The 287546-nt window shown below is 44.9% G+C and overlaps 9 protein-coding genes across 13 annotated transcripts in view; 5 read left to right on the top strand and 4 right to left on the bottom strand.

The window, feature by feature from the left end:
* Positions 1-29620: 29620 nt before the first annotated feature.
* Positions 29621-31102, top strand: AMIGO1 (adhesion molecule with Ig like domain 1; the record flags this gene model as incomplete). The annotated part of the gene is made up of 1 exon (XM_080690885.1): positions 29621-31102. The coding sequence occupies one exon, from the start codon at positions 29621-29623 to the stop codon at positions 31100-31102; it is 1482 nt and encodes a 493-aa protein (XP_080547011.1).
* Positions 31103-43971: 12869 nt separating this feature from the next.
* On the bottom strand, positions 43972-45867 carry CYB561D1 (cytochrome b561 family member D1; the record flags this gene model as incomplete). 4 transcript variants are annotated; one of them, XM_080690501.1, is made up of 3 exons in its annotated part: positions 43972-44520; positions 45206-45243; positions 45720-45867. In XM_080690501.1, the coding sequence occupies 3 exons, from the start codon at positions 45865-45867 to the stop codon at positions 43972-43974; spliced, it is 735 nt and encodes a 244-aa protein (XP_080546627.1). The 4 variants fall into 4 exon arrangements, with proteins under 4 accessions (XP_080546627.1, XP_080546629.1, XP_080546626.1 ...); XM_080690503.1 differs by having other exon boundaries at positions 43972-44475; XM_080690500.1 differs by lacking the exon at positions 45206-45243 and having other exon boundaries at positions 43972-44475; positions 45622-45867.
* Positions 45868-48591: 2724 nt separating this feature from the next.
* ATXN7L2 (ataxin 7 like 2) lies at positions 48592-56210 on the bottom strand (the record flags this gene model as incomplete). Its single annotated transcript, XM_080691489.1, has 10 exons — positions 48592-49462; positions 49952-50073; positions 50218-50416; positions 51254-51507; positions 51854-51936; positions 52495-52781; positions 53075-53285; positions 53631-53735; positions 54114-54179; positions 56084-56210. The coding sequence occupies 10 exons, from the start codon at positions 56208-56210 to the stop codon at positions 48592-48594; spliced, it is 2325 nt and encodes a 774-aa protein (XP_080547615.1).
* Positions 56211-60617: 4407 nt separating this feature from the next.
* SYPL2 (synaptophysin like 2) lies at positions 60618-74377 on the bottom strand (the record flags this gene model as incomplete). Its single annotated transcript, XM_080693357.1, has 6 exons — positions 60618-60764; positions 62439-62630; positions 63686-63887; positions 64867-64991; positions 74017-74091; positions 74324-74377. 6 exons carry the CDS (start codon positions 74375-74377, stop codon positions 60618-60620), a joined length of 795 nt encoding a protein of 264 aa, XP_080549483.1.
* A 44539-nt stretch (positions 74378-118916) lies between these two features.
* Positions 118917-151655, top strand: PSMA5 (proteasome 20S subunit alpha 5; the record flags this gene model as incomplete). The annotated part of the gene is made up of 9 exons (XM_080692861.1): positions 118917-118945; positions 123566-123632; positions 133145-133271; positions 135867-135934; positions 137029-137136; positions 137501-137559; positions 139003-139105; positions 142942-143028; positions 151551-151655. The coding sequence occupies 9 exons, from the start codon at positions 118917-118919 to the stop codon at positions 151626-151628; spliced, it is 726 nt and encodes a 241-aa protein (XP_080548987.1). The 3' UTR covers positions 151629-151655.
* A 6383-nt stretch (positions 151656-158038) lies between these two features.
* Positions 158039-252568, top strand: SORT1 (sortilin 1; the record flags this gene model as incomplete). The annotated part of the gene is made up of 21 exons (XM_080691488.1): positions 158039-158399; positions 188009-188068; positions 188812-188885; positions 206553-206655; positions 207654-207818; positions 212154-212227; positions 215438-215487; positions 216463-216593; positions 219248-219392; positions 220839-220994; positions 223617-223723; positions 230321-230423; positions 230753-230921; positions 231743-231933; positions 234535-234724; positions 239057-239173; positions 241863-241971; positions 243010-243108; positions 243582-243688; positions 244151-244288; positions 252544-252568. The coding sequence occupies exons 1-21, from the start codon at positions 158100-158102 to the stop codon at positions 252566-252568; spliced, it is 2613 nt and encodes an 870-aa protein (XP_080547614.1). The 5' UTR covers positions 158039-158099.
* A 144-nt stretch (positions 252569-252712) lies between these two features.
* On the top strand, positions 252713-270199 carry MYBPHL (myosin binding protein H like; the record flags this gene model as incomplete). The annotated part of the gene is made up of 8 exons (XM_080691487.1): positions 252713-252857; positions 264889-264977; positions 265433-265628; positions 265806-265945; positions 266076-266235; positions 266320-266456; positions 267478-267664; positions 270078-270199. 8 exons carry the CDS (start codon positions 252713-252715, stop codon positions 270197-270199), a joined length of 1176 nt encoding a protein of 391 aa, XP_080547613.1.
* A 5601-nt stretch (positions 270200-275800) lies between these two features.
* On the top strand, positions 275801-279975 carry PSRC1 (proline and serine rich coiled-coil 1; the record flags this gene model as incomplete). Its single annotated transcript, XM_080692835.1, has 6 exons — positions 275801-275819; positions 275910-275967; positions 277351-277792; positions 278390-278504; positions 278602-278850; positions 279878-279975. 6 exons carry the CDS (start codon positions 275801-275803, stop codon positions 279973-279975), a joined length of 981 nt encoding a protein of 326 aa, XP_080548961.1.
* A 5193-nt stretch (positions 279976-285168) lies between these two features.
* CELSR2 (cadherin EGF LAG seven-pass G-type receptor 2) overlaps positions 285169-287546 on the bottom strand; it is a gene marked incomplete at both ends in the record, with an annotated part of 23022 nt that continues 20644 nt past the window's right edge. Inside the window, 6 exons of one of the 2 annotated variants that reach the window (XM_080692049.1) lie at positions 285169-285190; positions 285657-285888; positions 286055-286216; positions 286356-286544; positions 286647-286735; positions 286951-287078. In XM_080692049.1, the coding sequence (XP_080548175.1) occupies positions 285169-285190; positions 285657-285888; positions 286055-286216; positions 286356-286544; positions 286647-286735; positions 286951-287078 (822 nt within the window). Of the gene's footprint in view, positions 285191-285303; positions 285332-285656; positions 285889-286054; positions 286217-286355; positions 286545-286646; positions 286736-286950; positions 287079-287546 lie in introns of those variants that run through there. The other variant, XM_080692048.1, reaches the window with a different exon arrangement.

Here is a 287546-nt window from a genome sequence, read left to right as displayed (position 1 = left end):
CTGCGATCCTCCTATCTCAACTTCCCAAGTATTGGGATTACAAATGTGTGCCATCACGCCCAGCTTTCTTCTATTATTTTTTTTTATCATGCCAACTTAGATGACAAAGTAGAGGCCCTTGCCCTACTGATAAATTTGGAAACAAAATTTCCAAACAACATGTGGCAGAGACTGATTAGCTGTTTGCCAACCCATTTCCTTTCACCACCTGTGTAGCTTGACTACATTTCCCAGCCTCCTCTGCAGTGAGACACTGTCATATGACTTGGCCAGCATTATGTGGCAGAAATGATGAATGCCACCTTCAGACCTGGCCCATAAAACCACATTATCTTGCATGCTTCTTGTCTCTTCCCCCATCTACTGACTAAATCCAGGGAATCGGGTAGAAGTCCAAAGCCTTCAGTAGTGAGCAAAGCAGCAAGATGTGCTCCATCCCCGACACCCTGTGGAAAGCCGCCAGCAGAACACGTACGTTAAACCATTATGTTGCTGACAAATGTTGACTTCTACTGAGATCAAGCCACTGAGATTTGGAGGTCATTGGTCACAGCAGACAGTTCACCCTAAGCAATGCAGAAAGTAAATTAATTGCCCAAGTTTACCATTTAGAAGTGTTAAGACAAGCCGGGAGCAGTGGTGCATGCTTGTAATCCCAGCATTTGGGAGACTGAGGCAGGAGGATCATGGTTTGTGGACAGCCTCAGCTACTTAGTGAGGCCCTCTGCAACGCAGTGAGACCTTGTTTCAAAATAAAATATAACATAGGTCTGGGAGTGTAGCCTGGAGGTAGAAAGCCCCTGTGTTCCATCCCCAGTAACACACACACACACACACACACACACACACACACACACACACCACACACACACACACACACACACACACACACAGAATAAAAAATAGAGTTGAGGGTGTAGCTCGGAGGTAGAATGCCCCTGGGTTCAATCCCTTGTAACCCCCCCCAAAAAAAAGAATAAAAGATAGAGCTTGGGGCATAAAAGATAGAGCTCAGAGGCAGAATGCCCCTGGATTCAATCTCCAGTACCACAAAAAAAAAAAAAAAGTGTTGAGCCGGGCATGGTGGTGCACACTTGTAATCTCAGCGCTTGGGAGGCTGAGACAGGAGGATTGCACAGGTTCAAAGCCAGCCTCACCTAATTAGTGAGGCTCTCAGCAACTTAGTGAGACCGTTTCCAAATAAAGTTATACTTTATTTTATAAATAAGTCTGGGAGTATAGCCCAGAGGTAGAAAAGCCCCTGGACTCCACCCCAGTACCACAAAAAAAAAAAAAAGAAGTGTTAAAACATTTGCCCAGCTGGGCGTGGTGGCGCACGCTTGTAATCCCCGCGCTTGGGAGGCAGAGACAGGAGGATCGCGCAGATTCGAAGCCAGCCGCGCGCGCTGGCTTAGGAGACCCTGTTTCCAAATTAAAAAAATGTAAAAATAGGTCTGGGAGTGTAGCCCGGAGGTAGAAGGGCTTCCAGGAACCCAAGTACCACCAAAAAAAAAAAAAAAAAAATTTGCCCAATGTGGTGGCACAAGCTTGTAATCTCAGTACTTGCGAAGCTGAGACAGGAGGGTCACAGGTTCTAGGACAGACTCAGCAACTTAGTGAGACCCTCAGCAACTTAACAAGACCCTGTTTCAAAATTTAAAAAGTAGAGCTGGGCGTGGCGGTATGCGCTTGTAATCCCCGCACTTGGGAGGCTGAGACAGGAGGATCGCACAGGTTCGAAGCCAGCCTCAGCTACTTAGTGAGGCTCTCAGCAACTTAGTGAGACCCTTTTTCCAAATAAAATATAAAATAGGTCTGGGAGTATAGCCCAGAGGTAGAAAAGCCTCTGGGTTCTATCCCCAGTACCACCAAAAAAAAAAAAAAGTAAGCTAGGGAGCCGGGCATGGTGGCACATGCTTGTACTCTTCGCGCTTGGGAGGCTGAGACAGGAGGATCAAGCAGGTTCAAAGCCAGCCTCAGCTGGTTTAAGAGACCCTGTTTCCAAATAAAATATAAAATAGGTCTAGGAGTATAGCCCGGAGGTAGAAGGCCCCCCTGGGTTCCATCCCCAGTACCACCACCACAAAAAAAAAGTAAGCTAAGCATGGTGGTGCACACTTGGCAACTCAATACTTAGGAGGCTGAGATAGGAGGATCACAGATTATAGGACAGTCTCAGAAACTTAATGAGGCTCTCAGCAACTTAGTGATACCCTTTTTCCAAATACAAAATAAAACAGGGCTAGGGGTTTAGCCCGGAGGTAGGAGGCCCCTGGGATCGCCCCCAGTACCACCATATACACACATACATACATACATACATACATACATACATACATACAAAATTAAAATGAGCTAGGGGGTGTAGCTCAAAGGTAGAATGCCCCTGGGTTCAACTCCCAGTACCTTCTCCCCAAAAAAAGAAATGATAAAGCATAATGTCTAATATGACCATTGGAACATTATCTGAGGGCTCTTCCCATCATGTCAGACCAGGCAGCATGGACTTGGTACCTTGGGAGGTTCTAACCCTGTCTTTCACTATTCCAAAAGCAGCAGTTTCCTCTCCAGCTCAAGTATCACATTAACCCCTACTTTTCCTCCTTCCCCATTTCAAAGGGGTCTGTGACCCAGGTTTGCTTTTTCATGGATTTTTCTTCATCTGACAGAAACATCTGGTTTGTTCAACACCTGACCTCCAGCAGAGGAAGGCTAACCTACCCTGTAAAGTCTCCTCAGTGAAAGGGGGCAGCCCTTCAAGTGGACTCTGCGGCTGATGGGAAGGTGGTGGCTGCGCCCACAGTCGGGGGTGGACCAGAATGTCTAAGTAGGAAAGTTGATTTGTTTATTTCTCCCTCTGCACATGTCAGGCAGCAGCAGCTACCGCTCCAGTGAGCCTCCACTCCAGCAGTTACTGCCACTCCACCCTAACTTGTCCCAGGACAGTAACCACCTGTCCAGCTATTAGAAACTGAAATCTTGGGATGCCAAGGAAGCTCCAAGTCAAATTTCAGAGTTACAGTCACAAAATTGTATTTTTAGAACTGAACAAAGTGCTAAGGTCATCGTGTCTCATTTCATAAAGAAGGGATGGAGGACCAGAGTGATTAAGAAACATGTCCAAGGTTAGAGATAGTCATGGTGGGCTTAGAGACTGGACCAATGCACTTTTCACTTTTCTATTTCACTTGCTAGTCTGATGGAAATCACTCAGCTTAAGGAGTCAGAGTAGCAGATGTAATTAGGATACTAAGTGCTAGAGTGTGTGATTCCCTAAGGAGCCATCTCTCCATGCCCTTGGCCAACCCCTGGCCCGCCTGAAAGCCTGTGCCGGCTTCCATGAGAAGCCAGCTCATCATTGACTAGGACTGACATGAACAGCCTGTCTGGGGTGAGTCTCTCAATTCCAAGGTGAAGTAGGAGAGGGAACATTTCCACTTAGAATGCCAGAGCATCTGGGAAGGAAAGTGTCTCCAGGCTGGAAAGGCATGGAAATTTCCCTGAACCCAGAAACATGCTTGGAATAGCATCAACAGCCGCATCGCCACTCCAGCCCAGCCTTGTTAGCGAGGCAAGCCGCAATCAGGGAGATAATTAGCTTGCTGTTATTTATTCCCAGCGCTAATCAGCAGCCCACTGCTTGCACAGTAGAGAGGGCTCCCACCCCCAGAGCCATGGGGGTTCTCTGGGACCTTTAGTTACCATCCAGGAAACAAGTAGCAGAAGACAAAAGGCTGGGAAGGATAGAGGGAGGAGGAGACTTGGACCTCAGGATCCAGGTTCTGCAGGGTTTCTGTACAGGACACAGATCTCAGGGGAGAGGCATCCAGAGCCCAAGGCAGCCCCACTCTGCTCTGGTTTTGTTCTTAGGGCCAGGCTCTGGTTGATAAAGGGCGGCTGGTGTTCAGCTCCCTGTTCTGCCTCGCTGCAGTCAAATTGCCTTTTTCCAAGGCGACTTTCAAAAAAAAAAAAAAAAAAGATGACATTTATCAAACCTGCTGAGTGATGACCTTGGTGGGAGGGAGAAGGGCGGGTGCGCTGTCTGTGGAAGCAGGTTCAGAAAATGAGGAAAACCTACAGGGAAAGAAATGCTTTCAAACCTCAAAGTGGTTGGCACTTTGGTGGGGAGATGTTCAGGGTCTGGGGCCAGCCCCTCCACGCTCCACTGCATGCCCTCATCCCTTCCTCATCCTCTCTGGCATGGCGCCATGGGCCGTTCCAGCCTCGACAGTAGACTAAGGCTACTCCTCTCAAATGCCAACGTCTGGGAAAAGACTTGGGCCTGTGATTTGAGCACTTTGTAAAATACAGAACCCTGGCCCAGCAGCAGGTCCAGATTCTCCAGAAAGCACAAGCTAAGAGGCCGCCATATGGTTGAAAGGCAGGAGGTTGGGGCGGGAGCTAGAAAACTTGTCCTGAAGCTGTTAGTGTAACAAGTATACTACTATTTGTTTGTTTGTTTGTTTTGTTTTTGCGGGTCTGGGGATGGAACCCAGGGGCATTCAACCTCCAAGCTATACCCCCTGCCCTATTTTTTATTCTTTATTTTGAAACAGGATCTCTCTAAGTTGCAGAGAACCTCACTAAGTAGCTGAGGCTGTCTGTGAACCATGATCCTCTGGTTTCAGCCTCCCGAATGCTGGGATTACAAGCGTGTGCTACCAAGCCCGGCTTTATTGCTATTGTTTTTTGGGAGTGGAAGCCAGGAACATTCTACCTCTGAGCTACACCCCCAGCCCTATTTTTTTATTCTTTATTTTGAAACAGGGTCTCACTGAGTTGCGGAGGGCCTCACTAAGTAGCTCAGGCTGTCTGCGAACTGTGACCCTCCTGTCTCAGCCTCCCGAATGCTGGGATTACAAGCGTGCGCCACCACGCCCAGCTCTATTGCTATTGTTTTAATAGATACATCTGTTTGGAGTAGCATGGCAAAAGCCCTTGGTTCCTGCAGGCCACCCCTTGGCCCCACTACTGCATAGGATGCCAGAGTTGGAAGAGGACTTAGGGCCCATGTGCTGAACCTCTGGCCCTGCGGGACTCCTCCACAGGCTCGCTCCCTTCTCGTCTCTGGCCTCCTGGGCTCTTTATTCACAACCTCTCACCCGTACGATGCGCTGTGGCCATCTGCGTCTCTGTTTCCTTTACTAAACCATAACACTTGTGAACAGAGCGTTTCTCGTGTGTCTATCTTTGTATTCTACTTTTCTACTCCTGTACTCTCACAATGCCATGTGTGAATGAGGGTGTGTAGGATAGAGTGAGTGAAAGAAATAAATGAATGGACATCTGTACGAGCTGGTCAGGCACATGCATGCTTCCTGTGCTGGGAAGCTCACCAGCTCACGATAGAAAGGATTTGTTATTAGACAGTGGAAATGTCAAAAGACATTTCTGAACACAGAGTGGAAATCTGTTTCTCTGACTCCTCCACCCAGTAGTACAGCTCTGCCCGTTACAGCCCTAGAGGAATCAAAATTCCAACCGAGGTATCCATAGATGGGCCTTATGAAATGTGTATAAAATTGTATGTGTCTCTGCCGGGCGTGGTGGCGCACGCTTGTAATCCCCGCGCTTGGGAGGCAGAGACAGGAGGATCGCACAGGTTCGAAGCCAGCCACGCGCGCTGGTTTAGGAGACCCTGTTTCCAAATTTAAAAAAATGTAAAAATAGGTCTGGGAGTGTAGCCCGGAGGTAAAAGGGCTTCCAGGAATCCCAGTACCACAAAAAAAAAAAAAAAAAAAAAAAATTGTATGTGTCTCCGTCCATGAGTTTGGGGGATCTGTTGGTTCACAAATGGGCCTGTATTACCAAATTTCAGAGCCACTTCATTTCTTTATTACCTCATTTTCATGAAAACCTATACTACACAAACCAAAAGACCTCTAAATGCTTATTTTGAAGTTTTTTTTTTTCTTCCTTTCTTTTCTTAAGAAAGCAGACCTCGAAGGTATTATGTATCTTGAGCAAATCCAACTCTGATACTCTGGCCACATGGTTGTATGGGGATTACTACACACACTAAAACTAATTGTGAAGAAGCCGAGCGTGGTGCTGCATGGTTGTAATCCCAGCATTCTGGAGGCTGAGACAGGAGGATCACAATTCAAAGAGCCTCAGCTACTTAGTGAGGCCCTCCGCAACTCAGTGAGACCCTGTTTCAAAATAAAAGAATAAAAAATAGGGCAGGGGGTATAGCTTGGAGGTAGAATGCCCCTGGGTCCCATCCCCAGTACTGCAATAAATAAATAAATACATAAATAAATAAATAAATAAGACTAATTGTGTAGGGATGGAGACAAAGAGGGCAAAGGAAAGCACTTGATAAAAACTCTGCCCAAGAGAGTGCTCCTTGTTGGATGGTAGCTCAATCTGACTCATTCAAAACCCCTTTTGAAGCCGGGCATGGTGGCGCATGCTTGTAATTCTAGCATTTGGGAGGCTGAGACAGGAGGATTGCGCAGGTTCGAAGCCAGCTTCAGCTACTTAGTGAGGCCCTTTGCAACTTAGACCCCGTTTCAAAAGATTAAGAATAAAAAATAGGGCTGGGGGTGTCATTTGGAGGCAGAATGCCCCTGGGTTCCATCCCCAGTACCGCGAAAGAAAGGAAGGAAGGAAGGAAGGAAGGAAGGAAGAAAGAAAGAAAGAAAGAAAGAAAGAAAGAAAGAAAGAAAGAATTTTTAAAAATAGGGCTGAGGGTGTAGCTTGGAGGTAGAATGCTCCTGGGATCCATTCCCAGTACCTAAAAAAAAAAAAAAAAAAAAAAAAAAAACTTTTTTTGGAGGGGAGGAGAGGGGAGTAAATATCCTGGTCACAAGCCTCTTTCTGACTTTTTTTTTTTTTTTTTGTAGTACTGGGGTTCCTGGAAACCCTTCTACCTCCGGGCTACACTCCCAGATCTATTTTATATTTTCATTTGGAAACAGGGTCTCTTAAGCCAGCGAGGCGGGCTTCAAATCTGCATGATCCTCCTGTCTCTGCCTCCCAAGCGCGGGAATTACAAGTGTGCGCCACCACGCCTGGCTCTTTCTGACATTTTGAAATACCATTTTTAGACAAGCGTGGTGGCGCATGCTTGTAATCCCAGCATTCGGGAGGCTGAGACCCAAGGATCGCGGTTCACGGACAGGCTCAGCTACTAAGTGAGGCCCTCTGCAACTCAGTGAGACCTGGTTTCAAAATAAAGAATAAAAAATAGGGCAGGGGGTGTAGCTTGGAGGTCAAATGCCCCTGGATTCAATCCCCAGACCCGCCAAAAAAAAAAAAAAAAAAAAAAAAGTTTGAAATACCATTTCTATGTTCCAAGTTGTGAAAGCCCTGGGCCTACAGTGACTCCAGCAAGTGAGTCAACACCCAGCTGCCCTGTAGAGTTGTGCACCAAACTTCTCTTCCTGAAGCAGTTAGGTATGATTCTTCTTTGCAGCTCTGAAGCTCCTCCTCCTCCTCCTCCTCCTCCTCCTCCTCCTCCTCTTTCTTTGCGGTACTGGGGATGGAATCCAGGAGCATTTTACCTCCGAGCTACACCCCTAATCCTATTTTTTTATAGTCTTTTTTAATTTTTTTGAAACAGGGTTTCAATGAGTTGTGAAGGGCCTCGCTAAATAGCTGAGGCTGTCCGCGGGATCCTCCGGTATTACAAGTGTGTGCCACCATGACCCAGCTAGCTTGAAGATTCTAACAAAGAGAGCTTTATCTTTCAGGAAGTGTTTATGATGGGTCCCTACCAAAGTAAAAGTCTAAGGTTGCTCGGTTCTCCCTCATATATGATCTATCAGAGAGTTTACACACACACATTCTTTCTTTCTTTTTCTCTTTTTTTTTTTTTTTTTTTTTTTTTGGTGGAACTGAGGATTGAACCCAGGGGCATTCTATTTCCAAGGTACATCTGTTCTCACACAAATCCTTATTTGATTTTCACATAATACCATCATAGTGGCTCTCAAATTTAAGAACATACCCAGGCATGGTGGCACACACCTGTAATCCCAGTGCTTGGGAGGCTGAAACAGGAGGATCGTGGTTTACAGACAGTCTCCACAGCTTAGTGAGGCCCTCTGCAAACTTAGTGATACCTTGTTTCAAAATAAAGAATAAAAAAATAGGGCTGGGGGTGTAGCTCAGAGGTAGAATGCCCCTGGGTTCAATCTCCAGTACCAAAAAAAAAAAAAAAAAAAAAAAAAAAAAAAAAAAAAAAGGATGGTTCGTGTCCTCAAAGCTACTAACCATAAGCCAGTCAAATTGTAATGACAGGTACTTCCGGGAAGATGGCGACCGAGAAAAGCGGGGCTTAAGAGTCCCGCTAACAACCAATCTCCATTACCACAAAAAGAGCGCCTTTCATAGCCAGAAAACACCATCACCAGAAAAACAAAAAAACCACCAGGCTCCAGAGAGAAAGCGGACTGAGAACAGAGCTCAGGGCCACAGAGGAGACACATGCGCCCGAGGACGCGGCAGGAGCGCCATACTGCCGGCGGCAGCGGCGAACTCAACGGACGGCTACAGCAAGCCGAGGTGAGCCGCTGCGGAACAGCCAGGCGGGATCTTTCGGCGCAGACAGCATTTAAAGCTCCCAGTGGCTGAGCTCAGCACACGCTGCAGGGATTCAGATTGGAAATCAAAACCAGAGAAGAAAAAATACGCCAGCCTTATGGCCGAGGGCGTGGCAGAGGTGCCATATTGCCACCGGCGGCGGCAGCAGCAGTGAATTCACCGAGTCCAGTACAGCTATATCTACGTACTCAAGAACAGTGAGTCAAATTGCGGGCCACAGAGGAGAAATCCCAGTATTGTGCCTCCTGGGACTTGACCCAGTGAGGGAGTGGTGGTGGCAGAGATATCACACCATAGGAGAACTTGCAACCTGGCACCCCCCATAGTTTAAAGCAGCCTCTATCGACTCCCTGGGTCGGAGACTCTGTGATACAACCCAGTAAAGGAGTAGTGGGGTCTGAGATAATACAGACTCGAGATCCAGAGCACCTTAAGTGAAGCCATAGTGACCCAAGGGAAGAACCCAGAGAAAGCACAAACCTCCGAAATCATGGGAAAGAGGAATAACACTGGAGTAATGAATGTGCACAACCCCACAACATCAGAACCTGATAAAACAGAAAATCAGAGATTTCTAGAAGATCAAATCAGGAAAATAACTGTAGAAATAATAGAGGTGCTTCGAAAGGAACTCAGAGAGAGCCAAAAAGAGATAAAGGATGCAATTAATGAAGTAAAGGCCTCAATTCAAAGCACGAACAACCGATTAGACCACATGGAGAACAGAATCTCGCTCTTAGAAGATGAGCAATCCAAAAATGAATGCATAGTTTCTAATCTAGAAAAAGATATCCAACAGCAGGAATCTGACATTGAAGAAATATGGGCCCATTTTAAGAGAGCTAACCTAAGAATAATTGGAATAGAGGGAAAAGAAGGTGAAACCAAAGGGATCAAAAACTCTTCAAGGAAGTAATAGCAGAAAATTTTCCAAATATAGAGCAAGAGGTTGATACACAGATCCAGGAAACTTATAGAACTCCCTTTAGACAGGATCGGAGAAGAGGATCCCCACGCCACATAATTGTCAAAATGACCAATGTGGAAGCCAAGCAGAGAATCTTAAAGGCAACAAAAACAAAGGGCCAACTGACATTCAGAGGCAAACCAATTAGAATCACTCCAGATTTCCCAAACCAAGTCATGAGAGCCAGAAGGGCTTGGAGTAACATATTCCAAACTCTGAAAGAAAACAACTTCCAGCCAAAAATTTCCTATCCAGCAAAACTTTCTATCAAATTAGATGGAGAAATAAGAAGCTTCCATGACAAACAGAAACTGAAGGAATTTATGTCTTCAAAACCAGCGCTAGAGAAAATACTCAAAGAGATTAACTACAAAGAAGAAATAGGTAACACTCATCAGAACCAGAGAAACAAGAGTTTCCATCCAACAGACAACTAAGATTGGTTATCTGTGGAAATTCATTATTTATGTTAGTCTTTTACCTATCTCTAAATTGTATTGTTTGCCTTTATTGTTGTTAATTTTTAGGATTTCTAGTTGGAATATTAATATACCTTCAAATATAGCATCTGGAAATATTTTATCCAATTCTATTAGTAACTTTTAACTCTGTTTACATTGTCTTTGGATATACAATATTTTCTTTTATTTTTTAGGGAGTTTGTATATTCTTCTGTTGCCTGTGCCATTGAAATCATATCCAAGAAATCACTGCCAATTTCAATGTTGTGAGGTTTTATGACCCAGATTTTCTCCTAAAAGTTTATAGTCTTAAGATTTATATTTAGGTCTTTTATCTATTTTGAGTTAATACTTGTATGTGGGATTAGGTAAGGGTCCAATTTTATTCTTTTCCATGTAATTATTATTTTTCAACAATATTTAGTTAAAAGATTATTATTTCCACCACCAAATGTTCGTGGAAACCTTGTCAAAAATAACTTGACAATATAGGGAAGAAGTTAGCTCTAGGCTTGTATTTAACTCCAATGGTCTATATATCTGCCTTTAGAACAGTACTAACACTGTTTCAATTATTGTAGCTTTATATGGTTTGAAATCAGAAAATATATATCTGCTAGCTTTGTTCTTTTTCAAGATCGTTTTGGGTATCTAGAATTCATATTCCATATTAGGATAGATTTTTTTTCTGAAAAATAAATATATAAATATATGATAGTTTCACCTAAAAAAACAGAAAAAAATATGCTCTGGTAAGAAAGAAAGCAAAAAGAAATATTGAAATGTTATCTTTAAATCATCAAACGCTTGGTATCAGACAAATGAAACTGTTATGTGAGATTATCATTTTTAATTTTGGATAAATTGCTATAATACTAGATGTCAACCACTAAGCCAAGCATGGGAAGGAGGGATGGGGAGAGAATGGGGTGGGGATCGGGTGGGGGCTGACTGGGCGAGGTGTGCATGTATGTCTACAAAAGTTTGTATCCCACTATGATGTATGAATACAGTGCACCAATAAAATAAAATTAAAAAAAAAAAGACAAATTGTAATGACAGGTCTATAAAAGAGCCTCCAATAGCCAACTCTCGCTGTCTTTAGCAGCAAAGCTTTAATGTTATAGGGCTGAGGGTGTAGCTCAGAAGTAGAATGCCCCTGGGTTCACTCCCCAGCACCAACCTCCGCCCCCCCAAAAGTCACCTTACATAAAGACATAAAGATTCTCAAGCCCCGTCACCAGCATTCTAAGCAAGCCTAGACCGGGCCTTGGAATCCTCTAGGTTTCTTACAGAGTCTGATGTCAGCAATTTGAGGCCCACACAGAGAACACTAAAGGAGTATTTCCCAACTTCCCTGATGATCAAAATGCTTCCTAGGCTCCATTGACAAAGATTCTGGCTCAGTGGGTCAAGAATTCTGGAAATTGTACCTATTTTTAAAAAATATTGGGGATTGAACCCAAGGGCAAGAGTTCTGGAAATTGTACATTTTAAAAAATATATATTGGGGATTGAACCCAGGGGCATTCTACTGTGTGTGTGTGTGTGTGTGTGTGTGTGTGTGTGTGTGTGTATACTGAGGATGGAACCCAGGGCAATTCTACCTCCAGCCCTATTTTTTATTCTTTATTTTGAAACAGGGTCTCACTGAGTTGCAAAGGGCCTCACTAAGTAGCTGAGGCTGGCTTCGAACCTGTGCGATCCTCCTGTCTCAGCTTCCCAAGCACGGGGATTATATGAGCCACCACGCCCGGCTTGACATTCTACTTTTGAGCTATACTCCCAGCTCCTATAAATTTTTTTTTTCAGTGTTAGGGATGGAACCCAGGGCATTCTACCTTCAAGCTACACCTCCAGTCCTATTTTGTTATTATTTATTTTGAAAAAGGGTCTCACTAAATTGTGGAGGGCTTCACTAAGTAGCTGAGGCTGGCTCTGAATCACGATCCTCCGGTCTCAGCCTCCCAAGCCTGTGGTGCTTGGGACTACAAGCATGTGCCACAATGCCCAGCTTACATTTTTTTTTTTTAATTTTGAAACAGGGTCTCACTAAGTTGCTGAGAGTCTTGTTAAATTGCTGAGGCTGGCCTCAAACCTGCGGTCCTCCTGTCTCAGTTGCCCAAGTACTGGAATTATAGGCCTGTGCCCAGTTTGGAATCTATACTTTTATGAGGGCAGGTATTATGCCAGGCATGTTGGTACACGCTTGTAATCCCAGCGTTTGAGAGGCTGAGACAGAAGGATCACAGTTCTTGGATAGCCTCTGCTACTACTTAGTGAGACCCTTTGCAACTTAGTGAGACCCTGTTTCAAAAAAAAAAAAAAATAGGGCTGGGAGTGTAGCTTGGAAGTAGAATGCCCTTGGGTTTCATCCCCAGTACTGCAAAAAAAAAAAAAAAAAAAAAGAGGGCAGGTATTAGCCGGACGTTGTAGCATATACCTGTAATCCTAGTACTTCTGAGGCCAAGACAGAAAGATCACAGAGTCGCAGCCAGCCTCAGCAACGTAGTGAGGCCCTCTGCAACATCGTGAGGCCCTCCGCAACGTAGTGAGACCCGACCTGGTTTTATTTTTATTTTTATTTTATTTATTTATTTTTTGTGGGTATGGGGATGAAACCCAGGGGCATTTGACCTCCGAGCTACACCCCCTGCCCTATTTATTTTTTACTCTTTATTTTGAAACCGGGTCTCACTGAGTTGCAGAGGGCCTCCCTAAGTAGCTGAGGCTGTCCGGGAACCGTGATCCTCCAGTCTCAGCCTCCCGAATGCTGGGATTACAAGCGTGCGCCACCACTCCTGGCTCCGACCCTGTTTTATAATTAAAAGGAAAATAAAATAGGGTCGGGTGTGTAGCTCAGAGGTAGAATGCACTTGGGTTCAATCCCAATACTACACACACACACAAAAAAAAAAGGTCAGGTATTATAACTTTCATTTTATATATGAGAAAATGAGACCCAGAGCAACTTCTCCATAGTCTCAAAGCTAGCCAATGACAGAGGCGAGACTAGAATCCAGCTATCTTGAAGTCAGTCCATCCAATGCTCTTTCTACTGAGCTGCAAAGGACCTACACAGTCCTGAACATAACAGGCAACTAACAGCTGTTTACTACATTTAACAGAATCCACATATCTTACTTTCAAGTTCCTAGAGTAAAGAAAAAAAATGCATTTCAAAGCATATTTGCATCTCACTCCACCCAGCCTCACCCCTAGGTCTGTAACACAGGGCTCTTCCCTAGGGGCTCAACAGATGTTTGTGAGCAAATACTTACAGTAGGATCACCAGACTGAACACCTCCCCATCAGCGGCCTCTGGCTGTGCTCCAGAACGTAAGTGAGCTGCCCAGACCTGAACTGGATACTCCAGCTCCAGTCTGACCCTGTCTGGGTGCAGCAGAAGCTCCTTTGCCTGTGGTGCTAAAGGAGCTGCCCTCTCTCCTAGAGAGCCAGGCTTTGCCCTTCCTGCTGGTCGTGACAGGAACTTACTGCTCTCTTGCTGGCCCTGAGGCCTCCTCCTCCCTGGCCTTTACTGTGGCCTCCTCATGGCTTTCTAATCCCAGCTTCCCATTCATCTACACCGACACCTCTGCTCTACCCAGAACCGGGGCTTAGAATCTAGAGTACAGACCACAGATGACAGCTTTTCATCACTGCTGTCTACTCTTCACTCTCCCTGGTGACGTTACACACAGCAAGGATGCAAGAGAGAGCCGCCTCCTACCTCCTCACTATATGTAGCACTTACCGCCTGTTAGGAACTCTGTTAGGATGTAGGAGCCTGCTTGTTAATCCTCACGACACCCCCACTAGGCAGGTACTATTATCCTCATATTGCAGGTTAATAGTCAGTGGCAGAGCCAGGATCCCATCCCAAGAAGCCTGGCTCCAGGGACTGTGCTTCTCACCACAAAAAAGCTACACTTTCTTTCTAGGTTCTTAGCTCTGCTGCAGCCAACAGGTGAACTTGATTGTCAAGGTCCCTTCTAGTGTGGGTAAAGTTCTCTCATTATAGTAAGGACCTGCCAGGCGTGGTGGCACAGGCTTGTAATCCCTGCGCTTGGGAGGCGGAGACAGGAGGATCGCGCAGGTTCGAAGCCAGCCGTGCTGGCTTAAGAGACCCTGTTTCCAAAAATAAAAAAGTATAAAATAGGTCTGGGAGTGTAGCCCAGAGGTAGAAGGGCTTCCAGGAACCCCAGTACCACCAGTAAATAAATAAATAAATAAATAAATAACCTGATCAGTCAGTAGTATAATTAGTTTGAGAATCAGTTGAGATCAGTAGAAGTGGTTGAAGTATACAAAATACAAATGAGTAGTATTCAGAAAATGTGATTTAGTGAAAAAGATCTATTAACATGGCCAATCAAATAACCATGTATTATTCAGGAAAAAAAAAAAGAATCCTTAACTATAAGCTTAACAGTTTAACAATAATCTTTTCCCAAATCATAAAAGGACTGATTTCCTAGACTGGAATACAGTCTGTTCAAATACTTCACAAACTAGTCAAGAATTCATGTAATATGAAAGTTAAATAAAAAGTCTCAAGATTGGCTAGGGCCAGGCATGGTGGTGCACGCTTGTAATCCCAGTGTTTGGGAGGCAGAGGCTGGATGATTGTGGTTCACAGACAGCCTCAGCTATTTAGCGAGGCCCTTTGCAACTCAATGAAACCCTGTTTCAAAACATGAACAGACTAAAAAATGGAACCAGGAGTGTAGGATGTCCCTGGGTTCCATCCCCAGTACCACACACACACTAAAAAAAAAAAAAGATTGGGTAGGATTTTTTTTTTCTTATCAGGAATTAAACCCATGGGCATTCTACCATAAGCTACACCCCAGCCTTTTTTGTTGTTGTTATTGTTTTGAAACAGGATTTTGCTAGATTTCTGAGAGTCTTACTAAGTTGCTGGAGCTGGTTTTTAACCTGTGATTCTCCTATCTCAGCCTCCAAAGTACTGGGATTACAGATGCATACCACCACACAATTAACTAGAATTCCCTCCGCCCTAGGATTTAATTTAATTTTATTTTATTTTATTTTTTTTAATTTATTTTTTATTGGTGCAATGTATTCATACATCATAGTGGTATAAATAAGATACTTTTGTAGACATACATGCACACATCGCCCAGTTAGCCCCTACCCGATCCCCACCCCATTCCCTCCCCATCCCTCCTTCCCACGCTTGGCTTAGTGGTTGACATCTAGTATTTTAGCAATTTATACAATATTAACATTGATAATCTCACATAACAGTTTCATTTGTCTGGTATCAAACTTTTGATGACTTAAAGATAACATTTCAATATTTCTTTTTGCTTTCTTTCTTACCAGAGAATATTTTTTTTCTTTTTTTTTTTTTAGGTGAAATTATCATACATTTATTTATTTATTTTTCAGAAAAAAAATCTATCCTGATATGGAATATGGGCTCTAGATACCCAAAAAAGTCTCAAAGAAGAACAAAGCTAGAAGATGTATATTTTCTGATTTCAAACCATATAAAGCTACAATAATTGAAACAGTGTAGTACTGTTCTAAAGGCAGATATATAAACCATTGGAGCTAAATAAAAGCCTAGAGATAAATTCTTCCATACATTGTCAAGTTATTTTTGACAAGGTTTCCATGAACTTTTGGTGGAGGAAATACTAGTCTTTTAACTAAATATTGTTGAAAAATAATAATAAATGAAAAATAATAAAATTGGACCCTTACCTAACACATATACAAATATTAACTCAAAATAGATAAAGGACCTAAATATAAATCTTAATACTATCAGCTTTTAGAAGAAAATCTGGGTCATAAAACCTCACAACATTGAAATTGGAAGTGATTTCTTGGATATGATTTCAATGGCACAGGCAACAAAAGGGTAAATAAACTCCCTTAAAAAATAAAAAAATATTGTATATCCAAAGACAATGTAAACAGAGTTAAAAGTTACTGATGCTCTTCCAAGAGTTCCTCCTATGACCCATTTCTCCCTAACTCTCACATATTAGGGAAAGCATCTGATTTCTTATTTTTTGTGCCTGACTAATCTCACTTAGCATAATGTCCTCCAGCTCCATCCATTTCCCTGAAAATGATGTAATTGAGTTTTTTTTGATGGCTGAGTAAAATTCCATTGTGTACATATCCCACAGTTTTGTAATCCATTCATCTGTTGATGGACATCTTGGCTGGTTCCATAGTTTGGCTATGGTGAATTGTGCAGCTATGAACATAGATACACATGCATTAGTTTGATAGTTTGGTTTCTTTTCTTTTGGGTAGATACCCAACAGTGGTATTGCTGGATCAAATGGTAGATTTGTTCCCATTCTTCTGAGGATTCTCCATACTGTTTTCCAAAGTGGTTGCACTAATTTGCAATCCCACCAACAATGTCTTAGAGTTCCCACTTCTCCACATCCTCGCCAGCATCTGTTGTTGTTTGTGTTTTGAATGATGGCCATTCTAGTTGGAGTTAGGTGAAATCTCAGGGTAGTTTTGATTTGCATCTCTCTGATTGCCAGTGATGTTGAGCATTTTTTCATGCATTTATTGGCCATTTGAATTTCTTCTTTTGTGAAGTGTCTATTTAGTTCATTTGCCCATTTTGTTATTGGATGTTTTGTTTTCTTAGTGTTGAGTTTCTTGAGTTCTCTGTATATTCTAGATATTAGTCCTCTATCAGTGGTGTAGGTGGCAAAAATCTTCTCCCATTCTGTTGGCTCTCGATTGAGATTCTTGATAGTTTCCTTTGCTGAACAGAAGCTCTTCAGTTTCATGCAATCCCATGCATTGATTCTCCTTTTAATTTGTTGTGCTTTTGGGGTCTTGTTGAGGAAATGTTTGTCTGTGCCTATGTGTTGTAGTGTTGGACCTATGCCCTCTTCAAGGAGCTTCAAAGTCTCTGGTTTAATTTCCAAGTCTTTGATCCATCGTGAGTTGACTTTTGTACAGGGTGAAAAAGTGGGATTAACATCCAATTTTCTGCATATGGTTAACCAGTTTTGCCAACACCATTTGTTAAAGAGGCTATCTTTTTTCCAGTGTATGTTTTTGGCCCCTTTGTCAAAAATCAATTGGCTGAAAGTGTGTGGACTTGTTTCTGGGTCTTCTATTCTGCTCCATTGGTCTATATATCTGTTCTTTTGCCAGTACCATGCTGTTTTTATTACAATGGCTTTGTAGTATAGTTTAAAGTCAGGTATTGTGATTCCTCCTGCGTGGTTTTTGTTGCTGAGAACTACCTTGGCTATTCTGGGCTTTTTGTTATTCCAGATAAATTTAAGGACTGATTTTTCTATGTCTGTGAGGAATGATCTTGGTAGTTTAATGGGCATTGCATTAAATCTGTAGATCAGTTTTGGGAGTATGGCCATTTTAATAATATTTATTCTGCCAATCCATGAACATGGAAGGTCTTTCCATCTTCTAAGATCTTCTTCGATTTCTTTTTTCAGTGTTTTATAGAGAATCTTAAAGGCAACAAAAACAAAAGGCCACGTGACATACAGAGGCAAACCAATTAGAATCACTCCAGACTTCCCAAACCAAGTTATGAAAGCCAGAAGGGCTTGGAGTAACATATTCCAAACTCTGAAAGAAAACAACTTCCAGCCAAAAATTTCCTACCCAGCAAAACTATCCATCAAATTAGATGGGGAAATAAGAAGCTTCCATGACAAACAGCAACTGAAGGAATTTATGTCTTCAAAACCAGCGCTAGAGAAAATACTCAAGGAGATTAACTGCAAAGAGGAAATGGGTAATACACGCCAGAACCAAAGAAACAAGAATTCCCATCCAGCAGACAACTAAGCAAAGAAGAATAAACAGTATCTTAAACAGAAATAAGATCTTAACATGTTGGGAATTAAAAATTATCTCTCTATAATCACACTTAATGTAAACGGCCTCAACTCCCCAATAAAAAGACATAAAGTGGCAAAATGGATTAAAAGCCAGAATCCATCCATCTGCTGCTTACAAGAAACACACCTTACAAGTAAAGATAGGAACAAACTCAAGGTAAAGGGCTGGAGCAAGGTAATCCATGCTAATGGTACTCGAAGACAAGCAGGAGTAGCAACTATGATATCAGACAAGTTAGACTTCAAACCCAAACTTATTAGAAGAGACAAAGAAGGTCACATCTTACTGGTAAAAGGAATAGTCCAGCAAGAGGAAATAACAATAATCAACATCTATGCCCCAAACATAGGGGCAGCTACTTTCATAAATCAAACTCTTTGTGATATGAAGTCACACATAAATCCCAACACAATAATACTGGGAGACTTCAACACACCTCTCACAATACTAGACCGATCTTCCAGACAAAGGGTCAGTAAAGATGTCTCAGAACTAAAGAACACCATTAACCAAATGGACCTGTTGGACTCATATAGAATATTTCACCCAACTACAGCAGAGTTTACATTTTTCTCAGCTGCTCATGGAACCTTCTCCAAAATAGATCACATCCTGGGACACAAAATGAGCACTAGCAAATTTAAAAAATGTTACATACTTCCCTGTGTCATTTCAGACCATAATGGAATGAAACTAGAAATCAACTATAAGAAGACTCAGAGAAACTACATAAACATGTGGAGACTGAACACCACACTTCTGAATGAAGAATGGGTCATAGAAGATGTAAGAGGTGAAATCAAGAAATTTCTAGAAACAAATGAAAATAAAGAAACAACATATCAAAACCTCTGGGACACTTTGAAGGCAGTATTAAGAGGAAAATTTATAGCACTGAGTGCTCACATAAGAAAAACAGAAAATCTTCAAATAAATAGCCTTATGACACACCTCAAAGCCCTTGAAAAGCAGGAACAATTGAACCCCAAAGCCAGCAGAAGACGGGAAATTATTAAAATTAGAGCAGAAATTAACGAAATAGAGAATAAAAAAACAATACAGAAAATCAACAAAACTAAAAGCTGGTTTCTTGAAAAAATTAACAAGATTGATAAACCATTAGCCAACCTAACTAAAAAAAAGAGAGAATCAACCCAAATTATGAAGATAAGGGATGAAAAAGGAGACATTACTACTGACAGCGTAGAAATCCAGAGGATTATCAGAAACTACTTTGAAAAACTATACTCCAACAAAATGGAAAACCTGGAGGAAATCGACAACTTCCTAGATAAATACAACCTTCCTAAACTGAGTCAAGAAGATATAGAACACTTAAACCAACCAATAACAATTAAAGAGATTGAAACAGCAATAAAGAGCTTACCATCAAAGAAAAGCCCAGGACCAGATGGTTTCCCAAGTGAATTCTATAAAACCTTTATAGGAGAACTAATCCCAATACTACTCAAACTATTTCGGGAAATAGAAAAAACCGGGACTCTCCCAAATACATTCTATGAAGCCAACATCACACTATTACCCAAACCGAATAAAGACAGCTCAAGGAAGGAAAACTACAGGCCTATATCTCTGATGAACTTGGATGCAAAACTATTAAACAAAATACTAGCAACACGCATTCAAAACCACATCAAGAAAATCATTCACCATGACCAGGTAGGGTTCATCCCAGGGATGCAAGGCTGGTTCAATATACGAAAATCAATCCATGTAATTCATCATATAAACAGAATCAAAGACAAAAACCACATGATCATCTCAATAGATGCTGAAAAAGCATTTGATAAAATTCAACATCCATTTATGATAAAAACACTGCAGAGAATTGGAATAGAAGGAACATATCTCAACATTATTAAGGCAATCTACAATAAGCCCACTGCCAACATCATATTAAATGGGGAAAAACTTCAAGAATTCCCCCTAAAAACTGGAACGAGACAAGGATGTCCACTATCATCACTTCTCTTCAATATAGTACTAGAGACTCTAGCCAGAGCAATAAGGCAAGAAAAGGAAATCAAAGGAGTACAAATAGGAAAAGAAGAACTCAAGCTTTCACTATTTGCAGATGACATGATACTATACTTAGAAAACCCAACAAACTCAACCAAAAGGCTTATAGAACTGATCAACAAATTCAGCAAGGTATCTGGATACAAAATCAATCTTAAAAAATCAGAAGCTTTCCTGTACACCAACCATAAATCCACTGAAAAAGAAATTCAGAAAACACTTCCACTCAGGATCTCCCACAAAAAAATAAAATACCTAGGAATAAACTTGACCAAGGAGGTAAAAGATCTCTACAAAGGATTTAATTTTAGATTAAAAGCCTTTAGAAATTGGAAGGGAGGGTTGCATATACAAGAAACTGTGTGTGTGTGTGTGTGTGTGTGTGTGTGTGTGTGTGTGTGTTACTGGGGATTGAACCCAGATGCATTGTACCTCTGAGCAGCACTCTTTTTATTTTTGAAACAGGGTCTCACTGAGTTGCAAAGGGCCTCTATTAGTAGCTGAGGCTGTCTGGGAACCGCCATCCTCACTAGCTGTGTAATGCTGGGATTACAAGCGTGGTGGCACACACTTGTAATCCCAGCATTTACTCTGGTCACAGCCTCGTGAATGCTGGGATTACAAGCATGTGCCACCACACCCGGCTACAGAAAACTATTTCATATTTATAACAAAAAATGCCTTAGTTAGATTAAAAACCAAAACATTGAAATTCTCTTGAAGGACTGGAAGGCATGGAAGAAGTCCCAGAAGAGTCTTGATTGTAATGATGCCTTGGAACCCAAGTCCTCCATCTCTGGGATGTCTAGACAAGTGCAGGCGGTCTGTGGTAATGGAACCTGTCCCTAAGGACTGAAATATTATATCGAGCCATGAATTTGTCAGCCATATTTCAAGGAAGCATCTTTCTGATGACTCATTCCAGGACTATTTTGAGATGTCCATATGTGGGTGTCAAAAGTCAAGAGAATATTCATGATTTAACCATCTGGATCGATCACCTCTCTGAAGGCAGGGGAGCCCCGACTCTAAGAGCCATAGATCCCACAGGTACAGTCAGATTTGTTTAACAAACATGAAGAGCCCATGAGAGTGAAAGTGTCTATGGCCCCCCTCAACCCATACCAGTGATTCCTCCTCTGTCCCTAATTAATATGAACATCCTCGTGGTTTCTGCAGATCAAGTAGCTCTTCCATGGTTAAGGTGGGAAAGGTAAGGAGCAGCAAAAAGGAGAATGATGCTCATGGTCTAAAAATACAGCCCGGCGTGGTGGTGCACACTTGTAATCCCAGTACTTGGGAGGCCAAGACAGGAAGATCTGGGTTTCCGGTCGGCCTCAGCTACTTAGTGAGGCCCTCTGAAACTTAGTGAGACCTTGCTTCAAAATAAAAGATAAGCCAGGCGTAGTGGCACATGCTTGTACTCCCAGCACTTGGGAGGCTGAGACAGGAGGAACGCACAGGTTCAAAGCCAGCCTCAGCTACTGAGTGAGGCTCTCAACAACTTAGTGAGACCCTGTTTCCAAATAAAAGTATAAAATAGGTCTGGGAGTATAGCCCAGAGGTAGAAAGCCCTTGGGTTCCATTCCTAGTATCACCAAAAAAAAAAAAAAAAAAAAAAGGATTAAAAAAATCGGGGTGGGAGTATAGCTTGGAGGTAGAATGCCTCTGGGTTCAATCCTCAGTACCTTAATTAATTAATTAATTAATTAAAATAGGGAATACTTGCCTCCTGGATGGGGAGTAAGTCATTGTGTGAGTATGCTGAGAGGCAGTTAAAAGGGTCAGTGAAGTGAGTGCTGGTTTGAGGGTGTAGTTTGGGAATGGCAACAGGAATCCCCAGGTTGAGCCCCATGAGGGACACAACTAAAATGGGAACAGAGGTGAGCCGCTAGATACAGAGCAGGTTCAACCCGTGGTGAGGGCTAAAATTTTTAGCCCTTTAAGCAATTTTTAATGCCACACTCATCTTTTTTGCTACTCATTCCAAAATAGCTTCCTCCTCCTCCTCCTCCTCCTCCTCCTCCTCCTCCTCCTCCTCCTCCTCCTCCTCCTCCTTCTTCTTTTTCTTCTTCTTCTTCTTGTGGTACTCAGAATGAAATTCAGGGGCATTCTACCTCTGAGCTACACTTCCAGCCCTGTTTTTATTCTTTATTTTGAATTGAAACAGGGTTTCACTCAGTTGTGGAGTGTCCTAAGTAGCTGAGGCTGGCCACAAACCTGTGATTCTCCTGTCTCAGCCTCCCAAGCATTGGGATTACCAGCATGTGCCACCATGCCTGGCTTCCAAAATAGCCTTATTTTGGAGCCTCATTTGACTAGGAATTAGAGAAATTGCTGATACTTAGTAACAGCCTTGGGGTTTGCCACAAAATGCAAGAATAATTATTAAATATTAATAATAACAATTAAATAAGTTAAAATTCTTAATATTTAGCTGGGCATGGTGGTTTATGCTTGTAATCCCAGTATCTGGGAGACTGAGCCAGGAGGCACACAAGTTCCCAGCCAACCTCAGCTACCTAGTGAGGCTGTCTGCAACTTAGTGAGAATTTGTTTCAAAATTAAGAATAAAAAATAAGATGGGGGTATAACTCAGAGGTAGAAGCGCCTGGGTTCCATCCCCAGTACCACAAAAAAGGGGGTGCTGAGGTATAAATCAGAGATAGAATGCCCTGGGTTCAATCTCCAGTACTGCAAAATAAATAAACTTATATTTCTATTTAAGCTGGGTGTGGTACACACACTTGTAATCCTAGTATTTAGGAGGCTGAGATAGGAGGACCACAGCTTCAGCAATTTAGTGAGGCCCTTAGCTACTTAGTGAGACCCTGTTTCAAAATAAAAACAAAATAAGGCTGGGGGTAGCTCAGAATTAGAACACCCCTGGGTTCAATCTTTAATGTGCACGCATAGAGACATGTGTGCGTGTGTGCGTGTGTGTGTGTGTGTGTGTGTGTGTGTGTGTGTGTGTGTGTGTAACTGGGGATGGAACCCAGGGGCGTTCTCCTTTGAGCTATACCCACAGCCCTATTTTTTATTCTTTATTTGGAAACAGGGTCTCACTGAGTCGCGAAAGGCCTCACTAAGTAGCTGTGGCTGTTGGCGAACTGTGATACTACTGTCTCAGTCTCCAGAATGCTGGGATTACAAGCGTGCACCACCATGCCCAGCTATACACACATTTTCTATTTAGCTGGGCATGGTGGCGCACACTTATAATCCCAGTACATGGGAGCTGAGACAGGAGGATTGCAGGTTCACGCCCACTCTCAGCAACTTAGCGAGGCCCTCCACAACCCTGTTTCAAAATAAAATAAGAAAATAGGGATAGGGATATAGCTCAGATGTAGAATGTCCCTGGGTTCTATTTCTAGTACCACAAAAAAATCTACTTAAAAGTTGTGAATGTTTTTAAATTGTAAAAACTGGTTAGGCCAGAGAGGGAAAGCTTAAAAATGAGTGACTGTTCTAAACAGGCAATACCCTAGGATGTGAGATCAAGGCAGACAGTTATGTAAGGTTACACACACACACACACACACACACACACACACACATGCACACACGCACACACACACTCGAGACCAGAGTATTTCTTAATTCTTATTAAGAAAACTAAGAGCTGGGCATAGTAGCACATGTTTGTAATTCCAGCATTCGAGAGGCTGAGACCGGAGGATTGCAGTTCCCGGACAGCCTCAGCTACTTAGGGAGGACCTTCGCAACTCAGTGAGACCCTGTTTCAAAAATAAAAAAAAGACTAAAAAATAGGGTTAGGGGTGTAGCTCAGAGGTACAATGCCCCTGGTCCCATCCCCAGTACCACGAGAGAGAGAGAGAGAGAGAGAGAGAGAGAGAGAGAGAGAGAGAGAGAGAGAGAGAGAGAAAGGGAACGTTAAGATTGTGTGTGTGTATGTATGTATGTGTGTGTGTGTTCGTGTGTTTACTGGGAACTGAACCTGGGGTATTCTACCTCAGAGTTAATATCCCCAGGCCTTTTTATTTTTGTATTTCAAAACAGAGTCTAAGTTGCTAAGATTCTCACTGAGTTGTTGAGGCTGGCCTTGAACCTGTGAGCTTTCTGTTTCAGCCTCCCAAGTACTGGGATTACAGACATGCACCCCAAGCCTGGTTTATTTTTTTAAGTCCTAGTTTTCAACTGGGTAGAAAGGCCAACCTTCTAGGCCTGCCTCATTAATTTAGTGAGAATCTGAACAATCTAGCAAGACTCTGTTCCAAACAAAAAATAAAAAGGCCTGGAAGTATAGCTTGGAGGTAGAACTCCCATGAGTTCAGTTCCCAGTACCACTAAAAAATAAAAAATAAAAATAATTATAAATGATAATGCAATTCACCACTCTTAGCTCGTTTAATCCTCAAAATAATTTTATGATATAATTTCAGATAAAATGTACTGGTCTCATTTTACAGATAAGGGAATGAGTTTTGTTTTTTGTCTTTTGGGTTTTTTTTTTTTTTTTTTTTTGGTGGTGGTACTGGGGTTCCTAGAAACCCTTCTACCTCCGGGCTACACTCCCAGACCTATTTTTTATATTTTTATTTGGAAACAGGGTCTATTAAGCCAGTGAGGCTGGCTTCAAACCTGCGCAATCCTCCTGTCTCCGCCTCCCAAGTGCAGGGATTACAACTGTGCGCCACCACGCCCGGTGGGAATGAGATTTAGTATAGAACAAAGCACCCAAAGTCACACGTCCACTACATAATTGGGACTCATCCAGTCCAAGCTCTATGCTTTGTCTGTAACTCCCATACCAGGCATATAACAAATACACTAATTTGATGTCATTATTAATTAATGAATTCATTCCACAAATATTTGGAATGTCTATTAGGAGCCAGATCTATGACAAATCCTGCTCTTAAGGAATTTACAATCAAATGGGGAATCAGATATATAAACAGACAATTAAAATAGCATCTGAAAAATCTTATAAGGACTAGACCCTAGCACACAACGTGAAATGGAGCCACAGAAAAAAAGCCCTAAGTGCGGCAAGGTATAGTAGTACATACCTATAATCCCAGAAACCGGGGAGGCTGAGGCAGGAAGATAGAAGTTCAAGGCTAGCCTAGAGAATTTGGTGAGAACCTGTCTAAAAATAAAAATTTTAAAAGGGCTGGAGATGTAGCTTACTCCAAAGTAAAGAAGAAAAAAAAGGAAGGAAGGAAAGAAAGAAAGAAAGAAAGCAGAAAAGGAAGGAACTAAGTGTGCCCACTATATTAGACTATATTGGCTTAAAAGAAGAAGCTGGGCATAGTGGTGCATGATTGTAATCCCGGCATTTGGGAGGCTGAGACAGGAGAATTGCCCTTTGTGGACAGCCTCAGCTACTTAGTGAGGCCCTTTAAAGTCAGTGAGACCCTATTTCCAAATAAAGAATTAAAAATAGGGCTGTTAAGTGTATCTCAGAGGTAGAATGCCCCTGCATTTCATCCCCAGTACACCACACACACACACACACACACACACACACACACACACACACAAAGTTAACCTTAAGAAGTCCTTAAAAAGGAGCCAGCCAGGCATGGTGGCACACACTTGTAATCCCAATACTTGTGATGCTGAGACAGGAGGATGGAAGGTTTGGGGCCAGTCTCAGTAACTTAGCAAGGCCGTCAACAACATAGCTAGAGCCTATTTGAAAATAAAATAAAAGAATTGGGGTGTAGCTCAGAGGTAGAATGCCCCTGGGTCAAACACACCACACACACACACACACACACACACACACACACACACACACACAGCCAAAAGTTACCTTCTTACCCCAGAATTTTCTATTCTGATTCTAATGAACAATTCTAGTCAGTAAGAAAGAAAAAAAAATACTTCTAGTGTGGAAAAAAAGCAATTCATAGAGCTTCATAACCTGGTAGATATGTCCAATCTCTTTTGTTCAAGTGCTAAGCTAACCAAACACTCTCAAATTGTATTTGGGAACACTGGGTTGGTCCATTCCCGAGAGAAGGAAGTAAATACTCACTATAAATAACCTGTTGCTATTTATCCCGCGCAGGTCCTCTTTTGTTGTGAATTAATAGAGAGTTGTTCTGGTCTCAAAAGCAGTTGTGGGAGAGTTATGATGAGTCAGTTCTCTGTGCCAGCGCTAACCAATGGAATTGTCTGTGATGAGGCGTCGTTCAGCTGGGTAGTCAGCCCCATGTGGTTATATGGCATTTGCAGTGTGGTTGGAGAAACCAAAGTGATTTACAGGGTTATTTAATTTTAATTAATTTTAAAAGCCACATGTGGCTAATGGCTACCTGTTTGGATGGCACAGCTCTAGACCCTTGCCACTCAATGTGTGGTCTGTGAACCAGCAACATCAGCCTCACCTTGCTAGCTTGTTAGAAATGAAGACTCAGGCCCCACCCAAACCTACTGATTCAGAGTCTCTGAGTTAATAATCTCCTTGGGTGATTTGTATGCATAGTAGTTGTTAAAGGGCTTGGTGACTTCCAGATGAGCCGAAAAAAGAGAATAAGGCCAGGGTCTGTGGTGACTGTTTTACATTATAGATACCCATTCTGAAACTGGTGTCCAACATAAGGGGCCTTTTGCTTTCCCTGTATCTGTCTCTCCCCAACCTTTTATTTTATTTAACTTTTTTTTTCAGAACTGAGGATTGAACCCAGGGACATTCTACCTCTGAGCTACACCCCCAGGTCTAGTTTTTATTCTTTATTTTGAAACGGTCACACTAAGTTGTGGAGGGCCTAAGTAGCTGAGGCTGGCCATGAACCTGTGATTCTCCTGTCTCGGCCTCCCAAGTGTTGGGATTACAAGCATGTGCCATCTTATCACTAACCTTTTAAACATAGCTGAAAGAGAAAAAGGAGAGGTTGAGAGAGCCTAGAAAATTGGGGTCTAAAGAAAGTATAGAGTACTTGGGAGGCTGAGACAGGAGGATTGCAGGATTGCTGCTAACCTCAGCAATTTAGTGAGACCCTGTTTTAAAAAAATAAAATAGGGCTAGGGGTGTCACTCAGAGGTAGAATGCCCCGAGTTCAATCTCCAGTGCTGAAAAAAAAAAAGGGGATTTCAGAAATGAAGTGTGTGACCGCCAGATAGCCCCCAACAATTCTCCTCTGGAATTCATGCCCTTGGGTTTAACCCATGTTAAACTGAGGTTTGCCTATGTGACCAAAGCAGAGGTAACTGGCATATCTGTCTTCAAAGAGCTGGCTCACTGTGACTTTGGTCTTGGATCTCCTGCTCTGAGGAAAGTTGGATACCATGCTATTGAGGTCACACAAGCAGCCTTGTGGAGAGGCCCTCATGGAGAGGCTGAGTTTTCCTGCCCATAGCCAGCTGCCCACTGCCAGGGATCCATGTAAGACAGCCCTTGTGGAAGTTGATCCTCTGGCCCCAGTCAAGCCTTCCATCTGACACATACATACCCACAACTGCACCAGAAACCTCTAAGCCAGGACTGCCCACACCTCTCCCGAATCTCTAACCAACAGAAAGATAATCATATTGTTGCAGTAGGCCACTATGTTTAGGGGTGATTTGCCATGCAGCAGTAGATAAGTGATCCAGTGTGATTTTGTGGTTCTTCTTCCCTGCCCTCTCCCTCCCCCCCAAAAAAGTGAACAGCCTCTCTACCTTTCCACAGATACCTGGAATGAATGGGAAAAGAAAGACCTTTTATGTTCTGTGTAAGTTTAACATGCTAATGCCCCTTGAAGAGATAATACATCCACTTAAATTCATGGTAAAACATATGTGACAGATATAAATTCTTTCTTTTAAAAACTCCTAGCAGGCTAATTTATTGAGACATTAATTTCATTCGTGGACTTGCTGTTGTAAGAGATTAGAAAGAATAAAATGGTAGTTTCTCCTTCAGAGTCCACCATCTCTAGCTAAAAGCTTGAATTATAAGGTCGTGGCTCTTCCTATACCCCCTCACCCCACTCCCAACACTCAACAACACACTGGCTAGCAGCTTGTTTTCAGGAGCCACCCTAGAGAAGCCTCTCCACCCACCACTGGCCTTTATCTTGAGGACTAGATAATAGAGAAAGCAACTCTACTGGAAATGCGCCATCAGGGGAGGAGAAAGAGCTGGACTTGGTTCAGGAGGAGGGCAAGACGTCACGCCTAAAGGATGAGTTCTTTCCTTCAGGCTGGGAAGAGTTTTGGAGCTTCCAGGAATGGAAACCTGTCCCTGGCTTGGGTGCAACCCATGTTGTGTGTTTAGGGGACGGAGAGCTGAGAACTGCATGGGGTGTATAGGGAAGAGGGGTCCTGGGCCTGGAGACACTTGAAGACATGTCTTCTCCCCCACTCCTGCCCACCTGGCTGGTCGGCTGTAGCGCTGTGCCCTTCCGCACTGCCTCAAGGGATTAGTGGTATCGAGACTGGAGGGGAAAGCAAAACTAAACAAAAGGAACCCTTTCCCAAATTTGGGAGACTTTACAGCCCCAGAGAGACGGGGAAGAGGAATTTCAAAAACGTGACTAATGAATTTCCCGCCAACACTGACAGGCGGGAGCTGAGCTGGATTTCTTTAATTTGGAAAAATTAAAAGACAAGGCATATGCTGCAGCGAGTTCACTCCAGTTAGACACACTTTTCCAGAGACAGGGTTCCAGTAGGGAGAGGGAGCTGAGGGGACGAGAGGGGCGGAGGAGGGCTGCAGCAAGACGAGCCTCAGGGGCCGGGGTCTCCGCTCCGGACGCTTTTGCACACCCCTGGGCGCCCGGGGGCGCGCTCGCAGAGAGGGCCACCCCGCCCTTGGCCGCGGGCCCGCGACCCTGCGCGCGCCCGCCGGCCGGCCCGACACAAACACACGCACGTGCGCCCCGCCCCCGCCGCGCGCACGCGCCCGAGGCTCGGCGGCGGCGGGCGCGCGCGCGGTGCTCGCTGCCCCCACGCTGCTCCCGCGCTCGCTCGCTCGCCCGCCCGCGGCGCCTCCCGCTCCCCGCGCCGCGCCGGGCCGCGCACCGGAGGCTGCGGCCGCGCTCGGTGGGCTCCGGGGGCGCAGCGGCCGAGGCGGCGGCGCGGCGGAGCCCGCGGTCCCGGGAGGCGCTGTGCGGGCGCGGGCCCCTGCGCAGGGCGGGCGCCGTGACAGGCCGGCCAGTGCGGCGCCGCCGGGGGAGGCCGCGACGGAGCTCCCGGACTGGCCATGGGCTGAGACACATCCTCGCCGAGCAGGTGCAGTGACCAGGTTCCCGGGGGGAGCCCGCCCCACAGGCCCCGAGGGCCTTCCACCCCAGCCGGACGCATCCTCCCCAGCCCCGCGCCCTGTCGACCTTCCCTCAGCTCCTCCCCAAAGGCCCCGCCGACGCCGCCTCCAAAGCCCGCAAAGATTGCCACCCCGTTGACCCCCAGCAGTCCCGGACATCCCATGCACACCCCCGCCCTTTACCCATGAGCCCAGCCCAGTGGGCCCTTGTGCCCACCTCCTCTCCTGCCCCAGTATTTTGAGCCCATTGCCTGCCAAGGGTAACTTGACTACCCAGCACCTCTTCCGTTCTCCTTCAGTTCAACGGGGTTGAGGGCGGGGTGGGAGGGGAAAGTCGAAGTGTTGGTCCTTCCCTCCACAGCTCCTGGTGATCACAAACCTGTCCTCTTTCTCTCAAGCCTGTAAGGAAAGTGACCCTTCCGTACCCCACCAGAACATGCCGGGGTGACTCCTTCCCAGATCGTCTTTGTGGCCTTCCTTGCCCTCCGTAGTGACACTATGCAACCCCAGCTTGACCTGCGAGGCCTCTGGCTCCTGCTGCTGTCCTTATTTCTGTTCCTCTTTGAGGTGGCCAGAGCCGGCAGACCAGTGGTTAGCTGTCCTGCCGCCTGCCTGTGCGCCAGCAACATCCTCAGCTGCTCCAAGCAGCAGCTGCCCAATGTGCCCCACTCCTTGCCCAGCTACACGGCACTCCTGGACCTCAGCCACAACAACCTGAGCCGCCTGCGGGCAGAGTGGACTCCCACGCCCCTGACCCACCTGCATTCCCTGCTGCTGAGCCACAACCACCTGCACTTCATCTCCTCTGAGGCCTTTTCCCCTGTACCCAACCTGCGCTACCTGGACCTCTCCTCCAACCAGCTGAGAGCGCTGGATGAGTTCCTGTTCAGCGAACTGCAAGTCCTGGAGGTGCTGCTGCTCTACAACAACCACATCGTGGCAGTGGACCGCTACGCCTTCGATGACATGGCCCAGCTGCAGAAACTCTACTTGAGCCAGAACCAGATCTCCCGCTTCCCTCTGGAACTGGTCAAGGAAGGAGCCAAGCTGCCCAAACTAACGCTCCTGGATCTCTCCTCCAACAAGCTCAATAACTTGCCGTTGACCGACCTGCAGAAACTGCCGGCCTGGATCAAGAACGGGCTGTACCTCCACAACAACCCACTGCAGTGCGACTGCGAGCTCTACCAGCTCTTTTCACACTGGCAGTACCGGCAGCTGAGCTCTGTGATGGACTTCCAGGAGGATCTGTACTGCATGCATTTCAAGAAGCTGCACAATGTCTTCAACTTGAGTTTCCTCAACTGCAGCGAGTACAAGGAGAGTGCCTGGGAGGCTCACCTGGGTGACAAGGTGACCATCAAGTGTGACACCAAGCAGCAGGGGATGACCAAGGTATGGGTGACACCAAGCAATGAGCGGGTGCTAGACAAGGAGGACAATAGCACGGTGAGCGTGTCCAAGGACGGCAGTCTGCACTTCCAGAAAGTGCAGGTTGAGGACGGGGGTGTGTATACCTGCTATGCTATGGGGGAGAATTTCAACGAGACGCTGTCTGTGGAGTTGAAAGTATACAACTTCACCTTGCACGGACACCACGACACCCTCAACACAGCCTATACCACCCTAGTGGGTTGTATCCTCAGTGTGGTCCTGGTCCTCATATACCTGTACCTTACCCCTTGCCGCTGCTGGTGCCGGGGTGTAGAGAAGCCCTCCAGTCACCAAGGAGACAGCCTCAGTTCTTCCATGCTTAGTACCACACCCAACCACGATCCGATGGCTGGTAGGGACAAAGATGATGGTTTTGACCGGCGGGTGGCCTTCCTGGAACCCGCTGGACCCGGGCAGGGTCAAAATGGCAAGCTCAAGCCAGGCAACACCCTGCCAGTGCCCGAGGCCATAGGCAAGGGCCAGCGGAGGATGTCAGATCCGGAATCGGTCAGCTCAGTCTTCTCTGATACGCCCATTGTGGTGTGAGCAGGATAGGTAGGTGGGGAGATTCTACCCCAGGAGAGGTAATGCGCCCCTTGAAGGATATGAGGGGATGGAAGAGAGGGCTGGCTGCCCGAGGGAGTGGGTTCCTCCTGACCTCCAGGGAATTGGTCACAGGTACAACAGCAGGCAAGATCCCAGTGAGGGTGTGGCTGCCAGGAGTTCCAAATATGGGTATGTTAATGCTCGGGCAGATGCTACACCCCTACCCAAAGCCCTGGCAATCCTCAGCGAGGTAGAGGAAGAGGAGCATGTCTGAGCCGAATGGAAGTACAGAAGGGGGGAGGGGAAGAGCAGATTCCCTAAACTTTTTTGAGGTCATCCCTAGCTCCTTAAGAGAAACCATGTGCAAAAAAAAAAAAAAAAAAAAACAATATATTTTTTGTCTCTTCCCACCCACACCTCAAGTTGTGTGTGTTGGGGGAGCCTCCACAGGAGCCACATTGGGAAAGCTGCAGCATCTTCTTTGGTCAGGAAGTCACACTTCACAGCTGGGGAATTGGAAACCTTTGGAAAATGAGTCAGGAAAAGGCTGAGCCCTGGGTCAATAGCATTCCCCAAAGCTGCTGTGAGACTTCCCACTAGAGCCCTCTTTCCCCATGAGCCCTGGGTGGATAGGTCTTTGCGGTAACCTGGCCTGTTGCCCATTACTTAAGGCAGCAGTGTGAGATGTGGTGTCTATGTCTTGTCCTAGGATCATTGGCAAGAAGGGTACAGCATGAACTGAAGGGTCCCCATCATGGCATAGGTACCAGTACAGAATTTGTAGAGGGGGCGTTGGTGAACTCCAGTTGGGTCAATGCTCCTGTTTGGAGAACCCCTTAGTGAACATTTGACTCCCAGAACCTGTGTGTTAGACAGGGGTGGGGGCTGCTGAAGGCAGAGCTTTTATGGAGGCCCGCCATAGATGTGATCCATGGGCCCACTCTCACTGAAAGGAAGAGGTAAAGCAGCCTCTATGATGTAGCAGCCAGCTGGACCTGATTGTCTATATATGCTGTCTCTTCGTTCAGTCTCTTTATGCAGCTTAATTCTGAGTTTTCGCTAATATGCTGCTCTGCAAAGGGAGGAGTCTAGGAAAGTCTGGGCCCAGCTGGGTTAGACTGAGCTTGGAGACAGAGGGATTCAATATGTATCTCCTCAGTGTTGACAAGGCTACCTCGCTCCTCTCCAAGAGTTCACTCCTGCTGCAAAGCACAAATCATGAGATTTTGTCATCTGAGGATTTGGAATTGGGTGCTCTCTGCCCCAGGACAGCAATTTGGAGTGCAGCTTAGATTGCTGCCCTTTCCACAAGGTGATCCTGTAGCAGAGGCAGTTGGTGGCACTGAAAGTTCAGAAGGAAAATTCTGCTACCCATTCCTCTCAGAGATCTGTGCAGTTATGCTCACCAGGCGAGAGAAACATAAGAAGAGCAAGCCCAACATCTGGTTCCATCCAGGGTTGGGGAATACTTTGGGTGTGTAGATAACTGCTCCTTTAACTTCTCCCTTTGACCGCACTGCAGGCCCAGGAGGTAATTGCTCTGAGCTTTAGCAGGGAGATGAGCAGGACAAAGGTGAAGATGTTCTTTGATGTTGGTCTTTTTCAGTGTCTCTTCTCTCCCATGTTTCCTGTCCACTGGAAGTACTCCAAGTTCTCTAGTTTTCTGACCTGCTTTTTGGGTTCTGAAAGGTGTTATTTACCTGTGGGCGAGGGCTGCTTGCTAGGAAAGCCTGACTCTTAAGCTGCCTATTAAGATTGGGGAGGGGGATTGCAAGTCAACACCTTTCCCTTGTCTGTCCCTGGGATCTCGTGGCCGCTGTCCATCCTTTATTAGTAACCTAGTTTTGTCACAAGAGAGGTCCAGCAGTTCCCCTCAAATAGTTGCATGCTCGTAGGTTTGCATGCTCATAGGTGTGCATGCACAGCAGCACCCTCACCTCCACCAGGACAGCGAATTCTATTGTCCCCACTCATGCCACTCCCAGAATGGTCTCCACCTATGTGCACAACTTCACGCACAGTTTTCTTCTACTACAGGAGAGACGGTGACCATGCCAGGCTCCTCAACTACACAAACTTGTACTTTAATTTCTGAACTCCCTGAATCTTCACCCATGTCTCCATGGCTCTGAATCCCTTCTCTGCAAAGGCTTGGGTTAGGAGGATCATGGTGAAGACTTCAGGAGAAGGGGTGATGAGGCACTAGCTGTTTCTTCAGACTCCTGGGAAGTCTTCCATACGTACTACATATATGACATTCAGCTAGAACTGGGGCAGGAAAGGACCCAGAAGGAAGCTGGCAGGGGCCCAAAAAGCTGTGAATTGCTCTTCCTCTGTTAACTGCCCTGATAAGACAAGGGTAGGAGAGAAAAGTTGTCTGGCTATATTCCAGAGACTTCTGAGGATTTTGTCACCTGAGATATGGGATCCAGGATTTATCAGTAAACATGGGAAAAATCTTCTCCAAGCTGCAGTTTCCCATCTTAAACACCATCTTGGGCTCTGAAACTCTTTAAAGTGAATGTCAAATGAAGCAGGCCTTCTGGGGCATTCTAACTGAGCTCCTGAGGACTAGGAGGGCCCTTTTCTTCCTAAGTCCTACCCTCCAGCTCTAAGCCTCCCGACTATATCCACTAGTTTGGACCCTAATTTGAGACACCTGGAGGATGTGCCTGGCTGTCCCATCAAGAGGTTTAACTGAGTAGCCCTTTCCCATGGTTTCAGTTGATAGAACCCAAAGGTGGCTTTCTACTTGGGGGATTGAATACTCACATAGGTAAGCTTACCAGAACCCTGGGTAGAAAACTGCCAGGTGTGGTTATGAGAAAAGGATGAGAGATCACCTCCTCCCGCCCTCACACCCATAAACCAGGTATGTCTCCCAGGAAGCAGGTGTCCCTGGAGACAGAATATGACAGGGCTTTATAATCTGTGTAATTATTTGTGATCTTTTTTTCTTTGCCTGTATTTGTGGGGCTCCCTGGAAGGGGCTAGGAGAGCAAAGCCAACTGATTCTAGTTTTGTGTGTGTTCTTTCTTACCTCTGTACTTCCTTCTCCTGTGTCTAGGACCCTGTTTTTCCCACTTGTGTACACCCAGGCTGGCAAACCTCAGAGTCTTAGACTCTGAAAACTAGAAAATGACCATTAAACCTGGCTTGAGTCTCTGTTCTGGCATAGTCTGTGGCTGGTTTATTTATCTTTTCAGCCTGTGGGTGGGGTTCGCTGTACCTCAGAAAGATATGGTCTGTCTAGAAAGAATCTTTCAGTGCTGTGTAAGGGCATGGGTAAAATCCATTTCTAGGCATCAAGATAGACTAGGGGGTCAGCAAAATTTTTCTGTCACAAGCCAGATAGCATTTTAGGCTTTGTAGGACACACAGTCTGTTACACCTCAACTGGACACTCCAGCAGGAAAGCATCCACAGATAAATGAATGATGTGGTTCTGTGAAGAGAAGCTTATTTAGCTTACAGTTTGGGAGGATGAAAGTCCAAGATCATTTGCTCCATCGGTGGGCCTCTGGTGAGGGCCTCTTGGTGGATGGCATGACATCAGTGGGAGGATGTGTGGAAGAGAACGCATGGTGGGACAGGAGGCCAAAGAGATTCAGGGGCCAGGCCTGCGCTTTTCATCACAGCTTGCTGTTGTAGATCTAACCAGAGTCTCTTCCAAAGGTGATATCCCTGGTGACCTCATTACCTCCCAGTAGGGCCCACCTCTTAAAGGTTCTACTGCCTCTTGATACCACCACACTGGGGACCAATCTTCAGTACCTGAACCTTTGGGGCATACATTCAAACCATAGCCCATCCATGGCAACCAATACAACTTTATTTAAGGACACTGAAATTTGAATTGTATATACTTTCAGTGTGTTCTTTTGAGTTTTTCCAACCACTTGAAAATGCAAAATCTGTGTCTAGTTCACAGACCACACAAAACCAGGCAGTGGGTTGGTTTGACCAGCAGACAGACCATAGTTTGCCAACCTCTAAGGACAATTCTTAAATGCCAGTGAGGTGTCAGCAGGCAAGAGTTTAGAAATACCATGACTAGGGATAAGGCTTGTAGACAGTCAGGTTTCCTGGGTCTCTGGGGAGGAAGGCTACATCCCTGAAGAGTTCTTTTAAGAGTCTAGCTGGGTATGGTGACGCATGCGTGTAATCCCAGGACTTGGGAGGCTGAGACAGGAGGATTGCAGGTTTGAGACCAGCCTCATCAACCTATCAAGACCCTGTTTCAAAAGCAAACAATAAAAAATTAGAAGGGCTGGGAGCATAGTTCAGAGGTAGAATGCCTCTGGGATCAATCCTCAGTAATAAAAAAAAAAAAAGCAAAGCAAAGCAAAGCAAAAAAAATCTAGAGAATACTATAGGGAAATACTTGGATTTATTTTTAAATGGTGGGAAACAGCTCACTTTCACAACTTCTTTTTTTTGGGGGGGGTACTGGGAACTGAACTCGGGGGCATCCTACCTCAGAGCTACAGCCCTAGCCCTTTTTATTTTTTTTTCATTTGGAAACAGGGTCTTGCTAAGTTGCTGAGGCTGGCCTGGAACCTGTGATCCTCCTGTCTCAGCCTCCCTAGTACTGGGATGAAAGGAGTGTGCCACCACCCCCAGCTGCATTTTTTTAAATTACCAGTACACTTTCATGTTGCAAACAGTAGTAACCTTAGGACAAAAGTCTATTTTTCTAACGGGCAGATTAATATTCATTGACAGTCTGGTGTGTTCTGGGCATGGAAGGGGAAAATGTAATCCTCACTTTTTTGGTATAGATATAGCTTATCATTGCAAACATCACTGTAAATTCTCTGGCTACTCTCATGGTTCTTAAAGAAGGGGATTGTCATGGTATATTCCAAAGGGGGGAGAATATGTGTTTTAAGGAAAAAAAAGAATCAGAATTTGTATGATTACCCAAATTCTTGCATTGAAAAAAATCTTGACCAAAGGTTATGTCCTCATCTCTCTGAAAAATTGTATTTTTCAGTTCCTTGGGAACAATTGGGTATAGAGACACCTCACAATCAGCCACATCAGACATATCAATGTTGGCAGTCAGTAAAATGATAGGCGTTTTTTCAGCGCTCTCCCACAGTCCGCACGTATATAGTTTTTCATCTTTGCAAAGCAGTTTTTGCTACAGGTGACAGTTTGGTCAAGAGGATGAAGTAGTAAAGAAAACAGGCTGGGGAAGACTACTCAAGACTTCTTCCTTCTCGCCGGGTGTGGTGGCGCACACTTATCTTCCCAGTACTTGGGAAGCTGAGATGGGAGGATCATAGGTTTGAAGACAGCCTCGCCAACTTAGCAAGGCCCTCTGCAACTTAGTGAGACCCTGCTTCCAAATAAGAAATAAAATTGGGCTGGGGGTTTAGCTCAGAGGTAGAATGCCTCTGGGTTCGATCCCCAGTGCCACACACACACACAGAAAAAGTTCTCCCTTCTAATGCTGGTCTCTCAGCTTGAGCTTTGATATTCCTTTCTCCATTATCCCAAGGAAGTCCATGACTTTATCTCTTCAACTCTCCCTGCCCTGCCCAAGGTGTGCATGTAGCCCTATTTTATTTTTATGCTGGCCGAGGTATGCGGTTGTTTGTGCCGTGCCGCGTCTTGCTGTACTTTCCTGCACTCCTCTTAGGTACCGCTTCAGGGAGTATGCAGGAAACTAGTGTGACAAGTTGCCTTTTAGAACAGAAAAATGATAATTTAGTGCATGGGCTATAGTGCCTGGTCTTCTACTTCATCTCTCAATTCCTACCTTTCTGATTTTCTATCACTTACTTGTCTTCTGAGAAACCAGGGGTGAAGCTTCACTTTCCCCATCCGAAAATGCTTCAGCCCCTGCAGCAGGACAGTTGGTTTTTGTGGTCAGGCCACAGTGAGTCTATGCTGGGTCTTCCTTTCCTAGGTCTCAAGAGAAGCAGGCTAAAGCCACTGTCAGTCAAGCAAGCTCCTTCAGGTTTATAGACTTGACAGGTGGAATATCAAATGGTAAAGATTTTTAGACCGGCCCTGAGGCCTTTTCATCTATGTTAGTTTGGTTACTGTTCCTCAAGTGGAGGATACAGGACCATGGCCAGTAAGCCAGGGCATGCAGCCCTGCAGTAGGACTTCAGAGAGCCTTTGGCACTGGCATGCACAAGGAGGCAGGTTGTGTGTCTGCACAAATGCACTCAGGCTGGGGAGGCCTGGGACAGGATAATACTTTGTCTGCTTTCCCTTGCCTCCCACTGCTCCCTCACTTGGTCACAGTGTGTGGGCCTCAGCAGAAACGGGCATCCTTAGGATGCTCTGTGCAATAACTGGGAATCTGCTTTAGAGATAGGGGTGCTAAGGAGCTGCTCATCTACACTCTGTGAGACAGAGTTGACTCCCAGGAGACAACAGGATAGCCTGAAGTTCCTTAATGTGTTTTCAAGAGAGATTAAAAACTTTCCAGTGTAATCCCAGCTCTTTGGGAGGCCGAGGCAGGAGAAGCACAAGTTTGAGGCCAGCCTAGGCAACTTGGTGAAATCCTATCTCAAAATAAAAAAGGGTATCCAGGCATGGTGGTACATGCCTGTAATCCCAGTACCAGCTTCATGGCCAGCCTCAGCAACTTTTTTTTTGGGGGGGGGGGGCGAGGTGGCACTGGGGTTTGAACCCAGGGTCATTCTACCTCTGAGCTACACTCCCAGCCCTATTTTATTTTTATTTTGAAATAGGGTCTCACTAAGTTTATGAGAGTCTTATTATTTGCTGAGGTTGTCCTTGAATCTGCAATCATCCTGTCTGGCCTCCCAAGTACTGAGATTACAAGTACGTGCTGCCACACCCGGCAGCCTCAGCAATTTAGTGGGACCCTGTTTCAAAATAGAGAAAAGGGGGGGCTGGAGGTATGGTTCAGAGGTAGAATGCTCTTAAATTCAATCCTCACTACCTTGCCCCTAAAAAGAAGGCTGGGGATGTAGCTCAGTGGGGCTCTAACCTCCAGTACAACAAAACCAGAGAAATTATGACAATAGCAGGTGGATTAAAAATGGGCTGTTATAGCCAGGGGTGGTGGCAAATGCTTGGAATCCTAGTACTTTGGAGGCTGAGACAGGAGGATCACAGGTTTGCAGCCAGCCTCAGCAACTTAGTGAGACCCTGTTTCAAAATAAAAAATAAGAGGGCTGGGGGTGTAGGTTCAGCAGTAGAACACCCCTAGGTTCAATCCCCAGCACAAAAAAAGAAATACATTTTTGTTCTCTGGCTACCAGTGGGGGGAAGTGTTGTCCCAGTTGAAGTAATCCGTGTCTATTAAGCCCAGCCCAGTGCTGAGACAGTACTTCCATCCACCCTCCAGAGAAGCTCAGGGCAGGATCCTCCTGCCTTTCAGCCTGCTGGAGAGAATGGCTGAGGCTGTGCCCATAATGCCTGACTAGTGTTTCATTCCTGGATCCCCGGACAGAAAAAACAATTAAGATGAAAAGCAAATATTCAAGCCTCCACGCTGCTGTTTCTTTTTTTTTTTTTTTTTTTTTTTTTTTTTTTTTTGTTTTTTTTTTTTTTTTTTTTTTTTTTTTTTTTTTGTTTTTAGACATTTTAATGATTTTGTTTTTGTTTTTGTCATGCATAGTCTTCTTTGATTATGCAGAAATTTGTAGCTATAAATGGTTGGTTATTTGTTTTAATTAATGTCTACTAAGAAGTTTCCCTCTTTAGAAAAAAGTCAAATGTCAACATTGAAACACATGACTCCCCTCAAATGGTCTTACTAATTTAATTGCTATAGTAAAAACATGCCAGGACTTTTAGAAGTATTAAGAATAGCTAATTGTGTGTAAAAATAAATATTGATTGACACACAAAGGTTTATACATACATACATACATACATACATACATACATACATACATATTTACGGCTAAAATAGAAAGAAAAGTTACAAGCAAGCGGATTTTAAAAAAAATATTTAAGTGTCAGGGAGAAAATAGTCTCTAGCAATATATACCAACTACCCATACTTTTTTTTTTTTTTTTTTTTTTTTTTTTTTTTTTTTTTTTTTTTTAGTAAGACTTGCCTCTCTGCATCGGCATCCACTCCAGGCAGACTGCTGCCTGTTCTCAGACAAATGGAATGGAAAGTATCCTTCCTCTAATTTAAAATTTAAAGAGCTGCTTTCGTGTGTGTGTGTGTGTGTGTGTGTGTGTGTGTGTGTGTGTGTGTACATACGTACTCCAGTAAGGCATTTTGAGGAGGAGGATCCTGTGATCCTCCTCCAAGAGCCTGAAACAGGGAAGAAAAACGAAGCCACAGACCCCTGAATCCCTGTCCCTCAGAGTTCTGCAGCCCCAGGGCCTGGCATGAGGGCCTGAGGCAACAGGGAAAACCAGAGGGCTGGGTGCCAGTGTGGAGTTCCCTACTATTGATCCTCCCTTTCTGGCTCATGTGCTACACTGTTCTCTCTGAAGGGCAGAATTCGGGAGCAAAGAGACTGGTGACTAGCAGCTCCTAAGACCAGCTCCAGGCACTTCATTCTAAACCTGGGGGCAGTTGTACTGAGTCGGGATTTGCAGTCAGCCCCACCATGACTTGGAGAGACCACGTAGAAGCACTTAGGGCCCCTGACTAGTCATGGCCTTGGTGGCCTTGCTGGCAGTGGTGGGTAAGAGCTGACCACGTGTCTGTGTTCTCTAATGATGATTAACACTATGTCTCTGAGACTTGGGTCCCCCAAGCAATGAAGCAGTGTTCTGCACAACTGTTAATTGTCTCCCTGGAAAGGGCCCAGACCCAGGCTTAGTGAGGAAGAAAAGGACAAGAACACAGTGATGTCACCTGTTTACCTTTGGTCAGTGCTTTGAATGTGCCAATGCTTGTTAACATTCATTCTCCCATCTGACCCTCACAACATCCCTGTGAGGTAGGTCAAGTAGCAAAAGGTTTGCCCACAGCCACACCAGAGTTAGGGGCTGACAAAACCCACACAGCAGCTTTCCCAGCCCAGGCCAAAGCCTCTCTCATTTTATGACACAGATGCTCTTTATGCCAGGAGCATAAGGGGCAGTAAAAGAGAAACCTTCCTGCTCCCTAAACTTGCAGAGGGCACTAGAGAAGCAGAAGTTGGGGCATGTGGACCAGGGCAAAAAACAGGGCAGAAAAACAGGGAGGGCAGGAAGACTAGAGATTCCATCATTAGCCGCCAGTCCCACCTCCAGGCTTGGCTGAGCATACGCTGACCTCTGGCAGGGGCACAGGCCTTACTAACTTACCCAGAGGACGTGCAGTCCCTGCTTCCAGAGGAGATGCCTCAAGGCAGGGCTCAGTGGTAAAACTCCCGATTCCTTCCTCTCCCACAGTACCTCCCCATCCTGCTACAATCAGCAGCCCGAGAAGAGGGGGAAGGTGAGGGCTGGCTGACTCAGCCTGCAAGTGCTTAGAGATCTGGAGCGCTACAGCTCCAGCACCATTCAGCTAATGATTATTATTAACTCTGAGCAGGCCCTGGCACAGCCACTAGCTGGCTCAGGGAGGATGCCTGGATCTCCCACAGTGAGGTTTGAAAAACAAGACCACAGCCCGCCGTGCATGGGGGTGGCAGGGTGGGGACAGGGAGGAGAAGGGACAGGCCAGTGACAGGGAGCGGGGAAGGGTGATCTGCCTTATGAGGCGGTGGGGAGGGGAAGCAAAGGCTGGCAAGTGATAGCTTGTCTTGGATGGAGGTGACAGCCACGGAGGTGAAGCTGAAAGGCTTCCTCAGAGCGGAACTCTTGCCATCAGCACCACCCCCATCCCCAACGGGGCCTGAGGGAAGGGGTGGTTACCGGAACCATGCGGGCTTAGGAAGGGTATACAAACCCAGAACAGCAATCCCGTTTCCATTTGGATATGAAATCGTCTATATTTCTAATGTCCTCAAGGTTGAGACTGAATATAATCAAACTTGGAACACAATCAGATATGGAATCAGGACTTAGTGAGCCCAATATGGAAATTTGTGCAAATCACAAGCAATTTTTTTTTTCAAAAAGCAAAACAGGCTATTAGCTTTCTCTAGTCAGGGAACAAGGGTAGAAGGGCAGCCATTTGCTTCTCCTCTGAGGTCTCTGCTTCACTACTGAGAAGGCCAGCAAGTACCCCAGGCATTAGGAGCTCCCAAGAGGTGAGGAGTGTTAAGAGGGTGGAGGGAGGAGGGGGCACAGAGCCAGGAGGCACATGCTACCAGCAGCCATTGATGTCCCAGCTGCAGAAAGAGTGCCCTGCACCGAGGTCCCATAGTTGTCCAGCTGTTGCCCAGGATCTAAGAGCAGGTGGTGATGAGGGAGAAATAGACTAGAGGGAAGTGTCCCCCCCCACCCCCCCGCCCCACAAATTAGCCCGCCAGGAAGAAGGGCTCCCTCTGGCGACCTAGTCCCTGGACTGCAGACAAACCCGGCTACGCAGGCCTAGGACACCTGTGCTCTCTCTGCCTACTGCCCCTGCCCTCCAGGCCGGCTGGTCAGGCGACAGCTGGATCCCTGCCTCCTGTGGAATATAAATGACTCCCCTTCCTCCCAGGGCTGGGAATAGACATCAGATGGCACAGCCCACGCAAACTGCCGGCTGTCAGCATGCCTGCCCGCCCGCCCACCAGCCCCCGCACCACCTGGGAGGATTAGGCTTTCCGGCTCTGGCTGCTTGCTCTCGGAGCAAGCTGGTGAACTTTACCTGGCCCTCCTACTGTGCAGAGATATGGTGAAACCCCCAGCACTGACAGTGATGAGAAAGGAGATGGAATCCCTGGATCAAAGTGACCTAGGTGATAATCTCCCCCATGCAGCCCAACTGAGTAATTTGAGGGGGGAAGAGAGGGAAATTAAAGAGACAGGAACAATCACCCTCTGTACCACAAGGGCCTTCCTTTAGTTGCTAGGTATCTACAGGGCTCCTGGGAGAGGCCATCTCATCCAGGAGAAACATAGTGGGGACCACTGAGAGGATGCTTCTGCCCTTGCAGTGCCTATTCCTGTGCTACTGAATCACACCAGGCTTCTTGATTCTGAGCTACCTGGAGAGGAAGGCCTGAATCTTTGGAAGAGCTGGGACACCCAAGATACTGACATCAAAGAAGGCCTCTCCCTGGTTCCTCTCCCAGGAACTAGAGCTTCAGTTTCCAGCTCCCAGAATTTCCAGTGGGCTGAATCTCCTTGTATAGAAATCTGATGGCAGCTTGCCTGGCTCAGCTGTCTTCAGCTCTTGCCATGATCCATGGAGGTCCCATCTTCCAGATGCAGCCAAACCACAGCTAGCCAGTCTGGCATCTGCCCTCAGCAATGAGGACAGCCTAGGGAACTACTTTCAGCTGGAACAAGGAGTGGTCTCTGCAGGGAACAGAGCGCAGCCCTCATTTGCCAACTGGCACCCAACTCAGCCTTCTCTTGGGCCAAAGAGCTGGCAGATGACAACTAAGGAAAGCTTAGATGACAAAGGGAGAAGGGAAATTCTTTTCCTCAGATCAGAAAAGCCCTGCCCCACTTCCTGGGCCTCTATTTTATTTAAAATGCTTCAGAGTAACTCCATGAAGCTCTGTGCTAAGGTAAGACCCTGAGCCCTAAGGGCAATACAAAAGTGCTCAAGATTACTTTGCCCTGAGAAAATGGAGGTCAGGGGAAGAAGCTTACCCAGATCTGCAGCCCAGATCCTGGCCTGGGCTGAAGGAAGCTCTTAGCTGAGCAAAGGAGCCCAGCCAGGAACCAAGGCCTTGGTTAAACCAGTGCCCTTCTCCTCTGGAGCTTTAAAGTGGCTTTAGTGCCTTTACTGTCTTAAGAGTCCAGAGATCCTCACTTGGGCCTCTTCTCTCCACAGTGTCTGACCCTTTATGCCCTGATCCTGATCCAGGGGCCAGCACAGATTTCTGAAGGGCTATGAGGGTCAACCTGTCCCTTCTGGAGAATAAACAAAAGGATTTACATCCTGAGTCTATTAGGTAGTCCACATGGTTCAGAGGTGGGAATGGGGGTTCCATGACAACCTGGAAAACACTGACTCGTGTGTGTGTATGGGGGGGGTGTTACTGGGAATTGAACCCAGAGGCATTCAAACCTCCATGCTATACTCCCAGCCTATTTTATTTTTTATTTTGAAACAGGTTTTGCTAAGTTGCTGAGGGCCTCCCTAATTGCTGAGGTTGGTTTTGAACCTGTGATCCTCCTGTCTCGGCCTCCTCAGTACTGGGATTACAGGCATGTGCCACCACACCCAGCTCAGGCACTGAATGTTGGAGATCAAAGGGACTTAGAGACTGTTTGGAAACTTTCAGGGCTGGGATGTAGCTCAGTGGCAAAGCGCTTGCCTGGCAAGTGCACCGCCTTGGGTTCGATCCCCAGTCCAAAAAGACAAAAAAAAAAAAAAAAAAAAAAAAACCCTTTAAAAAAAATAAGCTAGGAAACATTCACTTCACAGATGAGGACTGAGGTCCTGAGATAAGGAATTTAAGTCACAACAGAGTCTAAGAGGACCATAAGCAAGGTCCATGGGCTCCCTCTAATATATCACGCTGCTTTCTCAAAAGGGAATCAAATATCTATGGCTGCTATTCATAATTTACAGGAACCAAACTTCATCAGGCAAGAAACCACCACTACCACTGCCACCACCACCTAATTCTTCTGTCTCCCATCAAAGGGTGGAGGCTTCAGGTCCAAATTCTGCGTCACCTCCACTTGCATCAACTACATTTCCCCATTTTGGCCCACTGAGTCATCCCTCAACAATAGCAGCTTGGGTTTCTGCAGCCCGTGGCCCAGTTATGATATGCAAAAACCCGATGACTTCTGAAGTGGGTCCCTTGAAGGTCACCAAGGAACCACTGAAGTCCAAGGCAAATATCCCGACCAGATTCAGAGTTCGGAGGCACTCACATTTCCATTTTCTTCCTTGGCAAGTAGGAGCTGGAGATCTGGTGCATGATCACCAGGGCTGGGTAAAGGGCCAGTGCCAGGCATAGGTACCAGGCTGCACCTTTGATTTGAGCCTGGAACCATACTGAGTACATGCCCAGGATCACTGTTACCGTGGCCATCAAGTAGACCACCAGTCCACATGTCAGATGGTAGAGCTTGAGGCGAGCCACCCTGGAGATCCTGGCCACCCGGGGACAGAGAAGGCAGAACCCACACAGTGCCTGGCCGCCAGTGGCCAGTAGTGTCAGAGCTCCTGCCCAGCTGTGCCAGGATACCAGGTGGGGCAGCTCGCTGCGGATCTTGCTGGAGATGATGAAGCCCAGTCCCAGGGCAGCGCAGAGGATGGCCAGGGCCTGCCCCACCCAGTGGAGACAGATCCAGGTCTTTCGGGAGCAGAAGAGAAACAGGGAATGCTCGGGCGAGAAGAGGAGGATGGCCTCAGCCATGCAGAGGCAGAACTGTGAACACAGAAGAGGTCCGGTGAGCCTCAGGCCCCTAGAGGCCTGAGAAAAAGGAGGTGCTCGCACACATCCATGCAAAAAGAACAAAGGGTGGAGGCTAAAACTTCCACCAAGACCTCCTGCCTCATAGATCAGCAGTGGACTAATGGACTCAACAATGGAGTGCACGTCCCATCATTCAGGCTGACATCCTCTTTCTTTCTCTTTCTTTCTTTCTTTCTTTCTTTCTTTCTTTCTTTCTTTCTTTCTTTCTTTCTTGGTACTGGGGATGTAACCCAGGGGCACTGTACCTCTGAACCCTATTTTTTAGTCATTTTATTTTTGAAACAGGGTCTCACTGAGTTGCAAAGGGCCTAGCTAACTAGCTGAGGTTGTCCGCAAACCGTGATCCTCCAGTCTCCAGTCTCCACTTCCTGAATGCCCCTCCCATTTCTTGACCAGTAGAACAGCAGATGTTAAACTTTCCCTGAACTGTGAAGACAAGGGGGTAGGGGACAATTGGGCAACACTCCTTTCACTTCCTCCTTTCAGGCCCCAGGGGAGAAATGTCTTCCATGCCCTGGCATCCTTCTCAACCACCTGACAGTTTGCCTATGGCCCAGCTCTCTGTGTTTCCCAATACCATAGGTTGCAGGGAAAGATGGGGGCCCTAGAAGCTGCATATTTCCCCAGGGGTGAAGCTAAGCATATCCAAATAAATGGGTTGCAGAGAGACGCCCAAACTCACCGCCAAGGCCATGAATACAGGATGCCAGGAGAAAAGACCTAAGAATCAAAGAGAACAGGCTGATGGCTGGGCACCGTTGTTCTTGCCCCTGTGGCTCGGTGGAACCCAAAGAATCTGGCCAAAGCGGATAAGGCCAGCATACCACCTCCACGCTTAATCAAGAACAGGATCTCAGGGCTTTTAAAAGTGGAGAGCGGCTAAGGGGCCTTAGGTGAGCAACCAGGAGGGCCTTCCCGCAAATACACACCAGCTTGGCCTGGGTTCCCCACTAGGCACCTCACAGCTACGAGCCCAGACCTAGGGTAGACCTCAGCCTACCTCCTGTATTGTATTCTCCATCAGGAGCCCTTGCTTCCGATGGAGTATCGGCCCCACCAGGCCCTTCCAACCCCTCCGAGGCTCGCCCGCCCTTCCACTGTTCCCGGGTCCCCCCTCCATGTCTCGAAGCACTGCCAGGCGCGGCCCCTCCAGCATCTCGGCTCCGCCCCCACCGTGGCCCCGCCCCGCAACTCACTGGTTCCTGGCCGGGACAGCGCAGTCAGAAAGATGGTGAAGCCCAAAGCTACCAGGTGCGCCAAGATCCCACTGCCTTTCCGCAGCCAGCGGGTCAGTCTCGGCTCCCTCGCTGGAGCGGGAACCAGACCTACCTCCAGGGACTGCATGGCCGTGCTGGCCCGGCCCGCACAGTCAGCTACCAGAATCGTCTTCCGGGTTTGCAATCGCAGAGGCGGTGGCTGCAGGAGAGGCTCCTCCCCGGGGACGCTGCCGGCAGCGCGGCGGAGGCGCACACAGCGCCCTCTGGAGGCGAGGGCGGGAGCGCGTCCACCCCAGGGTCTCCTGGGAGACCCCGACTGGACAGCTCCAGCCCACCTTCTTTATATCTATGAGGGCCTGTTATCTCAAGCAGCCTGTGGAAATTTCATCTGTGGCAACTGATTTCCGTGAGACTCCAACTCACACAGTTAGTACGCAGACCCAAGAGTGTGAAACCAGTGTTTTGAGCAGCTTTCCAGGAGTACTGGGTTTGCCCCGCCATTCACTCTCCCCTGCTATCTCCTCTCCTGACAATGTTAAGGGAACAAGATTCCACAATGCCTAAAAGCAAGGAGAAATAAAAGGAACGGGCGAGGCCAAAAAATAGTCCCCATATGTGGTGAATTCAGGTGTGAAGACCAGGCACGGCAGGAAATGCAATCTCCTCCCCCATCTGCACAGTAGCCATCCCCATTGAGACGCAGGAAGAACTAGGGCACTCCCAGTCCTTGCCGCCTCCACAACAGCTGCGGGCCCCACAAGCAAGGCGATCCTGAGGAACCAGGGCCTCACACCACAGTGGTCTCTGCAAGTGACCTCTCCCCTCTACTCAGTCCTTAAGGGAGAACCCCCATGCCCCGAGAAGAGACCCAGACAGGGTGTCCAGCAGCAATCAGGGACATCTAAAAGCACTTCCCAACTCAGGCCAAACTCCTTAAGTGGTTGAGAAAATGAGGCTGCTGTAGGGCATGGTGACACCTGCCAGTAATCCTAGGTACTTGGGAGGATGAGGCAGGAGGATGGTAAGTTGGAGGCCAGTCGGGGCCATTTACAACTTAGCAAGACCATGTCTCAAATTAAATGAGGGTGCAGCTCAGTAATCCCTGGCACTGCAAAGGAAAGAAGGAAGGTAAGGCTTGCTTGCTGCTGGCAAAAGATGGGAAGGGCAGGAATAGCTGAGGAAATTTGGCAATACTTTGTAGTGAGAGGGAAGCCTGTGTGGCTGGAAGACCAGAAAAAGGCCAAAAGCCAACTCCCACAAACTCTCAGGGCAAAGGCTGCCCAGCTCCCCTCTCCAGTTTCCCAATGGGTCCAGAGTAGTGCCTGGGGGTCAAGACTGGGAGCCGTGCTCAGTGAGACACATGCCTCACCATCCTATCTGAAGAGAAGATTCCCCAGTGGTACAAACCCTAGACATTTCCACACTATTTAAAAGGAACATACAAAGCCAGACCTGGTGGCCCACATTTGTAATCCCAGCATTTGGGAGGCTGAAACAGGAGGATCATGGTTCACAGACAGCCTTGGCTACTTAGTGAGGCCCTTGGCAACTCAGAGGCATGAGTGCCCACCTTTGTATTTCAAAATAAAGAATACAAACTTGGGCTGTGGGTGTAGCTCAGAGGTAGAATGCCCCTGGGTTCCACCCCAGTACCACACAAAAAAAGGAACATACATATCTGCCTATATATACACACACATATGTGCATGCACGTGTGTGTGTGTGTGTGTGTGTGTGTGTGTAAAAGATATTTTTGCAAGCAAATAGGAGCTGGAGTCGGCCTGCCTCCCATTTAGGCCTCCTGGGGTGGGGCCGGGACAGTAAGGATACTCATTTTGCTACATTGTTTTTCTTCCTTTTCTGTTTCTGTATTTATATTTTCTTAGCAGCAACAGAACAGCAAGTCAGTCTTGAGGTATTTTAAAGTTTTTTTTTTTTCTTAAAAAAAATAATATAAAGTTATAAAAAGCGGCAGCAGCCTGGGACCCGGATCTGGAAGGGAGGAGGTGCTGACGGCTCCATTGCAGTGGGCAGGCACTTTCTCATTAATGGGCTTTTGACTGCAGGAAGACAAGAGACAAGAGACAGATCAGGATGGGGGCTCAGCTGCTGTCCTACCCAGTGAACTATGTACACTAAAGGGCTACATCTTGATTTCTTCCTGCTGTCCTGGTAAGTAAAACAGCAAGCCTGCAGGGGCAGCCTGGGTGAAGCTGGAAAACACACATACAGGTGTGGGCGTGCGCCCCCACCTCCACAACTGTCAGGTTATGCTCTCCTATGGGTGCCAAGGGAGTTGCTTCGCATTTGGCCCACAACTAAACTTTCCCACTTCCCATAAGGCCCTCCTGGCAGAGATCACATGGATAGCCCCAAACTGGCTTCTCCAGTGTTTCCATCAGAAAAAGCAAATAAGGCTGGTTGCAGGCCAGCCTGAAGAACCTGCCTGTCAGCCAAGAATGCGGGGCGCACATCTCCAAGGTGGGCACTCATGCCTCTGGACCTGGAGTTGGGTGCCTGCCCTTCAATGCCCTGATGCCCAAAGTAAGAACCAAGGAAGGAGACCATCCCACCCACCCACTGCTCAGGGACCCAACTCTGTTTCCTTGAAGGGACAGAGTAGTTCTGAATTGAGGGCCACAGCCAATTCAGAAAGAAGTGGCCCTTGGGTTAAGCAAAAGGGCAGGGGTAACAGCATGTCCTGAGAACAAGGGAGGGGGTTGGAGGCAGGGGAAGGTCCCTCAGTTAAAAACTAGGGTAGCCTTGGGAAGAGCTGACCGACCTCTTGCTAAAGGATATGGCCCAGGAACTTTTGATTTCTCCTCTCTTCCCTTCCTGTGCCTTCTCCACGTCAAGGACCCACTGTGGCCTCTACCCTTGGCCTCAGGCCCCACTCTGCCATGCCTTCCAGGGGCGGGGCTGGTACCTTCAGTGTAGAGCACTTCTCCTCAAAGGCCAGGGCTGGGCCTGGCTTCTTGCGGCGCACAGAGCAGGCCGGGTCAGCAGGGGCACCATCCTGACAGTGCTTGGCCTTCACTGGCCGGCAGTAGGTGGCCAGGTTTTTCCGCTTCTTGGCTACCTCCTCCTCAGAGAGGCAGTTGGTGGGCAGAGCCTTGGCCGGGTGTCCTGCTGCTCCCCGATTCTCCAGCTGTGAAGCCTTGACCGGTGTGGGAGGTCGGTGAGGGGAACTGCGACAGTCCAGGGGCCCCGCCCGCTTCACTCTTGGCCCCACGGTCCCATTCAGCCCCATGCCGAGGGCTGTCTTAGTCTTGGCTGAGAGACCCCGACAGCTGGAGTGTTTGCCTTTTCCGGCAGGCTCCAGGATGCAGGTCCGTTTGAAAGTAGTGGGGCCAGGGGATAACTTCCGCTTTCGAGAAGGGGTCTCCACCTCCGCCCCGTCCTTGCCTTTGGACGACTTGCTGGCCTTGGAGAGGGGCAGCTTGCTGAAGGACGGGGATGGTGTGTTGGCGGGCAGCGGTGAGGTGATTGCCTGGCTGCCACCCGTGCACTCCGCCTGGCTGCAGGCGGCTGCCACGCTGGGGGAGCCTGCCGGGTAGCTGGGGACAAGGCTGTCCTTGGTGGGGGGTGTGGAAACTGGGCAAGCTGGCCTAGGGGGTGGGCCTGGAAGGCGGGGACAGCTGCCCATTGAGGATGGACTCAGGGGAGCAGATAAGGAGGAGCTGACAAGGTGGGGTGGAGGCTCAGCTGCTGGTGGGATCTTCCTGCGGCAAAAAGAGAGCCCCCTGTGACTCCCAAGAAAACAAGAGGACCCCCTACACACACACACACACACACACACACACACACACACGCACGCACACACACGCACGCACACGCACGCACACGCACACACACACTGTCCGCCCCACCTAGAAATGGCCAGCAGGGTCCCAGAATTGCTGCCATCTAGTGGGAGACACTGGAATTGAAGGTTAGGAACTAGTGGGCAGACCTATGAATCACCTTGTTTGGGTATCCCCTCTCTTAAGTTACCTAAAACGTCCTGAAAATGATAAGAGCCCATATTCACCCCTGATCACTGTACATGTCCTGCTCCAGGCTGCCAAGACCCTGCCCCCCTCCATTCCACCTCCCATCTGGGATCTTCCTGGCAAATAGCCACGGCGCACCAACGGGTAAGAGAAGGACCAGGCCCCCTCAGGCTGGGGTACTCCCGGTTTGGGGGCAGATTCTGGACTGAAGAGACTCACTTCCACATGCGTGAGCTGAGGTGCCGTTCCAGCATGGAGCTGAGTGCTGAGCAGAACCGGTCCAGCCGGCGGCTAAACACGTAGCATCCTGGGCTCACCAGCCGGCTCCCGAAGGTGCAGAACTAGAAGCAGAAGGGACATGGTTGGCGGGGCCTGAGGTACCAGCAGGGCATCTGCACAAGATCCCTGACCTCCTCCCTGTACTGTGGGCCAGTACCTCCTCAGGGGGAATATCTGCCCACCCAGGCCCTGCCCCAGGTCCTTACCGCCTGTGGCCGTGGGGGCCGGGTTGCGTAATGGCAGTCAGGGGGGAGGTGAAGGTCCTCAGATGTCCCCTCCTCCTCACTCTCCTCACTGGAGGCCTGGGCCCCATCCCGGGGCGGGGGGAAGGGGAACACACCCGGGTCCCCGTCACCACCACAGGGGCCTTCATCATCCACCTCACTCTCAGAGGAGGCCCGGGACCTGGAAGGCCAAACGGGGTGTGAGGGCCATGTGACTTGTGTGGGGCCAGGGTGGGGGTGTCCCTGAACCCGCCAAGCTCAAAAAGCCAGGGCAGACACCCTGCTGGGCAATCAGAGGAAGGAGGAAAGGATGGACGGATGGAGGGAAGGGAGGGCACAATAGAGCTCACAGAGTAGAGACAGAGCCCGGGGCCACAGCTCCCAAGGGATGCTCTCCCCAGCCCCTTCACTTCCCAGGCCCTGCCTCCTCAGGGGGAAAATCTGCTCCAGATTCGCCTTCTCCAGAAAATCTTCCGAGCTTAACTGCACCCAGCTCTGGTCAGCCCAGTGAACTCTCTCAACCCCCTTCTTGCATCACATATTCCTGTGAGCCTGTCTGGGAGCTGAGCCCATGTTTCGTGTCTGCCCCTCATGTGACAGGCAGAGATGCGTGTGTGTCTCCTTCGGCAAGGCAGGCTCTCCCCGGGGTCCAGCGCGGCCTCTGCACACGAAGGGGCCAGTGAATGAATACACAGTAGGACTGCCTCGCCCAGGGCCCTGACCCTTTCAGCTCCCCAGTGACAAGTCCTGGCCTGTTGGAAGTGACTGGGAAAACGTTCACGTCCAGGGCACTGGATCTGGCACACCACAGACAGTCGGGGGTACTGTGGCCAGCCTGGGCAGGAACAGGGGAGTCGCCTGTGTCCACACGGTTGTCAGGGGCCCAGGTGTCCCTCCCCCACACTCCGGGCAGAGTACCACATCTTCCAAGACGCTCCCTGGGGCTGTCTCCAGGGGTCCCTGATGGCTTAGGGGCCGAGCATCCCCAGGAGAGGTGGCGGTTGCATCCTGGACGTACCTGGATAGTGCACAGTATGGGTAGGTCTGCTTGGCACGGGCAGAGAAGGTGCTGCTGGGAGCAGGGGCTGCTGCCATAGCCTGGACTGAGGATGGAGGGTCCTGGGCGGGGCGATCGAGCACTGGCTCCTTGCGCCCTGGGCTCTTCTCCTTAGGAGACTCTCCTTTGCGGGAGTTGGCCTTCAGTTCTGCCACTAGTACGTCAAAGTCCTTGGCCCGGCCCTGGACCTCCCGGCGCTGGTGCACCGAGTGGATCTAGAATACAGCAGGGTGGAGGGGTGGGGAGGGGGTGTGAGCTGAGCAGGGGTGAGGGGCAGCGGTGTGCTCTGGCCTGGGCAAGCGGAGAGAGAGGCGGTGTGAGTGTGTTTGTGGCTGTGTTTGTGTGTTTGTTTCACTCCCCAAGGGGCTAAAACTCTCCTACGGGGTGCGGGGGAGCCACTCCCTATCTTCTGCTCCCACCTTGTGCCCACTGGGGTTGACCTCCTCTCCCATTCCCTGGGGGAGCCTAGCCCCATCCCTCAACAACACCTGCAATCCTCTCCCTGCCCAGATCCTGTGGCTGTGCTGGCCTCCCTCTCCATGCAGTGGGGATAGGAGTTACCTTGCAGGTCAGCAAGCGAGTACAGATCTTTTTGGTTTCTGGGTTTATGACCCCACACTGCCTGTTGAGGTCACACTCCTTCCCTGTGGGAAAAGTGGTTCCCATGAATCTCAGGGTTATGTCTTGAAGGCCCATGGGAGGATCTGGCCTCTTCCCGCTAAGGGCCTGGGGAAAACTGGGACCAAAGCACAGGAGCCTCCAGCCCTTAGGTCCAGGGATCCCCTTTTGGCAGAACTCTTCTAGGCATCCACATCTCTGCAGGGCTTTGGGACCCATCTCTGCCCCCCAGCCCCAATCCAGGCACTCCTTTTAAAGACTCCTTTTAAAGTCCTAAGCGGGGCAACACATTGTCAAAAAACAACAGCAGCCACAGGCATTCATGATGCCAGGAAAGCCAGCTGTGCGAGGTGAGCGAAGACGTAATAGTCCATAGCCCAGTGTGCAGAGTAACTCCACCTGCTTGGACACAAGCTTCTCAGACTGCATCAGAAGACTCAGGCTAGGGAAGCTTCCCCGGGAGCTACGGGTCAAGAAGTGACAGGGCCCTGAGATGGCCAGGCCCACTCCTTCTGGACCTCCAACCCATCTGACCCAAGGACAAAGCAGCCCATAGGAGTCCTCACAGGACTGCAACTACTCACGAGCCATCTTCCGGTGAGTTTTGGGGGGCAGCCTGGCCCCACCAGGCTCCTTCTCTGGGGGGCTGCCTTCGGCCCGGTGACTGGAGCCCTCACCAGGGATTATCTCGATGCTATCCCTGCCAGGAGGGTCTTTAGAAGAGGGAGCCATAGGTGCTTTTCCAGGGGAGTCCTTGGGGAGGTTGCCTGGCTGGCTGAGGAAAGCGGAGGGCGGGGCCACCCTGATCCCATGTCCATCGGGTTTCGGGAGACTGGACATCTTCTCCAGGTTCACCACGGGCACGAAGAGGCTACATAGAGAGAGAGGGTACAGGCTGGGGTTGGGAGGCTGGGCCTGGAGCCTGGACTCTAACCCAGAGCTTTCTCCTCCCCAGCCCTGTATCTTCTTGGGTAGGCTCCAGGAGAGCGTGACACATGGAAAGGGGGGTCCATATTCCCTGTAACACACGGAAGGGAGCTGCAGATGAGACTGACTGGCCCATTGTGAGCAGCACCCCTCAACCCAGGGCTGCCTCCACTGGCGCCAACCCCTCCCCGGGATAGAGTTGGGCCCGGTCTTGGGGAGTCTCCAGCCTCTTCTTACCAGAGGTTGTCCTTCTGGGTCTTCTCAGGAGGCTGGTGGCCACGGCTCCGGGACCCCTGGCCCTTCTCCCTGGAGGAGGTTTTGGTGGAACCCGGGGCCCTACAAGCTGGGCCCTGCCCATTCACTACATGGCATTTCTGAGAGCTGGCAGGGGCTGGAGGTGGGGGTGGGGCCCGGGCATAAAGCTTGCTGAGGGGCCCATGTCTTCTTTCTGTCACCAGGAGGTGGAGAGAGTAATTGAGGTGAGTGGAATCAGCTGGCTCCTTCCCCAGCCTCCTAACCTGCCCGCGGACTCGCACCGGAGGGTCCTAAGTATCTGGAGCTTAGATCCTGAATCTGCCTTCTTCCCAGTGGAGGTAAGAGGTTCAGGAAGACTCAGACTTTAGCCAGTCCTAAATGCTGGCAGTTGTCTGAACAACGACCCCAAGCCCCTAGTGATGCTCCGAAGCTGCCCCAGGCCCTCCATCACCCACACGACCCCCAGCTGGCCCTGTCCCAAGAGCTCTGTGTCCCAATCTCCCCTGTCCCCTTAGCTCCGCCCCAGGGGTCCCCTCACCGCAATGCTTCTGGAAAGCTTGAGGCTTCACCACCTGGCTGCAGTGGTTACACACAACCAAATAGAAGTCGTCATGGGCAGGGCAGTGCCCGAAGATGGACATGTCTGCAATGACAGAAGCCCTTATCACCAGGGCTGGGGGCCCCAGAGTTCCCCTATAATCAGAGAGCACTCTCACTCTCACCCCACCAACTCAGGGCACTTCACCTCCCCACTGACGTGACTGGCCTTCTGCGGGGCGCTCCCAGCTTCCAGAGTTCAATCTAGCCAGTCCTAAAGTATAGGGGCTTTCCCAATCACCTATGATTAGGATTTCCAACCACAGGTCACAGGAGCCAGGCTGACTGGCTGACTCAGACCTATCAAAACAAGGCTTCCCAGACTCACTGCTTCAAGCAGCCACCTCCCTCTGCAGTGGGGGAGACGAGGGCAGGGTGGTCCTGTCCACCCCCAGTCCCAGCCCTAATGCGTGTTGACTCCCACCTTCTTTAATGAGGGTCATGGCATCCAACTTCTTCATGTTTTTGCTACTCTCCTCTAGCTCAGCCCCTGGAAGAGAAACACAGCTCAGAAGGTCCACCCCCTCCCCAGAGCCCTGTCTTCTATCCAAGCAGCGCCTACAGCCCTGGACTGTGAGGCCCACACTCTCTGACAAGCTCTGGGTGCTCAGAACCACCGGGAACACCTTTCAGCGGGTCATCCTCAAGTGCCCATTTTTCCTCGGCCTGCTGCCTCTGAACTGAGCCGGCCCCAGTAAGAAGAATCCAGCCACCTTTCTCACAGACCCTTTACTCTTAAGGAGCTGGTCAGGCTTCCGCTGCTCACTAGTTGGGTGATTTCGGGTAAACATCACCTCCTTTCTGGGGTTTATTTCCCTGATTAAAGGGGAAACCGTCCAGATTTTTTTTTCTGTAGATCCCTGAGTCTTTCCTTGGGATTCCTCACATGGGAAATCTATGGAATCCCAAATAGACAGTCTCTCAGGCCCTCACTCCCCTCAAGCTCAATTTTGCTCCACCTGAGTCACTAGAGTGTTGTCAAAGTTACACCCAGCTTCTCGGGCCCTGCACTGGCAGGATGGTCCCGGAACAGACAAACTGCTATCTTTGGGCCCTTTGACATCTTCAGAGTCTCTGGGGGAAGTTACACAGGCCCCTCCCCCACTTGGGGGGCTTTGCTCAGGGGTGCCCTTGTACCTCAGTTTCTGGGTTAATGACAAAAACATCTTAGCTGTGCACAGCATCTTTCCCCAACCCCCTCCCTCCCTCCTCCACACCCCCTCCCTGTCCCTTAGAAAAAAAAATCAATTCTGAGTCACCCAACCCATCTGACTCCATTTCCGGTTCTCAATACACCCAGACCCTGACAATGGCCCCATCCTTGCCCACCCAACAGAGGGCAGTTCCAGGTGGCCTGTGCTCCCACTGAGGTCTGCTCTCTAATGCCAACTGACAGATCTGCCCCTTCCCAGGATGGGAAGATTGTTGACATTCTTATATAATACCCAGATATAAGGGGTGGTGGGTTAGCATATGAGAGACCCGAGGCAGCTCCCACTCTCTTAAGTCCTTAAATCAAAGTGTAGGGGATGATGGGCTGCAGGGAGCTGAGAGTCAGATGTCTCAGAGGAGAACAAGTGTCATTAGAGACAGCTCCATGAGGTCTCCTCCTCCATCTCTTCTCACTTGCAAACTTCTTTTGCAAGCAGGGATGTGATGCCTGCTGTCACCCCCAAAGGCCACGAGGCCAGGTGCTCTCTGGGGCCCAGGAGACAAAGATCAGAAGAAGGGGTTGTAGGCCCACTCACCAGAGCCACTCAGGGGCCCACAGAAGGTGGGGGTCGGGGAGAGGGCCAAGAGGCAGGGCAAGAGGCCCAGGAGAGGACGGAGGACTTGAAGGCATGGATGGGATGGACTGCAGGAGGGAGGGAGAGAGGGCAGGATGGACAGATGAATGGATGGGCGAACTATGCAGAGAGGGCGGGGGTCCAGAAGCACTGCAGCCGGCTGGCAAACGCCGAAAAGGGGCAGGAGGTGTGGGGCAAAAGGCGAAGGAACAAGGGGGCAGGGAGGGGGGCTCAGAAGTGGGGTGCGTGGGAAACACGTGGAGAAGACTGTTGCAGATGGGGACAGCTGGAGCAGGTGCAGGAGGGGCGGATGCTGGAGAGCAGCAGGCAAGGAGAAAGATAAAGGCAAGTAAACGTGGGGGCAAGTAGTGGGCACCGGCAGAGACAGAGGTGGGCAGGGTGGGCTGAGAGCGATGCGCCGGCGCTAGGACCCGGAGGCGCGAAGGTGGCGGAGCGAGCGGGCACTAGGACCCGGCGGGTCCTTTGTTTGGGGGGCCGGGGAGCCGGACGGCGGCTCCAGTCGGTGGCTCCCCTCTGCTGGCGGGGGCCCCGAGGGGGGAGGGGAGAGAGTGATGGGGTCCCCGGACTCTAAGGCGGCTGTACTCACCATCGGCCGCGGGCAGGTCGGCCCGTTCCACCCACGAGCTCCAACTCTGTCCCGCGAAGTCATCGAGACTCGGTACCCGCCGCTCCAGAGCGGCCATTGCTGCCGCCGCGCGTTCACGCACCGCCATCACCGCCGCGGACGCGCGCCCGCCCCGGCGCTGCCGCGCGCCCCCTCCCCCGGCCCGGCGCGGGCACGCCTCCCTCGGCCCCTACCTTGGCCGCTCGCTCGCGCGAGCCCGGCTCAGGTCGCGGCCCCGCCCGCCGCCCGCCTGCCGCACGGCCTTCTGGGAAGTGTAGTCCCGGGCGGCTGCTCGGGCTACGGAGCTTGCCGCAGCAGCCCTTCCGAAATGCACAGGCGCGGGCGGAAAAGAGAAGCCCAGCGCCCGGGGACCTCCTCTCCTAAATCCTGGGCACACATCCTTTGTGCCACGAGTCCACTCTCCCACGCTCACTGTGCACACGCCCCAGCCCCAAACCTCTCTCTGCCCAAGGCGCCCCTCTGAGCCGAGCGCCCGCCTGCTGGCTGGCGCCCCTTCTCTGGCTGGCGGCCACGAAGCGATTCCGCTCCCCTGTAGATCGAATAGGGTAGGTGCAGGGAGGTGGGCGCTGTGAATCAGAAGGGCAAAGGGAGGGAGTCTGTAGGATGTGCTGAAGGACACAGGGGTTGGAGTGGGGGAGGGCCTCAGCTCCTCTGTCGTTCTTCCTCTGTGGGAAACCCACGCTGCCCTGATGCGGAGCCGAGGGCTGGAGTGCCGTTGTCTGGGTTTGTGAGGACCTGGCTGGGCTGATCGAGATCACCTGTCAGGATGACAGAAGGCTATCTCTGAGCCAAAGCCAGCCCCGGAACCAGGGTGGCCCGGAGGCTGCTGCTGTTTGCAGCATCTCTGCTGATGTCTCTCCTCCAGCGATCGATACTCTGCACCGCCTCTTCCCAAACCCTGGCTGGACCCTGACTCCATCCATCATTTTGGCTTCTTTTTCTAATGAATGTTTTCTCTGCTGGAAGGGCTGCTACTGAAGCCTTGGCATAGGGAGATTTCTCACCAGATTTGTCATTTTCCTTGCTAAGGCCTGGAAAGTACCTTAATCATCCACCTCTTTCTTCTCTGCAGCTGATAACATTTCTTCCCACCCTCACACAAGAGACAAAAGTCTGTCTCTGCCTCTCCCCGTTCCCAGTTTCATCGGAAAAGAAATACTAATCCTCTTTCCACTCCTCGACCCCTCATGCTTCACCCCATATTGCATCCCTTTAGCTAAGAGAAAAGCAAGTTTGGGATCAAATTAGGGTCTAGGACTTCAAAACCCCAGACTTTTCTTCTTTTCATCCAGGAAGGGCACAAGTACTTTAAGGTTAACGTCTGAGGGTTCTTAACCTGAAACCCAGAGATGATCCCTAGGGGGTCCCAGAACCTGGTGAAACTGAATGTAAAGCTGGGCCCGAATACATTTTTCTAGGGAATGTAAATGTGGATTTTGACTGCCTATCTGAAGGGGGATGGAGGTGCAAGTTTGCTCAGCAAGAACCTTATAGTAAAGAGCAAAGCATATGGCCCTCAGCTCCTGACAGGAAGCGTGTTTGGGTCACAGATGGTAGGAGAGCAAATGGAAACAGCGTTGTGGAAGCCACCATGTCTCGCCTTTTGAGTTTCCTCCAAATTTGCTAATGAGTCTCAGTTACTTTGGACTAATTGGGTGCCACCAAAAGAGGGGATGTCACCAGACTGAGGCCTGCCAGAAACAACTGCTCAGCCAGCAGACTCTATTGCCGGGGGTGCAGAGTAGAGAGGAGTGGAATGTTATCTTGGTAGAAATGCTGATATTTGTACAAGAACTTAAAGCAAGAGAAGAGGAAAAAAACCCAGAAGGCTTCCGTCTTGGCTCCTTAATGGCAAATACTCACAGCACTGTTTATTCAAACGTATAATAACAAGCACCAGAAAACAACATGCAACATTCTCCCCCCACCCCTGATCTATAACCCCAGAAGTAGGAGGCCTACGACTGTGATGTTGGAAGGCACTAATGTCCAGGAAAGGTCCTAGGTGGGCACCCTGGCAGGGTCAGAATCTGCCAGGGCAAAGGGCAGTGCCCTGCCTTTTGACTTCCAGTAGCAGCTGGAGAAATCAGACACCTTCTCCTACTTCAAGCCCCAATAGGCAAAGCGGGGATGCCAGCCCTGGTTGGAGGGGACACAAGTCCTATGAGGACAGCCCTGCCCTTGGCACATGGCCCAGCCCGGCCCTCTAGAAGTAACGTGGTGAATGCTGGCCTTTTAGGGTGGCCAGAGAGAGAGAGAGAGAGAGAGAGAGAGAGAGGGAGAGAGAGAGGCAATAGCCTCTTCTAGCTGAGAACAGGCCAATCTCTTGCAGAGGAGGAAGAGCCTTCTCTTCCCCAGGGAGAGCTCTGGGCCAGGAATCCTTGGCAGGAGTGAATATCTACCCGCTTCTCCTAGCTGAAGGGCCAGTTGCTAACTTCAGCCCCCAAATGAGAACACTTTATCCATCACATTTCAAATAAATTATAAATACGGACACAGAACCCAAATACGGTTCCAGTAGAAGCTGCTCACAGACCCTCACGGGGGCCAGCTTAAAGAAAAACGAAGGTTACCTCTTTATTCTCTATGTCTCTGGAACTGTAGGCCAAAACTGTTCCCCCAACCCCTGCTTTGTCTTTGAGAAACTATAGAGACAGCTTAGGACAGACAGTGTCAGACTTGGGAACATTCTCACCCCCATCTCCTTTGTTTCCTCTTCAAATCCCTTCCCCAAAATCTAAAAAAGATTTTTAAAAACCGGTCCTTTTACTGAAGGACTCTGGCACTTATGGGGATGTAAATGTCACACTTTCCCTGTCAAGTGGGGAAAGTGTAACCCAAAGAGGAAATGACTGGCTTAAGTCAAAGGTCCTGACTTCAGGGTACCCCAGTAATACACCTGTTACTGTGGATGGCATTGAGGGAGGTGAGGAGGTGGAAGGGGGCTGACTCAGTCCCAAGGAGATGCTGGCACAGGGCACGCTCACCTTTGGGTTGCTAAGTGGGCCAATTGGCACTGGATTGGAAAACTGCTGGATTCTTCCTTCTTCATCCGTCCCTGAGCAACCTTATGGCCAGGGCAGACTGAAGTGTTTTGAGCTGGGTGGGAGGCAGATGGCCCTTACCCAATTAGCACTCTCAGGCTTGGGGCCCAGAGAGAGACTGAAGGAGGTGTCAAGAAGAGGAGACACACCAAAGACAAATATAGAACTGGGTCCCGAAGTGAAGAAGCACCAATAGCATCGGCCTGCCTAGGACTGGGGAAGGGATGGAGCCTGGCAGAAATGAGGAGGCCGGGGGCGGGGGCGCTGGGAAGACACAGGAGAGGCCACATCCTTCCACATCCTTCTGTAAAGACAAGATGGGGATGTCTGAAAGCAGGACTAGAGAGGGAGGCAGGGAAAAACTAGCAGAGTAAGGGAGAAATGGGCCCATCCATCCATGTCCTGGGGCTCTGGGCAACTCAGCCTCATGATAGTCCTTGTGACCCTTCCAAAGCCCTTATCTGGCCCCGTGGGAATGAAAGGAAGACCTGGGAAGACTGAAAAAGTAAAACAAAACAAAAGATCTCGAATGCCTCAGACCCAAGAGGCTCGGGAGAGGTGAGGCAAGGGGTCTGACATGGAGATGCTTCCAAGCCCCTCCTCTTGTGTTCCAAGTGTGAGACGAGACAGAACCCCAGAAGGACAGGGAGGAAGGGAAGGCATTTGTAAGTTGAGTGTAGAGTGCTGGAGGAAGGATGGAGGAGATGGGAGAGACTGATTCTGTCAGCATATTTCCTGGCTTCTTCCTTGAAGTTGCAACTCAGTTGCAGTTGATCTGCTCCCATCAAGTCCAGTCCAGGTGCAGCCCCCTAAGGGCCCTTTTCTAGTGGGCCTGCCCAGTCATACATGGTGGGCTCTGTAGGCGAGCAGAGGCCAGAGTGGAGCAGGGAAGCATACTGGGCTCTGGGCAGGCTGGTGGGTGATTGGATGGCAGCCATTGAGGGCTGTCACCAAACCACTCCTGGGCCCTCCACGCAAGGACCAGGGGCAAGGATGCCAGCCAACTCCCCCTCCTCCTGCTATATTGAGGCCAGACAGGTGACAGAAAGGTGGCTGTTAGAGACCAGTCTCAGGGCTCTGGTCTGGGGCCCCAGCCCTCATCTGCAGCAGTGGCTGGTTTTCAGAGGCTGGCAGGGTACAAATAAGACCACAAGTAAGATGCCTGGATCCATGTAGTAGACAGAAGGTGCTGAGCTCCTGCCACCCAGGACTCCAGAAAAGGGAAGGATAGGAAGCCACTGCAAGGGCTGCCCAGATTTCTGACAACTGATGCCTGCCCATCCAGAGTCTCAAAGCTCAAAGCTTTTGATAGGAAAGGGGAGGAGTTGGAGGAGGAAGGAGGAGGAGGAGGAGGAGGAGGAGGAGGAGGAGGAGGAGGAGGAGGGAGGTCCTGGAAGCCGGAGGTGTTGGAGAGGTGCTGTCCAGTTCGGGAGTAGTCAAGTGAGAACCGTTTACTGCTTCTCCACTGCTCCCTGCTCAACTGTGCTCTCTGGGCTGGTGCCCTGGCCCTGGTCCTGGGCCTGTCCATGCCACGGGGTCTCCTTGAACACAAACCAACAGTTCCCGGCCCACAGGAAGAAGTTGATAAAGCCAAAGAGCTGCAGAGGACATCAAGGGGAGTTTGTGAGAAGAGTAAGGGAAAGAGAACATGAGAACAGGGAATGGGGAGTTTCTGGGTTGGGGGGGGAAGGCAGGGAGGGTTAGAAAGGCTAAAAGAGAGCTGGATATAGAAGCAGGGCTCAAGGTCATTATCCATTAGGGGATTCCCTTGGCAAATGTGTCTAAATCTGTTCACAGCATGCACCCCAAGCTGGCCACTAGCTCAGTCTGACCCCTGAAGTGTCTATCATGCAAAGCACAGCTGAGCGAGGAGCCAAGAGTCAGGGCCTGATGGGGCCTCCAGCAGCACCCCTGGGCCTGCCTGGCGTGCTCTCCTGGGGTGGGGATGGCTGGAGCTGTCCAAGGTGCTCTACCCATAAAACCAGGGACTCAGCCAGGGATACATTACAATATTTATTTTTAAAATTATTTAAACTAGCAGCAGGAAGTATTTAGGAAGAAGTGTACTGATATTTACAGTGAACTTTGAAATGCATTAAAATAGATTGAAAAGAGGTAGATAAGTAAAAAAAGCAAGTTTAATAAGCTATTAATGAATAGTATCCAGACTGTGGTGATACACATCTGTAATCTCAGTACTTGGGAGGCTGAGGAAAGAGGACAACAGGTTTGAGACCAGCCTCAGCAATTTAGCAAACCCTTGGAAACTTAGTGAGACCCTTAGTAAAACCCCAATACTTAAAAGGGGGATAATGCTGGGGTGTCACTTGGAGAATGCCTCCGGGTTCAATCTCCGTACATAATAAAAGTTAATGATACAAGGGTGAGTGTGTGGATATTTGCTGTAAAATTCCTTCAGTCTTACTGGATATGTGAAATTTTGCACAATAAAATGTTGGTGTAGAGCCAGGTGTGGCACACACTTGTACTCTCAGCATTCGGGAGGCTGAGACTGGAGAATCATGGTTCATGGACAGCCTCAGCTACTTAGGCCCTTTGCAACTCAGTGAGACTCTGTTTCAAAATAAAGAATAAAAAATAGGACTGGGAGTGTAGCTCAAAGGTAGGATGCCCCCAGGTTTCATCCCCAGTACAGAAAAAAAAAAAAAAAAGTTGGGGCAGGGGAGAAACCTGTGGGCAGGGTTCTAGTATGTTCCAGAAAGTCCCTGGTATACTAGCCACTAAAATTTCAGTTATGGGCTTTGGAGAGACCCAAGGCATCTTCAGAGTGGAGCTGAGGTGGCTCGGATGCCAATGATCATTTGAGAAGCTCAAAATCTATGGTGTTGACTAGCTGATGTAGACATAATTCAATGTTGTATCAACTGTTATGGCCAGATGCATGCCTACCAGTGCGACCCACCTCTCCTCCAAAGCTCCTTTCCATTATGGAGGCCCAAGCAACAAGCCCCTGCTCACAGCTCTGAGCCCAGCCATGGCCCTAAGCTCCCCCTTCACGTGTTCAGGGGTACAGACACACATAACATGACACAACGCAGGCAAGGCGGGAGGCAGTCACAAGGACGTGCCTAGGCGAGGAGGAGAGATGGGGAATGGGAACAGGTATTGGGTTCCCCTGACCCCAACACGCCTTCCCAGGGTCAGCACCAGCTCTGAGTACACCCACTCTGTTGCTCTTAGAACCCGCTAGCTGGGACAGCCCTGTCCCCCCACCCCCACCCCCCCATCCCTCAGGTGGCGGCAGGTCTCACCACAGACATGTTGGCAAGTCCCATGGAGGGTGTGGCCCCCGCACTGCACACCGCGTCCTCTCCATGACATATAGACATGGCTGCCGTCAGGCTGGATGGCCGTGTGGCCCCTTTGACATCGGTCAGGCCCTTGCCCCAGGCAGCTGCAGCTACCAGCCAGAAGAAGGTGAAGGAGACGGTCACACAGAAGTCCTTGGGAGGAGCAGAGAATGGGAAATACACTCAGAAAGGCCCCAGGGCTCCCTGTTTCCTATCCTCTTGCCATGATTCACCAGAATCCCGGGGCCTCAGGACATCTGCCTCTTCCCATCCTACTCGACACCAAAGGCCACAGGGGGCCCAGAGGGTCCCATGGAATCCGTTCACTGCCACTAAAGGCACCCTGTCACTTGGGCTGCCCAACCCATGCCCTCAGAACTAAGATCAGGCGCTGGGAGCATGCTTGTAATCCCCACAGTTCTGGGAGGCGGAGACAGGAGGATCGAAGCCAGCAGTGCTGGCTTAAGAGACCCTGTTTCTAAATAAAAAAGTATAAAAATAGGTCTGGGAGTGTAACCCAGAAGTAGAAGGGTTTCCAGGGACCCCAGTACCACCAAAAAAAAAAAAAAAAAAAAAAACTAAGATCAGGCAACAGGTGCCGAGGCATCTCTAATTAGCCACTCCAAACCCAGTGAATTAAACTCCCTGCACTTCCCCCCAGTGTTTTCTTTGACCTCCACTGCTCAGCTTTAAGTAGTTGCAGGAGGCTGACTCAAGAGGACAACAGGGCCCTCTAAGGCCTTCTACTCTGCATGTCTGGGGTAAAGAGATAATAGACAACACTTATTGGGGCTAACTATGTACCAGATGCCTTATATATATTCCCATTTAATCTTCATTCCCCCCCCAAAAAAAAACTAACCACACTGAGAGGCAGATATTATTTTGTACCCATTTTATAGCTGAGGAAACTGAGATTTAGAGAGGCTGGGTAACTTATCTATCCACAACTAGGAGGGGGCAGGGTTAGGACTGGGACTCAGGAGGCCTGACTCCAGAGCCTGCTTTTTATGCTGTCACTGTCCCTCCTGTGAGCAGAGACAGCTATGGTCAGTTGAGAAAGATGCTCCACGTACAGGTGCAGGAGCCCAGAGAAGCCTCCCCGCCCCGCGCTCTGACCTCAGCCCCCCAATGTCTGACCTCAGCCCCCCAACGTCTCCTCGGCTCCTCTGCCTCACCCCACCCCCGACCTGTCCGTGCTCACTCACCACCAGCGGGAAGCGACTGTTCTCAGTGTAGAGGGCGTGAAAGCGCAGGTAGAGGACTAGGGCAGCCATGGTATAGAAGAAGGAAAAAATGCCAAGGGTCACGAAGAACTCGGCGGGGGCAGAGAAGTCCCCCATGAGGTGCATGGTCTTGGAGGTGGACTCATCATCACAGAGAGGCATCTCATACTGGACCCGGTGCAGCCTGCAGGGGGTCAGGGGCAGTCAGCCTATGCTTGGGCAGTCCTCTCTCCCTGCCCCAGGAGTGGTCCTGTGCTGGCTCTCAAACCGGGACTCTTACACAGCTGAGAAAGGGAGTGGTGTAGGGAGGGAGGCTTCTGGAGGAAGCCTCATGGTCGTGGCGGAGACGGGAACTTCCCCAAGATTCCATTCATGCCCTACCCCCATCCCCACACTGCCTGCCCAGATCTGATGACCCTGGGTTTCAAAGGATCTCTAGGATCCTTTTGGTTACAACCACAGTATAGAGTCCACTATTTCTGGTAGCCAACCTGCTAGATGAATCGCCTTCATTCTACTCCTGGGAAAGCACGAGCCCACAATGGCCAAGTTAAGTTGGAATTACCCATTCTCAGCCCTTATGTAAGATCCCTAATTTGACTATATTGGACAAAATAATGGTAAAAAAAAAAAACAGCCTATTATATACAAGAGACAATCTAAGTTGGGTGCTTATACTAGACACTTCCAAAAAGGGGAGCACTGCCTCTATTCCCCTCCAAACACTCAGGCTTTCCCTCCCCAAGATCCCAAATATTCAAGAAAGAGTATTCTCTTCCATCCCTTGGTTAAGGTGTGCCGTGTTGTAAACTAGTAGTGCCAGGTGAGCATCCCACTTCAACTCTTCAGGATCTAACTGCCAACAAGCTTCCTTACTAAAGGTGGAGGGGAGGCTGCCTCCAATTCAAATGCCTGGGTTCTTTCCGTGTGAACAGTTGCGACCTGCTATTGGTCAACCTTGGACTGAAACATTGAAACAATGACCTATGTGTTTCTTTTATGTTTTTCTCTGGTCACTGTGTCCAAAATGATTAAAGAGCAGAAAGGATCCAAGTCTTAGATCTGGAGCAGCACGCATAGGTTCCTGGAGGAGGAAGAGACCAAGCAAATCCTGCTAATCTAAGGCGAGAAGCTGGGCTGGGTTCTCACCAATTCCTGCTCACCTGAAGGGATAGCCGAACAAAACAATGATGGAGCTCACGTCCTTGGCTTCGTTGTTGCAGCGAACCATTGCTCCCGTCTCCCCGCTGTAGGAGCCGCAGGACCCGAAGGCGAAAATAGCAAAGAGCTGGGAGACAGAAAAGCCCCTTTGAGAGTCAGAAGGCCTCATCTGTCCCAAGTAAAGAACCACTCGGTCTCCAACAGGTGCAGATGCTGAGGGGGCGGGAGGAGAGGCCCTTTGATCATGTTCCTCCCGGGCAGGGACTCATGGCTGCCATTTGTCTTTCAGCTCAGAGTGTTGTGTTCACTGTACAGGGTGCTGGACCAAATAGCAAACAAAGAAGGTGCGCTTTGACAGTGTCTTAAAGGGAGATGAAGAGAGAGGAAGTTTATGATTTCAGGTCTCACTGGGCATGGCACTAGGGACCATAGGTGGCCCTTCTTTTCGGTACTGGGGATTAAACCCATGGGTAGTCTATCTCCAAGCTACATCCTCAAGCCCTTTTTTATTTCTTTCTTTCTTTTTTTTTTTTTTTTGTGGTACTGGGGATGGAACCCAGGACATTTGACCTCTGAGCTATACCCCCTGCCCTATTTTTTTATTTTTTATATTTTTTATATTTTTCGGGCCTGGGGATGGAACCCAGGGGCATTTGACCTCTAAGCTACATCCCCTGCCCAATTTTTTATTCTTTATTTTGAAACCGGGTCTCACTGAGTTGCAGAGGGGCTCACTAAGTAGCTGAGGCTGTCCACGAACCACGATCCTCCGGTCTAGGCCTCCCGAATGCTGGGATTACAAGTGTGCACCACCACACCCGGCTATTCTTTATTTTGAAACAGGGTCTCAGTGAGTTTCAAAGGGCCTCACTAAGTAGTTGGGGCTGGCCGCAAACCTGCGCAACCCTCCTGTCTCAGCCTCCCAAATGCTGGGATTACAAGCATGTGCCACCCACCATGCCCGGCTTCCCCCAGCCCTTTAAAAATTCTTTTTAGATTTTTTTTTGCAGGTCTGAGGATAGAACCCAGGGGCATTTGAGCTCCGAGCTACACTCCCTGCCTGATCTTTTATTCTTTATTTTGAAACAGGGCCTCACTAAGTAGCTGAGGCTGACTCTGAACCTGTGTGATCCCCCTGTCTCAGCCTCCCAAGTGCTGGGACTGCAAGCCACTACGCCCAGCTTCTTTTTAGATTTTTGAAACAGGATCTCACTAAGTTGCACAGGGTTTTTCTAAGTTGCTAAGGCTAGCTTCAAACCTGCGATCTTCCTATCTCAGCCTCCCAAGGACTAGGATCACAGATGTGCACCACCACACCCAGCAACCATAGGTGGCCTCTTTAAGACGATGGCTAACACACAAAGCATCTGTAATCTAGGCATCAGAAACCTTCTATTTCAAAGCTATATTTAATTTTTCTTCCCAACAGAGAAGCACCCACGGAAATAGCGTCCCCTGCACCAACCCAGATGAGACATACATATAGTGCTTTTCTTTTCCCCTTTGGATCAATCATAGAATCTTGCCCTTGGGCTGCTGCTAACTTCTGGTGATTTCCTGCCCCAGTGGAGGTACAGACGAGCTGGAGAGGATAACTTCTAGGGAGCCAGCCTAACTCCTCTTCCCTGAAAGCTCTTTTCCTTCTAGCAACAGTGCTGGCTAGACCAGAGCTGCCAGTCCTGGCTCAAGCCCAGAGAAAAGTACCCTCCACTTGCCTTATCAGCCTCCACTCTTTCTAATCTGACAACACTGCCATTTCTCAGTGTTAAAAGGCAGAGGCATTCCGACCACTTGAATTGTTTTCTTCTCTACCTTTTCACCACATTTAACAACACCTTCCATCTTGAGTGAAATGAAATTTCCCTGTCCTATGATTCTCAAATTTCTTTCCAGCCAACACACCTTGGTTAGAAAAAGAGGTAAGGAATCGGAATCTCTTATTTTCCCACATCGTCCGCTCAACTCCTGTCTCCTCTGGTTTGTTCCTGAGGTAATCATTCTTATTAAGCAGTGAGCTTACTCTGTTCTTTGTTTTCTGTATGTTTCTCTGTGACTCAATGTCTTGGACATTAAGCACATAGAACACAATAATCTACACTCCAGTCCTGCATTCAGATCTAGAATAGAGTTGTGCATTCGTGTGCGGAGGTACTGGGGGTTGAAACTAGGGGCCCTCTACCTTGGGCTGTACCTCAGCTCTCTCTCTATTTTTTAAATCTTGTGTGTGTGTGTGTGTGTGTGTGTGTGTGTGTGTGTGTGTACTGGGGATGGAACTCAAGGGCATTCTACTTCCGAGCTACACCCCCAGCCCTATTTTATTTTATTTATTTATTTATTTATTTTTTTGGTGGGTCTTGAGATGGAACCCAGAGGCATTTGACCTTCGAGCTACACCCCTTGCCCAATTTTTTATTTTTTATTTTGAAACCGGGTCTCACTGAGTTGCAGAGGTCCCACTAAGTAGCTGAGGCTGTCCGCGAACCGTGATCCTCCAGTCTCAGCCTCCCGAATGCTGGGATTACAAGCGTGCGCCATCACGCCCGGCTTTTATTCTTTATTTTTAAACTCACTAAGTTGTAGAGGGCTTCACTATGTTGCTGAGGCTGTGATCCTCCTGTCTCAGTCTCCCAAGTACTGGGATTACAAACATGTGCCACTATGCCCAGCCATTTTTAATTGTTTGAAATAGGGTCTCATTAAGTTACCAAGCATTGGCCTTGAACCTACAATCCTCCTGTCTCGGCCTCTCAGGTGCAGGGACCACAGGGGTGTGACACTGTGCCTGGCTAAGTTGTATGTTTTTGCTAATGCTTGTTGGCGACCTGGAGTAGGATCTGGAAATCTGGGTTCAAGTCCTAGATCTGTCGCTTATTAGCCAGGTGACTTCACTCTGAGTCTCAGTTTGCTTGTCCGTAAACGAAGGGGTTTGGAGATAATCTAGAGGGACTACCCGGCCCTGAAATTCTCTCACCCTCTGAGGATAACACTACCAGTGTGCTCTTGGCTGAATTTGCCAACAGCTGTGCTTTGCCCCTGGGTGGTATCCGGTGCCACCGCCCCGCCTTGCATGGCTGGCCTGGCAGAGCTCCGTGCTGGAGCCACTGACTTCTCTCTAAAGGTCATAATGCACACCTCTGTTTCAGAAGGTTGGTTGTGAACAAATGAAAATTGTTCTCCACTGGTAAAGACAGGAAAGAAGATGGTGTGCACTCTCTGTAATGCCTTCATGAGCTCCATGTCTGAATTCAACTATGCAGGCTGTTACCACCCTGACAGAGCTGGAGAGAAGTCACTGGAAGCCTCCGCCTTGTCACCCTTCACATGTTCAAAACTGTCTCACAGGCATAGCAAAAAAAAAAAAAAAAAAAAAGTCTCCAGCTCTTCCTCAAGGGATTCTTTATTTTGTTGGCTTTGTGGCTTTCTGATTCCTTATAGAAGTTTTCGTTTTTCTTCTTTTAGGTACTAGAGATTGACCCAGGGGTATTCTACCTCAGGGTCTCACTAAGTAGCTGAGGGCCTTGCTAAGTTGCTGAGGCTGACATGGACCCTGTGACCTTCTCCTGTCTCAGCCTCTCAGGTACTGAGATCACAGGCATAGCTTGCCTGTGGTCACAGGTATGGTTTGCCACAACACCCAGCAAACGTTTCTTTATTCCTTTTAGTTTCTGGTGCCAAAAACTGGACACAGTTAGGGTGTCACATTTGAGGAAGGCCAGAATAGTCAGGTATTTTTACCCCTTGGCGGTTAGTCAGTGAATGGTTCCTCATAGATTCCCTAAGAAAGTGTGTAGGTAGCTGGTCATGGTAGCACATACTTGTAATCCCCGTACTTGGGAGGCAGAGACAGGGGAAATGCAGGTTTGAGGGCAGCCTCAGCAAGTAGTGACACTCTCATAAACCTAGCAAGACTCTGTTTCAAAGTAAAATGAAAACAGGGCTGGCGGTATAGCTCAGAGGTAGAATGCCCCTGGGTTCAATCCCCAGTACAAAAAAAAAAAAAAAATAGGCTGGGGTGTAAATGGAAGATAAAATGGCCCAGTACTACAGGAGAGGGGGGTTGATTGATTTCTAACTTGGGACAGTGACTAGTCAGCCTTTGCTTCACTAGCCCTCTCGTGACAGGCACTGCTGAACTGAAAGATGACATTTCTTGAGCATCTACTATGTACCAGGCGCTATTCTAGGCTTTACTGTGTTAGAAGTGAATAAAAGAGGGGGGAAAAAGAATTTGTCCTCATATAGCTCATGCTCTGGAGCTGCACCATCCCAAATGGTAGACACTAGCCAATTGTGCCTGTTTAAATTAACATAAACCGGGTGTGGTGGCTCACACTTGTAATCCCAGCACTTGGGAGGTTGAGACAGGAGGACCACACAGGTTTGAAGCCAGCCTCAGCTACTTAGTGAGGCTCTCAGCAACTTAGTGAGACCCTGTTTCCAAATAAAGTATAAAATAGGTCTGGGAGTATAACCCAGAGGTAGAAAAGCTCCTGGGATCCACCCTCAGTACCACAAAAAATTAATTAACATAAAAATTAATTAAGCTAGGTGTGGTGGCACACGCTTGTAATCCCAGAGCTTGGGAGGCTGAAACAGGAGGATTGCACAGGTTTGAAGCCAGCCTCAGCTACGTAGTGAGACCCTCAGCAATTTAGTGAGACCCTGTTTCCAAATAAAATATAAAAAAATAGGTCTGGGCTGGGCGTGGTGGCACACGCTTGTAATCCCTGCGCTTGGGAGGCAGAGACAGAAGGATCATGCAGGTTTGAAGCCAGCCTCTCTGGCTTAAGAGACCCTGTTCCCAAATAAAAATATAAAATAGGTCTGGGAGTGTAACCTGGAGGTAGAAGGGTTTCCAGGAACCCCAGTACCACACACAAAAAAATATCTGAGAGTGTGGCCCCGGGGTAGAAAGCCCCTGGGTTCCATCCCAGTACCACAAAAAATTAATTAAGGTAAAATTTAAAATTCAGTTCCTCAGTCATACCAGCTGCATTTCAAATAGCCTGATGTGGCTGGCAGGTTCTGAAATCATTGGCACAGATTATAGAACTTTTCCATCATCACTGGAAATTCTACGATGTCTAAATGATGACCTTGAGGTTCTGAAAATTCTAAACCCCTGTTCTCTGATTCCTAAGAGGCAAAATCTACCCATAATAATTTTATTGTTGACTCTGTTCTCTTCTGTTCTGTTCTTTGAAAGTCAGGAATCTCTAAACAACTTCCATGATGGCTTTTATACTTACCAGAATATATGAAGGGTTTTTTTTTCTTCTTATTTGTTTGTTTGGTGGTGCTGGAGGTGGAACTCAGAGCCTTGCACACGTTAGGCAAGTGCTCTAACACCGAGCTACATCCCCAGCCCCAAGAACACATGTTTGAATCTGAATAACACACTGGCAGATGGTGGCAGATACAGAAGATTTGCTTTGGAAGTGGACAATGGGAAAATCTGAAGAGAACCTCAGGGGTTCAAGGGCATCATAACAACAGCATCTCAGAGGTTTCCAAGCACAACAGTATCACTTCACAGAGCTGGAAAGTGAAGCCCAAAAAGATTAAATGACTTTTCCAGAGTCACATTTAGCTAATGGAAGAGCTCGACTTTACATGTACATCTCCTGATTATCTGTCTCGAGCTCTTTCTACTTCATTCATCCGTCTAACACTTGATGAGCATTTAGTGGTACTCTATACCAGGTTCTAAAGATATGAAGATGAGTAAGACCTGGCTCTGCTCTCAGGAATTCACATGAAGAAAACTCCTTCACCACAGAGGTATTAAAGCTGAAGGAGAGGTCTCTACCAGGACTGGTGAGGATTGCAAGCTCAGTACCCTGGGCTGCAGGAGCACAGAAAGACAACCTCACTCGGCAACCCCTGTAACCCCCACCATCCTGTACCAGATTTGCTTCCTTTCCACCATGCAGGGGACTAGGCCCCAGATAGGAGAGGGTAACAACTGGAAACTGTCACCATGCAACAAAGCTCTGAGATGAGTAACCTGGTCACAAGAATAGCAGCCAAAGATGGAGGCCTGAGACCAGGCATTTTCTGGAGTTCTGATGTGATGATGATCAACTTTTTTCCTCTTGGATTTTCATTGCTGGGGACAGTGATGATTATACCCTCCTCTTCCTTCTCCTCCTCCTTCTCCTCCTCTTCCCCTTCCTTTTCTTCCTCTTCCTTCTCCTCTTCCCCCTCCTTCTCCTCCTCCTCCTCTTCCTTCTCCTCTTCCTCCTTGCCTACTTCTTCATCTCTTTTACAAACTAGTCAAAATAGCCTCCCCAATTTAAGGATGAGGCTCTACTTTGGTACTTGTGTGCTAGTGATAATCCTGTATCCGTCCAGAGAACACCAACATAGTCAGTTAGTTCAGGGCACCAAAGGTATGTTCTTTCCCCATATCCTGCTCCACAATTATCCTATTGGTTTGAGGGACTTTGATGATATCCTTTCAGGTTCCCTATACTTATTGAAATAACTTTATTACAGAGACTCCAGAGTCAAGAACATGACTTTGGCATCCCAAAGGTAAAATATCCATCAGGAGGGCACACCTAGTTAAAGGTAATAAGATTTACTTATAAGCAAATGAGAAAAAAGACTGAAGCATCCACAGATTCTTTTGAATCTTACCATCAAACTGAGGATTTGGTGGGGATATTTGGATAATCTTACCAAAAGAAAAGTCTAGTTGGACAGTCTGTATAAGGGGAGAAAGTGAGGAGAGAGGGGAAGCCTGGGAATAGAAGGAAAAGGAGCCCACACATGTGGGAATGGCTCCTGGAGCGCCATGCTTGCTGTGGTCCTCCTGAGTGTGTGGTTCATTTTACATATGCCCTCTTGTAATCCTCCTAGTGAGCCTCTGGGACAGGTCTGACCCTCCTTTACAGATAAGGGACCCACTTACTCAAGAATCTAGGGCTAGAAAGTAGAGGAGACCAAATTTAAACCAAAGCCCATCTCCCCTCAAAGCTGGCTCCCTCTCCCTTTAATCTAGTTCTCCAATAACTGATCTACACCCAAGTTATTTGGCTATCTTTGTGTAATGTAGTGAGATTCTAGAACTGAAATTTAAGGGAGATTAATTTCTGAGTTTTAAAGACACTCTAAGCTAAGTTCCTCACTCATAAAAAAATTACATCAATTTCTTCTCATAAAGATTCCAGTAAAACCTTTGCTTTTTTTTAAGTAACGACAAGAAAAAATTTCAATTACCATTACAATAACTGCAAGATGTGTGTTTTCTCCCCCCTCCCCCTAGTCAGGAACATTTGATCCCTCCAGGCAGAAAGTGAGTGAAAAAACCAAATGACATTTTCACTGTCGTTTCTGGGGCTGGTTCCTGGGTACTTTTATGTTAGCTCATCTGCAGACTCAAAGCAGGTGAAACTTGTGCCCTGGATTTAACTACCCAGGATGGCATTAAAACCAAATCATGTCTCCTTATGATGCTACCTAGCGGATGAAGGCTATTTCAGAATCTTCCCCAGGGACCTTGGATTTACCAATGTAAGAGAAAGGGGTCTCTGTTTTGTATAACTCCCTCTCTATAAAACTGAAGATCATAAAAGTCAAACAGGTCTTAATTCGTAGGACTTCAGCACTGACCCTGGGAGGAGACTGGCTCATTTCTCTAGGAATTGCTTTGTGCAGCCTTTATTAGAAATGTTGTGGGTACTGAGAGTGGGGAGAATAGCCGGACTGAAGAAGGAATCCCCCCAGGGAAGACAAGTCCATGGTCTAATAACTTCATTATTCCCCCATCCCTTGGCAGTCTCTCTAAAATTTCCATTAGATCCATCTGTCCAGTTTAATGATCAGATTATACTCTGACATTTCAGATTCTGCTCTTCTGGCCTGCTCAGAATGGCTTTCCTACGTCTGGAAAGCCGGTCACTTGGAGCCTTAATATTCTTATATGACCCCCTCTGGTGTGTGAGTGGAAGGTCAGAACAGAAGTGGCAGGAGGTAAGAAAGCTCAGTCAGCACTTGGTCCTAGAGCTCTGGAGGCAGTAAGGGAAGTGGAAAGTCCCTACCAGGTTCCAGAGTTTGAGCGTGGGAGCTCCCCGGGCTTGGAATCCAATCAGGATTCCAAGTGCACTATTGCCCCTTGAGCTCCAGATTTGATGATTTTCATCCAAACCATAATTTAGGAGTTGGTGACACAGTGCTGACTCCTGTCTCCAGAGAGTTCAAAGCCCTTTAGAACTCAATCCTCCTAAGTATTAATGGTAACTTATTCCCTAGCTGAATTCTGTGCTGAGAGCACATTAATTAAGTTATTCATATGCCATTCAGTGTGTGGGTCATCTAAAAATCTCTTTTGCGATGATGCGCTAAATGCCCCAAGTCTTTATGATTTGAAAAAGTGACTGCACCTGTCCTAGTGCTCGTTTTCCAGGTGCGCACCACCATACGTGGCTTGCAATCTACAATTTAATCAGTGTCAGTAACTGAAGTTCTGACAAGTGACTTGCCCAAGGTCAGGTAGCTGGGAAAAGCAGGCTCAGGTCTGGAGGGAGCTCAGGGCTCCAGCTTCCCAGGTCAGAGTCTCTGCACTCCACTTCGGCCACGTTGTGACTTTTATTCTATCTTAATTTTTTTCTTTTACTTAATCTTGCAGCTGGTGAGCTCCACTCATTCATTCGTTCGTTCATCCACTCCACCTCTCCGTCACAGGAGCCTAGATTACTCCAGTGCCCTCAACAGGGAGCTGCCAGCTGGAAGCCTGCCTGTCCCCTGAGTCCGCTCCCAGGATCATCCCAGTCCGGGTGGGCTTGGGACAGGACGGCCCAGAGCCCGCCCCCTCCCTCCTTTGCCCTCTGAGGCTTCTCCCCCGGTGAGGAGCGGCCCTCATCCCCCTCGTCCTCCTCCTCCCTCCCACCACCGAGGAGTGGTATGTGCAGGATCAGAGTTCTGGAAAGGTTACACCCGGGTCCTGTCGCCCGAGTGAAATGTGAGCGCCCCGGGCAAAGGCTCCCTGCCCATAGACATAGAAGGACCGAATCCCGGCCTCCGCGCCCCGGCCGCAGAGGCCGCCCCTCCCCCGCCCACCTGTCACCGCCCCCGGCCGGCCACCTGGCTTCTGGCCAGCGCCACAGCCCAGGCGCCCGAAATAGCCCGAGGTTGGGGCAGAGACTCACCCACTGGAGAACTTTGATGAAGCCCAGCGGCTCCTCCAGCCGCCGCCAGCGCAGCCCCACCAGCATGCGGTCCACCTGCGGAGAAGAGCGGCTGGGGTCGGCCGGGGTCGGGGTTCTGGGCCCGGGAGCGCCCTGCCCCCTCCCCTCCTCCCACTCCCCCCTCCTCTCCGTCCTCCCCTCCCCTCCTCCCACTCCCCCTCCTCCTCCCCGTCCTCCCCTTCTCTCCTCCCCTCCTCTCCTCGCCTCCCACTCCGGGCAGGGGGCGCCCTGGGTCGGGGTCGTCCGGGCCGAGGCCCGGCGGGCGTACCTGCTGGCGCGGCGACTTGTCCGCTGTGCGGCTGGAGCCCTCCGCCGAGGACATGCTGGCGCGGCGGGGCGGGGGGCTGCGGGCGCGGCGGGGCGGGGGGCTGCGGGCGGGCGGCCGCGGGCGCGCCGGGATCCAGGCTGGCGGGCGCTGGCCGAGGCGCTGGCCGCCGCGCTGCCCGCCGGCTGCAGAAAGCCCCCGAGTCCGATTCAAACTTCTGTCAAACTCGCAGGCGAACTTGGCAGCCGGGTCACGTGGCGCCGGGGCCGCCCCGCCCCGCCCCGCGCCTTAAAGGGGCCGGCGCCCGCTGTCGGGCTCCGGGCCGGGCGCCCCAGGGGCCCCTGAGCTCCGCCGCGCGAGAGGGACCCCAGCCCCGCGCCCGCGGCCCTCCCGCGGCTCCTGGAGGCAGGTCCGCCTTTTCTCCTCTTCCATACCATAATACCCCGAACGTAAAAGGTTAACAGAAGACATAACTAGCGCTTACTGTTCACAAACCACTTGCTTTCAAAGTCTTCAAGAGCCAGCACAGACGAAAAGAGGCTTGAAGATACACTGCTCACAGTTTATTATAAGTAGGCACTGTTTTGTTATTTATAAAAACAAAAGGCATTTTGTGCTAATGGCGTTAAAGTTATGAATTTTTTTTATGGTGCTGGGGGTTGAACCCAGGGCTATTCTACCTCCGAGATACACCCCGGGCTCTGTTTTATTTTTTATTTTGAAACAGATTCTCACTAAAAGTTGCGAAGGGCCTCAGAAGTTGCTAAGGCTGGCCGCGAACCTGTGATTCTCCTGTATCAGCCTCCCAAGTAGTACGATTACAAGTGTGCACCACCCACCCGGCTTTAAAGTTCTTAATCTTGAAAAACAATAAACTCGATCTCCTTTAAAATAGCCGACACCATCTCAATAGTTCAGAGTCTTTGCGGAATGGTGTGCACAAAGACTGTAGTTTCTGTGGAAAAGCTGACAGTTGCATTTTGATGGACTTTAAATAGGTCTCATTGAGAAGTGTTCAGCGGGAGCCCGAGTGAGCAATCGTGAATGTTACACAATCGGTTTATGGGGGGTGGGGGTGAATGTAAGTAGTAAAAGGTTAAGTGATTTGCCCAAGGATGCTGAGTGAGCCATGGCTGCTGGGGGGGGGGGGGATGCCGCCTTCCTAGCTTGTAAATAGGTATCTATCCTTGGAGGGCCTTCTCCCCTTCAGAACCAATGCTTTTTTTTTTCTTTTCTTTTCTTTTTTTTTTTTTTTAGGTATAGATTACTACAATAATTCTTTTTTTTTTACTGGTGCACTGAATTCATACATCATAATGGTATTAAAAAAAAAACTTTTGTAGACATACATGCACACATCGCCCAGTCAGCCCCCACCTGATCCCCACCCTGTTCTCTCCCCATCCCTCCTTCCCATGCTTGGCTTAGTGGTTGACATCTAGTATTATAGCAATTTATCCAATATTAACGATGATAATCTCACATAACAGTTTCATTTGTCTGATACCAAGCTTTTGATGACTTAAAGATAACATTTCAATACTTCTTTTTGCTTTCTTTCTTACCAGAGAATATTTTTCTTTTTTTTTTAGGTGAAACTATCACACATTTATTTATTTTTCAGAGAAAATCTATCCTAATATGGAATATGGACTCTAGATACCCAAAATGATCCTGAAAAAGAACAAAGCTAGAAGATGTATATTTTCTGATTTCAAACCATTTAAAGCTAAAATAATTGAAACAGTGTAGTACTGTTCTAAAGGCAGATATATACACCACTGGAGTTAAATAAAAGCCTAGAGCTAAATTCTTCCATATATTGTCAAGTTATTTTTGACAAGGTTCCCACGAACATTTGGTGGAGGAAATAATCATCTTTTAACTAAATATTGTTGAAAAATAATAATTACATGAAGAAGAATAAAATTGGACCCTTACCTAACACCATATACAAATATTAACTCAAAATAGATAAAAGACCTAAATATAAATCTTAAGAGTATAAACTTTTAGAAGAAAATCTGGGTCATAAAACCTCATGATATTGAAATTGGCAGTGTTTTCTTGGATATGATTGCAATGGCACAGGCAACAGAAAGGTAAACAAACTCCCTAGAAAATAAAAAATATTGTATATCCAAAGACAATGTAGACAGAGATAAAAGTTAACTCTGATAGAATGGGATAAAATATTTCCAAATGCTATATCTGAAGCTATATTAATATTCCAACTAGAAATCCTAAAAATTAGCAACAATAAAAGCAAACAATCAATTTAGAAATAGGTAAAAGGCTAACATAAATAATGAATCTCCAAAGATAGCCAATCTCAGTTGTCTGTTGGATAGAAAATCTTGTTTCTCTGGTTCTGGTGTGTGTTACCTATTGCTTCTTTGTAGTTAATCTTTTTGAGTATTTTCTCTAGCTCTGGTTTTGAAGACATAAATTCCTTCAGTTTCTGTTTGTCATGGAAGCTTCTTATTTCCCCATCTAATTTGATAGAAAGTTTTGCTGGGTAGGAAATTTTTGGCTGGAAGTTGTTTTCTTTCAGAGTTTGGAATATGTTACTCCAAGCCCTTCTGGCTCTCATGACTTGGTTTGGGAAGTCTGGAGTGATTCTAATTGGTTTGCCTCTGATTGTCACTTGGCCCTTTGTTTTTGTTGCCTTTAAGATTCTCTGCTTGGCTTCCACATTGGTCATTTTGACAATTATGTGGCGTGGGGATCCTCTTCTCCGATCCTGTCTAAAGGGAGTTCTATACGTTTCCTGGACCTGTGTATCGACCTCTTGCTCTATGTTTGGGAAATTTTCTGCTATTACTTCCTTGAAGAGTTTTTGATCCCTTTGGTTTCACCTTCTTTTCCCTCTATTCCAATTATTCTTAGGTTAGCTCTCTTAAAATGGGCCCATATTTCTTCAATGTCAGATTCCTGCTGTTGGATATTTTTTTCTAGATTAGAAACTATGCGTTCATTTTTGGATTGATCATCTTCTAAGAGCGAGATTCTGTTCTCCATGTGGTCTAATCGGTTGTTCATGCTTTGAATTGAGGCCTTTACTTCATTAATTGCATCCTTTATCTCTTTTTGGCTCTCTCTGAATTCTTTTTGAAACACCTCTATTATTTCTACAGTTATTTTCCTGATTTGATCTTCTAGAAATCTCTGAATTTCTGTTTTATCAGGTTCTGATGTTGTGGGGTTGTGGGCATTCACTGCTCCATTGTTATTTCTCTTTCCCATGATTTTGGAGGTTTGTGCCTTCTCTGGGTTCTTCCCTGGGTCACTATGACTTCACTTAAGGTGCTCTGGATCTCGAGTCTGTGGTATCTCAGTCACCACTACTCCTTTACTGGGTTGTATTGCAAAGTCTCAGACCCAGGGATTCAATCGAGGCTGCTTTAGACCATAGGGGGTGCCAGGCTGGGTGTTCTCCTGCATGGAGTTGTGACTATAGTGTGATATCTCTGCCACCGCCACTCCCCCACTGGGTCAAGTCCCTGGGAGTCAGTACTGGGATTTCTCCTCTAGGGGCTGCAATTTGACTCACTGTTGTTGAGTATGCTGATGGAGCTGTAGTGGACTTGGTGAATTTGCTGCTACTGCCCCGGTGGCAATCTGGTGCCACTGTCACGCCCTTGGCCGTGAGGCTGGTGTATTTCTTCTCTGTTTTTGAGCTCCGCTCTGAGTCCCTGCAGGGTGCGCTGAGCCCAGCCCCTGGGAGCTTTAGACGCTCCCTGCGCCGAAAAATCTGCCGAATCCCACCCAGCTGATCCGCAGCGGCTCACCTCGGCCCCTTGTCTGCCGCTCCTCTTTGGAGATTGGTAGGCTGTTGAGTACATTGTTCTGGTGCCATCTGGTGAGCTCGCCACTGCCGCTGGCAGTAAGGTGCTGCTGCTGCGTCCTTGGCCGTGAGGCCGGCGTATCTCCTCTCTGGCTTTGAGCTCCGTTCTGAGTTCCCCTCCTCTCTGGAGCCTGGTGCTGGAAGGAAAGATGGTGTCTGCACGGCTCCACGCTGTGGCTCTGGTTGCAGTACTGCGGTCTGGTTTCTTTCTGGTGTCTCGTTTTTTCAGCCCTCTTTTTCTCTGTCCCTTGTATTTACCTTTTTTTGTTTCTCTGCTGATGGTGTTTTCTGGCTATGAAAGGCACTGATTTTGTGGTAATAGAGATTGGTTGTTAGCGGGGCTCGTAAGCCCTGCTTTTCTCCGTCGCCATCTTCCCGGAAGTTGAACCAATGCTTTTTTAACTGACTGACTCTGTGTGTGTGTGTGTGTGTGTGTGTGTGTGTGTGTGTGTGTTTCTGGGGATTGAACCTAGGGGCATTCTACCTCCGGCCTATACACCAAGCACTTTTTATTATTTTTATTTTTTATTTTGTCTGGAAACAGGGTCTCACTAGGTTGCTTGAGGGCCTTGCTAAATTGCTGAGGCTGGACTCAAACCTGTTATCTTCCTGTCTGAGCCTCCCAGGTACTGAAATTACAGGCATGTGCCGCCACCACTACTAACTATGTGGCTATTATTTATACAATTCATTCCCCCTTTGAGTAAATGCCTTCCCAAAGTTGGATATGAGTGGGTGGGTGGGTGGGTCAGGGGAGACTGGGATCAGGCAACCTGGGCTGGAAGGAAATTTCTCCAAAATGGATTTCCTGGCGTACCTAGGCTGAACAAGGAGTAGCCACCAAGTCCCTAGTTCTTTCTTTCTTTCCATTTCTTTCTTTCTTTCTTTCCATTTCTTTCTTTCTTTCTTTCTTTCTTTCTTTCTTTCTTTCTTTCTTTCTTTCTTTCTTTCTTTCTTTCCAGTACCGGGGATGGAACCCAGGGGCACTGTACCTCTGAGCTACACCCCTAGTCCTATTTTTTAGTTTTTTGTTTGTCTGTTTGTTTAAACAGAGTCTCACTGAGTTGGGCTGAGGCTGTCTGGGAACTATGATCCTTCAGTCTGGGATTTCAAGCGAGAGCCACCATGCCTGGCCCCCAGTCCAGCTCTTAATGAATTGTTCTGCTGTTTTGGGCTCCCGTTTTAAAGAATAGGGATAATTTCCATTACATTTGTTTCAAAAGGCCATCATGAAGATATATGTATGTAAATGCCCACAATGCACAAGAATAAAATATATATTACCAATGTCTCCACTAGTATGTGTACAGAAAATAGCACAATCAGAAAAGAAAGCCAGGTGTGGTGGCACACACTTGTAATCCAAGCTTTCAGGAGGCATTCAAGAGGCTGATACCAGAGGATCGCGGTTCGCGGACAGCCTCAGCTACTTAGGCCCCGCAATTTAATGAGACCCTGTTTCAAAATAAAGAATAAAAATTAGGGCAGGGGATGTAGCTTGGAGATCATATGCCATTGGGTTCCATACCCAGACCCACAAAAAGAAAGAAAGAAAGAAAAAGAATCAGAATAAAACAGTAAGAATCCACATACCTACCTACCAGCCTTACTAAGTAGCTCAGGCTGTCCACGAACCTGGATACTCCTATCTCAACCTCCCAAATGCTGAGATTACAAGGATTCACCACCACACCCGGCTCATATCCAGGATTTGTGAGGCCTAAAGTTAATACAATATGGGGGTCTCTTTTAGAAAAAGGATATAAAACCAGACAAGGCAGGCCATGCTTGTAATCCCAGTAGTTGGGAGACTGGAGGATAAAAACTGGAGACAGGAGGATTAAGATTACAGGCCAGTCCATGGTGATTTGAGACCCTGTTTCAAACTAAAAAATGAAATAGAACTGGGGGAATAGCTTCAAGAGAACCCCCTGTGGGTTCAATCCCTAGCCCCAGTAACACACACACCCCAGTAATACACACACACACACACACACACACACACACACACACACACACAGCAAGCATGCTGGAAGTGCTTGCACACACCTGTAATCCCAGTATTTGGTAGGCTGAGACAGGGAGAATTGCAGGTTCAAGACTGGCCTCAGCAATTTAGCAAAACTCTGAGCCACCTAGTAAGACCCTGGGAGGCCAGATATGGTGGCACACACCTGTAATCCCGGTATTTGGGAAACTAAGACAGGAGGATCACCGGTTCGAAGCCAGCCTCAGCAATTTAGTGAGCCCCTGTTTCCAAATAAAAATTAAAGCGGGCCCATATTGTTATCTCAGTACTTGGGAGGCTGAGACAGGAGGATCACAGGTTCAAGGACAATCTCGGCAAGTAGTGAGATATTCATCTTCCTAGCAAGATCCTGTTCCCACATAGAAATAAAAATAGGGCTGGGGGTATAGTTCAGAGGTAGAATGTCCCTGGATTCCTCAACCTGTGATTCTCCTGTCTCAGCCTCCCAAGTACTAGGATTACAGGCATGTGCTTCCAGCTCAGCTTTTGATAGACTCTTATTGAAATAAATCTCAACGGAAACTATGCAACACATACTCTTTTGTACCTGGCTTCTTTCTCTCCGCGTAGAGTTTTTGATATTCAATCACGTGGTTGCACATTTCAATAGTTCAATCACCTTTACTGCAGAGTGCTGTTCTACAATGTGAAATGTGACCCCTTGAAGTGTATCCGTCAACTTGCCAAAATATATTTGGTTGTTTCTGTTTCTTTTGCTATTATGAGTAGAGCCACTAAAACATACTTGCACAGGTTTTCATGTGGATATCAGTTTTTATTTCTAAGGAAAATACCCAGAAATGGGATTTCTAGGCCATATAGAAATATATGCTTAACTTTATATGAAGCCACTACACCATTTCCCAGCGTGGCTGGGAAATTTTACACCCCCACCAACAATGTACTCCAGTTTCTTTGCACCTTCTCCAGAACTTGATACTTGAGTTTCATTTTTCACATTCTAAAACATTTGCAGGTGCTGGGTGTGACAGCTTTTTCCTGTAATCCCAGAGACTTGGGCTGAGGCAGGAAGATGGAAAGTTCTGAGGACAACCTGGGCAACTTAATGAAACAGTGCTTCAAAATGAAAAAAAAAAAAAGGAGGACTGGGCTGGGCGTGGTGGCGCACACTTGTAATCCCAGCATTGGGGAGGCTGAGACCAGAGGATCACGGTTTGTGGACAGCCTCAGCTAATACTTAGTGAAGCTCTCCATAACTTAGTGAGACCCTGTTTCAAAATAAAGAATAAAAAACCTGGGCTAAGAGTGTAGCTCGGAGGTAGAATGCCCTTGGGTTCCATCCCCAGTACTGGAAAAAAAAAAAAAAAAAAAAAGAAAGAAAGAAAGAAAAAAGAAAAAAAGGAGGGCTGGGGCTGTAATTTAGTGGTAGAATGCTTTCTTAGCATGTTCAGGGCCCTGGGTTTGATCCTTAGTCACACACACACACACACACACACACACACACACTCGCACGCATATACACTTGTTTGTTTGTATGTTTAGCTGGGCATGGTGGCCTACGCCTGTAATCCAGTATATGGGAGACTGAGACAGGAGGGTTACAGATTTAAAGACAGCCTCATCAAGTAGTGAGATTCTCAGCAACCTCATGAGACACTGTTTCAAAAAACAAAACATAGGCCGGGCGTGGTGGCGCAGGCTTGTAATCCCCGCACTTGGGAGGCGGAGACAGGAGGATCATGCAGGTTCGAAGCCAGCTGCGCTGGCTTAAGAGACCCTGTTTCCAAATAAAAGTATATATAAAAAAAAAATAGGTCTGGGAGTGTAGCCCGGAGGTAGAAGGGCTTCCAGGAACCCCAGTACCACCAAAAACAAACAACAAACAAACAAACAAACAAACAAACAAAACCCATAGAGCCGGGCATGGTGGCGCACGCTTGTAATCCCAGTGCTTGGGAGGCTGAGACAGGAGGACCGCACAGGTTCGAAGCCAGCCTCAGCTACTTAGTGAGGCTCTCATCAATTTAGTGAGACCCTGTTTCCAAATAAAGTATAAAATAGGTCTGGGAGTATAGCCCGGAGGTAGAAAAGCCCCTGGGTTCCACCCCTAGTACCACAAACAAACAAACAAACAAACCAGGCATGGTGGCACATGATTATAATCTCAGTACTTGGGAAGCTGAGACAGGAGGATCATAGGTTCAAGGACAGGCTCACCAAGTAGTGAGACTCTCATCAACCTAGTGAAAGCTTGTTTCAAAATAAGAATAAAAAATAGGGTTAGGGGTGTAGCTCAAAAGTAGAATGCTTTTGAGCTCAATCCCCAGTACCAAAAAAGATAAAATAATATAAAGTGGGCTGAGGGTGTATCTTGGAGGTAGAATGCCTCTAGGTTCAATCCCCAGTGCCACACACACAAATAAATAAATATTTAAAAAGTACTGAGGATGTAGATCAGTGATTGAATACCTCTGGATTTGGTATGAAAAGAAGAAGGAGGAGGAATCCCAGCATTTGGGATACTGAGAGAGGAGAATTGTGATTGGAGGAGGGCTCCCTTTGCAACTCAGTGAGACCCTGTTTCAAAATAAAAAATAAAAAATACGACTGGGGTGTAGCTCAGAGGTAGAATGCCCCTGGGTTCCATCCCCAGTACTGCGCCAAAAAAATTAAATTAAATTAAAATTAAAAATTTTTTTAAATTAAAAATAGGGCTGGGGGTGTAGCTCAGAGGTAGAATGCCCCTGGGTTCCATCATCAGTATCGCAAAAAAAAAAAAATTATATATATACCAGGTTTGATGGTGCATGCTTGTAATCCCAGTACTTGGGAGGCTGAGACAGGAGGATTGCAGGTTCGAGGACAGCCTCAGCAAGTAGTGAGATTCTCATTTATATAGGGAGACCATGTTTCAAAATAAGAATAAAATAGGGCTGAGGGTGTTACTTACAGGTAGAATGCCCCTGGGTTCAATACCCAGTGCCAAAAAAGAAAAACCAAAAAAAAAAAAAAAAAAGGATGTAGTGCTATTTTATGGTGGTTGTAATTTACATTTACCCAGTAGCTAATAATGTTTCCAAAATATTTTACTATGTGTTTATTTTGCCATCTGAATATCTTCTTGGTGAGGGCTTCTATTCAAGACTATTGCCCTACTTAAAATGGGGTTGTAGCCAGGCATGGTGGGGCGCACCTGTAATTCTAGTACTTGGGAGACTAAGACAGGAGGATCACAGGTAAGTGGCCAGCCTCAGTAACTTAGACTCTTTTTCCAAATAAAAAACAAAATAGGGCTGGGTGTACTTTGGAGGTAGAATGCTCCTGGGTTCAATCCCCAGTACTAAAAAATAAAAAATATAAAATGAAATAAAATGGGATTGTGTGTTTCTTACCCTTGAGTTTTTAGAGCAAGTTCTCTGTTGTATATATGCTTTTGTTTGTATGTGTTACATATATGATTTGCATTTATTTTCTCCTAGTCCATAGTCTGGCTTTTCATTCTCCTGACATTGCTCTTGGAGAACGAAGATCTTAAATTTTGGCAAAGTCTAATTTGTCAAGTTAGTTTTTTTTAAAAATAGATTATGCTTTTAGCATTATGTCTAAAAACTTTCCTCTGTTTTCTTCTAGATGCGAATGTTTATGTTTTACATTTAGATGCCTTGTTGTCTTTTATGTGGTATGAGATTTAGGTTGTTTGGGGATGTATGTATGTATATAAATAAATATGTATGCATATAAGTATGTATGTATGTATTTTCTTTTTTTGGTGGTACTAGGGGTGGAACCCAGAGGCTTTCTACCTCTGGGATATACTCCCAGACCTATTTTATATTTTATTTGGAAACAGGGTCTCACTGAGTTGCTGAGAGCCTCACTAAGTAGCTGAGGCTGGCTTCGAACCCGTGCGATCCTCCTGTCTCAGCCTCCCAAGCGCGGGGATTACAAGCGTGCGCCACCACGCCCGGCTCATGTATGTATTTTTTTTATTGTAGTACTGAGGATGGAACTCAGGGGCATTCTAATTCTGAGATACACCCTTAGTCCTATTTTATTTTTATTTTGAAACAGTCTCTCAGTAAGTTGCAGAGGGCCTCACAAAGTTGCTGAGGCTGACTGCACATGTGTTGATCCTCCTGTCTCAGCGTTCCAAGTACTTGGATTACAAGTGTACACCACCATGCCCAGTTTAGATTGCATTTTAATGTGAACGTACAATTGTTCCAACACCAGTTTTTTGAAAAGACTACCTTTTGCCGTTGAATTGCTTTTGCATTTCTGTGTTTACAGAGTAGCCATAATTTGTATGAGTCTAGTTCTATAAGCTCTCTTCTTTTTCACCAATTTAACTGTCTATGCTTTTGCCAATGCCACACTCTGCTGGATATAGTAATCTTATAGTAAATCTTAAAATAAAATGATTTCTTAGACATTGTTTTAGTGAGTCCAGTTTATTTGCCTTTCAAAAATAAGATCTACTTATCTATATCAAAGAATTCTGCTTGGATTTTTATCAGAATTGCATTAAATCTGTAGATCAATTTAGGGAAGACTGACATCATTACTACGTTCAGTCTTCCAATCCATGAATGTGGTATGCTTCTCCGTTTGTTTATGTCTTCTTTGACTATGTCATGAGCGTTTTGTAGTCCCCCCGACGCCAGTGCTAAAATCCAACTCAGGGCTCACCCATGCGAGGCAAGTGCTCTACAACTGAGCTACAGCCTCAGTCCAGTGTTTGTAGTTTTAAGCATATAAATCACATACATGTCTTGGTAGATTTTTACCTTAGTACTTACTTTTGAAGGAGCCATTATAAATGGTATTATTACTATTTTTAAAATTTGGAAACAAGGTCTCACTAAGTTACTGACAGACTTAGTAAGTTGCTGAGGCTGACTTCACAGTTTAGATCCTCTTAACTCAGCCTCCCAAGTGCTGGGATGATAGGTGTATGCCACCACTTGTACCAGATAAATAATATTATTTAAAATTTACATTTCGAGCCGGGCATGGTAGTGCACGCTTGTAATCCCAGCATTTGGGAGGCCGAGACCAGAGGATTGCAGTTTGTGGACAGCCTCATCTACTACTTAGTGAAGCCCTCTGCAACTTAGTGAGACCCTGTTTCAAAATAAAGAATAAAAAATAGGGCAGGGGGTGTAGCTTGGAAGTCGAATGTTGCTGGGTTCCATCCCCAGACCCGCAATAAATAAATAAATAAATAAATAAATAAATAAATAAATTTACATTTCTAATTGACCCTTGCTAGTATACAGATATATGATTGATTTTTTTGTTTTTTTTAATTTTTTATTGGTGCACTGTATTCATACATCATAGTGGGATACAAACTTTTGTAGACATACATGCACACATCGCCCAGTCAGCCCCCACCCGATCCCCACCCCATTCCCTCCCCATCCCTCCTTCCCATGCTTGGCTTAGTGGTTGACATCTAGTATTATAGCAATTTATCCAAAATTAACAATGATAGTCTCACATAACAGTTTCATTTGTCTGATACCAAGCTTTTGATAACTTAAAGATAACACTTCAATATTTCTTTTTGCTTTCTTTCTTACCAGAGAATATTTTTTAGGTGAAACTATCATATATTTATATATTTATTTTTCAGAAAAAAAATCTATCCTAATATAAAATATGGACTCTATATACCCAAAACAATCTCGAAAAAAAAAACAAAGCTAGAAGATATATATTTTCTGATTTCAAACCATATAAAGCTACAATAATTGAAACAGTGTAGTGCTGTTATAAAGGCAGATATATAAACCATTGGAGTTAAATAAAAGCCTAGAGATAAATTCTTTCATATATTGTCAAGTTATTTTTGACAAGGTTTCCAAGAACATTTGGTGGGGGAAATAATAATCTTTTAACTAAATATTGTTGAAAAATAATAATTACATGAAAAAGAATAAAATTGGACCCTTACCTAATCCCATATACAAATATTAACTCAAAATAGATAAAAGACCTAAATATAAACCTTAAGACTATAAACTTTTAGAAGAAAATCTGGGTCATAAAACCTCACAACATTGAAATTGGCAGTAATTTCTTGGATATGATTTCAATGGCACAGGCAACAGAAGGGTATACAAACTCCCTAAAAAATAAAATATTGTATATCCAAATACAATGTAAACAGAGTTAAAAGTTACTGATAGAATTGGATAAAATATATCCAAATGCTATATCTGAAGGTATATTAATATTCCAACTAGAAATCCTAAAAATTAACAATAATAAAAGCAAACAATACGATTTAGAAATAGGTAAAAGGCTAACATAAATAATGAATCTCCACAGATAACTAATCTTAGTTGTCTGTTGGATGGAAAATCTTGTTTCTCTGGTTCTGGTGTGTGTTACCTATTGCTTCTTTGTAGTTAATCTCTTTGAGTATTTTCTCTAGCGCTGGTTTTGAAGACATAAATTCCTTCAGTTTCTGTTTGTCATGGAAGGTTCTTATTTCTCCATCTAATTTGATAGAAAGTTTTGCTGGGTAGGAAATTTTTGGCTGGAAGTTGTTTTCTTTCAGAGTTTGGAATATGTTACTCCAAGCCCTTCTGGCTCTCATGACTTGGTTTGGGAAGTCTGGAGTGATTCTAATTGGTTTGCCTCTGATTGTCACTTGGCCCTTTGTTTTTGTTGCCTTTAAGATTCTCTGCTTGGCTTCCACATTGGTCATTTTGACAATTATGTGGCGTGGGGATCCTCTTCTCCGATCCTGTCTAAAGGGAGTTCTATACGTTTCCTGGACCTGTGTATCGACCTCTTGCTCTATGTTTGGGAAATTTTCTGCTATTACTTCCTTGAAGAGTTTTTGATCCCTTTGGTTTCACCTTCTTTTCCCTCTATTCCAATTATTCTTAGGTTAGCTCTCTTAAAATGGGCCCATATTTCTTCAATGTCAGATTCCTGCTGTTGGATATTTTTTTCTAGATTAGAAACTATGCGTTCATTTTTGGATTGATCATCTTCTAAGAGCGAGATTCTGTTCTCCATGTGGTCTAATCGGTTGTTCGTGCTTTGAATTGAGGCCTTTACTTCATTAATTGCATCCTTTATCTCTTTTTGGCTCTCTCTGAATTCTTTTTGAAACACCTCTATTATTTCTACAGTTATTTTCCTGATTTGATCTTCTAGAAATCTCTGAATTTCTGTTTTATTAGGTTCTGATGTTGTGGGGTTGTGGGCATTCACTGCTCCATTGTTATTCCTCTTTCCCATGATTTCGGAAGTTTGTGCCTTCTCTGGGTTCTTCCCTTGGGTAACTATGACTTCACTTAAGGTGCTCTGGATCTCGAGTCTGTGGTATCTCAGACCCCACTACTCCTTTACTGGGTTGTATCGCAGAGTCTCCGACCCAGGGAGTCGATAGAGGCAGCTTTACACTATGGGGGGTGCCAGATTGCGCGTTCTCCTATGGTGTGATATCTCTGCCACCGCCACTCCCCCACTGGGTCAAGTCTCTGGGAGTCAGTACTGGGATTTCTCCTCTGGGGCCCGCAATTTGACTCACTGTTGTTGAGTTCGCAGATGTAGCTGTAGTGGACTCGGTGAATTTGCTGCTGCTGCCGCCAGTGGCAATATGGTGCTGCTGCCACACCCTCGGCCGTGAGGCTGGCGTATTTCTTCTCTGTTTTTGAACTCCGCTCTGAGTCCCTGCAGCGTGTGCTGAGCTCAGCCACTGGGAGCTTTAGATGCTTCCTGCACCGAAAAATCCCGCCCGGCTGTTCCGCAGCGGCTCACCTCGGCTTGCTGTAGCCGTCCGGTGAATTCACCGCTGCCGCCGGCAATAAGGCGCTGCTGCCGTGTCCTCGGGCGTGAGGCCGGTGTATCTCCTCTGTGGCTCTGAGCTTTGCTCTGAGTCCCCCTCCTCTCTGGAGCCTGGTGACCTTTTTGTTTCTCTGGTGATGGTGTTTTCTGGCTATGAAAGGCGCTGATTTTGTGGTAATGGAGATTGTTTGTTAGCGGGGCTCTTAAACCCCGCTTTTCACGGTCGCCATCTTCCCGGAAGTCCATGATTGATTTTTTGACATTGTTACTTTTATGAACTCATTCTTTAGTTCTATGGGGCATTTTTATAGATTCCTTGAGATTATCTATAATGCTGTCATTTGCAAATAGAAATAGTTATATTTCTTCCTTTTGAGTGGGAGGCCTGGAGATTGAACCCAAGGGCATTCTACCTCTGTGCTACACCCTCAGCCCTTTAATTTTTTAATCTATTTTATTTTTTTGTTTTTGTGGTACCGTGAATTGATTCCAGGAGCATTCTACCTCTGAACTATGCCTCTAGCCCTTTTTATTTTTTATTATTTAAAAAAACAGGGTTTTGCTAGGCTCCTAGTTAAAGGTCTCATTAAGCTTCAGAGGCTGGCCTCCAACCTGCCTCCTTTCTCGGCCTCCCAAGCACTGGGTTACAGACATGTGCCCTTGAGCCTGGCTTATTTTTTTCTTTGACAACCTAAATGCTTCTTATTGATTCTCTTTGTCATATTGCTTTGACAATATGACTTCCAGTACAATGTTGAATGGAAGTAGTGAGAATGGGCAAATTTGTCTTGTTTCTGATTTTAGGGGAAATTATTTATGCTTTTACCACTTAGTATGATATTAGTTCTTGATTTTTTTCTAGTTGTTCCTTATTAGGTTGAAGCAGCTCCTCTCTATTATTCGTGGGGAGATTTTTTAAAAATTATATGTAGGTGTCCAATTATTTTGTGTGGAGGGTACTGAAGAGAGAACCCAGGAGTGTCTTACCTCTGGGCTATGTCCCCAGCCTTATTTTATTTTTATTATTTATTTATTTGTTTTTGTACTGAGGATTGAATCCAGGGGCATTCTACCTCTGAGCTACCCTCCCAAGCCCTATTTGTTATGTTTTATTTTGAAATAGAGTCTCACTAAGTTGTGGAAGACCTCACGAAGTTGCTGAGGCTGGCCTCAAAACTGTGATCCTCCTGTCTCAACCTCCCCAGTACTGGGATTACAGGTGTGTGCCACCACGCCCAGCCATTAAAAGTTCCTTTATTTTTTTACTGAATAATATTCCATTTTATATGTAACACAGTTTATGCATCTATTTATCTACTTAAGGGCATCTTGGTTAATTCCAAGTTTTGGCAATTATGAATAAAGTTGTTATGACTGTATACACAGTTTTTGTGTGAGCATAAGCTTCTGACTCATTTGGGTAAATACCAAGGGTAGTATGGTAAGACTACATTGAGTTTTGCAAGAAAATGTGGAATTGTCTTCCAAAAAGGTTACTTTCCCACTAACAGTGAATGGCAGTTCCTACTGGCCTACATCTTCATCAGAATTTGGCCTTGTCAGTGTTTTGGATTTTAACCATTCTAATAGGTGTATAGTGGTATCACATTGTTTTAATTGGCAGTTTAATCATGACATATATTGAATGTTTTTTTCATATGCTAATTTTCCATCTTCCTTGGTAAAATGTTTGAATATTTTTCTGTGTATGTGTTTGTGGTGTGTGTGTGTGTGTGTGTGTGTGTGTGTGTGTGTTCTTGGAGATTGAACTCAGGGGCTTTCTATCTCCAGAATATACTCCAATCACTATTTTATTTTTAATTTTGTTTATTTTATTTTGCGGGTCTATCTAGGGATGGAACCCAAGGGTATTCAACCTCTGAGCTACACCCCCTGCCCTATTTTTTATTTTTTATTTTGAAAGAGAGTCTCGTTAAGTTGCGGAGGGCCTCACTAAGTAGCTGAGGCTGGCTTTGAACCATTATCCTCCTGTCTCAGCCTCCTGAATGTTGGGATTACAAGCATGCACCACCACGCCTGGCTCTTATTTTTTATTTTGAAACTAGGTCTCACTAAGTTGCTGAGACTGTCCTCAAACCCATGATCCTCCTGTCTCAGCCTCCCATGTACTGGGATTACTGGAGTGCGCCACCATGCCCTGCTTCAAACTGATTTTTAATAAAAGAGAAAAACTGATTTTGTAGTTTTCTTTGGGGTTCAAATGATAACATCAGTACTGGGTGCTCTCTGTCTGCCTGTTTCTCTCTCTACCTTTCTGCCCTGCTTTCCTCTACAGTAGCTTAATTTTCCAACAGAATCTTCCCCTTTTGTGATCCATATCAATTGGGATTTACATCTGAACAACCTAGCAAACCCACAAGAGTTGCAAGCAACGTTCTGGGTAGGGCTTCCAGTAACCCACATTGCACCCTGTACTCATTTCAGAATCAGTCACTGTAGTCAGAGATGATGGTGCACACTTGTAATCCCAGTACTCGGGAGGCCAAGAAAGGAAGGTCACAGGTTCAAAGCCAGCTTCAGCAATTTAATGAAGCCCTCCATAACTTAGTGAGACCCTGTTTCAAAACAACAACAACAACAAAATAATAATAATAATAATAATAATAATAATAAAATAGGGCTGGGGTGTAGGACAGAGGTCAATATTAAGTGCCAAAAAAAAAAAAGTCAGTTACTATGACTAAAGACTGGTTCAGTCTTGGTCATGACCCTAGTCTTGGGTCTTGCAGATAGTATCAGTTCTATAAAACCCACAAAACTGAAAATGGGAGAAAGCTAGTTTATCCAAAGGAAAATGAGGGAGCTATTACCTAAAGAAGGAAGAATAGTGAACCAGGAAAAATAATATAGGTCCACCATGCCCTGTAACTAGATCTGTTAGCACTGTGTCTGGAATCATGGCAAATTGGCTCTAAACGAGGCTGAGAATGCTTCTCAAGTAAAATGCATAGACTGTATAGACTTTGGCGTATAAACGTTGTGACTTCTATTTTGGTAGTTAAATGGCTTTGCAGAGCTGAGGGTGTAGAGATCATCTTTGGCAGAATCCTCTTCCTCTTTGGGCTCTTTGTGTTGGAATTTCTCAGTGTTTTAGTCTCTAAATTATTAGATGGCCACAGAAAGATCTCTAGAGAAGGGGAGTGGTACCATAATCTAACAGGCAGTATTTCTCTCTCTGAATTACACTAGTTGAACTACACTTGTTATAAATACAATCTTACCTAAGCCAACTTAATTCAGATGAAAATCTCTAAGTGTAGAATTAAGAAACTAAATGTATTTGAGATTGTTTTCTAGAATGGAATTAATTTTCAAAAGGGGAGGCAATTCAAACTGGGCACGGTAGTGCATGCCTGTAGTCTCAGTACATGGGAGGATCACAGGTTGGAGGTCAGCCTCAGCAACTTAGTGAGTTCTTCAGAAACTTAATGAGACCCTGTTTAAAAATTAAAAATAGCCGGGCATGGTTGCGCATGCTTGTAATCCCAGCATTCGGATGCTGAGATGGGAGGATCACGGTTTGCAGACAGCCTCAGCTACTTAGTGAGGCCCTCTTCAACTTAGTGAGACCCTGTTTCAAAATAAAGAATAAAAAGAAATAGGGCCAGGGATGTAGCCTGGAGGTAGAATGCCCGTGGGTTCCATCCCCAGACCTGCAAAAAAAAAAAATTTTTTTTTAATTAAATAGGTCTGGGAGTATTTCTTAGAGATAGAATGTTCTTGTATTCAATCCCTAGTATCACAAAAAAGGGAGGGAAGGGAGTCAATTTAATAAAAACAATCATAGCAAGTGTACTAATTGTTTCCAAAACTTCATTTCCTCATTACCCCAACAATAGTATCAAGAATGTGATTAAGCAAGTCATTTTTGGCAAAACAATTTGGGTAAGATTGACTTACATCTGATTTTAGAGAGGTAGGGTCTGAGCCAGGGTGTGGCGGCACATGCCTATAATCCCAGTACTTGGGAGGCTGAGACAGCAGTTATCACAAATTTGCGGCCAGCCTCAGCAATCTAGTGAGGTCCCAACAATGTAGTGAGACCTTGTTTCCAAATTAAAAAAAATAAAATAGGAATGGGAGTGTAGCCTGGGTATAGAAGGTTCTGGGTTCCATCGCCAGTAAGAGAGAAAGAGGGAGAGGGAGAGGGAGAGGGAGAGGGAGAGGGAGAGGGAGAGAGAGAGAGAGAGAGAGAGAGAGAGAGAGAGAGAGAGAGAGAATATGAATTTGAATGGTTATGGCAGTATTCCTGGTCATCACAATTTACTCAAAGATGGTGACATGACCCAATTTGAGCCAATTATATTAAATTCGTGGACATATTTAAATGAACAAGAGCACACCCACCCCAACAAAACTGGATATAAATCTACAGGCATACAGTTTTAAGAACTCTTGGCATTCATCTGCGCCATGGAGGGAGACTTTGCTATGAATGAAGCAGTTTCAGGGAAGCAGAGTAGAAAAGAATGAACACAGTCAAATCAGGTCCTGATAACATGTGAGCTGCTAGATCAAGCCAAGCCTGTAGCCATATGCCTTTGAATTTTTCAGCAATGAGCACCAATAAATTTATTTTTTTAAATGTCAGCTTGAGCCAGGCATGGTGGTGCACACTTGTAATCCTAGCATTTGGGAGGCTGAGATAGAAGGATCTTGGTTTGGGGACAGCCTCAGCCACTAGTTAGTGAGGCCCTTTGCGACTCTGTGAGATGTTGTTTCAAAATAAAGAACAAAAAATAGAGATAGGAGCCGGGCATGGTGGCGCATGCTTGTAATCCCAGCATTCGGGAGGCTGAGACCTGAGGATCGCGGTTCACGGACAGCCTCAGCTACTTAGTGAGGGCCTCCGCAACTTAGTGAGACCCTGTTTCAAAATAAAGAATTAAAAATAGGGCAGGGGGGTTTAGCTCGGAGGTCTAATGCCCCTGGGTTCCATCCCCAGACCCACCAAAAAAAAAAAAAATAGGGATGGGGTGTAGCTCAGAGGTAGAATGCCCTTGGGTTCCATCTCCAGTACCAAAAATAAATAAATAAATAAATAAATAAATAAATAAATAAATAAATAAATAAAGTTAAAAAATGTCAGCTTGATTAGGACTTTACCTGTTAATCTGACACCAGCCCCAACTATAATAGTATGCTGATGCTAACCACCTGGCAGTAACCACCTAGTCCACAGAAAGACAGGTCTTACTTCAGATGCGAGCCACCGTTTGGGGTCCCAAACTTCTGACCAACTAGCTAAAAAATCCAGAGAGTCCCAAAGCCCTCCTCAGGTTCAGAAAGTTGCAAGAATCATTTAGAGAAATCAAAAAAGCACTACAGTTATGATTGCAGTTTTATTAAAAGGATATAAGTCGGGCCAGTGAAGTGAAGAGACACATTAGGTGAGGTCTGGGAGGGTCTGCAGAGTGCTCGTGGCCTCTCTCTGTGGGGTCAGGGTGCAACGCTGGCCCCCAGCACTGTGCAGGTGCTTGTCAATTAGGAAGCTCCTCTGAGCCTCGGAGTTCAGGGTCTTCATTGGGATTTCGCTCCACTGGAATGACTGATGGACTCCTCAGCCATGTGATGGCACTCAGTCTCCAGCAGTGTCGACGATGTCTCCTCAAGCTCCCCCTCTTCGTAGCCCCTCTGCCTCTGCATTAGTTCAATCCCTCAGGACTGTCACTTGAAGCCTGGTATAGCTTCTTTCTCAGTCTTATTCACGCCAGGTTTTTACTGCTTTGGCCTCACCTGCAGAATCCGTGCCTTGATTAAGCTCTAGGAGATGAGGTTAGGCTGAAGAAGAAGGAATAAAATTCCTTTGAGTGCATTTAACCTGTAAAACACGAAGATATTAAGCGGGGCGTGGTGGCGCACGCTTGTAATCCCTGCACTTGGGAGGCGGAGACAGGAGGATCACGTAGGTTAGAAGTCAGCCTCCACTGGCTTAAGAGATCCTGTTTCCAAATAAAATATAAAATAGGACTGGGAGTGTAGCACGGAGGTAGAAGGCCCCTGGGTTCCATCCCCAGTACCACACACACACACACACACACACACACACACACACACACACACAAAGATATTTTGTGTGTGTAGTACTGGAGATTAAACCTAGGGATGTTCTACCTCTGAACTACACCTCAGGCCCTATTTTATTTTTATTTTGAAGCAAGGTTTTAGTAATTTGTAGAGGGATTCCCTAAGTTGCTGAGGCTGGCTTTGAACCTGTGATCCTCCTGTCTCAGCCTCCCAAATATTAGGATTACAGGTGTATGCCTCCATGCTTGGTTTTTATTTATTTATTTTGAAACAGGGTCTCACTAAGTTGTGAGGGCTCACTAAGTTGCCAAAGCTGGTCTTGAACCTGTGATCCTCCTGTCTCAGCCACACAAATTTTGGTATTACAGGGATGTAGGTACCATCACACCTAGCTCCAGAGATATTCTGGAAGAGTCTCACTATCTGAAACAGAGAATGGGTTAAGGAGAAGATTCAGGTTGTTCCCCTTCATGGCTCCCTCCATCTCTCTAAAATCTCTGCCTTTTTGAGGTTCCTGTCATTTATCTATTCGGTTTTCCTCCCTTTCCATTGAGATTATCTTCCAAGCTGTTGGAAGTTTCCCCTCATTCCCTGAAGGTCTGTGACCACCGGGGTCCCAGCCTTCCTTTCTTCTCATCTTCTCTCATTCTCCCAGGCAATTTCAAGGTCTATGTGGCCAGTTTCTTGTTCTCATTACCTCCATAAATCTCTTCTAATCTGCACATTAGACATACTCTCATCAGTCTGCATGCTACAGTAGGGCTGGGGGTGTAGCTTCAAGGTAGAATGTCTCTGGGTTCAATCCCCAGTACCGCATAAATAAATAAATAAATAAATAAATAAATAATAAGGAGGAAATATTAATCTTCTGAATCAGGAGAGACCATTTAAGTAGAAGAACCAGCATGTCCCAGACAGAGGCAAAAAACACTTGCAGTATAAGCGTCTGGTACTGCTGGCGAGAAAGGCAAGGAAGCGACAGGAGACATGGTTGGAGATTCCTTGGAAACTGTGTTGAGGGACTTACTCTATCCGATATGAACGGAGGGTGCCCTGTCCCACAAGGGGTTCTATGTAGGGGCGAGCTATGATCAGCTATCGACTATAGTGCTGTCGCATTGCAGTCGTGTGGGAGACAGACCTGGATAGGCCACTGAAGGCCAGAAGCCAAAGAGAAGAACACTGAATCAGTCTGAGCAGGTGACAGCGGCAACTGAATTGAGGCAGAGGTGGAAGGAATGGAGACAAGATGGACTGAAGAGAGTTTAAAAATTTGTTTTGTGGTGGTACTAGGGATTGAACTGAGGGACACTCTACCTCTGGGCCACACCTTCAGCCCTATTTTATTTTTTATTTGAAAACAGGGTTCCTCTAAGTTGCTGAGGGCCTTGCTAAATTGCTGAGGCTGACTTTGATCCTACAATTCTCCTTCCAAGTACTGGGATTACAGGTGTGCACCACCACACCTGGCTCTGAAGAGTGTGTGTGTGTGTGTGTGTGTGTGTGTGTGTGTGTGTGTGTGTTACTAGGGGTGGAACCCAGGGGCTTTTCTACCTCCAGGCTATACTCTCAGACCTATTTTATACTTTATTTGGAAACAGGGTCTCACTAAGTTGCTGAGAGCCTCACTAAGTAGCTGAGGCTGGCTTTGAACATGTGTGACCCTCCTGTCTCAGCCTCCCAAGTGCTGGGAATACAAGCGTGCACCACCACGCCTGGCCTCTGAAGAGATATTTAAGAGTTAGGATAGGTAAGACTTGGTGGTAACTGAAACAGATAAATTCCCTGCCCTTAGGGAGCTCACATTGTAGTAGGGAAGCAGATAATACATTCATTAAACAAGTTCATGCAGGAGATATAGTCCCTGTAGCATTATGAGCTAGAAAAACAGAGCCAAATAAAAGCAGAGCAAATGAAGGACAGAGTTAAACAGAGTGCTGAGTGCTGTGAGGAAACGAGCCATGAGAATATCTGGAGAGACAGGATTTCAGGAGTGAAGACCAAGCGCAAAGGCCCAGAGGGGACAACGACGCGGCACGTGTCGGGCAGACGACAACGTGGCCAGAGTGACCGAAGCAGAGGAAAAGGATGGAGGGAAAAAGGAGGTAGGTCAGACTATAGCCAAAACCCAGGTCATGAGGCCTCGCGGATTACGGCAAGAAGTGTGTGTGCGCCCGTGTACCCTGTGTGGGTGTTACTGGGGATTGAACCAGAAGCGCCCTACCACTGAGCTGTATCCCTGCCCTTTTTATTTTTTATTCTGAAGACAGGGTCTTGTTGAGTTTCCCAAGCTGGCCTTGAATTCGCAATCCTCCTGCCCTAGCCTCCTTCGTAGTTTAGATTACAAGTGTGTACCACCACGCCTGGCTCGAAAAAAGAACTTTGGGTTTTAAGTATGATGTGAATCATTGAAGAATTTTGAACAGGGGAGTAGTGTATCCTAATTTACACTGTAAAGGAATGACTCAAAATAGATGATAGTGGGGAAAGAGTAGAAATAGGGTAACCAATTGGAAGAAAGAGGAGTAGGTGAGAGATGATAGTGGTTTGAATGTCAGTAGTAGTGATCGAGGCAGTAATAACTCATTAATCAGCTTTGGAATATATTTTGAAGGCAGGGCTGATAGGACGTGCTGAAGGATTGAATGGAGTTATTAGAAAAGAGTCAATAATGAACTCAACACTTCTGGCCTGAGCGACAAGGTAGATGGTACAAACATTTACTGAAATGAAGAAGACTGAAAAGAATGAAGTTTGGGCAGCAGGATATCACAAGTTTAGTGTTAGATGTGTTAAGCTTGAAATGCCATGAGATGTCCATCTAGAAAGGCCTGTGGGGAGGAGTATGGAATTCAGGAACAGGCTGAGGTTGGAGATCATTGGCATAAAGACAATACTTAAAATGATAAAATGAGTTATGGTTTTCTAAGAAAAGAATGTAAGCAAAAGTGAGTTGGATTCTGAGAATGGAACGCTAGAATACTCCAAATACTTAGGGGTTGAGGAAAGAAAGAGAATCCAACTAAGAGACTAAGAATGGCCAGTGGAGTGAGAAGAAACTCAGTAGATGGTAAAAGCCAGGTAAGAGCAGTCTGCCAAAGAAAAGTGACGAGCTGGTTAGATGCTGCTGTGTAGGTCTGGCGAGCTGAGCACTGGGCTGGCATAGGAAGGTAATTGGTGACCTTGATAAGAAAATCTCAGAAGAGTAATGGGGGAAGAGCCTCATTGGTGCAGACTAAGATGCAATGGAAAGAACATGACAAAGGGAAACAGAAACAGTGTAGTGATGGGGAGACATGCCATTTAGGGAGGGATTTTTTTTAAAGAAGGGAGGGAAAATTGGTGTAGAGGCAACATCCTTTGAGTAGATAGATGCGTTCTATAGATGTGTAGATATTTGGATGTTAAGTGTGGGGCTCAAAAGAAGTAGAAGCTGGAGACCTAGATTTTGGAATGTTTAATTTACATGCTAGGGATAAATGTGAGAATGGGTAAAATGCCTGGGGAGAGTGAAAATAGAAACCAAGGACAGAACTCTAAGAATTTTTTTTAAATAAGGAAATAAAAGGGAAAGAGCCAGTAAGGAAGACTGAGAAAGAATGTCTTTTAATCCAGGTGTGGTGGCACACACCTGTAATCCCAGCACTTGGGAGGCTAAGACGGGAGAATTGCAGGTTTGAAGCCAGCTTCTGCAATTTAGCTAGGCCCTCTCAAGAACTTAGTAAAATCCTCTTTCAAAATAAAATAGTCCTGGGGGTATAGCTCAGAGGTAGCTGGATTCAATCCCTAGTGTCTGTCTGTCTGTCTGTCTGTCTGTCTCTCTCTCTCTCTCTCTCTCTCTCTCACACACACACACACACACACACACACACACACACACACACACACACGAGAAAAAAGGGGGGAGAAGCTGGAGCTATAACTTGAAAGTAGAATGCCCATAGGTTCAATTTCCAGTACCATTAAAAAACAAACAAAAGAGCCGAGTGTGGTGGTGCAAGCTTGTAATCCTAGTACTTGGGAGGCTGAGACAGGAGGATCCAAGGCTCTCGGTTAACCTCAGCAACTTACTGAGACTCTCTACAGCTTAGTGAGACCCTATTTCAAAATAAAAATGAAATAGAACTGGGGTTGTATCTTGGAGGTAGAATGCCTCTGAGTTCAATCCCCAGTGCCACACACATTAAAAAAAAAAATTCGGTTGGGGTGTATGTAGCTCAGAGGTAGAATGCTCCTGGGTTAAATCTGCAGTGACACACACACACACACACACACACACACACACACACACAAAATAATATCATCTATTTTCCAAATACTTTTATGTCCATATCCCATTGCTGTATTATTTCACCCCTCAAGCTTGGAAAGCTTTTCCTTCCCTTGATTTCCTTGTCATCTCTCAGAGTACTGTATGCATATCTTTATTAGCACTTGCGTCATTGCATTACATTGTATGCCTGCTCCTTCAAGCAACCTTAAAGTTCCTGCCCTCACCGCATCAAAAAACCCTTTTATTCATTATTGTTTCTGCAATACTTATCACCATGCCCTAAAACGTAGTAGGTGCTCTGAATGATGCATGGGAAGTAGGGGGACATTAAGCCATAAATAGAGCTTGTAATATATAAGCATTAGAAAGTGTGAATCTGCCTTTTATGCCTTTCTAAAAGCAGTATATATGTTGGAAAGAATTCACCAGTGAAGCCATCTGGAGTTTTCTTTGTAGGAAGGTTTAAATTATGAATTCAATTCCCTTAGAATATAAAATATTTTTTCTTATTCTGGTTTCAGTTTTGGTAAGTTTTGTTTTGCATTACATTCCCCATTTTTACAAATTGTCAAATTTATTGATATAAAGTTGTTTATAGTATCTACTTGTATTTTTAGTGTCTATAGGACCTGTAGTGATGTCCTTTTGTTTCTTACTAATGTTGGTAATGTTTTCTTGATTAACCTTGCTAGGAGTTGGTTCCTTTTTATTAATCCTTTAGAAGATCTCATTAAATTTAGCTTTCTTTTCTTTTCTTTTCTTTTTTTTTTTTTTTGGTGGTACTGGGGTTCCTGGGAGCCCTTCTACCTCCGGGCTACACTCCCAGACCTATTTTTACATTTTTTTATTTGGAAACAGGGTCTCCTAAGCCAGCGTGCGCAGCTGGCTTCGAACCTGCGCGATCCTCCTGTCTCTGCCTCCCAAGCGCGGGGATTACAAGCGTGTGCCACCACACCCAGCTAGCTTTATTTTCTGTCTTGTATAGTTAATTCTGTTTAATTGCTTTGATTTTATCTTTATTTCCTTTTTTGCATTAACTTTGTGTTTGTTTTTCTAACTTTCCCTCTGAACTCTGAATCCTATGTGTAGTTCTTCAACAAAAGTGGACCATGAGTCTCACAGGAATGATCCTGCATTAACATTTCACCATGCTCAGTCATTTGGTAGGAATAGCTAACAGGAAACATGGCCTCAGCTGCAAACACACTGATAGATCTAGAGGAATGTAGCTAGGTTCATCAGTTAACTATGTTTCTTTTTTCTTTTCTTTTTCTTTTTTTTTTGGGGGGGGTGGTACTCGGATTCCTAGAAACCCTTCTACCTCCAGGCTACACTCCCAGACATCTATTTTTTATATTTTTATTTGGAAACAGGGTCTCTTAAACCAGCGAGGCTGGCATCGAACCTGCGCGATCCTCCTGTCTCTGCCTCCCAAGTGCAGGGATTACAAGCGTGCGCCACCATGCCTGGCATTAACTATGTTTCTGATCATGGGAAATCTGAGAAGCCCATTTCCATCACCACCACAGAGCACTCCTTGTGCTACACAGATTTACTTCTTTGTACAGGTTTGGAGAAAAGTTCTTCCACGGTTCCCATGGACATCCCTTCCTGAAGGGCAACTTGAAAAGGAAGGTTAGTGGGACTAACTACGGCAGTTGGACTGGAGGCCCCGATTGGTACTGATTCTCTACTGCCCACTCTAAATACCCCTCACCCCCAGTTATCACCAGAACAGGTCTTGGTTACTAAGTAGTGGTATGATCCAAACGTTTACTCCCAAGAGGTCTGAACTCCTGGTCACCATACCCTTCTCAGGGTGGATTTGCTGCATTCATTAATTCAGTTACAATGGGGTGGAGTATCAGAAGATGCTCAAGTAGATTTTCTGGGCTCTGTAGAAAGGAATGCCACCTCCTCTTACTCATCATGGTTAGTTATCCCCTGTCATGGTGCTGATTCCTCTTTTAACCAACTAGGCTCTGGACATAAGGAGGCCAAAGCTCCCAAGCAGCAGCCATTGCTTGTAGCTCAATGAGAACCTTCCTGTATTTTCTAACAGGAATATAGTCCCTTTGGGGACTAGGGACTCTAGCCCTAGATTTGTGGGAATAGGAAGTACAAAACCTCTAGTGGGTCATTGGTAGGGAAAGTAGTTGGGACTATTTCTATATCTACTATTTGGTTTATGGACTCATGTATTGTTCTTATTGGGGCCATAAAGGCCTCTGATTTAATGTGTACAACAGGCCTAGAATTTTTTCAGTTTTGCCTCTGAGTGGTACTTCACTGTAATTTTACAAAGCTCTCTATGAGGCCAGATTTTTCTGGATGGTGTATTATGACCAGTGGATCCCACAGCCATGGATCCATTCTGGCATGTCATGTCTCTTTTATCATAAAGCAAATTCACTGGTTTGATGCTATGTTATATATGATTCTATGCTTGTGAATTGGGTGTTCCATAAACTCCCATATAGTGGTGCCAGCTGAGGATCGGTGGGAAAGAAAAGGAAACCCATACCCAGACTAAGTTTCTATCACTGTGAGAATGAACAACTGGCCCCTTCGGAACGAAAGAGGCCCGATGTAATCAACCTGTCACCAAGCGGCCAGGTGGTCTCCTTGAGTAAAAATGCCATATTGGGAACTCAGAACTGCCCTCTCATTTATTAACCACTGTTCCATTATTGTAACCAATAGCTGAGATATAGTAGCATCTTTGGGGTCTGTGGTGAAGCAGTACATCATGGTGGAGAGCACACGGCTGATGAAAAAGCTACTCAACTCATAGCAGGGAAGCTGAACGGAGAGAGGAAGAGACCATAGTCCACGGTCTCCATTGAGGACATGCCCCTAACCACCTCAAGCCTCCTACCAGGCCCCATCTCCTAAAGGTTTTCACCACTTTTCAATAATGCCAAATGGAGGACTAAGCCTAAAAGGGACAATTCACTTCCAAACTACAGCACCGACCTTAATAGTAGTTAAGATAATCAGCCGCTCGCTTGGCCTTGGAAAGTTTGGGTCCGCACTTTGTCAGCCCCCACAAAGCTCCCACCTTTATCACTGTGGCCACTATATGTATGTTCCAGTATAAATATCCCAGGTTTGTCGTGACAAAGCATCACTGTGACAGTTTGGAAGAAGCCTGAGGTAAAGGTATCGGCAAGGTGGGTTCCTTCTGAGGGCTGCGAAGGAGAATCTGTTCCGAGCCTTTCTTGTGGTGGTTGGCTGGCAGTCTTTGCATAAAGAAGTCTATCACCTGGATCTCTGCCTTCATCACCACATGATGCTCAACCTGTGTATATCTGTCTTCACATGGGTACTGCTTAAAAGGGCAGTGGTCAAATTGAACTAAGGGTCACCTTACTGCAGTATGATCGTATTTTAACTCTACTTCCAGTTAAGGTCATAATGAGCTGTTGGGGCTAAGTATTTTTAATATAGGAAGGATATATTTTAATATCGGGGAAGGGCATGTTCGACCCCCAATAGTGCCCCTTATGCTAATTCCAAGGTGGCCAATGATTAAGGCTTGGAATGTCAACTGGCTTCAATAGTTTTCCTTACCCATTGTTCAGTGCCTCTTCTGGTGGATGCAAAATACCACACAAAAATGTTCACACTTCACTGCTACTCCTGTATATTCGTCCATATGACCTCCTGGTCTTTGATCTTTTAGTCCTTTTCCTTCTATACTCCTACCAGAGGGCTAGACCATTAATTCCTGCCCAGGAACCTAAATAAACTATATATTCTTTTTTGTGTGTATGCTATTGAGGATTGAACCTAGGGGCATTCTACCTTTGAGCTATACCCTTGGCCCTATTTTATTTTTTATTTTGAAACAGAACCTCACTAAGTTGATGATACTGGCTCTAGATGTGCAGTGCTAAGTACCTATATATTTTTACTTTGGTCTGTTTCACCTTATACATAAAACATAAAGTAGATGATCTGGAACAATGCTTATAGCTCAACCCATTGGAAAGATTTTTCTCTCTTCGCTGATTTTCCAAAGCAAATCAAGCATATGATTAAAGGCAGGCATGGTGCCACATACCTATAGGCACAGCTACTCAAGAGGACGGAAGAAGCCAGGTATGGTGGTGCATGCTTGTAAGCCCAGCATTTAAGGGGCTGAGACCAGAGGAGCGCAGTTCACGGACAGCCTCAGCTACTTAGTGAGGCCCTTTGGAAACTCAGTGAGCCTTTTTTAAAATAAAGATTTAAAAATAGGGGCTGGGGGTATAGATCGAAGATAGAATGCATCTGGGTTCCATCCCTATTACTGAGGGAAAAAAATGCAGGAAGATCACTTTAGGCTAGGCGTTCAAGGCCAGCCTGAACAGCCTGGCCAACTAATTGAATTAAATAGAAAACAGACACACTTTTTTTTTTTTTTGGTGGTACTGGGGTTCCTGGAAACCCTTCTACCTCCGGGCTACACTCCCAGACCTATTTTATACTTATTTATTTGGAAACAGGGTCTCCTAAGCCAGCACGTCTGGCTTTGAAGCTACGCGATCCTCCTGTTTCTGCCTCCCAAGCGCAGGGATTACAAGCTTGCGCCACCACTCCCGGCTAAAACAGACACACTTTTAAACAAAGAGTGATTATAAACTGGGTGTGATGTTGCATGCCTGTAATACCAGTACTTGGGAGGCTGAGACAGGAAGATTGCAGGTTTGAGGACAGCCTCAGCAAGTAGTGAGACTCTCATCAATCTAGCAAGAACCTGTTTTTTTTAAAAAAAAAATAGAACTGGGGGTGTACCTCAGAGGTAGAATGCCCCTGGGTTCAATCCCCAGTAACACACACACACACACACACACACACACACACACACACACACCATGATTATAATATAGCCACCAATAATTTTGGTTTGTATCCATATAATAGGCTGACCCATTTGTGAATCAAACTCATGCTCTATCCCTCCCCCTTCAGTTGGTCGTGGTATGGTGGGCAACATGGTAGCCTTGGCTATCTGGTAAGGGAGCTCACAAATGCTCTCTGATTTCCTTGGAATTGATTCTAGATGTACCATTTCCATCTTACAACAGATGCTACTGGGTCCTTCTGAACCAATATAACCCAGTCCATAATAGGCAGTTCTAGACATGTAGCTACCCAGTGCCATATGGCTAAGTGTTCTCTCTGCAAAGGCCCAGTATCACACCAGGAGCTGGTTCCTTAAATGCGTGTAATTCCTTGCCTCAGATGGCATGATCTTGCTCTGGAATCCCGGGAACTGAACTCTGAGTTTCCCACTGGGGCTTGCTATAGCTCTGTCTTAGGCTTAGTCAACTTAGCCTGTCATACAAAATACTATAGACCAGTAGTTTTTTTTAACAGAAACTTATTTTCTAACTGTTCTGGAGACTGGACCTCCATCTTTAGGGTTCCAATATCGTTGCATTCTGGTGTAGGCTCTTCCTGGCTCGTTAATAACTGTCTTCTTACCATGGTAGAGTAAGCTCTCTATTGTCTCTCATTATAAGAGCATTAATCCTGCCGTGAGGGCTGTATCCTCAAGGCCTCATCTAACCTTAACTTGCCAAAGACCTTATCACCAATTAGAATTATATTGAAGTTTAGGGCTTCAACGCATGAATTGCGGGATGGGGCACAAATATCAGTCTCCCAATAGGGATTCTGTCCCTAGACTTCCAAATTCATGTCCTTTTCATATATGACATTCAGCTATCCTAATAGTCCCCAAAGCCTTAACTCATTCCAGCATCATTTCTAAAGTCTATAGTCCAAAGTCTTCTCTATCACTATCATTTAAATCAGATATGGGTGAGGTTCAAGGAAGGATTCGTCCTGAGACAAAATTTCTTTCCAGCTGTTAATGTGTGAGACCTGACAAGTTATGTGCTTCCAAAATATAAGAGTAGGGCAAGCATAGGATAGCATTCACGTTCCAAAAGGAAGAAACAGGGAAGAAAAAAGGGGAGATGTGTCCCCACTTCAAAACTTAGCAAGGCAAATTCTACTGGGTCTTAGGGCTTGAGAATGAGCCTCTTGGCTTCCACACCTGCTGGGCAGGACCACTGGGGTATCAGTGCCATCCCCAAGGCTCTGCTTGGCCAGGGTCCTTCCCCTTGGCTTTCTCCGACTGTCCTGCCCCCAAGGCTTCAGGTGAAGACCATCTGGTGTGGCAAAATCAAAGCAGTGACCCTTAGGATTTCTGCATTGCCTTAGAGATCACTTTCCCCGCTTCTTGAAAATTAGTGCATGGTCACAGTATAATAGCTCTATCATCCTGTTCTGTCAAATCCATGAAGTCCAGTGACCTTCATTTATTTCATTCTATCTACAACCCCTTCAGTTCAAACTGGCAATGTTTCTATTCTTGTAATTCCACAAGCTCTTTATTGAGTGACAGTCTGGACATACCCTGGTGTTCTCTTTAGAACATGCTTTCTTAGCTGGGTGTGGTGGTATACACCTGCAGCACTAGTATATGGAAGGCTGAGATAGGAAGAAAAAAAATCTTTTATGTAGTACTGGGGACAGAATCCAGGGGCATTCTACCTCTAGGCTACACTGCCAGCCCTATTTTTATTCTTTATTTTTAAACAGGGTCTCACTGAGTTGCAAGGGGCCTCTGAGGCTGGCTGAGAAACGTGATCCTCCTGTCTTAGCCTCCCGAATGCTGGGATTGCAAGCATGTGCCACTGTGCCTGGCTCCAATTTCAAAATTTTAAAAAATTAAAAGGCTTCGGGGAGTAGCTCAGAGGTAGAATGTCCCTGGGTTCAAGCCTCAGTACCAAAAAGAAAAAAGAAAAACAGAAAAAGAGGTAGGGGCCTAGTAGGAACTCTGAGGTCATTTGTGTGTATACCCTTGACGGGAATAATGAATCCCTGCCCCTTCCTTTCCCTCTATTTTACTTCTGGCCTTGAAGTGAATGCTTTTACTGTGTGATGCACTCTCTGCCCTGAGGTGCTGACTCAGCACAAGCCTAAAAGCAACAGAGCCAACTGACTATGGACAGAAAACTCTAAAACTGTGAGCCCAAACAACCTTTTCTCTTTATAAGTTGCATTTTCTTTTTCCTCCTCCTCCTCCTCCTTCTTCCTCCTCCTCCTCCCCCCCCCCGTCCTCCTCCTCCTCCTCCTCCTCCTCCTCCTCCTCCTCCTCCTCCACTTCTTCTTCTTCTTCTTCTTCTTCTTCTTCTTCTTCTTCTTCTTCTTCTTCTTCTTCTTCTTCTTTTGTGTGTATGGTACTGGGGGGCCTTCTACCTCTGAGCTACACCTCTATCTCTATCTTATTCTTTTATTTGGAAACAGGGTATAAGTTGCTGAGAGCCCCACTAAGTAGCTGAGGCTGGCGGTGAACCTATGATCCTCCTGTCTCAGCCTCCCAAGTACCAAGATTACAAGTATGAGTCACCACACCTGGCTTATAAATTGTTTTATTTCACACATATTTTTCAGGAATGAAAAACTGATTAACACACTGATAATTTTCTACTCAAGTTTGGGGTCCTTTTTTTTTTTGTGTGTGTGTGGTACTGGGGATGGAACCCTTCTACCTCCGGGCTACACTCCCAGACCTATTTTATATTTTATTTGGAAACAGGGTCTCTTAAGCTAACAAGGCTGGCTTCAAACCTGCGTGATCCTCCTGTCTCCGCCTCCCAAGCGTGGAGATTACAAGCGTGCTCCACCACGCCCGGCTGGTGTCCTTTTTACTTAACAATTATTTCAATTCATCTCTCTCCTTAATTTCTTCAATTTGTCTATATTCCACAAAACACTACAACAAATTCAGTCAAGTTTGCTGCTACTTTACAAGGATTGTCTTTCCTCCAAATTTCAATACATTCCCTTATTTTCATCTGAGACCTCATCAGAATTTCCCTTAAGTGTCCTTATTTTAGCATGCACCTCAAAACCTCTCAGCCCCTATGTACTACTGGTGTTCGAGTTCTAAGGCTGCTTGCACACTTTTGGTATTTGTTATAGTAGCACCCAACTACTGGCACCAATATCTGTATTAGTCAAGGTTCTCCAGAGAAACAACCAATAGGATCTATATATGGGGGCTGGGAAGGAAGAAGAGGGGAAAGAAATTGACTTATTATCAATTATCAAAGAATTGGCTCATGTGACCATGGAGTCTGACAAATCCTAAAATATGTTATTAAGAAGTTGGAGACCCAAGAGGAGAGCCAATGTAATTATAGTCCAAGTCTGAAAACTTGAGAACCAGGAGCGTCAATGGTGTATGTTCAAGTCTGAAAGCTGGAAGGTGTTAGACCCAAGAAGAGCTAATGTTTCAGTCCAAGTGAAAAAGACTGAAAAAGGCTGGAAAAGACTAGTGCTCCAGCTCAAGTAGCAGGCAGTTCTCTCTCAGCTTTTTAAAGTTCTATTCAGGACTTTCATTTATTGGCTGAGGCCCATCCACAAAGAAAGGAAAGTCTACTTTACCGGTTTTATCAATTCAAATGTTAATCTCGAGCCCAGCACGATGGCACATGCTTATAATCCCAGTTATTGGGAGGCTGAGACAGGAGGATCCCAGGTTCAAAGCCAGCCTCAGCAATTGAGTGAGGCTTTCAGCAATTTAGCAAGACCCTGTTTCCAAATAAAAAGTTAAAATTAGGTCTGGAGACGTAGCCCAGAAGTATGAGGCCCCTGGGTTCCATCCCCAGGACCACAAAAAATAAACAAACTTAAACAAATAAAAGTTAATCTCATCCAGAAATCCCTTTATAGATAAACCCAGAATAATATTTGATCAACTATCTGGGCACCCTGTCATCCAGTGAAATTGACACAAATTAATCACCGCAAGCTCCTAACTGCATCTTTTCACACCTCTTCCAATTCAAGAGCCTACTGAAATATATGGCCAAACTCGGGGGCGGGGGGGGGGGGCGGATTCCCTCTACCATGTATCAGTCAGACATTTCCACTTTGCTGCTCTTGCCAGATCATGCTAGTCTTTCTGATAATTGGGCCTTCTGGATTCTGGCGACTAAGCACTATCATCTAATCTCTGTTACTTGGGTATGTGTGATGGGGGTGATATCATTTTCACATTTATTTTTATTTTATTTTTAGTGTGTGTGTGTGGCACCTGGGATCGAACCTAGGGGCTTTCTTTCATCTTTTTTTTTTTTTTTTGTGGTACTGGGGTTCCTGGAAGCCCTTCTACCTCCGGGCTACACTCCCAGACCTATTTTTACATTTTTATCTGGAAACAGGGTCTCCTAAGCCAGTGCGCGCGGCTGGCTTCGAACCTGCGCGATCCTCCTGTCTCTGCCTCCCAAGCGCGGGGATTACAAGCGTGCGCCACCACGCCCGGCCGAACCTAGGGGCTTTCTACCTCTGAGCTACACTCCCAGCTCTTTTTATTTTTTTGTTTGTTTTTGAAATAGTCTCGCTAGGTTGCTGAGTCTTACTACTTCCTGAATCTGTGATCCTCTTATCTCAGCCTCTCAAGTAATGGGATTACAGGTGTGTGCCACCCTGCCGGGCTTCATTCCCACATTTATTAATGAGCTCCAGCTCTGTGAAGGCTTCCTCAATTATGGCTCCAAGACTACAGAGACCTTCATATTGATGTCATTGCCCTTTACCAGAGCATTTATTAATGGCCTTGGTGAATAGTGCGCCTTCTGTGAAACATAATGACCTGGCCTCACATAATATACTCATTCCACAACACCCATTCCCCCTTTGTTTTATTCACCTCTCTACCATTTATCAGGGCAGCTCAGACATTTCTACTTTGCTCAGCATCAGCTACCACTTTCTCTAGGTTTCTACAACTCCCCTGGCAGTGAGTTTATTTTGTTCCCCCGGGTCTTTGCCAGGGTGTTAAATCCTGTCTCTTAAGAGGTGCCCCCAATTCAATGAATCTTGATTATCTAGTTTTATATTCCAGCCTCTTTGATCAAACAGTCTCAAAATTCAGCTCTGGAGCACTCCCTTGACTTTTGTCTACATGCTAGTTAATTCTTACGGCTCCTTTGTATATAATCTCTTCCCTTCGTTATCAGTCCCCGAATGCTCCTAACTGAGCTGTGCTAGCATTTTAACTCTAGCTAATGCCTGGGAGCCAGCTGAGGAGGGAGGGGAAATGCCTGTGTTTCCTTGTACGAAAGTGACTTTCATTATGGAGAGAAGTACTAGCTTACTATGGAAAGGCAGACCACTCTGCAAGCTTTGAAAAGCACAGAGAGTCACAGAACAAATATCCTTAAGGATCTCCCTCCAGATGTCCCGTCCCTTGTTTCAGGGTTTCCAGCTTTTCCAAAAAGTGATGACCTGCCTTGGCTGCACATTTAAATGTCTCTGGAGCTCTGTGACTATCTGTCCTGAGTGTGTGGCTCCAGTGTCAACTCTTTCACTGCAGGAGATAGAAGCCTCTTTGTAAGCTACTAAAGAGACCCTCTGTCTTTCACACTTGGCTATTCAAGAAGGGGGACCCTGGCCTTTTCATTATCCCTCTTAAGAATGTCAATACAACTTGCAGTAGCCAGACAACTCTACTGTCCTTAGAGGCATTTTCCCCCTCCCCCTAGTAGTTCAAATCCCTGAAATTATATCTCCCCACAGGTTATTTTCCCAGGTCACCAATGATAGAATCTTTAGCAAAGGGGGTACTACCTTGTGCTAGAAACCCCTGTTCCTATATTACCCTGTGCCCTTCAGCTAGTGCGAGTCAGTCCTGAAACCCATCTTTAGGTACAGCACCTCTGGGAAGCAATGGCTAAGGCGTAATTGACACATGTATTAGCTCCTTAGGGCTGTCGCGACAAAGTGCCGCAGGCTGAATGGCTGGAACAATAGAATTCTTTTTTTTTTTTTTTTTTTTTTTTTTTGCAAAGAGTTAGACTCTTTGCAACCCAGTGAGACCCTGCTACAAAATAAAGAATAAAAATATAGGGCTAGGGGTGTAGCTCAGATGTACAATGCCTTTGGGTTCTATCCCCAGTACTGAAAAAAAAAAAAAAAAAGGTTAAGAAGAAAACAGCCAATATTTCGTCCATAGCCCTCCAAGGTCAAATGACCCAGCAGAATAAATCTCTAAGGCCCCTGCAATGCTAGCCAATCATCTGACCTAAAACAGGGAGATCATGAGGGCTAGCACATTCTCTGCAAAAAGGAGCCACTGGAGAGAGAAGTGTCCTTTTTGTTCAAGGAAAGCAAAATGGTCAGCAAGACATGAGCCATTCTGGAAGATGGCAGAACTGGTAGACAGAAAGCCTTGTAGATAGTGTAGAAGTAATGCTGTGGAGCCTTGCCTGGCCTTAAAAGAAAATTATAATTTATGTTTGCCCACCATTAGGCTACTTGGTTTTGAACAGGAAAAGTATAGCCAAAAACAGGTGTGTTATTCTGGGGTAAAAGAAGAGTCATACTCATGGAGCCACTTAAAAGACCACCCAGATAATTTAACTAGCTATCACCTGACTTTGCCTCCCCTTATATTCTATATTATAATTTATGATACTTCTGCTTTTAATCTCACAGAAGAAATATAAAATGGCAAAGATGCCCCAAACTTCTGAGTCTTTATAAAATGCTATAAAACTAAACCTGTCCCTCTTGAGGTTTTGCAAGTCCAGGACCACTGGACACCATAAAAGGAAAATTTTCTATTCCCATAAGGTACAGGAGGGTCTAAAAGTTCTTCTCAGCCGGGTTAATTAAAAAAGTATAAAATAGGTGTCTGGGAGTGTAGCCTGGAGATAGAAGGGCTTCCAGGAACCCCAGTACTACCAAATTAAAAAAATAATAATAATAAAATAAAAGTTCTGCTCAAAGTTAAAAAAAAAAGAAGCCCGTTTAATTTCCCTTATGTACTTACGTACTATAAACCAGGAATCTTGCTTCTTTCTATTCTTGTGGAATTTTTTTCCTTTTTAATTATGGAAATTTCTTTGCTAAACCAGAAATTCTAAACATATTTAGAGAGTTAGTGGTGTCCGTGCAGATGGCGTCACCTGGAGCTTGAGCTCCTGCACACTAGTGTCGGAGACAATGGCCAAGAACAAATCAAGGGGCAAAAGTCTAGCCAAAAATATTTAAGGCTAAAAACAAAGCAAAACCGGTTACTACTAATCTTAAGAAGTTAAACACTGGGAATGATGAGAAAGTTAACAGAGTGAATATAGCTTTTGTAAACATACAGAAGGAACTTGCAGCCGGTAGTGGTGGCGTACGCTTGTAATCCCAGCATTCTGGAGGCTGAGACCTGGAGGATCGCGGTTTGCGGACAGCCTCAGCTACTTAGTGAGACACTCTTAGTGAAAACCGGTTTCAAAATAAAGAATAAAAAGTAGGGCAGGGGGTGTAGCTCGGAGGTCGAATGCCCCTGGGTTCCATCCCCAGACCCGTAAAAAAAAAAAAAACAAAAAAAAATAACTTGCAAACTTTTCGAAAAGGCTTTCTCTTGAACCTCTTCAAAAAGAGCTGATTCCGCCGGGCGTGGTGGCGCACGCTTGTAATCCCCGCCCTTGGGAGGCAGAGACAGGAGGATCGCGCAGGTTCGAAGCTAGCCCCGCGCGCTGGCTTAGGAGACCCTGTTTCCAAATAAAAATGCAAAAATAGGTCTGGGAGTGTAGCCCGGAGGTAGAAGGGCTTCCAGGAACCCCAGTACCACCAAAAAAAAAAAAAAAAAAAAAAAAAAAAGCTGATTCCTCAGCAGCAGCGTGAAAATGAGCCAGTGAAGGTTGATGAAGCTACAAGATTAATGGCTCAGTTGTAATATAATGGTGGTGTATCATAGTCCTCCAAAAGATCAATAAAGTCAATGTTTTATACCAAAAAAAAAAAAAAGTTAGTGGTGTCCCACTGAGTGGGAAAAAAAGATAACCTTAAACCTAAAGAAGAGATGCTTGGTTTATAGATGGCTCTGCCAAATATGTAAAAACAAATGACAGCAGTGGCATATAATCTTTAGTAAGCAAATTACTCTTACTGTTAAATAGGATCATAGCAACAAATACGCTTAGTTATAGGCTATGTTTTAGGCTTTGTGCCTTGAGGATATTTCACAATGTCATATATAACCTAACAGGCTGGCTACCTGGCTTCCAGTTTAAATGCTAATCATTTGGTCCAGGGTAAAGATAATATCTGGGTTATTGCACAATGGATTAACATGTCAATTTTTCTTGCAGATGCCTACTGCAATTGCAATACTACTGAAAAGCACATGAGTGGCTTTGTTGACCAAATACAAATGGCTTACAGATGTAAGGTAGCCTGCATTCTTCCTTGAATATATATTCTTTCCTAAATAACCTCTGCACTTTGTCTCTGCCTGGCATGTGCTAAAATTCTTTTCTGCCATGGAAGCCGAGGACCCCAAGGTCCTGAGGTGAGTTTCCCTTCCCCAATCCTGAAAACTCCTCATGACTCTCCATGAAATCATCGTGTTTTCCCGTGACACTGTCATGCTCAGTCATTGGCTGGGACTGCTCAGTTACTACGTGTGGATGAGTTTACTAGAATCAAAGCTAGTTAAAACTACACTATTTTGTGTTAATGACTAGTTACTTAAAAATATTCCTACAAGATAATTAAGGTAAAAAATCTTGTATAGAGAAGCAGCCAAACCTAAAGTATCTTTTTTATGTAAATAATAATTTTAGATGCTAGAGATAAATGTGAACAGATGTATTATAGAACATAATATTTAGGAAGAGCAAAAAGATCTTGATTGATTTGAAATCACTTTTTAAATTCTCCACATATTTTCTGCCATTCACCCAGGAATGTCTGACACAAGTGGTGATATATGGCAACTGATAACAAATCTACTACTTTCAATATTTATTAGGCTATTAACTTTGTAAAATGATTTCATTTTCAGCCGGGCGTGGTGGTGCACGCTTGTAATCCTCGCGCTTGGGAGGCTGAGACAGGAGGATCGCACGGGTTCCAAGCCAGCCTCAGCTACTTAGTGAGGCTCTCAGCAACTTAGTGAGACCCTGTTTTCAAATAAAATATTTTAAAAAATAGGTCTGGGAGTTTACCCTGGAGGTAGAAAGCCTCTGGGTTTCAACCCCAGTGCCACCACCCCCAAAAAAAGATTTCATTTTCTTCCAGTTGAAGGACAAGGTTTCTAATCTATAGTTTGAAAAGTTTCATGGTTTATAGTAATATAGTTTAGACCTTGTGTTTCCTCTATAAAATAATTATGGCAGCTTTCAAGTAGAGGATCATTTTCATTTCTTTGCAAATGTCCAAAAAAAGGCCATTCTACCTCTGAGCTACACCCCCCCCCAATCCTATTTATTTTTTTATTTGCAGGTTGGGGGATTGAACCCAGGGGCATTTTGCTTTTAATCTATACCCCCAGTTCTATTTTTTTTATTCTTTATTCTGAATAAGAAAGAGTTCTAGTCCTCAAAGCCTTCACATTCCAATTACTTTCCTTCCAGGGGCATTCTACTCCCGATCTACACCCCCAGTTCTATTTTTTATTTTGAAACAGGATCTCACTAACTTGTGGAGGGTTTCACGAAGTAGCTGAGGCTGGCTATGAAGCCCTGATCTTCTTGTCTCAGCCTCCCAAGTACTGGTATTACAAGTGTGAGCCATCATGCCTGGCTATTTTTTTTTAAATAGAGTACCACTAGCCGGGCATGGTGGCGCACATTTGTAATCCCAGCATTCAGGAGGCTGAGACCAGAGGATCGCGGTTCACGGACAGTCTCAGCTACTTAGTGAGGCCCTCTGCAACTCAGTGTGACCTGGTTTCAAAATAAAGAATAAAAAATAGGGTAGCTCAGAGGTCGAATGCCACTGGGTTCCATCTCCAGACCCACAAAAAAAAAAAAAAAAGAAAGAAAGAAAGAAAGAGAGTACCACTAATTTGCAGAGAGCCACACTAAGTTGCTGGTGCTTGCTTCAATGCTGTGATACTCCTATCTCAGCCTCTCAAGTACTGGGATTACAGCCATGTGCCACCATGCCCAGTTTCCAAAATATTTGAGAGGTCTCACTCTATGGACGAATGTATGACATTACATTAAGATAATATAAGTCATTAATGTCCAAATGACTTAACATTTCTCTTTCCCTTCCTCCCTTCCTCTCTTTCTTTCTTTCTTTTTTTGGGTGGTACTGGGGTTCCTGGAAGCCCTTCTACCTCTGGGCTACACTCCCAGACCTATTTTTTATATTTTTATTTGGAAACAGGGTCTCTTAAACCAGCAAGGCTGGCTTCGGAACCTGCGCGATCCTCCTGTCTCTGCCTCCCAAGCGCGGGGATTACAAGCGTGCGCCACCACGCCTGGCTATGACTTAAAATTTCTTCCAGGAGAAATAGTCCTTATCTCTTAGTGCTTCACTTAAAAAGGCTATAACCAACACACTTTTGCCTGTCTTATTTTTAAAAAATACTTTATAGCTAGGTGTGGAGGTGCATGCCTGTAATTCCAGTACTTGAGGCTAAAACAGGAGGATCACAGGTTAGAGGACAGCCTCAGCAAGTAGTGGGATTCTCATCAACCTAGTGAGGCCCTGTTTCAAAATAAAAATAAAATAGTGTTGGGGGTATGGCTCAGATTTAGAATGCCCCTGGGTTCAATCCCCAGGACCACATACACAAAATAGAGTTTATAAATTTTAATAGTAGTGACACAATGCTGAATTCTCTTGCTCTACTTCTTTAAGCTGGGGATATAGATTAGTGGTACAATACTTACTTGTCTAGCATGCCTAAGAGCCTGGGTTCAGTACCCATTCACATTGGAAATTCCCTGGCTTTCTACAATTAAAACAGATTTGAGCCTGGGTTTCCGTGGGGATTAGCACTCATACATGTGGCAGCCAAAATTTCCCCATGACGTCTGTCCTTTTGTTTCTCCCTTTCCAAGTCCCTATTATTATAAACTGAGTTAGCAACCTGCAGTAGTGATTCCAGATTAAATTTGTCTGAATACAACACCAGTGTTTGGAGTTTCCTCTTTATATCAGGTGCAGATTGAATTAAGGATTTGTCTCTGAGGATGGCTTCCTCCTCTACCAAGTCTGGAGTCAGGTTCGTGATTGTGTGTGTGTGTGTGTGTGTGTGTGTGTGTGTGTGTGTGTTACTGGGGATGAAACCCAGGATCATTCTGCCTCTGAACTACATCCCCAGCCCCCCCACCTTTTGCAATACTAGGAATAGAAGCCAGAGGCATTTTACCTCTGAGCTACATCCCCAGCCCTATTTTTTCTTCTTTACTTTGAAATAGGGTCTCATTGAGTTTCAGAGGGCCTCATTAAGTAGCTGAGGCTGTCTGTGAACTGTGATCCTCCTGTTTCAGCCTCCCAAATGCTGGGATTACAAGTATGTGCCACCACGCCCGGTTTACCAGGTTGGTGAATTTTATTATGGCTTCCTTTAGTCTTTTGAGAAAGGCCATTGGTAACTCATCTGCACTCTGATGTGTAGCTGCCAATAAGTCATAGTTGAGGGGTTTGATCTTAGCCCTTCTCAGTCCCTTTATTATCCAATATTGAAAATAGGTCCTTTTCCAAGCATACCTTTTTATTTTTTTTATTTTTTATTTTTTTAAATTTATTTATATATATATATTTTTTGCGGGTCTGGGGATGGAAACCAGGGGCATTCGACCTCTGAGCTACATCCCCTGCCCTATTTTTATTCTTTATTTTGAAACAGGGTCTCACTAAGTTGCAGAGGGCCTCACTAAGTAGTAGCTGAGGCTGTACGGGAACCGCGGTCCTCTGGTCTCAGCTTCCCGAATGCTGGATTACAAGCGTGCACCACCATGCCCGGCTCCAAGCATACCTTATATTATCATGGTCCCACAAAGGATCATCTGATGGGACAGCCTGTTCTATTGGGATCATTTGTTCCACTCTCACAGAGGAATATTGGGAATTATAACAATCATCACCCACTTCCCAGCCTTTTTTGGGGGGCGGGGTGGTATTGGGGATGGAACCCAGGGGTATTCTACCTCCGAGCTACACCCCCAGCCCTATTTTTTTTTAATTCTTTAATTTGAAACAGGGTCTCACTACATTGCAAAGGTCCTCACTAAGTAACTGAGGTTGTCTGCGAAGCACAATCCTCCTGTTTCAGCCTCCCAAATGCTGGGATTACAAGCTTGCGCCATCATGTCCAGCTCAGCCTGCTTATATACTCAGTATCTCTCTTGTGAGGTCAGGGTCTGAGCTAAGAGCAACTGGACAACCCTCCAAGTATAAAGAATTGAGTAGGCTGGTAATGGTGGCACACGCTTGTAATCCCCGCGCTTGGGAGGTGGAGACAGGAGGATCGTGCTGGTTCGGAGCCAGCCTTGCTGGCTTAAGAGACCCTGTTTCCAAATAAAAAAAATATAAAATAGGTCTGGGAGTGTAGCCCGGAGGTAGAAGAGCTTCCAGGAACCCCAGTACCACCAAAATAAATAAAGAAAAAAAGAATTGAGTAGGCCTTTTTATTGTGGTGCTAGGGTTTGAACCCAGGAGCATTCTACCTGTGAGTTATACCCCCAGCTCTATTTTATTTTTTATTTTGAAACAAGGTCTCACTAAGCTGCTGAGGGTCTCATTAAATTGCTGAGGCTGCCCTTGAACCTGTGATCCTTCTGTCTCACATTTCCAATACAGGGATTACAGGCATGTGCCACCATGCTGGGCTAATCACTTCTTTAAAGGACTCTTTAAAAAAGGAATACATAATTCAACTTTCAATGAAACAGACTGAAGTTTTATGGCAAAGTGCTAGTTTTTATGCCATAACAATCTATTCTCTTAAAACAAGATTCTTATTCCCAATCAGCCATCTGCAACTTCCCTTCACTTATGTTATATATGGCAGTAACACATTTAACCCATAGAAGCTGAGCACATTTTGTGCTCAAGCAAAAGAATAGGTAGTGAATTTATAAGCAACATTTTTCAAGAGAAAGCTATTGACAAACTGACAAGAAACTAAAGGGTTACCATTCTTTTCTGAGAATTCTAAAAGATCCCTAATGATGCTACTTGTAATTTCTTCTGTTTTTTTTATTTTTTTATTTTTTATTTTTTGGTGGTACTGGAGTTCCTGGAAGCCCTTCTACCTCCGGGCTACACTCCCAGACCTATTTTTACATTTTTATCTGGAAACAGGGTCTCCTAAGCCAGCGCGCGCGGCTGGCTTCGAACCTGCGCGATCCTCCTGTCTCTGCCTCCCAAGCGCGGGGATTACAAGCGTGCGCCACCACACCCGGCCTTCTTCTGTTTTATTAGTACCCATCTGATTGGCTAGGGACTACAAAATTAAGTTCCTATTGAATTCAGGAAGGAAGTCAGGAAATAAACAGTGGGTGGGTAAGAAAGATACTATTCCAGAAAGGTACATTTTACATTTCCCCACCACTGAAATGCCTTGGTGTCTTACAAACCTAATCTAGGGCCAAGAATAGCCCTATCTTAGGGCTAGCGAGGTTAAGGACTTGGCCAGTGGAATCACATAGACTGCCCAGTAATGACTTTTTTCTTCCCTCTAACCCTCTCCATTTTATTAAGGTAGCTTCAACAAATAGAAAAAATTGATTATAGTATAACACATTTTGATATATGTATATGTTGAATGATTAAATAAAGCTAATTAATGTATCCATCACCAACTCTTTTTTGTTGTTGTTGTTGTTGCAAGAACATTTAACACCTACTTTGTAGTATTGGGGATCAAACTCAGGGGTGTTCTATCTCTGAGCTACACTCCCAGCCCTTATTTATTTTGAAACAGGGTTTCAGCTAAATTACAATGTACTGGTTAACAATCTGTGATCCTTCTGTCTCAGCCTCCCAAGTGCTAGGTTTACAGATGAGTACCCAAGGACCTGGACATGAACCTGACAATTTTGTTAACTATAGGCATCCTGCTATGCAATAGATCTCCAGAACATGTCCATCTTGTCTGAAACTGAACCATTTAACTTAACACCTACCTACCCACCACGACGACTTCTTTCTGTGATACTGGGATTAAACACAGGAGCATTCTGCCTCCAGGCTACATCCTCAGCCCTATTTTATTTTATTTTGAAAAGAATCTTGTTTAAGAAGCTGAGGCTGACTTGCAATTCTGTTTAAGCCTCTCAAGTACCAAATTACAGTTGTGAGCCACCACACCTGGCTCCGCCATGACTGTTTTGTGTGTGTTGGTGATGTTGGTGTTGGTATTGGGAATTAAACCCAGAAGCATTCTATCTCTGAGCTATAATCCTCAGCCATATTTTATCTTGTTGTTTTTTGTTTTGTTTTTTGATGCTAGAGGTTGAACATAGGGGCATTCTAACTCTTGATTTACACCCCTGGCCCTATTTTACTTATTTTGAAACAGGGTTAAAGTTGCAAAGGGCCTAAGTTGGTGAGGCTAGCCAAGAACTCACGATCCTCCTGTCTCAGCCTCCCAAGTACTGGGATCACTTGCATGTACCACCACACCCAGTTTATTTATTTTGAAACAGGGTCAAGGCTGGCCTCGAACCTGTGATCCTCTTGCCTGTATCCCAGATACCAGGATTGCAGAAACGCACTACCCCATCCCTGGCTTTAAACTACTTTACTTGAACAAATAATTAATTTACTCTGTTTCCACCAAGTTATGAAGTTGCTCTTCTACCATTAGGGAAGGGAAGCAAAAAAGCACAAAAATGAAAGGTATTTAGCTCTTCAAGAATAATAGAAAAAGCTGAACAACCTGAATCTGAGGGTTTTTTTTTTTTTTTTGTGGTACTGTGGATGGAACCCAGGGCCCTTCTACATCCCTGGCTACACTCCCAGACCTATTTTATATTTTATTTGGAAACAGGGTCTCTTAAGCCAGCTGAGGCTGGCTTCGAACCTGCGTGGTCCTCCTGTCTCAGCCTCCCAAGCGCGGGGATTACAAACATACGCCACCACGCCCGGCATAAATCTGGGATCTTGATCATCAGGGAGAAACCTGTATGAGGTAGTTGGGGAAGGGAATCTGGTAAAACTACCTCAAGCCATACGGAAATTTGAAGGCTTTCTACAGACTAAGCCACACCAATTTTTGCAACAAATGAGCCAGCTGACTGAGGCGTCCATCCAGTGCGCTGGCTCAGACCCACCAGCAGCGCGCATCTCCGCCCAAGTACGGGAGGCCGCGCCGCAGCCCGCAGCGCGAGGGATCCGGAGAGGCAGGTGGAGCGCCTGGAGGAAATGACCCACGTCCTAAGGCTGAGATTAAGGGAGATGGCGAGGAACCTATCAAGTCAGGATTCAAACAGCCCAACTCTGGGCACTAGCTCTCCCAGCTGCCATCGTGAGGCGGGCTCACACCTACTCTAAAACGCTCGCTCTCGACACTCGCCTCCATTTCCCAGCGCCCCTAGCAACCACCCGCGATGGAAAGCGGAAGGACGCCCCTGGTCCCGCCTCCTTAATGCTCACCGAGGTCCGCGAAGGAAGCGCCTTGGTCCAATCACCTCGTCAGCAACTAGGACTAGCCAATAGGAAGCAGGTGCTGCAGGGCGGGCTAAAGAGGTCGCGGGCGCATGCGCTGTTGGAAGCAGAGGGCCCTTGGTGCTGTGGCCGTGTGGTTGAGTTGGTGCTGGTGGTTTCTTGCTGGTCCTCCGGATCCCGGCGTAGTCCCTACCCGCCTCTTTCGGTCCTCACCATGTTCCTCACCCGGTCCGAGTACGACAGGTCTGTGCAGCAGGGAGATACTGGGTCTGGATTTTTGGGTGGGCGGGCCTGGGGCCCGGCTGCGGCCTGGGTTCTGCAGTGTCATGGGGCGCCCCGAGAACCCGACGGAGTCTGGCCGGATCTAGGGGTCTGTTACCCTCATCCTGAACATGCCGTGATTCCCCAAACTCGACTTGAGCAGATCGGCCTCACTGGTCCTACTGCTGAGTCACTGCTGGGTTTTAACTCAGTGCGAAAGCGAGAAAGTCGGGTTTGTGCTTGGGGAATAGGGCTGAGGGGGGCCAGAACTCCGACCTTTAACCCGGAGAAGGTTGGAGGTCACTCCTTCCCCGTTCATCTTTTCATGCTAAGTATGAGCTCCCCCCCTGTTTGACGTGGAATGTGTTATCTGGGATATAAAGCAACCGGAGACTATTAAGTAGTTATGTAGTCGGGCGTACTGGGATGTACAGTTTCTGCAAAAGCGCCAAGGCAGTCCCAACTATGCCCCAATCTATTGTCTGGAATTTGATTTTATAGAAACCAGAACTTTAAATGGTTCTCAAGAGATTTCTCATAATGCTGATTTCACTTGACCATAGTTTTTAAAAATCTCTTTTATAAAAGTTTAAAGCAAGTTAATTTTAGTGTTGAAAGCCAAGTGTAGTTTTTGAAAATCAAAAGTTGTGAGATTGTGTTCACTTAAAACTTTCAGAGCATGCACATTTTTATGCCGTAGACATTTTAACTTTCGGTTTCTTTTTTGATCAGTTAAGGTTTCAGATAGCTATTAAGTTTGTTACAAAGCTAGGAAAAACAGACATTTTCTTTACCATGCACTAGGTAGCTTGAAAAAGTGCTTTTCTTGTCTCAGATATGTTGACGCTGACAAAGTTCATTCTCTACAGCTATCACTTTTTCATCCTTTACTGACTCATGTAAATACAGCATCTTTTCTTACTGTCAAGTAAAATGTCTTTGTTAGTCAATATTTAGCTTCCAGGGTATTGAAAGAGGATCATCTTTGGGTGATAGAATTTTGAATTAAAATGTGTATGAGGAAATCATTATCCTCATCAGAAGCCTTTAAATCTTGTGATTATTTACTTAACATATGCATTGATTGCTTTGTGGTGTTTTTGTTTCTTCCCAAGAATGCCTAAAATACAGGTCTTTCTTAATCAGCATTGAATGAAATTAAGAAATACTTATTCTTATATAGAAAACTGTTTGTAAAAGAATTGTTTACAAAAGTAACTTTAGTGGGAAACAAATGTATTGACACCATTGGAGGAATTTAAATCAACACTGGAAATTCTGATGAGAGATTGCATTCAGTATTAGGAGTTGATGGAAAACTTAAAAAAGACACTGATATTTAAATTGGGTCTTGATGAAGTAAGGGGTGTGTGTGTGCAATATAAGTGTGGTACTGGGGATTGAAGCCAGAAGCATTTTATTTCTGAGCTACATCCCTAGCCCTTTTTTATTTTTTTATTTTGAAACAGGATCTGGCTGAGTTGCTGAGGGCTTGGAACCTATGATCCCCCAGCTCAGCCTCCCAAGTACTGGGATTAAGGTGCGTGCCACCAAACCCCACTTGGATAGCTTTTAATACAAGGTTAAGGAGTTTGGGTCTTATTCTGTAGGCAGCGGTGTGCCATTAATTTTTGTTTTATAATTGTATTTTATAGAGATTGAGTGGAGTAGAGGAATGAGCAAGTCAGTACCAGTTAGGCCATTACAATAGTCAGGTGAAAGGTAATGAGAGCCTTGAGAATGCAAGCAAGAGTGATGTGTTATTGTGGGGGAGGAATTGATATGAACTAGACCAGTATGACTTGGCATGTGATAGGATATGGGAGAAAGGGGAGAGGAATGAGTCAGGCCATTCAAAACTATACAGCTGGAGGAGCAGGGAGATTGAAAATTATTTAAAAATAAATCTGAATTAGAAATGGTACCAGATGAAGCTGATTTCACTGAGTGACATGATCTAAAGAGCTACTCTTTGAGATTGGGAAATGTTGAGAGTTAGGTGCTAGTGGGCTGTCTAAGTGGAAATGTTCAAACATCGAGATTACTAGGAAAGAAGTCAAACTGGTAATAGAGATTTGGAAGAACTGGTACTTAGCACATATGAAATAGCCCAAGGAAGCAATAAAGTTTGAGAAAAGCACATGATTAGAGCCCATATTAGGGAAGATAAAATAGCCTCACTAGAATGAAGTTTCTAAATTGGGGTGAAAAATATTACAACCACATAGTGCTTTAAAACTCATAGTTAGATGCTGCAACTCAGTATTTAATTGTCTTGTAAAGAAGACAGGACAAGTATTTTTTGTTGGGAGAAGCCCCAAACTTCCTTTTAAATGGCCTCAGGGATATTACCTCAGCAAACAAGGCAGGCAGTATGGTAGAAGAATTGAGAGCTTGAGTTTTGGCAGTCTGACCGATTGCCTAAATCCGCGTGTGTGTGTGTGTGTGTGTGTGTGTGTGTGTGTGTGTGTGTGTGTGTGTTACTGGGGATGAAACCCAGGGGGCATTCTAACTCTGAGCTACGTCCCCAGCCCTATTTTTTGTTCTTTATTTTGAAACAGGGTCTAAATTGTGGAGGGCCTCACTAACCTGAAGCCAGCTTTGAACCTGTGACCCTGTTTCAGCCTTCCAAGTACTGGGATTACAAGCGTGCACCACCATACCCAGCTCTTATTCTTTATTATGAAACAGGGTCTCACTAAATTTAGAAGGGCTTCACTAAGTAGCTGAGGCTGTCCAAGAACCACAACCCTCCTGTCTCAGCCTCAGCCTCCCAAGTACTGGGATTAAAAGCATGGGCCACCATGCCCAGCCGGGATTACCTAATTCTAATTCTTGCTGAATGACTTTGGACCACTCTCTGTGTCTCAACATTCTCATATACAAAGTAGTATTTACCTTAGAATACTATTTCACAGAATTGTTTTTTGAGAATTAAATCATAGTGCCAGACATATAGTAAATGATTGGCAAGTGCCAACTCCTACTATTGTCTGTTTTATATTTTGGAATTATGTATAAAATTTCCTTGAAAAATGGGTTTTTGGTTGTGTGTGTGTGTGTGTGTGTGTGTGTGTGTGTGTGTTGCTAGAGATGGAACCCAGGACCTCGTGCATGCTAGGCAAGTGCTCTACCATGGAGCTATAGCTGCAGCCCCTTAATTAAACTTAAAAGCACTGTACTAGCTGGGCATTGTGGCACATGCTTGTAATCCCAGGATTTGGGAGATTGAGACAGGAGGATTGCAGGTTTGAAGACAGCCTTAGTAAGTAGGGACTCTCACCAATCTAGTGACTCATCAATCTAGTGAGACCCTGTTTCAAAATAAAGAACAAAAAATAGGGCTTAGGGTGTAGCTTGGTGATAGAATGCCTCTGGGTTCAATTCCCAGTACCAAAAAAAAAAAAAAAAAAAAGAAGAAGAAAAGAAAAAAAAAAAAAACTGTACTAGGTTTTATAAAGTCCAGACTTCATATACCAAGGGTTACAATGGTTTCCATGCATTTTTTCAAATATTTTTAAAGTTTTTGTGTGCTGAAAGCTTTTATAGCTAATGCCATGAGTGATGTTTCTTTTCCATGGGGATTTCCAACATGTAAGGAAAGGTGGAGGGGGCAGAGTATTTAAGAGTGTGAAAAGCAAGGCCTGGTGTGGTGGCACATGCTTGTAATCCCAGTATTTAGGAGGCTGACACCCAAGGATCATGGTTCACGGACAGCCTCAGCTACTTAGCACGGCCCCTCACAACTCAATGAGACCCTGTTTCAGAAATAAAAAAGACCAGCCGGGTGTGGTGGCGCACGCTTGTAATCCCCGCGCTTGGGAGGCAGAGACAGGAGGATCGCGCAGGTTCGAAGCCAGCCGCGCGCGCTGGCTTAGGAGACCCTGTTTCCAAATATAAAATGTAAAAATAGGTCTGGGAGTGTAGCCCGGAGGTAGAAGGGCTTCCAGGAACCCCAGTACCACCAAAAAAAAAAAAAAAAGAAAGAAAGAAAGAAATAAAAAAGACCAAAAAATAGGGCTGGGAGTGTAGCTCAAAGGTAGAATGCCCCTGGGTCATCCCCAGTATAAAGAGAGTCATGAGTCAGTATAAATATCTGTTGCATGAACAAACTTGTTTAATTTAGGAACTACATCTCAGTCTGTTTAGATAACAATATTTCATACAAATAAGTAGAGAAATGTACTTGCAAGCAGCTTTTACTAAAAAGCAAGATATTAATGTCAAATGCACACATAGAAAGAGGATAAGAAAAAAAAAACGCACGTTTTCTTGGGAATTGCCTGCTAGTTTAGGGGCATGAACTTATCAAAGGAATTGGTAAGTTGATTCAGAATTGATCTAGATTGGTTGGGATTGAGGCTGAAATTTCACCTGTTCTTGTTCGATCAGTGTAGGAAGAATTTCTGAGAGAGGGGCAGAAGTGATCTATATGCAGGTTCAAAGGGCTACGAATTGTTGTGGGCAAAATAAAGAGTAATGACAGTATGCATATCCTGTCCTCATCTGAGCTAGTTGTCAAGGAACTTGAGCTCAATGTCTGTCTAGTTCATTCTTCTGACAGTTTTAAATGCTTTCTTTTTTTTTTTTTATTAATTACAGGGGTGTGAATACTTTTTCTCCTGAAGGAAGATTATTTCAAGTGGAATATGCCATTGAAGCTATCAAGGTATAATAGCATTACTATAATTTTTGAAATTTCGTGGCAGATTTATACTTTGTTAGCAGAACATTTAGAGAAAATGTGTTTCAGCTATTCCTTAGAAAATGTTTCCATATTCCTTTAACCAAACACTGCAATTTCAATCCTATTCTCAACATCTGTTTTAAAATGTTTTGAGCAGGTTACTACTTCATAATTATGTAAGTAACTTTTTCTCAGTGGGGATATCCCTTTATGTTTGAGTTTATAATCCTCTTAGCTGAAACCGGGCATGGTGGTGCACACTTGTAATCCCAGCGCTTGGACAGGAGGATCCCACAGGTTTGAAGCCAGCCTCAGCTACTTAGTGAGGCTCTCAGCAACTTAACGAGACCCTGTTTCCAAAATAAAGTATAAAGTAAGTCTGGGAGTGTAGCTCGGAGGTAGAAAGCCCCTGGGTTCCACTCCTAGCTACACACACACACACACACACACACACACACACACACACACTAATCATCATCATCATCATCGTCGTCGTCATCATCCTCTTAGCTCTAAAGAGGATGTAGAAGTCCAGAGTTAGCCCTGTATTACTTTCTATGTTTTGTTATCTTGACCAAATCCTGTAACTGATCACTCTCTGTTCTTGTAGGTAAAGTTGTGAATTTGGACTAGACCCTAGAGACTGAGTAAGAGATGTATTCCTGTGATCTCATAACATAATGTATTTCAAAATAGTATTCCAAAAATTAGAAAGAAAGATACCTTGCCAGGTCTGGTGGCACATTCGAGGGGGGGCACTACATGGAGTCAGTTCATATATTCCCTCACGTCTCTTTCTCCTCTCCCCAGTTCTTACTAAGGTGGGTGGGAAGAGAAATTAGAAAGGCATATATCAAAATATCTGTTCGTGGCTGGGTGTGGTGGCACTCCTTTGTAATCCCAGTACTCAGGAGGCTAACACAGGAGAATCACAGGTTTAAGGCCAGCCTCAGTAGCTTAGTGAGGCCCTCTGCTACTTAGGGAGGTTCTGTTTCAAAATAAAAAATAAAATAGGGCTGGGTATAGCTGGGCGGTAGAACAGCCCTGGGTTCATCAGTCTCCAGTACTACACACATGCACAAAAGAAATCTGTTAGCTGGGCATGGTGGTGAATGCCTATAATCTCAGTGGTTGGGAGGCTAAGCCAGAAAGAGTGCATGTTTGAAAGCAGCCTCAGCAACTTAACAAGGCCCTGTTTCCAAATAAAATAGGACTAGGAGTATAACTTAGAGGTAGAATGCCCCTGGACTCAATCCCCAGCACACCAAAAAAAAAAAAAAAAAAAAAAAGAGAGAGAGAGAGAAGAAGAAAAAGAAGACCTAGAGGTAAATGTAAGTGTAAAAAGAAACTTATCTTGAATAATTTATCTTGATAAATTTTATAAAACACCCTGTCTCAAAATTACTGACTTTTTAGTTGGCAGCCTCGAAAGTTAGAGGCCAAATTGAACAGGCTGAAAGTTTATTTTCAAGCTATGAAAGCACTTGGCGCAATAATTATAGGACCGAGAGAATAGTTTGGCATTGTGGACTGGATAATTGTTAGGCGGGCCTGTCTCTCTGTGTTGTAGGGTGGTTAGCACTCCTGGCCACTACCCATTAGATGCCCGCAGCACTTACTGTGACAGCTGAAAATGTATGCAGACTTTGCTAACTGTTCTGTAGGGGACAAAATTATTCCAGATTAAGAACCACCATACTAGGTAGAATGTAAACATATAGACGAATTCTTTTCTATGCCGTTGAGGATTCAAAATCAGTAAATTAAACGTGAGACAATTAGAGAACAATTCAACTGCTATATTCGTTTTTCTAACAATGGTTTTTGACAATTTTTAAAAATTTAGATGTGTATACATGTAGTAATAGAGTCAAAAGGTAAAATTGTACAACAAAACAGCAGACCCTAGGTCTTGCCCCATCTATTTTCAGCTTCCCAGAGGCAACACTTTAAACTGTTTTAGTTGTTAAGTTCTTGGTAATTTGCCTTTGTATATCTAGAAATCAGACTTAGATTTTTTTTAGGCATTATTGAAATTTTCATTATGGAGGGTAAAGACTTCGCCATCTTTCACTTTCCTATATACTGCCACGTACAACTGCCTACAAGGGTGGGGATAGAACAGCTCTCTATGTATTTTATTATGTATAATAAAATTATTAATTCATTATAACAGATTACTTACACATATTAATTTAGTATGTATATATCAGTAATTCACTCCCCAAGTCTCTACAAGTTATGTATATCCTCTCAAAACACTCAAGCTCAAATAGTCTATTAAAGATTCTTAAAGAAGCCGGGTGTGGTGGCGCAGGCTTGTAATCCCCGCGCTTGGGAGACGGAGACAGGAGGATCGCGCTGGTTCGGAGCCAGGCTCACTGGCTTAAGAGACCCTATTTCCAAATAAAAAAATATAAAATAGGTCTGGGAGCGTAGCCCGGAGGTAGAAGGGCTTCCAGGAACCCCAGTACCACCAAAAATAAATAAATAAATAAATAAATAAATAAATAAATAAATAAAATATTCTTAAAGAAATTTTGGTGCTTTCTGACTCACTTCAATCTAGACTGGTTTTTATTTGGGTCTGCTATATAGTTCCAGACTTAAGACTTTCTTTCAAAGTCAGGATCAGATTTTCTGCCTAGAAGGGCCGGGGATGTAGCTCAGTGCTAAAGCACTTGCCGGGGATGCATAGACGCATGCACTGGGTGTGATCCCCATCTCCAGTGCCACAAGAAACAAGCAAAAAATCATTCTAGGGATTCCTCATTTTGGGGTTAGTTTTTTGTTGTTTTATTTTTGTATGTGTACTGGGGATTAAACTCGGGCATTGTACTTCTGTGCAATGCCCCCAGACATTTATTTGTTTGTTTGTTTGTTTGTTTGTTTATGGTACTGGGGATGGAACTCAGGGGCATTGTACCTCTAAGCTACACCTGCAGCCCTATTTTTTTAGTCGTTTTAGTTTTGAAACGGTCTCACTGAGTTGTGAAGGGCCTCGCTAAGTAGCTGAGGCTGTCCACGAACCGCAATCCTCCGCTCTCTGCCTCCCAAATGCTGGGATTACAAGGATGCACCACCACACCCAGCACCCGGCAGACTTATATTTTGAAACCAGATCTCATTAAGTTGTGGTGGGCCTAAGTTGCTGAGACTGGCTGCAAACCTGTGATCCTCCTGTCTCAGCCTCCCAGGTATTCGGATTACAGTGTGTGCCACCACTCCTGGCCCATGGCATCATCGTCTTAAATTTTTATTTCCTCAGTTTGGTAGAACCCATTTTCTAGTAGTTTCATGGGAAGTCCCCCCCCCCTCCCCCGGTACTGGGGGTGAAACCCAGGGGCACTCTACCTCTAAGCTACACCCCCAGCCCTTTTTTATTCTATTTTATTTTATTTTATTTGTGGTACTGGGGTTCCTGGAAACACTTCTACCTCCGGGCTACACTCCCATACCTATTTTATATTTTTATTTGGAAACAGGGTCTCTTAAGCCAGCACGGCAGGCTTCAGACCAGGAGGATCCCCCTGTCTCCACCTCCCAAGTGCTGGGATTACAAGCATGCGCCACCACGCCCGACTCTTTATTTTGAAACAGGTTCTCACTGAGTTGCAAAGGGGCTCACCAAGTATTTAGCTGAGGCTTTTTAAGAACGGTGATCCTCCTGTCTCAAACTCCCAAATGCTGGGATTACAAGGATGTACCACCACACCCGGCTCATGAAGTATTTTAAAATTCTAAGCTTGTTTTTCTTCCTCCCTTTCTTTCTCCTCACCTCCCCTTCCCTCCCTTCCCAGTGCTGGGAATTAAACCCAGGCCTTACTCATGCCAGGCAAGCACTGTACTTCTATACACCCAGTAGTACTTCTCATTCTTTTTTTTGGGGGGGTGGGTACTCGGTAGAGATTGAACCCAGGATCATTCTACCATACCCCCGGCCCTATTTTTTTATTCCTTGTTTTGAAACAGGGACTCACTAAGTTGTGATGTGCCTCACTAAGTAGTTGAGGCTGGCTTTCAACCTGCGATCCTCTTCTCTCAGCCCCCCCAAGTAGTATCTCTCATTGTTATTAGTATTCTGCTCCTTTTTTTATTTTTTGTTATTTGCTGTACAGAATATTGAGCCCAGGGACATTTGACCTCTGAGCTATACCTCCAGCCCTATTTTTTAATTAATTAATTTGTGTGTGTGTGTGTGTGTGTGTGTGTGTGTGTGTGTGTGTGTGTAGTACTGGAAATTGAATTCCAGAGGCATTCTACCTCTGAGCTAAACCCCAGACCAATTTTCTTATTTGGAAACAGGGTCTTTCTAGGTTGCTGAGAGCTTCACTATGTTTTTGAAGCTGTCCTCAAACCTGCGATCATCCCGTCTCGGCCTCCCAAGAACTAGGACTATGAGAATGTGCCACCACCACGTCTGGCTTTGGTTTTTATTTTGAAACAGTCTCACTAAGTTGTGGAGGACCTTACTGAGTAGCTGAAGCTGGCTTTGAACTTGCAGTCCTCCTATCTCAGCCTCTCAAGTACCGAGGTTACAAGTGTGTACCATCACACCTGGCTAGCATTCTGTTCTTGTTTTATGGGTGAAATATTTTTCTTCAGGAATTTTTCTTTTCTAATTTTGCTTTAAAATTATTTCCTCTGGAAACCCCAGTAGAGCATGGAGGAGGCCTAGTGGGGGTTAAGGAAGGAAATGCTTCTGCTAATGTTATATACATATATGAAATTACTAATGCTTAATCTCAATATTGTGTATGGGGAAGGGGAGAAAGTAGGGAGGGAGCCAGGGGAAAACTCACCAAGTGCTATGTGCATGTCTGTCCCTATTACTTTGAACTATATTATGATAAAAGACTATAATGCACCAGTAAAAATATATAAAAAATAGATAAATTCTCTTAAACCGGTCTGGTTTTAGAGGTATGTTTTTTTCAAACTGCAGGTCGCAACCTATTTATGGATATTGAAATCAATTAGTAGTCATGAGGAATATTTTCTCTGTAAGACAAATAGAGCATTAATGTGTTTCTTAGTGTGAATTTGGCCATAGTTTAAAAACCACTGCTTTTAGAGAAAACTGCCTCTTCATTTATGCCAAGAGGTATTCTGATTGCAAGCCTCTAAGAGCTGAGTGGGGGAAAAATGGTTGGGTTTTTGAACATTAGGTTTGTGTATTTTTACTCATTTGCCTGGGTTTTGGTCTTGTACTCCCCCTTTGCCTGTGCTGAGTGTCCTGTACCCCAAAGATTGTACTGCTTTACCTTCTTCAGAGAATAAGCCTGCAGTCTCCTTCAGGTGTGGGGTTAGGGGTTATCATGTAACTATAGCATAATAAAGGATGGGGTCTGGGAGTCTGTTTAAGTAGGTATTGAACTCTCTTACAGTTTTTAGCTTCTCCTTCATTTCCAATTTCAGAAATCTTGGTTGTCAGCATTTCAGTTTTTGGAGTCCTGTGATAAAAATCAGGTTAATTATCACTAACCTTGGTGTAGTAGGGGTCGAACCCAGGGGCATTCTACCTCTGAGATACACCCCCAGCCCTCCTCTAAGTTTTTATTTTGAAACGGGGCCTCAGTAAGTAGCTGAGGTTGGCTGTGAACCTGTGATCTTCCTATCTCAGCCTCCCAAGTACTGAGATTACAAGTGTGTACCATCACACCTGCCTATCTTTTTAGCTAGCCTCAGAATTTTATTACTTTTGTCTGCTCCAGTTCTTTTTGCCTTTTTAGATATATGCTTGTGTGTGTGTTTAAAGTTTACTTTGTTTTTGTAGGAATGGAATCCAGGAGTGTTCTACCTGTGAGCCTGTGAGCTATACCCCATACGCCTATTATATTATTTTTCTAAACAGGGTTTTGCTAAGTTATCCCATGCTGGCCTTGAACCTGCAATCTTTCTATCTCAACCTCCCAAGTACATGTGTTGTGTGGCCACAGGCCCAGCTTTTGTCTATTTTTTAAACCCTTTAATCTTAGATTAACAGATTTGAGGAGGGTACACCTAATATATGTACTCAATCTGTATCTTTAATTAAAAGCAAGAACATTGATTTTTTTTTTTTTACATAAGATTTTTTTTTTTTTTTTTTTTTTTTTTTTTTTTTTTGGTGGTACTGGGGATGGAACCCTTCTACCTCTGGGCTACACTTCCAGACCTATTTTATATTTTATTTGGAAACAGGGTCTCTTAAGCCAGCAAGGCTGTCTTCAAAACTGTGCGATCCTCTTGTCTCTGCCTCCCATGCGTGGGGATTACAAGCGTGCGCTACCATGCCCGGCTTACATAAGATTTTTTTTTACAGTTCATCTCCTATAGTTATGAATGTATTCATTGATTTAAATACTTTGCAAAAGCCGGGCATGGTGGCACACGCTTGTAATCCCTGCTCTTGGGAGGCAGAGACAGGAGGATCGTGCAGGTTCAAAGCCAGATACGTGCGCTGGCTTAGGAGACCCTGTTTCCAAATAAAAATGTAAAAATAGGTCTGGGAGTGTAGCCTGGAGGTAGAAGGGCCTCCAGGAACCCCAGTACCACATAATAATAATAATAATAATAATAATAATAATAATAATAATAATAATAAAAAATAAATACTTGGTAAAGAGTGGTATATATAATATTTCTAAGGAAAGTCGCAGCTTTATGCATTTGAAAGTAACATGTATGAAACGTGATCACTCAGTCTGCAAACATGTTAAGTATGTTGTACATAAAGATTTCAAGGAATTCTTCGGAACTTTTTTGCAATAACAGGCCCAAGTCTGATACTCACACTTGGCCGGTCATTGCTTTATAGAACTAACTAAACATAATAGGAATTCAGAGGAGAGCGCAACATCATGGAAATCTGTGAGTAATGCGGAATTTGAAGGGGCAGAAGGAAGAATGTATTCTAGGGAGATAGCTTTAGCAGAGGTACAAAGGTAGGCCATCATGTGGCATGAGCAGATGGGTTGGGCTGTATCTACAGGTTCAAGGCCAGCATGGGACAACTTAGCAAAACCCTGTTTAGAAAATAATATAATAGGCGTATGTAGCTCGGAGGTACAATGCCCCTGGGTTCCATCCCCAGTACCACCAAAAAAAAAAAATTAATAATAATAATAATCTGTATAAGCTGGACATAGTGGCTCACACTTGTAATCCACAAGAGGATCGTGGTTGGAGGACAGCCTCAGCTACTACTTAGTGAGGCCCTTTGAAACTCAGTGAGACCCTGTTTCAAAATAAGGAATAAAACATAGGACTGGGGGTATAGCTCAAAGGTAGATTGCTCCTGGGTTCCATCCCAGTACCACACACACACACAAAAAAAATTGTTCCATTTTTTAAATGTTTTTATTGGTGCATTGTAGTTTCACATCATAATGTAAATAATATTGACAATGTTATACATGCACACAGCACTTGGTGCCGTCCCCCTGCCCCTGCTGCCTCCCCCTTCCAGTACAGAGTACTGAGGTTGAAATTGGTATTTTCACATATGTATACATAGTCAGTGGTAGTAATTCTATTAATGAACCTTACTCTTTCCCCCGTCCTCCCCCTGGACCACCTCCCTGGTTCTACTGAGGTTTCTCCTCTCTTACCTGGAGTCCCTTTGGTATCCCAATTACTTCCTAGCTTGCACATTTAGAGAAAACATATGACCCTTGACCTTCTATGACTAGCTGATCTCACTTAACATAATGTTCTTCAGGTTTTCTTGCAAATGACATTTTGTTCTTTATTGCTGAGTAGAATTCCATTGTGTGCATATTCCATAATTTTGTAATCTACTTATCTGTTGGTGGATACCTAGGTTGGTTCCATTATTTGGCTATTGTGAATTATGCTGCTATGAACATGGGTATGCATGTATTACTGTAGTTCTCTGATTTCAGCCCCTTGGGAAAGATGCCCAGGAATGGTATAACTGGATTATATGGTGGATACATTCCCAGTTTTCTGAGGAATCTCCACAGTGATCTCCATAGTGGCTGTACTAATTTGCAGTTCTATCAACAGTGTAGAAGAGTTCCAATTTCCCCAAATCCTTACCAACATTTATTGTTTTTTGTCTTCTTGGTGACTGCCATTCTGACTGGGATTAGATGGAATCTCAGTGTAGTTTTGGTTTGCATTTTTCTGATTACTAATGATGTTGAACATTTTTTCACGTATTTATTGGCCATTTGTATCTCTTCTTTTTGTAAAGTGTCTATTAAACTAGTTTTTGGGGGTTTTTTTTACAGGTCTAGGGATGGAACCCAGGGGCAGTTGACCTTCAAGCTACACCCCTTGCCCTATTTTGTATTCTTTATTTTGAAATAGGGTCTCACTAAGTTGCAGAGGTCCTCATTAAGTAGCTGAGGCTGTCCGCGAACCACGATCCTCTTGGCTCTTAAACTAGTATTTTAAGCTAGGCGTGGTGGCACATACTTGTATGTAATCCTAGTACTTGGGAGGCTGAGACAGCCTCAGCAACTTAGGTCCTCTGCAAGTTAGTGAGACCCTGTTTTAAAATAAAAAACTAAAATAGAGCTGGTGGTGTAGCTATGTGGGTGAATGCCCCCAAGTTCTATCCCCAGTAACACACTAACACACACACACACACACACACACACACACTTAGTATGCTAATGTTGTTGATGATGGTGATTTTTTTCTCTTCCCTCTCTCTTTTTTCCTCTTCTCTTTTCTTTTCTGGAGACCATACAAGTTTAGGAAGTATTACCTTTTGGGACAAATTTAGATGACAAAGGTGAAAATGGACAAGGTCCAGAAAAAATAATTAGAGTTTTATTTCTTTCTTGCCTGCTCTGTTTACATTATTTTATTTATTTTGTGTATGTGTGGAGAGGTACTGGGAATGGAACCCAGGGCATTCTACTCCAGGCTATACTCCAGACCTGTTTTATTTTTTATTTGGAAGCAGGATCTTGCTAAGTTGCTGAGAGCCTCGCTAAGTTCCTGAGGCTGGTTTTGAATCTACAATCCTCCCATTTCAGCCTTTCCAGTACTGGTATTACAAGCATGTGCCTCCACGCCTGGCCTTTTCAGATGTTTTCAAGACCTTGTTGTAATTCCTTTTTTTGGGGGGTGGGGGTGGGTGTGGTACGGGAATTAAACCTATAAGCATTCTACCTCCATGCTATGCCCTCAGTCCTATTTTTATTTTCAAATAGTGTCTAAGTTGTGGAGGTTCTCACTAAGTTGCTGAGATTGGCCTTGAACCTGCGGTCTTCCTGTCTCAGCCTCCCAGCTATTAAAATTACAAGGGTGAACCACCACACCCAGCTGGACTTTCTCTTTAGAAGCACAAAATTGTGCAAATCAGTTTTCTTGCTATTGACAAGAAATTACTTATTAGGGTGCTTCTTGTCCTCTGTGCATATTAAATGTGGATAATTGAAGCTTCTGTTTTGTGATGATATACAGAGACTTTTGGTGAGTATGTGGTGAGACTATTCTTTGACTTGTACATGGTAACATAACATATTTCTTTTTAGCTTGGTTCTACAGCCATTGGGATCCAGACATCAGAAGGTGTATGCCTAGCTGTGGAGAAGAGAATTACCTCTCCACTCATGGAACCTAGCAGCATTGAGAAAATTGTAGAAATTGATGCCCATATAGGTAAGGAGTAGGGGAAAGCTGTTCTGTAGGACCCAGGCTGGGTTAATTTGTCTTTTTTTTTTTTTTTTTTTTTTTTTGTGGTCCAGGGGCAATCTACCTCGAACTATACCCCTAGCCTTTTTTTAAAAAATTATTTATTTTGAAATGGGGTCTCACTGAGTTGCAAAGGGCCTCACTAAGTAGCTGCGGCTGTCCGTGAACTGTGATCCTCCTGTCTCAGCCTCCCAAATGCTGGGATTACAAGCATGTGCCACCACACCCAGCTTAATTTGTCTTGTGGATGTTCCAGGGCAGGTTCATTACATGAATTTTTGTCTCCCCTGGTTAGCTGTCGTTTTCCAGGCAGTAGGCCAGTGTGCAAACTGAGAAGTAGCATCTGCAGGGCTCATTTATGTTAAACCTACTCCCAGAAATGCCTGTCTCCCTCCCGTTTATCTTTTGTAGTTCTAGGACTTGAACCCATAGTCTCTTGCATGTTAACCAAACATTTTACCACTGAGGAATACCCCCAGCCCTCCCTCAAATTTGGACTTGGCAGATACGATGGTGGTTGATGTATGTAAAGATTGAGTCATAGGCTAGTTTACAGTGATGGCTGGGCTTCACTGTTAGCCCTGGTAGGAGGCCACCAGGAGCAGAGCATCCTGTGTTGGAGGGAGAGTGTCCACTGAGAAGAGAGGAAGTCTCGAGGATCTTTGAAGTATTCAAGGTTCAGAGAGTTCTAAGAATGATAAACTGATCAAGTCAGTCTTTTTCCTCCTGTCTCTTCCTTCCCCTTCTTTGGTCTTTAGTATAATTCTCATTGCTTCTACAATGTCAGGGTATATAGTTCTGCAATTATAGGGTTATATATATTTATGCCATGGCATTTGAGTTGGCTATTCAAATTTTCCTATCTAGTCATCTTAATTATTGAAACGTTGGTAATATAATTAATTGCCTGAAAACAAAAGAACCAGATACCCTGGTGACCATGGGAAAATGGTATTATCTCATTCTTAGAAACAAACAGATTTACTCTTTTTCAGTTAGAACATGTGTCTACTTTATCTCAAGTCTCCTATCTTTTGGAGGTAGGTCAGTGCCACTTCAACAAATAGACAAATATATTGTGCTAGACATCAAGGACACAGACAAGAATAAGACGTGGTCTTTGTCTACTAGAGTCTACTGTTAATTGTGGTGCTGGACATGTAAATAAGTAAATATAGTTTTGTTATAGGTGTTAAGAAAGGGATGTGGTGGTGCGTGCTTGTATTCCCAGCATTTAGGAGGCTGAGACAGGATTGCGGTTTCAAGGATAGCCTTAGCTATTGCTTAGTGAGGTCCTTTGCAACTCAGTGAAACCCTGTTTTAAAATAAAGAATAAAAAATAGGGCTGGAGTAGGCGTGGAGGTAGAATGCCTTGGGTTCCATCCTCAGTACCACCAAAAAAAAAAAAAAAAAAAGGCTCTAATGTGTGCTCTAATTTTTCCTGGGATGAGTGATAGTGGAATTTTCAGAAAAAGATTCCATAAAGGTGATGCTTACGCCGAGTCTCAATCTGGAAGATAGGAAGTGTTTGCTAGGCAAATAAATGTCTGAGTATAGCAGAGGAAAACATTCTAGTAAGAAGGAATAGAAATGAACAAAGCTATAGTGGTATAAAATATAATGGCACAGCGTGTTAGGATGACTGGGAGCTAAGGCATAAGATATGAATCTGGGTCAAGAGTGTCTAAGTCATTTTTCACCTTGCTAAAAAGCTTAGGCTTGATCCTTGCACTGATGGGGAAAGTTTTAAGCCGTGAGGTAATATATCCCATTATAATTTTAGAAAGACCACTCTGATAACAGTGTTAAAGGTAAGCTGAAGGAGGCTGAGACTGGAGGCAAGGAGACCAGTTCAGAAATGTTTTAATAGTCCTAACAAAGGGATAATGAAGGCTTTAACTAAGGCAGTGACCAGAAAATGGAGAGGAAAAGACTCGTGCCAGACGGGTCAGTCAGGTAGAGACTAGTAGAACTTGGGATCTGATTGGTTGTGATGGCCAAGGAAGAAGATGAAGTATAGAAGGGAAATGGATGGCTAAGTGAGTGCTATATCCAGATAGAAGTATTAAGGGGATCACTGGCTTTTTAGATCTGACATCTAGAGAGAAACATAGGATGAGATTTAGGTTTAAGTCATGGCATATAAGTAACAGTTCTAGCCATAACCTTGGCATCCTGGACCATCAAGCAAACTTTCAATATAGTTAGATGGTTTGTTTGGGACACGGAAGTGAAAAGGCTTTTGATAATTATTCCCAAGGTCTTCTACTGTAGCCCATAGTTTTCTTTTTTTGTTTCTCAGGTTGAGCTGTTGGTGTTTGTTTAGTTCATCATGGCCTACAAAGAGTGTTAAAGGGATTTTTAGAGATGATAATATGTGGAAATTGTCCGTCTTCTACCTTATCATTTGGACTTCTGTGTCATTGTGGGATATTTTGATTATTTGCTTGTTGCCCTGGGATTGCTGCCATGGTTTCACTCCAGAATTTCATTATTTCTTGAGTGTATAAGAAAGATCGATAAAAATTTGACCACTGGGTCACTGCTGCTTTTGTATTGCAGGTTGTGCTATGAGTGGGCTAATTGCTGATGCTAAGACATTAATCGATAAGGCCAGAGTGGAAACACAGGTAAAATGGGCATCTTCTCTCCTTTTTACTATGATGCTTGAGTTCCTTGTTCAGTGATGAAATAGTGCTGGAGCAGCATTGCAGCTGTATGTTAATATTAGATGTGGTTCTTGGGAGTCCTTTTGGGTAGAATTTTGTTACAATTTCCCAGGGCTTAGGGTTTAGCCATCTAATCATTGCAGCTTCAAGGAAGCTCTAGTCCATCTCTTGCTTCTTCTGGGTTTGCCTTACATAAAACACGTGTTACACTGCGCTCTGTTCCCTGATTGACTGGGAGTGCCTTGGCAGGAGGTGGTCATAGTTAAAGGACATTTTCCCTCCACTTGCCTTTCTTACTAGTCTTGTAAGAAGTTGCTCTGCCCTGGTAAATAACGACTCGTACCAGGTGACAAATACTTGTTAGAAATACTGGGCTTATATTGTTTTTTAAGCTGAATACCTGTGACCTGGAGAGTAGGGTAAGTACTGGTTAAGAAGAGTGATTTACTGAGAGTAGCAGAATGATAAGATAGGGTCTTTAGTCTCTTTTATTTTTGAAATAGGGTTTCACTGAGTTGCGAAGGGCCTCGCTACGTAGCTGAGGCTGTCCGTGAACCGCAGTCTTCCCTTCTCAACCTCCTGAATGCTGGCATTACAAGCATGCTCCACCACGCCCAGCTTCTAAAAACTTTTTATTTTTTATTTTTGGCACTGGGGTTGGACACAGGGGAATTCTACCTCTGAGCTACAGTCCTCTTTTCTTTTTCTTGCACCACGACGCCTGGCAAAATAGGTCTTTGAGAGAAAGTGGTGCTTGATTGTTGCATTCATTTTGTAAAAAGACTAAACTCGGTAGAAAGAGTAAGCTTTTAGGGTTTACCCTATTTTTCAAGAGAATAATACTCTAGTTCAGTCTTCTCTCAGAGCCCTTTTGATTTGCTTATTTCTGTAGCCCTTTTTCTTCTCATGGTTCCAAGCAGCCAGTTTCTAATATTAATATGGAAAAACATACTCGAGCCATCAGTTTCCAGCCACAGTTCAAAGGGAGGAGTGTTGTGATGACCTGCTTTATTGCTCATCTTATTAGCAGTGTGTGCCATTCTTTGATCTTCTAGAACCACTGGTTTACCTACAACGAGACAATGACAGTGGAGAGTGTGACCCAGGCTGTGTCTAATCTCGCCCTGCAGTTTGGAGAAGAGGATGCGGATCCAGGCGCCATGGTGAGTGTGATGCTTGTGTCATGTTACTTACTGTTCAGTAGGGCTTAGGACATTTGTCCTCTGTGCATGCCTTTTTCAGCCCTCCCTCACCTTTTTTATGGTGCTGGGGATTTAGCTCAGGGGCATTCTACCTCTGAGCTTTACCCCAAGACCAATTTTTAAATTTTTATTTGGAAATAGGGTCTCGCTAAGTTGCTGATAGCCTCACTAAGTTGTTTAGGCTGACTTCGAACCTGCGATCCTCCTGTCTTAGCCTCCCAAGTGCTGAGATTACAGAGTATGCTCCATTCCTGGCAGCAGCCCCTCTTACCCTCTTATTCTGGCCACTTATCATATCATAGTACCTCTTGCTTTTTGGTTCTAGTCTCGTCCCTTTGGAGTAGCACTCTTGTTTGGAGGAGTTGATGAGAAAGGACCCCAGCTGTGAGTACCATTTTTGCCTGTGTTGTTCTGCTATTGGGGTGAGGATGGTAATTATTTTAATTTGGAGTGGGAACTGAGAGTTTACATTAACTCAAAACTCAGAAGATTATCATAGAGTTAGAAAAATAGAAGGGCTTCTAACCCTAAAGTTTGTTGATTCTGTGCTGTTTGTTTTATTTGGTACTGTGGATTGAACCCAGAGGCACTGTACCTTCAAGCTCTACCCAGCCCAATTTTTTACTTTGAAACCGGGTCTCACGAGGTTGATGAAAATCTGGCTATTTGCTGAGGCTGTCCTCAAACCTGCAGTCCTTCTGTCTCAACCTCTCAAATACTGAAATTAGAGGCATGCACCACCACACCTGACAATTCTATGCTACTTATAAAACAAATTTGGAGTCTGTAAAGAACCCCCATTGGGACCAGTGCACATTCTGGGAAGAATTAGAAGTAACTTTGTTACTCAAGTCAGGAGATATCTTAGAGCTTTTCTTTGAAGTGTTGATCTGCTCCTCATTCTCAAATATTATTAATTAGGCAAACATAAGTGTCATAGTTATATATATTGTACTGTACTTATAAATCTTGAAGTTAGGAATTTTCTTCAGTTATTTATTCATTTTTATGGTAGTAGGGGTTGAACCCAGGGGCATTCTTTTACCTCTGAGCTACACCCTCAGCCCTATTTTAATTTTGAAACAGGGTCTTACTAGGTTGTGGAGGTCCTCACTAAGTTGTTGAGGTTGGCTGTGATCCTGTGATTCCCCTGTCTCAACCTCCCAAGTACTGGGATTATAAGTGTGTGTCACCATGCTTGACCTTTTTTTTTTTTTTCAGTAGTAGAACTCAGGGACATTCTACTTCCAAGTGACACCCCTAGTCCTAGACCTATTTTTTATTCTTTATTTTGTAACAGGGTCTCACTGAGTTGTGGAGGGTCTCACAATTAGCTAAGGCTGGTCAAGAACCTGTGATTCTCCTATCTCAGCCTCCCAAGTATTGGGATTAGAAGCGTGCACCACCATGCCTTGTTTATGCCCGACTCTTAAATCCTTTTAAAAGATGTACTTTCGCTGGGCATGGTGGCACACACTTGTAATCCCAGCATTTGGGAGGCTGAGACAGGAGGATTGCAGTTCTCAGCCAGCCTCAGCTACTTAGAGAGGCCCTTGGCAAGTCAGACCCTCTTTCAAAATAAAAAGAATAAAAAAAGGGCTGGGGGTGTAGCTTGGAGGTAAAATGCCTGGAGGTCTGTCCCAGTCCCCCCAAAAGAATCTACTTTCTCAAAACATAAAATGTCTTTTGGAGCTTTTGCTTTAGTAGTCCAGGGGCATTTTCTTGCTATAAGGCCAAACATTTATACTTTTTAAAAATGCGCATTTTTAAAAAGTAAGACATTTAAAAAATAAGACTTAAGCAGTCTTCCTTTTGGGTGTTTTGCAGGTTTCATATGGACCCTTCTGGGACTTTTGTACAGTGTGATGCTAGAGCGATTGGCTCTGCTTCAGAGGGTGCCCAGAGCTCTTTGCAAGAAGTTTACCACAAGGTAATTAAGCATTCTCAGAACTTATATTACTTTTTAAGTCAAGGTATAATAAACTAAGCTGATAAAGCACCAGTACAGCTTGAGAAGATTGTAATGTTGAAAGAAGTTCTGTGGCTTAAGTTTATGTGTTATTCTAAATAATGTGCTTTCATTTCACAACGTTCACAGCATCTTCATCAAGAGTGGATTCTATCTCAAGAAACTACTTTCGGGTGTATTCATTTCGAGTCACTGCCCCCATGCCAGTTTGGCATAGGGCTGTATTTCCTTTTTCTGTATTTCTATCTTTCTAATAAACTTCTTTAAATTAAAAAAAAAAAAACCTACTTTCTTTGTACATCCTTAAGAAGCAAGTTCTTGATGGGCAGGGTTGCTCATACCTGTAATTCCAGTACTTGGGAGGCTGAAAGGGGAGGATTACAGGTTTGAGGCCAGCCACAACAACTTAGTGAGGCCCTCAACAATTTAGTGAGACTCTGTTTGAAGGGGGTAAAAAAAGGCTGTAGTTCAGTACACCCCTGAGTTCCATCTCCAGTGCCCTGCCACATATACACATAAAAATAATAATAATTAGGTAATTAATTTTTTAAAAAAGGAGCAGCTTCTCATTTGTTAAAAAGTTTTTATTATGAGCTGGGCATGGTGGCACATGCCCATAATCCCAGTACTTAGGAGGCTGAAACTGGAGGTTTGAAGCCAGTTCTAGCAACTCAGTGATGTCCTGTCTCAATAAAAAAGGGGCTGAAGAGTGTAGCTCAGAGGTGAATGCCACTGGATTCGATCTCAGTACAAAAAAAAGAAAGAAAGTAAAAGAATCTTTGGGGATTGCAGCAATTCAGTCACATTTTTGGGCTCCACTTCTGTCTCTAGTTGCTTTCATCCATGATGGCTGGATAAACTTCTTTCAAACTCCAGTTAATTTTGATATTTTGACCTTGTCTCTTATATCATGAATGTTCTTAATGAAATCCAGAATGGTAAATCCTTTCCAGGAGATGATTAATTTACTTTGCCCAGATCCATCAGAGGAATTCCTATCTTAGGCAGCTATAGCCTTACAAGATATATTTCTTAAATAATAAGACTTGAAAGTTGAAATAATTCCTTGCCCTGTGAGCCACAGAATGGATGTTATGTTGGCAGGCATGAAAACATTAATTTCATTGTGAACCTCCATTAGTGTTCTTGGGTGACCAGGAACATTGTCAATGAGTGGTAAAATTTTGAAAGGAATCTTTTTTTGTGAGCAGTGTGTCTCAATAACAGGCTTAGTGTATTCGGTAAACTCTGTAAATAGATGTGCTGTCATCTAGGGTTTTTTGCTCCATTTAAAGAGGGTAAACCGCCCAGTACTTGGGAGGCTGACACAGGATTGCAGGTTCACAGCCAGCCTTAGCTACTTGGTGAGGCCCTCTGCAACATGGTGAGACCCTGTTTCAAAATAAAGAATAAAAACTGGGGCTGGGGTATAGGTTGGAGGTAGAATGCCCCTGGGTTCAATTCCCAGTACATCAAAAAAATAAAAATAAAGAGGATAAGCAAGCCAGGCATGGTGGTGCACACCTGCAATCCCAGTACTTGGTAGGCTTAGACAGGAGGATCACAGGTGTGTGGCCAGCTCAGCAACTTAGGCCCTTCAGAACTTAGTGAGACCCTGTCCTCCTCGAGGGCCCAACAATTTTTAGAATGGTAAATGAGCACTGGGTTCAACTTAAAGTTACCAGCTACATTGGACCTGCTGAGAAAGTCAGCCTGTTCTTAGAAGCTATGAAGTTGGGCTGTGAAATTTCTCTCCAGCTATGAATTTCTAGATGGTATCTTCCAGTGTGAGGCTGTTTGGTCTACTCTGAAAATCTGTTTGTCCTTGTGGCCCCTATCTCAGTGATAGCAGCTAGATCTGGTAACTTGCTTCTGCCCCTCCCGCCGGCACTTGCTTCATCTTGTACTTTATATTATGGAGATGGCTTCTTTCCTTAAATGTCATAATCAGTCTCTGCTAGCTTTAGACCCTTTTCTTCTGTAGCTTCCTTAACCACTCATGCTACATAGAGTTGAAAAGAATTCAGGGCTTGCTCTGGATTAGATTTTGGTTTAAGGGAATATGGCAGCTGATTTGATATATCCAGACCACTAAAACTTTCTCCATATCAACAATAAAGCTGTCTCACTTTTTTATCATTCATATATTCACTGAGGTAACACTTTTAATTTCCATTAAGGGCTTTTCCTCTGCTTACAACTTTGCCAAACTGGCACAAGATGCCTACTAGCTTTTAGCCTGTGTTGGCTTTCAGTGTGCTTTCTTCACAAAGCTTAATCATTTCTAGTTTTTTATTTAAGGTAGAAATGTATGGCTATTCCTTTTACTTGAATACTTTGAGGCTATTATAGAGCTGTCAGTTGGCCCAATTTTAGTACTGTAGTGTCTTAGGGAATAGGGGGGCCTAAGAAGAGTGAACAGGGTGGAGTAATAGATGGTCAGGGAACAATCAGAACATCACTTTGCTTGTGGCATTCCAAAGTAGTTACCATAGTAACACCAAAGGTCCCGATAACAGGTCACCAAATGTACTACTAATGAAGTTTAAAATGTGAGGATTACCAGGGTGATACAGAGACAGGGAGCGAGCACATGCAGCTGGGAAAATGTTTTCCTTTTTTTTTTTTTTTTTTTTTTTCCGGTACTGGGGTTGGAACCCAGGGGCATTCTACCTCTGAGCTACACCTCCAGCCCTATTTTTTTTTTTTTTTTTATTCTTTATTTTGAAACAGGGTCTCACTAAGTTGCAAAGGGCCTCACTAAGAGGCTGTCCACAAACCGCTATCCTCCCCTCTCAGCCTCCCAAATGCTGGGATTACAAGTGTGCACTGCCACGCCCGGGTGGGAAAACGTTTTGACAGTGGATTCGATCAATACAGGGTTGCCACAGATCTACTAAATGCAGTAAAACAAAACATGAAGCTGGATGTGGTAGGGTGCACACCTCTAATCCTAGTACGTGACACATTAAGATAGAAAGATTGCAGGCTTAGGGCAGTATGGAAGTAACTTAGCAAGATTCTGTTTTAAATTAATAGGTCAAAGGTAGAATGCCCCTGGGGTTCAGTCCCTAGTATCTCAAAAAACAAAAAACAAAAAACAACAACAAAAAAAAAACCATAAGGTATGCCTGTAGTGTTGTTTATACATGCGTACATGCGGAGAAATTTAGGTACAGGTCAGGTATAAAGAGAGTGGATTTTCTAAATGGTTGGACTGCATTTTTATATCATTTAGGTATTATTATTCTTAATATATTGCCCATTTTGTTTCTAAATTTAATGCTAAATTCAGATGTACACTAGAGAAGTATGGCCCTTTCCTTTTCAAAGATCATTTACTGTATGAAAATTGGTGACTGTGGCTCAAAATAAGGATTTTATTTCTTTCTGAATAAATAGAGTATACTTTCTTAACATTTACTTGAATATTTATTTTTTATTTTTTTTCTTTTTTGGTGGTACTGGGGTTCCTGGAAACCCTTCTACCTCTGGGCTACGCTTCCAGACCTATTTTATACTTTTTTTTATACTTTTTTATTTGGAAACAGGGTCTCTTAAGCCAGCGCGATCCTCCTGTCTCCGCCTCCCAAGCGCGGAGATTACAAGCATGCGCCACCCCGCCCATCACATTTACTTGAATTTTGAAGATACTTATAATGTGCTATACAAAAAAAGATGTTTGATTTGTTAATATTTACTAAATCATATCTTCAGCGAGGTAAAGGGGAAATCTCTAAAGGAAGGAGAGATTATGTACAATTAATGGCTCATCTTCCCATCTTCTTTGTTTCAAGTCTATGACACTGAAAGAAGCCATCAAATCTTCACTGATCATCCTCAAACAAGTAATGGAGGAGAAGCTGAATGCAACTAACATAGAGGTATTTTTCTATCTTACTTTTTTTTCAGATATCATAATTCCCATTGATGAAGATCGAATAGATCAAGAAAATCACATCTTGCTGGGCATGGTGGTGCATGCCTGGATTCCTAGTACTTAGAAGGCTGAGACAGGAAGATTGAAGGTATAAAGCCAGCCTCAGCAAGTTAGGGACACCCTGTTTCAAAAGAAAAAAATAAGAGTGGGGCATGGTGACACCTGCCAGTACTTGGGAGGCTGAGACAGGAGGATCACAGATTCCAAGACAACCCCAGCAACTTAGTGAGATCTTTTTTTCCAAATAAAAATAAAAGAGAGCCAGGCATGGTGGCACATGCCTGTAATCCCAGTACTTGGGAGGCCGAGAAAGGAGGATTACACAGGTTCGAAGCCAATCTCAGCTACTTAGTGAGGCTCTCAGCAACTAAGTGAAACCCTGATTCCAAATAAAATATAAATAGGTCTGGGAGTGTAGCCCAGATGTAGAAGACCCCTGGGTTTTATCGCTAATAACACACACACACACAATTTTTTTTTCTTAATTAAAAAATAAAAGAGAGCTGGGCGTGGTGGCATATGTTTGTAATCTCTGCGCTGAGCTTGGGAGGCTGAGACAGGAGGATCACAAAGGTTCAAAGCCAGCCTCAGCTGCTTAGTGAGGCTGTCAGCAAATTAGTGAGACCCTATTTCCAAATAAAATATAAAATAGGTCTGGGAGTATAGCCCAAAGGTAGAAAGCCTCTGGGTTCCACCCTCAGTACCACCACAAAAAAAAAAAAAAATTTAAATTAAATAAATAAAATAAAATAAAAGAGAGCTGGGGGTGTATCTCAGAAGTAGATTGCCTCTGGGTTCAATTCCCAGTACCAATTAATTAATTAATTAAAATTTAAAAATAGGGCCAGGTTATCAGTAGCATTTCAGTAATCAGCTTTGTGGTAATGTCAGAAGCCAGAATTCAGTGAGTTGGACTGAAAGAGAAGTGATGAGATAAAAACACCAGGAGTATGTTGCAGTTTCAAGAAGATTCGTTAGTATGAGCTAAAAAAGGACTTTTGTCTCTTTAAGGATGGGGAAAGACTTAAATACTTTGTAAACTGAGGAAACTAGTAGATAGAAAAATGTTAAGCAAAAGTAGAGATCAGATAGTAAGAGAAAGTTCTAGAAGAGAGAAGGCATATTACAAACAAAGGAGTTGGTTTCAAAAAGCAGAATGAGTTCATCATACAAGTGTCCATTCTATGGCAGGTACTACTAGATGCCAGTGATACATAGTATGCTGCGTGGTGTAGAGGACATACAGATTGCAATACAACTTCTATAAAGCAGTCGAAATGTTTATAATGGCAGTAAGAACAGCTTGCTTTGCAAACCTGCGACTTAGACTAAAGCCCTGGGAAAGTGTCCTGGAGAGCTGATGTCTAGAGGAGGGGCATCGGTATTTCAGGAAGAGTCTGTAAAGGCTCAATGTAAACAGCTTTGTGCATAACAGGGAACTCTGAGGGCTGAATCTGACCAAATTGTGCGTATTCTTACTTAGAAATGCTGTGAATAGATAGGAGGAAATTGTGCGTGCGCGCGCGTGTGTGTGCGTGCATTATATGTTTACTTACATGTAAATGTATATATATTCCCCCATTGATGTACTGAGGATACAATCCAAGGCCTCATGTATGTATGCTAGACAAGCACTTTACTCTTAAGCTATATCCCCAGCCTGAATATTAAATTTCACTTAAAAAACTTAAAGGCCAAGCCTGGCGTGGTGGTGCACACTTGTAATCCCATTTTTTGGGAGGCTGAGACAGAAGGATCATGGTTTGAGGACAGCCTCAACTACTTAGTGAGGCCCTTTGCAACTCAGTGAGACCCTGTTTCAAAATAAAGAAAAAAAAATAGGTCTGGGGATGTAGCTCAGAGATAGAATGCCCCTGGGTTTTATCTCCAGTACCTCAAAAAAACAAAACTTAAAGGCCAAACGATTCTGAATCATAAATTAGTAATTAAACCAATCAACCTACCAGGATGTTTGTCAGCCTTACTTATGAGAAATGGATGGCTGGATTCATCCCTGATAGGAGATTGGCTAGTTAAGAACAGGAGTAGAAAGTACAGAGAGAGTGTGTGGTCAGTTTCTCACCAGTACAGCCAGGTTTCATAGTCTCTTATGAAAGGGGCAAAATTTGATACAAAATTGACTAAAAGAAGGGACTGGCTTAGAATAGGGGAGCTAAGGAATTTGAGAGGGTGGTGAGGGCTGGTTGACTTATTTTTTGAGCAATAATGGAGAAAAGGGAGTTTAAAATAAGGTTCTTCAGTGGAAAAAATATTTCATAAATAGTGTGTGTGTGTGTGTGTGTGTGTGTGTGTGTGTGTGTGTGTGTGTTACTGAAGATTAAACCCAGGGACGTTTTGCCTCTGAGCTATACCCGCCAGCCCTTTTTTTTTTTTTTTTTGGTAGTACTGGGGGTGGAACCCACAGGCTTTCTACCTCCGGGCTATACTCCCAGACTTTTTTTTATATATTTTATTTGGAAGCAGGGTCTCACTAAGTTGCTGAGAGCCTCACTAAGTAGCTGAGGCTGGTTTTGAACACGTGCGATCCTCCTGTCTCAGCCTCCCAAGCGCGGGGATTACAAATGTGCACCACCACGCCCGGCTTTTTTTTTTTTTTTTTTTTTTTTTTTTTTTGCGGGTCTGGGGACAGAACCCAGGGGCAGTCAACCTCTGAGCTACACCCCCTGCCCTATCTTTTATTTAATTTGAATCTCACTAAGTTGTGGAGGGCCTCACTAAGTAGCTGAGGCTGTCCGCGAACTGCGATCCTCCAGTCTCAGCCTCCCAAGCACAGGGATTACCAGCATGTGCCACCACGCCCGGCTCAAAATAATTTTTAAAAAGGGCTGAGGGTTTAGCTTGGAGGTAGAATGCTGGTTCAATTTTCAGTATTAAAAAAAAGAGGATAAAATAACCAGAATATCCACTCTGTAATACAAATGAGAATGAGGGAAGGAAAAAAACAAAAAAAAGAACTAATATGGAGAAAAGCAAGGCTATAGGCAGGAAGACCAGGAAACCTCTGAAAATATATCAAGGTAAGAAAAAAAGATGGTGGTGGGGAAACCTGAACAAATGATAGCACTGGGAAAAGGGATGGAGAAAAGGGCTATTTTATTATAAGGGGGCAAAACATGACCTTTTTTTGGTGGGTCTGGAGACATTTGACTTCCAAGCTACACCCCCTGCCCAATTTTTTATTCTTTATTTTGAAACGGTCTCACTGAATTGTGGAGGGCCTTACTAAGTAGCTGAGGCTGTCCGAGAACCGCATTCCTCCTATCTCTGCTCCCAAATGCTGGGATTACAAGTGTGCACCACCATGCCCAGCTAAAACATGACTTATTAAAAGAAAGGGAAATCAGCCAGGCATGGTGGCGCACGCTTGTAATACCCGATCTTCGGAGGCGGAGACAGGAGGATCACGAAGGTTCAAAGTCAGCCGCGCTGGCTTAAGAGACCCTGCTTCCAAATAAAAATATAAAAATGGGGTCTGGTCTGGGAGTGTAGCCCGGAGGTAGAAGGGCTTCCAGGAACCCCAGTACCACCAAAAAAAAAAAAAGGAAAGGAAAGGGAAATCAATGTCTTCCAGTTTTCTGGTGTGAATGACGTGTACATTGGTGGGGTTCTCAACCAAGATTAGAAACGAAAGAAGAAAAAATAGTTGTCTGGAAAGATAATTATATTAATTTTAGAACTGTCAAATTTGAGGTGAGAGAGCCCGGCATGGTGACACACGCTTGTAATCCTAGCTTTTCGGAGCCTGAGGCAGGAGGATTGTGGTTCGTGGACAGCCTCAGCTACTTAGGCATTCTGCAACTCAGCGAAACCCTGTTCCAAAATAAAGAATAAAAAATAGGGCTGGGAGTGTAGCTCAGAAGTAGAATGCCCCTAGGTTCAATCCCCAGTATGGCAAAAAAAAAAAAAAAATTTGAGGCGAGTGTTTCAGAAAGGTCGAATAATAGTGACCAGCAAATCTGACAAATAGTTATCTCAGCATGGAGCAGTCTCAGGGAAGTAAAAAAAAAGCAAAAATAAATGTAGTGATAAGTAATAGAGGTGAGGCAGTAAAAATATGTCTATATCTTTCGTTTGAAAGAGACATAGCAGTAAAGGATAGATGGAATAACCCTGAGCAATAAAATGTTGCAGAAAACTGGTACGCCTAACATGGATGAATTTCAAAATCATGCTGAGTCTGACATGAAAGAGTACACATTACATAACTCATTTGTATGAAATTCCAGAAGACAAATTTATATGCCGAACTGCAGATTAAAATGAATGCATTCCACTGCATGTAAATAATACCTCCATAAAGTTGATTTTCACAGCTCTCTCCCCAGTGTCTAACATGTTACTTAGTGTATATAAGTAGGTTCTCAAATTTGTTAAGCAAGTGGAAATTGCAATAGAATTTTCAATGGTTTTTTTTTTTTTTTTTTTTTTTTTTTTGGTGGTACTGGGGTTCCTGGAAGCCCGTCTATCTCCGGACTACACTCTCAGACCTATTTTATTTTTGGAAACAGGGTCTCCTAAGCCAGCACGGCTGGCTTCGAACCTGCGCGATCCTCCTGTCTCTGCCTCCCAAGCGCGGGGATTACAAGCGTGCGCCACCACGCCCGGCCTTCAATGGTATTTTCTATTAGTTTTCGTGTGTGTGTGTGTGTGTGTGTGTGTGTGTGTGTGACTGGTAATTTAATTTAGGGGCATTCTACCTCTGAGCTACACCCCCAGCCCTATTTTTTATTCTTTATTTTGAAACAGGGTCTTGCTAAGTTGTGGAGGCCTCGCTAAGTAGCTGAGGCTGGCCATGAACCTGCGATCCTCCTGGCTCAGCCTCTCAAGTACTGGGATTACAAATGTGCACCACCACACCCGGCTCTATTAGGGTTTAATAAAATAAAGTGATCATGAGCTAAACAAGCCTCACAATCAATATACTATATCTAATGGATTAAAGAGACTAGAACAAGCCGGGCTTGGTGGCGCATACTTGTAATCCCAGAATTCCGGAGGCTGAGAATGGAGGATCGCGGTTCGCAGTCAGCCTCAGCTACTTAGTGAGGCCCTCTACAACTCAGTGAGACCCTGTCTCAAAATAAAAAATAGGGCGGTGGTGTAGCTCGGAGGTCAAATGTCCCTGGGGTTCCATCCCCAGATCTGCAAAAAAAAACTAGAACAGTATTTGGAACTTTGGAAATAATATACTCTGCTTGCTTGCTTGCTTGCTTTCTCTCTTTCTTTCTTTCTTTCTTTCTTTCTTTCTTTCTTTCTTTCTTTCTCTCTCTCTCTCTCTCTCTCTTTCTTTCTTTCTTTCTTTCTTTCTTTCTTTCTTTCTTTCTTTCTTTCTTTCTTTCTTTCTTTCTTTCGTTTGAACCCAGAAGCATTTTACCTCTGAGCTATACCCCTAGCCCTATTTTTTCTATTTTGCAATAGGGTCATTCAGTTGCAGAGGGCCTCACAAGTTGCTGAGGCTGGCCATGATCCTTCAATGCTTCTGTCTCAGCCTCCCACGCCCTGGGATTATGGGCATGTGCCACCATGCCCAACTAATTCTCTACTTTTCCTTATATGTGTATACCTACAACAAGATTGTACCTCCGAGCTACATCCCGAGCCCTATTTTTTTTATTCTTTATTTTGAAAAAGTCTCACTGAGTTGCAAGGGGCCTCACTAAGTAGCTGAGGCTGTCTGTGAACCCGGATCCTCCTGTCTCAGCCTTCCAAATGCAATACCATGCCCGGCTGGTCCTATATTTTTTTGTGTGTGATACTGGGGATTGAACCCAGGAACATTCTACCTCGGAGCTCCATTTCTTATTTTGAAACAGGGTCTCACTGAATTTTGGAGGTGCCACTAAGTAGCTGAGGCTGGATGCAAACCTGCAGTCCTCTTTTCCTAGTCTCCCAAGTACTAGGATTGCAGGCCTGTGCCACCACGCTCAGCGAGGTCCTATACTTTTAGCCATTATAGATACTCACTCCCTGTGAGCTCTGACCCCCTCCCTACTCCTCCTCTATTTCATCTCATATTTCATATGCAACCTTTGTTCAAGCCATACAGAATTACCTTGTTTTGCAAATACCTCATGTCTCGTGTTTCTCTGCATTGTGCACATTCAGTCTGCCCTGCCTTTCCTGGAGTGTCTGACGGTTCTTGTCCTGCTTTAACATACGACTCAGTTTCTTCTCCTTGAAGCCTTTCTGAACTCCTCCAAGTCAGTTTTTTACAGATGCTTAGCTCTGTTATATGCCTGGCATGGAAAGATTTTGGCATGCAGCACTCTTAGTAAATAAAACAGACTTTCTTCATCTTTGGATTCCTAGTTCCTAGTAAGGCTGCAAATAGTACATAAATTAGCAGTGGGATAAATGAAAGGAAATACCTGTTTTACCTGCCTCACAGATTTTTTGAAAGTAAGAGATAAATAGAAAAATGCATTTCATGCTTATTATGAATGTATGTAATGAACTTATGTAAATGTATTTATCATGCAAAATTTATCATGCAAATATAAGGGGTTATTTTTACTTATCTATGGATGAGTAACTTCCTGAAGGCAGTACTTGGCGCAAATCCTATGAGTATTGATTTATCAGCATCTTGGTTGTAAAAGATTGTTCTATTCAGAGTTTAGCCAACTTCTGTTTTTTAGCCATGTAATGTTTTGGGTGGGTTTGCTTCTGAGAGTGACATTAAAAGAGAAGTGGCAGAAACATATTTTTAAGTATCCTTGGAATAGAACTCATCATCTACATATAAAATATATCCTCATATTTTATGTAATTGGATATATTCTTGGGGGAGAATCTAGAGAAGACTACAAGCTTTAGGAGAACATTTTTTGGGGGACCCTGGGGATTGAACGCAGAGGCATTCTACCTCCAATCTACACCCCAGCCCGCTTTTATTTATTTGGAAACAGGGTATCATTAGGTTGCTGAGAGCCTCAATAAGTTGCCTGGACTGTCTTTGAACCTATGATCCTCCTGTCTCAGCCTCACAAATACTGGGATTTTAAGTGTGCACCATCACGCCAGCTTAAGAGAACATTTTTTTAAAAAATCTATTCCTAGACTAGGTTATCAGATGTCTTAAGATGTACAATAGTTTTTTTTTGTTGTTTTTTTTTTGCTCCAACTTTACTTATAGATGAGGCAGAAAAATAATAAATGCAACTGAAGTATGCCAATTTTGTGTGTGTGTGTGTGGTACTAGGGGGTGGAACCTGGGAGCTTTCCACTTCCAGGCTATACTCCCAGACCTATTTAATATTTTATTTGGAAACAGGGTCTCACTAAATTGTTGAGAGCCTCACTAAGTAGCTGAGGCTGGCTTCGAACCCGTGCGATCCTCTTGTCTCAGCCTCCCAAGCGTGGGGATTACAAGCGTGCGCCACCACGCCCGGCTGAAGTATGCCAGTTCTATCTGGCAACTTTTAAGTTCTATTAAGTTTTGTTAAAAAGAAAAAAAAAAAAGACAATATAATATATAATGACTTTTAAAACAAACACAAAAGCTTTGGGGCAGATACAAAGTGTCATCTTTTCCTAATACTGCCCAAAATAATGAGATTGTGATCAGCAGAGATGATGAAGTCTGTTAGTTTTGGTTAAAAACAAACTTTTTGTTATGCTGCCACATAGACAATGTTAGAAAAAATATCTAACAATAATAGTTAATAGTTATTTGGTGTTTTTTACGTTCCAGGCAATGTTTTAAACACTCTTCACATACCATTTAATCCTCACAAGTACTCTATAAGTATTTTTTTATCCCCATCTTACAGATAAGGAAGTGAGGCGCAGAGTGGCTGAGTACCCTGAGATCACACACACAAACTCAACTTGAAAGTATATAAAAGAAGCCGGGCGTGGTGGCACACGGTTGTAATCCCAGTACTTGGTAGGCTGAGACAGGAAGATTGCAGGTTTAAGGCCACCCTCAGCAAGTAGTGAGACTCTAAGCAACTCTAGAGAGATCCTGTTTCAAAAATAAAAATAAAATAGGGCTGGAGGTGTAGCTCAGAGGTAGAATACCCATGGCTTCAATTCCCAGTACCACAAGAAGGAATGAAGGAAGGGAGAGAGGGAGGAAAGAGAAAGTGTATATATATTTCTAAAGGCATCTTTTAACAGAAAAAAAGTATTGAGTCCATGTACTTTGCTGCTGCGCTTTTGTGATTCTTGTTAAAGTAACTTCGAGAAGGAACAATGATACTAGGCATTTGGTTAACTATGATGTGCTAAGTTAACCTCAAAATAGAAGATTTGGTCAATAGAATTTTTATTTTGTAGTCAGAGAGCTATTTTAGGGCCCTGCTGTCTGGAAAGGATATCGCTGGGACAGCAGGTCCCTTAGCTCCTAATGAACAGCTGCATCACCACACACCCTCTCCAGACTGCTGGGGCCAGAGGCGGGAAATCGAGCCCAGCTTCTAAACCCCTCTGTTTGCTTTCCAGCTAGCCACCGTGCAGCCTGGCCAGAATTTCCACATGTTCACAAAGGAAGAACTCGAAGAGGTTATCAAGGACATTTAAAGAAGAGTGATCCTCAGAACTTCTCTGGGACAATTTCAGTTCTTTTGATTGCCCTTACATTTCCAGCTCCTATTCTTTGGAAAATATCCAATGTCTGTGTATTTTTTTTATGATGTCTGTACATAAAGACAGTTCTGAAATAAAATTTTAAAATATTTGTTCATGGTCTATCCTCTTACAATGCATTCCTTATGTGAGCAGGCAAAAAGGATGGTGGTATTAATATCCCTGTTCTATGAGAATGTCTATTTTAAAATTAGAGATGGGCATGGTGGCACATACCTATAATCCCAGTACTTGGTAGGCTAAGACAAGAGGATTGCAGGTTCACGGCCAGCCTCAGCTACTTAGTGAGCCCCTCTGCAACTTAGTAAGACCCTATTTCCAAATTAAAAAAAAAAAAAAAATAGGCCCAAGAGTGTATCTTTTTTTTTTCTTTCTTTCTTTCTTTTTTTGGTGGTACTGGGGTTCCTAGAAGCCCTTCTACCTCCAGGCTACACTCCCAGACCTACTTTTTATATTTTTATTTGGAAAGAGGACTCTTACGCCAGCGCGCTGGCTTTGAACCTGTGCGATCCTCCTGTCTCCATCTCCCAAACGCAGGGATTACAAGCGTATGCCACCACGCCCGATGGCCATGAATTTCTTTTTTTTCTTTTTTTTTTTTTTTTGCGGGTCTGAGGATGGAACCCAGGGGCATTTGACCTCTGAGTTACACCCCCTGCCCTATTTTTTGTTCTTTATTTTGAAACCGGGTCTCACTGAGTTGCAGAGGGCCTCACTAAGTAGCTGAGGCTGTCCGCGAACCGCGATCCTCCAGTCTCAGCCTCCCAAATGCTGGGATTACAAGTGTGCGCCACCACGCCCGGCTGGCCATGAATTTCTTGATGTTGGTAAATTAACTCAAACTAGTCCACCTCCTCCCAGTGGTTAATAGGTGTTAGTTCGTATGACTAAATCCATTCTAGTCCTGTAATTTCTACTAAGTAAATGTGTATTCAAGCTGCTTTCTTTATATGAAGGAAATGCAATTGATTGATCATTAAAAGAACACATTTTAGAGTCCTCCAAACCCTGATGGGTTGGAATAAGCCATTTCCAATACTGTGTTAGTTCTTGTGTCTTGATGGACGATTTGGAAAGAGACTTCCTTTTTTATGAACTTAAGAAATATAAAAGAATTAAATCATGACCTTGGCCTCATTCATTTGGCAATCATTTATAAATCTCAGCCATATCAGTAAGAGGACTGTAAAATTCAGAAGTAGTTTATGACTAGAATATACTACTCCCATTAGAGCTACTATCATGAAGGGGCTGGCGGTGCATAGCTCAGTGATAGAGCACTCAGCTGGCATGCATGAGGCCCTGGGTTTGATCCCCAGCAACACGTACACAAACACCACGGTGAATTCCCTCAGGTGGACTAATGCTCTTACTGTATGACTCCAGACATTGCTTCTTGGCATTTAGGCTAAGATCAAGTGAAGACTCCAGAGAGCGCTTCTCCAAATAGGTATAATGTGAGTATATACCAAGGAGGAGGATATAGACAAATTAGGAAGACTGTCCTTACCAGACACCAGAACTTCTAGTACTTTGGTCTTGCACTTTTCAGCCTCCAGAACTGAAAAATAAATGTTTTAAAAAAAAAAAAAAAGCAACAGCCGGGCGTGGTGGCGCACACTTGTAATCCCAGTACTTGGGAGCTTGAGACAGGAGGATTACAGGTCTGTGACCAGCCTCAGCTACCTAGGCCCTTCACAACTTAGTGAGACCTTGTTTCAAAATAAAGAGGGCTAGGGATATAGGTTAGAGGTAGAATTCCCCTGAGTTCAATCCCCAATACCGTAAAAAAGAAAAAAGTAACTATTGGAGTATGATGAATTCATACTAAATTTATTTATCTTTGGTGGTACTGGGGTTCCTGGAAACCCTTCTACCTCCGGGCTACACTCCCTGACCTATTTTTTTTTTTATATTTTAATTTGGAAACAAGGTCTCCTAAGCCAGTGCGGCTGGCTTCGAACCTACGCGATCCTCCTGTCTCCACCTCACAAGCGCGGGGATTACAAGCGTGTGCCACCACTCCCGCCCATACTAAATTTATACTGTATGGTTCCAGGGCTGTGGCAGGGGTTTGGGGAGTTAGATGCATTTGGATTTTGGTAACACTTGGAAGAAAGAAATCTTGTAGGTATATACATATAAGGAAAAGTAGGAGGACTGAAGGATCATGGCCAGCCTCAGCAACTTGTGAGGCCCTCTGCAACTGAATGACCCTATTTCAAAATAGAAAAAATAGGACTAGGAGTGTTGCTCAGAGGTAAAATGCTTCTGGGGTTCAAACTCTTAAAAAAAAAAAAAAAACCAGAGTATATTATTACCAAAGTTCCAAATACTGTTCTAGTCTTTTTTTTTTTTTTTTGCAGATCTGGGGATGGAACCCAGGGACATTCGACCTCCGAGCTACACCCCCGCCCTATTTTTTGTTTTTTATTTTGAGACAGGGTCTCACTGAGTTGTAGAGGGCCTCACTAAGTAGCTGAGGCTGTCTGCGAACCGTGATCCTCCATTCTCAGCCTCCGGAATGCTGGGATTACAAGTACAAGCGTGCGCCACCACGCCCGGCTTGTTCTAGTCTCTTTAATCCATTAGATATAGTATGTTGATTGTGAGGCTTGTTTAGCTCATGATCACTTTATTTTATTAAACCCTAATAGAGCCGGGTGTGGTGGTGCACATTTGTAATCCCAGTACTTGAGAGGCTGAAGCCAGGAGGCTCACAGGTTCATGGCCAGCCTCAGCTACTTAGCGAGGCCTCCACAACTTAGTGAGACCCTGTTTCAAAATAATGAATAAAAAATAGGGCTGTTTCAAAAATAGAATAAAAAATGTAGCTCGGAGGTAGAATGCCTCTAAATTAAATTCCGAGTGTCGCACACACACACACAAAAAACTAATAGAAAATACCATTGAGAATTCTATTGCAATTTCCACTTGCTTAACAAATATATTGAGAACCTACTTATATACACCAAGTAATATGTTAGACACTGGGGAAAGAGCTGTGAAAATGCTATCTAGTCTTCATATAGTCTATGAAACACACATGGTGGGAAGAACCTGATAAATGATAATCCCTTTTTAATTATTTTTAATTTTTAAATTTTTTTTGCAGGTCTGGGGATGGAACCCAGGGGCATTCGACCTCCGAGCTACATCTCCTGTCCATTTTTTATTCTTTATTTTGAAACAGGGTCTCACTGAGTTGCAAAGGGCCTCACTAAGTAGTAGCTGAGGCTGGCTACAAACCATGATCCTCTTGTCTCAGCCTCCTGAATGCTCAGATTACGAGTGTGCGCTACCACACCCAGCTGATAATCCCTTCAACACTAGGTTAATGCAAAAATGTATAAAGCACATGCTGCTTTGGAGAGAAGTGAGTTGTACCTCTGAATCACATGCAATGTATAGAGAAACAAAACCTAAGAAATAATTCAGCCTAGCTCTCTTAGCTTCTGCTTACAACTACTTACCTCCCACTGTCTGTGCAATATAACAATGCAAATGTACCTTAGACTATAACTGAGAAAGCAAAGGTTATACCCTATATAATGTGCATTCTTTAAAGAGAGAAATTTGATATTCTGTATAATATTAAAACAAGCTTTCTTGCATCAGATTATTGGAGGGAAGAAGTACTGGGGATTGAACCCAGGAGTGTTGTTACCTCTGAGCTAGACCCTCCAGTCCTATTTTATTATTATTTTTTACCTTGAACAGGGTCTTACTAAATTGCTGAGGGCTTTGATGAGCTGCTGAGGCTGACAGAAGTGTGCCACTGCACATGCCCAGAAAAATAGTCTTACTAGGAAAGGTAATGACTTTGTAATGTGTAATTGCTTTATATTAGTCTTTCTTCTATAGTTTTATTTTGGAGAAAAGTATGGTTTTTAGTAATAAAGTAAACTTAAATTTTTTAATTCTGCAAGTAAGATGAGATCTTATTGTAGTCTTTTACATAGAACTGGCAGTATACAAAAGTATAACTTTTGTATTTTGTGTTCTGTGATTAGACAAAAGTGAAATAGCAAAACACTTTTCACTCAAAACTTTTCTCTCAGCCGGGCGTGGTGGCGCACCCTTATAATCCCTGTGTTTGGGAGGCTGAGACAGGAGGATTGCACAGGTTTGAAGCCAGCCTCAGCAACTTAGTGAGATATTGTTTCCAAATAAAATATAAAATGGGTCTGGGAGTATAGCCTGGAGATAGAAAGCCTCTGGGTTCCACCCCCAGTACCACCAAACAAAACCAACCAAACAAACAAAAAACACTTTTCTCTCAGTTCCATACACAAGGTACCATGTCCCCAACAGCTGATGCTGTTTAAGAAAATACTGTAAACATATAACTAGCAGCCACACATTAAAAGGGGCAGGTAGTACAGACCAGTACAACAAATTTAATAGTAAAGAGTGCATTTGGTGGCCAGGCGTGGTGGTGCAGGCCTATAATCCCAGTATTAGGGAGGCTGAGACAGGAGGATCACAGTTTTCAGACAGCCTCAGCTACTTAGGCCCTTTGCAACTCAGTTTGACCTTTGACAAAAAAAATAAAGAATAAAACATAGGGCTGGGGGTGTAGCTCAGTAGGTAGAGCTATGTGTTCCACCCCCCATACCTCAAAAAATAAAAATAAATTAAAAATAAAATAGGCCTAGGGTGTAGCTCTGAGGAAGAACGCCTGGGTTCAACATTTAATACTAGAAAAAAATATATTTAGTAATTTTTCCAGGAGATGGCACTGTTGAGTTGACTTTTTCTTTTCAGACAGTAAGACAATAGACCATTCATCTTTGTCACCCAAACAAAGAAATATTCCTTTATAGCCCCTCTTCCTCCTCCTCCCAACCAATCACATGCTACTGGAACTGACTGTCTTGTGATCTACTCCATAGTTGGCATGGATTAAAAATTGAACTTTATTTTAAAATGTTACATAGTAGTCACAGAAAAGAACAAATTGTTTGCATTTCATGAGCAATATCTTTTAGTCCAGTAGCTTGAGAACTTGGGAGGACTATTCTGCACAGATGACATTCAAAAACTTTTTACTTCTGACTATGGTAGTTTTTGGGAAAAATGCAAATTGGTAAATCTTCTTGTTTGCAAGTTAACATGACCAGTATTTTGATGTAAATGTTGGGTTGAGTGCACTGCACCACTCTGCTCTACAAATTAATATACTTTCCTTGAATTTACTGCTAGTTTACAGTTAAAAGTGATTTTATGTTGCTTTTTTTGGGCATACCATTTTGCGTATTTTCTATCTTTTCTAACATTTTGCATATTTTATATCTTTCTGTTACCTTTTCTAGTGAACAACTTCTAGCCTTTGGAAAGGATGGAGTCAAATATTTTATATCTTTCTGTTACCTTTTCTACTGAACAACTTCTAGCCTTTGGAAAGGATGGAGTCAATAAAGCCAAGGATTCAGAACCGGTTCCACCAGCGCTGCATGTTTTTAAAAGTTGTGTGCGCAGCTTCTGCGATAAAGAGAACAGTGCAGGGGGTTTTATTTATTGGAAGTGGGCGCTAGTTTGGTTCATATACTGGAACCAAACTTGTGCAGTGCACTCACTGCAGGACCGAGGCCCTTGGTCAAGATGCGTGTGCACCTATGAAATGCGCAAGTATAAAGTAGGCATCAGGCAATTCTCTTGCGCCCTTTACCTGCCCCTGATGCCTAAGCTACATTCGAAGTCCAGAAAAGCCACACTAATTCTGCCTTTGGCCTACCTCCCTGCAGAAGAGGAAGGCAAGTGAGGGCCAAACGTCCTGGAAGGACTTCTTCAGCCTCGCAGGAGTCAGATGACCTGTTATCTGCCTGCCTCCGTGGGATTTGGCCCATACCAATTCCCGTTCGCCTTCTGGGCAGCAAGGCGCCTGCCTCCGCGATGGGCGCGGGAGCGCGCGGCAGTCAGAAGCCCCCTGCCCCTCCCCAGCTGAGCGAGCCCAGGGATTCCCTGAGATTTCCCGCCGCCGCCTGCGCCGAAAAAGCGTTTCTGGGGGAGCGGAGGGGGCCCCCAACCCCAGCTCGCGGGTGCCCGGGGGTCGCAGCGCCGGGGGGCTCGGCGGGAAGGCAGGCAGAGCTCCGACGCCCACCCGGGAAGCCGGGCCCCGGAGACGCCGCGCGAGGGTGGGGATGACCTCAGCCGTCGCTGCCACGTTCCAGCCAATCAGTCCCGCGTCTTGGCATCCGAATCCAGGACCCCCGAGGCCGGAGGCGACGCGAGCCAATGAGGAGTGGGCCTGGGGAGACGGGCGGGCGGGCAGCCTATGGGCGCCGGGAGGCGGGCCGCGCGTCTCCAGGCAGCGGGCCGGCCGGGGGTGTGGCGCGGCGCGGCGCCGGCGGGGGTGGGCGGGCGCCGGGCGGCAGGTGTCAGCGGCGTCGGCATTCGGCGGCGATGGAGCGGCCCCGGGGAGCTGCGGACGGCCTCTCGCGCTGGCCCCACGGCCTCGGCCTGCTGCTGCTGCTGCTGCCGCTGCTGCCGCCGGCCGCCCTGGGCCAGGACCGGCTGGACGCGCCGCCGCCGCCCGCCGCGCCGCTGCCGCGCTGGGCCGGGCCGGTCGGGGTGAGCTGGGGGCTGCGCGCCGCCGCCCCGGGCCCCCGCGGAGGCCGTTGGCGCCGCAGCGCGCAGGGCGACGACGACGGCTGCGCCGGGGTCCCGGGCTTCGCCGCCAAGCTGGCCAACAACACGCACCAGGTGAGCGGCCGCGGGCGGCGGGGGCGCTGCGGCCCGAGCGGCGTCACAGGGCGGCCGCCGGCGGCGCCGCGTTCGCTCCGTTGTTTCGTGTTTGTTTTTGAAGTTGTCACAATACTCTCCAGAGTCGTCGTCGTTTCCCGGCCGGGTCAATAAACAGATTCAGTGACGCGATCCCCTTCCGGGAAGCTGGAGGAATCATTACCTTAAGTGCCTACCGGAGAAGTTGGGCGGCCCCGAGGCAGAGGGGTGCCCTCTTGGGTCAGGACTTTCAGGGTGGTTGGGGCGAGTGTGCAGAAATCCCCGGGCAGTTGTGAGGTCACGGCGGCGTGTATCTTAATAAAGGAACGGGCAGGGGAGTGGGATGACATTGAAACGGAGCCATGAAATGTGACCATTTCTCTGTGCCTAAAAACGGTTCAAGCTGTTTTTCTGGATGCAGGCACAGAACCCTAGGACTTGACCCAAAATGACCTTGAGAGGCTGGCGGAACCCAAAGTCCTACGAGAACAGGTTCTCTGGGACCTGGAGTAGGCGGAGGGCTGCCAACACCAGTTGCAAGATAGGACACAATTATCCCCAAGTTCCACCTGGGCCAAGTTGCTGGGTAGGAACTGTTCCACCAAGATTCATTCAGGGTTACAACTATCCGGCCCCCTGTTTCCCCTCTACCCTCGCCGCAGAACTCTTTGCATCAGGGAGACAGATTTGAGCCTTCCTCCTGTTTTCTTGTCAGTCCACCCACAAGAAATCTTTTTTGCAAAAGCCATAGCGTTGGCTTCTGTGTGCATCCCGTCATGAGCTATTGGCTCAGTCGCATCATCCTTATTTTCTAATACTGGGGATTGAGCCCAGGGTCGTTCTGCCACTGAGCTATATCCCTAGACCTTTATATTTTTATTTTTATTTTGCGGTACTGGGGATGGAACCCAGGGATATTGTGCCTCCGAGCTACACCCCTTGCCCTACTTTTTAGTTTTTTTTATTTTTTTATTTTTGAAACAGGGTCTTACTGAGTTGCAAAGGGCCTCGCTGTGGAGCTGGGACTGTCTGCAAACCATGATCCTCCGGTCTCTGCCTCCTGAATGCTGGGATTACAAGTGTGCACCACCACACCGGCTCCCAGACCCTTTTATTTTATTCTGAGACAAGTTCTTATTAAGTTGATGAGGCTGGCCTGGAACTTGTGATCCTCCTGCCTTAGCCTCCCGAGTTACTGGGCTTGCAGGTGTACATCACCGTGCCTGGCTCAATCAAATATTATTTACATGATCTCTTCTTCAAAACTGACCATCTACCCTGGTATTGAACTCTGACCAGATGTCTTTATTCTATTGTGGCAAGATTTCCAATGGCTAAGAAACACATTGCAGATATTCTGCTTTAAGCCAGTTCATGGTGCAAAGACTTTCAATATTGTGGCATTTCTGTCCATAGGGAGAAGCAACTCAACCTTTGGCACACTACTAGATTGAGAAAATTGTTAGAAAAGTCCTGGCTCCTTGCTTCAGTACAGCTTGGGTATCTTCCTCATTTTGTTTCCTCCTAAAATTAACAATTGTGGCAACCCACATTTGTGAAATGTATTTTCACTTCAGTATATTTTCTCCTCATGTCTTTTTCTCTTTCAAAGAGTTGCGCATGGAGGCAGATGGGTGGCTGCGCGCTCTACCTGCACTTGCCCTTGTGTAACCGCATTCCATCCAGCATCATCAAGTCAGTGCCTCCTTGGACTATTTTTCTGGACCTTTCTTGTTACCTGTGACATAATTCTCAGATCTGGGGACATGAGGCACTTGAAGTTAGAGTACAAGTATTCAAGGATAAGTGTGCATTATAATGCAGTCCCAGCAACTGCCATATGAAGGTAACTGAGCTAGCTAGTGCTCTGAAGGGTGGGGCAGCTTAGGTACAGATAGGGTGGAGTGAGCACTGAGAAATCTTCCTATTTGATGAGAAGAAAAAAATAGAATTATGTAACTGCCTTTTCACAGTGAGAAGTTGAGAAAGACTTTACAACACTGACTTACAGGGGGACCGCGTCTTCCTTGAGCCAGCCAGACTCAAGGAAGACCCCCTGCTCTAGTTTTTATTCTTTATTTTGAAACAGGGTCTCACTAAGTTGCAGAGGGCCTCACTAAGTAGCTGAGGCTGTCTGCAAACCATGATCCTCCTGTCTCAGTCTCCCAAATGCTGGGATTACAAGTGTTGCACCACCACACCCGGCGATATGTCATTTTATTGATTCCAAAGCAAGAGAATAAGATGAGTGCGAGGGGATCTGAAACCATCCATTCTTTAAAATCCATATATAAAGAAATTTCCCTTTGGTTCTTTTATTTTCCTTTTTTCTTTCTCTTCTTTTTGGGTACTGGGCATTGAACCCAGGGGCATTCTACCTCTGAGCTATACTCCCAACTCTATTTTACTTTTTTTTTTTTTTTAATTTTGAAACAGGATCTCTAAGCTAGTGAAGGCCTCCATGGCTAAAGCTGACCTTGAACCTGGGATCCTCCTGTCTCAGCCTCTCAAGTACTGGCATTACAGGCATGTGCCACCCCAGTAGCTGCTATTTTGTTTCTTGTTGTTTGTTTTTTAGATTTTTTCTTCAGTGTTATTTCAGTAACCTTATTTAAAATAGCTATTTTCAAGCCAGGTGTGGTGGTACATGCTTGTAATCCCAGTACTTGGGAGGCTGAGAAAGGAGTATTGCAGTTTTGGGGCCAGCCTCAGCTATGTAGTGAAGCCCTCCAACAACTTAGTGAGACCTTGTTTCAAAGTAAAGAATAAAAAAATAGGGCTGGGGGTGTAGCTTGGAGGTAGAATGTCCCTGGGTCAATCCCCAGTACCTTAAAAAAAAAAGTTACATTTGTAGTTATTACTAAACAATAGTCTCTTCAGAGATTGCATCCTTTTTATGTAATTTGTATTTGATTAAAAAAAAGAGTGAAGCCTTTGTTAATAACCTTCACCATAGATATGATTCAGTAAAATAGCTCTTAAAGGTTCTGCTTCCTTGATTAGGAATTGTTATATAGTAGTCTGATTTTCAGTTCTGTATTTTTAGAAGTCATGATAAATGATCCTGAAGAGATGTAGTAGTTTGGGTCCTTTAAAAGAGTGCAAAATTAAAGTATTAGCATGACAGGACAACTTTTTATCTCATGGTATATATACTTTTGTACAGATATATAAAGTGCTATTTAGAGTCGTTTCTCCTATATAATACAATAGGATTTAAACCCAAGAAAAATCGAAAGTTCTTGGTTCTCCTCTTCCTTCTTACAACTTGAAGCTGTTCTTTTCAAGCCACATTAATTTATATAATCAGTATATGCCAGTGCCCTCCAAAAGCCCAGATCTAGGGGTAGGGGGATTGCCAGGTTACAAAGAAAAGATCATTCAGACTGTAGAATGAAAAGCCTCAAAAGGTTTTAACAAGTCTCCTAGACCTTTTCCATGGCTCATGAGAATATATCAACATTTAACTAATCTTCCTAAGAAAGCAAAGTAGAGCTAAAACATGACAGTGCTTTTATGGTATGGTTTTAGGAGATCTGTTTCCTAAGGCTCAAGCTCCTTTGCTTTTAAAACTCAACAGGTTATTTTCTTTGCCCAAGCCTCCCTGTCTCCCTTTTAGATGTTTTAGATGTTTCCTTTTATATCCATTCTTTTCGATCTTGATTTTAAGTCTATTTCAAATATTTTGGGATTGTTATGGACCATACACATTTTTCACATAGAAGGCATAATGATTAGGTACTCTATTATGGGATATGAAGAAGGTGAGGGAAAGATTTTTTTTCTCATTATAGTATTTTCGTGTGTATGGGCTTGTGGTGCTGGAGATGAAAACCCGGGGCATTCTACCTTTGTGTTACACCCCCAGCCTTAGTTTATTATTTTATTTGGAAACAAGGCTTCATTAAGTTGTAAGGGATTCACTAAGTTGCTGAGGCTGGCTGCGAACCTACAATCCTCCTGTTTCAGCCTCCCAAGTACTAGGATTACAAGTGTGTGCCACCACGCCCAGCTGTTATAGTATTATAAATATAATAGACTCATAAGAAAGACTGTGAGAATAAAAATATTACTCAAAACAGAAAACAAAAGGAATGACGAGAGGAAGAAGAAATGTAACTACTTGCTCTTTTATCAAAAATTATGCTTCCTCATTTTATTTTGAGGGTTTGACATACCATGGGAAGGCAGTCCAGCATTGTGGAGACTTTGGGGTCAGCCTGTCAACATTTGGAACCTGGCTATGTTACTTATTTTCTGTTTTATCATGAGTAAGTTCCTTAGGCCCTCTGTGTCCCCATTTCTGATGTATAAAAAGGAGATAATATTTCATTCATGGGGTAGTTATGAGAAATAAATGAGTGTGCATATAAAATGTATGAGATATTAACTCACTAGAACAATGTCTGGCATCTAGTTAGCACTCAATATGTAATTAACTATTATTTTTTATTATTAGAGATAATTCATGAATGTTGTTTTCTTAAATTCAATAGTCTTATTTTTGCTTTTAGCCCCAAATGGTTTCCAGGCCACAGATTGTGGCTGAATCGTTTTTTTCAAGTGCTTGGAGTGTTCACAACATTTGTACATGAGAGAACTTTTGTACATGAGAGAAATTGAGCAGGCAGGCCCAGGTTTCAGTAATGTTGGCTACTCAGTTGGGTTGCTTCAAAACATTCCCGATGTAAACACTCCTCTGAGATAGGCATGACGCTCTGTCTTAAGTAGTTGAAATGCCTGGGCCACGGTTAGAGTGGTGGCTGACATAATTTCCTTATTTCTCATTCCTGTGCACAGACCATTTGACAATTTCCTTAGAGCTTTTCAACCGATGACAAATGAAGCCAGAGACTGTTGCTTATGTTCCCTCCTCTCTCCACTTACAATTTTTTAAGTAAAACTTCCCAATTCCTATCCTAGCATCAAAGCATCTGGCTGCTTAAATAAACAGGCCCTGTTGGGAGGCTGTTATATGTGCCGCCGTCAGCTTGTAGAAGAATGTGTGTGTTTGTTAGTGGCACTGGCTGAGCAGAGTCCAGGCTGACAGGACCCAAAGCGCCTGTTGGTGTCTGTAGAGCTGCTGCTCCCAGCCTGCTGTTGTGGATCCCGACCTTTGAAACACCTGATAATCTGAAGGTTGGTGAGTGCCTTGCACGGCCCCAGAATTTCCTGACTGCCTCATTTATTCCAGCACTTAGGCTTTCTTCACTCTGCCTTTCTCAGCATCCCACTTCTGCCCTTTACCAAATATTCTGTTAAGCCTGTTTCTCCCATTCACTTTGGGCCAAGGCACAGGAATTCTGAAGGCTCTCCTGGGTCCTGGTTGAGTAGAGTGAGCAAAATCCTCGTGAAGAGCCCTCGACCAACTGTGCATGGTGGCGCACACTTGTGATCTCAGTACTTGGTAGGCTGAGACAGAAGATCACAGATTGTAGGCCAGGTTGGGCAACTTAGCAAAACCCAGTTTCAAAATAAAAAGGGCTGGGAGTGTAGCTGAGAGGTAGATTGCCCTGGGTTCAGACCCCACTGGGGCACATACACATACTAAAAAAGTTCTGTCATGCAGTGTAACGGTTAGACCTTTGACCCCAAAAGGGATGTGTAAGAAGACAATGTGTGCGTTAGGGATTCCTGTATGGCCTATGAGCAGATTTGATGAAGTCTTGTTTACATGGGGAAAGGTTAGTTTTCATCTAAAGTTTGGTTGAGGTGAGAGTAGAAAGCCATCCAGGTTTGACACATGGCTCGAAGGGAACACACTGTAACAATTTGGTAAATTCTCTTCTGGCTCTGAGCATACTGATTTTTAATTCAAAATTTGAATTTTATCTCTGCTTGTGAAAATAATTGGAAGAGGCTTATGTTCTGGTTAGTTTCTAATGGCTGTTTTCTTTCTGTAATAATGATAATAGGTTCTCCCCCTGCTGTTGTGATGTTTTCTTTCCTGTCAGGTTCACAGATGCTGTTAACAGTTTCTTCTGCACTTGGCCCATTTGCAATCAGCTCTTGTTAACAGGCAGCAGACCCTTAGACACTGCAGAAGCTGTGCTCCCCAACTTTCTCCTAGTTGGCCTGTTACCCTTTGTGAGCATGCCAGGCTGCATACCCAGCTGCAGCCAGGCACAGGTCTGCGGGGATGAACATTTCCTTTTCTTCCTCCCTTCTTACTCTTCTTCCCCCTCAATTCCCATCTTTACAGAAAATGAACTTCATTTTGAGAATGGAGAAATGAATCTCAGATGTTTTTTAATGAAGAAGAGCTAATATTAAGGCAGATGAAACCATCAATTAGTTCTAGAAATCTTTGTTATATAGCAGTGGTTCCAAAAATAACATGAAATAGCTACTGAATTTGTAAATTTCTGTTTTCAGTTCCCTTTCTCTGCCTTTATAAGCAATGTTTCTATTGTCTCTTTGACCCCTCTTTTAGAAACTTGTTAGAAACTCATTGTGCCCACTCTGTGGCCTCCTTGATCTGTATGTAGGTGGGTTTTAGGAGTAATGGTGCTTGAGGAACAAGCTGATCCATTTCAGTCAACTCTGTGCAGCTTTTTTGTTGTTTAATGGTGGCTACAAAGTTGGGTTAGTAATATGTGGCTTTGAGCTGGTGTGTTGAATGAATGGAAATGACAGGCTCATCACAACTATAGAGATTGTTAGGTGAATACTGTGCATGTGGGTTTATTTAAAGATCGAGGCTATTTTTCCTTCTCTACCCCCAACCCAGCCTCAGGAAACCACAGTAAAAACAAAATCCTTCCATTCAGAACCTCTGGTTCTGCTGAGATTATTCTTTGTGAATGTAATTTATTTTCTGTTTTATATTTCAGTCTTTGGCCCTCAGTTTCTCATCTACAACAGGGGAAGTTTTGGACTAGCTTTAAAATGTCTAAAAAAATTTCTGTGATTCAAGTAGAAGAGGCCAGAGGTTGTGATCACAAATGTTTATTGGTTGATTCCAAATTTAGAAATAAATTGTGGCCACGCAGTTTCCTAGCCAAACTTGAACATAGCATGGATTTCACATCTGGGGGTGATTTGTTACCACCTCCAGAACTTGCTGCAGTGAAATATGAGTGTTTTTAAAAGATAGCAGGATTTTTTTTCATATAACTATGAAAGACATTTGTCTCTTGTTTTGAGTAATAGTTTATCATTCCTTGTTGCTTAAAAAATCTAATGCTAATAAAAGCTGCTAGCATGAATAGTCCCAAAAGCAAATCCAGTTGATATGTAGCAGTAAGTGTGGTTTTCTTTCTGTGTGGTTAAAAATAGATGGCCAGCTTACTCTTAACTATACTTACGTATGATTAATTGGCTTGATTTATTTTCATCAGAAGAAAATGTACATTGGTTTCTTTTAGGGTTATAAGTACTATCCTTTTTTTATTATTATTACAGTGTGGAAATTGAACCCAGGGGCATTCTACCTCTGAGCTACACCCCCAACCCTATTTTTTATTCTTTATTTTGAAACAGGGTCTCACTAAGTTGCAGAGGGCCTCACTAAGTAGCTGAGCTTGGCCACCCACCTGAAATCCTTCTGTCTCAGCCTCACAAGTACTGGATTACAAGTGTGCACCACCATGCCTGGCTGAGTACTCTCTCTCTTTTTTTTTGCTTTCATTAATTTTTTTTAATTTTTATTATTATTATTATTTTTTTTTTTTTTTGGTACTTGGGATGGAACCCGGGGGCATGCTACCTCTGAGCTATACCCCAGCCCAATTTTTTTTCCATTATTTTGAAACAGGTCTCACTGAGTTTGCAAAGGGTCTTACTAAGTGGCTGAGGCTGTCCTGAAACTGTGATTCTTCATCTCCCAAATGCTGGAATTATAAGAGTGCACCACCACGCCGCCTGGCTTGCTCTGCATATTAAAAAAAAAAAATTAGAACTTCTTTTTGTCTTCTTTGTGTAGTGTGTGTGTGTGTGTGTGTGTGTGTGTGTGTGTGGCACCCAGGAGCATTCTACCTCTGAGCTACATCCCCAGCCCTTTTTTTCTTTTTTTTAATTTTGAAACAGGGCTTCACTTGGTTGATGAGAGTCTCACTGCTTGCTGAGGCTGTCCTTGAACCTCCGATCCTCCTGTCTCAGCCTCCCAAGTGCTGGGATTACAAGCGTGCATCACCACTCCTGGCTCTAAGGTCTAACATTGCATTTGTGCCAGTTTGTAAGTCTGGTTCAACAGTAAGATCACCCTGAAGGGCCAAGAGAAATCAAACTAGGAAAGACAATCTTTTTGTTGGGGGAGGGAGTACTGGGGAATGAACCCAGGGTCATCCTACCTTCAAGCCTTTTTGTTTGGAAACAGGATTTCCCTGTGTTGTGGAGGGCCTTGCTAAATTTTTGAGACTGGCCTCAAACCTGTGATCCTCCTATCTTAGACTCCCAAGTACTGAGATTACAGGCATGCACCACCATGCCTGGATAGGAAGGACAGTCTTTATTTAATACTTCTCAGTCAAGGTAGATCAGATCAAATACTTATATAGTATTTGCTCTTTGTTATAAGGGATTTGAAACATAGATAGGTTGTAGAGCCAGGCATGGTAGTGCACGCTTATAATCCCAGCATTCTAGAGGCCAGACCGGAGGATCGGAGGATCGAGGACAACCTCAGCTACTTAGTGAGGCTATTTGCAACTCAATGAGACCTTGTTTCAACAATAAAGAGACTAAAAAATAGGGCTGAGGGTGTAGCTCAGAGGTACAATGCTCCTGGGTTCCATCTTCAGTACTATAAAAAAGAAAGAAAGGAAGGAAGGAAGGTTGTATACAAAATTCTAAACAGACATCTCAATATCCAGATTTTGAGTGTAGGCTCGGCTCTTTTGTAGCCTGATCATGGACAACCATTTCTCTGACATTTGTAGTTGTGTTTTTTTTGTTTGTTTGTTTGTTTTGGTTTTGGTTTTTTTTGGGTTTTTTTTTTTGGTGTGTGTGTGTGTGTGTGTGTGTGTGTGTGTGTGTGTGTGTGTATGTGTGTGATACTGAGAATTGAACCCAGGGGCATTCTACCTCCAAGCTACATCCCCAGCCCTATTTTTTATTCTTTATTCTGAGACAAGGTCTCACTAAGTTGCAGAGGGCCTCACTAAGAGCTGAGGCTGGGTGCGAACCTGTGATCCTCCTTTCTCAGCCTCCTAAGTGGGTTACAAGTGTGCACCACCACCCCTGGCTTATAGTTGTTTTTTTAAAGTAGAGAAGCAGGCTCTTAATTTATTTAGAAGAAGTGTCTTGTTTAACATAAAGTATTATGTAGATATCATTTATTTGAACACTTTCTGAGCCTCCCACACCGTATTGAATGAAGTCAAGGCCTGTACATAAACAAAGCTAGACCCTGGTCCCCTTGTAAGGATTTAGGTACTCAGAGACGGCTTACTGGGAGTTTGAAGGATGGCATGACCACTGTGGTGCAATGATCTGGGAAGACCTCCTGGATGGAGAGACAATCAAGGTGAGCTTAATTCATAGGGATCTCTGTAAAGGCATTGAGTAAGGAAAATCGAAGGTACACTCAGAAGTTATTCAGGGGACACTTTATTTTAGAGAGAGGGGTAATTGGTGAGGAGTATGACTGAGATTTCCATGAAAACATATAGGGAAGTAAAAATGATAGCTCTGTAAGTGAGTGGACAGAGAGGGGCAGTGTGGGCGAGGAGTTTGGGACTAGGACACACTGGCGAGAGTGTTTTAACAGATAGCAATAGTCCTGAGTCCAGAGCTGGAGAAACCAGAGGCAGCCATGGGGAGCCAAGAGTTCCCCTTCCCAAGGCTCCCCTGCTGTGAGATGGGAAGCAGATGCCCTCAGGAGAGCAGCATGGAAGTCAGGGAATCCTTGAGATGCTAATGTGCCAAGGGGCATTTCCAGACTTCTGGGTATTATCAAGGGAGAATGTGAGCCAAGGCATGAGAAATTTCTCTTTTCCGAACACTTGTGAACCAGGAAAAGGTTGTATACGCCCTGATAATGTGTTTAACAACTTGGATCATAGATTATTAGGCTCATTAACTGGTCATATGCCTTACTTTTACTGATGGGCCCAGAGATGAAAGTAGGAACCAGATGTCCCAACATGGTGCTACATTTGCAAGTGTCATAGAGCTGTTTTAAATCAATGTACTTGCTTTAGAAGTAAGGCAAAGGCTATAGATTCCAATCATAGCTCATATAGCTGTGAATTCTGTTCTGCTCTTTGAGGTCATAGTACTGTCAGCAAAGCTCAGTTGTCCTTTTCTAAGGCCTCCCCTCATATAAAAGGAGGCTTTGGAGGGAAATTATATACAAAGATGTTTTGAACACTTGGAAGTACTGTATGACTTGTGTAATTTCTTAAGCCTGTTGATCTGTCACAGCCTCCACAGGACACACTTGTCAGCCAATGATTCTGATACAGTCCTGAACCAGCTCCCAAGGAACATGTGCATAAAAGGAGACAAATGAGGAATCCATGTGTTTGGTTTTAGCACTTGGCAGGGTTGGATGACAGGCTTGGGCGGGGGTGGCAAGGATCAGAGTGAGTCAAGATTGGCAGAAATGTGAGAAGCATATATGGCAGTGTTCTTCTTAAACTTTGTGATTACATCAACTTTTTAACTTGTTAATATGATTGATAGTTCTTTGAGGCAATAGTTTAGAATGAAGAGACAAGTCTTAGGTATTAGACCTGGATTTAAACTTCAGTTATGACCATGAACAAATTCATTTTTCCAAACCTTATTTTTTTTTTCATTAACTAAATGAAAGATGTAATACCTGTCTCTTAAGGTGCAAAGACTAAGAATCTGTGAGATTTAGTGAGTATCCATCTTTTTTTGGGAGGGGAGGGGCACTGAGAACCCAGGGACACTATACCTCTAAGCTATACCCTCAGCCCTTTTTATTCTTTATTTTGAAACAGAGTCTCACTAAGTTGCTGAAGCTGGCCTAAAACCTGTTATCCTCCTGTCTCAGCATCCCAAGTACTGGGAGTACAGGCAAGTACCATCATGCCCAGCTTGCTTTTTTTTCTTTTTCTTTTTTCGTTTTCTTTTATTTCTTTTTCTTTTTCTCTTTCTTTCTTTTGTACTGGAGAATGAACCCAGAGACTTTTGAGTTACACCCTCAGCCCTTTTTATTTTGAAACAGGGTCTCACTAAATTGTTGAGGCTGGCCTTGAACCTGAGAGCCTCCTCTCTCAGCCTTCCAAGTACTGGGATTACAGGTGTGTGCCACTGCACCCAATGTATTCATTTTTTATTGAGGGTTTCTTACAGTGATTAGCTCTACAGTGTTTCTGATACATTACCAGTTAGATGCCTAAATATTTATGTGTTTAAATTTTTTTCCAGAGCTGTAATAGTTCTAGAGAATTGTTATAGGTAGTCATGGGAACCAGATTGGAATTAAGAAATAGATGCAAGCCAGGAGTGGTGGCACATGCCTGTAATCCCAGTACTTGGGAGGTTGAGACAGGAGGATCGCAGGTTGGAGGACAGCCTCAACAAGTAGTGAGACTCATCAACCTAGCAAGTCCCTCTTTAAAAATAAAAACAAAAAATAGGGCTAGGGGTATAGCTTGAAGGTAGCCTCTGAGTTCTTTCCCCGTTACCAAAAAAAGAAAATAAAAAATAAATAGGTACAGTTGGCCCTTTATAGCTTCCACTTTCATGGATTCAACTAATCATAGATAGAAAATACTTTTTTATTAAAAAAAAAGTGCATCTGTAAAGCCAGGTGTGGTAGCAGACACTTATAATCCCAGCATTTGGGAGGCTGAGACAGGAAGATCATGGTTTGCAGTCAGCCTCAGTTACTACTTAGTGAGGCCCTTTGCAACTCAGTGAGACCCTATTTCAAAATAAAGAAAAAAAATAATGCTGGGAGTGTAGCTCAGATGTAGAATGCCCCTGGGTTCTACCCTCAGTACCACACACACACACACACACACACACACACACACACACACACACACACACACACAGTGTGTTTGTGCTTGGTGTAGTGGTGCATGGCTGATCCCAGTACTTGGAGGCTGAGACAAGAGGATTGTAGGTCTGAGGATAACTTTAGCAACTTATGAAGAACCTGTTTCAAAACAAAAAAGGGCTGAGGGTTTAACTCAAAGGTAGAATCCTCCTGGGTTCTATCTCTAGTACCACAGAGTGGGAAAAAAATCTGTACCAAAGTGTACATACTTTTTTCTTGTCATTATTCCCTAAACAATATAGTATAACAGTGATTTACATCTCATTTACATTGTATTAAGCTTTTTATTTCTCTTTGGAAACAGGGTCTCTTTTTTTTTTTTTTTTTTGGTGGTACTAGGGGTGGAACCCAGAGGCTTTCTACCTCTGGGCTATACTCCCAGACCTATTTTATACTTTATTTGGAAACAGGGTCTCACTAAGTTGCTGAGAGCCTCACTAAGTTGCTGAGAGCCTCACTAAGTTGCTGAGAGCCTCACTAAGTTGCTGAGAGCCTCACTAAGTTGCTGAGAGCCTCACTAAGTAGCTGAGGCTGGCTTCGAACCTGTGTGATCAGCCTCCCAAGCGCTGGGATTACATGCGTGCGCCACCATGCCCGGCGGAAACAGGGTCTTTTAAGCGAGCAAGGCTGACTTTGAACCTGCGTGATCCTCCTGTCTCCGCTTCCCAAGCGCGGGGATTACAAGCGTGTGCCACCATGCCCGGTTGTCTTAGGTATTATAAGTAATCTACAGATGATTTAAAGTATATAGGAGGGTATGCTACAACACTTTATATGAGACCTTGAGCATCTGTGGATTTTGCTATCCACAGAGAATTGGGGCAAGGGGCTTCTGGACCCAACCCCCCTTGGAATACTGATAGTTGACTGTACTACTTATATCTTTGGACTCGGTAAAAATAAAGGTGAGATGAAACAGACCCTAAAAGACAATTTCCTCACACTGAGAACCCCAGATTGTTTTAACTACTCAACTTCTTTTGCTGCAGTTCTTCATGTTGAGAGTAAAAGCCCAGGGCCTACCCACCCCAGCCCTGGTGGGAGGGACATCAAGAAAGCTGAGACTGACAAGTTCTTTGGCTCTCTGCATCTGCACATGTATACTTCCTAACTTGTCCATTTTGCCATCTCTTCTTTTATTAAAGCTTTCTGGTGGGGGACGGGGGGGTTGGCTCTCTGAAGAAAATAATTTGAAACAAAGAAGTTTTTTCTACCTTCCTTCAAAGCTGACTTTGAATAAAACCTATGTTCTTGCCAATTTGACTCCTGATTTTTGCAGAGCATGGAGAGTGGTAAAGCCTCTTGCCCTGTGCAGTAATAGTTTTGCCCAGTAACAAGGATAGGGTGAGGTAAAGGTCACTTGTCCAGTGTGCCTTTCTAGAATCTATCAGAAATGGAGGAGAAAGTAATAATCAGATGAATAATCAGAAAACCCTCACTATATGATCTGGACATCAGGTTATGAAACTGTCAAGTGTATATAGTTTATTTATTTATTTATTTATTTATTTATTTATTTATTTTTGAGACTAGGAATTGAACTCATGGGCATTATACCTCCAAGCTACACCTCTAGCCTGATTTTATTTTGAAACAGGGTCTCACTAAGTTGCTGAGGCTGTCCTCGAACCTATAATCCTGCTGTCTCAGCCTCCCAAGTACTGAGATTATAAGTGTATGCCACCATGCCCAGCTTTTGTATATAGTTTTAAATAACTCACAATTATAAAACAGATTTTTTCTGTGTGGTACTGGGGATAGAACCCAGGGGCATTCTACCTCCAAGATACACCCCCTAGTCCTATTTTTTATTCTTTATCTTGAAACAGGGTCTCATGAGTTGCAGAGGGCCTCACTCGAACCACAATCCTCCTGTCTCAGCCTCCCAAATGCTGGGCTTCTTATAAGTGTGAGCCACCATACGCGGCCAAAACAGATGTTTTTAATAACTACTTTTCTTTGGCAGTTTTTAGATATTTAGAGTTAGTGACTATTTTGTTTTTGTTTTGAGGATTGAACCCAAAGGCATCCTGCCTTCAAGCTACACCCCTAGCCTGATTTTATATCTTATTTGGAATGAAGTTCTCCTTAGTTGCTAAGAGCTTCACTAAATTGCTGAGGCTGGCTTCGAACTTGCGATCTTCCTGTCTTAGTCTTCCAAGTACTGGAATTACAGGCATGTGCCACCACACCCAGCTTTTCATATACTTTTATTGATGTTTTATAATCTCACATCATACTGTAAATTATGGTGATAGTGACATACATGCACACCGCACTTGGTGGGCTTTCCCCTGGCCTCCTCCCCATTCTCCCCCCCTTCCTCATACAGGGTACTGAGACTGATCCTGGTATTCGCACATATGTATATCATGTCAGTGGTAGTAATTCCTTCATTGATCCCCCCTCTCCCCATCCCCTTTCTCTATACCACCGCCATGGCTCCACTGAGGGTCCTCCTACATTTTCTAAAGTCTCTCTGGTTTCCTGATTACTCCCTAGCTTCCTCATATTAGAGAAAACATATGACCCTTCACTTTTTGTGACTGACTAATTTCACTTAACATAATGTTCTCCAGGTAGTCCTGCAAATGACATAATTTTATTCTTTATTGCTGAGTAGAATTTCTTTTCTTTTCTTTTCTTTTCTTTTCTTACTTTGGTGGCACTGGGGTTCCTGGAAATCCTTCTACCTCCGGGCTACACTCCCAGACCTATTTTTTATATATATTTTTTAAAATTGGAAACAGGGTCTCCTAAGCCAGCGAGGCTGGCTTCAAACCTGTACGATCATCCTGTCTCCGCCCCCAAGCACAGGGATTACAAGCATGCGCCACCATGCCCAGCCTGAGTAGAATTTCATTGTGTGCATATCCCATAATGTTATAACCCATTCATCTGTTGATGGACACCTAGGTTGATTTCATAGTTTGGCTATTGCAAATTGTGCTGCTATGAATATAGGTATGCGTATATTACTGTAGTTCTCTGATTTTAGCCCCTTTGCAAAGATACCCAGGAGTGGTATAGCTGAATCACATAGTAGATCTATTCCCAGTTTTCTTAGGAATCTCCACACTGATCTTCATGGTGGCTGAACTAATTTGCAATTCCACCAAGAGTGTAGAAGAGTCCAATTTCCCCACATCTTCACCAGTATTGTTATTTGGCTTCTTGCTGATTACCATTCAGATTGGGGTTAGATGGAATCTCAGTGTAGTTTTGTTTTGCATCTCCCTGATTGCTAATGATGTTGAATATTTTTATGTATTTATTGGACATTTGTATTTCTTCTTTTGTGAAGTGTCTATCTAGTTCAGTTGCCCCCACCCCCTTTTTGCGGTACTGGGGATGGAACCCATTTTGCCTCTGTGCAACACCCCCAGCCCTATTTTTTATTCTTTATTTTTAAGCAGGGTCTCACTGAGTTGCAAAGGGCCTCACTAAATAGCTGAGGCTGGCTTCGAACCTGCACAATCCTCTTGTCTCAGCCTCTCAAATGCTGGAATGACAAGCATGTGCCACCGTGCCTGGCGTCAGTTGCCCGTTTCTTGATTTGAGTTTTTTTTTTTAGTGTAAAGTGTTTTAAGTTATTTTTATATTCTAGATATTAGTCCTCTATCTGAATGATAGCTGGAAAAGATCTTCCATTATATAGACTTTCTCTTTAGACTCTTGATGGTTTCCTTTGATGAGCAGAAAATTTTTAGTTTAATGCTGTCCCACTTATTGATTCTTGTTTTAATTTCCTGAGCTGTGGAGGTATTGTTGAGGAAGTTTCTACCTGTACTTATATGTTGTAGTGTTAGACCTATAACCTCCTCTAGTAGCTTCAAAGTAAAGAGTAGTGTTTAAATGTGTTGTCTGGAGCCAGACAGACATGAGTTTGAAACATTGTTCTACCATTTACTAGATGTGAGGCTTTGGGCAAATTACTTATCTAAGCTGCTTTCTACATTTAGGAGGTGGTAGCAATGCCAAATAATAACATATATAACACTAATTTAATAAGTGTTCAGTAAAGGTTAAATACTACCGCTATTATTTAATTCAACAATGGTTTATGGAGTATCTGCATGTATATTGGATCCTGTGTCCTGGGAACTGGTGGGGAGCACAACCGGTATGATCTCTGCCTTTATGGAACTTTATGGAACAAGAGAGGAAATGGCCTTTAAACAATACACAATTACAAATATGGTAAGTATCAAGGGGAAAAGAAGTCATCACAGGAGGGTCATTGACAGATGTTCCTTTATCTATTGCATTAGGAAGGACTTGCTGAGAACTTATTTAAAGTGATACTGTTTTTAGTCTTTTTGTTTTTTGTTTTTGGTTAATTTTTTTCCATATTTTATTTTATTTATAAATGGAACATATTGAAAATCGTGTACATTTAGATTGTGCTTCGTGCCCTCTCCCCCCCACTTCCCTTCCCCCTCCCAATAAAGAGTGTCCAGGTTAGCCATATTAATATTTATACTATTACACATATTTGTATGTAGCTCCTCCATTGAACAACCTCAGCTTTCTTCCTCTCCTATCCTTCAGTTCAAGCTTTGCTGAGGTTTCCCCTCCATCATCTGGAGTCCCTCTGGTATTACCACTACTCCCTAGCTTGGGCATATTAGAGAAAACATATGTCCCTTCTCTTTCTGTGCTTAGTTGATCTCACTTAACATAATGTTCTCCAGTTCTTTCCATCTTCTTGCAAATGCTATTATTTTATTATTCTTTATAGCTGAATAGAATTCAATTGTATTTCTCATAATTTTGCAATCCATTCATCTATTGATGGAGATCTAGGTTGGTTCCATATTTTGGCTATTACAAACTGTGCTGCTATGAACATGGGTATGCATATGCTAATGTAGTTCTCTGATTTCAACCCCTTTGGAAAGATACCCAGGAGTGGTATAGCCGGATCAAATTGTAGATCTATTCCCAGTTTTCTAAGTAATCTCCACACTGATCTCCATAGTGGCTGAACTACTTTGCACTCCCACCAACAGTGTAAAAGAGTTCTTCTTTCCCCACATCCTCGCCAGCAACTGTTGTTTGATTTCTTTATGCTTGCTACTCTGACTGGGGTTAGATGGAATCTCAGTGTAGTTTTGATTTGCATCTCTCTGATGGCTAGTGATGTTGAACATCTTTTCGTGTATCTATTGGCCATTTGTATCTCTTCTTTTGTGAAGTGTGTATTCAGTTCAGTTGCCCATTTCTTCATTGGGTTGTCTGTTTTGCTAGTGTAGAGTCTTTTGAGCTCTTTGTATATTCTGGATATTAGCCCCTATCAGAGTGGTGGCTGGTAAAGATCTTCTCCCATTCTGTAGGCTTCCTCTTTAGGTTCTTGATGGTTTCCTTTGATGAGAAGAAACTTTTTAGTTTGATGAGATCCCACTTATTAATTCTTGCTTTAATTTCCTGCGCTTTGGTAGTCTTTCTCTTTAATGTTTTGAAACAGGGTCTCACAAGTTGGGAAGGGCCTCCCTAAGTAGTAGCTGAGGCTGTCCAGGAACTGCGATCCTCTGGTCTCTGCCTCCGAACACTGGGACTACAAGCAGAACACTGGGATTACAAGCATGCGGCACCATGCCTGGTCCTAAACTGATACTTTTTTAAAAAATGTTTTTATTGGTGCATTATAGTCTCACATAATGTGAATCATGTTGACAGTGATAAACTGATACATAAAGGTGAATAGAATTTTGCCAGGAGGAGTGCAGGCAGAGAGAACAGCATGTTCACAAGGCCTAGGATAGAAAGAGCTTGGTGTACTCAGCTCTGGAAGAAGGCCAGGGCAGTGGTAGCTGAGGGAGGGAGTTGGGAGCGAGTCCCCACACCCATGGTGAGCAGCCAGCTTTCATGGTTCTGGCAGCTCAGTCAACTGGCAAGTGGAATATAGCTCTTCCTCACTTTGAAATGAGACTAAGATGTAAAAATTAAATGCCAAAAGTTTTGAAATGTATCTTATTTACTGGATTTGATTAGCAATAAATTGTTCCATGGAGTTGAAGTTTTCAAAAACTAAGCTACCCTTTTAAGTGCCAATTTTTTTTAATTGTGTATATTATTTGGGATTGAACCTAGGAGCACTGCCTCTGAGCTACATCCCCAGCCCTATTTTATTATTTATTTTGAAACTGGATTTTACTAAGTTGAGGTGAGTCTCACTAAGTTGCTGAGGTTGACCTGGAACCTGTAATACTCCAATCCAACTGGGATTATAGGTACATGCTACCACACTTGGCTGGCTATTTTGTTTGTTTTTTGGTAACTGAGAATTGAAACCAGAGGCATTCTACCTCCAAGCTATACCCCCAGTCCTATTTTGTTTTTATTTTGAAACAGGGTCTCACTAAGTTTAAGGGCCTGAATAGTTGAGGCTGCCAGTGAACCTGCAATCCTCCTGTGTTAGTCTCCCAAATACTGGGATTACTAGTGTGCGCCATCACACCTGATTTTTTTTTTTTGTTGTTGTTGTTTTTTTTTTTTTTTTTTTTTCCGGTACTTGGGATGAAACCCAGGGACATTTTACCTCTGATCTATACCTCCAGCCCTATTTTTTATTTTTTATTTTGAAACAGGGTCTCACTGAGTTGCAAGGGGCCTCACTAAGTAGCTGAGGCTGTCCATGAACATCTTCCTGTCTCAGACTCCCAAATGCTGGGATTACAAGCGTGCACGACTACACTGGCTCTTGTTTTGTTTTTTTAATAAAAACTTTTCTAAAGTATTTCTTGACATTCTTAGTCTGAAGTAAGTTCTTTGTTTATTAAGAAGAGATTAAATTATGCCATACTATCCTTCTGCAACTTAGTAAGACCCTGTTTAAAAAAAAATAGGGCTGGGGGTATAGCTCAGAAGTAGAAGAACACCCTTCAGTTCAATCCCCAGTAACCCCCACACACACACAGCTACACTATGTCTCACATTAATATTGTATGGCATATAACCCACAGGGCTATTCAGGTATATGGGTTTTTTCCCTCCCATTTCTAGTGGCCCATATTTTTAAGCATGGCACTGGTATTTGCCTGTTTACATTTACTTTTTTGTTTTGTGGAAACCATATTCCCCCTGCAATATCCTGTTCCTTCTTGTTGCAGTTTGCCTGTCTTTATATACACCATTCCCTTCCCAAATATGATTTGCTTCCTCTGTAAGCTGAGAAAGCAGATTTTTTTAACAATTGACAACTCTAACAAGCTTAGTAAATTTGAATTTGAGTGATGGTATACAAGTTCCTCTGAGAGGTGGAATGCATAGGCTTACAGCGCATGGATAGCACTGCATCGGAAGTCTCTCTTGCTTCCTTTTTGTGTGCGTGGGTTGTCAGGGTGTCTAGACAATGGGGTTGCTGTTGTAAAATGGGTATTGGGCAACTGGAGCTGGTTTGCTGTTCTTTACGAATAAGTGCATCTCAGTGGAAAAGCAAACTAAGTGGCTAAATTATTGATGAGTCATAGAATTCTAAAGCTTATAGGGACTAGAGAGACTATCACTGCAGCCCTTCCCCATGGTGATGTTAGGTTGTGGTGCCTGGGTTCACACAGCTTTTGGCAGAACTGGAAATAAAATTCAGGCCAACTGATTATTAGCCCAGTGTTCTCCTGTGTATCATCCTGCCTCTCAGGAAACTCTGAATAATTGAATAGATTTGAAAACTTGTACTTTTTATGTTTAGCTTTTTCATTTCTAAGAATAGTCTCCATGAGAACTGGAACATTTGTGATCTTATTTTTGGCTCATGTTTTATGATCCTAGCAATGCCTTATTTAACAGAACTGTATTCTGCTAAGATTTTCTTCCTGCCTGCAAAACCATCGCCCATGTTGTGTTCCAGACCTCTCCCACACATCACTGTGTCCCATTAGTTGGGGTTTAGAAGTCTACTCCTAGATTCCCAGTCTTTATGGGTTCACCAATACCTTGCCTCTGTATGCTATTTGATTTGATTCTTATTATTTCCATGAGTAAAGGAGCATACTTCATTTTTACTCCTGAGGAGATGGATTCCCAAGAGAGAAATGACTTGTACCTGGTTTCCCAACCAATTAATTACTCCATTAGGCTTTATGCTCTTTTGTAGTCCCACTCCCCACACTCTGACAAGCTGTCTTCTCTAAATTAAATGTCTAGCATGTTTAGTCTTGATGTCTAGACTTCTGCATAAGAGAAGTCCCAGCATTCGGGAGGCTGAGACCTGGAGGATCACAGTTCGCGGACAGCCTCAGCTACTTAGTGAGGCCCTCTGCAACTCATTGAGATCCGGTTTCAAAATAAAGAATAAAAAATAGGGCAGGGGGTGTAGCTCAGAGGTCAAATGCCCCTGGGTTCCATCCCCAGACCCGCAAAAACAAAAAAAAAAAAGAGAAGTCAGTTTACAGAGTATAATCTTCATGAGCTCAAGCATCTATTATCACTGCATTTCCCAGTGTCCCAAATATGGTCCAGCACATAGTAGGTGGATTGGCTTATGGTTGGCCCTTTGTATCTGTGGGTTCTGCATCTACAGATTCAACAAATTTGGAATCAAAAGTATTCAGGAACCTGGGCGTGGTGGCGCACGCTTTTAATCCTCGCGCTTGGGAGATGGAAACAGGAGGATCGTGCAGATTCGAAGCCGGCCTTGCTGGCTTAAGAGACCCTGTTTCCAAATAAAAATATATATTAAAAAAAAATAGGTGTCTGGGAGTGTAGCCTGGAGGTAGAAGGGTTTCCAGGAACCCCAGCACCACCCAAAAAAAAAAAAAAAAAAAAAGTATTCAGGGGAAAAAATGTCTATGCTAAGCTGGTGCAGACTTTTTTCTTGTCATTATACTCTAAGCAACACAGCATAACTATACAGATAGCATTTACATTTTATTAGCTACAAGTAATCTAGAGATGATTTAAACATCATGTAAGACTGTGCATAGGTTATGTGCAAACATATGCTGTTGAGTACAAGGACACAGGGGCTTGCTTGAGCATGTAGAGAGAGGCTGCTCCTGATGGTGAGATGGTGGGGCTTCTTCAAGTGACTTTTAACCTGTGATCTGCCACGGGACACTGATGCTCATCTGTGCCAGTGTTCTTTCACATTGTTTCCTTTTGAGCAAGTGTGTAACTAAAGATAGGCACAAGTTTCTCATGACTTAGTTTTTTCCCCAAGCTACAGTGGCTCCTGGAACCAACTTAAAGTTCTCCAAGCTTATAGTAACAGCAATTTAATTAGGCTTCTAGTTTAATTACATGTGAACACAAAGATATTTCTGTAAAGCCGGGTGTGGTGATGCACCCTTGTAATCCGAGCATTTGGGAGGCTGAGACTGGAGGATCGAGTTGCATGGACAGCCTCTGCTACTTAGTGAAGCCCTTTGCAACTCAGACCCTGTTTCAAAAATTTTTTGAAAATACTTGAAAGTAGGGCTGGAGGTGTAGCTCGGAGGTACAGTGCCCCTGGGTTCCATCCCCACTAATGAAAAAAAAAAAAAAGAATTCTGTGAGGAATATTGTTTTGTGGCCTTTCTTCAATTCCAGACAGAATACCAGCAGAACTGGACAGTGTTAATTCATGGAGTCTGAAGCATGTGGGCTCCTGCCTTAAGATGGCTGGTGATAAGTGAGCAGAGGAGTATTTCATCATTACCTCTCTAGATGGAGATACTTCAGAGAAGGAAGTACAAGCTGTCCCGACTTCCTAGCATGACTTCCTGAAAACCTGTTTGACAGTCCAGTGGTAACTGTGCCAGCCAGTGACTCCCTTCTGCCCAGAGCTCTTCTAAATCACAGTCCAACAGGTGATGAGCAAAAGGCTCTGAAAGTGACTCTGAAGAGGTAGATCAGCGTGTTACTGAGTAAATGATGTTAGGACTGGCATTTAGGGAGTCTACCTGAAATCAAGAGCACCTCTCTTACTGTGGCCAGTGTAGCAGGGGCTCTGAGACCTTTCCAGTAGCCTTCTGGGACATCTGTTAGCCGTTTAGTATCAATAAGAAACTGACATGGTCTATGCAGACATATCACCTTTCATGTAAAACTTTTCAAGAATTTTTTTATTAAAATAGCTAATTTTATTATTTATTTATTTATTTATTTATTTATTTATTTTTGGTGGTACTGGGGGTGGAACCCAGAGGCTTTCTACCTCCAGGCTATACCCCCAGACCTATTTTATATTTTATTTGGAAACAGGGTCTCACTAAGTTGCTGAAAGCCTCACTAAGTAGCTGAGGCTAGCTTCGAACCCATGCGATCCTCCAGTCTCAGCCTCCCAAGCGTAGGGATTACAAGCTTGCACCACCATGCCCGGCTTTAAAATAGCTAATTTTATTTAAAACAATTCATGCTAATTGGAGGTGGGGTGAGAGTAATTCGTGTACTCTCCAGAAAAAACATAAAGAAAAATACATCCCCATAAATTCTACCACTTAGGCAGCTGCTGTCAATACCTTTTAAACCATAAATATGCACACAGACCTGATTTTTACATGCTAACCTGTAACCTGATTTTTGCTCACTAAAAGTACTCACATGAGTATTTTTTCTTTGTTTGTGCATACCTGGAACATTTTTGGTAGCACCGTGTATATTGTTTTATGGCATAACATAACTTATTTAACAGATCTAAAATCTCACAGGGTTATGTTATATAAATGATAGCATGTGAAATGCCTGGCACCTAAGATTATATGTGGGAGTGCTCAGTAATTGTTAGCTGCAAAATACATCCCATATGTAATATCTTTTATTTATTTATTTTTTTGTGTGGGTCTGGGGATGGAACCCCAGAGGCATTTGACCTCCGAGCTACACCCCCTGCCCTATTTTTTATTCTTTATTTTGAAACCGGGTCACACTGAGTTGCAGAGGGCCTCACTAAGTAGCTGAGGCTGTCCGCGAACCGCGATCCTCCAGTCTCAGCCTCCCAAATGCTGGGATTACAAGTGTGCCACCACGCCCAGCTATGTAATATCTTTTATAAAGAATGTGAGTATCCCCTCATGATAACTCCTGAAAGGAATTGCTGAGTCACATGGAATGCACATTCTTGGTTCTAGTTTGTGATACCAAATAGCTTTCCAGAAAAGTAGCAGCTTCTTTTTCCCATCCACTGTGCTGGAGGGTGTTCTGGTCTCACCTCCTTCGTGGATACATTTGAACTTTTATAAATTGCTGATTCACATCCTTTGCCTATTTTCAAAGACCTATTTGAGATGTTTGCTTTTTTCTTATTGATTTGAAAACCTTTTGTTAATCTTTTTTTAAAATGGTGCAATTAATTTCCCCAGTCTTTTTTTTTAACTCTGTGTTGTGTATTACTATTTAATTTTTTTTAAATAGAGTAAATCCCTATATTAGGGGTTCTGGCTTTTGTAAAGTTCTTGTTCTAAGATTATAAAAACATTTACTCATAGTTTTAGTATTTTTATAATCTAACTTGTAACATTTTAATCTTTGGGCTATCTGGAATTTGAGAGTGGGGTTAAGAAAGGAATTAGGAATTTGACTTTTTCCCCCAAAAAATACCCAGTTTTATAACACTCCCTTCCCACTAGCCTGAAGTGTTCACTTTGTCATATTGCTAAAAAAGAACTGTCCATTCCAGAACTCTGTCTTGTTCCACTGATCTGTCTTGTCTCTTACTATGCCAGTAACTGCAAGAGAATTAGTCTCTCTAGAAGCTACAATAGTTTTATACTCATCTACTCCTGAAAGAATCAAGCTGGTATTTTACCTAGTCAGTTTTAAACTTTTTGGTTTCTGAACTTCCGTATTAAAGTCTGATGAAGCAATGAAACGTAGCTATACTAAAGTCTGATAAAGCCCCCTGAGACATTGGCTTTTGGACTGTTCGTCAGAGAAACAACACATTTACCAAGTTTCCTTTGGTTTTGACCTGGCTTTCGGTCACACATATGGCTGACTGACCAGATCATGTTCTCCTTGTGCTGAGTAGTCTACCTCTTAAGCATTCACATTAGAGCAATAAGCTATTGTTTACCAGAAATAAAATATGCTCCAACTCCCCCTATACTTCCTGTTTCAACTGTCTTGTATGCAGCTAACATATGACGGCATTTTTAAAAGAGTGTTTGAGATAAAGACATCACTCTACCTTTTGTTTATGGGATTCCTTTATTCCCACATGTTTTTATATGATTTGATATTTTAATATTATAGAATAGTCATTGGTAATATTTTTAGAGGTTTTGTATTTAGCCTCCTAAAGGGATTATTTTGCCTTTGAATTTTTCTAGCCACAAAGATTTATCCTCTGCTCATATTTCTTTTATTCTACTTACCTTGACCAAAACAATTAAACCAATTGGTCAATTACATTCAGCTCTGTTTACTGTTGGAAACCCGTCCTGCCTAAGTAAGTGATCCTGTGGTCTCTTCTTAGCTTTCTTTGAGTTTTTCAAGCAGAAGTACTGTTTCGCAAGGTCCAAACATATTTCCTTTTCTCTATTTCTATTTCCCTCTGTTTCAACTTTAACTTTGTTTATCCTGATCTTGAAATCCTTATTTATTTTAATAAGTGCTTAATAGCATCTATTGTATACTTAACACTACTAATTGGTGATATTACTAAAATGTCATTTGTGTTACCCTTTGAAATTTTCTAAACTACTTAATGTATGTTCCTGTTTGTTCTTCCTGCACAACTACCTTCTACTGCCATCTGCTTCCACTTCTGTGAGTTCTGCTTAAGTCGTAGTATATAGACCTTTATTTCTTTATACTCTGATATTTAAATTTCTCTTCTGTTATTTACCCCTCTCCACTGCCTCTAAACACCTTTATATTTAAGAAATCTTTACCCATTTTTAACTCTATAGAGTTGATATTAACTACAGTGGGAAGGAGAAGAGTAAGGCGAACACCCAAGAATACATATTAGTGTTTTGGCTGGCTGTAAGGTCACAGGAATAAACCCTTCAGCCATTATTTACTGTTACCATGGTAACTACGGTAGGAGTTGATAGCAGGAGTTTGTATATTCTGTAGACTTTATGGAAGTGCTTGTGAAGCATTTAAAATGTTTAAGATTTTGTGCTAGGTCTGATGGGCTACATCAGATCATGGTATCTACCATTAAGAGTTCAAATATTCTTGAACTTTGTTCTGGGACATTAGTTATTTGAAAACAGTTTTATTCTTTTTGGTCTTTTAAGCTTCATTAGGCAGAATCAGAATAACATTTAGTCTAGGAATATTTTTTCTTTATAACTAGGGTAAACTATTCAGAGTACTTTACTCAATTCCCTTGAAATATGAGGCTTTTTTACCTTGCTTATTGATAATAGGACTCATTGCTGGTCCTGTGTGAAGGCCAGATGTGTGTGTGTGTGTGTGTGTGTGTGTGTGTGTGTGTGTGTGTGTGTGTGTTTTGCTGGGGATTGGACCCAGGGGCATTCTACCTCTGAGCTGCATCCCAGCCTAATTTTTTATTCTTTATTTTGAAATAGGGTCTCACTAAATTGTGGAGGGCCTCACTAAGTAGCTGAGGCTGGCCGTGAACCCAGATCCTCCTGTTTCAGCCTCCCAAGTGGTGGGATTTCAGGTGTGCGCCACCACACCCAACTAGGGCCAGGTATTATTCATTATTCTCTCTAGTCCTTCCCGGTGTTTTCTCTCCCTGGCCTCAGCTTGTTTTCTCGCATGTGTGTGCTTATTAGTAATCAGCAAAAATTTGGCTAACTGTTTGGGGGTCCTTTGACTTACTCAGTTTTCTGTTCCTATAATTTAATACTTGACCCTGGGTAATTTTAAAAACTAGAGATTTACTGAGCTAATGCCTATGGAGTCTGGGAAGTCCAAGAACATGACACTGGCATCTTGTGAGGGCCTTCTTGCTGCATCAGACATGGCTGAGGGTGTCACACTGTGTGACAGCAAAAGTGCTAGCAGGGGTTCCTCCTCCTCCTCTTCCTCCTCCTCTCTTTTTCTTCCTCTCCCTCTTCTTTTTTCTTTGGGGGATACTAAGGATTAAACCCAGGGGTATTAAACCTCTGAACTACAACACCAGCCCTACTTTTTATTCTTTATTTTGAAACAGAGTCTCACTAAGTTGCAAAGGGCCTCACTAAGTAGCTGAGGCTGGCAGCAAACTATGATCCTCCTGTCTCAGCCTCCCAAATGCTAGGATGACAAGGGTGCCCATGGACCACTACAACCGACTCCATTTTATTTTGTTTTGTTTAATTTTTTACTTTGAAACAGAGTATCACTAAGTTGCTGAGGGTATTACTAAGTTCCTGAGGCTCCGTCCTTCTATTTCAGCCTTCCATGTACTAGGATTGCAGGTATGCACCACCACACCTGCTTCTCTTTCTCTTCTTATAATGCCACTAATGCCATCATGGGGCCCCCTCCTCAGGATGTCATCTAATCCTCATTGCCTGCCCCCAGTGCCTCACCTCCAAATGCCATTGTCATATGAATATGGGGACTAAGTGTCCACATATGAACTCTCTGAGGTCACTTTCTGACCGTAGCACCCTCTCTGCAGAATTCTTTTTTTATGCAACTAACTCTCTCTTCTCTAACTGTTCATCCTATGAACTCTCCCCTCTTTGGCCTCCTCACACTACAGTTTCATCTCTTCAACTAAGGGAGACCTCTGGGCTCTGCCTGGGTTCTCCTTCCCTTCCCTGTGGCCTGGAAATTCTCTCCAGGCAGTAAGCTGGGCAGTTCCATAACTCTCTTTGTTTCCTGTCTTGCAGGAATCATTGTCCTTAATTGTCAGATATCTAGTGTCTCGAAAACTTGTTTCATATGTTCTGTGTTTTTTAGTTGTTTCAGGTTGGAGGGTACATCTGACCCCTGCCACTTCATCTTGGTCTAAAGCAAAAGTTCTCCCATATCAGAAACTTTTGCATTTCATACTATTTTCTGCCCTGAGGAAATTGAGTCTGGCCATCGTTTTTCACTTAATTCTTTTCAGGGGGTCACAAGTGGTTCTTAAAACAGATTCAACATTTGTAGAGTGCCTGCTATACATTATGCTGTATGCTAGTTGCAAAATGTGTAGGTTCAATCCTTGCACCCATGGGCTTCAGGTCTATTGAGGAGAGCAGACAGGGTTCTTGTTGTTACAATGAAAAAGTAATACAGTTTTTAAAAGATCTAAAATGCTTTTATAATATAGAGTCACAACTATACATTGTTCTAAATACAATAAATGATCAAAATACTGATGGTATTTTGCCAGCAGTAGTGAATTCTGTCTTCTAATCAGGATCAGGTTGTCCACCCATTCCTGGACATCCGGGTTCCTTCTGTCATCAGAGGGGTAAGATTGAGTCTATATGTTTTCCAGCTCTCTTGTACCTATCTATCTGTCTATCCATCTATCTATCTCCTTTTCTTTTCACCTGAGTTTTGGCCATTCTGTTCTATCTGATTTCATTTTCTCTCTTACTTTTAGGAGTATAAGCACATTAGAGATTGAAATATAAGTTAATTACATTTGCTATAGGTGGAGGAATTTTTCAGTGAGTTTGTACATTTTCAAAGCAAATGTTAATTGGCTGATGGGAGGGGGTGGTACAGAAGGTCAAGGGTTGCAGAAACCCACAATAATAGTTAATAAGTCTGGCCTACATCTTCAAAGGAACTCTTTGGGTGATGAATGAGGCCAGTCATCATTTCAGTTAAGGTGAAGCTGAGGTTTGCTAGTGACACCCAGTAATACCTGTTCTGTGATTGAGCAGCAGGAAAATGTGAGTAATGCCAGTGTGTACTCACTGTGTCAGGTGTGTAGAGCATTGCTGAAAAGTAAAAGGTGCAGGCCCCAGTTGCCTCAGGACTGCTATACTGTGGCCTGATCAAGACAACCAAGAATTCTAGCACTATAGTTTCTGGAATTTTTACTAATCCTAGTCAGTTGTTGTGACCAGAGTCTTTCTTAGAAAAATTAAATATATATAATTTCCTTTATATTGTTTGTGGCTCTGAGGATTAACCCCAAAGGCATTCTACCTCTGAGCTATACTCCCAGCCCTATTTTTTATTCTTTATTTTAAAACAAGGTCTCATTAAGTTGCAAAGGGCCTCATGAAGTAGCTGAGGTTGTTGGCAAACTGAGATCCTCCTATCTCAGCCTTCCAAGTACTGGGATTACAGAAATGTGCCACCACACCTGGCTTGAACCTGTAATCCTTCTATCTCAGCCTCTGAAGTACTGGAATTACAGGCATGCACCACCACGCCCTGCAATAACTAATGTTTAAATGACTGCTATTGCATGTGGTCTGTCTGAAGCTTGCAGAACTCTGGGTAGTCCTGCTCATCCTCAAGGAACTCATTGATGTAATTTCAGACAGTATCTCCTTGCTGAAGAGAACATGCGCTCTTGCTTAGAACACACTACTGTGTCCATTTGTAAGCATTTGGTTTCAGGAGCCTCTAGCAGTTTGCTTTTTCTCATGCTTGGCAAGCCTACATGTATGAATAGCCCTTCTGTCCTCTTGAGACTATGAGAAGCTCTGCCTGAGCATTTGAGAGTTAACTAGCATTTACTGAGCAAGCCCCACACGAGGAACTAGTGTTACTGCTCACAGAGATTAAACAAGAAGGTCTTTTGACCTCAAAGGCACTTTCTATCTAGAGGGAAATAGCATAGGTAAACTCAGAGCCCCACTCAGGAAGACCACAAGAGAAAAGCAGAAGATAAGCGAAACAGTTTGTGTTTTGAGTTCTCTCTCTTCAACTTCTCTGTTGGGATTGGTGGCTTGAGTGACCAAGTAGTTGGCATCTACCATTTATAGACTGTTCTATTTTGAGACTGAGTTTGTGGTTTGGGAAGGATATATTATAATCATTTTAAACAAATGTTTATTGAGTGTGTAAAGTATCCTTGTGGTAGGCATAGAGAGAACCAAGAAATATAAAGGCACATCTTCTGTTTGTAATGAACTCATTTTTGAGAAGGCAGAACGTATTTAAGATTAAAAAGTCAACATTTTCCGGGCATGGTGGCACAGGCTTGTAATCCGTACTTGGGAGGCTGAGACGGGAGGATTGCCCAGCTTAGTGAGGCTCTCAGCAACTCAATGAGACCCTGTTCCCAAATAAAATACAAAATAGATCTGGGAGTGTAGCCCGACGGTACAAAGTCTCTGGGTTCCATCCCCAGCACACATACACACAAAAAGTCAGCATTCTTCACAGAACTAGAAAAAATGGTCCTAAAACCCATATAACTATTCAACTATACTGTGAAAATGACCTAGAAAACTTCAAATTATGCTGATTGGGTTATAATTATGTCTGTCAGCGTGAGCTCTGATCTCTTGTTTTAAAGCATCCTAAGAATACTTTGTTGTGCCTTTCTTTATATTTAGTTCTGCTGAAGAAAGCAATTAGATTAACCCATCTCCCCATCTGGTGTGGTAAAGAAAACTCATTCGTTTGGCTTACTTTGTGTGAGAGAAAATGTAAATGTCCAAGTTATTTGTGATTATGGTTGAATAGTTAAATCCTGTCTCTCCCAAATTTTGTTCTGGGAATCTATGTACCCTTATAATTACTCCAAAATGATAAGGTTTTGAATTATTTAAGGAATCAAAAATTGAAAGAGAGAGGATGGCATTCTAAGTGAATTTCTTTTCCCTTCTAGCATGTGTTTGATGACCTCAGTGGCTCAGTATCCTTGTCCTGGGTTGGAGATAGCACTGGGGTAAGTAACTTTTTTTTTTTTTGCAGGTTTGGAGATGGAACCCAGGGGCATTTGACCTCTGAGCTACACCTCCTGCCCTACTTTTTATTCTTTATTTTGAAACAGGATCTCACTAAGTTGCAGAGGGCCTCACTAAATAGCTGAGGCTGTCTGCGAACCGTGATCCTCGGGTCTCAGCCTCTGGAATGCTGGGATTACAAGCATGTACCACCATGCCCAGCTGGTAAGTAACATTTTGATTCTATTTCAACCTAGTAATATAGTGTAGATTGGGGAGCCTCAGCATTAGCATCAAGATACAAGAAGAAGGCCAGTCATGGTGGTGCTTCAAGTGTAGGCAAGGGAGATCATCCCAACAAAAAAAGTTGAAGAGCCAGGCGTGGTGGTGCACGCTTGTAATCCCCGCGCTTGGGAGGCTGAGACAGGAGGATCGCGCAGGTTCGAAGCCAGCCATGTGCACTGGCTTAGGAGACTCTGTTTCCAAATAAAAATGTAAAAATAGGTGTGGGAGTGTAGCCCGGAGGCAAAAGGGCTTCCAAGAACCCCAGTACCACCAAAAAAAAAAGTTGAAGAATTCTTGAATCATTGTAAATCCTAGTAATGTGGTCTTTCTTGAATTTTGGATATACTGCAATACAGGCTGTACACACTAGGGCTATCAGTAGTCTTTTAAGTGTGACTTAATCCCATCACACACTGGCAAGTACCTTTCTTATTGATGCAATGCTTTTGTCTCTCTCCAGGTTATTCTGGTCTTGACTACCTTCCACGTACCACTGGTAATTATGACTTTTGGACAGTCCAAGTTGTATCGAAGGTGAGAGCCTAACATAATGTTAGGGGAATTTGGCATAGTAACATGTTAAATCCCCCAGTTCTGGACATGGTAGAGTCTAACAGTTAATTAGAAAATCTTCCAGCCATCATACTTTTTTGCCAGGCTGTCACTCTCAGCACACATTTTGTGTGTGGCCGGGGAAGGCAGGAGGGATACTAGGAATTGAATCTAGGCTCTACCACTGAACTACATCCCTAGTCCTTTTTATTTTTAATTTTTGTTTCATGACGGTTTCGTTAAATTGCCTGGGCTAGTCTTGAACTTGAAACCCTCCTGTTTTAGCCTCCTGAGTACTGAGATTACAGGTGTATGCCACTGTGCCCCAGTAGGTGTGATGTTTGACTGCTGTTCCTAGGCCTCACCATTTTTGAATTGCTATAAGTCCCCTGAAAGCAGGACTCTTAACTAGTTTGGGGTTCTCCAGCATCTACTAAATGACTAATACATAATCAGATAGTAAATATTAGTTGAATGAATGGATGCCTTGGCTTCTTTATAATTTTTCAGATGAATATGTGTGTGTGTGTGTGTGTGTGTGTGTGTGTGTGTGTGTGTGTATAGGTGTGTGTGTATGTATGTGTGTATATATATATAGGTGTGTATATATGTGTGTGTATATGTGTGTGTGTGTGTGTGTGTGTATGTGTGTGTTTTACTGGGGATGGAACCCAGGGGCATTCTACCTCCAAGCTACACCCCAGCCTTATTTTTTATTATTCATTTTGAAACAGGGTCTCACTGAGTTGCAAAGGGCCTCACTGAGTAGCTGAGGCTGTTTGCAAACAGTGATCCTCCTGTCTCAGCCTCCCAAATGCTAGGATTACAAGCGTGCACTACCATGCCTGGCTTATTTTTATTTTTTTGATACACAGTTAACAATATATTAGGGAATCCTAGTACCAGAAAGGGCCATAATAGATGACTTTTTCAATTGGAAGAGTAATTGAATTATTTTAGACAGATGAAGAGTTACCAGTTTGGGGAGGGAAAAATATATTTAAAATTGTATAACTTTATTGTAGTAGCTCTTTCTAGTATTTAAGAATCCTTGCTATTATAAATTCTGTCTTCATGATATGATTTTCTTTGCCAATTTATCATTATAATAATGCTGGGCATGGTGGCACACCATTGTAATGTCAGTACATGGGAGACTGAGACAGTAGGATCAGTTCGTGGCCAGCCTTAGCTACTTAGTGAGGCATGCTGCAACTTAGTGAGATTCTGTTTCAAAATAAAGAATAAAAAACAGAATGGAGCCTGGTGTGGTGGCACATACTTGCAACCCCAGCATTCAGGAGACTGAGACAGGAGGATCACAGATCATGGATCATGGCCAGCCTCAGCTAACTTAGTGAGGTCCTTTGCAACTCAGTGAGACCCTGTTTCAAAATAAAGAATAAAAAATAGGGCTGGGAGTGTAGCTTAAAGGTAGAATGACCCTGGGTTCCATCCCCAGTACAACACAATGGTAGTATAGCTCCATCCCCAGTACAACTACAATAGTAGTATAGCTCAGAGGTAGGATGCCCCTGGGTTCAATCCCTCATACTGAAGAAAAAAAAAAAAAAGAAAAAAAAAACAGTATAAAACATTAGGAGAGCCGGGCATGGTGGTGCATGCTTATAATCCCTGCGCTTGGGAGGCTGAGACAGGAGGATCGCACAGGTTCGAAACCAGCCTCAGCGACTTAGTGAGGCTCTCAGCAACTTGGTGAGACCTTGTTTCCAAATAAAATGTAAAAACAAAATAGGCTGGGAATGGTGGCACGCGCTTGTAATCCACGCGCTTGGGAGGTGGAGCCAGGAGGATCACACAAGTTCGAAGTCAGCCTCGCTGGCTTAAGAAACCCTGTTTCCAAATTTTAAAAATATAAAAAATGGTCTGGGAGTGTAGCCCGGAGGTAGAAGGGCTTCCAGGAACCCCAGTACCACCAAAAAAGAAAAAGAACATGGTAGTGTTAGCTGCGGTCATGCCAGTACTATACTAGTTATTAAACTAAAAACTTCCGCCACCAGTTAATAAAAAATGATCGCTTATCATAAAGAATACAAATAATAATAAATGCTGGCAAGGATGTGAAGAAGTAGGAATTCTTATCCACTGTTGGTGGACTTGTAAATTAGCACAACCACTATGGAGACCAGTATGGAGGCTCTTCAAAAGACTAGGAGTGGAGCCACCCTATGACCCAGTCATATTACTCCTTGGTGTCTTTCCAAAAGAAAGTTAGAATACTATAGTGATACTATACCCATGCTTATAGCAGCACAATTCACAATAGCCAAATTATGGAACTAACCTAGGTGTCCTTCAACAGAACTTACTAATTTTACTAAATTTACTTAAAGAAGAACAAAAGCATGTCAGTTGCAGCAAAATGGATGGAACTAGAAAATACTGTTCTAAGTGAGATCAACCAGTTACAGAAAGTCAAGGATCATATGTTTTCTCTAATATTTGGAAGCTAGAACAAAAATAGGAAATAAAAGCAACTTCAGTAGAATGAGGAGAGAAACCAATAGAAGAATGGGAAGGGTTTAGAAGAGGGAGAATATGAAGATTAGGAAGGAAGCAGTTTAAGTAAGGTCACGTCCTTACAAGAAGGTTTCACTGCCAGTCTCACTAACAAGTATGGGGAGGGAAGAAAGGGGAGTAAAAAGGGGGAGACACACCAAGTGATGTACGTACGTATGTCTGTAGCACTTTAAATTTCATTATAATGTATAATTACATTGCACCAATAAAATATTTTTAAATGATTGCCTGCCCCCAAATATCGCTACAGTTTCTACAAATTCACAGCCTGCCCTGGCCCCTGCCAATGTTTAGGTGTTACTAATACCTGGCATTATACCCATTCTGATTAGTTGGCATTGTATACTCTCCTCAGCTAGTAAGCCCTCCTTTTTGTTAAATTGACATAGTTTGATTAATCATTATTACTCCTTTAGATAATTATATTATAGCTAGGTTTTTCACTGTAACCAGTATTACTGTGATAAATACCACACATATTTGTGACATGGAGGATGTTCATTTCAGTTTTTAGCAGCAAATGAAAACCTCTTCTCTGACTGATGGTTACAGTGTTTTGTGTTTTGTTGTTGTTGTTGTTGTTATTGTTTGGGGGTTTTTGTTTATTTTTTGTGGTACTGGGGTTCCTGGAAGCCCTTCTACCTCCAGGCTACACTACCAGACCTATTTTTTTATATTTTTATTTGGAAACAGGGTCTCTTAAGCCAGTGTGGCTGGCTTCAAACCTGTGCGATCCTCCTGTCTCTGCCTCCCAAGCGCGGGGATTACAAGCGTGCGCCACCATGCCCGGCAGTTACAGTGTTTTGAAGGGGATAAAACTCCTCCCTCTCTAGGTTAAATTATCTTCTATACCTAATGTTTCAACATTTTACTTAGTTTCCTTCTAAACTCACTTTTTTTTTTTTTTTGGTCGGGACTGGGAATGGAACCCAGGGGCATTCTACCTCCGAGTGCCACCTTCAGCCTTATTTTTTATTCTCTATTTTGAAACAGGGTCTCATTGAGTTTCAGAGGGCCTCACTAAAGAGCTGAGGATGGCCACAAACCACAGTCCTCCTGTCTCAGCCTCCCAAATGCTGGGATTATAAGCGTGCACTACTACGCCTGGCCTGAATTTGCCTCTTATTCTCATTCTATATGTGTGTTTAGGGGAGGTTACTGGAGATTGAACCCATTCTACCTCAGTGCTATACCCCCCCCTGCCCTATTTTATTTTTTATTTTGAAACAGGTTTTCATTAATTTGCAGAGAGCCTCATTAAGTTGCTGAGGCTGGCCGTCAACTTGTGACCCTCCTGTCTCAGCCTCCCAAGTACTGAGAGTACAAGTGTGTGTCACTGTGCTGAGCTCTCTACATTATTCATTTTTTTTAAGTTCCTGAATCAAACTCGTGGCTGTGAAAGTGTTTTTATAACTTTTCCCCCATCCTTTTGCTTTTCAATATTGTTCCTGGGCGTGGTGGTGCACACTTGTAATCCCAGTACTTGGGAGGTTGAGACAGGAGGATCAGGTAGGTTTGAAGCCAGCCTCAGCTACTTAGTGAGGCTCTCAGCAACTTAGTGAGACCCTGTTTCCAAATAAAATATAAAATAGGTCTGGGAGTATAGCCCAGAGGAAGAAGGCCCCTGGATTCCATCCCCAGTAACAGACAGACAGACAGACAGACAGACACACACACACACACACACACACACACACACACACACACATTGTTCCTACTTTAAGACAACCTAAACCGAAAGAACAGGTATCACTATGTTACTGTTGAAATACCTAGCACCATCTGATTCCACCTTGTTTGTTCTTGTGGAAACCCCTCTTTCCTAACACATACTTCAGTAGAGAGCAATTGTTTGTTTCTGATATAGTATAATGTTACCAGGGTTCTTTTTACAGTGCACAGCAGTATTGTTGTTGTTTTAACTACTGTCACTTTGAATGTTAATTCTCTTTTCCCTGATGTGAAGTGAAATCTGATTCCCTACCCTCTTCCAGAGTTTAAGTGGAAACTGTAAGTATGACTTGCTGCCTCTCCTATAGGCAGGCCTGGCTGGATGTGATTCATGTTGAACACAAAGCCAAGGGGCACCTGTTGCTTCCTATATAGAAAAAGGAGGGAACAATTTAATCAAATGGTGCCCAACTACTAAAAAAGCCCACTGACTCTACTCTGAAGACTCTTCTGATAGTCACAGCATTAATGACTATTATTTATTGGATTACTTTTTTCTACTAAATCTTATATGGTCAAAGGTTTATTTGGAATGCAAGTAAAGACAGCTAATCACATGCCACCTGCAGGGTGTAGTAAGGCATGTGGCTCAGAAAAATAGAAACAAGCTGTCTCTGTTGCCTGTACAGTAAGAGGGTTTGGAAAAGCATTAATAAGTCCCCAAAGCATCAACGATTAGATAAAATTGAGAATATTTACTAAGATTTTAATTTATAGGAATCATGTTCAAGTAATATAAATTTTGATTCCCTACTAAGGAATATTAATTTGTATAATAGATTATAGAGTACATTTGTCTGTACTTGAAGTTAATATGAAGTCAAAGAAGAAATAAATTGGAAATAAGAAATAAATTATGCTTCAGATGATCATTTCATTTTGGCAAGTAAAAGATATTCTGAGGCTGGGCGTGGTGGCGCACGCTTGTAATCCCCGCGCTTGGGAGGCGGAGACAGGAGGATCGCGCAGGTTCAAAGTTAGCTGTGCTGGCTTAAGAAACCCTGTTTCCAAATAAAAAGTATAAAATAGGTCTGGGAGTGTAGCCCAGAGGTAGAAGGGCTTCCAGGAACCCCAGTACCACCAAAAAAAAAAAAAAAAAAAAAGATATTCTGAGCCAGGTGTGGTGGCTCACGCTTGTAATCCCAGTACTTGGGAGGCTGAGACAGAAGGATCACAGGTTTGTGGCTAGCCTCCGCTACTTAGTGAGGCTCTGTGCAACTTAGTAAGACCCTGTTTCAAAATAGAAAATAAAAAAACAGGGCTGGGGGTATAAGCTCGGAGGTAGAGTGTCCCTGTATTCAATTCCCAGTGACACACACACACACACACACACACACACACACACACTCACGATATTCTGCATCTTTTTTGCTTTATGGCCTCTTTTCAGTATAAGATCTACTTGGCCATGCAAATGTAAGCATCGTTCTATACCAAGATTCTTCACTTAATTACCACAAAATTATAAGATTATTTTGTTTCTGGTTTTCATTTTCTCTTGAGAGTTTCTCAAACCTTAGAAATTAAAAAGGGAATCACTAAGAGATTTCATATCAAATTTTATTTTTTTATTTTGTGGTACTGGGGTTCCTGGAAACCCTTCTACCTCCAGGCTACACTCTCAGACCTATTTTTATATATTTTTTAAATTTGGAAACAGGGTCTCTTAAACCAGCATGGCTGGCTTTGAACCAGTGCAGTACTCCTGTCTCTGCCTCCCAAGTGCGGGGATTACAAGCATGCGCCACCACACTTGGCTCAAAATTTATTTTATAGTCAAAAATTTTTCAGTATGTTCCTTGAGATTTAAAAAAGATAACATATGCCGGGCGTGGTGGCGCACGCTTGTAATCCCCGCGCTTGGGAGGCTGAGACAGGAGGATCGCACGGATTTGAAGCCAGCCTCAGCTACTCAGTGAGGCTTCCAGAAACTTAGTGAGACCCTGTTTCCAAATAAAATATAAAAAAGGTCTGTGAGTATAGCCTGGAGGTAGAAAACCTCTGGGTTCCACCCCCAGTACCACCAAAAAAAAAAAAAAAAAAAAAAAAAAAGATAACATATACAACAGAGAGAGTGCTATTCCAGTAAGTCAGTTTCTTCAAGGCATCTTCTGTGACAGCCTATGTGATGATATGCTCAGGTCAGTTTTCATTGCAGTAGATTATTAACAATGGCTGCATTTCAATTACAGGTAAGCATAAACTGAATTTACAAAATATATTTTTCTGCTTTTTGTTTTTTATGGTACCCGGGATTGAACCCAGGGGCATTCTACCTCTGAGCTACACTCCCAGCCCCATTGTTTAATATTTATTTTGAAATGGAGTCTCACTAAATTTGGGAGGGCCTCCCTAAGTAGCTGAGGCTGGCCACGAAACTGTGCTTTGATCCTGCTGTCTCAGCCTGCTTTTTTTATTTTTTGTGGTACTTGGGGTGGAACCCAAAGGCATTCTACCGCTGAGCTACACCCCCATGTTAATGTCTGCAAATGATTATGAAAGAATCATAGTACTGATTTTGGGGTTACAGTTATGTGAATAGACAAATTTGTAAATACAGAATGTCTGAATAATGAGTTTCCCAATTTGAAAACTACAAGATAATAATTATTTTAAGAATTTGCCATCATCTTGTTGCTTTTTATGTTGTTTATAGTGACTTACTCATGGCAAAATGAACAAAAGGAAGAGAAAGAAGGGGCAGAGGCTGAAAGAGCTTCGAGGTACCCGCTAGAAACAGCTTAGATTGCTGTGAATGGAGTATTAGAGGTGCTCTTATTAAGGAAGAAAGAAAAGAGGAGAGCTGGAGAAAAAGCTTCTATTTTAGAGAATGTCTGTGTAATCCCTGACATAATGTTGGTTTTAAGGAAAAGGACAATAAAGGCCATTATGATGAGGTCTTAGAAAGGAAGCAAATGTTACTGGACAATAGAGAAAAGGCAATTTATGTTGAAGTGGCAGAAACTTGGCTGAATTGTGAGCATGGTAAGAGTTTTTTTGTAAAAGGCAGAACTTGCAAGTGGTGAAATTAGAAATTTAGCTGAAGCAATTTCTAAGCAAGGTATCAGAGTAGCAGCCTGGTTCCTCCTGACTGCTAAGAGTAAAATGTGAGAAGAGAGAAACTGACTTACAGATAGAACCTTTAAGCAAAAAGGAAGCAGACCTTGACAATTTGAAAAAATCTGTCTACCCATATTGTACAAATTGTGAACACTAAGAATGAGCCCAGGAGACTTTTATTTATTTTTTTATTTGTTTGTTTATTTACTTATTTATTTTGGGGGTACTGGGGATGGAACCCAGAGGCTTTCTACCTCTGGGCTATACTCCCAGACCTATTTTATATTTTATTTGGAAACAGGGTCTCACTAAGTTGCTGAGAGCCTCACTAAGTAGCTGAGGCTGGCTTCGAACCTGTGCAATCCTCCTGTCTCAGCCTCCCAAGCGCGGGGATTACAAGTGTGCGCCACCACGACCGGCAAGACTTTTATTTTTTTAAGTGGTACTGAGGATTGAACCCAGGGGCATTCTGCCTTGAAGTTATACCTCCAGCCCTCTCCCACTTTTTTGCAGTACTGGCGATTGAACCCAGCGGCATCCTACCTTCAAGCTATATCCCTAGCCCTAGTTTCTATTCCTTCCTTCTTCTGTTACTTTCTTTTTTATTTTATTTTATTTATTTATTTATTTGGCAGTACTGGGGATGGAACCCAGGGCATTCTACCTCTGAGCTACACCCCAGCCCTATTTTGTGTGTGTGTGTGTGTGTGTGTGTGTGTGGTACTTGGGGCAGAACCCAGAAGCTTTCTACCTCCGGGCTATACTCTCAGACCTACTTTTATATTTTATTTGGAACCAGGGTCTCACTAAATTGCTGAGAGCCTCACTAAGTAGCTGATGCTGGCTTCAAACCTGTGCAATCCTCCTGTCTCAGCCTCCCAAGCGCGGGGATTACAAGTATGCGCCACCACACCCGGCCTCAGCCCCTTTTTTTTTTTTTTTTTTTTTTGAGGCACTGAGGATTGAACCCAGGGACATTCTACCTCTAAGCTACACCCCTAGCCCTATTTTTTATTCTTTATTTTGAAACTGTCTCACAAAATTGTGGAGGGCCTCACTAAGTAGCTGAGGCTGTCCGCAAACCTGTGATCCTCCTGTCTCAGCCTCCCAAGTACTGGGATTACAAGTATGTGCCACCATGCCCGGCTTTTATTCTTTATTTAGAAACAGGTTCTCACTAAGTAGCTGAGGTTGGCTGTGACCCTGCCATTCTCCCATCTCAGCCTCTCAAGTACTGGGATTACAGACATGCACCACCATGGCCTGCTCCTGTGTTTTTGAAACAGGGTGTCACTGAGCTGGAGAGGTCTTCCCTAAGTTACTGAGGTGTCTGTGAACCTGTGGTGATCCTGTCACAGCTTCCCAAGTACTGGAATTATAATTGTGTGTCACTGTGCCTGGCTCAAGAGACCAATTTCTAGAAATTAGACAGGTGTGTACCACAAACTTAATTAACCATTCAGCAGTAAAACTGTCAGCTTGAACTTTAGAAGGAGTTAGAAAGGAATGAAGGATAAGATAGAAACTTAGAGCTAGGCGTGGTGGCTCACGCTTGTAATCCCAGCATTTGGGAGACTGAAACCTGAGGATTGCGGTTCGCGGACAGCCTCAGCTACTTAGTGAGGCCCTCTGCAACTCAGTGAGACCTGGTTTCAAAACAAAGAATAAAAAATAGAGCAGGGGATGTAGCTCGGAGGTTGAATGCCCCTGGGTTCCATCCCCAGACCCGCGAAAGAAAGAAAGAAAGAAAGAAAGAAAGAAAGAAAGAAAGAAAGAAAGAAAGAAAGAAAGAGAAAGAAAGAAGAGAGAGAAACTTAGAACTCTGGGCTAAAAGGCACTAACTTGAAAGACAAGGGAAGAATAACCCTACAAGCAATTCAGAGATCATCAGGGCCCTATCCTCAGTTTCTAAATGGAGGTTGGGGGTAGAAAGATGACCTTACACCCAAAGCCAGGCACACAGGCTGCCCCAGAGGCTTGAGGGCCCAACCTCTGCCTAGCAAAGCTGCAGAGGCAGGACTGTCACCCAGTGGATCTGGAGAGCCGAGGCCGTGAGAGTTTGCTCTCAAGCCTTAATAGCATGGAGTTTGCCTGGTGGTTTGGACTTACTTGGGCTCCCTTTCCTCTCTGCAGCTCCCTTTAGGAGTAGGTATATCTGTGCTATGTATGTCTTGACTTTGTGTTTTGGGAGCAGACTTGTTTGGCTTCATAGGTTTCACAGGCTGGAGAGGAGTCTGTTTCAGGATGAATCATTCCTTGAGCCTCAGCCAAATCTAATTTAAATGATATTGAGATGGCAATTTAGATTTTAGACTTTAGAACTGTTGATGGAATAATTTAAGACTTTGGGGGCAATTGAAATATAATGAATATATTCTGCATGTGAGAAGGACATGAATTTGGGGGAACCAAGAGCAGAATGCTATAGATTGACTGCCCCTCTCAAATTCATATGTTGAAATCCTGCCCCACCCGCAGCATAATGGATAGTAGGAGGTGGGCTTTGGGTATGTGATTCCTATGGATGTGAGGACAGAGCCCTTACAAATAGGATTAGTGCCATTATAAAAGAAAACCCTAGGAACTGGTGTTATAGCTCAGTGGTAGAATACTTGCCTAGCATGCACAAGGCCCTGGGTTCAATCTTTAAAAAAATAAAACAGGCTGGGCTTGATGGCGCATGCTTATAATCCCCGTGCTTGGGAGGCGGAGACAGGAGGATGGCGCAGGTTCGAAGCCAGCCTTGCTGGCTTAAGAGACCCTGTTTCCAAATTAAAAAAATATATAAATATGTCTGGGAGTGTAGCCCGGCAGTAGAAGGGTTTCCAGGAACCACAGTACCACCAAATAATAGTAATAATAAATAAATAAATAAATAAATAAATAAATAAATAAATAACAATTTTAAAAGCCGGGCGTGGTGGCGCACGTTTATAATCCCTGCACTTGGGAGGCTGAGACAGGAGGATCTCACAGGTTCGAAGCCAGCCTCAGCTACTTAGGCTCCTAGCAACTTAGTGAGACCCTGTTTCCAAATAAAGTATAAAATAGGTCTAGGAGTGTAGCCCAGGGGTAGAAAGCCTCTGGGTTCTACCCCCAGTACCACGGGGAGGGGGGAATGTAAAAGAGACCCTAGAAAGCTCCCTTGTCCCTTCTTCCTTAAAAGGTAACAGTGACAAGATGGAAGTTTGTAAGCAGAAAATGGGTCCTCCGCTCACCGTGTTGGGTGTGATGGGCCCATTCCTCAACCCAGGAACTCAGGATCTATGGGTTCCTTGATGGAAAAGAATTTCAGCACACACCAGTCAGAGACATTGACAGAGGTTTATTTAGAAAAGTGTGTATCTTCCTCATGTGCATCTGTCATGTAAACTTGTGTATGAATTTGCACATAAATACGTACAACACAACTCAAGACTATAAGGCTAAACCATAAATATATGTGAAATAGAGTTTATCTTAGTCCATTTGGACTGCTTTAACAATACCGAGTGGCTTATAAACAACAGAAATTTAAGGAAGAACGTGGGCCATCTCTAGAGGGAGAGCAGTATTTTAGGGAGTGCAGGGCTCTTACAGGGACTTTTGTGAGGGTGGGCTAGGAGATACACTGGAATGAGCTCCGTCCAGTGGTCCCTGAGGCCGCTTTGGTGGCCTGGTAGTCTGGTCAGCTTTAGGAAGGATGAGCTCAGTCTAGTAGTCCTGAACAGCTTCTGGTGGTCTGGCTGTCTTTAGGATCCTCAGGCTGATCGAGGTCTTCATTATCTGACTAACTGGGAAGTGTTCTGAAATTATGTTTCGCAAGATAGTACATCTGTCTTATTAACAATCCATAGGAAATTATATAGTCTTTTCCAGGAAACTTGAGGATCTATAGATTTCCTAAAAATTTGAGAGAGATAAGCCTGGGAAAGAACTGGTTTGGGGAGTAAAGGCTGAAGCACTTTAGCTCCAGCTTGCTTGCTTGCTTGCTTTTCTTTCTTTTTTTTTTTTTTTTTTTTGTGGTATTGGGATGGAACCCAGGGGCATTCTGAATGCCTCTGAGCACACCCCATCCCTATTTTTTATTTTGAAACATCTCAGTAAATAGCTGAGGCTGGCTGCAACCGGTCTCAGCCTCTCACGTACCAGGATTACAAGGTAAACCACCACACCCGGCTTAGCTCCATGTTCTTTTATTAAAGTTATATTTCACTTTTCCTTCCTATCTCCTTTCTACCTACTTATTCTATCCTACATCAACCAGACATCAAATCTGCCAGTGCTCTAATCTTAGACTCCCCAACCGCTAGAGCTGTGAGAAATGAGTTCTGTTGTTTATAAGCCACCCACCCAGCCTTCAGTATTCTGTTAGAAACAGCCGAAATGGGCCGGGCGTGGTGGTGCACACTTGTAATCCCAGCGCTTGGATTAGCCAGCCTCAGCTACTGAGTGAGGCTGTCAGCAATTTAGTGAGGCCCTGTTTCCAAATAAAGTATAAAATAGGTCTCAGAGTATAGCCCGGAGGTAGAAAGGCCCCTGGGTTCCACCCCTAGTACCACAAAAACAAAACAAAACAAAAACACAGCCCAAATGGACTAAAATAAGCTCTATTTCACATGTATTTATATTTTAGCATTATTGGCTTGAATCGGTTTGCACATGTTTATGTGTAAATTCATATACAAGTTTACATGACAGATACACACAGATGTTATCATTTATTTTTGGTAACCAGAAAGAGCAGATATTAGGGTTGAGTTTAAAATTGCTATTAAGTCGGGCGTGGTGGCACACGCTTGTAATCCCAGCACTTGGGAGGCTGAGACAGGAGGATCACGCAGGTTCGAAGCCAGCCTCAGGTACTTAGTGAGGCTCTCAGCAACTTAGTGAGACCCTGTTTCCAAATAAATTATAAAATAAGGCTGGAAGTGTAGCCCAGAGGTAGAAAGACCCTGGGTTCTACCCTCCAGTACCACCAAAAACATAAAATAAGAATAAATTGCTATTAAGAAAACATGTAGCAGATCATGGTGGTGCATACCTGTAATCTTAGTACTTGGGAGGCTGACAATGAAGGATTCCAGGTTCAGGGCCAACCTCACCAACTTAGCAAGAACCTGCTTCAAAATAAAAAATAAAATGGAAGCCGGGGGTGGTGGCACATGTTTGTAATCCCAGCATTTGGGAGTCTGAGACAGGACTATTGGGATTCATACACAGCCTCAGCTACTTAGTAGGCCTTTTGCAACTCAGTGAAACTCTGTTTCTTCTTTTCTTTTCTTTTTTTCTTTTCTTTTCTTTTTTTTTTTTGGTGGTACTGGGGTTCCTGGAAGCCCTTCTACCTCCGGGCTACACTCCCAGACCTATTTCATATTTTTATTTGGAACAGGGTCTCTTAAGCCAGCGCGGCTGGCTTCGAACCTGTGCGATACTCCTGTCTCAGCCTCCCAAGCGCAGGGATTAAAAGCGTGCGCCACCACGCCCGGCAAGACTTTTTTTTTTTTTTTTTTTTTTTTGGTGGTACTGGGGTTCCTGGAAGCCCTTCTACCTCCGGGCTACACTCCCAGACCTATTTTTGCATTTTTATTTGGAAACAGGGTCTCCTAAGCCAGCGCGCGGGGCTAGCTTCGCGATCCTCCTGTCTCTGCCTCCCAAGCGCGGGGATTACAAGCGTGCGCCACCACGCCCGACTAGACTTTTATTTTTTTAAGTGGTACTGAGGATTGAACCCAGGGGCATTCTGCCTTGAAGTTATACCTCCAGCCCTCTCCCACTTTTTTGCAGTACTGGGGATTGAACCCAGCGGCATCCTACCTTCGAGCTATATCCCTAGCCCTAGTTTCTATTCCTTCCTTCTTCTGTTACTTTCTTTTTTATTTTATTTTATTTATTTATTTATTTGGCAGTACTGGGGATGGAACCCAGGGCATTCTACCTCTGAGCTACACCCCAGCCCTATTTTGTGTGTGTGTGTGTGTGTGTGTGTGTGTGTGTGTGTGTGTGTGGTACTTGGGACAGAACCCAGAAGCTTTCTACCTCCGGGCTATACTCTCAGACCTACTTTTATATTTTATTTGGAACCAGGGTCTCACTAAATTGCTGAGAGCCTCACTAAGTAGCTGATGCTGGCTTCAAACCTGTGCAATCCTCCTGTCTCAGCCTCCCAAGCGCGGGGATTACAAGTATGCGCCACCACACCCGGCCTCAGCCTTTTTTTTTTTTTTTTTTTTTTTTTTTTTTTTTTTTTTGAGGCACTGAGGATTGAACCCAGGGACATTCTACCTCTAAGCTACACCCCTAGCCCTATTTTTTATTCTTTATTTTGAAACTGTCTCACAAAATTGTGGAGGGCCTCACTAAGTAGCTGAGGCTGTCCGCAAACCTGTGATCCTCCTGTCTCAGCCTCCCAAGTACTGGGATTACAAGCATGCGCCACCATGCCCAGCAAAACTGTTTCAAAATAAAGAATTTAAAAAATAGGGCTGAGGGTGTAGCTCTGAGGTAGAATGCCCCTGGAGTCCATCCCCAGTATTGCAATAAATAAGTAAGTAAGTAAGTAAGTAAGTAAATAAATAAATAAATAAATAAATAAATAAATAAATAAATGGGCTGGAGGTGTAGCTCAGAGGCAGAATGTCCCTGCACTCAATCCCCAGAAAAAAATAGAAGGCTTGTTTCTAAAATAGAAAATTTTATCACATATAATTTATCATATATAATTCTTTTAATTGTTATGTGGAGTTTGAAAAACAGATTAAATTTTCAGGGCATTTTATTGACTTCCTCTTAATGATGCATGTATATATGCTTATTTAAAAAAATACATTAAAGACAGGCATGGTGGTACATGCCTATGATCCAGATACTTGAATGGCTGAAGCTGGAGGATCTCAAATTCAAGGTCAACCTGGGCAACTTAGCAAGACCCTGTCTGAAATTTAAAAAAATAAGCAGGTCGTGGTGGCGCACGCTTGTAATCCCCGCGCTTGGGAAGTGGAGACAGGAGGGTCATGCAGGTTCAAAGCCAGCCGCACTGGCTTAAGAGACCCTGTTTCCAAATAAAAAATATAAAAAATAGGTCTGGAAGTGTAGCCCGGAGGTAGAAGGGCTTTCAGGAACCCCAGTACCACAAAAAATAGATAGATAGATAGATAGATAGATAGATAATAAAAAAATAAAAGCCGGGCGTGGTGGCGCACGCTTGTAATCCCAGCATTCGGGAGGCTGAGACCCGGAGGATCACAGTTCGTGGACAGCCTCAGCTACTTAGTGAGGCCCTCTGCAACTCAGTGAGACCCGGTTTCAAAATAAAGAATAAAAATAGGGCTGGGGGTGTAGCTCGGAGGTCAAATGCCCCTGGGTTCTATCCCCAGACCTGCAAATAAATAAATAAATAAATAAATAAATAAATAAATAAATAAATAAATAGAACTGGGGAGTAACTCAGTGGTAGAACATCCCTGAGTTCAATCCCCAATAACACACACACACACACACACACACACACACACACACACACACCTGCATTTAAATAAAATGTTGTGTTTATTATTTCTAGGCCCAAAGTAGCTTTGTCAGAACCCTACTTAACTCCCAGCAAGTCTTTCCATTTGTTTAACTGGCTAAAGTACTAGAGGGTTGCCACCGATAATTTTTTGTTTCACTCTTGTTGCTTTCTTTTTCTGAAGGGCAGGGATTTTTTGTTATGCCAAGTTCTTAGAAAGCAAGCAGGCTTGCCAACAGGTCTGTGGAGGTTCCCTGGGGATGCCATGAAGGAGGGGTAGTTTGTAAACCAGTGTTAACCAAGCTGCTGCAACCCCTCAGAAGGTTGTTGGAGCTGTTGATGATGTGTATCCTGCAGAGCTGGAAACTGTTTATGCATATCTCCTGCTGGCTGTCAGGAAGATAAGAACTGATCTTGTACTCAGAAACCTAAGATAGGCCTTTATAGGAATCTGTCGGGTGGTACCCAATCTGTTTTATTTTTCTAGGAATTTTCTCTGCACCTGTGCTAGGGGAAGGTAAGAGTCACTTAGACAACTTAAAGACATACATTGTTTGCTTTAGAATTCTGTTGAATTCTAAATGGAATTGATATGTTCTTACTGTCTGTCTCCAACTTCTGTTAGCTGATCTCACAGCCAGATCACAAGCCCTGGCAAGAGAGAAGAAAATCCAAAGTCATAAGGAAAAACCTCCTAACAAATAATTAAAGGTCATTACTAGATTGTGACTGAGATTTAAGAGAATTGGATTATAGTTTCAGTTTTGTCCTAATTAACTACTTGACATGATAAAGTTCCCTGCTTTGCAACTCCTCATGTGAAATAAGAGGTTGGACATCCTAATGTTCTATAATTCTAGATTCTTTATTTGTTGAGGCTGCTACCAAAAATTTGTACTATCTTTTGTGTGTGTGTGTGCGGTACTGGGGATGGAACACAGGGGCATTCTACCTCTGAGCTACACCTCCAGCCTTATTTTTTTATTCTTTATTTTGAAACAGGGTCTCACTAAGTTGCAGAGTCCCTCACTGAGTAGCTGAGGCTGTCCTCGAACTGCGATCCTCTGGTCTCAGCCTCCAAAACACTAGGATTACAAGTGTGTGCCACCACACCTGGCTATAACATCTTTTTAAGTCATATATTTGGTCATTGAGGACCACTGTAAATTACCTTTCTCTATGAACAACTAACTTACAGTACACAATGTTCTTCACTAACAGATACTTAAATTTAAGGAAAATTAAGATTTAGCAAGCCAGGCGTAGTGGCGCATGCTTGTTTGTAATCCCAGGATTTGGGAGTCTAAGACAGGAAAATCGGGGTTCTCAGACAGCCTCAGCTATGAGTGAAGCCCTTTCTAACTCAGTGAGACCCTGTTTCAAAATAAAGAATAAAAAAAAATACGGCTGGGTGTGTAGCTCAGAGGTAAAATGCCCCTGGGATCCATTCCCAGTACTGGAAAAAAAAAAAAAAAAGAGATTTAGCATTCTGATCTCAGCCTCCCGAATGCTGGGATTACAAATGTGTGCCACCGCACCTGGCTTATTTTTTTTTTTTTATTCTTTATTTTAAAACAGGGTCTCACTGAATTGCAAAGGGCCCCACTAAGTAGCTGAGGTTGTCCTCGAACTGTGATTCTCCTGGCTCAGCCTCCCAAATGCTAGGATTACAAGCATGCTCCACCACACCCAGCTTCTATATAGTGTTTTTAAAAAATTATACATAGTATTAAGGCTGTAAGACAGCTACTGATATTTTGCTCTTTTTTCTAAAAATTTGTACATGGATAGATTCAAATCTCTCTCAAAATTATCATTGAGGCCGGGCATGGTGGCACACGCTTGTAATCCCCGCACTTGGGAGGTGGAGACAGGAGGATCGTGCTGGTTCAAAGCCAGCCTCGCTGGCTTAAGAGACCCTGTTTCCAAATAAAAATATAAAATAGGTCTGGGAGTATAGCCTGGAGGTAGAAGGGTTTCCAGAAACCCCAGTACCACACACACAAAAAGAGTATCATTGAAGTGAACTGTTGGGAAAAGCTTTAAGAAGTCAAGAGTTGAGTTTGCTCAATTGTTTTCCCCTAATGTGCTATATTCTTTAGAAACTTGTGCCTAGGGATGGTAACTTCTAGTGGGAAAAACTTCAAGATTCCTACTGCTTAACTTATAGCTTTATCATAAGTACTATGGATTAATAGATTAGTTAAGAGGCTATTGGCTGCATTTAGCAGAGGTCCCAGCCCAAACTAGGTTGACTAATAAGGGGATTATTGATTCCACAACTAAATACCAAAAAAAAGACAAGCTTCAGGGTTAGTTCAGTCTAGGCTCTGCTTCTCTGGAATTTCAGAATTACCCCGGTCATGTTCTAGTAGTCTTTTGTTTTGTATTCACATATTACTTTAGTGCTATGACATTTGGGGCTAGGTATTTGTGGGACTGTTTTGTGCACTGTAGGATGTGTGTCAGCTTTGTCAACCACTGAGTTTTGATAATCAAAAATACTTCCAGACATTACCAGTTGTTTTATGGTGTACAAAAATACCCTGCTTGAAAACCGCTGGTCTGAAGGAAGACAGATTATTTCATCAAGTGGCTATCTTAGGAGAAATGTATTTCCTAGAAAACCTCAGACTTCCTCTTCTTGTCTCCTTAGCTCAACTGAGGTCATTTCCCTATTCCTGACCCCACCACTGGTGAGGGAGCTGAAATTTCTGCCCCTATTGAGGAGTCATGACAAGGGAGAATATGACCTGGGTAGGAGCCTAACAATATCCTTGACAACTGTGCTCTAAATTTGCCTTTTTTTCCCTTATTATTCTTCCTCTCAGTGAAGATTATGGAAAGAACTTTAAGGATATTACAAATCTCATCAATAACACCTTTATTCGAACTGAATTTGGCATGGCTATTGGTCCTGAAAACTCCGGAAAGGTGAGACTCTTTCCTGCATCTATGAAGCCAGTGCTTGGTACCATACACAGAACCATCAGATGTTAGTATTAGAATAATTCAATGATACACTGAATCAAGTACTGTATTTTAGTTTAGTTCAGTATGGCTGTGTTTAAGAATTAGGAGCCAGGTGTGGTGGTGCACACCTGTAATCCCAACATTTGGAAGGCTGAGACAGGAGGATCGTGGTTCGCGGACAGCCTCAGCTACTTAGACTCTTTACAACTCAGTGAGACCCTGTTTCAAAATAAATAAAAAATAGGGCTGGGGGTGTATCTTGGAGGTAGAATGCCCCTTGAGTTGTATCCCCAGTAACACACACACACACACACACACACACACACACACACACACACATAGAATTAGGAGCCAGGTATGGTGGTCCACATTTATAATCCCTGTATTTGGAGCCGGGCGTGGTGGCGCATGCTTGTAATCCCCGCGCTTGGGAGGCAGAGACAGGAGGATCATGCAGGTTCAAAGCCAGCCTCTGCTGGCTTAAGAAACCCTGTTTCCAAATAAAATATAAAATAGGTCTGGGAGTATAGCCCGGAGGTAGAAGGCCCCTGGGTTCCATCCCCAGTACCACACACACACACACACACACACACACACACACACACACACACAAGTATAATCCCAGTATTTGGGAGCCTGTAAACTCAGTGCTTAGAAGGCTGAGACAGGAGAATCATGCTTGACTCAGGATATATATATGTGTGTGTATATACATATATATGTATGTATGTATGTATGTATGTATATACACATATATATACATATATCCTGAGTCAAGCATATATATGTATGTATGTGTATATATATATATATATATATATATATATATATATACACATATGTATACACACACATACACCCTGAGTCTATATGGAACTAAAAAATGTCTCAGCCAATGTCTGGTGATGATGGTTGCAAGTGCTTCCTGTGCTGAACCTGACCTTTCTCTTTCTGACCAGGTGATATTGACGGCAGAGGTGTCTGGAGGAAGTCATGGAGGAAGAATCTTCAGGTCATCAGATTTTGCAAAGAACTTTGTGCAGACAGATCTGCCTTTTCATCCTCTGACGCAGATGATGTACAGCCCTCAGAATTCTGACTACCTTTTAGCCCTCAGCACTGAGGTAAGTCCAGTTGAGGAACTTGACTTGCCTGTTTTATTTTATAGTCTCAAAATGTACAGTCTTTTTTTTTTATGGTGGTACTGGGGTTTCTGGAAACCCTTCTACCTCCTGGCTACACTCCCAGACCCATTTTTATGCTTTTTTATTTGGAAACAGAGTCTCTCAAGCCAGCACGGCTGGCTTCGAACCTGCGCGATCCTGTCTCCACCTCCCAAGCATGGGGATTACAAGCGCGCGCTACCACACCTGACTAAAATGTATAGTCTTAAAAGGACCCTGAGGATAATGCTTTTATATTGGACTTTTTTTTCCAGTGTCTTCTTAGGTATGAAGTATGTGGGGGTTTTTTTTCCTATGTGGTAAAGGGTATGATTTCTGTGTGCTATCTATTAATGTAAGTATGATGTATAGTTGTTATAATTTATTAAATGAAAAAAGCAATGTGCTATTGGATAAATAAACTTAAAAAATAGTTTAATCATTCTTGTGCTGCAAAAGGACAAACATAAATTATCAAACTCCTAATATTATTGTTTCTTTCCTATGACCATACCACATCTTTATATATATTTTATTTTTTGTTAATTCTTTAGTATATAAAGCATATTTATTTCTGCCTTTGACATTCATGTATTACATATTTAAAGTCTTGAATCCCTGCACCCTCCTCCCCACCATATTTTTACACTTTCCCCAGAAACTAGTATCCTTCCCACCATTCTCACCTGTCTTCTGAAGGTTCCCCAAAGAGCACACTCAACTTTTCCTTTTCTGGATACCAGTCTCCTGCCCTGGAGTTAGGGGCTTGAAGTGTGTAAGTAGCTAGACTGTGGTAATCATTACACTTTACATTTATGTGGCTCTCCTCATCATAGTTCTTAGTATGGTCTACGGATAAGCAGCAGCATATGAGAACACCGGAGCAGCCGGTTTAAGATGTAAGTCACTAGGCCAAACCCAGATATAAAAAACTGGTGACTTTGGGTTTACAGGGTGGCTTATGTTTTTCAACAAGCTCCCCAGCTGGGCCTGTACTCTAACATTTTAGAGCCATTTCTCTGCTGACTGTTCTAGAACAGAAACAAGACCACCAGTTGCAAACCAGTCAGATGGAGCAAAAGGTGGTAGAGGGAGGGCAAAGGGCACAGATAGAGAGAGAGACAGTGCTGGGTCTTCAGAGGGGAAATTTTTGAGCAGATACGAGGTTGAGGGGTGCTGCAACAGAGTCTGAGGAAGGAAACTAGCTTGCTGATGATACAAATGTCTAGTAATACCTAGCAATCCATTTCTTAGGTACATAAGCCTCTAGCAGCCTGAGCTGACGATCCCATAAGGCAACTAAGAGACCTCCATAGGGTTAGACAAAGTCATAGTTCTCCCCTCTGACCACCTCATCTCCATTACCACGTATCTGATGGGATTAAAACAATTCTATCTTCAGGAAGGAGCAGGAACAATCTGATTTTCTACCTGAAATTTCTTCTAATTCGACTTAAGTTTAGCTGGTTTTGGTGGCACACACTTGTAATCCCAGTACTTGGGAGGCTGAGTCAGGAAGATCACAGGTTTGTGGCCAGCCACACCACTTAGTGAGGCTCTCAGCAATTTAGTGAGACCTTGTTTCCAAATAAAAAATAAAATAGGTGTGAGGGTATAGCCCAGAGCTAGAAGGTCCCTGGGTTCCATCACTCACACACACACACACACACACACACACACACACACACACACACACAGTGGTTAGTTTGAAATAATTAGAGTGGAGAAGCTGGACCAATTTGGACTGATGTACATATATGAGATACAAGAACATTTCTTATCTTTATAAGTAGAGTTAGGTCAATTAAAAATGCTGGGAGGTGAATATTATCAGAGGAGGGGCAATTGAAGGAGAAGTGGGGCTGAGAGTGGAGGAGCACCAGTGATTAATTCTGACTGGATCAGCCTTGTTCAATTTCAGCTGTACCTTCACTGAAACTAAGCTCCGTAAGCTCATATTGTCAGTATAATTGGCCTTGTCAGTCTTCTTGTTTTTAAGTCTTTGCTGCATTTCAAAGCAGTGGCCAATCCTCCTCCAGTGAACTCCACTTTCTTGGCTCTAAGACATCATTCCCTCTGTTTAGCACTCTAAACTCCTTTCACCTTACCCTTAAATGCCTACTGCTCATTTTATTCTGAGCAATGTCTTCCACCCTTACAGTTTACCACTTACAATGTGTAGGATTCTCAAATCCTTATCTAGGTGCTTGGAGAGAGCTGGAAAGAAGGAGGAGGATCAGTGAGAAGGACAACTAGCACATCATAGTGAAAGGTGGGAACTGGGTGACAACGGGAATATCTGGATGTCACAGTGATGGAGGTAGACACTTAAAAAGGAACAAGACAGTAATATCAGACTCCTTATCAGCATCTCTTGATTGTTAGGAGGCAATGAAAACTTCAAACTTCAGAGGTAAAGGATTCAAATATAGAACCCTATACTTAGTCAAACCATCAGTCAAATGTAAAAGCAAAATTCAGATTTTGGGGTATAGAAAATCTTAAGTTTATAAATATGGTCCTCCACCAAAACAGAACAGAAACTTAAGAAAAAAGGTGCAGTGAAGTACAAGATGCAGCAGCAGAGAATGACCAGGGAGTAAAGGAAGATGGGGAATCAAGTAAGAGAATCCATTAGATGAGACATTTGGAAGATTCTCCTTGACTCGAAATATGTTAGTGGCATAGAACATTCCCTTCTATATGACTTGATTCATTCTTCTTGGCTTTACATTGACCAATATTCATATAATTATTATACTATAAATTCTCATATTAATTTATTTTAAAAGGTAATCTATTACATGATCATGTAAGATATATTTATAATTATAGACAAGAAGGTAGATATAATACATTCAAATAATATAAAAATAATTATAGAAGAAAGGAAAAATTGGAAAATAACATCCTCATCTGTAGCTCTGGCTTCCCCGTAGAGCACCAGATCCTTTTCTCGCTGCCCCTTGGTATCTCTAGCTAGATGTCCTGCAGGCATCTCAAACTCAGTCCAATACTGAACTTCTTCCCTGACGTTCTCTCAGACATGCTCTTCTCTGAATCCTTGTATTAGTTAATGATACAGCAATACATCTTATTTCCCAACCCCAAGCCCAGAGTGACTGCTTCGAGACATGTATGCTCATGTATACATGGGCACCTACACGCATTTACCCTGTGGGAACAGTCATCTAGTTCTATTCTAGATTTTGTTTGTTTGTTTGTTTGTCTGTTTGTTTAGGTACTGGCAATGGAACCCAGGGGCATTCTACCTCCGAGCTATACCCTCAGCCCTATTTTTTTATTCTTTATTTTGAAACAGGGTCTCATTGAGTTGCAAAGGGCCTCACTAAGTAGCTGAGGCTGTCCTTGAACTGTGATCTTCCTGTCTCAGCCTTCCAAATGCTAGGATTACAAATGTTCATCACCATACCCGGCTCTATTCTAGATTTTAAGTTCTTGCGGATCCCATTCCTTGAGGTCATGGGTCAAATCCTTATTAACTCTTACTGAACCAACATGGCAGTCATTCCCTGCATGTCTTATTTCTAGTTGGGACTTTCTGAAATCCATCTCTTTCCCCTCTCATCCAAGTACAACACCTAAGAAAGCAAAGCTGACTGTGTTGTTCTCCTGCATTAGATACCTTCCTCCAGAGAGTGCTGGCCTACAAGGAAGGCTGTTCATGAGCTGGCTGTACCCTTCTCTAGAGCGTATATCTGCATTTCCCCGCCTTGGAAGTTGTGCTCCGTTCTTGTCCGACAGCTTCCTCTCTCTCTCCACCCACTGCAGAGCTTTCTCTCCTCCCTGCCTGTACTACACTAGTTTCTCAGTACAGTTGCACTCAGCTCATTGCCCTCTTCTAGCCCCACCATTCATCATTTCAGAGTCAGTGCAGCCATCTTCAGAGTTGTGTCTGATGCTGTGTACCTCCTCTCTCTACTCTACCCTGGACTGTTTCCATAACACTGTAACACATAGCACTGAAACTTCTTCTGATGGCCCTTGGTAAACTGAGATCCTTGAGAGCAGGGAGTTGTCTTGCTCACCTTGTATGCACTGTGTAACATCTGGTACAGTGCCTAGCACATCGTGGACACTTCATATGCATTTGGTATTCTAAACTTCTAAGGCCTTGAAGGAGACAGAATAAGCCGTGTGTGGGGGGGGGGGTTTATGGAACCTCAGTGTATGTTTTTATTCTCCTGTGTGATTGGATATTAATTATTAAAGGTCATACAAGCAGCTGCACAGGATAAAGCTGGAATTTTGATTAAGTCATTTATAATCTTTCAGAATGGCCTGTGGGTGTCCAAGAATTTTGGGGGAAAATGGGAAGAAATCCACAAAGCAGTATGTTTGGCCAAATGGTGAGTAACAGAAAACTCCATCTGTGCATAACCCTAAACCTTTCCTGATAATGCTTCCAAAAGTTACATTAATAAATACTAAGCACTTACTGTATGGCGAATACTCTTTAGGGCACCACAGGGATACAAGAAGGGGGATGACGTAGACTTTGACCTAGAGGAGCTGCTAATTGTGTTAGAAAAGAAGAGTTAGTCTCACTAAGTGTTAGAATATAAATAAGGCACTTATTTTCCATAAATGATGACATCAGTTGGGACATAAGATACAACTTTAATTTGAGGATTTCTTTTTCTTTTCTTTCTTTCTTTCTTTCTTTCTTTCTTTCTTTCTTTCTTTCTTTCTTTCTTTTTTGGTGGTACTGGGGTTCCTGGAAGCCCTTCTACCTCCGGGCTACACTCCCAGACCTATTTTATATTTTTTATTTGGAAACAGGGTCTCTTAAGCCAGTGAGGCTGGCTCCGAACCAGCGCAATCCTCCTATCTCCGCCTCCCCAAGAGCAGGGATTACAAGCGTGCGCCACCATGCCCGGCTAATTTGAGGATTTCAAGTCTTCTCTGCACCCAGATTTATACTCCCTTGTCTAGCAATCCATTTCCAGTTATGTAGAACATAGTAAGGAATCAGGAAGAAAGCTAGGAGCTTCCAGACTTCCAAAGGGACACTGTCTGTGCAACAGCTCACTTCTCTCAGCAGGATGCTCTGCCCCCATCAGCTTGCTTGAGTAAAGATGATGTGGAGGGAGCACTTACTTGGGAGTCAAGTCCCCTTGGTTCTGCTGGCTCTACTGCTAGTGGCTTAACATCTCTGAGCTTTAGTTTCTCATTGTGAAAGGAGATTTATTTGGGGAGTGTGGGTTAATTCAATTTGAATTAACAAACATCATGCCTCTAAAATTCTGACTAGGTTTAGACTCTTGTTCAGTCTCTCTCTTCTTGTCCTTTGACTAATTTCAACAAATTTGCTATCTGTTTTCCCAGTTTGTAGCAGATTGCTGCCAGAGATGCGCTACATGGCTGCTAGCAACAAGCACTGACAGCAATATAGTTCCAGCCTAAGAGCTGGAAAGAGGCAGGGAAACTGCCAAAGAACAGACAAAAATGTAGCCTAACTGCATTGAAATCACTCAGTGCTAGATCAAGAAAGGACACATACTTCAGTAACTTCTAGTGGGAGCACTGCACTGTGGCTTAGTGTGATTGATATTCATAATGATGATCGGAAGCCAGGCATGGTGGCCCACTCCTGTAATCCCAGTACTTGGAAGGCTAAGACAGGATCACAGGTGTGAGGACGCCTCAGCCAGTAGGAGACTCTGAGAAACAGAGAGACCCTATTTCAAAACATAAAAAGGGCCAGAGGGTGTAGCTTGGAGGTAGTATGCTCTGGGTTCAATCCCCAGTACCATAAAACTAATAAAATAAATAAATAAATAAATAAATAAATAAATAAATAAATAAATAAGATATTCATCTGTGATCCAAAGAAAGAGTTTAATGTACTCTACTGAGGAAATTGGGAAAATGTATAATACAGATTTTAAATATGTTGATAAATTAATAAAATATTAAATGTGTACTTAAAGAAGGTGGGCCTTTTCCAGAAATGCTCATTAAATAAAGTTTTTACAGCATCACCGTTGTACACATGCCACATTTGCTTTAATTTTATGTATTTAATGACTTGTGTTTGTACCACATGAGGTCTTACTGAGAAGGAGGTAATTTTTTAAATAAGTTATTTGACTTCTGATGGGCTTAAAACATATAGGACATGGTTGAGTAAGAGTATAGTAACTTTTTTTTGGTACTAGGGATGGAACCCAAGAGCATTCTACCTCCCAAGTTACACCCCCAGCCCTATTTTTTGTTCTTTATTTTGAAAGAGGGTCTCACTGAGTGGCAAGGACTATAGTAATTTTTTTTTTTTTTTTTTGGTGGTACTGGGGTTCCTGGAAGCCCTTCTACCTCCGGGCTACACTCCCAGACCTATTTTTTATACTTTTTTATTTGGAAACAGGGTCTCCTAAGCCAGCGCGCGCGGCTGGCTTCGAACCTGCGTGATCCTCCTGTCTCTGCCTCCCAAGCGCGGGGATTACAAGCGTGCGCCACCACGCCCGGCCAAGGACTATAGTAATTTTGATCTTTAAAATGAAAACATTTAATTGTTTTATTTTCTAGCCTATGCAGGGTTTTGTTTTTTTTACTTGTATAATTCACTACTTTGTTAAGCTTCAAATATAAGATAACTGGGCTACTCATAACTATTTACTCGCCTTTTAGATCTTTGATTTCTAGGAATTTACAACCTAAAATCCTTTGAAAGACATGCTCAAACCCAGTACCTTTTTCTGGTGGTCATCAATGAGTAAATATCAGGGACTGAATCTAGTTCACTGCAAACTCCCTTTCCAAGTTGCATTTTAAATAATTCAACCTCTCACCTAGTTGTCTATTTGAGATGAAAGAACTAAATTATTTAGCTCATACAAAGCATTGAGCTAGCTTCTGAAGGGAAACAATAAAGCATAAAACTCAGTACCTGACTGTAGAAGCTAATTAGTCGGGTAGAAGAGAGAAGGCACACACTACGCAATTAAAATAACCAAAATGGGAGACAAATTAATGCCTGGCATGTTGCTCCAGAACAGGGTTTCTCAGCCTCATCACGAATGACGCCTTGGGCCAGATGGCTCATGGTTGAGGGTGCTGTTCTACGCATCGTAAGATGTGTAGGAGTATCCCTGACCTGTGCCCACTAGATGCTAGGAACAACTCCTGCCCACCCCACCCCCAGTGTGACAACCAGAAATGTCACCAGATATGGCCCGATGTCCCCTGGGAGACAGAATCACCCCTAGTTGAGAAGCATTTCTCTAGATGTTTTCAATAAAGAAACCTTCCAGTTAGAGTGATAAGACAGTTTCAGAGGTGATTCTAAGCTGGAGCCAGAAGACTATGAGAGCAGTATCTGGCTACATGGCAGAAAAGCATTACAGGGAAGAGTATGGCATAAGGGCGCACTTAGAGAGCAGGCTGACCAGTTTGACCGGCCAGATGGGTTCCCATAATGAAGCAGTGGACTGTGGAAAAGGCATGGACAGGCAAGAAGAGAAGTGGATGCACAGCACCAGGAAGGCTTTGTGACTGAGGCCGACACAGTCTGTTAGCGGTCTTAAGCCATTTCTTTTCCTGTCTTTGCCTCTTTGTAGGGGATCAGAGAACATCATCTTCTTTACCACCTATGTGAATGGCTCCTGCAGTAAGTATATTTTAGTCCCAGGAAGAGTGTCCTGTTGTCCATCCATGGTAGAATATTCTGGGTTGGCCGGGCGTGGTGGCGCACACTTGTAATCCCCGCGCTTGGGAGGCAGAGACAGGAGGATCGCGCAGGTTCGAAGCCAGCCGCGCGCGCTGGCTTAGGAGACCCTGTTTCCAAATAAAAATGTAAAAATAGGTCTGGGAGTGTAGCCTGAAGGTAGAAGGGCTTCCAGGAACCCCAGTACCACCAAAAAAAAAAAAAATATTCTGGGTTGTATGAGGTAAAAACAAAAGACTCTTTCAATTCCCTGAAATTTAAATAGGCTCAAGATAGTTGTTAATTTTTAAAATCTTGAAAGTACCACCAAATTGCTGCACTGTGCCCAGATCAAATAAAAATGTAGATTAGGGCTTGGGGGAGTGTAGCTCAGTGATCGATTCGCATTTGCCTAGTATATGTGAAGCCCTGTGTTAAGTTCTCAGTACTGAAAGAGAAAGAAAGGCAGGATGCTGTGGCTGTATTATTTTTATGTGACACTGTATATAAATTAAGAGAACGCTGTCTTTCCATCCAGCATGAAACCATAAGTGTAAAATAAAACCCAGTGTGAAGTCCCTGGATCTGATGCTATATGGCATTAGTAATGTTACTTGAACACATGCATAGGATTAAAATGTTTTGCTATAAAATTAAGTTCTTTTTTTTTTTTTTTGGTACTGGGTTGGAACCCAGGGGCTTTTCTACCTCTGGGCTACACTCCCAGACCTATTTTATACTTTATTTAGAAACAGGGTCTCACTAAGTTGCTAAGAGCCTTACTAAGTAGCTGAGGCTGGCTTCGAACCTGTGCGATCCTTCTGTCTCAGCCTCCCAAGCGCGGGGATTCACGCTCGGCTAAGAGCAATTCTAAAGCAGCTGTTTTGAATTGGGCTCACCAATAAGTGAAGTTTTAATTAATATTTTGTCTTGTTTAAGAAGCTGACCTTGGGGCACTGGAATTATGGAGAACTTCAGATTTGGGGAAAAGCTTCAAAACCATTGGTGTGAAAATCTACTCGTTTGGTCTTGGGGGACGTTTCCTTTTTGCTTCTGTGATGGCTGATAAGGTGAGTATTGCCTTTTACTTTGGGGTCTGATATTTCTGTAAATCCCCTTTACTACTGAATAATGATTGAATTTCTTACTGTGTTATTTAGTATCACTGTAAGATTTGCAGTGATTCTGTTCACAGGGCTGATTGGCCCTCATGGGCTACTTTGCCCTTTGGCCTTTTATCACTACATTGTTTTGGGGGGAAATTCGGCACATGAATCTCCCCCAAATCATGTGTATTTAAAACCATATGACTAAATGGTGTCTTCTGGAGTGAGTAAGCAGAAAAGACATGGGAGGACTGAGTAGGCCCTGAAGCACCCCAGCACTGAAGGTTGGAAAGAGAAGAATCTAGCAAAGAAGACTGGAAGGGAGGAACTGGTGAGGGAGAGGGAAAAAGGGACTGTGATAGGAAATAAAGACAGTGCTTCAGGGTGAGGCTGTGGTCAGCTTTGTTTGCTGAGAGTTGGTGAAGTGGGGTTGTTGGTGACTCTGACAAAAGCAGTTTTATTGGAGTAGTGAGGTTAAAGCCTGATTCAGTTTACTTCAGAGACAGCTGAAGATGGGGAAGTGTAAGTATAGATAACTTGAAAGTTTTGTAACTGTCCCCCCAACAATCCTATGAGCTAATACTCTATCTCAGGTTATAGGTGAAGAAATGGAGTGACTTGCCTAGGTTCACCCAGTGGTGGAGCCTTGTGGGTATCCAACTGTCAGATCCCAAAGGGAGCCACCTTTGCCTCCTGCGCTACTACCTAAAAAATTAAAATTCTGCTGTGTGATTTATAGAATTTTAGTTCCAACCTATAACAATATGATTCAAAGAAATTACATATCTCAGTGTAGGTTAAACAGGTTAAATGTACTTACCATTGAACTTTAAAGAGTATTTAACCTGAAGAAGCCTGGAGCTTAATTTTCATACTTTGGCTAAACTGTATCTGTATCTAGTAGTCTTTTTTTTTTTTTTTTTTCCCAATACTGGGGATGGAACTCAGAGGCATACTACCTCTGAGCTACACCCCCGGTTCTATTTTTTAGTCTATTTATTTTTGAAACAGGGCGTCACTAAGTAGCTAAGGCTGTCCATGAACCATGTTCTCTGGTCTCCGCCTCCCAAATGCTGGGATTACAAACGAGTACCATCATGCCTGGCTTCTAATAGTCATTTTAAGCTATTTATCAGAGAGTAGGCTTGAATTGCCTATTTTTCTTTGTCTTTCTTTCGCTTTCTTTCTTTCTTGCTTGCTATTTATTTATTTTGGGGGGGAGGGGATGCTGGGTATTGAACACAGGGCTGTTGAACCATCGAGCTATCTCCAGACCTATTTTATTTTTTATTTGGGAACATTGTCTCACTAAGTTGCTCAGGGCCTTGCTAAGTTGCTGAAACTGTCCTTGAACCTGCGATATTCCCATCTCAGCCTCCCAAATACTGGGATTACAACTGTGTGCCACCACGCCCAGCTTTGAATTGCCTTCATAGCAGACTCCTTCACCAGTCAAGTACTCTCTGACCAGTTTCCTTAGAGTAATTTTAGACCCTCCTCAGTTTCTTCCCAGCCCATGTGTGTTTCCTTCATTATGGCTATTCTGAGAGTCCCTTAAACGCATATCACATCTTTATTTTTATTTTTATTTTTTCTGTGGTACTGGGGATGGATCCCAGGAGCATTCTACCTCCGAGCTACACCCCCAGGCCTATTTTTTATTCTTTATTTTGAAACAGGCTCTCACTGAATTCCAAAGAGCCTCACTAAGTAGCTGAGACAGTCCTTGAACCACTATCCTCCCATCTCAGCCTCCCAAATGCTGGGTTTATAAGTGTGTGTCACCACGCCCAGCCACATATCACACCTTGACTTCCCTGTAATCTTCCAAGCATGGGTTTCATCTCTGTTTTCTAGACCCTTACTTATACAATTCTTTGGGTTATACTGGGTCTGTCTCAAAGGGATCAAACTTTTATGCAGTGATCATCATTTTAAGAATTATCTGAGCAAGTATATGTAAATGAAGATTAAGCCAAGCTAAAGATGGTTCCACCAAATCCTTAATCTCTACTGAAGGAGATGGAATAGCAGAAGTCGGGAGATCATACCAGAATGAAAAAGGCAAAGAAAAATTCAAGGCAGCCTTACTTATAATAGAATGGACCATTCCATTGCCAGGAGGGGTTAGAAAAATTGCTTTGGTAAATGGTGCAGTGACTATTCATTGCAGTTATACACAGTAGTGAAATGAACTTTGTGTGTGTGTGTGTGTGTGTGTGTGTGTGTGTGTGTGTGGTACTGGGGATTAAACTCAGAGACATTCTACCTCTGAGCTATACCCCTAGACCTTTTTAATTTTGTTTCAAAGCAGGTTCCTAGGTTCCTGAGGTTGTCCTCAAACCTGTGATCCTCCTGTCTCAGCCTCCCAAGTACTGGGATTACAGGCATGTGCTACCACGCACAGCTTTGAATAATTTTTTAAACTGTGCCCATTTTTGAGACCCTGTTTCAAGAATAAAAAGACTAAAAACTAGGGCTAGGGGTGTAGCTCAGAGGTACAGTGCCCCTGGGTTCCATCCCCAGTAACACACACACACACACAAAAGTGTCCATTCGTGTTTCTGAACATGGCGTCTTGACAGAAAATTTGAAAGATATTGGCAAATTTATTCCAGGATACAACAAGAAGGATCCACGTATCAACAGATCAAGGGGACACATGGAGCATGGCCCAGCTCCCCTCTGTTGGGCAGGAGCAATTTTATTCTATTCTGGCAGCTAATGATGACATGGTCTTCATGCATGTGGATGAACCTGGAGGTAAGCCTTTTCAGAACTGTCTTTGAATGTACAGAGATCCAAGCTTTGAGCCTGCTTTGAGCAGCTTTTTTAGATGGCAGCTTTTCCTTTTACTCGTAGAAATTTATTAGCATCCTACTGAATATATCATCCTTCTTTAAAAGGCCATTTGTCTTGACAATCCATGTAGTTTGTGTGTTCAAATGCTGTAGGGCAGATGTGCTAGGAGCGTAGTTGGCCAACTCACACTCATCTGTACAGGAAACATGTAGAAACTCCAGGAGCTATTTGACAAAGCAATTTTATGTTTATTGAATCTAGTGACAAAATTGGGGACTTGTATTTTGTCTTGTCTTTTCTGTTTCACTTTCCTAATGATTATTTTTATTATATTTTACAAAAGTATGTTTGTGACACATTAGGAATTTTAATAAGTGATTCTTTACCAGGAATTGTATTTTTTGCAGTACTGGAGATTGAACCCAGGAGCATTCTACCTCTGAGCTACCCTCCCACCTCTATTTTTTATTCTTTATGTTGAAATAGGATCTCACTAAGTTGTGGAGGGCCGCACTGAGTAGCTGAGGCTGGCTGAGAACATGCAGTCCTCCTGTTTCAGCCTCCCAGGTACTGGGACTACAAGTGTGCACTACCACATCCAGCTAACCATAGATAGTTTGAGAAACATTGTTCTAGATTGTAAAGTCTTAGAAATGTGTAAAATACAAATCCAAATACAATGCCTTTTCCAGCAAAATATATCTGGAAAGAGCTTTTCTGTGGCATCATGATTGTTTCATTGCATTTAACAAACTCAGTATCTCCCATATTCCGGGCATTAAGCAGGACACTAAAACTAAAGTTGATGATGAAGATCTTGAGTAGCAAACCTTCAATTTTTTCCCCTTGAGTACTAGGGGATTGAACCCAGGGGGATTATACCTCTGAGCTATAATTCAGCCTTATTTATTTAGTTAGTTAGTTTGTTTGACTCTGAGGATTGAACCCAGGGGCATTCTCCCTCCAAGATACACCCCAGCCCTATTTTATTTTTTGTTTTGAAACAAGTTCTCTCTAGATTGCTAAGAATCTCACTCCTTTGCTGAGGCTGGTCTCAAACCTCCAATCCTCTGGTTTCAACTTCCCAAGTACTTGGATTACAAGCATGTTCCACACCAGCTTATATTTTTATTTTGAAACAGGGTCTCATTAAGTTGCTGAGGCTAGCCTCAAACCTGTGGTCCTATAGTCTCAGACTCCCAAGTACTAGGATTACAAGTATGTGCCACCATGCCCATGTTGAGAGTATCAAACCTTGATTAACATGTCAGGTCTGAGTCTCCATCATGGAAAGAGACAGTTGGTGAGTGTACCAATCCAGCCAGGCAGGCATGAGTGTGGCTGTTCTTTTTTCCTCTGATTCTCTCAAGTCTTAAATTTTTTGTTTGTTTTTTATTCCCATTTCAGATACCGGATTTGGCACAATCTTCACCTCCGATGACAGAGGCATTGTCTATTCCAAGTCTTTGGACCGACATCTCTATACTACCACAGGTGGAGAGACTGACTTTACCAATGTGACCTCCCTCCGTGGGGTCTACATAACAAGCATGCTCTCAGAAGGTGAGTCTTGGCACAGTTGTTCTTCCCTGTTAGTTTCACTGAATGTGTTAGGATTTGAGGCATGGGAGAACCTGGTGGTCCTATGCCCCAATAATGTGCTTACCTAGGCAATGAGCCTACTCATGTAAATCCTGGCTCCCTATTTTATTTTATTTATTTATTTATTTATTTATTTATTTATTTATTTTAATTAATTACTGTGGGGGGGGTTCTGGGGACAGAACCCAGGGACATTCTATCTCCAAGCTACACCCCCAGTTCTATATTTTATTCTTTATTTTGAAACAGGGTCTCACTGAGCTGCAAAGGGCCTCACTAATTAGTAGCTAAGGCTGTCCTTGAACCCCAGTTCTCCTGTCTCAGCCTCCCAAATGCTGACATTATAAGCGTGTGCCACCACGCCTGGCTACTGGCTCCCTGTTTTAAATAAGTTGTGGTGACTAGAGCTAGGAAAGAGCAGAGCAAGAGCTGATAGGAAGAAAGATGTTTGAGAGTCTGTGATATTTAGTTTACAAAATGAATCTTCTATGATGGTAGATTTAAGCTGAAAAGAATGAGCCTGGATTTGAGTCACTTCTATTCTGGGAGAGAGCATAGCAGAAGCCAGCCAAGATTCTTCTAGGCTGTATGCGGTCTCACCTTTACTGAGGCTCAGTTATGCAGATAAACACATTATTCCCAAGTTCAAAGACTCTTTAAAGTTTTATTTGCATTTTTGTAGCAGGTACAGTATGCTTTTTTTAATTTTGTAAATTCTTGCAATGGCTCACAAGATCCTCAGTGCCATCGACTCCCTATTTCTTCCCTGACCTTGCCTCCAGTTCTTCACTCTTTCGTTCACTCTGCACCACTCACACCAGCCCCAGGCAGTCCTCAGACACACCAGGTGCTCACATTCAGTGTCTGCAGATGTGCACTAACAGTGCCCTCTGTTTCCCTAGACATTTGCAAGATGAGCACTCCTCCTTCACGTTTTCATTCATGTTACTTTCTGAATGATATCTGTCCTAATTATCTTAAATATCAATCTTCCCTCCCCTTTACACACACACATACACACACTCTTAACCATTAGTTGTGTGTTTTCCCATAGCACTTCTTTTCTAACATACTTTATAATTTACTTATCTTTTAATTTTTTAATTGATGCATTGTAGTAATACATCTTAATGGGGTATAAGATGGTAGAGGCATACAAGCTCATATCACCTGACTAGCCCTTAACCAGTTCCCACCCCATTCCCTCCCTCCTTCTCATGTTTGGCTTAGTGATTGACTTTGATTTGTTTGAATGCACATCACGTACATTAGGGAATTTTCCTCTTCCTGCGCTCCCATTCCCTTAGGTTGCCTTATTTGTTCACCTATAGTTTCTCCTTTGCCTAGAGTAACTTACTTATTTACTGTGTCTAGTGCTTGTCTCACCCTACTGGAATGCATATTTCACAAGATACATTGTCTGTTTTGTTCACTAGTATGTTCCCAAATGCTAATAATAATTTTCACTTAGTGGACTCTCAGTAAATATTTGTTGAATAAAGTAATCTTCCTTGACTTGCTTTCTTATTTTATATTCCTTGAAAAACTTAAAGCATACTATCTTTGAATTTAAATGTACAACAGTTTATATCATTGAAAATAGAGAATGAGGAAAAGAAGAAGAAAAAGAAAAGATGTAAGAATAATAATATATTGGGTTTTAGAGAAATAGCAATTGGAAATTATTTATCCAGATTTAAACACACATATTTAAATCTTAAGAGTCCCTAAAATAAGCCTGGTGTTATAGACTTGTCTAAGTAAAGTTTAGGTTGTCTTCCCATAGTAGATTTTCCTTCTAAGGCATCAAACAAGGAAGGAGAATGGACATTAGCCTGTTTGTGTTGGTCAGGAATTTAAATGTATTAGCTTCCTGTTGCTGTAACACAACACCTGAGGAAATCTGCTTATAAAGACAAAACATTTGTTTTGGCTTACAGTTGTGGAAATGTCAGTCTATGTTCAGTTATACCTATTGCTTCTGGACTTGTAGCAGTTCTTGATGAGAAGAGCATGTGATGGAGAAACCCTTTCACCTCAGAGAGAGAAGAAGAAGGGACAAGGTTCCCAATATACCTTTCAAGGGCACACCCCAGTAACTTAACTTTCTCCTACTAGGCCCCACCTCTTAAAGGTTTCACCACTTCCCAGTAGTCCATGGGCTAGTGACCAAGTATTTAACTTGGAAAAACATTTAAGACCCAAACAGTAGCATAAAAGTTATCATTATTAAATAGTATCAACCTCAAGGGTCAGGGATATAGTTCAGTGACAGAGCACTTGTCTAGCATGCTCAAAGTCATGGGTTCAGCACTGCCAAAGAACAAACAAACAAACACAAATCAGAATATCAGCCCCAGATGATTTTTGGAATTAATTTGCTCCTGTTAGGCTAGTAAGCCTTCATCAAATCTCATTTAAAGTGCTGCTCAGTTACTCACCAACACTGAGCCATTTTTGTAAGGTGTTAAAACTTAAGACTCAAGATTTAAATAGTGTTAGGTGGCCTCATAAGAGTTGTGCAGTGACTTTAATTGGGTGCTTCCTGTGTATCTGGCTTATGGTCATTCTTTTCTTGTTCAGATAATTCTATCCAGACAATGATCACTTTTGACCAAGGAGGAAGGTGGACGCACCTGCAAAAGCCTGTAAATAGCGAGTGCGATGCTACAGCAAAAAACAAGAATGAGGTTTGTTTACGCCAGTCGTATGTATGTGAAGAAAAGCAGCTGGTCAGCTCTGCTCTGACCAATGCTCAGTTTTTTAATAATAAAGTTTTATACTACATTAGGGTCTACAACTTAAGATGGAAATTTTGGAAATGATAATAATGAAATTAACTTTGGAAAATAGGAACTGCAGAACTGTCAATATACTACAGTTATTTGTTTTTCAGAGAGCAAATTTGAGGGCTAACAGTTGGCTGTGTTAAACTGCGAAATGAAAGCAGAGTGAACAGGTGTGCTGGTGATTAGTTAGGGGTCATCATGGCAGCTACAAAGCCTTAGAAATCCTACAAAGAGCCAAAGAGCAGCCATTTATTTGTCAGCATGCAACACTACACCAGACAGAAACAAAAGGAAGAGCATCCAGCTTCCTTCCCCTCTGCCTGGTTCACTGAAGTAGCCAGTGAGCTGGTGCCTGGGAAGGTAGGCCTCTGAGGGCCTGGAGCTAGAAATGCCAAGGGCTATTTTGAAAATCCCAGATGCCGGGGTTGGCAGGCCTTGACAGACAAGAGGAGAAAAGAACAGATTTTGAGAAGAACTTGAGGGACACTGGGAATTCCTTTTAAAAAAAAAAATACCATGCTGCTAGCTGACACAGTGATGCATGCTTATAATCCCAGTGTTTGGGAGGCTGAGATGGGAGGATCCCAGGTTCAAAACCAGCATGCAGTAACTTAACGCATAAAAAACAAAATAGGGCTGCACTGTAGCTCAGAATTAAAACCCTGGGTTCAGTCCCCAGTACCACACACATGCACATGGACATGGACACACACACACACACGCACATACACAACACACAAGCACAAAATGGCTGTGCTGGCTCCTAAGCTGTCTCAAAGAAGACCTGCTGCTGACATGCGCTCTGCTTTTCTAGACTGGGTATTTTGTTTAAGAGCTTCAAATGGCATGAGAAAGTATACCCATGACACCCAGCACCTTCTCTCTCCACCTCTGTGAGTGCTGTTAAGCCTTCCTCCTCCTCACCCTTTGGTGCTGCGCGCCCTTCCCCGCCCTCGCCTTCTCCTGAGGCCTTTCATTTGCCTTGCCACCTTCAGGCTCCCATGCCCCTCTCTTCCCAGGGCTCCTCATGGCTCCCTCCTCCTGTGAGCATAGTCTGTGCCTCCAACCTTGCTTGTGCCTGTCTGTCATCACTGCTTCTCTGACTTTGACACACTTGCTGTAACCCCTGCACCCTGCATATTTGAGTATTTTGTTGAGGATTTTTGCATCTATGTAGTCAGAGAGATTAGCCAGTAATTTCCTTTTCTTGTAGTATACTTATCTGAATTTGGTAGCAAGGTAATGCTGGCCTTATAAAATGATTTTGGAAGTGTTTCCTCTTCTTCAGTTTTTGGGAAGAGGTTGAGAAGTGTTGATGTTGATTTTTCTTTCAAGAATACTTGGTAGAATTCACCAATGAGGCCATTAGTTTGTCCTAAGCTTTTCTTTGTTGGAAGGTTTTTGATTATGGATTAATTCCCGTTATTCCTAATGTTCTGTTTAGATTTTCTATTTCTTCATGATTCAATTTTGGTAGGTTATATGTGTCTGAGAACATATCCATTTCTTCAAGACTATCCAGTTTGTTGGCGTACAATTGTTTGTAGTAGTCTCTTATGATCTTTTGTATTTCCGCGGCATCTGTTATAATGACTTCTTTTTTATTTCTGATTTTGTTTCTCTCTTTTTTTCCTAGTCTAGCTAAACATTTGTAGAATCTTTTAATCTTTTAAAAAAAACAACTATGCTCGCTTTGGCAGCACATATACTAAAATTGGAATGCTATAAAGATTAGCATGTCCCCTGCACAAGAATGACACACAAATTCATGAAGCACTCGATATTTTTGGAACAACTCAGCAACCCATGAATTTGAGAATCTCCCCAATTTAATGAAACCATTAGAGAGTAAGAAAACATTGGGACAAAAATGTTTTCTTTTTGAAGATTTCTGGCTTTATTTTATATTACTTTGGCATGAACTATATTTTCAAAATGGCTTTTGTTTTTGTTTTTCTTGGGAAGTTTTATTGTGAGTTTTTCTCATTATGAAGCAAACTTTATTTTCTCCACCATGCTTTATGTGATAATATTTAAAATTGATATGAGTTTTTATGTCACAAGACTGATCTATTAAGGAAGTAATTGAGACAGGCGTGGTGGCGCACATTTGTAATCCCAGTATTTGGGATGCTGAGAAGGAGTATCACAAGTTCATGGCCAGCCTCAGCTACTTAGTGAGGCCCTCTGCAACTTAGTGAGACCCTGTTTCAAAATCAAGAATAAAGGGCTAGGGGTGTGGCTCAGAGGTAGAATTCCCCTGGGTTCCATTACCAGTAACACACACACACACATGCACGCGCGCGCGCGCGCGCACACACACACACACACACACACACACACACAAACACACACAGTAATTGGCTTTTCTGAGTTGATTTTTTCATATTTTATAATTTTATTTATTTATTTATTTATTGCAGTACTGGGGATGGAACCCAGGGGCATTCTACCTCTGAGCTACATGCCCAGTTCTATTTTTATTCTTGATTTTGTAACAGGGTCTCATTGAGTTGCAAAGGGCCTCATTAAGTAGCTGAGGCTGTCCACGAACCATGATCCTCCTGTCTTAGCCTCCCAAATGCTGGGATTATAAGATTATAAGTGTGTGCCACCACACCCGGCTCGATTATCTTTATTTTAAAAATTATACTTGGAAAAAAACAACTCTTAGTTCTATTGATCTTTTATATTATCTTTCTAGTCTCTTTCACTTATGATTTCCTTCCTTCTGATAACATTGGGCTTAGTGTGTTCTACTTCTGGTTCCTTAAGGTATAAAAGTAGGCATTTGAAATCTTTTCCTTTTCTCTATGTAGGCTTTCATTGCTATAAACTGCCCTCTTGCTGGGCGTGGTGGCACATGCTTGTAATCCCCGCGCTTGGGAGGCTGAGACAGAAGGATCACACGGGTTCGAAGCCAGCCTCAGCTACTTAGTGAGGCTCTCAGCAACTTAGTGAGACCCTGTTTCCAAATAAATATTTTTAAAAAAGGTCTGGGAGTATAGCCCAGAGGTAGAACGCCTCTGGGTTCCTCCCCCAGTACTACCAAAAATAAATAAATAAACTACCCTCTTAAACTGCCTTTGCTGCATCTCCTAAATTTGGGTATGTTGTGTTTCCATTTTCATTTATATCAATATATAGTCTGATTTTCCTCCTGTTTCTTTTTTGAGCCCTTGGTTGTTGAAGAGATGTTGCTTAATAATTTTTCAATTTTCTTCCTGTTACTGATTTCTAATATCATAGTGTTATAGTTGGAAAATATACTTAAGGTGATTTTAGTCTTTTTTAATTTTTTAAGATTTGTTCTGTGGCACACTCTATGATCTAGCCTGGAGAATATTCTGTATACACTTGAAAAGAATGTGTATTCTGCTGCTCTTGGATAAATTGCTCTATGTCTGTTAACCATTTGGTCTATTATAGTGTTGTTCAAATCTGCTGTTTCCTTTATTGGTTTTCTGTCTGGCTGATATATCCCTTGTTCAAAGAAGAGAATCGAAGTCCCTTACTATTAATACATTGCTGTCTACTTCTCCCTTAAGTTCTATTAATATTTGTTTTGTATTTATATAGGTATTCCTATAGTGAGTGCACATATATTTACAATTGTTCTATCTGGTTGAATTGATACCTTTATCACTACATAATGACCTTCTTTATTTCTCATGCAGTTTTTTACTTAATCTCTTTTGTCTGATGTGAGTATAGCCACCCCTGTTCTCTTTTAGTGACCATTTGCATGAAATATCTCTTCATGTTACCACTTTCAGCCTGTGTGTCCTTACACAGAGTCCTTTACTAACTGGCTTCAGCAGGAAAAACTCTTCACCAGTCAGCCCATCCAAATAATCTGGATGGGCCAGTTGGTAGGGTCCATAGGTGGGCAGACCTTGTACCTTGGTTTCATGTGGGTTGGGCTTGGAGTCCAGGCTCACAGGTGGGGTGCCTGGAATCTGTGGGCACCACCTTGACATAGGCCTGGCACTTGGGACCTTGAGTACAACTAGAGCAGGTTTCTTAAATATAGGACTGGTCTGTATTTTGAATCATCACATCTTTCACATTGTCTGAAATATATCAGGTGTTCACCACATTTATTTTTGGCGAGTTATATTTTAAACATTGGTCAGAGGTTTTGGTGTAATGCAGGAGTAAAAAAAAAATTAAGATGGGTTACCAAAGAGAAAATAAACTAATATAGCCAGGTCTGGGGCACAGGCTTGTAATTCCAGTACTGGGAGGCTGAGACAGGAGTATCACAGGTTCATGGTCAGTCTCAGCAGCTTAGGCTCTCAGCAACTTAGTGAGACCAATTTCAAAATAAGGAATAAAAAATAGGGCCGAGAATGTAGCTTGGAGGTAGAATGCCCTTGAGTTCCATCTTGAGTACCACAAAAACAACAACAACATCAACAAATAAACTAATACATTCCAGAATCAAGAGCATCCCACTTAGCCTACAACTCAACTGCAAAAAATCCCAAATAACCAAAATTTTAAAATGGGCATTTCTCCAAAGAAGATATACAAATGTCTACCAAGCATATGAAAAGATACTCTACATCACTAGTTTTTAAAAAATGCAAATCAAAACTACAGAATATCTCATACACATTAGGCTGGCACTGTTAAAATAATAATAAATGTTGGCAAAGATGTGGAAAAATACACTTATACACTATTGCTTATACACTATTATACACTATTGCTGAGAATGTAAAATGATTTAGCTATACACTAAATATACACCTTATACACTATTGCTGAGAATGTAAAATGATTTAGCTAGTTTAGCAAATAGTATGGTAATTCTTCAAAAGAAAAATAGAATTACCATATCCATCAATTTTAATTCTTTGTATGTGTGTACATACATATATATCATACATACATACCTACATATGCACATTATATATAATGTATATTTATATATACTTACGTATATATGTATATTTGAAAGCAGGGTATTGAAAAGCTATGCACACCTATATATATTATTCACAGTAGCCAAAAGTTGGAAGCAATTCAAGTGTTTATAAACAGATAATGAAGTAATAAAATGTAATACATAAACATATGTGTACCCACACACATGCAACAGAGGATCATTATTCAGCCTTAAAAAGAAAGAAATTTCTGCCAGGTATGGTGGCACATGCCTATAAACCCAGTACTTGGGAGGCTGAGACAGGAGGATCACAGGTTCAAGGCTAGCATCAGCAACTTAGTAAGAGCCTGTTTAAAAATAAAAAGTAAAATAGGACTGTGGGTGTAGCTTGGAGTGTTAATGCCCCTGGGTTCAATCTGTAGCACTACAAAAAAAGAAAGGATATTCTGACATACACTGTGGTATAGATGAACCTTTAGGTTGTGTTGTTACACACACCATTTACAAAAAGACAAGAACGAGCTGGTGCAGCACCACACCTGTGGTTCCAGTGTATAGGAGGCTGAGACCGGAGGGTTGCAGATTCAAGACATTCATCAGCAAATAGTGAGACTCGGCAACCTAGGGAGACCCTGTTTCAAAATAAAAGTAAAAAATAGGGCTGGAGTGGAGTTCAGAGGTAGAATGCCTCTGTGTTCAATCCCTAGCACACACACACACACACACACACACACACACACACACACAAAAGTAAAGACAAACTGGCACACACTTGTAATCCCATCATTTGGGAGGCTAAGCCAGGAGGATTGCGGCTTGTTGCCAGCCTCAGCTACTTAGTGAGGCCCTCTGCAATTCAGTGAGACTCTGTTTCAAAATAAAGAATAAAAAAAATAGGGCTAGGGGTGTAGCTCGGAGGTAGAATGCCCCTGGGTTCCATCGCCAGTACTGATAGATAGATAGATAGATAGATAGATAGATAGATAGATAGATAGATAGGCAGGCCAGCCAGGTGTGGTGTTGCATGCTTGTAATCCCAGCATTTGGGAGGCTGATACAGGAGGGTTGTGGTTTGCAGACTGTGTCAGCTACTTAGTGAGGTCCTCTGCAACTCAGTGAGACCCTATTTCAAAATAAAGAATAGAAAATTGGGCTGAGGTGTAACTTGGAGGTAGAATGCCTCTGGGTTCCATCCCCAGTTCTGGAAAAGAATAAATAAATAAAGACAAATACTGTATAATGTCATTAGTATGAGATGTCTAGAGTAATCAGATTTACAGAGACAGACAGCAGCACAATAATGGTTATCAAGGGTGTGGGGAGGGAGAAGTCAATTATTCCTTAAGGGGTGATAGTTTCAGTGTTGCAAGATGAGAAAGTTCTGAAGATTGGTTACACAAATGTAAGAGAATACTTAACATTCTTGAAATATACACCTAAAAAGCTAAGGTGGTAAATTTTATGAAGTGTACTTTTTACCACAATTTTTAAAAAAAGACTATCCCCTGTGGTCTGGATTATTTAAAGCTTCCTGAGAAGGCTCTCTGAGATGAGTGAGGGCCTCAGTCCTTTGGTGCTAATCTGAGCTTGGTTTATTTCCACAGTGCAGCCTTCATATTCATGCTTCCTACAGCATCTCCCAGAAACTAAATGTTCCGATGGCTCCACTCTCCGAGCCCAATGCTGTGGGCATAGTGATCGCTCACGGTAAGGAGCCCTCCCTTGCACCATGAAGAGAAGCAGCTGAGCACGTGAGACCCAGCCACAGCCTTTGGGCCTGATTAAAATATAGCCCACTACAGATAGCTTTTGTAGTCCTTTGGCAGAATGTCTTGCATTAGAATGGTGCTTTGGGCCTTTCATAGACTCCCCTGAGAGAGCAGTGCTACTTCTCCCTTTTCGTAGCTTTCTTTTCTACTATAAGAAGCCTGCTGGGAAATACTCAGGATAAATGCATTCACCATTGTTCTTTTGTCAGTAAATCCTCTCTGTTTCATTGCCAGTTTATGCTGATGAGATGGCGGATTGTGTTGCAGGTAGCGTGGGGGATGCCATCTCAGTGATGGTCCCAGATGTGTACATCTCAGATGATGGGGGTTACTCCTGGGCGAAGATGCTAGAAGGACCCCACTATTACACCATCCTGGATTCTGGAGGCATCATTGTGGCCATTGAGCACAGCGGCCATCCTATCAATGTGATTAAGTATGCATGAGCTCAGCTCCACACACACTATCTGCATACAGGGCATCTTGGAAATGTTCTTCAGTTTATTGGAGGGAAAGTTGCCAACCATAATTCAAACTTTACATTCTATAAAACTGGAGGGAAGGTTCTAGAAGGGATTGTGTTTAGAGCAACTCAGACTAAATGGCATTAATTTTTCTTTGATTCCCTTTGGCTAACACATTTTGTCAGTTTTTAAAAACATTCTTTCAGTTGGGCGTGGTGGTGCATGCTTGTAATCCCAGTATTCGGGAGGCTGAGATAGGAGGATCGTGGTTTGTAGACAGCCTCAGCTACTTAGTGAGGCTCTTTGCAACTTAGTGAGACCCTGTTTCAAAATAAAGAATAAAAAAAAAACTAGAGCTGGGGGTGTAGCTCGAAGGTAGAATGCCCCCTGGGTTCTATCCCCAGTACTACAAAAAATAAACAAAATTAAAAAAATATTCTTTCATCCAGGCATGGTGGTGCTTGCCTATAATTCCAGTACTTGAGGGGCTAAGACAGGAGGATCACAGGTTCAAGGCCAGCCTCAGCTACTGAATGAGGCCTTCCGCAACTTAGACCCTGTTTCAAAAAGTAAAGAATAAAAAATAGGGGTGGGGATGTAGTTTGGAAGTAGAATGCCCCTGGGTTTAATCCCCAGTACTGAAAAAAAATTTTTTTTGAAAGTCAATGTGAGTTGGGAAGCTCACATAAGCACATGGGCTTCCTCTGGTTGGGGTCACATAGCCAGAGTGTGAGCCTGACATTCCCAGCACACACTGGTCCTCTGTCATGGTCTTTCTCCATTGTGATTCCAGGTTCTCCACAGATGAAGGTCAGTGCTGGCAAACCCACACGTTCTCCAGGGACCCCATCTACTTCACTGGCCTCGCTTCGGAACCCGGAGCCCGCTCCATGAACATCAGCATTTGGGGATTCAGAGAGTCTTTCCTGACCCGCCAGTGGGTCTCCTACACCATCGACTTCAAAGACGTCCTCGACAGGAGCTGTGAGCGTCTCCTCTGATGTTTTCTACCACAGACTTGTCTGCTCTCTTTCCTAAATAATCCCTTCAGTTTAATTTCTCTTAGCTGAGATAAACAAACACACATGTAGATGAAGAGAGATGGAAGATGTTCCAGACCAGTGGGATATCTGCTTTATCATAGCAGAAAAGCAGTTTCTTTCTTGGCATTAGCTCTCACTATCTAAAAGAAATACCTAAAGTATCCTATCAGCTACATTATAAAAGTTTTAAAAAGAAAGGTGAAATGCATTTTAGTGATAAAATTATCTTTACATATCAAAAACATTATCATTTCAACTTATAGGATATCTTATAAGACATTTTACACCAGGCGTGGTGGCGCACATTTGTAATCCCAGCACTTGGGAGGCTGAGGCAGGAGGATCGCACAGGTTCAAAGCCAGCTTCAGCTACTGAGTGAGACACTGTTTCCAAATAAAGTACAAAATAGGTCTGGGAGTATAGCCTGGAGGTAGAAAAGCCCCTGGGTTCCACTCCCAGTAACACACACACACACACACACACACACACACACACACACACACGACACTTACATTTCTTTTTTCTAAGTCTTTGAAATCTAGTATATTGTTATTCCACACTTAATAGCAAGTTTCAGCCAAACCAGCCATATGTGGCTAGGGCTACATCTAGAACAGTGTAGTTTTGCACAGTAGGAGAGATCACTTGTATCTTTTATGAGTCTATTTTCCTAACTTAGAAGAATAGTCCATAGGTGCATTTGTCTAAAATGATTTTATGACATTTCAGGGGTCTTCACCCCTGCATAGGCAAGTGCAGTAGAACCATGGAAGAAGAAAGTGTTTGCAAAGATTCGAATTGATTATGTCACTTCTCACAATGTTGATATGAGGAAGTTTTCACGCAAAGATTTTTGGCATAAATGTTGATCTCTTTGAGGCTCTAGAAAAGACATTGAGCAGGTAGAAAGCCCCACTCTGATCTCTTCAGAGATCTCTGACATTATAAGGCCCAAAAAGTTACTTCAAACAAGATTGACAATATTCTACATGATTCCACACAACACAAGCAAACCCAGACCCAGTGCCAAAGATGCTGATGTTACGCTTAGAAATATAAAGAACAAAAGAAAACACTGGAAAGCTGGTTGCAGTTGTGCACATCTGTAAAATCTCACTTACTTGGGAGGTCGAGGCAGGAGGATCACAGGTTGGAGGCTTCAGCAACTTAGTGAGACCTTATCTCAAAATAAAAAATGAAAAGGAGCCAGGCATGGTGGTGCACGCTTGTAATATCAGCACTTGGGAGGCTGAGACAGGAGGATCCGGCTTCATGGCCAGGGCCAGCTACTTAGTGAGGCTCTCAGCAACTTAGTGATGCCATTTACAAATAAAATATAAAATAGGTCTGGAAGTGTAGCCTGGAGGTAGGAAGCCCCTGGGTTTCATTCCCAGTACCACCAAAAAAAAAAAAAAAAAGGAAAGGGCTGAGAATATAGCTCAGTTGTTGAGTGCCCCTGGGTTCAATTGCTGCTTCCCCTACACACACACACACACACACACACACACACACACCCAACACCACACACACACCCAACACCACACACACACACACACACACACACACACACACACACACACGAGAAAAGGTGACCTGGAGTTATATGCTGGTATAATACAAAGACTAAAACTTTCAAGACATTTTGGTTAGATTTTGGCCCTGTTAGACTGAGTTATGGGCCTGTTTCCTTAGAGCATTAACTCAGTTACTCCTGAGGAAGCAGAGCTTACTTGTCTACATAATGCTTAAATATGATTTAAACGCTGAGGGCCATTTATCATCTAAATCATTAAAGAGGCTATAAAGAAGCTGGCTTGAGTTTCCCCCACAGCAGACAATCCAGACAGTTATCCCTAACGTTTAACGTTATTAAGAGATTTGTTAAGCACCTGTTCCCTAACAGGCTCTGTACTGATCTTCATATCCTGAAGGATAAAAACTTAATCCACAGTCTTTAGGTTATAGCCTTTGAGTTGTTTGTCCGGAGCAAATGATAACAGCATACCAAGCTAGGAATGTCAACAATCCACATTTGAGAGCTGGTCAACTAGAGATAGAAACCAAGAAAGAGGCCATTTTCCCTTATGTTTGAAGCAAGCTAACACACAGCAAAACCAAGGCTGTGCTCTTGACTAGTTAGTACCTTACTAACTAAACAAAGAGTCTGGAAGTAAAAGACATCTGGTACAGCTCCTGCACACTGGAGGCAATAGGTGAACAAGACAGACAGCAGCCCCTCTATTTGGAAGGGACTCTAGATAAAGCTGCCCTATTGAGCTTCTCAATTCAAAACAAACAAGGTCTTTCGTAATCCTCAAATGGATGGTGAGTTGGAAACAACTTTCTTTTGGCATGAGGAAATGCAATTGCTGGTAGACTCTAGACCAGTGGAACTTTTTGTTTGCAATTCCCAATTGGAGCAATAAATTGAGTCAGACATTCTCATCTTCCCCCTCCTCCTCCTTCCCAGGGCCTGGCAGCTGCTTCCCAGGGGTGGTCTCTGTGCTGTGCAGTTTCCTGACCTGTCTGTGTATCCTTTAGGTGAAGAGAAGGACTATACCATATGGCTGGCGCACTCTACAGACCCTGGGGATTATGAAGATGGCTGCATTTTGGGCTATAAGGAACAGTACCTACGGCTGCGCAAGTCATCCGTCTGTCAGAATGGCCGCGACTATGTTGTGACAAAACAGCCGTCCATCTGTCCCTGCTCCCTGGAGGACTACCTCTGGTATCAGCTCTCCTAAGGCCTCTCGGTCATCCCCTGTCCCATTGAGAAGGATGTGAAAAATACTGAAACCTTTTTCCCAAGAGTGGAGAACTGCTGCTTCTTATCAAGAAAATTGAGGCAGAGAGAGGGAACCAGAACTTTACATAATTGTATAGATACTTTAGTCATACTCAACATTTAATCATTGAGAAGAATCAACAACAACTCCCAAAATCCTGAGTTGGCAATTGTAGGAAGAAAAGTTATATAAAAAGGAAGAGAATATTCTGGGCATGATGGCGCACACTTGTAATCCCAGCTTTTGGGAGGCTGAGACAGGAGGATTGCAGTTTGCGGACAGCCTCAGATACTTAGTGAGGCCTTTGCAACCCAGTGAGACCCTGTTCCAAAATAAAAAGAATAAAAAATAGGGCTGGGGTGTATCTCAGTGGTAGAATGTCCCTAGGTTCCATTTCCAGTACCGGACAAAAAAAAAAGAATAAAACAAAAACTACAAAATGACAAGACAAATGCACCAAGAAATGTATTGTGGGGATAGAGAGGAAATTGGACTTCTCTGAGCAGCCTGATGGTTTGAGTGCAGCAGTCAGGGCACTAGGTTTTGCCTTCTTGCAAGACTGAGCCAAAGAAATTGTGGTTTGGTCCAGAGACTGGAGGTGACATCAGTATTTCATGGTCCCTGTGTCCTGTCGAGGTCTAGAAGCCATTGAGGAGGACTTTCTGCAGTTCAGGACTGTCCAGGTTTGAGGTCCAATTGGTTGGCTGGCATAAGGTTAGTTGACCAGATAAAAAGACAAGGGAGATACCAGGCGTGGTGGCGCACGCTTGTAATCCCCGCGTTTGGGAGGTGGAGATAGGAGGATCGCACAGGTTCAAAGCCAGCCTCAGTGGCTTAAGAGACTCTGTTTCCGAATAAAATATTTTAAAAAATAGGTCTGGGAGTGTAGCCCGGAGGTAGAATGGCTTCCAGGAACCCCAGTACCACCAAAATAATTTTTAAAAAACGGACAAGGGAGTCACTGTGTATATAAATGAGGTAATTTTAGGGCCAAGAAAAAAAATAAAAAAGACAGCTTCACATCACAGGTAATAATCTTGGGGAACTTGTTATTAGCTATGGATCCTGACAGGAGGTAAAAGTGGATCCTAAAAAATTTGGATCAAAAAGCAGATAGCTAGCCAGGTATGGTGGTGCATGCTTGCAATCTCACTACTTGGGAGGCTAAGACAGGAGGATGCCAATTCACAGCCTCAGCTACTTAGTGTGGCCCTTAGCAACTGAGTGAGACCTTGTATCAAAATAAAGAATACAACACTGCATGCTTGTAATCCCCATGCTTGGGAGGTGGAGACAGGAGGATAATGCAGGTTCAAAGCCAGCCTTGCTGGCGTAAGAGACCCTGTTTCCAAATAAAAATATAAACTAGGTCTGGGAGTGTAGCCTGGAGATAGAAGGGTTTCCAGGAACCCCGGTACCACTGAAAAAATAAAAAATACAAAACAGAGCCATCTGCCTCTGAATTACATCCCAAGCCTTATTTTTTAATTCTTTGAAATAGGGTCACACTAAGTTGCAGAGGGCCTCACTAAGTAGCTAAGGCTGGCCACAACCATCAATCTTCCTGTCTCAGCCTCCCAAGTACTGGGATTACAAGCATGCGCCACCACGCCCAGCTTAATGATTTATAGTTTTGGTTCCACCATTAAATCCAAACTCCTTGAGAATATATTATTTTTTATAATAATATGGTGCTCATGATAGCTAACATTTGTTGAGCACCAGCTCTGTAGCCAGAATTGCCCTAAGCAATTTACATTGGCCTTTTAACAGGTTGTAACTAGCTGACCCTTGGGAAGTGGCCAAGCTGAGATGTAAAGCCAGATTGCTTGACAAACGGGTCCTTTATAACTGAGCAGGATACTTTCCCTGAAACTGTGGAATGAATACCTAAAATTCTTACCTGAAATTTCCCCTGCTGTCGGAGGGGTGGCGGCCATTGCTTCCTTTGTTCTTGCTGCCCTGTCTATGCCCCAGATGGCCACTGGAGGCCTGCTATGCATGGGGCAGTGCAGAGTGGTGATGAAGACTTTACACTTTCCTGCTTAAGACCAACATCATTATGATGCAAAACAGAAGGTGGTAGGTGCCATGTGGGTGTAGAGAAGGGAGAGAGACACTATCTGAGCTGAGAGGAGGTAGGTCCCAGGCCTCTTGAGGTGGCGGCTGAGCTGAGTGCTGATCATCCTTTAACTGTGTGCATCTGGGAAGAAGGTGGGTCACTAAAGCCGTGAACTGCTGTGAGCCCAGACACCCAGCAGCCCATCCAAGGAAGGCTATGCTCGACCACAGTGTGCCCTATGACTGAGGGAAGCCTGAGTAGGCAAGAAAAGGAAGCGAGCAGGGGCCAGATGGAGGGTGCTCAGGCGATCTCCCGCTTCAGTGGTGGAAAGGAAGGCCATATCGTGCACACATAGGGAAGTGCTAAGGAGGGGCCGGCACATAGGAAAAGCGTACTAGGTTTTGACTGTTTTACTCCTTTGAGGCTCTGTCAGCATAATTAGGTGATGGTATCCAGCAGACACTTGGAAAAGCAGGATTAGAGCCCAAGACAGAAGTAAAACCTGGACATTGAGTAATAACTACAAATAGTTATCATCACTAAGGAAGAGCAGACACAGAGGAAGTAAAGAATGAGTTAGAGAACCCTGAGGAAGCCTGAACTTACCAGTTAGGAGGAGAGGAGAAGGAGTAGTGGCCACAGAGACACGCGGGTGGAGCTCTGCCAAGGCCAGGGTGTGTAGGGGCACAGCAGCGTGTGCACTGAACAGGTAGGTGGCTTTGGTGAATGAGGCCAGAGGGGCTATGCTGGGCTTGGTGACTGGCCAGCCTCGGTGGACTCAATATTCATTTTAAGGACGCAGAAGGGGTTGAAGCCACCGTGCATGGGATAAAAAGTAAATCCATAAAAACCTAGAAAATAATTCTTTTTAAGAAACTGGGCTACAGTCGGGCACAGTGGCACATGCCTGTAATCCCAGTACTTGGGAGGCTGCGGCAGTAGAATTTCAGGTTCGAGGACATCCTCAGCAACTTAGCAAGACCCTCAGCAATTTATTATAAGACTTTGTTTCATAATAAAAATAAAAAAGGCTCAGAGTATAGCTCAGAGCCCTTGGGTTCAAACTCTAATGCCAAAGAAGAAAGAAAGAGAGAAAGGAAAGAAAAACAAAACTGAGCTAATTAAGGAAAGAAGGGTTAAGGAAGTAACTCCTAGGGCAGAGATATGTGTAGGCTAATGAAAAGCCACTAGCTGAGTAAAGAAGATCGATTGTCCTCGTACTGGATATGAACAAAGACCCATTGTGGGTAGGAAGAGAGGGATCAAGACCAAGGGTGCTCACATAGGGTCGGCCTTGGGGAAGAGGCAGGACATTATTGGAAAACACAGGGAAAGGAAAGCAGAGGAGATGGGATGGAGGGCAAGAACAGGTGTTTGCATTGAAGGCACAGAGAAGCTAAGAAGGATAGAAAAGGGCAAGACAGAAGTTTGACATTATATCATATCTTGCCCAAGGGCAAGATATGATAATTGGAAGTAGAGAAAAGAATTTTTAAATGTCCCTGGACTTAGAACTTTTTCTGATGCTATTGTTTCTGTGGTCTCTTTATCTTAGTTGTATGGGTTCCTACCCACTGTAAGCTATATGCAGTCCCTTCCCTTACCTGAGCTGTCTGCAGGACTCCCAGCCTCGGGCTTAGCTATGCTTGAATTGACTGGGCCTGTTCCATCACCTTTTTTTTTCCTTAGTGAAGTCCTCTCCATTATCTCTTTTCTACACTGATCAAGTTACTTAGCCTGCCATCACTATAACAAATACCTGAGATGATCAGTTTATAAAGAGAAAAGTCTGCGATGAGCTGTTATTGGGCGTGTGGTGATACAGCACTTCAAGGTGGAGGCACACAGCAGAGCAAAACTGCCTACCTTGTGGCTGAGAAGCAAAGGAGAGGGAGCGGAAGAGACCTGGCTCCCCAGTGGCCCTAAAAGCTCCCACTAGGCCCCAACTCTCAAAGGTCCCGCTACCTCCAAGAGTGCCACCCTAGGAGTCAAGCCTTTACCACATAGGCTCTGAGGAACACTTGGAACCCAAACAATAGCATAGACCTTCTTGAGAGATGTCACAGACCTTGCTTAGCTGCTAGCGCTTTCTACCCTGGAATACCCTAGACTGTAATATTAACCATCCTCTTCCTCATTACCTTCATTACTATTTACTGTCTTTTGAAAGCACCTTTGAAAGTTAATTTACCTTGTCTGTTGACTCTTGCAGTGATTTTGGCTACTTTCGACCAGAAAATGACTCCAAGTGTGTGGAGCAGCCAGAGCTGAAGGGGCACGACCTGGAGTTCTGCCTGTATGGAAGAGAGGAACACCTGACAACCAACGGGTGAGAGCCTTTCTCCCTGAACCATCAGCTCGCCCCACACAGATCCCGGGTGCTCAGGCGTTGGTGACAGTGCTGCCTGGTTGATCTTTCTGTGAGGATAGAACCTTCTGTCATCTGCTGTGTCCACATGGGCTGTTGACACTGCTGCAGCCAAGGAGCTGAGTTTCTCATTCAAATTCATTTCAATTTAAGTGTCCATAGAGCATCTTTGTACCACTATCAATGAGCTTGCTCTGGGTCTCAGTTCTTTGACACAGTCTCATAAGATGTGTCCCTGGCAGCAAGGGATAGAGATGCTTATTCTGCTCAAGCCCTGAAACTTCACAGAATATCTCCATGGACGTCCCCATCCCAGGCCTGAAGGACAGTGCAAAGCAGACCTGTTTTGCACACCACACAGTATGCCAATCCCTGAAAGAAGGAATTTTGCAGAAGAGAGTTTACTCACTCGGTGGCCAACTGTGTGGAAATGGAAAAACAAGTCTCAAATCTGCCTCCTTGAGGATAGGGTTTTGGGGCATTTATGAAATAAAGAAGCAGGTATTTAAGGCATGGGGAAAGTGATTGTAGGTAAGGTAATTAGTGGTTTGTGCATGCATGATCAGTCTTCATAGGTCTTCCGTAGGATGCATGTGCAGAAAATGGTGGTGTTATCTTGATCTGAGGGCAGAGTTTTGGGCCCTCTGATGTCAAAAGGTCATCCATCAAATCATAACAAAAAAAATCCTACAAAATGTCACCTATCACACACCCACACAGACTCCAGTGAAAAGTTGTGGTTTCAGCAAAAGCAACCTTCACGTCCCGAAAAGTGACCTCAGCAACGCTATCACAGTGACCCACACATCAGAGGCGTTGCTACATGCTGCTCAGCTTCATGACCTCCATAATTAGTGATGCGTGAAGGCAAGTGAAAAGCTGGGTGTGGTGGTGCACACTTGTAATCTCAGCACTCAGAAAGCTGACAGGAAGATCATGGTTCACAAACAACCTCAGCTACTTAGTGAGGTCCTTTGCAACTCAGTGAGACCCTGTTTCAAAAGAAAGAATAAAAATAGGGCTGGGGGTGTAGCTCGGAGGTCGAATGCCCCTAGATTCCATCCCCAGGGAAAAAAAAAAAAAAAAGCAAGGGAAGTGAAGCTGGGCGTGGTGGCACAGGTTTGTAATCCCAGCATTTGGGAGGCTGAGACAGGAGGATTGAGGTTTGAGAACAGCCTCAGCTACTTAGTGAGGCCATCCGCAACTCAATGAGACCCTGTTTCAAAAGACAGAATAAAAAATAGGGCTGGAGCCGGGCATGATGGCGCACGCTTGTAATCCCAGCATTCGGGAGGCTGAGACTGGAGGACTGCGGTTCGCGGACAGCCTCAGCTACTTAGGCCTTCTGCAACTCAGTGAGACCCGGTTTCAAAATAAAGAATAAAAAATAGGGTTGGGGGTGTAGCTCGGAGGTCGAATGCCCCTGGGCTCAGTCCCCAGTACCAGAAAAAAAAAAAAAAGTTAGTGAAGCTAGAGGCCTTGTTAAGTTTTTCCTTCAGCTTCGTAAGGATGAGCAACTTTTCTTTTTTCAAATCTTGTTACCAGGAAATAGGAAAGAGTCCAGGAATCCATCCTTGTATTCCACTAACAAAACTCTTTCCCTCATTACCTTTCTTCTTTCCTTCTTTTTCTCTCTCCCCCTCTCTTTGCAACTGAGGCATTTTGATATGAAAAAGTTTGTACTCACATATCTAATATGAACTGAACATTCATCATACACTCATTTAATTTTTTGGTTTGACCTTTTAGCAGATCTTTGTGTGTGTGTGTGTGGCAGGGAAAGGAGAGTAATGGGAATTGAAGCCAGGGACTTCTATCTCTGAGCTCCAACCCTATTTTATTTTTATTTTGAAACAAGGTCTTACTAGGTTGCAAAAGCCCTCATTAAATTACTCAGGCTATCCTTGGACCTACAGTCCCCTGTTTTAGCTTCCCAAGTACAGAAATTTGAACCTGCACAATCCTCCTGTCTCAGCCTCCCAAGTACTAGAATTACAAGTGTGCGCTACCATGCCTGGCATAGCAGAACTTTAATCAAAAAAAATTTTTTTTATTTTGGTACAGGCATATTGGCACAGGCCTGTAATCCCAGTACTTGGGGAGCTGAGACAAGAGTATCGCAGGTTTGAGGCCAGCCTCAGCAACATGGCCCCTATTTCAAAATATAAAAGGCTGGAAGTGAATGCCTCTGGGCTCAATCCCCAGCATAGTGTTATTATTAATATCATTGTTGTTCTCTTGTCATTATTGAGGCTTCTGTATAAGGAGACCCTCCTGCATCTGAATGAGTTGAGAGCACGATTTGTGATGGGCATCTCTTCTGTACTGGCACTAATGCATTAATGCTTCTTTACTAGCATTAAAGCTGCTTCCATTCTGTCATTTTTGGTTCAGGCCCACCTCTGGAGTAGCCACCACTGAAGTCAGGTTTGGGTAGACTTTGAGCAAATTGTTTTTCTCGAGGCTCCATATGCTTCGTGGCTTGCCATCTGTGAGGTCCTGCAACTCCTGCAGCAGCCAGTTCAGCACTCCACCAGGAGCACCATCACCCCAGCCTCTACCGCCAGTCACACACCTTTACTGGAGAACAGCAACCCCCCCACCCCCAGCAAGCACAAAACCCCGTGAACAAATCTGCTCTGCCTTCCAGGTACCGGAAAATTCCAGGAGACAGATGCCAAGGTGGGGTGAATCCAACTCGAGAAGTAAAAGACTTGAAAAAGAAATGCACAAGCAACTTTCTGAGTCCCCAAAAGCAGGTATGTTAAAATACATACAGTTTTTAGTATAAATATGATTTTATCTTTTGTCAGGAAAAATCAAGGCCATAGTATCAAGATTACTGCCAAACTTTCCCTGTGCACAGCAGAATACTAAGATGAAGGACAGGCCATGTGACCCAATAAACTCATCCTACTAAAGGCTCTTTTTGTTGGAGGGAAAAATCCCAGTGCTGGGGAGGCTCAGACAGGAGCATCACAGGTTTGAGGCCAGCCTCAGCACTTAGTGAAACCCTCTACAACTTGGCTAGACTATTTTTATTAAAAAAAAAAAAAAGGGCTAGGGTAGACTGTGCCTGAGTTCAATCCCAGTAATACACACACACACACACACACACACACACACACACACACACACAGGCATTCTATGAAGTTGTAAGTCTTAGAAGTCTTAGAAACACAGCTATGGAAATTTCTGAGTCACTTAGGAAACAGATTCAAGAACATTGATTATCAGTTTGTGACATATGCTTGTCTTGAAGTATTACATACACCCCACTAATGTGTACAATTACTGTATGTTAATCCAAAATTTTAAAAGTAATTAAGAAAAAAAAAAGAGTGGTGACTATAAAGGGCCACAGCCTGGAGTTGTGCCCAAGGGAAGACTGTAGGGTGGACCTTCATGCTGAGTCCAGCCAAACATACTCAGTGGAAAAACACACTGTGGCCATACCGGGCTGGTTTTGATTCAGATGCAGGCCAGGAGGGTGATTACAGAGTGTGGTGCTGAACGCTCTGGTTGGGATTTGGAGATATGGTGAAGCGGAAACCTCTTGCTAAAGAACCTGGGAGCAGCATGTGACTTGGGGAGATAAACTGTGGGCCCTGTGTCATCACCTGTAACAGGAGGGGTTGAGTGGGACATTCCAGTCGCCTCCTTTCCACTCATCTAAGGGGTGAGACCAATAGGGTGGGGTTAAGAAGAGTGCGTGGGTGTGTGTATTTGCAAGGGGGAGTTCCTCATCCTGGGCCCCTGGTGGCTGTCCTCAGAGTGTTGTGTGTGTGATTGCACAGGACTCCCGCCCACAGGGACACAGCTTGTCCCAGAATCCAGCTCCGCCTCCTCTTGGATACATTGAAAGCACACACTTCCTATCTCCCACCCAGAAGCAGGTAGGTTACACGCAAACACCGATGTGATAAGGTTTATTTGTAAACACATACCAACAGTTAAATAAAACCCTGAGTCTTGGTGCCTTATAATGGGCTACTTGGCACAGCACTGACGCAGCTTCTTCCCCAGCAATGGCCCTGTTCTAGCTTCATCAGCCCACTGTTGTCCTTGTCTCCCTTTCCTGTCCCAAGACTTGTAAACGGGATGTGGGACAGTCACAATGAACCATATTCTATGTAGACGGCTGCCAGGCTTCCACTGTGCCTTGGACAGTGGCGCTCCTGCGTCTGCGGCTTCCAGGCCTCGAGGTTCAGATCCCCTGTGTCTGGCCTGCTGCTCTCCTGGGGACACTGACATTCATCCTGGGGGTTGGAAAAGCACTACCATCAGGTGCCTCCGACTGTAGCTCACTCACAGCAGCCCTGAATATGCCTGCCTAAAAGCTTTTCTGTTTGTGTTTTAATTTATCAAGAACTCCAAGTCAAATTCTGTTCCAATTATCTTGGCCATCGTGGGATTGATGCTGGTGACAGTGGTAGCAGGAGTGCTCGTTGTGAAGAAGTACGTCTGTGGTGGAAGGTAAGGAAATGGAAGTGGGTCCAAAGAACTGAATCCTGCCGGGCGTGATGGTGCAGGCCTGTAACTCCAGCACTTGGGAGGCTGAGGCAGGAGGATCACAGGTTTGAGGACACCCCCAGCAAGTAGTGAGACTCTCATCAACCTAAGAAGACCCATTTCAAAATGAAAATAAAAATAGGCTGGAGGTATAACTTGGAAATACAATGTGCCCTGGTTCAATTCCCAGTACCACCAAAAAAAAAAAAAAAAGAATTCAAACCAGAAAGTGAGCACAGCACATGTGATTGAGTCTGACTAGGCAGTGGTGTTCCTGAGAAATGAAAATCAGGCCCTCATCTCATTTCTTGTATTCCCTGTATGTCAGCTGTGCACTTCCTGTGAGTGTACAAACTGGGAGAATCCACAGTGCTGTGAGAAAGGAACCTGCTCACCACGTGCGGCTAACAGGGCTTCCGTCCACAGGTTCCTGGTGCACAGATACTCTGTGCTTCAGCAGCACGCGGAAGCCGATGGTGTAGATGCTTTGGACACGGCCTCACATGCTAATAAGAGTGGTTATCATGATGACTCAGATGAGGTAAGAGTATTTCTTCTTGAGGAGTTGTCAAAAATTTTTTTTAAGTAATTACTCATGATCAAGACATGATGGGGCAAAGGAGGGTATAAGCTAGGAGCAGCGCCTTCATGACAGCAAGGTTTAGCAAGCCAGAAAGTAGACGATTCTTTCAAAATAGGAATGTTTTTCATCTGTCATACGGTGTATAACTGGGCTTGGTGGCGCATGCTTGTAATCCCAGCATTTGGAAGGCTGAGACAGGAGGATCACAGTTCACAGACAGCCTCAGCACTGAGGTCCTTTTCAACTCAGTGAGACCCTGTTTCAAGCAGATTTAAAAAGAGTAAAAAATAGGGCTGGGGGTGTAGCTCGGAGGTAGAATTCTATGCCCCTGGGTTCTATCCCCAGTACTGCAAAATAATTAATAATAATAATAATAATAATAATAATAATAATAATAATATGGTGCATGACTTTCTTTTCAGGACCTCCTGGAATAGCTCTCCAAAGGAGCTGGGACCGAGCCTGGCTGGGACCGACCACAGTACCTCTCACACTCCTGTGGCTCCAGCTGGGGAATACTTTCCTGTTGTGCTGCGAGGGACCCAGCTCTGTTCCTGCTGCTTCCATCAAAGCCAAAAGGAGCTGTTACACTAAAGAAATGCAGGGTGGGTGGGAACCCTGGACTCTTACAATTGGCTCTGAGAAGAGGGGAAAAGTTTAAACTCTTCAACTTTTTATTTCAAGTTCTGTCCTTTTTTGTTTTTTAAGTACGGGCTTTGGGGTTTTGTTTTGTTTTTTGTTTTGTTTTAAGGGAAATGAAATGGAATTTGAAGGGACCGTTTCACTAACCCAACTCTCGTGTGGTCTGCGTGGCATTCATCCCAGAGCATCCGCCCACTCCAGCATCAACTCACAATGTACCTGGTGCTGCCCTGGGCTCTGCCAGCCCCATGAACAACCACAGACACAGAGTTTGGAAACGAGCTGCAGTGACAGCACAGCCCGGCCAGCTTTCCTCCATCTGGGGACAGCCCTGCTCCCGGCACATCCCACACCAGCTCCCGCCCCAGATCCTGTGTGCTTGTCCCTCCGTCCCTCTCCCTCCCTCCCTCCCTCCCTCCCTTCCTTCCTTTCTTCTTCCCAGGGACCATAGACCACAGTGATTTCCCTTTTCCTCTGTTTAATTAGGCAATACCCTTGTTAATTGCCCTTTGGCAACTAACTTAACCATGTGCTTCCAAGACACTAAATCAGGAAAACTCACAGGGCAATATTTTTAACTTGGGGCAGGAAGAAGAGAGCAGCAGAGAACTGACTAGATTTCGCACCTATTAGCGGCGAAGCTCTGGCTGCTGCTGAGCTGGGTCAGGCTGTGCTCTGTGTGCGTGCCAGTGGGCTTGCTCAAGGGCGCTGCGGCTCAGCCTCCCTGCTGGAGCCAAGCTGCGCCATGAGCCACAGCCTCCATCTTCCTCTCGCTCACCCTGTTGCCTCCTGGTTGGACCATAACAATGGCTGTGTTTTTGCCTCCTCCTCAGTTGCTGTTATGCAAGGAGCCAGGACTGAGGTGTTTTCAGATCTATTGGCTTTTTTAAAAACATCAGAATTTTATTACCAGGCTCTCCTTCTCACTCCTTTCCAGCTTTGCCAAGTCATTTGCTGGCATGAAACTTTTGGCTGAATCAATTAAAAACACACTTCTAGTCTGGAGGCTCTGTGTGATACATTCACTTCATATTTTAAATTTAAGGAAGTTTTCCATTTGACATTTTTCCAAATTAAATAAATTATAGAATGTAGTTGGGTGGATTTTTGGGTGACCATATAGTAATGGGAAGCTGTAATGATGCTTTTAATACAGCTTAATATTCGCTATCCAGGAATAAAGTATGGTTGGTCTTAGTCCTACCGTACCTGCTGTGCTGGTCACAGTTTCTCCCAACAATTATGAGTGGGACCTTCTTTGCTATATGTCATTTTGCTGCTAGTTCATTTTGTGGTTAGAGAGTCAGTAAAAAGTAAATGTGCCAAATTAACTTTTGTCAGAATGCAAGAGCAGATGGCTAAGTTCTCTCCTCCCCAGAATGGGTGAACAGCAGCAGGGAAAGAGGGGGAGGGAGTGGATGGAGAATTTTAGAGACTTTGAAACTGCAGTAAAATTAAATTAAGTCAGGGAGTTCTGTTAGAAAATGAATTCAGGGCAGTTTTTGTGAAGAGAATATGAGGGCTACAGAGCACTTGTCTTTTAGTTCATTTATTTTGCATGGTTTTAAATTTTAAAATAATTCCAAAGATGTACCAGCTCACAAATGACAAAAATGTCAGCCTCACCCTTACCCACCCTTACCTCCTGCCCAGAGAGAATTTGGTGCCCAGAAAAGACCTATTTAATACCACACACCTTTTCTCCCAGCAGATGCCCAGACAGATGTGGGTAGATGTGCCAACATACAGCAGTCCTATTAGTTTTAAGATGTAGGAAGGTCATTATTCTCTAACCATAGAAGGTTAAGTTTCTTTGCTTACAGGAATCTCTGAGATTTCCGTAGAACTTGATTTTCAGAACGCTTTCATTCACATTGTGCCATTCACACCCCAAGCACTCTTGTGGTGGCGCTGAGGAACCAAATCAAGGCCGGTGGTCCAGGGGCCCATGTATGGCCAGCAGCACTGGCTGCGTGTCCGGCACCTGAGCGCTGGAGCTGGAGCAGGGCTTCCCCCGCACGCACGACTTGCTGCCCTCCAGGACAGGGTCGATGGCATTTCTCTCAGCACTGTTTAGCGCCTGTTTGTTTTCCTTTTGGAAAACAAGACATTTTGTTATTCTGTCTTTAGTGGCTGAAACCAAAAGTAATGGTAAATGTGAATGTGTTCAGGAACGACCCCTCCTCTGGAGTCTCCATAGGCAGCCCCTCTCCAGCCCTTTCTACTCTGGGCTGGCTGCGTAGCTTAAGGACTGCCATCAAGACTGGCTCCTTAGCTAGTTAACTTTCTGTGTCAGCCTGCTCACTCATACTCATGTGCCCTCAGCCAGAGAGTAAAACAGTCTAAATCCATTATAGCGTCTAAAAAAACAAATTCTAATTTGTCCTACTCAGATTAGGAGCAACATCCTTTACTTGAAGATAAAGCCTAGCGTGGCTTTGGGTAAACTCCCAGGTGTGCTGGTAACAGAAAGGATTATTTCTGTAGGCATGAGCATTGAAATTTAGCATCATTACATTTTTAGGTAGGTCAAGCATATCAGACAGTACAAAGTGGTCTGAGCTCTTAAGTGCAGAACTCATCAGCCTTCCTGTGCAAGACCTGGGGGGCTTTGGGGTTTTACTGAGACCAGTAACCATGCATTGAATGTGAATATTACTCGGAAGAGTAGAAGCCTTTGAAGAGTTGTGGCAACTGGGGGTGGGATCTGGATCTTCGGCAGGGTTTCTTTTTTTGGCAGGCTGAACTTTTGAACTGCTGCCAGCCTCTGACTAGACTTACAGGTGTGTATCTCCCTCACTCTTAGGTTTCCTCAGGGTCTCTGCCTGGCAACACTGCCTTTCATCCCTGATGGATTAGTCATGTTCTGGCCGCCTCCAGCTCCTGCACTGGGCCTCTAACCATAGCGGGACATCCCAAAGCCCTCGTCAGGGTACCAGGGTGCAGAGAGGGGTGTGGGCCATCCACAGCAGCCCAGGGCGACAGGGCTCCAGTCCTTTAGTTACTTTACAGGCAGAGCATCTGGATAGAGTCTCTCTCCTAGGAGAGCTCTGAGGGGCCCTGCCCTTGTGCCCAGCTCTCTCCGTGTAAAGCCACAATACTTGGAAGTATTAAAATAGGAAGGGATATAGCTTCTCAACTTTCCACCACCTTCCATCCAGCAGGAAAAATACCATGGACTCAAATGTCCTTTGATCAAAACCAAAGTTTAAGATTTGCCATACACTGTAATGACAGGGAGGGCCAGAGTCTGCAGGTGGCAGACTTTTCTGCTCTATCTGCCCCCGGCTGGCCCAGCACAGGCAGCTCAGGAGCAGCCCCCGCCCCAGCAGAGCCCAGGCCCTGCCCTCAGGAGGGCTGAATGAAGTAGCAGGAGCTTGTGGACTTCTTATGTCACATCATAATAAGAATTAGAACATTAATTTGAAATTCAATAACTTGCTGAATGCATTTTCACACCAGTCCATTCTTAAGCATCCTTGTTTATATGGAATAACAAACTAACCTGTACCTTTCTGTACATGTGTACATATGTACATGTAAAGGCTGTATAGTGTACATGTTGATGATTTGTTGATATGCCCCAAATCTTTCACGCAGTCCCACCCTCCGCATGCCCTCAGTTGTGGCCAGGTGACGTAGTGTCCGCGGTGGTTCTGCACCCCCGTTTGAACCTCCAGGGAGGAGGGTTTGGGTCACACTCTCCTTATCCTCATGCACAGAAATGCTCAGGGTCCCCATGTGCCTGCTGTCCACTCCCTCATGTCTCGTTCCCCTTCTGAGCATGTGGTTCCTCCCCGAGGCACGGAAGAGCTGCCTCCCTTTGAAGGTGTAAAGCAGTATTAAGATCATTACTGCATGTGTGCTAAAAACCCAAGTTTTCTTTTCCCTCGAGACAGAAAGTTGCATGTGAGGTGGGATAATCAAGTTTCAATGACCTGCATCAGTTCCATAGCAAAGCCAAACCCCATAATGAAATCCCACAAAATGGAAATAAAACTGAAATTTCCTTAGCATTGTGTAAATAAATCTGGATGTGTTTAACTTTTTACTGGTAATTTTCTGTATATTTGCAATATTTGGGTTAGAAATAAAGAAGACTGGACTTTATTACCTGAGCTACTGAGATGACTCAGCTACAGTTTGTTAACAGGATAGCTTTTTCTATTTTCTAGCTTTTTTTTTTTTTTCCAGTATTGGGGATGGAACCCAGGGGCATTCTATCTCCAAACTACGCACTCGCCCTATTTATTGTCCTTTACTTTGAAACAGGGTCTCCCTAAGTTGTGGAGGGCCTAAGTAGCTGAGGCTGGCCACAAACCTTAATCCTCCTGTCTCAGCCTCCCAAGTACTGGTATTACAAGTGTGTGCCACCACGCCCAGCCAAATTTCTAACTTTAAAAGTCAAACTCTGGCAATCAGAAAAGAAGCCAGTTAGAGTCAGGGCTGCCAGGTGTGGTGGCACACACTTGTCATCCCAGTGCTTGGGATGCTGAGACAGGAAGATCTCAGGTTTGAGACTAGCCTCAGCAAGCAGTGAGACTCTCATAAACCTATCAAGACCCTTTTTCAAATAAATATAAAAATAGCCAGGTGTAGTGATGCACGCTTGTAATCCCTGCACTTGGGAGGCAGAGATAGGAAGATTGCGCAGGTTCTCCTCTCTGGCTTAAGAGACCCTGTTTCCAAATAAAATATAAAATAGGTCTGGGAGTGTAGCCTGGAGGTAGAAGGGTTCCATCCCCAGTACCACCAGTAAATAAATATAAAAATAAAATAGATGCCGGGCGTGGTGGTGCACGCTTGTAATCCCCGCGCTTGGGAGGTGGAGACAGGAGGATCACGCTGGTTCGAAGCCAGCCATGCTGGTTTAAGAGACCCTGTTTCCAAATAAAAATATAAAATAGGTCTGGGAGTGTAGCCCAGAGGTAGAAGGGCTTCCAGGAACCCCAGTACCACCGAAAGAATAAATAAATAAAATAAAATAGAACGAGGTATAGCTCAGAGGTATAGCTTTGGGTTCAATCTCCAGTGCGTAAATAAAGACCCAAGGGTGGAGCCAGGCATAGTGGGGAATGTCTAACCCCAGCACTTGGAAGGCTGAGACAGGAGGATCACAGGTCTGAGGACAGCCTCAGCAAGCAGTGAGATTCTCATTAACCTAGAAGAGACCTTGCTTCAAAATAAAAGTAAAATAATAGGGCTAGAGGTGTAGCTTGGAGGTAGAAGAATGCACCTGAGTTCAATCCCCAGTATGAAAAAAAAAAGAAAAAGAGTGCTGTACCTTTAGAGCACAACAGATACTTGATACTGCATAGGGGGAATGACTCCCCAAAATAGTAAAGTTTCCCCTATAAATAGTCTGGTTTTCTTGTTCTTTATTTTTCTTGTTCTTTACACTCTTAAAGATCTACCTCCCTTGGCGTTTGCAAGGCCAGCTCTCGTTCTCACCACCAGAAAGTCTAGCTTCTCACCTTCAGTCTGACCATGAGCCTTCTCTGGTTTCTGTTGACACTCTCCCTTCTGGACACAGCAACACATCATTATTCTCCTACATCGTGTTCCCTGTAGGAGGTTTGACAAAGAATGACACTAGAAGTTGAACTTTAAAGCCAGGCGTGGTGGTGCATGCCTGTGATCCCAGTGCTTGGAAGGCTGAGGTGGGCAGATCACAAGCTTGAGGACAGTGTCAGCAAGAAGTGATCCTGTTTCAAAATTAAAGAATAAAATAGCGCTAGGGGTGTAGCTCTAAGGTAAAATGCCCTGGGTTCAGTCCTCAGTACTATAAAAATAAATTAAAAAAGAAGCTGAACGTAGACTACTGTTGGGCTGCGCCCTTGTGTTTCTCTTGCTGCTCCTGCCTGTGGACCTTTAGAGTGGTAGCTCTTCTTCAAACATTGCCTGCAGGAGAGACTCCTGCCCACTTTCTTGAGCCTTTATCACCCTGCCATTCTGGACCAAGATTTCCATTTAATATTTCAGCATCTTGGTCTGGAGATGACAAAGCAAAGCTTGAAGGGGCCACCCTCTGGTGGGAGAGTTCCTATCCCGTGGGGTTATCCAGGGTAGTTTTTTGTTTTTGTTTTTGTTTTTTGCAGTACTGGGAATTGAACCTAGGGGCATTCTACCTCCAAGCTACCCCACAGCCCTGTTTTTATTATTATTATTATTATTATTATTATTATTATTATTATTATTTGTTTTGAAACAGAACCTCACTAAATAGCTGAGACTATCTGTGAATGATCCTCCTCCGTCTCAGCCTCCCAAGTACTGGGTTTACAAGCGTGAGCCACCATGCCCAGCTATCCCTTGAATTAGGGACTACTTGTACTTCTGGGGCCTCGGCTGGGTCAGTCAGGCAAGAGGAATAGATCAGAGAGACCTTCACATTAGTTCTGATATGTCACAGGTTCAGCCTTTTACCAACCAAACCAGATGCAGAGGACAAGCCCACAGCCACGCTCTTCAGCCACTCAGCCCCCATCAGCAAGTTCCTCACCCTGAAAGATATCTTCATGTTTCCCCAGACCACAGACCCTATCCGCTCTCAGCGACTTAGTGAGACCCTGTTTCAAAATAAGGAATAAAAAATAGGGCAGGGGGTGTAGCTCTGAGGTCAAATGGCATCCTCAGACCCGCAAATAAAATAAAAATAAAACACAGAGGGGATAGCTTTTGGAGATTGATAAATGGGAGCACAATAGGGAACCAAATTGTTTGGGACACACAGCACGAGTAGGCGATGTGCCATGCGTGCGGGCTGGTGGTGCGCCTGCCGTCCATCCTTTCACCCTCAGCACAGTCGTGGCCTCAGCGTCCCTCGTTTCATAGACCCGCAGCTGGAAGCCACCAGCTGCATCCAGGAGTCACATGTCCCTGCGAGGAGCCCTCCTCTCTCCGCCTGCCCTGGCTGCCTCTCACTTCTCTGATGCTTCACCTCCTAGGAAGGGAGCCATTGACAGCTTTCAAAGGGAGAAGTGCTGGCCTGGCCTAAAAATAGCTCCCATTATCGAGCATTTAGTCCCCTACACTCTGCTAAGCACTTTACAGAGATTACCTCTCTTAATCCTCCCAACAACCCTATGGTTATTATTATCTCAATTTTACAGATGAGGAGACACACGTAAGAGAGAGTGTGGGGACCGGGAAGGTGGCTCCGTGGTAGAGCGCTGGCCTAGCAGGCACTAGGCCTGGGTTTGATGCCCAGCACCTGGTGTGTAGCAAGCCACGCAGCTAGCTGGCAACAGAGCCCAGTGGTAGGTGCTGCCCACCCACCACTGCCCTGCGCTGCCTTTGGGGGACTGGGACGGGGTGGGGGGGAGGAAGCAGGTGGCGAGGGAGGGGAGGGCCCTTACAGTGCTGAGATGCAGGGAGCAGCTAAGTTGGGCCTGCAAATCAGCAGGCCCTGCTGGATGAGAAGCTGAGATGCCATCCAATCCTCCCAGCAGGAGCCAGCAGTCCCTCCTGGATGGTCTGTGCTCAGGCTCTTCCCTCCCTCCCAGTGCTGTGTGGGGTGTCATCTCTCTGCTGAGATAACAGGGCCACCTCTGGCTATTCTAGGCTGCTCTCTGATCTTCCTCTCCCACCCTAGCCTCTATTTCACCCTTCGGCTGTGAGGAGGCGGCTGGGGAAGGCCAGCCCACTTACATAAGCCTGTGCTGGGACCCTGGGAGGCCAGCCTGGGAGCAGGTGCTCAGCCCCTCCCTCACCACCAACAGTGAAAATCTTCCCCTGGAGCCCAGCCTCAGGGTAGGCCCAGCATGGAGGCAGCCACAGTTCTGGAGGGAGCCTCAGGCTGCAAGCTGAAGGTAGCAGAAGCCAGCCCAGCGGATGCTGAACTACCACAGGCCTCCCCTGGACAGGGGCTGAGCAGCCCCACTCCCCAGCCACTGCCCGCTGTCGAAGGTGAGCCCTGGCTGCTGGCGAGGGGGAGGCGCTGGCAGCGGGAGCTGGGGAGGATTCCCTACTGCCCTGACTGGACCTCCTGAGTTTTTCGCAGAGCTTGGACTTTAAAGGGTCAGAGCTAGGGATACAGGATCATCCATCGAAGCCCCACTCTCCCTGAGTTCATGCTTGCTGCCCCAGTGTCTGCCAAATTTGTGCTTTTTAGCTGAGAAGTCAGTAGATAGTGTGTGTGGCGCTTTATAGTGACTTAAAACCATCTGTTAATATTTTTACCTTTAAAGAATATCTGTCACAGGGACTGGGAGGGCTGGATGTTCTGATAGGCATCAGGGAGGGCGAGGTAGCAGCCACCTGAAAGCTGCAGCAGCGGGGAGGCCACTCGCCTCTCCCGACCGACCTCAGACCTGCCCCAACACCTGCGCTGGCTCCCCAGGGAAGTCCTGGCCTTTCAGAGTCTGGGGTCCAGGGACACAGAACCTTCTGGGAGAAGCATTTGCTTTCCTTCCGCGATGGTCTCAGCAGAGGGATTCTCGGACTGGCTGAGTGGTGTTCGGTTCCCCTTCCAACCCCAGGCTGCCCAGGGCCTGCCCCGACCCCACTGAGGGAGACTTTGGCCCCATAGTCACCTACGCGGCCTCTGGGATTCAAGTGCAGCTGTGTCTCCCACTCCCCTGGCTCAGCAGACCCCAGATGGAGAGCAGAAGTTGGCTCTCTCCTCCTGCAGGTCAGAAGCAGCCACAGGGCTGTGCTGAACCCATAAGACAGCTGCTCAAAGTCCCAGCTTTGGGGACCATGAAGTCTTAAGTGGAAAGGATGCCAAGACCACAAAACAGAAATGCAGGGGAGGAAGAGGTCGGGGGAGAAAAGACATTTTGAACTTGCAGGCAAAGACCTGGGCCCCATTCCCAGTGTTGCCACCGGCAGCTCTGTGACCTTGGACGGTTAGTTGACGGCTCAGTTTCAGTTTTCTCTCCGTGAAAAATGGTGATTGCTAAAACATCTACCTGGTGAGGTAGCTGAAAGGATTGTTGAGATGGTCCCAAGAGCCTTAGAAGAAATGAACCAACATGTGAATAAATAATACTTATAAGTCACATGTGCAGGCCAAAGAAAGGTTCAGCCTCCATTTAGGGGGATGCAGGGAAGCTCCCCACCTCTTATTATCCTAATAAAATAGAGATCAGGTTCTCAAAGGTTGATTTTGTTTTGTTTTGTTTTGTTTTGTTTTGCAGTACTGGGGATGGAACCCAGGGACCTTCTGCCTCTGAGCTACACCCCCAGTCCTATTTTTTATTCTTTATTTTGAAACAGGGTCTCACTGAGTTGCAAGAGGCCTCACTAAGTAGTAGCTGAGGCTGGCCCCGAACTGCGATCCTCCTGTCTCAGCCTCCTGAATGCTGGGACTACAAATGTGCACCACCACGCCCGGCTTTCAAAAGCTGTTTGAATGTTAAAAGCAGAGAGTTGGTCCCGTTGAAGAAGTCAGGGGAGCAGAAGTTATTGTGACCAAACAAAGCTGAGGTCACTGAGGCAGAAAATCACTGTCTTCCTCCAAATAACACAAAGAACAAGTCACAGGCAAAAGAGATAAGAACCAGGACTACTGACCGCACAGAACCCTGGGGGCGGGCGCCCATCCTGCCTGGCTTCTGGGCTCTGGCTGCAGCGTGTGACTTGTTGGGCAGCTGGCTCCTGTCAGCCCCTGGCCATGTTCCCCAGGGGCCGCCTCCAGCCCCCAACCCTTGCGGGAACTCTGGACACCGCAGGTTGCTACCACTGGCCAGCCGCTCCACCTGGTGGTACCCCAGAGGTAACCAGGTTAAGGACACCCTTTGAAACTTGGCAAGGTATACACACACCTGTTAGCTGCTTGGAAAAAGAAAATATGAGTTCACATCCTAGCTCTGTCCTGTTGCCCCAAGCGAGGCGACCCACCTCTCAGGGCCCCAATTTTCTCACCTGTGAATGAGAAATTGAACATTTGTGTCTTAATGCGGGAGCACGTGCACATGTGCGCGCCCATGTGTGTGTGTACATTTGTGTATGTGTGACTGGGGATTGAACTGAGGGCCCTCTACCACTAAGCTACTCCCTCAGCCCTTTTACTTTTTTTGTTTTGAGACAGGGTCCCAAATAGGATATTTGCCTGTCATCCCAGTGCTTGGGAGGCTGAAACAAAAGGATCACAGGTGCACGGCCAGCCTCCGCCACTCAGCGAGACTCTCACTCAACCTGTGGACTCTTGTTTCAAAATAAAAAGGGGGTTGTGGTGTAGCTTGGAGCTGGAATGCCCCTGGGTTTACCCCCTAGTATCAAAATAAAAAAAATAGAGAGTAAGTGGGTCTTAGACACCAGCAAGATCATCAGCTGAGACTGCAAAGGAGAGGGGTGGTGTCGGGGTTTTAGAAGAGGAGGTGCGCACTACAGGAGCGGGAAGCAGAGAGAACTGGGGGCTTGAGGAGAATCTGCCAAGGGGGCATCCCTGCGGGGACAGCCCTCCACTTCAAGTTGGTATTGTTCATATTTTTCTCCTTATGCTTGTCTGTGCTGACGCAGACCCTTAAACTTTAACTCATTAAGTCCCAAGTTTCCAATTCTGTGAACTTATTTTCATTCTTTTTTTTTCTTCTCGTGGGTCTGGGGATGGAACCCAGGGGCATTTGACCTCCGAGCTACACCCCCTGCCCTGCTTTTTATTCTTTATTTTGAAACAGGGTCTCACTAAGTTGCGGAGGGCCTCACTAAGTAGCTGAGGCTGTCCGTGAACCGCGATCCTCCGGTCTCAGCCTCCCGAATGCTGGGATTAAAGGTGCATTAAAATAGCCTGGAAACATAATCTAAAGCTTATATATCCTTTACATATACATATGTAAATGGGAATATATGTGTAGTATATATGTATATATATTCACACACTCTATTCATTCGCCTATTACTTTTCAGAGCAACAGAACTTAAAACATTCATTTCAAAAGTTACCAAGCTGGGTGTGGTGGCGCACATTTGTAATTCCAGCCCTGGGAAGCTGAGACAGGAGAATCCCGCAGGTTCAAAGCCAGCCTCAGCTACTTAGTGAGGCTCTCAGCAACTTAGTGAGACCCTGTTTCCAAATAAAATATAAAAGAGGTCTAGGAGTGTAGCTGGAGGTAGAAAGGCCCTGGGTTCCATCCCTAGTACCACACACACACACACACACACACACACACAGTACCATACATGGTTTCTTTGTTGCTCAATTTAAGTTTATACAGGTGTCCCACTCCTTTGGGGGGGGGGACTGAACATGTTAATGAGGCTGGGTATTGACAGAGGGCGACAGATTTCAGGGATTGGATGAGAGCATCCCAATGGCCTGGACCCGCCTGGGCTGAGAGGGCTGCGGGACACGAGCCGGGCGGGGCGATGGGATGAAGGACCACGGGTCTCAGCTCACTGGTGCTGGAGCATCGCTCGTGGAGTGGCAGCGTTGGAGGGAGGGAGCCGCAGAGACCGCAGTCGCCGGGGTACGCATGCCAGCGGATGACAGATAGATTCAGAAGCAATGGCTGTTTTTTTCCTAAGCATAAGAACTGAAAATAAATGTCCCTGTTCAGTGGACAATTCCCTTCTGTGCAGCAAATCAAGGATGTGGGCCTCTTCCTTGCGGGGTCTCGGCCATTCCTGAGGCCCGTGCTCATCTGCACACGGAGCAGAAGGAAGACGTGGAGAACTCACTTCTTGTAAGCCTTGACCTGGAAGTGGTTCCTACCACCATTTCCACTCACATTTCCTTGGCAAGAACCAGTCTCATGGTCCAAAGCAAGTGAACTGGAAATGGCCCCTGGCTGGGCAGCGCCTCCCAGAGACGCGAGGAAGGGGTTGCAGCAGTTCGGGTGGCCAAGTGAGGTCTCTGACACCAAGGTGTTGAGAGAGTGGGACACTCTCCATTCAGATCATAGAGGGGCTGCTGCTCCTGGGCTAGAGAATGACCACGGGTCCAGCGGCTGAAACAGGGCAGGAGGAAGGGTTGGAGGAGCAGCAGGCGGGGATGGGAGGGGCCCTGCAGGGCTGGGAATCACCAGAAACTAGGACTGGAGCAGCGGGTGAGAGACAGTCAAGGGAGGGAGGGACTACGGAGTCTTTATCTTGGAAAGTGTATGTTTCTGTGTCCTTCGTGTTTCTGATCTGAGTTGCGTGATCTTTAAGGAGGTGACACACTGGTCCATCACCAGGTTCTCTTGGGGGCACCTCATTCCTTTCTAAGGTCAAGGCTGAGGCATCTGTGAATGTTTCTCAAAGAAATGCTGGAAATCTTTTGTTTGGAAGTCATAGCTGGCCTTGGGCATTTGCCTTCTTTGGGGAATCACTGACTCACACAGGCATGTGTGTGTGCACTCACACTCATACACACACATACACACACACTCACACACTTAGGGTAACTATCAGAAGGAATAGGAGGAATTTTCTAATCAGAAGCAGTCAAGATCTTCGGACTTGAAGTAAGCTACTCTATATATTTCTGAATTAGACAACATTCTGTCTGAGAGAAAGAATGTTGTAGTCCTTAAGGACTTTTTTTTTTGTGTGTGGGGGGGGGGTCTGGGGATGGAAGCCAGGGGCATTCAACCTCCAAGCTACACCCCCTGCCCTATTTTTTATTCTTTATTTTGAAGCCGGATCTCATTGAGTTGCAGAGGGCCTCACTAAGTAGCTGAGACTGTCCGCAAACCGCGATCCTCCAGTCTCAGCCTCACATATGCTGGGATTACCAGCGTGAGCCACCACGCCCGGCCTCTCAAAGGACTTTTTGAAATGCCTTTCCCCCAAGACTCTGTGAAGGGGAGAAAACCAAACCATGCCAGCCAGAGAGGAGGTCAGAGACAGCCTAGGCTGCAGGCTGCAGGCTGCGGGCTGCGGTCACATCCGTCCTGGCATCTGAGGAAGAGAAAGACCTTGAGTGTGTGTGTGGGGGGGAAGCAGTGCCCCAAGGTCAGTACAATTTACACCTCGCCTCACTGTGGAGGTGTGAAGACCGAAGCCCTCTACTAAGACACAGCGTCAGGTTGCTGCTGGGTTGAGAACTCAATGCTAACTGCCAAACCCTTTCCTGTGTGTGTGTGGGGTGGGGGGTGCTGGGGATTGACCCCAGGGGCTTTCTACCTCTGAGCTATACCCCTAGCCCTGTTTTATTTTTTTATTTTCAAACAGGGTCTCACTAAGTTGCTGAGAGCCTAAGTAGCTGAGGCTAGCCACGAACCTGCGATCCTCCTGTCTCAGCCTCCCAAGCGCTGGGATTGCAGTTGTGTGCCACTGCACCCCGCTTGTCTTCAGGCCTTTTGTCAGCCTCAAGCCCGGGCTAAGCACACACTGGTGGGCAGGCAAGTGGACAGATGGGCCACGCTCAGAGGGTGGATGTGAAGGCAGGAGTCTCGGGTGACAGGTGCAACTTTGCAACTAGCCAGGAGAACTCCAGCAAATCAGTTCCCCTCTCTGAGTCCTTTTCTTCCAGTGCAGGTATTCATTGAGCCCTCCATAACGATGCCAGATATCAGAGCTTCTGACTGGTGACAGCAGAAATGAAATATAACCAAGCAGCCCAGGGTGCTGGCACATGCCTGGAATCCTAGTTCTTTGGGGGGACTAAGACAAGAAGGCCGCGGATTTGAGGGCAGCCTCAGCAACTTAGCAAGACTCTGTTTAAAAAAAAAAAAAAGTAAAAACGGCTGGGGGATGCCGGGCGTGGTGGTGCACGCTTGTAATCCCCACTGTTGGGAGGCGGAGACAGGAGGATCGCGCAGGTTCGAAGCTAGCCATGCTGGCTTAAGAAACCCTGTTTCCAAATAAAACCTATAAAATAGGTCTGGGAGTGTAGCCCGGAGGTAGACGGGCTTCCAGGAACCCCAGTACCACCAGAAAAACAAAACAAAACAAAAAAAGGGCTGGGGGTGTAGCTCAGAGGTAGAATGTCCCTGGGTACCTGAAGTCTCAATACTTGAGAGGCTAAGACAGGAGGATGGCAGGCTCAGGGATAGCCTCAGCTACTTAGTGAGGCCCTTTGCAACTCAATGAGACCCTGTTTCAAAATAAAGAATAAAAAAATAGAACTGGGGGTGTAGCTCAGAGGTAGAATGCCCTTGGGTTACATCTCCCCAGTACTGAAGAAAAAAAAAAATCAGGCTAGAGGTTTATTTCATGGGTAAAATGCCTTTAGGTTCAAGCCCCAGTACAAAAAAATAAAAGAAAAAGAATGAAAGAAAGGAAGGAAGGAAGGAAGGAAGGGAGGAAGGAAGAAAATCAAGCCAACAAGTATGAACACAGGCAACACTTTAATCGGGGGTAGGGGGTACCTTCGATGAGGAGAGAGAGCACAATGATGAGGCTGCCCCCAAGGGAAGGAAGGGCAATAGAGTCGCTAGCATGGGCAAAGGAAGGTCTGGTGATTTTGATTGGGCACGAGTGTGATAATTTTAAGGCATCTTTTCCTTGTGGAAGATATATATCAATAGTTATTTAGGGTATTCTTTTTTGTGTGTGTCTGTGAGTGGTACTGGAAATGGAACCCAGGAGCACTCTACCTCCAAGCTATACCTCCAGCACCATTTTTTATTCTTTAGTTTGAAACAGGGTCTCACTGAGTTGCAGAGGGCCTCACTAAGTAGCTGAGACTGTCCGTGAACCATGATCTTCCTGTCTCCTCCTCCCAAATGCTGGGATTACAAGCGTGCACCACCATGCTGGGCTAGGGTATTCTTTTTTAAAATAGTATGGGAGATTGAATCCAGGGGTGTTCTACTTTGAGCTACATGTCCCATGTATTTTATTTTTTTTATTTTGAAACAAGGGAGTTTTCACTAAGTTGATTAGAGTCTCACTACTCCTTGAGGTTGTCCTTGAACCTGCAATCCACCTATCTCAGCCTCCTAAGTACTAGGATTACAGGCATGCACCAAGTTTATTCTTGAAGATGTTATAACATCAGTATTTCAGCTTGTGATACATTGCTAAAAAATGTGGGAGAGGAGAAAAGAAAAAGAAACAAAAGTATGGCAGGTTTTGAGTGTGTGTGTGTGTGTGTGTGTGTGTGTGTGTGTGTGTGTATTTGTGGTACTGGGAGTGGAACCCAGGGGCTTTTCTACCTCTGGGCTATACTCCAGACCTATTTTATACTTTATTTGGAAACATGGTCTCACTAAGTTGCAGGGAGCCTCACTAAGTAGCTGAGGCTGGCTTCGAACCTGTTCGGTCCTCCTGTCTCAGCCTCCCAAGCGCGGGGATTACAAGCGTGCGCCACCACGCCCGGCTAGTATGGCAGTTTTAAAGAGTGCAAGTCCAGGGAATGGGGCCTTGAGTGTTTTTTCTTTCCTTTCCAAGTGCCATTCTAATGAGTGACACCAGGGGCTGAGGCCTGGGGCCTTCTCTTCTGTGTCCGTGGTCGTCCCTTACTGTCTCAATGACTGGGAGTCCGTAGGCAGCTCAGGGGACAGCGAGCTATCTTCTGCCCAGCCCTCTCCCCAGCAAGTGTGACTCTCCTTTCCACATACAGCCCTCTTTTTCAAAAAGCCCTGAACTCACATCCGCCTATTTTTGACTCTTGCTGGGCTCTGGCCAAGATGGTCTGGGGGGGGTGGGGTGAGGCCGCTTCACACAACACTTCTTCTGTTCTCCCAGCCCCACCCTCAGCCGCGGAAGTCAGCAGGGGGCACCCAGAGCAGGGTTACCACAAGGTCACCGCAGGGTCCGTCAGAGCTCTGTGTGCTGGTGTTCACTTACCCAGGACCGGCGATCTCGAGGTGGTGATGGAAGGAAGGAGGGTGGTCTACAAATTGAGGTGTAGAAAGAGCACAGTAGAACCTCTGTTCATTTTGTATAAATGTCATCACTTGCCAAGCGTGGTGACACACGCCTGTCATCCCAGCGCTTGGGAGGCTGAGACAGGAGGACCGCACAGATTCGAAGCCAGCCTCAGCTACTTAGTGAGGCTCTCAGCAAGTTAGTGAGACCCTGTTTCAAAAAAAAAAAAAAAAAGAAAAAAAGAAAGAAGGCTAGCTGGGTGTGATGGCACACGCTGGTTATCCCAGCATTTGAGAGGCTGAGACAGGAGGATCCTGGTTTGTGGACAGCCTCAGCTACTTAGCGAGGCACTTTGCAACTCAGTGAGAACCTGTTTCAAGAATAAAAAGACTAAAATACAAGGCTGGGGGTGTAGCTTGGAGGTACAATGTCCCCCTGGTAACACACGCACACACACACACACACACACACACACACACACACACGGGATGACACTGTGGCTTGGAGGTAGGTTCAATCCCCAGTACAAAATACATACATACACACATACATTTATTTATTTATTTATTTATTTATTTATTAATTTGGTGGTACTGGGGTTCCTGGAAGCCCTTCTACCTCTGGGCTACACTCCCAGACCTATTTTTTATATTTTTATTTAGAAACAGGGTCTCTTAAGCCAGCAAGGCTGGCTTCGAACCAGCGGATCCTCCTGTCTCCGCCTCCCAAGCGCAGGGATTACCGCCGTGCGCCACCATGCCCGGCCCACATACATATATTTAATGTCATCACTTGACTCTTTGCCTTAAACGGAGTATTGGTGGTGCGCCCTTATAATCCCAGTATGTGGGAGGCTAAGAAAAGAGAATCACAGAATCACAGATTCAAGGCCAGAATCTGTGATTCTCTAGATCCCACTTCAAAATAATAAATAAATAAAGTTAACCACAAAAGAGGAAAGAAAAAAATATTTACTTTAGATGCTGTACAAACTTAAACAGTTCAGGCTGTAAGTCAACACACTCGTGTTGGGGTGCATGCTCAGGAGTGCGTTTACAGGGAAACGTGTGTTATCAGAGTTTGGAGCCCAGGTCAAGCTGTCAGTCACGCTGCTTGCTGCAGGAATGCTCCAGGGATGGAGCTTTTCCAACGGCTGGGAATGAATTTTGGCAGGGAGGAACCGCGGCACTGTCACGCCTACTACAGGACAACAGCAGCGGCAGAGGACTGCTCTGCTTAAGAAAGGAGCAAGTAGTGGCCCCGGAAGGTGGAAAATGGGTCGTCTTAGCCTGCCCTAGGAGGAGCCGCGAGGATCTTGCACTTGGCAGCCTAGGTAGCCCGAGTTATCCTCAGGAGGAGAGAGACAGTGCCTGGCCATTCTCCACACCCTTCCCCAAGGTTCCCAAGGTTCTCCTGTCTTTATTCTGGAAGCCAATAAATGTTGTCTAATCTCCATTCCTCACTGGGACAGGTCTGGGAGACCAAGGGGGGGGGGTGAGCACTAGACCTAATCTTTCCCAGATTTTGTTTGTACAAAGTGATCCTCCGCCAACTGGAAGAACACCACGCATGCGTGTGGGAGCGGGGCGGCCACCAGGGGGGGCCTCCCTCTGTGGTGACGTCACTGCAGGCGGGGAAAGCGGCGTCTGCAAGTCACACCCATTGGAAGTGGCCTGAACAAAGCAGCACCAGTGCAGAAGGGGGCTGGAAAGACGGGCCAAGGGCCTGGGTCGGCCTGTGTATAAACCGAACAAAATCCAGGCTGATTGGAAAGCTAATACTTGAAAGTTAAAACTTAAAAGGAGCCGGGCGTGGTGGCGCACGCTTGTAATCCCAGCATTCGGGAGGCTGAGACTGGAGAATCGCGGTTCGCCGACAGCCTCAGATACTCAGTGAGGCCCTCTGCAACTCAGTGAGACCAGGTTTCAAAATAAAGAATAAAAAATAGGGTAGGAGGTGTAGCTCGGAGGTCAAATGCCACTGGGTTCCATCCCCAGACCCGCAAACAGAAAGAAGGAAAGAAAGAGAGAAAAAGAAAGAAAGAAAGAAGTGGGGCTGGAGGTGTAGTTTGGAGGTAGAATGCCCCTGGGTTCCATCCCCAGTACCGAAAAAAAAAATTTTTAATTTAGAAATTAAAATTAAGCCGGGCGTGGTGGCGCACACTTGTAATCCCTGTGCTTGAGAGGCTGAGACAGGAGGATCGCACAGGTTCAAAGCCAGCCTCAGCTACTTAGTGAGGCTCTCAGCAACTTAGAGAGACCCTGTTTCCAAATAAAATAGAAAATAGGTCTGAGAGTGTAGCCCAGAGGTAGAAAGCCTCTGGGTTCCACCCCCAGTACCACAAAAAAAAAAAAAAAAAATTAAAAGGAGTGTCAGGCTGGGCTTGGTGGCAAATGTCTATTATCTTAGTGATTCAGGAAAATCACAGGCATATCATAAGTTCAAGGCCAGCCTGGGCCATTTAGCAAGACCCTATCTCAAAATGAAAAATGGCTGAGGGTGCAGTTCAGTGGTAGAGTGCTCCTGGATTCTACCCCTAATACCACAAAACTGTGTGTGTGTGCGTGTGCGTGTGCGTGTGTGTTACACCCCCAGACAAATTTTATTTCTTTTATTTTTTTGGTGGTACTGGGGTTGGAACCCAGGGGCCTTCTACCTCCGGGCTGCACTCCCAGACCTATTTTATATTTTTATTTGGAAACAGGGGTCTTAAGCCAGTGCGGCTGGCTCCGAACCTGCGCGATCCTCCTAGTATTGGGAATGGCCTAGGAAGATTTGAGAAAGCTCTGATTATTAATATATTTCAGAAATAATTGTGTCGAAATGGCAGCAGACCTGGAGAGAGAAAGGCTTGGCTTTGGTCAGGAAGCCAACAGCTATTGAAACTTAGATTGACTTAGCTAAAAGTAATTAGCAAGTCAATAGGAGAGGGGAGCTAGGGCTTACTCTGTCTAAAGATAGATCTACATGATTAGATAAGTTAGCTAGGATGGAAAGAAGGGTTGATCATCACTGAAAGGAGACACCTTGCCACACCTTGCTGGGGGAGGTACCTTACAGGGACGTTTACTATGTCAGAATTATGTAAACAAGATGGAGGTCATGGGTATAAAAAGTCCGGTCCACGTGCCGTATCTTTGGGGGTGGTGAATTGGCTCGGACCACCCCCCCCATGCCATTCTGGCATAGGGCTGTAACTATCTTCTGTATTTCTATCTTTTTATGTTTTTGTTTCTTTGGAGAGTTTTCAGGGAATTATTCCCTGGGGTCTAACAAAGATCCCTGGGGACAGTTTCCCAAACTGTCTCAGCCTCCCAAGCACAGGGATTACAAGCGTGCGCCACTACGCCCGGCCAAATTTCATTTCTTATTTGGAAACAGGGTCTCACTAGGTTGATGAGAGTCTCACTACTTACTGAGGCTGTCCTTGAACATATGACCCTCCTGTTTTAGCCCTCCTAGTACTATGATTACAAGCGTGCACCACCACACTGGGATTACCACAAAACTTTTTTTTTTTTTTTTTTTTTGGTGGTACTGGAAGCCATTTTACCTCTGGGCTACACTCCCAGACCCAGACCTATTTTTACATTTTTTATTTGGAAACAGGGTCTCCTAAGCCAGCGCGCGTGGCTGGCTTCGAACCTGCGCGATCCTCCTGTCTCTGCCTCCCAAATGCTGGGATTACAAGCGTGAGCCACCACGCCCGGCTAACCACAAAACTTTTTAAAAATTAAAAAATTTTGAGCCGGTCGTGGTGGCGCACGCTTGTAATCCCAGCATTTGGGAGGCTGAGACAGGAGGATCATGCAGGTTCGAAGCCAGCCTCAGCTACTTGTGAGTCCCTTTGCAACTCAGTGAGCCCTTGTTTCAAAAAATAAAAAATAGGGCTGGGGGTGTAGCTCGGAGATAGGATGCCCCTGGGTTTCATCCCCAGTACCAAAATAAATAAATAAATAATTTGTAAATGTATTGGGCTCACATTCCAGTGCTCTCTCTGAAGAGACTTAAATGCCCTCTTGCGGCTGGTTCAGCTGATCACTCCTCCCTAAGTGTCAGCAAGACCATGGGAGTGGGCTGTGGATGCCGCGGGGGCCTGGGTCCATTCCCAACACTGTCAGAAGAGAGACAGTGGGAGCAGTTCCAAGACAGGGGATTCACTTGATGAAGGGTGCTTGGGCCACCATCCACAGAGTGCAACTAGTGCAGCAGCCACTTCCTCTGAGTATCTGTCTTTTGTTCTCTTTCTATTACTCAGAACACCCCAAGATCTGGCTACCTCGGGCCCTGAGGCAGACCTACATCCGGAAGGTGGGGGACACAGTGAACCTGCTTATCCCATTCCAGGTGATCACTGCCAGCCCCATGCTGGGACCAGGCCACGGTTCTGGTTTGAAAACAGATACTGAGAGTCCCAGCAGTGGAGTAGGCTTCCTGGACTTGAAGGGGAAAGGCTGAAATTCCAGAAGTCTAAAGCCAAATAACCCATGAACTTTTCATTCCCGAGGGTGGTTTCAGCCAGGGTCAGCGGCCCCCAGGCAAGGCTAGTCCATGCCATTCAGTCTGCAGAGGTCTGGGAAGCGCTCTCAGGAGTTTGAGCAGAGGCTGAAAGCCACGCCCTTCCCCGTGATCGGGGCTGTTGCTGAAGTCCCTGAAAGAGCACACCACCCTCTAGCTCAAGGAATTCACAGCTGCCAGTCAGGCGGCTCTGAGGACCTGGGCAGCTCCGACCCTACCACAGCGAGGGTAGGGGGGTTCTGAGGCCTCCGGAGCCCCTCGACTCAAACGCCCGCATTCCTCAGGGCAAGCCCAAACCTCGAGCCACCTGGACACACAACGGCTGCGCCTTGGATACTAGTCACGTGAGTGTGAGGAACGGGGACAGCGACTCCATCCTCTTCATCCGAGAAGCCCAGCGGGCCGACTCGGGCCGCTACCAACTCTCCGTGCAGCTGGGCGGGCTGGAGGCCACAGCCACGGTCCATCTCCTGGTGATCGGTAAGGTGGGGGTGGGGGGCTAGGTAGTGCCCAGGAGCCCCCTCTCCGGGTGAAGAGGGGCCACCTTGGGGACACAGTGGTGGGCAAGGGGAGGGTCTGAGCTGAGCAAGGGGCCAAGGCACTCTGGAAGTGACCGCTGGGTGGCACGGTGCTCACCCCGTGGCTCTGCCCTTGCAGAGAGGCCAGGCCCTCCTCAGAGTGTTAAGCTGGTGGATGTCTGGGGTTCCAATGCGACCCTGGAATGGACACCTCCCCAAGATACAGGCAACACAGCGCTCCTGGGATACACTGTGCAGAAGGCCGACTCCAAGTCTGGGGTGAGGCCGGCTGGGGAGGAGGGAGGGAGGAACGGGGCATTCTGGAATGGGCCTCCGTGGCAGCTCCACGCGGGATGAGTTCACGGAGCCGGTGTCTCACACACCGCGGCATCTCCCTGGGGTCCTGCAGCTGTGGTTCACCGTGCTGGAGCGCTACCACCGCACCAGCTGCGTTGTCTCTGACCTCATCGTCGGCAACTCCTACGCCTTTCGTGTCTTTGCTGAAAACCAGTGTGGACTCAGTGAAACGGCCCCCATCACTGCAGACCTCGCCCACATCCAGAAAGCAGGTACTGAAGGCGCAGAGACTCCGCGCTGGAGGGACTAGGAGAGCGGAAGCGGGTGGGCTCTCAGACGCTGCCTCATTCCCGTAGCTGCTGTTTACAAGACCAAGGAGTTCACCCAGCGGGACTTTTCAGAAGCCCCGAAGTTTACCCAGCCCCTGGCAGACTGCACCACAATCACGGGCTATGATACCCAGCTCTTCTGCAGCGTCCGCGCTTCTCCCAGGGTGAGTGGGGGTTCTGGGGCCGGCGTGGGGTGGTGGTGCTGCTGCTGAGCTGCGTCCTGCTCCTGTCCCAGCCTGACCTCAGCCACGCCACCAAGCAAGCTAATTTCACGGCTTCTACCTTCGCCACTTTCTGCCTCTTCAGCAGCAGGTCGTTAAGGAACAGTCGAGATGTTGGACTTCAAGATGCACCCACGCGAATGATGTTTCCTTTTAGTGTTGGTTGGTCCTAGACAAAGATGTCACTTCCTGACCTGCTAACACCGGGCACGAGTGTTGAGTCCTATCTGGTGTGAGTGGTGGGGTCCCGCGGTTTGTCCTTCCTTCCCTGCCCCATATAGCATCTGATCAGGGCTCCGCACGTGCCAGCTGCTTAGAGTTCAGCCTCTGGCCAGAACTTGAGTAAGGTTTTCTTTTTGTGTGTATGTGTGTGGCACTAGGGACTCAACCCAGGGGCATTTTACCTCTGAGCTACACACCCCCGGCCCTATTTTAATTTTGAAGCAGGGTCTCAGTAGGTCGATGAGAGTCTCACTACTTGCCGAGACTGTCCTCGAACCTGTGATCTTCCTGTATCAGGCTTTCAAGTACTAGGACTGCAGGCTTTTGCCACCACACCCAGCTTTGAGCAAGATTCTCTACTTAACAATCGAGTCTCTGTACTTCACCACATGAATGCTCTTTACCAAGCACCATTTGGGTTATGAATGCTAGGCCGGACTGCATAGAGATAACACCTTGGAAGGCAGGTCCAATAAGCCCACTCTGGAAAATACTTTCTAGTCGGCCGTGGTGGCGCACTCTTGTCATCCCAGCGTTTGGGAGACTGGGACAGGAGGATCGCGGTTCACAGACAGCCTCGCTACTTAGGCCCTCTGCAACTCAACTGGAAGGGAAATTGTTCTCTACAGTATCAGGGCAGGGAGCCTTCCAGAAAGCCATTCCAGACAAGCCTGGGAAGCAGAGTCCCAGACATGAGCACAGAGGAGCCGTTAGTTCTTCCTCCCGCGTCTTTATCTTCCAGCCCAAGATCACCTGGCTGAAGAACAAGACGGATATCCAAGGCAACCCCAAGTACCGAGCCCTCAGCCGCCTGGGAATCTGCTCCCTGGAAATCCGCAAGCCCGGGCCTTTTGATGGAGGCATCTACACCTGCAAGGCGGTGAACGCCTTGGGGGAGGCGTCTGTGGACTGCAGGGTGGATGTAAAAGGTAAGCGCAGGGAGAAGAGTGCCTGGGGGCCCTCTCCCCACCCTACACAAGTCAGTGGCCAGAGGCCGTTACTCCTCCACCACCCCTGCCCACGGCTTGGCTTCATTAGAATGTTTGAAGAGACATGTTTAGTAGGCTCTCCGTCACAATTCTGTAATGCAGAAAGAATCATAAGCCGGGCATGCTGGCACAGGCTTCTAACCCCAGCATTTGGGAGGCTGAGACCGGAGGATGGTGGTTCGCGGACAGCCTCAGCTACTTAGTGAGGCCCTCTGCAACTCAGTGAAACCCAGTTTCAACATAAAGAATAAAAATAGGGCAGGGGGTGTAACTTGGAGGTTGAATGCCCCTGGGTTCCATCCCCAGACCCACAAAAAAAAAAAAAAAGAAAGAAAGAAAGAAAAGAAAAGAAGAAAGAAAGAATCATTATTCCTGTTTAGCAAAAGGGAAACCTAGAGCACAGGGAGGTAACTGGTTTACCCAAGGCTTTCAGTGATGCTTAGTTGAGGAGCTGGCCCTGCAATGGTGAGGGTCCCAAGGTGCCAATCCTTACTCATGTGGTTTTTCTTTAAGATGGACAATCTTCTGGCTTCGTCCAGAAAAACTTCAGCTGTTCACTGGGCTTTATTTTATTTTCCTTTCTGGTTTGCTTAAAGGCAATATTACCCATCCTCCCTGCTTTTTTTTTTTTTTTTTTTTGTGTGTGTGTGTGTGTGTGTGTGTGGTACTGGGGGTGGAACCCAGGGGCTTTCTACCTCTGAGCGATACCCCCAACCTGTTGGGTTATGAATGCTAGGCCGGACTGCATAGAGATAACACCTTGGAAGGCAGGTCCAATAAGCCCACTCTGGAAAATACTTTCTAGTCGGCCGTGGTGGCGCACTCTTGTCATCCCAGCGTTTGGGAGACTGGGACAGGAGGATCGCGGTTCACAGACAGCCTCGCTACTTTTTTATTCTTTATTTGGAAACAGGGTCTCACTGAGTTGCAAAGGGCCTCACTAAGTAGCTGAGGCTGTCCACGAACTGCGATCCTCCTGTCTCAGCCTCCCAAGTTCTGGGATTACAAATATGCGCCACCATGCCCGGCTCTCCCCGCTTCTTTAAAGTGCTTATAATTCCAGGATGTGGGAGGCTGAGATAGGAGGATCGCAGGTTCGTGGCCAGCCTCAGCTACTTAGGGAGGCCCTCTGAAACTTAGACCCTGTTTCAAAATAAGCAATAAAAGAAGCATTAAGGTGCAACCTGAGCCAGGCATGGTGGCGCACGCTTGGAATCCCAGTACTTGGGAGGCTAAGACAGGAGGATCCGGGTTTGCAGACAGCCTCAGCTACTTAGTGAGGCCCTTTGCAACTCAAGTGAGACCCTGCTTCAAAATAAAGAATAAAAACAGGGCTGAGGCATAGCTCGGAGGTAGAATGACCCTGGGTTCCAACTCCAGTACTGCCAAAAAAAAAAAAAAGTACAATCTGGGAGTGTCGTGTAGCTCAGAGGTAGAATGCCCCTGGGTTCAATCCCCAGTGCTAAAAAAAAATTCTTCATTTTTTTTTATCCATCCCTGTCATCTTGTTCCAATTGCCATCATTGTAGCTAGCCTGTAAGTACTCTGAGGGCAGAGAGTTCTCCCAATGTCCGGCCTAGTTTCAGACACTCAGTGGGCACTGCCTAAATGTTTGTTGCATAGATCAGGATTGAATGGGCTTTATATATACGAGCACCACGGACTTGCCAAATACCTAAAATAAAATATCCCCTCTCAATGTTCTGAAAGAATGTTTCCCAGAGATTTCTGAGATGTTAACATTGCAAAATGTCTGCATTCTTGCAGCTCCTAATTGAGGCTACCTCCAAGGACGTGGTGCCCAAGCACGGTAAGGAAAGAGGGGCAGGGCGCCTCCAGAGATTGTTTCATGTTTATGGCTACTGTTGCTGAGTCTGGGACAGATGTGTATTCCTGAGCCTCTCAGCCATGTACAGTTGGTGACCACTGTTTTAAAAAGTTAACACTAACTGGGTCAGGGTGGCACATGCTTGTAGTCACAATACTTGGGAGACCGAGACGGGAGAATTGCAGGTTTGTGGCCAACCTCAGCTACTCAGTGAGGCCCTCTGCAACTCAGTGAGACCCTGTTTTCAAATAAAGAATATAAAATAGGGCTGGGGGTATAGCTCAGGGTTAGAATGACCCTGGGTTCCATCCCCAGTACCGCAAGAGAGGGGGGTGGAGGAAGGTAGGTTGTTTGTTTTTTGTACATAAACTGAGGAGTAAAGTGAAAAAGCAGCTCTTGAGAGAATGAACTCCCAGTGTCTCCCTGAGCTGCAGCTCCTGACTGAGAAACACTGGCAGTGATTTCAATCCCCTAAGCCTTTTACTTAAGCCCATCACTGATCTGTAGCAAATGAAAAACCCTAAGGGAAGATTAAAAGCACAGACTCTCAGGAGCGCCCCGGCCAGCTGGCTGCGGAGACGTCGTGTCTCTTCCTCTCTATCAGGGTAGGTAAGGAGCTCACAGCACAGGTCCCAGGGACGTCCTGAGCGCTTAGCGTCCTGGCTGTGTTCCGGCTGTCGCCATGATGGCCACCACATACCCTTTTCTTTTCAGGGTCTCCAGGAAGCCCAACTGTGGCAAGATTTTGTTCTTAAGGAGCTTCAGCACAATGTCTCGTTTAGAATAAACAAATCTGTTGATCCTCAGTGTATAAGTGTCTGATTGAGCTTTCCCATAGGGGGGAAAAAAACACTTAGAAGGTTGGAACTCTGCTGGGTGTGGTGGACCACACCTGTACTCCCAGTATTTGAAGGCTGAGAGAGGAGGATCTTGGGTTCCAGGCCAGTCTCAGCAATCTAGCAAGACCCTCGGCAACTTAGCGAGCCCCTGTTTCAAGTAAAAAAATCAATCAATCGCCGGACGTGGTGGCGCACACTTGTAATCCCCGTGCTTGAGAGGCGGAGACAGGAGGATCGTGCTGGTTCGGAGCCAGCCTCGCTGGCTTAAGGGACCCTGTTTCCAAATAAAAAAAATACAAAATAGGTCTGGAAGTGTAGCCCGGAGGTAGAAGGGCTTTCAGGAACCCCAGTGCCACAAAAATAAAAAAATCAATCAATTGAGCTAGGTGTGATGGCGCACGCTTGTAATCCCAGCATTTGGGAGGCTGAGACAGGAGGATCGAGGTTCATGGCCAGCCTCAGCTACTTAGGCCCCTTGCAACTCAGTGAGACCCTGTTTCCAAATAAAGACTAAAAAATAGGGCTAGGGGTGTAGCTCGAAGGTAGAATGCCCCTGGATTCCATCCCCAGTACCACAGACACACAAAAAAATTAATAATATGGCTAAGGGGATAGCTCAGAGGTAGGATGCCCCTGGGTTCAATCCCCAATACCAACAAAAATGATTGTATGGAGTTCCAGGATCCTAAGTCTCCTTTTTTTTTTTTTTTTTTTTGGTGTCACCAAGGATTGAACTCAGGAGCATTCTGCCTCTAAAGCAGATGCTTTCCCTAATATGTGAGAGTTAGGGAGAAATGGGTCATAGGAGGAACTCTAGATGAAAAAGGGAATCCTATAGAGGAGCAAACAAGACAACCTAAAGGAGGAGAAAGGAGGTGGGAAGAGGAAAATCTCTAAAACATACAATGTATTTAAACATATTGAAGTCAACCACTAAGCCAAGCAATGGAAGGAGGGACTGGGAGGGAATGTGGTGGGAATTGGGTAGGGGTTAAATCAGTGATGTTTACATCTTGGAAGTTGGTCCCATGCAAAGAATGTCAGGCTAGATAAGAGGCCACTGAAGCATCAGAACCTTGGCTCCCCAGCCCTGGTCCGGCCCAGTCTACAGCTTGGAGAGAGAGCTCATCTCTACACAGCCCTGCCCAAATGTGAAATCATGAGCAAATGACTGGCTGCTGCTGTTCCTAGTCGCTAATTTTTGAAGTGGTTTGTTGCATAATAATAGGTGACTGGGCTGGAGTAGTAGCTCAGAAGCAGCGTTTGCCTAGCACGTGTGAGTCCCTGGGTCCATCTCCCTGCACTACAGAAAACCCAACAAGGCACATTTGTAATCCCAGCATTCAGGAGGCTGAGACCGGAGGATCGCGGTTCGCAGACAGCCTCAGCTACTTAGTGAGGCCCTTTGCAACTCAGTGAGACCCTGTTTCAAAAATAAAGAATAAAGCCGGGCGTGGTGGCGCACGCTTGTAATACCCGCACTTGGGAGGCAGAGACAGGAGGATCGTGCTGGTTCAAAGCCAGCCCCGCTGGCTTAAGAGACCCTGTTTCCAAATAAAAATATAAAATAGGTCTGGGAATGTAGCCTGGAGGTAGGAGAGTTTCCAGGAACCCCAGTACCACCAAAACCAAACAAACAAACAACAAAAAAAAACCGAACAAGTAAACAAAAATAATATGAACAGTAAACAAAAAGATAACTAAAACAGCCTTCTTGCATCAGGCACTGAATTAAGTGTTTCATCTCTTTTACTCTTAATTTTACAAACGGGGAAGTTTAAACCAGGGGTAGTGGCGCACGCCTGGAATCCCAGCATATGTGAGGCTGAGACCTGGAGGATCGCGGTTCCCGGACAGCCTCAGCTACTTAGTGAGGCCCTTTGCAACTCAGTGAGACCTGGTTTCAAAATAAAGAATAAGAAATAGGGCTGGAGTCTAGCTCGGAGGTAGAATGTCCCTGGGTTTCATGCCCAGTACTGCAAAACAAAAACAACAACAACAAAAAAAAAAAAATGAAGAAAGAAGTTGAAATACATATATCATACAATTGTAAGCAGCAGAGCTGGGATGTGACTCCAAGACTTCTCTGTTTCCTTTCAACTCTTTCATCCAGTGGGTCTGGGTTGGAATCATTGGTTTAAGAAATAATTTTTTTCCAAGAGGCAGTAAATTTTTGTGTGTGTGTGGTACTGGGAATCCAACCCGGGCATGCTGCTTCCAAACCATATCCCCAGCCCCATTTCTTTCCTTCTTTCTTTCTTTCTTTCTTTCTTTCTTTCTTTCTTTCTTTCTTTCTTTCTTTTTTGGTGGTACTAGGGGTGGAACCCAGAGGCTTTCTACCTCCGGGCTATACTCCCAGACCTGTTTTATATTTTATTTGGAAACAGAGTCTCACTAAGTTGCTGAGAGCCTCACTAAGCAGCTGAGGCTGGCTTCGAACCTGTGCGATCCTCCTGTCTCAGCCTCCCAAGTAGCCTCAGCTATTTAGGGGATTACAAGCGTGCGCCACCACGCCCGGCTTATTCTTTATTTTGTAACAGGGTCTCACTGAGTTGTGGAAAGCCTCACAAGTTGCTGATGTTGGTCTCAAACCTGTGATCTTCCTGTCTCAGCCTCCCAAGTACTGGGATGACAAGTGTGTGCCACCACGCTTGGCTGGCACTAAACATTAAGAAAGGTTTTCAGGAGGAAAAGAATATGACTGAGCTGAGAAAGGTGTGGAAGGGCTTTTCAGTTCAGACTAAGATTTTCAGTTGAGGCAACATATCTATTCCAACCTTGTTCAACTGGAGCTCCACCAGAATTAAGCCCCATGTCACAGGAATCCACTGTGTATCACAAAGCACATCTTCCTATACATATAGAGTACTACTGCTTACGTAGCATCCTTGAGAAAATAGTCATGCAAATTATTTGTAGGGATAATGCACTTACAGGACCCCTGCTTAAGAATGTCAGGGGAGCTGGAGATGGTGGTACATGCCTAGAATCCTAGAATTTTGGAGGCTGAGACAGAGTACAGATTTGAGACCAGCCGCAGCAGCTTGGTGAGGCTATCAGCAACTTAGCAAGACCCTGTTTCAAAACAAAAAATAAAATAAAATAAAAGGGCTGGGGATGTTGCTCAGAGGTAGAATTGGTTCAATGCCCAGGACCACAAATATCAAATATTTCCCAGAGTAGTGGCCTTATGCTAGCCAAAGAACTTGTGTGGCTGAAATTTGTATTTCCTGGCTTTGCCATCATTCTGACAGAAGTGAGAGTAGTTAGTTCTGTTGCTTTTTTTCTTTTACCCTGGTATGACAATATCTTTCAAAAATCATAATTTGAACCAGGCGTGGTGGCGCACGCTTGTAATCCCAGCATTCAGGAGGCTGAGACAGGAGGATCTCAGTCCACAGCCAGCCTCAGCTACTACTTAGTGAGGCCCTCTGCAACTCAGTGAGACCCTGCTTCAAAATAAAGACTAAAAAATAGGGCTGGGAGTGGAGCTCAGACATAGAATGCCCCTGCGTTCCATCTCTAGTACCGCAAAACAAAAACAAACCTTGATGTTATAATTAATCTCCTAACCCTTCCTTGTTCCACAAATAAGTGAACAGAGGCCCAAGAGGGCAGGTATACTGCAGCCTGCCTGCTTTGTAGACAGTCATGGTTAGAGTTGAACACCTATCTCCTCGTGTACAAAGCCAGTTTTTTTCTTTTTTTCCTCTTTCTTTCTTTCTTTCTTTCTTTCTTTCTTTCTTTCTTTCTTTCTTTCTTTCTTTCTTTCTTTCTTTCGTACTGGGATTCCTGGAAACCCTTCTACCTCCGGGCTACACTCCCAGACCTATTTTTATACTTTTATTTGGAAACAGGGTCTCTTAAACCAGCGTGGCTGGCTTCAAACCTGCGCGATTCTCTTGTCTCTGCCTCCCAAGCATGGGGATTACAAGGGTGCACCGCCACGCCCGGCCAAAGCCAGTTTCTTAATACCTAATGGTCTTGCTTTAAAATAACAAAGCAGGAGCTGACCAGGTGGGACACACCTGTAGCCACTGTACTTGCGAGGCTGAGACAGGATGGCAGGTTCCAGGACAGCATCAGTATTTCGTCATACTCTCAGCAACTTAACAAGAACTTGTTTTGAGAGAAAAAAGGGGGGATGTTGAGGGTGTAGCTTGGAGGAAAATGCTTCTGGGTTCAATATCCAGTACCCCCCCCCGCAAAAAAAATAGCGGGGCGTGGTGCACGCTTGTAATCTCAGTACTTGGTAGGCAGAGACAGGAGGATTGCAGATTGGAGACCAGCCTTAGCATTTAGTGAGGTCATCTGTAACTTGGTGAAACCCTGTTTTAAAAAGTAAGATAGAGGCGGGCGTAGACAGCCTCAGCTACTTAGTGAGGCCCTTCGCAACTCAGTGAGACCTTGTTTCAAAATAGAGAAGAAAAAAAAATAGGGCAGGGGGTGTAGCTCGGAGATCAAACGCCTCTGGGTTCCATCCCCAGACCCGAAAAACCAAAAACCAAAAACCAAAAAAAAGGATTGGGGTTGCAGCTCAGTGGTAGAGTGCTCCTGGGTTCACCCCCACTACCAAGAAAACACGCGCGCGCCCAACGGAGGATGTACTTTAGAGAATCTCAATATACTCAAATGCTTCCGTGCCCCTTAACTTGGAAAAATCGCAAGTGGGGAAGCCAGGCACTCGAGCAGGCCCGGGGCCGAGTCTCCGCGCCCCGACCGACCGAGCCGAGGGCGGGCGGCGCGAAGCCCTCCCTCATTGGCCGGTGTTCGTGCGCGCCGCCGCGAGGCCCCGCCCCCGGGCCCGCCCCCGCCGCGCTCGGGGCCGCGCTCAGCTCGCCGCCGCCGGCTCCCGAGCTCGCTCCCACCTGCAGAGTCCCGGGCGGCTTCGCGCCGTGGCCACGCCCCTTCCCACCCGCCAATCACCGTGCGCGCGTGGCAGGAGTGGGTGGGGCCTAGGAAATTCGAAAGGAGCCCCGCCCCCTAGGAGCGGATTCCCGGGAGTTAGGTGGTGGAAAGAAAGCTCCTGCTGGAAGGTAAGGGGGCGGGAAGAGGGAAGTGTGGATGGGCCGCGGGTGTGGTGTCCGCGTGGTGCCCGCGGAGTGGAAATATGGGCAGGGGAGAGGAAGAACGCGGAGGATAGTGCGGGGAGGAAAGTGGGGGGCGCAGGGGTCCCGGAGGGCCACCGGGTGGGGGTGCGGGAGCGCTCTGCACCTTTCCACGAGGTAACCCAGTAGTTACTGGAACAGGTGCCACTCCTGGGCGCTCGCTTTGGCTCCAGGACACCCCCTCCCCGTCCTTGGCGTGCACCCTGAAATTAGCTGGGCGCCTTGGGCAAGATGGATACCTGAGGAAAGGTGTGTTTTCTCTGCAGCTCACATCTAAGCTGACGCTCTCCCCTGGCCTGACATGGAGGATTTGGAGGAAGGTAAAGAAGCCCTGGAGGGAAAAATGAGGCCCTTGTCTAGAAAGCAGGGGGTCGGGAACCAGTGACTGTCATTTACTCTTTCTCCTTCAGATGTCAAGTTTATTGTGGATGAGACCTTGGACTTTGGAACACTGTCCCCATCTGACAGGTACCAGCTCCTTTTTTCCCTACACACCTTTGTCTGTAACTTTTTTTTTTTTTTTTTTTTTTTTTGCGGTCCTGGGGATGGAACCCAGGGGCATTTTACCTCTGAGCTACACCCCCAGGCCTATTTTTTAATTCTTTATTTTGAAACAGGGTCTCACTAAGTTACAGAGGGCCTCACTAAATAGCTGAGGCTGTCTGCGAACCTCCATCCTCCTGTCCCAGCCTCCCGAATGCTGGGATTACAAGTGTGTGCCACCACGCCCGGCTTGTCTGTAACTTTGTGTGTGTGTGTGTGTGTGTGTGTGTGTGTGTGTGTGTGTGTGTGATACTGGAGATTGAACCCAGGGGCATTCTACCTTTGAACTACACCCCAGCCCAATTTTTTTATTTTTATTTTGAAACAGGGCCTCACTAGGTTGGTGAGAATCTCACTGCTTGGTGAGGCTGTCCCTGAACCTGCAATCCTCCTGTCTCAGCCTCTTAAGTATTAGGTGTGCACACCATGCCGGCTTGTAACTTCTAACTGCTGAAGTATTGGCCTCTGGAGCCAAAGCTGGTAGTTTAGCAGGATTTGTGCACTGAGGCTATTGGGTAACTGGTAGTCTCGGGTGTCTAGCACACTGTTTTTGAGGGGAGAGAGGGGAGAAGCTGCAATGATTTCAGGTGTTAAGAAGGGTAAATGGACCTGGGGCATCTCACCCTGGCATCATTTTCAATGACAGCAAATGCTGAAGGTCTATTAGGACTCCTAGAACCAAGTGTCTCATCACCTAGAGGCCAGATCGTGCAGCTGGAATGGGCATCAGGGTTTGGGGTGGCCCTGTAACAGGGGTTTTGCTCAGCCTTCCTTGCCCAGTCTCCTGGTCTCTGTTATGTGCTTAGCCATTGCCCTGTGGGAGGACACTTGTTTCCGTAGGCACACTCAATATGCAAGTGCCGAATTTGCCGGGTTTCCTCCCTTGTGATTCTTCAAGTTAAGGAAGCACTGAAGCATTTTTAATTTTAGGTTTTTTTTTTTTTTTTTTTTTTTTTTTGCAGGGTCTGGGGATGGAACCCAGGGTCATTCAACCTCTGAGCTACACCCCCTGCCTTATTTTTTATTCTTTATTTTGAAACCGGGTCTTACTGAGTTGCAGAGGGCCTCACTAAGTAGCTGAGGCTGTCCATGAACCGTGATCCTCCTGTCTCAGCCTCCCGAATGCTGGGATTAAAACGTGCGCCACCATGCTCGGCTTATTTTAGGTATATTGAGATTCTCTCAGAAGTATATCCCCCGTTGCGTGTGCGTGCATGTGCGTGTGTTCTCAGTACTGGGTACTGAGAGAACCCAGGAGTGCTCTGCCACTGGACTTGTGTGGGTTTGGTGCCGTGTTTGTTTTCTCAGTCGTGAGGAGGAAGACACAGCCGTGTTGGTGACTCCAGAGAAACCCCAACGACGGGGCCTCTCCCACAGAAGTGACCTGAATGCGGTGGCCCCTGCCCCCCAGGCTGTGAGGTTCAGCCTTGGCCCCCTCAGCCCGGAGAAGCTGGAGGAGATCCTGGATGAAGCCAACCGGCTGGCAGCTCAGCTGGAGCAGTGTGCGCTGCAGGAGCGGGAGAGCTCAGCGGAGGGTCGGGGGCCTCTTCGAGGGAAGCCCAGCCCTAGGCGGGAGACCTTTGTGCTGAAAGATAGCCCTGTCCGAGACCTCCTGCCTACTGTCAGCTCTTTGGGTTGGAGCACACCCTCCCCAGGCAGCCTGACACCTCGACTCCGGGGCAGCGATAGGAAGGGGTCAACCAGGGCTCCTCGGATGACGCCGGGAAAAAGACCTGCCAGTATGAAGAGGGTGAGTTTGCAGGGTTGAGCTGCGTGTGCCTCCCTAAGCACAGCTCATGACATGCTGTAGGCTTAGGGCAGTTTCCTCACTTGTCAAATGGGGATAATAAGCTGGGCCTGGCAGTATACACTCATAATCCCAGTAGTTGGGAGGCTGAGAGAGGAGGATCACGGGTTTGCGACCAGCCTCAGCTGCTTAGTGAGACCCTCTACAACTTAGTGAGACCCTGTTTCCAAATAAAGAATTAAAAATAGGGCTGGGGGTGTGGCTTGGAAGTAGAATGGCCCTGGGTTCATTCCCAGTACTGCCAAAAAAAAAAAAAGTGGAGATAATAATTCTACCTCTGGAATTATTGGAATGAAATGAGATAGCATCAGGAAGCCCTTATCACAGTTTTGATATCCAGGCTTTCTGTTGACTATAATAAGCTGTCAGTACAAGGGGTATGGGTGGCAGTGAGGATGATGATGATGTTGGCAGCTAAATTCTCCACTTCCTTACTGGGATCTAGCCAGCTCCCTCTTGTAGTCCTTAATCCCTTATGCCAACAGGACAGATACTTTCTCCATTCTAGTTCATTTCTCTTTCTCTCTCCTTGTGTTTCAGGAGTCGCCCACTTGCAATCCGTTACCTGTGTCCAAAAGCCCAGCATCGTCTCCTCTTGCAAGATCAACTCCTCCATCCCGGGGGAAAGCTGGACCTAGTGTGAGGACGGCAGCAAGTAAGACCAGGGCAGCAGAGCTGCGGGTGGCGGGGTCTGGGGAGTGGGCAGGAGGAAGTGGAACTCACCTTGAGATGCCTCTGCTCCTCTCCACCAGGCCCACCTACCTCTGTCAGACCAGCCTTGGCCCCGCAGCCCTCAGCCAGCAACACTCAGCGCCTGTCCCGGCCACCCGGGGCAGCTGCTAAGTCTTCCACTCGGCTGCCCGTTCCCTCAGCCATCCCCAGGCCCCCCAGCCGAATGCCTCTCGCCAGCCGGAGTGTACCACCTGGCAGAGGTGCCCTAGCTCCTGATTCTATGTCAACTCGGAAAGGGCTTCCAAGACCAAGCACCGCAGGGCACAGAGGTAAGAAAGAGTAGACATAAGAAATCAGGAGAAAGAGCCGGCGTGGTGGTGCACGCTTGTCATCCCAGTACTTGGGAAGCTGAAGTAAGAGGATTGAAGGTTCGTGGCTAGCCTCAGCTACTTAGTGAGGCCCTCTGCAGCTTAGTGAGAACCTGTTTCAAAATAAAGAATAAAAAAATAGGGCTGGGATATAGCTCAGACGTAGAATGCCCCTGGGTTCTATCCCCAGTACTTAAAAAAAAAAAAAAAAAGTAGGGCTGCGGGTGTAGCTTGGAGGTAGGATACCTCTGGGTTCAATCCCCAGTACTACAGAAAAAATAAATAAAAATAGAAATCAGGAGGAGGAAGGCTGGGTGTGGTGACACACACGTGTAATCCCAGTACTTAGAAGGCAGAGTCAGGAGATTGCAGGTCAAGACTAGACTCAGCTACTTAGTGATGGTCTTTCAAAATAAAAAGGGCTGGGATATGGCTCAGAGGTAGAATGACCCTGGATTCAGTGCCTAGTAACACACACACACACACACACACACACACACACACACACACACACACACATATATACACACACATACAAAATCCCAGTACTTAGAAGGCAGAGTCAGGAGATTGCAGGTCAAGACTAGACTCAGCTACTTAGTGATGGTCTTTCAAAATAAAAAGGGCTGGGATATGGCTCAGAGGTAGAATGACCCTGGATTCAGTGCCTAGTAACACACACACACACACACACACACATATATATATATACACACACATACAATCAGGAGGAAGAATACCTGTCCTGGCCCGGCCTGGCCTTGTTCCCCACAGGTAGCAACAGCGACTCCTTTGGTCGTCTTCTTTACCATTGCATTTGAAGACGGGGAGACTGAGTTAGGCATTGAACGTTGAGCTGGCCAGGATCTGACCCTTGGATTCTAAACACTCTTGGTTTTGGGCGGGCATTCTGCCTTCATCTAGTATTTCTTTTTGAGAAAGTCAGTTGCACTTTCTTCTAACTCATCTTTTTTATTAACCCGTCAAGTTCCTGCTTCCCAGCGACTGAATCTTCCTGTCACTGGCTCCGCTCGAGGTGGTCTGCAGCCCTCCAGGAAGGTTGCAGTCCCTGGCCCTACTAGGTAAGTCTGGTCCCTTTACCCTTGACATCTGGGCTTCTGAGCTGCCATGCCCTGCAGCCCTGAATTCCATGTAGAACGATGACAGTGCGGAGGGAGCTGGAGCAGGGAACAGGGCCCCATTTCTTCCCACCCAGAGGAGCCTGAACTTGATGGGTGACAGATGGGCTTAAGGAACAAGGGTGCTTTGCCGGGCGTGGTGACGCACGTTTGTAATCTCAGCACTCAGGAGGCTGAGACGGGAGGATCACGGTTCGTGAACAGCCTCAGCTAGTTAGTAAGGCTCTTTGCAACTCAGTGAGACCCTGTTTTAAAATAAAGAATAAAAAATAGGGCTGGGGTGTCGCTCAGAGGTAGAATGCCCCTGGGTTCCATCCCTAGTATGGCAACAACAACAAAAAGAAGAAGAGTGCTTTAAGCAGTTCCTCCTCTCTCCAGGTAAAGAAATCAGGACAGCAAGCAAGAACTTAGTAGCAAACCACTACAGTCGCCACCTGGACTCACCTCTGCCAGCAGGCCCTGACTCCAGCAGCTCTGGCCCAGGGGCAGAAGATGCCACCAGGGCCGATCCCCCCAGGAGTAGAGCCCATGGGAGATAGGGTGGCTTGGGGATAAGCAAGAGAAGACTCAAGCTCTCTGGGCTGAAAGAAGGTGACAGGAAAAGAGATCACCGCCCAGCAGTGAAACTAGCAAACGGAACATGGAAAATGCAGGCAAATGGCTTGTTCTCTTCCACTCCTACTCTTGCGGTCAGCCCCAGAGAGTCTGATCTTCCCAGGCCCTGGCTTGCTGGACAGCTCACATAAATGTGGCCAGCCCCACTGTCAGAGGAGAGGTCCTCCTGAATCACGTCCTCCACTGGACCTGCGTCTGCTTCAAGATGCAAGTAGGCCCCTGGTCTCCAGAACCTGTTTTCTGTGAGTTCTCTGAAACTCACAGGCCAATTGATGATAAGCTTACTTAGTCTGTTTTTCTAAAATAAAATGAATGTATTTTTATATTTTCTGTTTGCCTGAAAGTAGATACTGCTTTTGCTGACAATTTGAAGTAAACTTCTGTGCAATTCCAGTGAGTGCTGGGCTGGACCTCCCAGGCACAGGCCTGAATACGTCCTAGGGCCTTGGGCTTCACCAGCTTATCAGACTGTAACTACCCCCTGTCCCCTTGTTGACATTTGATGGGAACAGGCTGCCTTTCTGCAGATCCAGATATTATTAGAAGGTGAAGGTCAAAGTTAAGTAAGTGTAAATCACATTGTGTGAAGCTGTTATGCTGGAGCCAAGGAAATTATTCATATTCTAAATGTAAATGTCCTTTTCTGGCAAAATGATAGAGCCTGCTGGGAACTTTGGCTTCTTATGAGATGAGGAGCAGTCCTTTTGGTGTTGCTAGGCTTCCCTGATCACCTCAGTCACAAGATGCTGCCACGCTCTACCTCACAGCACTTGAAAGTTGTCTCCTTTCATCTCCTGCTAGATTCAAGGGCTGTATTTACCGGTGTTTGCAGTACCCTAATTTTGTGATTGCGGTGCATTTCATCCAGTTATTTAAAATTTTTGTGCATAAAATGGCAGTGTTTGCTGAATAAATGACAAAGGCTCCTTTAACAGATCTAGTTTAGGATCTCCCATTTTTTTTTTTTTTAATTGTTATTTGTTTTTTTTGGCGGCACTGGAGATGGAACCCAGGGGCATTCTGTGTCTGAGCTACATCCCCAGCCCTATTTTCTTTTATTCTTTATTTTGGAACAAGTTCTCACTGAGTTGCAATGGGCCTCACTTAGTAGCTGAGGCTGTCCACCAACCACGATCCTCCTGTCTTAGCCTCCCAAATGCTGGGATTACAAGCGTGCGCCGCCACGCCCAGCTATCTCCCATGTTTTTGCACCCTTTGATTCTCACAATCAGAACCAACTCAATTTCCTTTTTTTTTTTTTTTGGTGGTACTGGGGTTCCTGGAAGCCCTCCTTCCTCCGGGCTACACTCCCAGACCTATTTTATATTTTTGAAACAGGGTCTCTTACGCCAGCGCGGCTGGCTTCGAACCTGCGCGATCCTCCTGCCTCCGCCTCCCAAGCGCGGGGATTACAAGCGTGCGCCACCACGCCTGGCCTCAATTTCCTTTTGAGCTTTAAAGGGAATATCCTCTTTGGAAGCCAGGCCATGACTTAAGGACTGCAACAGGCAACTGGCACAGGAGAGTGGGTCTGCCCGCTGGTAGCCCAACCCACTCCTGTACCCAAGTGCCCTTCAATGAAGGCCCCTCCCCTGTCCCTGGAGTCAGGGGCCCTCCATGGCTTTTCCCTCTTTATGACTGATCTTAAGCCGGGCGTGGTGGCGCACACTTGTAATCCCCGCGCTTGGGAGGCTGAGACAGGAGGATCGCATAGGTTCGATGCCAGCCTCAGTTACTTAGTGAGGCTCTCAGCAACTTAGTGAGACCCTGTTTCCAAATAAATAAAAAATAGGTCTGGGAGTGTAGCCTAGAGGTAGGAAGCCTCTGGGTTCTACCCCCAATACCACCAAAGGAAAAAAGAAAGGAAACCTTAGATGTGTTTTCCAGCTTCCTGCACTGGTGCCCTGCAGAGTGACTTCCTGCTCGGCCCTGCCAGCAGGAACATCAGCAAGCCTAGGCACATTCCTAGTTATGGCCAGCAGGTGGCGCGTTGTATGAGCCAAGAAGCCCTTCTTGGGTCACAGACCTGTGTACTCTTGCCCCCTGGTGGCTGGAGAAGGCAAGGCATGTTGTGTTCACACTCTGCGTGAATCTTGAGTTTTGCCTCCAGCCCCAGCCCTTCCCATTCCAAACCAGCTTAAGCAGCATTCATTTGGCAGCTCCTACCTGCGGGAGCTGCCCTTCTTGTTCAGCTAACTGCTCGCCTCCTTCCCTACTGGCCTGGCTTTTATTTTTTATGTACTCTCCATCCTCCACCTCCTCCACCCCAGGAACAACAAGGAGAGCCAGTGTTTATTGGCCTCTTATGCACTGTGAACTGTTTTAAGCACTTTATATGTGTTAGCTCATTTAATTCTCACAAAAGTTCAATTAGGTGGATACTGTTATCATCATCCTTATTTCGAAGGTAGAGAAACCAAGGCTCAGATTAAGTCACTCAGCCTGTTCCTAATTACCACCTTAGGGCGCCCATGTTAACTCCCTGTCTAGGCGGCTGAATGAACCTTTGACAAACACACAACATGGGGTTAGCAGTAAAGGCAGAGGGCACGTACTGAGCTCCGGTCTGAGTAGTTGCTTCATTTTCCAACGATATAAAAAAAAATGATATAAAAAAAGGCCCAGAACAGTGGCATTAGGGGCCACCTAATCACCGAGTACCCTTAAATCCCCATCTTCTGCTCATCTCAGCCCTTCTCTGATGAATTCTGCCCCAGAAAGCTCGCTCCTGTAGAGGCCTCTGCCCTAGAGGCTGGGCTGGAGACCTTTCTGCTCTGTGCAGCCTCTTACCCCAGAGTCCTGCCCACCTACCTGGTCTTTCCTGGGGCTGCCAGAACTGCCTCTGTGCTTAGGAGGCTTCAGGGGGCTGCTGGGGGGCCCCACAGATGGACAAGCTTTTCAGCCATTGGTGCCCGAGTCCCTCTGACCTCCTGTCTGGTCTTCCTCCTGCCTGATCTTTTGTTTAAGTGCAGGCAGCCACCCGTAGGAGGACAGGGCGCCACAGACGCAGGTGACAGCAAGGCACCACCCGCACAGAACTAGTTTATTCAATAGTATGGGGGATGGAAAAAACAACAACAAAACTCTACCATATTTACAATAACAATCAAACTGTACAATCTGATGGTTAGTATCAAGTTAGCATCCAGCATCTTTGTATTTTCTTAAGTCAAGTCATCAGTAGTAAAAACCAGTTAAATTTTTAACCCTTTGCAGGAATTGCTAGGGGTAGGGAGAGGGCAGGGGGAGAATGCATGGCAGAAAACCCAGAGGCCAGCCTTCCAAAGGAGGAACAGGACACTTTCTCCTGCCCGGAGCCTCTTTTTCTAGCCACCTGCTCCAGAAGGAAAGTCAGTGGAAAGGTCAAAATACATGCTTAAAGGGTGACTCAAATGAACGGCAATGGCACATCAGGGAGAAGTGGAGCGAGGCAAGGGCGTCGGGCCCCCAAGCCAGGCTGCTGGGTACGGCTGCTGGGTACACGCCCGACCTACGACAGCCACATCGGACCCCTGGGACCAGACACGAACCCATCCCAACACAAGGAGCAAATAAATAAAAAATATATATTAACTCTCTCTTCACAGGGAGCTGGGGTGGAGCGAGGGACAAAGAGGAACAGGACCTGGTCTTTTGAAGAAGAGAGCCAATTCCAAGAAGGGGTTAAAAATAGAACATGTCTCGGAGGCCACAGCGGGTCAGACAAAGTGGCGTTTGTCTGACTGGGGTGGGGAGTGGGTGAATGGACACCGGAACCCAGACTTGAAACCTGTGCTTGAGGCCCCTCGGGGCAGCTGGGCCAGCTCTGTGCTTGTTCTTCCTCCGGGTCCCACCCACACCACAGCAAAGAAGCGCAACTTAACACACGACTGGCCTTCCCCCGGAGCGGGTCGGGCAGGAGAAATGAAGCACTTTGGGGTCAGCAAACTGAGCAAACGCCTGGGCTGCAGCACACGGCCAGAGTCCAGGACAGGGAGAGGGGCTGGCAGCCGGCCCCCGCCTGGGGACGCAGGCTCCCCTTGAAACGTGTTCATGCAGCATTTGGGGGTCCAGGGGCGCTGAGTTCTTCTGCCCCTGGCCGGACAGGGCTTTTCCAGTTCCTGGGAGCGGCGCGCCCGGGCGGGCGGGAGCACCTTCGCCCACTGAGGCCTGCCCGCGCGGCCTGCAGGGTCTAATGCCCCGGGCGCATGTGGCTTTGTCCTTTCCTTTTGGTGATGGCAAACGAGGGGCAGGCCCCTAAGAGTCCCTCTCCTCCCAGAGGCACAGCAGATGGGAAACTGAGGAGGCTGGGGAGCATCCTGGGAGGTCCTAACCTCTTTGGGAGGGGAAAGGGGAGTCAGTTTCCAGCGTATAAAAAAAATTAATCCCTGAAGTCATGAAGAGTGGAGATCTTTTTAAAATTCTTTTTTCCTCTTTTCTGAAAAACTTTGTCTTGGAGATGTTGGCCCCAGGGGTCCAAAGTGCAGTGGGGGTGGCAGGGGAGGGAGTTGGCACTAGATGGCCTTAGGTTTAAGGCCCAGGCTCCTCAGATGGACGTTTCGTCGCTGCTGCGGGCGGGCGGCGGGGAGCGAGACAGGATAAAGCACAAGACAGGAGTAGGGGCGTGAGCGCAGCCGGGGTGGGGAAGGGAGCCTCGGGATGAAGGAACCACGGCCCGGGGTTAATGCAGGAAGTTAAAGAAGAGAAATCTGGAGAGGCAGGAAAGGAGCGGCAGAAAAGGCAGACCGAGGGTTAGAGGAGCAGACAGACAGTGAGAAGCTTCCACCAGAGAAGGAAACAGAAAAGCAACCCCAGCTCCCCACCCGCCCGCCTTCACAGCCCCGGGCGGGCTGAGCCACGTCAAGCCCAGGGGTACTGCCCCGCATGGTCTGGGGCACATACAGAAGTTGGACCAAGCTCGGCCGGGCCCACTTGTCCTGACTGCCACCCCGCCAGCCTGGGGAGGCCCAGAGGCAGCTCGTCCCAGCTGGGGCCTCCGGGGGACACCCTGACCCTCCCGCCTGCCCCACTCACTCGGAGCCTGACGAATCCTCGTCCACTGTGCCCGCCTTGATGCTCATGGCAATGGGCATGACCCCGTTCAGCTGCTCCTGGAGACTCTGCCGGGGCGGCGGGCGGGGAGGGGGCCCGGCTCGGCTGCCCTCACTGGCGGTGGAGCCCCGAGAAGACCCGGTGCCCTGCTCCAGGGGCAGCCGCAGAAGGCTGCTCTTCTCGCTGATGGTGGGCAAACACTTCTTGAGGATGCCTGGGACCGGGAGGGCAGCACCATGAGGTGTGGGTGGGAGGAGCAGGGGTTTTGGAGAAGCCAGGCCCGGGCAGGCCCAGGCAGGACCCAGGCAGGCCCAGGCAGGACCAGGTGACATGTTGGGCTGCTGATCTTAGGACATGGTGGCTGGAGGTGTCCCACTCACCTTTGTGAGGCTGGGCAGAAGAGCCTGGGAGGGGGCCCAGGGACCCCTCCCGAGACAGGGCATCTCCATTCTCCCGTGGCCGCTCCGCAGGGCCCCCACTCTCCTTTGCTGTGGTCCCAAAGTCTCCAGGCCAGGGGGCTTTCCCAGGCCCTGGGCCCCCATCTGGTAAGAAAAGGAAATAGATGAAACCCAGAGAAGGCAGACAGCCAGGAGAGCCGCCACCCAGTCCAGCTTCCCAAGAAAGCCAGGCCTGTTGGGCTCCCATTGCCCCCCAAAGGCCACAGCCCTGGTGCTGGCCCACCCTTGGGGGTGCTGTGCAGGGGCAGTCTCTCGGCTCCAGGCCCCAGCAGGCTGTCCCAGCCCTGCTCGCCAGGGAAGGCGGCCTCCTCCTCCTCCTCTTCCTCCTCGCTGTCTGATGAGTGGGTAGAGGCATAAGAGCCGCTCTGGTCATCTTCCAGGGACAGGTCACTGTCAGAGTCCGTGTCGGGATCTGGGAGGTCAGGGAGGGATCACAGCCGGCCCACCTGTCTCAGCCCACCCTCGGCAAAGCCAGGCCCCTGCCCACTGGGCGGCCAAGGCCTTCCGTCCTCACCGTGCTGCTGGTCTTGACCTTCCAGGAACAGGCCTCCTGGGTCCCCCAGGCCAGGGGGCCCTTGGCCAGGGTTCAGTGCAGACTCCTCCCTAGGAAAACAAGGGCCTGCTTCAGGGCTCAGTTCTGCCTTGCCCAGAGCCCCTTTGCTCCCCGGGGTCCCTCGTTCCCTCCTCACCTCCCTCTCATACTGCTTCTAAATCAGGGCCTGTGCTGGCCAGTGTGTGCCACGCAGCTCCCAGTAGCTGGGAAGCCCGAGGATGTCATGCACGGTCCCCCTCCTCGGCCCTCCCACCTCTGGGCTCACCTCAGCAAGAAGGGGATGTAGCTGGGCTGGCTCTTGCCGGAGCGACTGGCGCTGTGCAGAGAGCCGGCGGAGTCTCCGTAGGGCTGGTACAGACGCCCATCTGCATAGGGGCTCGGGCAGTTGTAGGACTAGGCAGAGGACAGATAGGTCAGTATGTGGGGGAGTGGGAGGGTTGATGGCCCCAGGCTAGGAAGTGGAAAGGTGCGGGGAACTTGTCCTGGGTCCTACCTCCCACATGCCCAGATCTCCTTAAATTTTTTCTCCAATACTGGCGGATTGGAACCAGGGTCACTCTACCATGGAGTTACCTCCCCAGCCCTAATTATTTACTTACTAAGTAAATACTGGGGATTGAACCCAGGGACATTCTACCTCTGAGCTATTCTACCCCAGCCCTTTTTATTTTTATTTTGACCCTTGCTAAGTTTCTGAGAGTCTCACCAAGTTGCCTAGGCTGGCCTTGAACTTGCGCTCCTCCTGCCTCAGGTTCCCTAGTCACTGGGATTACAGGTGTGCACCACCACACCTGTCTACATGCTCAGGTCTTAAAGAGGGAGGCCCCACCTCTCTGCTGCCACCCATGTTGGGGCCTGGTT

The sequence above is a fragment of the Muscardinus avellanarius genome (genome assembly GCF_963383645.1).
Source record: "Muscardinus avellanarius genome assembly, chromosome: 3".
NCBI classification, from domain to species: Eukaryota; Metazoa; Chordata; class Mammalia; order Rodentia; family Gliridae; genus Muscardinus; species Muscardinus avellanarius.
The sequence above is the reverse complement of the archived record's forward strand: the minus strand, read 5'-3'. Positions and strand labels throughout refer to the sequence as shown.